Source organism: Saccopteryx leptura, chromosome 2 (genome assembly GCF_036850995.1).
Source record: "Saccopteryx leptura isolate mSacLep1 chromosome 2, mSacLep1_pri_phased_curated, whole genome shotgun sequence".
Classification (NCBI taxonomy): domain Eukaryota; kingdom Metazoa; phylum Chordata; class Mammalia; order Chiroptera; family Emballonuridae; genus Saccopteryx; species Saccopteryx leptura.
In genome coordinates, this window is record NC_089504.1 from 7,217,880 (window position 1) to 7,441,841 (window position 223,962).

The 223,962-nt window shown below is 51.5% G+C and overlaps 9 protein-coding genes, 2 long non-coding RNA genes and 1 other non-coding gene across 31 annotated transcripts; 7 read left to right on the forward strand and 5 right to left on the reverse strand.

Annotated features, from left to right (window-relative positions):
* Positions 1 to 1,210: 1,210 nt before the first annotated feature.
* Positions 1,211 to 30,353, reverse strand: LRRC8A (leucine rich repeat containing 8 VRAC subunit A). 4 transcript variants are annotated; one of them, XM_066367003.1, is made up of 5 exons: positions 30,239 to 30,290; positions 26,947 to 27,032; positions 12,626 to 13,174; positions 10,000 to 12,164; positions 1,211 to 3,077 (listed from the first exon to the last, which is right to left on the reverse strand). In XM_066367003.1, the coding sequence occupies exons 4-5, from the start codon at positions 12,154 to 12,156 to the stop codon at positions 2,802 to 2,804; spliced, it is 2,433 nt and encodes an 810-aa protein (XP_066223100.1). In that variant the 5' UTR covers positions 12,157 to 12,164; positions 12,626 to 13,174; positions 26,947 to 27,032; positions 30,239 to 30,290; the 3' UTR covers positions 1,211 to 2,801. The 4 variants fall into 4 exon arrangements, with proteins under 4 accessions (XP_066223100.1, XP_066223099.1, XP_066223101.1 ...); XM_066367002.1 differs by having other exon boundaries at positions 26,927 to 27,032; positions 30,239 to 30,270; XM_066367004.1 differs by lacking the exon at positions 26,947 to 27,032 and having other exon boundaries at positions 30,239 to 30,353.
* A 94-nt stretch (positions 30,354 to 30,447) lies between these two features.
* KYAT1 (kynurenine aminotransferase 1) lies at positions 30,448 to 59,272 on the forward strand. Of its 5 annotated transcripts, XM_066367013.1 has the most exons (15): positions 37,738 to 37,855; positions 38,096 to 38,129; positions 46,104 to 46,315; positions 50,950 to 51,008; positions 53,175 to 53,322; positions 53,995 to 54,144; positions 54,225 to 54,311; positions 54,516 to 54,644; positions 57,040 to 57,160; positions 57,473 to 57,549; positions 57,677 to 57,766; positions 57,859 to 58,045; positions 58,125 to 58,204; positions 58,709 to 58,795; positions 58,893 to 59,272. In XM_066367013.1, the coding sequence occupies exons 3-15, from the start codon at positions 46,220 to 46,222 to the stop codon at positions 58,956 to 58,958; spliced, it is 1,377 nt and encodes a 458-aa protein (XP_066223110.1). In that variant the 5' UTR covers positions 37,738 to 37,855; positions 38,096 to 38,129; positions 46,104 to 46,219; the 3' UTR covers positions 58,959 to 59,272. The 5 variants fall into 5 exon arrangements, with proteins under 5 accessions (XP_066223113.1, XP_066223111.1, XP_066223112.1 ...); XM_066367015.1 differs by lacking the exon at positions 46,104 to 46,315 and having other exon boundaries at positions 37,737 to 37,855; XM_066367016.1 differs by lacking the exons at positions 37,738 to 37,855; positions 38,096 to 38,129; positions 46,104 to 46,315 and adding an exon at positions 30,448 to 30,591.
* Positions 59,273 to 63,992: 4,720 nt separating this feature from the next.
* SPOUT1 (SPOUT domain containing methyltransferase 1) lies at positions 63,993 to 75,797 on the forward strand. Its single transcript, XM_066367018.1, has 12 exons — positions 63,993 to 64,078; positions 69,326 to 69,371; positions 69,664 to 69,789; positions 71,617 to 71,776; positions 71,995 to 72,084; positions 72,203 to 72,252; positions 72,459 to 72,589; positions 73,196 to 73,268; positions 73,365 to 73,463; positions 73,951 to 74,053; positions 74,219 to 74,366; positions 75,658 to 75,797. Exons 1-12 carry the CDS (start codon positions 64,043 to 64,045, stop codon positions 75,724 to 75,726), a joined length of 1,131 nt encoding a protein of 376 aa, XP_066223115.1. The 5' UTR covers positions 63,993 to 64,042; the 3' UTR covers positions 75,727 to 75,797.
* On the reverse strand, positions 75,795 to 79,217 carry ENDOG (endonuclease G). Its single transcript, XM_066367023.1, has 3 exons — positions 78,524 to 79,217; positions 77,371 to 77,480; positions 75,795 to 76,139 (listed from the first exon to the last, which is right to left on the reverse strand). The coding sequence occupies exons 1-3, from the start codon at positions 79,037 to 79,039 to the stop codon at positions 75,857 to 75,859; spliced, it is 909 nt and encodes a 302-aa protein (XP_066223120.1). The 5' UTR covers positions 79,040 to 79,217; the 3' UTR covers positions 75,795 to 75,856.
* A 276-nt stretch (positions 79,218 to 79,493) lies between these two features.
* LOC136394219 (uncharacterized) lies at positions 79,494 to 80,629 on the forward strand. Its single transcript, XR_010749172.1, has 2 exons — positions 79,494 to 79,582; positions 80,412 to 80,629. It is a non-coding gene; the product is annotated as an uncharacterized lncRNA (long non-coding RNA).
* A 1,505-nt stretch (positions 80,630 to 82,134) lies between these two features.
* On the reverse strand, positions 82,135 to 118,634 carry TBC1D13 (TBC1 domain family member 13). 5 transcript variants are annotated; one of them, XM_066367007.1, is made up of 12 exons: positions 118,033 to 118,634; positions 98,838 to 98,911; positions 96,867 to 96,907; positions 95,877 to 95,938; positions 95,622 to 95,721; positions 94,717 to 94,799; positions 92,557 to 92,716; positions 87,520 to 87,730; positions 86,822 to 86,985; positions 84,214 to 84,374; positions 83,944 to 84,001; positions 82,135 to 83,088 (listed from the first exon to the last, which is right to left on the reverse strand). In XM_066367007.1, exons 1-12 carry the CDS (start codon positions 118,632 to 118,634, stop codon positions 83,023 to 83,025), a joined length of 1,782 nt encoding a protein of 593 aa, XP_066223104.1. In that variant the 3' UTR covers positions 82,135 to 83,022. The 5 variants fall into 5 exon arrangements, with proteins under 5 accessions (XP_066223104.1, XP_066223105.1, XP_066223107.1 ...); XM_066367008.1 differs by lacking the exon at positions 118,033 to 118,634 and adding an exon at positions 99,882 to 100,254; XM_066367010.1 differs by lacking the exon at positions 96,867 to 96,907 and having other exon boundaries at positions 118,033 to 118,053.
* On the forward strand, positions 118,364 to 149,286 carry ZER1 (zyg-11 related cell cycle regulator). Of its 5 annotated transcripts, none has more exons than XM_066366999.1 (16): positions 118,364 to 118,490; positions 129,730 to 129,979; positions 132,758 to 132,908; positions 133,097 to 133,533; positions 133,834 to 134,010; positions 134,816 to 134,930; positions 135,073 to 135,219; positions 135,571 to 135,744; positions 139,615 to 139,830; positions 140,476 to 140,517; positions 140,676 to 140,795; positions 141,874 to 141,989; positions 142,326 to 142,514; positions 143,993 to 144,090; positions 145,716 to 145,818; positions 147,716 to 149,286. In XM_066366999.1, the coding sequence occupies exons 2-16, from the start codon at positions 129,822 to 129,824 to the stop codon at positions 147,771 to 147,773; spliced, it is 2,301 nt and encodes a 766-aa protein (XP_066223096.1). In that variant the 5' UTR covers positions 118,364 to 118,490; positions 129,730 to 129,821; the 3' UTR covers positions 147,774 to 149,286. The 5 variants fall into 5 exon arrangements, with proteins under 5 accessions (XP_066223096.1, XP_066223095.1, XP_066223098.1 ...); XM_066366998.1 differs by lacking the exon at positions 118,364 to 118,490 and adding an exon at positions 118,639 to 118,770; XM_066367001.1 differs by lacking the exon at positions 118,364 to 118,490 and adding an exon at positions 118,736 to 118,824.
* An 8,050-nt stretch (positions 149,287 to 157,336) lies between these two features.
* On the forward strand, positions 157,337 to 160,504 carry ZDHHC12 (zinc finger DHHC-type palmitoyltransferase 12). Its single transcript, XM_066366952.1, has 5 exons — positions 157,337 to 157,474; positions 158,969 to 159,099; positions 159,433 to 159,510; positions 159,708 to 159,874; positions 160,039 to 160,504. Exons 1-5 carry the CDS (start codon positions 157,375 to 157,377, stop codon positions 160,364 to 160,366), a joined length of 804 nt encoding a protein of 267 aa, XP_066223049.1. The 5' UTR covers positions 157,337 to 157,374; the 3' UTR covers positions 160,367 to 160,504.
* A 136-nt stretch (positions 160,505 to 160,640) lies between these two features.
* On the reverse strand, positions 160,641 to 175,309 carry PKN3 (protein kinase N3). 3 transcript variants are annotated; one of them, XM_066366951.1, is made up of 22 exons: positions 174,905 to 175,309; positions 172,735 to 172,966; positions 172,433 to 172,578; positions 171,714 to 171,825; positions 170,578 to 170,705; positions 170,179 to 170,362; positions 168,629 to 168,775; positions 168,433 to 168,542; positions 168,180 to 168,323; positions 167,697 to 167,772; positions 167,442 to 167,610; positions 167,145 to 167,247; positions 166,973 to 167,040; positions 166,609 to 166,672; positions 166,377 to 166,468; positions 165,605 to 165,781; positions 163,847 to 163,909; positions 163,666 to 163,742; positions 161,670 to 161,812; positions 161,486 to 161,593; positions 161,226 to 161,306; positions 160,641 to 161,137 (listed from the first exon to the last, which is right to left on the reverse strand). In XM_066366951.1, the coding sequence occupies exons 1-22, from the start codon at positions 174,926 to 174,928 to the stop codon at positions 160,985 to 160,987; spliced, it is 2,601 nt and encodes an 866-aa protein (XP_066223048.1). In that variant the 5' UTR covers positions 174,929 to 175,309; the 3' UTR covers positions 160,641 to 160,984. The 3 variants fall into 3 exon arrangements, 2 of the variants coding, with proteins under 2 accessions (XP_066223048.1, XP_066223047.1); XM_066366950.1 differs by having other exon boundaries at positions 160,641 to 161,115; positions 174,905 to 175,308; XR_010749167.1 differs by lacking the exons at positions 160,641 to 161,137; positions 161,226 to 161,306 and having other exon boundaries at positions 161,670 to 161,832.
* Positions 175,310 to 180,160: 4,851 nt separating this feature from the next.
* Positions 180,161 to 188,495, reverse strand: SET (SET nuclear proto-oncogene). 2 transcript variants are annotated; one of them, XM_066366953.1, is made up of 8 exons: positions 188,028 to 188,495; positions 186,481 to 186,538; positions 185,719 to 185,861; positions 185,253 to 185,356; positions 185,034 to 185,147; positions 183,868 to 184,038; positions 183,206 to 183,352; positions 180,161 to 181,063 (listed from the first exon to the last, which is right to left on the reverse strand). In XM_066366953.1, exons 1-8 carry the CDS (start codon positions 188,098 to 188,100, stop codon positions 181,040 to 181,042), a joined length of 834 nt encoding a protein of 277 aa, XP_066223050.1. In that variant the 5' UTR covers positions 188,101 to 188,495; the 3' UTR covers positions 180,161 to 181,039. The 2 variants fall into 2 exon arrangements, with proteins under 2 accessions (XP_066223050.1, XP_066223051.1); XM_066366954.1 differs by lacking the exon at positions 188,028 to 188,495 and adding an exon at positions 187,306 to 187,713.
* A 5,518-nt stretch (positions 188,496 to 194,013) lies between these two features.
* Positions 194,014 to 197,805, forward strand: LOC136394195 (uncharacterized). 2 transcript variants are annotated; one of them, XR_010749169.1, is made up of 3 exons: positions 194,014 to 194,076; positions 194,885 to 195,021; positions 197,540 to 197,805. It is a non-coding gene; the product is annotated as an uncharacterized lncRNA (long non-coding RNA). The 2 variants fall into 2 exon arrangements; XR_010749168.1 differs by lacking the exon at positions 197,540 to 197,805 and adding an exon at positions 195,363 to 195,622.
* LOC136396223 (U1 spliceosomal RNA) lies at positions 196,148 to 196,311 on the forward strand. The gene has a single exon (XR_010749617.1). It is a non-coding gene; the product is annotated as a U1 spliceosomal RNA (small nuclear RNA).
* Positions 197,806 to 223,962: the final 26,157 nt, after the last annotated feature.

The window sequence follows — 223,962 nt, forward strand, 5'->3', positions numbered from 1 at the left end:
GGCGCCTCTCCTATGTGCCCTGGCCGGAAATCGAACCCAGGACACCCGCACGCCAGGCCGACGTTCTACCACTGAGCCAACCGGCCAGGGCCACTGTGTGTATTTCTTGCCCGCCGGGTGCAAACTAGGATAAAGACGATGGCCCACCAGTTCTTGGCTCTGCTGTTGCATTACCGTCTGTCCAAATCAAATGCAAACCTGCATGGGCCAGGCTGCTGTGATGGTGGCCGTGGCTCCTGGCTTTACAGGCCTAAGAGGACGTCCAGGCACAGCTGCTCAGCCTCCCGCTCTGAAAGTCCATGTCAGGGGCAGAGAGGAAGAAAGCCCTGGCTTAATCCTAAGGTTGCCTGGAGGGGTCAGAGCCCAGGAGGCAGGACAGGTTCTCGCCTGTCACAGAGGATGTGCCCAAGTAGCAGCTAAGGCCTCATCACTAGGGCCAAGGTCAGACACAATGCCCCTTCTTCTTCACCAAAGACCCCTGCCTGAGGGCCCCCATGTCAGCCCAACACAAGCCTCACTGCTTCAGGAGGAAATATCCTTTGTTGGGCCCTAGCAGGCAGGCCCTCTGCTAAAAGCTCTACCTACCCACAGAACCATCACGAGTGAGCCTCAGAACAATCCTACAAGGCTGCCAACACCATCCTGACCTTTACCAGTGAGGAAACTGAGGCCCCATGTCATATGAACAGCAGAGCTAGCACCTGAGGGCAGCCCTTCCCATCTCCCGGGGCCTCTGTCCTTGACCCCCCACCTTCAGCAGACGCCCCAAGGGGCTGGGAGCTGGTCTGGCCCTTCCAGGGTCACTTCAGCCCCACCTCTGCAGTGTCCTGGGAACTGGCTGTTGTGATTACAAGAACGTATGAGAGCAGAGAGGAGACTCCCATAGTACAGATGGGGATACAGAGGCCGCGGGAGGGAAAGGATCTGCAGGGATGACTACAGGGACCAGGACCCGAGAGCCCTCTCTCCCCCTTCCCATCCAAGCTCACAAGGGCCTGACCCACAGGCAACCCGGCCAGCAGAGAACGCACTGGCTGTGGGAGCCCTGGCGGGGTCCACGCCCGACACGTGACAGGTGCTCTTTCCAGCTTCTGTCCACAGGGTGGTGAGAGTTCACTGTCTCCTAGGTACGCAGGAAACGGTCCACAGGCCCAGTGTGCCGCAGAGAGCGGGGAGAAGGGTGCCCCACAGCATCGAGACCTCCAAAGACTACTTTCTGTTATAGATTTATTTGATATTTGAACGAGTCTACAAGTTCAGACCCACGTGTAACAGATTGCTTCGTGGTTGTCAGAGGCTAGTGTGCGTTATTTTTCTGAGGATTACATCTGATGACACGACGCAGGAAAACACAAATGGACAAATAGACATAATCGTTAAGACGAGAGACGCTAAAACGTGCCTTAGTGTCCAAGTGATTGAGATAGGGCAGGGACCCTTCTAAGGCGGGGACCCCGGTGACGGATCTAAAGTGAGGTGGCTTCTCACCACCAGGCGCTGAGTGGGCCCTGCGTGCCAGGCGCCTGGGACAGACACTGGAACAGAAACCTGGGGAGCCTGCTCTTCCAGGGACGACCTCCCCAGCCACGCCCCTGCCTCCCACAGTCTTGTTCGGCAGGACCAGGTGGTGACAAGGCTGACGTAAGCGGCAGAGGCTAGTGATGACACCGGGCAAACTCATGACACATGAGGTGGGAAAGCAGCGTCTGGGCGAGGTAGCTCCTCTCAGCTCCTTAACACTGTGACGAGGGACAGGACGGGGAGGATGGAGCACCGTTCATCCGGGGATTAGCCAACCCGAGTCTCCTCCCCTCTTGGCAGCTCCAGAACATTCCCTTTGGCCAACAGCCACAGAAAGGAGTGCCTGCCAAGACACATGGAGAAGGAAAACAAGACACCAAAAACAAAACAGAAAAGTCCTCACCGGAGGGGAGGAGCGGAACAAACAGAACTCTGGCCCAAGGTCACACCAGATTTGGAAGACACCCCGAGAAAGGAAACGCCCCGAGTCCTGCTGCTCTGCTCCAGGGGAAATGCACCCACCCTGAGACTCTCGACTCACTGGCCTTTTAGTGTCTTTTTTTTTTAATTTTTTTTTTTTTTTAATACCCAAACCCTCAATTTCCAAAGCTTAAAAAATTTTTTTACTTAAAAAAAAAAGTCTGAAACTCATGAGGCAAGCCCCAGGTCTGGCCTTTCTCCCTGGTGGCCTGTTCTCCCGCGCTATGCCGCCAGAGCCCAGCCCAGCACACGGGGTGACAGTCCCACAGCTGGTTCACCCGGGCCACCCTGCTCAAGTCCAGGTGGGCACGAAACGCTGGCGGCATCGCCACTACAGGAAAAGCAGAACAGCCTACCCTTCCTTCACACCCCCAGGAGAGTGGAACTTTCTGGGAATGTGGGAGTTGTCAGAAGGGAGGGGGCGGGAGTTAGAGAAAAATAAATACCAAGAGCTAAGTCGACGTCCCTGGGCGTCTGGCATGGGCTCCACCGCCGGGGCGGCCTCTAGCCTCCGGGAGGAGGCTCTGATTGTCCAAACACAGCCTCTGAGACAGATTATAGGTCTCCGATCTCCCCAGCAGGCGCCTGCCCTGCGGGCATGAGTCTCAGGGAGCAAAGGGGCCAGCCCTCAGTACGGTCCTGCCACCCTGGCCCAGCTCCCATCCACCCTCGGGCTCCGGCCCAGGCCGAGAGGCGGGGCCCGCTGGCCCAGGGTTTCTGGGTGCCCAGGCCGGAGGACCCACGTGGCGGTCCCACTGCCGGCCGCTGTGGGCCAGCCCTGTGTCCGTGGCCCCCGTGGCTCAGGCCTGCTCCTTGTCAGCCCGCCACAGGCGCTCCTTCACCTCGGGGGGCAGCGTGTTGAACAGGTCCTCCTCCACCACCAGGCCGCTGCGCTTGAGCAGCGGGCACTCGCCCAGCTCCACGGGCAGGCACTCGAGCCGGTTGCCCCGCAGCTCGATCTGGGTCAGGTTGGTCAGCTCGCCCACCCGCGAGGGCAGCGACTGCAGCACGTTGTTGCCCAGGTGCAGGGCCCGCAGCTTCCGGCACTGGAAGAGCTCTGGGGGCAGAGCCTCGATCTGGAGAAAAAGGAGCAGGGGATGGTGAGGTGGGCACAGCTCAGACCTGAGGGCCTCTGGGTCCAGGGCTTCCCTCCCCTCCCCCCCTCCCCTGGGCACTGGCACCTTCTCGGAGGCCCATTTCAGCGCCCTTGGGCCCCAGCACCAGCACAATCTGGGCCTAAGTCTGGCTTACTTTCACCTGTACTTTACGTCTCAGTTCTGCAGTCACATTCTCCAGGAAGCCTTCCCAGACTGGATAATCAATGGCACCCACGTGCCCCCACCAGCACTGATCTCTCAATGGTGAGACCGTCTGGCTGCCTGTCACCCTGAGACTGAGCCCTAGAGGGCAGGTCTGGTCCACCTCGCTCCCCACCGTTTCTCAGCACCTGGCACCCTGAGGCACATCACGCCAGCCAGCTACCACCACTCCACAGCCCCATCCACCGCCCAGGCTCATCAGGAGCAGGCCGCTGGTCCTGTCTGGTGTGAGAACACCTTATGAAAGTAGAGTGGCACCACTGGGAAAGTTCCACGCCCTTACATGTTGCTGAGAACTGGGAGCACTCACCCACAGGAGTGAGAACCCCAGCTGTGTCACTTTCCCTTCCTAGGGCCTCAGTTTCCTCATCTGTCAAGTCACCAGCGGTTCATGAGTGCAGGGAGCCCCATAGTGGCCCTTCGGAGTCCCCTCCTTCTGACTTTTCAAAATTAGAACAACAGACAACACCCATTAGCAGCTTACTACACAGGCAGGCTCACTCTGAGCACTGAGACTATTAACTTTTAACTTTGAAACAACCTGTAAATACTCTGTCAACACTCTTCCCACTTTACAGGTGGGATAACTGAGGCCCTAGAGAAGCTAACTTGCCTAGCTGTTCACAGCTAGAAAGTGGTGGAGCCAAGTTTGAACCTGGCCCAACAGCCCACGCTCTGCTAAGTGTCCGCAATAAGGAGTAGACATGGGGCCCGAGTGGGGACACAGTGTCTCCTGGCACACAGGGTGGGCTCACTAGTGCCAGCTTCTTCCTTGCCCTTCTGCGAGTGTCAGTTATAAATATGAGTTCCTATTGAGCCAGTCTGTCCTAAAACAACCTACTTCAGATGTGACAGGCAGGAGGAACCTTCCCAGCTCTGAGGTTGCTCTGTCACTGTCCCCATTTTCCTGCCAAAAAGGCTAAGGCTTAGAGAAGTAAAATGCAACACTGCAAGCTGGAAGGGTCAAGTCTGCTTCCTCTGACTCCCACTAACATTCCAGTCTGCCAAATAGGGCACCTGTTGGTAGTGTAACCCTGGGCAGAGCCCATTCCCTAACTGGGCCTCAGTTTCCCCATCTGTAGAATGAAAAGGTTGGACTAGAGGCCCTGGCCAGCTAGCTCAGTGGTAGAGTATCAGCCCGGTGTGTGGAAGTCCTGGGTTCGATTCCCGGCCAGGGCACACAGGAGAAACGCCCATCTGCTTCTCCACCCCTCCCCCTCTCCTTCCTCTCTGTCTCTCTCTTCCCCTCCCGCAGCCAAGGCTCCACTGGAGCAAAGTTGGCCCGGGTGCTGAGGATGGCTCCATGGCTCAGGTGCTAGAATGGCTCCAGTTGCAACGGTGCAATGCCTCAGATGGGCAGAGCATCGCCCCCTGTTGGGCATGCCTGGTGGATCCCGGTTGGGAGCATGCAGGAGTTTGTCTCTCTGCCTCCCTGCTTCTCACTTCAGAAATATACGGGGGAAAAAAAGGTTGGGGCCCTGGCCAGTTGGCTCAGTGGTAGAGCGTTGGCCTGGCGTGCAGAAGTCCCGGGTTCGATTCCCGGGCAGGGCACACAGGAGAAGCACCCATCTGCTTCTCCACCCCTCCCCCTCTCCTTCCTTTCTGTCTCTCTCTTCCCCTCTCGCAGCTGAGGCTCCATTGGAGCAAAGATGGCCCGGGCGCTGGGGATGGCTCCTTGGCCTCTGCCCCAGGCGCTAGAGTGGCTCTGGTTGCAACAGAGCGATGCCCCGGAGGGGCAGAGCATCGCCCCCTGGTGGGCAGAGCGTCGCCCCCTGGTGGGTGTGCCGGGTGGATCCCGGTCGGGCGCATGCGGGAGTCTGTCTGACTGTCTCTCCCGTTTCCAGCTTCAGAAAAAGAAAAAAAAAAAAAAAGAAAAAAAAAGGTAGGACTAGAAATGCCTCTTGGCTGAAGACCTTTGGGCAGACTTGGACCTCCACTTAATGGCTCTTGCTCTCTCTGGCCATTTTGGAAGAAGATGCACGTTCTGGTTGAGGAACTTGTCCTTGTTAACAGGGAAATCACTGTGGATATGGCTGGGCAGAGGCCACACTATGAGGGACACTGTGGCCATTTTAAGACAGACTCTTGAAGTGGGCTTCCAAAACTACCACCCCTGTGCCCAATGGCCAGGATGATTCAGAGCACATGCAAGAGGCAACCAGTGAGTGTACAACTAAACGGAACACCTAAGCAGAACAACAAGTTCTCTCGTGGATGCCTCCCTCCCTCCCTCCCTTCCTCTTTCTTTCTCAAATCATTGGGAAAATTAAAAAAAAAAGATGCCTTCAATGGCTCAGTGCCCTGCTACGGCCACACTGTCCTTGGGACCTGTCTTTCCTCCCGGGGTGTCACTTGTCCTCTGAAGGCTTGAAGTTCTCGTCACCCCCAGCCTTGCTCTCTCCCGCCTCCTCAGCCTCAGAGGCGCCCCTACCAGCACTGAAGCAGCCTCAGGTCGACCTGATTGTTGAAAAAGACAAACTCCCAGGAGCCTCTGAGACTGCTCCATCATTCTCCAACCACCCCAAGCAGTATCTAGAAAGACGCCATCTCTCCTTAGCCCACTGTGATCCAGCTTCCGCACCCCACCCCCAGCCTTGACACCCTGGCTAAAGTCACCAGCTGTCACTCCTAATCCACTGGACCTGAACTTGTTTTTCTTACACCTGACTCCCTCGCGCGCCATGAGCCCACACTCCTGCCTGGCCCTGCTCGGCTGCTCTCCACCCTGAAGGCTCCAGCCAGACTTCCTTCCTCTCCCCTCCTTCCTCTCTCCCTGGTGACCTTGTCGAGGACCCCTCTTACCCGTGAGCCCTGCGGCGATGACACCCTGACCTTCAAACCGACTCAGTATGGCCTCTTGGGACATCCCAGGGCCCTAGACACCCAACAGAGGATATACAATTTCCTCTTTGAAAAGCTGTGCCTTCTCCTGTGTCCTGTCTCAATGACCATCCATCTACCGAGGCAGCCAGGTGAAACACCTCGAATCACCCCAGACCGCTCCCTTACCCCCCTCCCCCTGGCCAACTCAGTGTACATCCTGTGGGTTCTGCCTCCAGTCTCCTGGAAACCCTGTCTTCCCCTCCCTGGCAGCCCTGCCGGGGCAGGCACGCCCCTGAGGCTGCACCCAGGTTTCGGTGGCCTCCTGCCTGCTTGCCCGGCCCCTCCTGCCCACCCCTCGCCCCGCAGCAGAGTGGTCTCTAAACTGCGAGTCAGCCTGCATCTCATCCGCTCAGCGCGAGTGCGGCGAACATGCACAGTACACGGAAAGAGCCAAGGTCCTTGTCCTGAGTTTACAGCCTGGAAGAAGGGTGGACATGAAACAAACAAAGACTGATCACTGAAAGGGAAGCGGGAACACAGGATGCCCCTCCCAGACCTGGTGGACAGCCTGGCCCCGGCCTCAGGGGAAAGTCCGAACTCCAGGGCGGCTCACTGCGCATCCCCACCGCCTTCAGTTCCTCCAGGGACAGAACCTACTCGAGTCCTGTTTGCTTCTCCCCCCTCCTCATTCTGCAGGGCCAGGGGAGATGTCCCTCCTCCGGGAGGCCTGCTAGCCCTGGGCTAAGCTGGGTCCCCAGGAGACGTAAGCCCCTGTGGAGCTCATCACACTGTACTCATTGTCTTTCTTTCTTTTTTCCTTTTTTTTTTTTACAGAGTCAGAGAGTGAGTCAGAGAGAGGGATAGACAGAGACAGACAGACTGGAACGGAGAGAGATGAGATGCATCAATCATTAGTTTTTCATTGCGACACCTTAGTTATTCATTGATTGCTTTCTCATACGTGCTTTGACCGCGGGCCTTCAGCAGATCGAGTAACCCCTCGCTGGAGCCTGCGACCTTGGGTCCAAGCTGGTGAGCTTTGCTCAAACTAGATGAGCCCACGCTCAAGCTGGCGACCTCGGGGCCTCGAACCTGGGTCTTCCGCATCCCAGTCCGACGCTCTATTCACTGTGCCACCGCCTGGTCAGGCTGTACTCATTGTCTTTCCCATGAGATAGTGGACTCAGGATGGACGGCCCGTGGGCCTTGTCTGTCCTGTGTCCCCAGCACCTCATTCCACACCAGGAGTACTCAGAACACCCTTGCCAAGGCGACAAATGAATGAGTAATGGACAAATGATCGTCTGCTTTTTTCAAGGTACTCCTGACCATGAGTTTAAACTGGAAAAGCAAAGGTCAAGGACCTGAGCCGGACCATACCCGGCCCTGCCTTTCTACCTGCAGCCAAGGTGGCTCCCAAGGAGCTGTCAGGCCCCTGAGGAGGGAGAGGGGCACCAGCTTAGAAGGAGGAGGCTACTAGGACTGGCCCAAGTGAGCTATTTTCCCTATAAGGCCTCTGGCATTCCAGGGTGGGGACAGGATGTGATTAAGCAGTACAATAAACAGGGTGTCAGGGGGTCTCCTTCCCAGGGACAGTGTGAATGCCTGCGCCAGCTCCTTTCCTGAGGGGTGACCTCAGCCAACAGACGTGACCTAACACGTGTGCTGCAGCTAGGGGTGGGGGACAGGATGGGGAACCGCCTGGCCACACCCTCCAGCTGGTAGGAGGGCTCATCAAGCCGCACGCCCCCACACAGCTCCCTGGACGGAGCAGGCGGTCCAGAGTGTCATGGGATGGCCACGTCTGACCCAGCTCCAGGGGCAGCCTGCCTCAGGCTGTGTTCTGGGGGAGCCACCTGGGCCCCCCCACATGTTACAGAAGGGGCTGCGGGTTTGGTGCTCTGCAAACATGGCCTCTCAGCTGGAGTCCGTCTTCCTCGTCAGTGGCCTGTGCCAGGCTCTGGGGGTCGTTCTGCAGGGTGAAGCACCCTTCTCCCTTGTCCCCTCTCACAGGTGTGCACAGTTCTAATTTAGGGAAGGGAAACAGGATCTGTCACCATCTCTGATACGCGGAGACAGGCTGGTTTGCAGTCAGAGAGGCTTAGGGAAAACGAGAGGGGAGCTTCTAAGTGGCATGCCTGGACCCTCCCATCTGAGTGACACTGGAGAAGGCGGTCCTTCCCTGGGCAGGGGCATTTCTGGGGCAACTGCCGCTGCGTCTGGGCTGCTGGAAACTGGGGATGCAGGGAACGCCGTGCCCTGCACAGGGCTGACACACAGCAAACGCTCTCTAACCGGTGGGGCCGCTCTATGCCACTGCCTTTGGTGGAGGCCGGGAGGTCGTGGCTGAATCGGCCTCTCCTGGGTGTCCCAGCCCTGGGCCCCGGAACTCTGTTACCAACTACCTCACTACGAGTCTTCACCCTGAAAGTAGGGACCCAGCAGACCTGATCTTTCCATTGTCAACCTCCCTGAAGGTCCCCAGGAGGGGTGGCCAGGGGAGGTCCCCCAGTGGCTGTGGCTTTGCTTTTACTGCAGAGGCCTGACCACAAAGCCACAGGAGCACTCTGCCCTCGACCCCACCCACCCGTCTCTGTGGAGGGGCCAGGGGTGGGGGGCTTCCCAGGCCAGCCAAGAGACTGGCAAACGTCTCTAGGGTGTGGCCTCCCACAACACGCCCCAAACCGTTTGCACCATTTCCTCTCCACAGAAGCAGGTGGTACGTCAGCCCCCACCAAGCCCTCCACTGCCCTCCACCCCCCCCACCCAAATGCAGCGGGAGAGGAGTGAGAGCAGCGCGCCAGGGGTTGTGGAGACGGTCTGGCCTTCCCTCAGGGGGCAGCAGTCACCAACACTTCCTGTTTCTATGAACTCAGACTGGCACTTCAGCTCCAAATCTGGTCTGGGACAATATGTTTAGCTCTAGGTTAAGTCCCAACTCCCACACCAACAAGAGAGAAGGGGGGGGGGAGGAGAGGGAGAGAGGGGGGGGAGGAGAGGGAGAGAGAGGGAGAGGAGAGAGAGGGAGAGACAAGGAGAGACAAGGAGAGAGAGAGGGAAGGAGAAAGAGAGAGAGGAACAGAGAGAGAGAGGGAGAGGGAGACAGAGGGAGAGGGAGGGAAACAGAGAGGAAGGGAGAAAGGGAGAGAGAGAGGGCGGGAGAAGGAGGGAGAGAGAAGAAGAGAGGGAGGGAGAAAGAGGGAGAGAGAAGGAGAGAGGAGAGAGAGAGGAGAGAGATGGAGAGACAAGGAGAGAGAGAGGGTGAGAGAGAGGGAGGGAGAAAGAGAGAGAGGGACAGAGAGGGAGAGGGAGGGAAACAGAGGGAGAAGGAGAGAGGGAGAGGGGGGGAGAGAGAGAGGGCGGGAGAAGGAGGGAGAGAGAGGGCGGGAGAAGGAAGGAGAGAGAAGAGAGGGAGAGAGAGGGAGGGAGAAGGAGGGAGAGAGAAGAGAGGGAGAGAGAGGGAGGGAGAAGGAGGGAGAGAGAAGAGAGGGAGAGAGAGGGAGGGAGAAGGAGGGAGAGAGAAGAGAGGGAGAGAGGGGGAGGGAGAAGGAGGGAGAGAGAGAGAACCAACCACAAGCCTTGGCTCTCCTGCCCCTGCACATCCCTGCCTATAAAGAACCTGCACAAAGACACGTTGAGGACAGACTGCACCTGACCACCGTGTCCCTCCTGGCCAGAGAACTCTGTAGCATTCTGTGGGGAGACAGGCTCCTCCCAGCCCCAAGGACCCTGGTGTGGCAGGTGTGGAGTGGGGCCCAGGAGAGCTGTGTGTGTAAAAGCTCCCCTTCTGGGGACACAGGTGAGGCTCCGAGCACCCCCCCACGGGCTGCACGCGGAGCCAGGGCCGGGCACTCACCCGGTTGGCGGTGAGCGCCAGGTTCTGCAGGTTCTGCAGGAGGCCGATGTCGGCGGGGAGGAAGGCCAGGTTGTTGTGGCTGAGGTCCAGGTAGCGCAGCTTGCGGCAGTAGAAGAGCTGGGGGGGGATCTTCTCGATCTTGTTGCGGTTCAGGTAGAGGCGCTCCAGGTTGGTGAGGTTGCCGATCTGGATGGGGATGTAGGCGATGTGGTTGTACCACAGCTTAAGGCAGGTGAGGCGGTGCAGGTGCTGGAAACTGATGATCTCCTCGATGGTCTTGAGGTTATTGTCCTTGAGGTCGATCTCCTGCAGGTTGTGGAGGCTGAAGATGGAGTGGGGGATGCGCTCCAGGTCGCAGCGGATCAGCTCCAGCTCGGTCAAGTTCACCATCTTCTTGAGGCTGTTGAGGACGATGAGCTTGGTGCCCTCGTTGTTGATGGACAGCTTCTGCAGGTGCACGCCCACGTCCGTGACCACCTGGGGCAGCTTGCTCAGGTTGCTCTTGAGCCGCAGCACTTTGAGGCGCTTGAGCTCCCGCAGCCCGTCGATGACGATGTAGCGGTTGTTCTCGGCGCTCAGGTTGCCCGTCAGGTGCAGCTCCTCCAGCGTCTTCAGGCTGTAGATCCACAGCGGGATCTCCTTGATGTCCGTGAACTTGATGTGCAGCGCCCGCAGGTTCTCGCGCAGGAAGGCCAGGGCGGGGGCCTCGATCTTGGCCGCCGTGTGGTACAGCCACAGCTCCTTCAGGCCCGTGAGCTGGGCGATGCTGGGCGGGATGGTCACGTCCGGGATCAGCTCCAGCTTGAGCACCTCCAGCTCCACCAGGTCGAACACGGTGTCCGGGATGCCGCTGAGCATGAAGAGGTGCAGCTCCAGCTTGTCCTGCGCGTTCTTGGTGAGCCGCTGCCGCAGCTTGTCCAGCGTCCACTCGTTGTTGAGGTTGAGCTGCCGCAGCTTGTTCTCGCTCACTTCTGACAGGAAGACGGCGAAGCGCTTGGAGTAGAGGGGGTCGTACTGGTCGATGAGGTGCAGCATGAAGGCGAAGTCGTTCTTGACGTCGGGGATGTCACTGTAGCTGCTCTCCTCGCGGATGGACTCGAACGAGTACTTCTTGAGGGAGCGGCGCAGCATCCACCACAGCGTGTACATGCAGATGAGGCCGTAGAAGATGACCAGGCTGATATAGAAGGATGCCAGGATCTTGAAGAGCGTGGCCAGAGGGTGGGCGCACCGGTAGGTGCGGTAGCCGGTCAGGCTCTCGATGTCTACGGTGCAGTCCACGTCGAACTTGATGTTGTGCACGTAGTAAACGGTGTAGCAGATGATGAGGATGAACTTGATGACCTTGATGATGGTCTGCCGCATGTAGAGGCGGTACACGATGTCCCCCTCCTCCACGTGGGTCCGGAACTTCTTCACCTTCTCAAACAGCGCCTTGGCCTGCTCACCCTCCTTCTTGTCCAGCACCCCTGTCTCCGAGCGGTCCACGATGCCCTGCTCAATCCGAGACTTGGTCCGCTGCAGCATGGGCACGGTGGCCTCCACGTCCTCGCTGACAGTTGACGACTTCTTGTCCATGGAGCCATTCATCTTGCTGAAGGCTGGCTTGGGGTCGCTCTCCTCCACCACCGTCTCTGACAGGGCCCGCGTGGTCCAAGGCGAGTCGAAGCACTTGAGCAGGATAGAGACAAAGTGCTCCAGCTTGGAGCTGGTGCGCGGGAACTTGAACCAGAAGTTGCTGCAGGCCAGGAAGATGAGCGTGTGCAGGAGAACCAGGTAGGGGAAATACTTGGCGAACCAGTGCAGGCGGTTCTCATAGCACACGGCGTCCACGTAGTTGTACTGGTGCCGGTCCAGGTCGTACTTGATGCCAGTGGGGCCCGTGTCAGGGATCGGCAGGATGGTGGAGTTGGGGTAGGTGGGCTCTGGGCTGGGGGCCGCCCAGCCCCGGAAAGAATCGTTGCATGAGTCCTTGGTGACCCACTTACAAGGGAGACAGATCATCTTGTCCTGGGTGACCTGCAGGGTGCCCCCAAAGACGGCGATCATGAGCATGACAATGGAGATGTAGTCGGTGAACACGTCCCACCACGGCTTCAGGATCCGGTATGCTGGCTGTGTGTCCGCAAAATAGCGGAGCTCTGTCACTGGAATCATGGTTCAACCTGAAAGGGACCCACATGAGGGGGTTACTGCAGGGCAGCCTGGCTTTCTGGAACCCCAGGGCTAGGAGAAAGAGACAATAGACCCGCTGTCCAAAATTCCACCTCGAGTCTATCTGAGAGTCAGAGCCTCGCCATGCGCAGGGCTTTTCTCCAGGAATCGTGTGGTCACCCAGTGGCTGGGAAACCACTGTGGGGAAGGCAGGCAGCCTCCCCGCTTAGCAGACGGGAGGACTGAGCACTGCGGTCAGGACCCACACTGACAGGTGGCTAATGCGGCCTCACAGGAGCCCCTGCATTCCAGCAAGGTCCCTCAGGACTCCCAGCTCGACCCCAGCCTCCTACTGATCAGACTGACCCCGGTTCACTCGGAAGCAGCTGCCGTGAGGCGCCAGTGACTGGAAGAGATTTCTGCAAAGTGTGAGTAAAAGCCAAATGGAGAAGAGGGCTGAATAGGAACTCACTTTCGTAAACCAAATAGGGAAGCTGGGAAACGCCTGTGCGCGCGCATGTAGTTATGTTCATACAGGGTTCCGAGAGCACTGGGCGGGCCGGAGGACACACACAGAGTAGGCGTGACGATGAGCTCCCGGGGGAGGGGACCAGAGAACAAGACCGTTCTCTGCCCGAAGCAGGATGAGGCGATCGCGAATATGCATTTAGGTAAAATTATCTCTGGCTGTGTCCATCCACGCGTGTGCATAAAGAGATTAAAGGCAGCAACAACAGGTTCTCTCCTTGATGAGTCCCATTCGGCAGGTCCTGGGTAAAGCCAGGAGTCTGAATTTTTAACACGTGGCTTCAGTGACACTAATGATTGGCCACGTTTGGAGAACAGGAGATAAGAAGCCACACTCAGGAAATCCAGCCGGTAACATACAGGAGGTGTGCCGCACAACAAACGTGGGTAAGGAATCTCATCCGCAGACGCTCCGCCAAGGTACGGTGTTCTCGTAAGGAGCAGTCTAAGACGAATGGGATGAGGACAGGACTAGATGCTCGTGGGAGAATGCCTGGGGAAAAGAAAAAGCGTTAAGAACAGAAGTAAAAGCCCCTGTGAAAACGCCACCCAGGGTTGCCCGCTGTTAACTTTTCAGTGAGTACTAAATAATCTTCTAGTGCTTTCTGTATATATTTTTTTCATTAAAATTGTGATTTTACACTTTATTTTCTATAATAGACTTAAAAAAAAATTTATTGATTTAGAGAGAGAGGGCCTGACCAGTGGATAGTGGATAGAGAGTCGGACTGGGACATGGAGGATACAGGTCAAGACCCCGAGGTCGCCAGCTTGAGCGCGGGCTCATCTGGTTTGAGCAAGGCTCACCAGCTTGAGCCCAAGGTCGCTGGCTTGAGCAAGGGGTCACTCGGTCTGCTGTATCCACCCCCCCACCCCCGTCAAGGCACATATGAGAAATCAATCAATGAACAACTAAGGAGCAGCAACAAAGAATTGATGTTTCTCATCTCTCTCCTTTCCTGTCTGTCTGTCCTTATCTCTGACTCTGTCTCTGTCACACAAAAAAAAAAAAAGAGAGAGAGAGGAAGTGAGGGAGGGAGAAAGAGAGACAGCAACGTGGATCTGTTCCTTTACGTGACCTGACCGGGGATTGAACTGGCAACCTCTGTACTTCAGGACGAAGCTCTAACCAACCAAGCCATCTGGCCAGGGCCTAACATAGACTTTAAACCAAGGTTTAAGTACCTATGCTTTGACAAATGGGTCTATTTCTCTTGGGAGAGAAACAAGAGTACCCAGGTTAGGGACTGGGCCAACTTATTGTGATTACTGATAATATGACAACTGGAATAACCACTTCACAGAACAGGGCCTCTGCAAACTTCACATCCCGTCCTTCTAGGGCATGCTGGGATGGGACGGGCGGGAGGACAGGAGGAAAGAGACACAGAGCCCTGTGAAGGAACTGGGGCAGAGGTGGGTGTGTGCTTGGCACCGAGCTCCCCTTACCGTGGGGGCCCTTTCATGGAATCCCTTCAATGCCCAGTGCAAGGCCTCTCTTCAGCCCCAATCCACAGGTGGGGGAGCCAAGGCCCAGAGGACAGTCACCTGCCCAACGTCACTCTTATAGCTGAGGGCAGAGCCGAGACCAGACCCCAGCATATCTGTCCACCTCCGCACTAGGGTCCTTACCACCGTTGGGCCTTCTCTCCACCTGCCCAGGGGTCTCCCACACCAGGAGCACCAAGAGACTGAGCACAGGAGTCAGCCGCCCCCGCCCCCACCCCCACTGGGTTTCCAGAGCTCAGGTCACCGCAGGGCCAGCAGACACCAGCACTGCCCTGGGCAGGTGGCTACAGCCCAGGGATCGGCGTCCTGGTGAGGCCAGGAGGCATAGGCCACACACCCCACAGGAAAGCCCAGGCCCTCTAATGACCAGCTGGCTCCTCACACCACCTACACTCCTGGGAAAGTGGCACTCCAGGGGACGGCCTGCTGAATCAAGCAGCCAGCTCACAGCTGAGACGCTGACAACGGACATTTGTCCCTCCCTTCCTGGCTCCCCAAGTCCACATCCAGCGGATACCCAATAACTGGGGACAGGAAGGGAGGAGGAACCGAGGGGAGAGGGCCCGAGGGCCAGCGACAGCCTGCCCTGGAGAATCCAGAAGGAGTGCGCCACGGCAGGATGCCAGCACGGGGGCGGGGAGGCAGTTTATGGCCAGGCAGGATGTGGCTGCAACCTCCTGGTTTCGGAGGGGGATCGGGTGTGTAGAGCCTGGAGAACACCGCCCCACAGTGAGGAGGGGCTTCGGCGCCCCTGCTGTCCTGAGCTCTGCACACGCTGCCGCCTGACTCGGGCACTAAGGTGGGAACTGCTCACAGCTGCATCTCCAGGTGAAGGAGCTGGAGGCTGAGAGGCAGGAAACAGTCCAGTCCGTCTGTCCAGTATGCCTGGCTGACCCGCCCTCCACGCACACATCTCCAACATCTGGTGTTGAAGCACATCCTGAACTCTGCTCAGCCTTGGCTCGGTCCTATGGGGCCATCAAAGTAACCATGGTATATCCCCTACCTCAGGGGCCTCTGGGTCCAGTGAGAGTGTGGGGGAGAGGGTGGGGGGGCACAGTGCCCAGATAACTGGGTCGTGTGCAGGGAGGCACGGCTGCGGCTGCGGCTGGAGAAATGGATGCAGACTTCGTGCTGGGAAGGGCTTCAGAGAGGCGTGCAGCCTCGAGTTCTGCACAACACCAGGGGCAGGACGTCACACTGGGCTGCTGGAAAGGTGCATGGGACTTCAGGCTTCTACAGAGCTCAGTGCAAAGGGGGGCATGCAGTCAGTCTCGGCTCCTGCCAACTCTCCTCAACCTCTTTGTCACGTGGGAGAGGACCAGATGCTCCTCGGGGACAGGGGTCTTCCGCACACAGTAGGTGGTCAACAAATTGAGAGGGTCTCAAGAGAGCCTGAGATGGGGAGAGGGCCAGAGTGGATGCGGCAAAGGCGTGGGCCGCAGGGTGTGGCGGAGAGGAGAGGGAGCCTGTCGCCTGGTTTGAGTGAACCTGGGCTGGCTGGGCTGCGGGGCCAGAGGGGAAGCTGTCCACCCTCAGGGCTCGGAGGAAGGTGGGTCCCCCACAGGCAGGGGGCTCCAGTGCAGCTCCTGCCCCGCCCTCGCCCTCCGAGCGGGCAACTCAAGGTGACTGCACACTGAAGCACCCAGTTAGAGCAGCTCCCCACTCCCAGGCTGATGACCGAGGGCCAAGCCCAGACGCTTCGCAAGCCCAAAAGGTGCATATTGTTTCAGTGCCCATTTTTTTCTCAAAAATTTTTATCGTATTAAAATATATATAACATTAAATTTACCATTTTAACCATTTTTAGACGTATGGTTCCGTGGCAGTGAGTCCATTCACACTGCTGTACAGCCAGCACCACCATCATCCACAGAACCCCTGTCATCCTACAAAACTGAAACTAACTTACTGAACACGAACTCCCCATTCTCTCCCTCCCCCAAACCCCTGGCCACCACCATTCTCCTTCCTGTTTCCATAAATTTGACCACTCTCGGGACCTCGTATCAGTGGAATCACACACTACCTGTCCTTCTGTGACTGGCTTATTTCACTTAACATAACAAGCTCAGGTTCACCCACGTTGTAGCAGGTATCAGAATTTCCTTCCTTTTTAGGCTGAATAATATTTGTCGTGCCCATTTTATAGACAGGGAAACTGAGGCGCAGGGAGAGAAGTGTGACTGCCAATTTTCCGTGCCTGTCTGTGACAGAGGACACCTTCCTATCACATCTCCCCCAGGGGGCCCGTCCCGACAGCTGCCCCTGAGGCGCCCTGGGTGTGGTCAGGAGGGCATGGGAGGGAGTGGGGACCCTTTCCTCTAGTTACGGAAAGGCCTTTCCAGGAAGTGTCCTGCAGACAGTGCATCCACCCTCTCCTTGCGCCCGGCCCTCCAGAGCCAACACCGCCTCCTAGCAGAGGTCTGGGAACGGCTTCTCCACCCTGGCCTCGGTTTCCCTGTCCGGAAGGAAGCAGAGAATCTGCCACGGATGTGCCCACGGTTTGTAAAAGGTGGTTAAGGTACCAAGGGCCATGTGGTCATACAACAAATACAGAACTCCCAGAAACATAAGTAAAAGACATTCCAATACGAGAAAAAAATGGCCAAATATATGAAGAGACAATTCAAAGAAAAAAAAAAATGCAAGTGCAAATGAATGTATGAAGTAATTCTCAATCTCGTTACTAACAGGGAACGCAAACTGAAATCATCAGATGCCAGTTCACTCCCCTGCACTTGGCAACCATGCTGAATTCCCAGAGGAGGAGTCAGGTGCACAGGTCCTACAATCCAGCAATTTCTCTCCGAGTTACAGATCTCAGAGTCGCTTTACACATACATGTGAAGCCACGGACAGGGATGCTCACAGAAGAGTTGTCCCTAACAGCAAAAACTCAGCAACAAACTAAATATTCTCTAGAGAAGGATAAACTGCTCTACTTATAACAATAGAATAGGAAAGCAAAGAAAGTAAATAAACTGTAGCTACATGGACAGACCTCAAAACGATGTTGAACAAGCCTGACCAGGCGGTGGTGCAGTGGATAGAGCGTTGGACTGGGATGCAAAAGACCCAGGTTTGAGACTCCAAGGTCGCCAGCTTGAGTGAGGGCTCATCTGGTTTGAGCAGAGCTCACCAGCTTGGACCCAAGGTCGCTGGCTCGAGCAAGGGGTTACTTGGTCTACTGAAGGCCTGCGGTCAAGGCAGATATGAGAAAGCAATCAATGAACAACTAAGGTGTCGCAACAAAAAACTAATGATTGATGCTTCTCATTTCTCTCCATTCCCATCTGTCTGTCCCTATCTATCCCTCTCTCTGACTCTCTCTCTGTCTCTGTAAATAAACAAACAAACAAAAAACGATGTTGAACTAAAAACAAGCTATAGACCGAACATATACATTATTATTAGGTTTTCTACAATTATATATTGACATGTAGTGAAGGAGGGCCCCCAAATCAAGGTAAGAATTTCCTTAGAGGGGGAAGAAAATGGGATTGGGAAATTGTGCCTGAATTTATTTGAGACAGAGAGAGAATCTGAAGTCATTATTGCAAAAATTAAGGTCTGACACCCTTGGTCAGCTGACTCAGTAGATAAAGTGTCATCCTGGACACAGAGATGGCAGGTTTGATCCTCAGAGCACGTATGAGAGGCAAGCAATGAGCGCACAACTAAGTGAAACAAGGAGTTGATGCTTCTCTCTCTCTCTCTCTCTAATCAATGGGAAAAAAAGTTTAAAAAACAATTAAGGTCTGACAAAGCTAAGTCCTGGATACAAAGACATCTGTTTTAGTTTTATAGTTTTATATAAACTATTTCATACAAAATGTACCAAAACAATCATCCTGGCTGGCCTTCTCTCTGGTCCTCACACCTGCCAGGCTCGGCTGGAGGCAGCGGCAACTGGACTGGTTGCCGGGCCGGAGGCAGCAGTCAGCTCCTCCTTCCCGCCGGTCTGCGGCTCACTGGCTCAGCGGCCCCTGCGGTCTCTGAGGACCCTGCAGATTCAGTATCACCCCTTCCTGGTCCTGCCCTGCCCCCGGGGAAATGCAGACGCGGGTTGGGGGCAGCCAGACCTTTTCCACGGGGTGGCACACACCGGGGGAGCAGCGGGCCCAGGTTCCTGCAGCAGGGCTAGAACATCCCTGTTCCTGGGAGTCAGATAAGCAACTCAGAGGCCCGCATCTCCCCTTGGGGGCAGGCAGATCTCAGGGACTGAAAAAAACAAGAGCTTTGGAGTTGTGGAGACACAGGATCAAATACAGCTCTACCATGAAACTATTCCATGACCCCAGGCAAATAATTTAGTCAAGCCTCTGTTTTTGCAACTTTAAAATAAGAATAATGGCCCTGGCCGGATAGTTTCGTTGGTTAGAACATCATCCCAAAGCCCAGAGTTTGCTGGCTCGGTCCACAATCAGGGCACATACACGTCCTCTCTCACTGAAATCAATAAATAAAACTTTAAAAAAGAAGAATACTCCCTGGAGGAACCCAAGAGGGATTGTGGGAGAAAGGCTCTTCCTTTCCTTCTGGCTGCAGCCAGCGGGTAAGCCAAGATGGGCGCTTACAAGTACACCCAGGAGCGATGGAGGGAGCAGCAGTCCGATGGGACGGGACGCGCTCCCTTCTCAGGATGTGCTGCCTGCAGTACCGCCAGCTCTCCACGCTCTACTGCCCCCTCCCCCCCCAACCTGGCTGATAAAGCACGCAGACCGGACACGAGGCCAGGCAAGGTCATGTCCTAGATTGGATTCATGTGCGCTGTGGCCACCGCAAACGCCCTGTTCCTAAGGCTGTGACCCACGGCAAGCCTGTCCATCATCATGGCGTTAACCAGCTACGTTTGCTCAAAGCCTTCGGTCTGTTGCCAAGGAGCGAGATGGACGCCAATCACTACAGAGGCTCCGAGAGTCCTGAATTCTTCCTGGGCTGGTGAAGATTCCACGTACAAATCCTTTGAGGTTATCCTCGCTGATCCATCCATAGGCTATCAGAGGGTCTGACACCCAACGGATCGCCAACCAGCCCAAAGCTCAGCGAGACGCGAGGGCTGACACCTGCAGGCTGCAAGAGCCGTGGCTGTGGGAAGGCTGCGAGTTCCACCTCACGACTGGTGGCTCTCGCCGATTCTTTCCAGCTCCACCGTTACTGCTCATGGAAGTAATGCTCGTAAAACTGTTACCTAATAAACAACTTAGGACAATCCTATCTGCTTGAAAGTATTCTTTGTTAAAACTAGTTGTCCTGACCTGTGGTGGCGCAGTGGATAAAGTGTAGACCTGGAATGCAGAGGTCACCGGTTCAAAACCCTGCACTTGCCTGGCCAAGGCACATATGGGAGTTGATGCTTCCTGTTCCTCCACCTTCTCTCTCTCTCCTCTATAAAATGAATAAATTTAAAAAAAATTTAAAAAAAAAACACTAGTTGTCCGCAGATTGTTTCATGAATGCATTGTCAAATTATGAAAGTTCAAGTGCAATAATGTTTGAGGTCATAAAAAATCCATTATGTGCCTGACGTGTATGAAGAGTTGACCTGGAATGCTGAGGGTTCGAAATCCTGGGCTTGCCTGGTCAAGGCACATAACTCCTACTATGAGTTGATGCTTCCCACTCCTCCCTGCCCTCGCCTTTCTCTCTCTCTATGCTCTCAAAAATCAATAAAACAAACAAACAAATCATAATGTTAACTACCCCAGAGATCTGTATACAGTAAACCAAAAGATGTCCAAGTGATATTAAGCAATAAAAAAAGAAATGCTGGCGAGCATAAAATTTATGATCAGTGAAAGAAGCCAGTCATAAAAGGACAAACCCTGCACGATCCCACCGATGGGAGACCCCGAGAGTGTGAAACTCCGAGAGACAGAGGGGAATGGCGCATGCTGGGGGGAGGGAGAATGGGGGTTCGTGTCCCATGGGGACAGAGCTTCAGTTTGGGAACAGGAAGAGCGCTCTGGAGAGGGATGGCGGCTGTACCATGTGAGGTAACTTTTTTTTCTTTTTTTTGTATTTTTCTGAAGCTGGAAACGGGGAGAGTCAGACAGACTCCGGCATGCGCCCAACCGGGATCCACCCGGCACGCCCACCAGGGGGCGATGCTCTGTCCCTCCGGGGCGTCGCTCTGCCGTGACCAGAGCCACTCTAGCGCCTGGGGCAGAGGCCAAGGAGCCATCCCCAGCGCCCGGGCCATCTTTGCTCCAATGGAGCCTCGGCTGTGGAAGGGGAAGAGAGAGACAGAGAGGAAGGAGGGGGGTGTGTGGAGAAGCAAATGGGCGCTTCTCTTATGTGCCCTGGCTGAGAATCGAACCTGGGTCCCCCGCACACCAGGCCGACGCTCTACCGCTGAGCCAACCGGCCAGGGCCCCATGTGAGGTAACTTAACGCCACTGAATGGTACACTTAGAAAAGGCTAAGAGACTAAGTTTTACATTGTGTATATTTTACCATAATTAAATATATTAGGGAAAAAATGATCTCATTCTTGTTTTAGAAAATTATATCAATAACAAACTTATTACTGTATGTACAGAAAAATCTGGAAAGCTATACACAGAACCATATGTGGTTAAATCTGAGAACGGGTAGGAATTTAGACAGTTGTCTACATTACAGATTCTTCTATTATTAAAAAAATTTTTTTTTCACCCTGCCCGGATAGCTCAGTTGTCATCACCTCAAAACATAGAGGTTGCCAGTTTGATCCCCAGTCAAGGAACATAAAGGAACAGACTGATGTTCCTGTCTCTCTCTCTCTCCCTTCCTTTTGTCTAAAATCAGTAAACGTTAAAAAAACTTTTTTTATTAGAGCTGGAGACAGTGAAACAGGAAGGGCCTAGGATAGAAGCAACAGCAGAGCCCCGCGGACTGTTCTGGCTCTCTGGGAAGTCAGAGAAAAGGGGGCTCGGGGACAGGTCCAGAGGGTCAGCCCGGACGAGCTGCCCGCTGCTCCCCTGGTTGCAAGTCTCGAGGGGTCCCTTTAGGAGATGCACACCAGTGGGGGAAGAAGAGGGGGGAGGGAAAGGCATGGATATGCTCCCCTGAGGGAGAATATGCTAAATGTGGTTCTTTTATAACTTGAGGAAAAGCGAAAAGGCCTCCCTCGCTGGATCGTAAAAGAGTTTACAAGAAGTACCTGCCATCCACTATGTTAGGAAAAGGTCAGTCCACCCCTGCCTGCCCTACCCAGGTAGAAGGCATATGTCCACAGGGCACAGTCCTCACTGCAGGGAAGCAATGTCTCAGAGTAAGTGAGCTTAGATCCACGACTTTTCCTCTTGGAGCCTCAGTTTCTCCAACTGTAAAAGGGGACTATTATGGTACCTATCTCAGAGGCTTATTGTGAGAATTAAAAGACAATGCATATTGTGTCGACCCAATGTCTGGCTCAGAGGGAAGCACGCAATAGTTACCACAACCCTGCTGCCACGGCAGAAAACACTCCCAGAATTCAGTGGGGAGACACCCAGATGAGGGCTGAGCAGAAAGCACACACACCTACAGCCCAGCCCAGACACCCACAGGTCCCCGGACCCTCCAGGACTCCCAGAGTCATGAGCTGCTCAGGACCCCAGGAACAAACAGGAGGCGGGGAAGAGCTGACATTCTGTTCACCGCAGCACCCCTGGGGTATCAGACCTGGTCCCATTGTTGATTTCCTGCTGAAGCTTCTTACAGACAGAAAAGGAGTCAAAGTAATGACACGCTGCCCCCTCAGTTCCAGAGGAAGACCACCCAATAAGCTCCAGCCCCACGGAGCCCTACAAAGACTTGGCTTCCACACCTGAGCGGTGGCAGCAGGCAAGGCCGTGGGTAAACAGGGCACAGAGAGCCCTTTGTTGAAACCCGGAGAGGCTGGGAAAACTTCCCAGGCGGGAGGGGAGGCTGAGGCTGAGGCTGGCGGCCCTCCTGTACCCAGCTGGAAAAGCTGTCCCTCCAACACTCTCCCAGGGAAGGGGGCAGGGCCGTTCTCAAGAGGCCCCGAAGAAGACACTGGGTCACTGGTCTTGTCTCAGGAGGGCTCTGAGCCTGTGAATCTGCTCTGTGGTCAGTGCCTCCAGGCCTCCTCTGGTCCCAGAGCCAGGAGGGAGAGGAGGTGGCCCTGTCACATGGTGCACAAGCACAGGACACTGTCCTCCAGGCCCCCCACACCCAGCTACAGTGAGTCAGCGGCTGGGGGCGCTGCCTGGCTCGCACACTCCCTGCAGAGAAGGGCACACCCTTACTTCCTGGGCAAGGGAAAGGGGGAGACAGTCTGGGCCACCGGGGGAGGGGAACAAGTTTCAGCTCCAGACTGCTCTCACATTCGGGCTGGGCCTCCCAAACAGGCTTGTCTTGCAAACTTGCAAGGGCAGGACCTGCCTTCCCAGGTAAAGGGTGACGACAAGGGACACCCACCTTGGATTTCCGCGGCTGTGAGCCAAGTATACAGAAGCAGGAGGCTAAGCTGGAGGTTTGCCCCCCCCCCCCGCTGGCATCAGAGTGGCTGGTTACCAACACTGCACTCAGCACTTCCTGTGCCTCAGCTCCCAATCTGCACGCAAACCAGTAAGGTGGCTAGGTGTGTGACCTCAGCCAAGTTCCTCTGCCCCCAGGGCTCCAGATGCCTCATCTGTAAAATGGGTGATGAGTACATTCCTTGCAGGGTGGCAGTGGTGATGACAACTGAAGAAGGCCATCCACAGAAACTTTTGGCCCAGTGCTTGCCACACAGTAAGACTGCAGTGTTAGCTGCTGTTACTAACATGGTTATGTTTCATCAGTCCCTTCAAGGGTCTGAAGCCTGAGGCTCAGAGAGGTTAAGTACCTGCCCAAGGCTACAAAAAGCTAGATGGTGGGAAAGATGACCCCAGATCTGACTTTTCCACTGTGCCAAGCCACCTAAAGGCAAGCTGATCTCCTGGGCCGACCCAGGCACCCAGACTCCTGCTGATGCTTCCTGGGACAAGACCTCCTTTTCTCGAGGGGGCACGGAAACAGCCTCTGCAGGGAACCCTCGCGGGCCACACTCAGATGCTTCTGGGTCTCTCGGGTACTGCTGTAAGAAAGACCCTGGAAGGGAGCCCAGCGCTGGGTTAGGGCCCAGAAGCCAGGTGTTGGGTCTGGGCCTGTGGGGACAGAGAGGCCTTAGAGACAGGGGGGACAGGGCATGATCTGCTACGAGTATCAGCACTGCTTTGTGGACAGGTTACAAAACGTGGGCAGGAGCACCCAGGGCAGGCTGTAGATGCACCTTCTGCTGAGATCCCAGGGGACGGGGACCGAGGGGGCCTGGCCACAGGCCAGACGCCCGCTGCTCGGCACTCTGTACTAAAGGGGGCTGCCCCCCGGGATGCTAACCCAGGGCACCAGCTGGGAGACGTAAAGGCCAGGGTTCCCACGCCACCTCGCCCCGGGTCAGTGCCTGTTGACATGCCAACACTGTCCGAGGGCGTGACTTGGCAGTGGTGCCTCGAGTGTTTAGGAACGTTACTCCAAGCAGGAGACTATACGGCAGCCGTCTACTTAACTTTGAGGTTTTAAGCCCTGAAGAGACGTTAAAGTGCAGAACTTGCTGAGACGCCGTAGAAACACACTGGGAGAGAAGGAGAGGATGTCTGTGGCTGGAAGCAAAAGCTCTTCCAGAAACCTCAGCCGCACAGATCCTTGCGGAGGGAAGGTTAACTGTCCCCGCACTGACACACACACACACACACTGGAGGTCACTACGCCCCAGGTGTGAAGGGGGCTCAGCCGGCTTCTACACCAAGGGCAGCAGTCCTGGTGGCAGAGGTCCTCTGTGACCAGAGGTGGGGACCAGGGCGGAAAGAGTCACCCGGGTCAGTGTCTCCCAGCGTGGCCTGCAGCCCATCGGCCGCATGAAGGCCTGGGGAGCCTCTTCAGAGCGGTGGCCCAGGGAACAGCACTGTCACCCAGCTCAGAGCTCAGAGCAGACTCGCAGGACCCCAGCCTGAGGCCCTGGAGAATAAGAGTGGAAGGCAGGGTACGAGCATGGGTGCCAAGGCAAACAGGACCGTGGTGAGTCCTGGCTCTGCCACTAAGACACCTTTGGGCGAGAGCTCTTGTCCCTCGGGGCCCTGGTCTCCCGGCCTGTAAGGCGGTGAAACTACCTCACCTGGGGCAGGTGAGGTGACAGATGTATGTCATGACGCAGCATGGTGCCAAGCGCTCGGACCATGGCCACGGACATGACCACAGGCCCTGAAGGCCTGGCTGCTGGAAGGAGGGAGAAGGCGGAGGCCAGCCCTTGGCGCCCTCTGCCAGTGTCTCTGCGAGAAGGAGAGACTCCAGGGAGAGGAAGGGAGGGAGAAACGAGGCAGAGGGAGAGGGGTCGGCCACTGAGCCTGAGCACCCCTCCAGGTGAGGGCGACTTCGCACGGACAGACCTCGTCTCTGGCCTGAGCCTGCCAGACCACTCTCCCAGCTCCACAGATCCGGCTGCCAGGCCTGAAGTCCCTCCTGCCGAAACCCACCCTGAGGTGGTCAGTGTCCCAACAGAGCACCTTTGGACCCAGGCCACAGGGCAGTCCGTCCACCTTCTCACCTGCCTCCCCTCAACGGGCTGAAACCCGCAAGGAGCACTGCAAGGGAATCAAGACCGAGGCTTCTGCCAGGAGCTGCCTGGGTAAACCGAGTCAGGGCCAGGCTCAGGCAAACGGGATCACTCACGTGGGTCTCCTCAACCGGCCTCTGCCTCAGGCGGAGCAGCCAAACCTCTCCGGCCAGCCTGGGCCATTCCCCCCACGCCGCCCCTGGCACGGAGGAGGAATTCTCATCTCAGATAGTAGGCCCTGCTGCTTCCTGCTCATCGCTGGCCCGAGACTCCGGCTCAGGCATCGCCTCTCTGCGGGACAGAGTTCTTCAACGCCAACAGAAACCTCCCACAGGGCAGGGCCCTGACTTGCTGACCTTGTCCCAATAAACAGGAGAGTCAACGAAATCACTCAGCAGGCATTTCCCACCCGCCTCCGCTGCCGCAAATGCCCCACTACACCGCTCAAAGCCCCCACACAGTGAGGGAAGGGGGCCACGGGGGTGGGCACCCCAGAGCGTCGGGCATTCTGACAGGACACACACTCCAGGATGTCCCCTTGCCTGGGGAGAGGTTCAGAAATGACCATTAACGAGGCAAGAGCAAGCTGTGAACAGCAGCTGTAACAGGACTTGCTTTTGGATCAATAAGCAACTAGTAATAACACATGTGAAAGACTACCCCCCCCGTTTCACATCTTTCTCTCTTTTTTAAGTGAAAGAGGGGAGATAGACTCCTACATGCACCCTGACTGGGGCCCACCCAGCAGCCCCCATCTGCGACCACTGTTCAAATCAACTGAGCTATCCTCTGTGCATGAGGCCCACACTTGAACCAACAGAGCCACTGGCTGCAAGAGAAGAAGAGAGGGAAGGGAGGGAGGGAGGGGAAGAGAAGCGGATGGTCACTTTTCTTGTGTGCCCTGACCGGGGAATCAAACCCGGGACATCTGCACCCTGGGCCGACGCTCTATCCACGGTGCCAACCGGCCAGGGCCCCATTCACATCTCCTGAGAGGGGCTCATGGGACACTTTCACCTTCTATATGACATTAAAACCAAAACATTATAAAAACATAATGAACATTCTACTATGTTGGTAGTTAGAAAAAAGAAAGAATAAGATATTTATTTCTTTTAAAATCCAGGCTAGAGAGGGCCAGGCCTTCCTTAATAAAAAACAGAGGTAGGAGGTGGATGCAGGGAGGCCTCAGGCATGGAGCAAAGGACCCTGGCCCAGGATTCCAGGATCGGGTTCAAGTCGCAGGTCCCGCCTTCCTTCCTGATGAGTCTGGGTCAACTGCTTCCTCCCTCTTGGCCCAGTTTCCACATCTGTGAACAGGAGATAAAGGCCACTGCCTGCGCTTCCTCAAATGATCAAAGGAGATCACTGAGAAGGGGGTGTTTTCCCAATTATAAAGCAGTCTATAGTGCACCTGCTATGACTAGGGAAAGTGTTCGGGGACACACTCAGTTACACGCCTTTCCCCTATGTCAGCATATTTAATCTTCTACAAGGAGGTCAGGTACGGACCCCCTTTTATCAATGAGAAAACGAAGGCTCACAGGGGTACAATGACTGCTCCACAGTCACTCACGGAGCAGGAGACAGCTGGAACGCAAACCCAGGCCTGACTAGAGTGCTGGTCCTAACGAGTGCACTCTCCTGCCTTTGGGAACCGTTTTCTACAGCGTAAGCCGAGGAACCCCCGTCCTCAAAGAGGTCCATCCACATTATCAAACACGTGTGGGAAACACGACTCGCTGGCTCCCTCTCAGACTCGTCATGCTCACTTCCATGAATTCAAGGCTCTGGGAAGTGCTGTGGCAAGGAAAAGAAGCTGTTTCCCACTGTGACCGAAGTAACTGGTGTTCCACAGAACACACCTTGGGAAATGCGGCCATGAGACAGCATCCACAACCCCGACTGACGAGACTGAGCCGAAGGTGAAAACCACAGGTTGGCGATGAAACTCGACATTCGAGCAGCACAGCCACCCACCACATGCCACCGAAATGGCCACAGAGTCGGCAGGAGCAGGAAGAATTCTGTCTTCTGCCACCTCTGCCCTAGAGGCCCTGGATCTACAGTGAGAAGAGCAAAGGACTGCAGAGACAGAGCAGACCCTGCCCTTTGCTCCCCAGGCTGACGACGGCCGTGGCCGGCCTGCAGGGAGAGGGGTCCAGACCTTACCCCGGGAACGGCTCTGCTACCTGCGTGCTGGCTCTCGGTGCTGAGCTGGCCCACTTCTGTCTGGGCAGGGTCCTGGCATTTCTTTCGCTCCATGGAAGCTGCCTCCCTACGAGGAAGCAACAGCTACTGTCAGCAGGGATGCGTGTGACTATCAGAGTTACCTGCCGTGCTGCCAACATTTTCTGAGTGCCTGCTTGATGCCAGGTCCTCAGCTGGGCTCTGGGGTGACAAGAGGGAATCAGACCGTCTACTGGGGAGATGCCAAGTCAACAGTTACAACTGGCTCTTGAGGGCTCAGGGCTCTACTGCAGGGAATCCAGAAGCTATGGGAACATGAGAGAAACACTAGAACTATGCTGATGGGGTCAGGGAAGGCTTCCTGAAAAAGGGGTTGCCTGATTGACTGCTGAGGAAGAGGAAGAGTTGGAGAAAGAGCATCCCAGGCAGAAGGGACAGCATATGTTTGCCCAGAGGAAAGAACACAGCATCTAGAGAATGCTGAGTGGTTCACCTGGCTAGATCCAAGGCTGGGGGCAGGACGTGGAGAGAGGTGAGCTAAAGTGGCATGAGCAGATCCAGGCAAATCCTTAGCCCAGACACATGACTTTGACTCAAATACAAAACCCAACCATCCTCTATCTATTAGTCAAGAAGCATTTACTGAGCATCTACTATAGGCCAGCACTTTGCTCGGAAATGTTCACAAGAATGAACGAGTGAAAAAGACAAGCTAGCAGGGTCGGGACAGAAGTGTGCTCAGACTACAACAGGGGTGGGGGGAGCACCTAAATCAGCCAGGAGCTGGGAGTGTGGCCCAGCCATCAAGCCAAAGGTTAATCAGGGGTTAGCAGGAAAAAGTGAGTGTGTGGGGGGGAGGGGGCCATGCCGTGCCGGCAGACAAAGGAACCTGAACAGTTCTAGGAGGGACAGTGGAGCCTTTAAACAATTTATGCCATGGAGCATTTATCTCACCTCCTCAGTGCTAGGCACTGTGCTGGGAGGAAAGAAGACGCTCTCCAGCCTCACAGGGAAACAATAACCCAGGAATCCCACACAAGGTGTGGCCACTAGGCAGAAGAACACCTAGAGTTGTGAGGCCACAGAGGCCACCCAAGCCAGCCTCTACCCCTGCCCCGCCCTCCTCAGCAAGGAATATCCACGAGGCAGTCTAGACACTTGCCTATGGCAGATCCAGGACCAGCACTCTGGCCCCTGGACTTCTTGTAACTGATTCGTCTCCTCCTTCCTCTTCTAGGAAACACATAGTGACCAACACCTATGTAGATACCCAGAGCTAAGGCCTCTTTCCTCTCGGCTGCCTCTGTAATATTTCTATTATTAAACTGTATCAATGTTTTCCTGTCTGTCTCTCTTCCAAGATCGCAGCTCAGAGGAGGCCAGGAACTGTGTTCTCGATCACCATTCCTGGACCAGGCCAGGTACTTACTAAAAGGATGGATGAATGAGTGAGTGAGTGAATGAATGAATGAGTCAGGATGGAGTGATAGTGTGCTAGGCTCTAGGGTCCCACATCCATCCTAACTGACTCCTCGCGAGGTCTTAGACCATTTGCTTGTGCCTCAGTATCCCCTTGTAAAAACCTGGGATCACCTCCACTCTTAGAAAAAGAAGCCAGGAATCAGACTGACTCCTTTTCCCCAACTCCTACACCAGCGAGGTCCAGGTCAGGCAGCAACCCGATGCCCAACAATGTCCTTGAGTTCTAACCTATAGGGTAACCCTCACTGTCCAGCCATTCAAAAACTATAGAGGAAACTGCTTCCTCCTGGGTGTGTCCAAGAAATGGAGTACAAAAGCATCTGGTTGAGTCCCCTAAGGGAGTCACAAACATTTCTCAAGCCCCTGCTCTGTGTCCCACAGCCTCCAGAAGACAGAGGGGCACTAGACCCAACACTAAAGAATCTCTAAAACTGGAAAGACAGGGAGACAAACAGAGGCCATGTCATTCATGCCCCAGCATCTCTCCAAAAGCCAGTCCTCCAGCACAAGTCATCTGCCCTGGCCTCCCCTAGTGAGCCAGAGGAAGGCTTGACCTTCACGAAGGCAATGCCAATGTGAATGAGCCATGGGTACTGCCCAGTCCCTCTGAACAAACTCCCACTCCTCCATCTCCTCCTACATAGGAAATATCACCAACAGCAGACCTCCCCTTTCTGCCTCCAGTCTGTCTGCTCAGAGGGCAGATACAGTCTGGCAGGGGTTATAGGGACTTCTAATGGAAAAGGCAAGAGAGGCCCTTGGGAGGCTTTCAGCACCTCCAAGTCCTTGCTCCAAAATTTTGATCCAAATTACTTTCCCTCACCAAGTTCTGTGCCGCCTAATCCTCACAATGCATCCTGGGGTAGAGTAGTGAAGAGATATGTCAGGGGAATGTGGTCACCAAGGGCCCCACCCTTTCAGCCAAGTCCCCACCAGGAGGAGGCTGCCAGACACCCCCAACCACCTCTCCTCCCTTCCAAAAAAGGCAGCAGTTGCATCAGCTGAGAACCAGCCCAAACTTGGTTCGCTCCAGTCCAGATCAAGGGGAAGAAGCAGTCAACAAAAGGAGCAGAATCATCACGAACCACAAGGATCCGGGCTATATTTTCCAGCCTGGGCGCCAACACTGCTGGATCTCCAGCTCACCCATAGCGGTACCAGCCCGGACCTAATTAGATCTGGCCTTAGGCCCATCTGGATATCCGCACAGGGCATAAGCAGACTCCCGAGCCCCAGCCCCAGGACTGGTCTTCCCGGGGACCCCCAGTCCAGACAGTCCCCCAAAATCCTAGCCAGTAACACTGCCCCCAAGTCGGGGCACTGTTCCCGCCGGATCAGGAGGAGGGAGGGGTCCAAGGGGAAAGGAGGGGTCCGGAGCCCAGGAGAAAAGAGCAGGGGGAACCTTTGAAAATGAAAACGAGCTGGCAAGGAGAGAGCCCAGAGGTGGAACGTGTACGAAGGGGGGAGTGTGTGTGGAGGGGTGAGGTTCTGGGGGAACCCAAGGGGTGACAAGGGGACCTGGAGGAGCCGAGGCGGAAACTCCCCGTCTGCGGAGTGCAGGGAGGCACGGGGTGCCTGGGAGGGGGTTCGCGCGCCGCGGCACCGGGGAGAGGGTGCGGCCCCAAGACCCGAGGGATGGAGGACCCGAGCCGGACGGAGGCAGAACAGGACAGCCACGGGAGGCCCCAGGTAGCCGGCCCCAGAGTGCGGAGCCGGAGCTGCCGCGGCGGCCGGGGCAGCTGGTCGCCGGCGTGTAGGAGTGAGTTTTGAGAGGTGACAGCTGGCGCCCCTTTTCCCACCTCACCCACTCACCTGGGCCCGCCGCGCCCGGCCGCCCAGCAGGCAGCCCCTGGGCCCCCGCCGCTCAGTCCCGCCACCAGCAGCTGCGCCCCTCCGGCGCCTCCTTTTGTTTGTACCTCACTGCACCACTCGGCCTCCTCCGCCCCGGAAGTGACGTCACCCCCGAGGCGCGAACGCGGCGGCCAGGGCGTCGCCATCTTTTTGAGGGGAGCTGTCTTCGCGTCCTCACCCCTTCCTCTCCCTGCTGATGCCGTGTAGTTTTGGGGCGGAAGTAGCGGAGCCCTGGCTCAGCGCCGTTAAAGAGACAGGAAGGCTCTAACCTTCGAGGAGTCCTTCGTGACCGGGGTGAGGTGACCAAGGCGGAGGTGAGTAGCAGCTCTTGCTGAGGGTTGCTGCCCCGACGACGTTAAGTGCTGAAGACCGGGAGTCTGGTAACCGGTTCCGAGCTGGATTGTGCCAAAGTACTCGCAGCATTTGGTGCTGCTATGATAGCAGAGTGGGTACCGAAGCGGTTCCTCTCCCGTGGGGATAAATTGCGCGTGCTTCTCGCGCACCCGCACTCTGACACCGGGACCTGCCTGCACGCACAGCCCCTCCCCATCCCACGATACTCCGGGTCGGGGTGAGGAAACCCGAGGTAACTCGGTCAATTCTGGGCAGAGCCGGCGTCAGCCCTGCAGTTCGTGGATCGCGAGTGCCCTCAGTTCCCAGACTGATAATGATGGTAACCGCAACCACGTTAATCAGGAATCCGTGCAGTGGCATCCTGTGCAACACTAAAACGAGAACTGTTGCATACGCACTAGTACGGAACGACCTCCGAGACGCCTTAGATGAAAAAAAAAGAAGGGGCAGAAAGAACAGCGTTGATCGGAGCCCTACTGTTTGTGCAAAAAAGAACGTGTGTGGGGTTGAGGTGTCACTGGTGTGTGCACCAGTCGTCTGGTGAGATGCACAAGTTGTTAACTGTAGTGGCCCCGGAGAGAAGAACTGGGACCCTGGGTACTCGCGCATGGGGGAAAAATGACTACCGTATGTACAGGATGGATAGTTTAGAAATAGGACGGTGAAGGTAATAACAGTTCTCATCTATCAGGTGCTGAGCCAGGGCTTGGTTTCAGCTCTCCTGCGGAGGGGTCTCACTTTTCCTATTAGAAGAGGAAACGGGCAGGGAGAGATTAGGGACCTTAAGCAATATCTCATAGCCAGCCAGCAAGTGGAGAAGTCGGAATTTGAGCTCTGGAGGATTTTACTGGCCTACCCACAGTTCTGGTTTATCCACTCCCCGCTGAGAAACTTTTGTTATCAACACACACAGGTGTCCAGTAACTTTTTATCGTGCGTTTACTGGACGAACTAATGGAGCAAACAGGATGAAGAGAGGCAAACACTGGACTCCGGATTTCAGACTGGAGTCCAAGGTTCGCCCCTTTCCAGCCTTGACGCTGGACCTGGCAAATTCCTCCCTGGGCTTCCATGTCCCCACCTATAAAATGGACAACCATGGGCCTGGGCGGTTGCTCAGTGGATAGAACATCAACCCAGTGTGCAGATGTCCCCGTTTCGATCCCCGGCCAGGGCACAGATGAGAAGCAACCATCTGCTTTTCTTCCACTCCCTCTCCCCCTTCTGTCTCTCTTCCTGCTCGCAGCCAGTGGCTCAGTTGGGCCAGCCTCAGGAGTTGAGGATAGCTCAGTTGATTTGAGCATCTGCCCCAGATGTGGGTTGTTGGGTGGATCCTGGTTGGGGCGCATGCAGGAAGGAGTATGTCTCTCTATCTCCTCTCACTTAAAAAAAAAAAATGACAACTGCGACCTATGGCTGACCCAGAGTGCTCCCATCACTCCTGCTTTGTGCTTTACATGCAGATGAGCCCCATTTTACAGATCAGTAAATAAAGCGCAAAGAAGTTAAGAATGTTTCCCCAAAAGGGTCCCCACAAGGCCTCACTCCCACAAGGCCTCACTAGTCTAGTTCAGGCCTTAGGAACAATCATGGAGGAAGCACCTGACTCAACCTTTGGTGGAGTTGAAGGGGGCTTCTCAAAGGAGATGCATCGATATCTGGAAGGAGAAATGATGAGTCCAGAGTAGCAATTTTTAACCAGTGTGCTGCAAGAATTTTTTATTATTATTTATATATTGATTTTACAGAGAGAGGAGGTGGCAGGGGAGCAGGAAGCATCAGCTCAGAGTTGCTTCACTTTACCTTTTTATTTATTTATTTTTTTTGTATTTTTCTGAAGCTGCAAACGGGGAGAGACAGACAGACTCCCGCACGTGCCCGACCGGGATCCACCCGGCACGCCCACCAGGGGAAACGCTCTGCCCCTCCGGGGCGTTGCTCTGCCGCCACCAGAGCCACTCTAGCGCCTGGGGCAGAGGCCAAGGAGCCATCCCCAGCGCCCGGGCCATCTTTGCTCCAATGGAGCCTTGGCTGCGGCAGGGGAAGAGAGAGACAGAGAGGAAGGAGGGGAGGGAGGTGGAGAAGCAAATGGGCGCTTCTCCTATGTGCCCTGGCCGGGAATCGAACCCGGGTCCCCCGCATGCCAGGCCAATGCTCTACCGCTGAGCCAACCGGCCAGGGCCAAGGGCCATCTTTGCTCCAGTGGAGCCTTGCTGCAGGAGGGGAAGAGAGAGACAGAGAGGAAGGAGAGGGGGAGGGGTGGAGAAGCAGATGGGCGCTTCTCCTATGTGCCCTGGCCGGGAATCGAACCCGGGACCTCCGCACGCCAGGCCAACGCTCTACCACTGAGCCAACCGGCCAGGGCCTTTTTTTTTTTTTTTTTTTTTAATAGGGACAGAGAGAGAGTCAGAGAGAGGGACAGACAGACAGGAATGGAGAGAGATGAGAAGCATCAATCATCAGTTTTTCGTTGCGGGACCTTAGTTGTTCATTGATTGGTTTCTCATATGTGCCTTGACCGTGGGCCTTCAGCAGACCAAGTAACCCCTTGCTCAAGCCAGCGACCTTGGGTCCAAGCTGGTGAGCTTTTGCTCAAACCAGATGAGCCCACGCTCAAGCTGGCGACCTCGGGGTCTCGAACCTGGGTCCTCTGCATCCCTGTCCGATGCTCTATCCACTGCGCCACCATCTGGTCAGGCTCACTTTAGTTGTTCATTTCTTGCTTGTTGCTTATCATATGTGCCTTGACTGAGCAAACCCAGGGTTTTGAACCAGCGACCTCAGCATTCCAGATCGATGCTTTATCAACTGCGCCACTACAAGCCAGGCAAGAATTTCTAAAACATTCAATACCTGACTATTTAGACAGGGGCACTGACTTCTTTCCCCTTGTATTGTCAAAAAAATAACAACAGCCAACACAACGATGTCCATTTGGGTGAATGAGTCAAAATTATATCAAAAAATACATTTTTGGTGTGCCACGGATATTTAAATAGTTTATTTGTGCCCTGAGATGAGAAAATCACCAGGATAGAGGCTCACACAGAGGCTCACTCATACGTGCAGGTAACTGACATGATAGGCGATAATGCCAGTTAGAAACACAGTCTGGCTCCCGTGTGAATTTGCTCTTTCTTTCTGGAGAATTACTTCCCCCGTGGCTTCCCACCCTCTACATTTAACCTGCCATATCTACAAGGAATAGGAGTTCCCGATTTTTTATTCCAGTGGGGATGACACACACTGGAGAGTTAAGAGCCCTGAGGAAGTCCTTCTCACTGATGGCTATCTGCCTTCACTCCTTAGGCCCTCAGAGTGGCAGTCGACTTGCTGACACTCTACCCGTGTGAATGAAAGTGTCAACCCCGGAGGCTCCAGGCTGTCTCTGTCTCCCTGGCTGTCTGCGCTCACCTATGCTCTCATTTCCCCACGCTGAGCCTCAGTATCTCCATCTGTGAAACCCGTGTGTGAAACTGCCCTGAAAAGTGAGGTTTCAGTTTGGGATCTGGGTTCTGTGCAGGAGTAAGGAGTGGGGTACCTACTGTGTCTCACTTGGGGTCCCCACCCACAAACGCTCTGCGGGCCTGGGAACCTGCAGTCTTGGCTCCAGAGTCATTTCTTCTCTGCCAGTTCCAGCTCCAGGGAGAACTGTGTATAAGTCATTGTGCTTGTTAGAGCTCCTCCGATAGACGGGCCACCTCCCTTGGGAGAGAACCATTGACTCGGCAAGTTTTCACCAAACACTTTTAGACCCCCCATTCCCACTCTCCCCCCCACCCCCGGCAAAAAAACAAACAAACCAGGATTCATTATTGGACAAGAGATTTTGTTATTCTGCTCGATTTACTGATTTTTATGGAAAACCTTATAGGTTTAAATATTAACCGTACATTATTATTACAGGCTATTGTGACCAAGATCTGTGCTAAATGCTTTCTGTGGACGATTGCATTGTTACTGTCCCTGTCGCACAGATAAGGAGGCTCAGCTTAGAGAGGAGCAAGGTCCTGTCACTAGTCTCACCGGAGCTGGGATTGTTTTGCCCAACTCCAAGTCAGAGTCGAAGCTCCCATCTTCTGTGATTGTTTGAGTAGTAGACTGGCCTTCCAGGCTGGCCACGGTACCCCTCCCCAGGCCCCTTCTCCAGAGGTGCCATGATTGGTATTTTCTCAGTAACTGGGAAGCCCCTGGCATTTTGAGCCCAGGAACACAATGCGTCCTTCTAGGCACTGGATAGATTGGGCCACTATGGAACTGACACCCCAAATGCCCGGTGTGCTGCTGTTGAGAAATGCTAAAACCAAACGTCCTCATTGCATGGAGTTGGTTAGGTGATGTGGGGCTAACCTGCAAAGCCAGAAGCTTCTTGCCTGTCCTTTCAAGCTGCCGTGCAGGAAGGCAGCTGGACAAGGCACGCTCCTGTCCCCGAGGGCTGATGGTCTGCAGGCACGGGAGCAGACAGGCAGCTCCTGCAAGAGGGATTTTTTGGGAAGAGTTTGAACTTTGGAAACAGGCAGCCCAGGGTTTGAACCCCATCTCAGCTCTCACTGCTGAGTGAGCTTTGTTCTCCTCTGGGGGATAGTGGAGAGACTAATGCCTTCCCAGTAGACTGTTGTGACGATTAGAGTTTAGCACAGAAGTCAGGCGCATGGTGGGTGCGCTGTGAGTTCAGAAAAGGGCCCAGGTGGACGAAGACTTCAGAGAGGAGGCAGAGTTGGGGCTAGGCCCCGCCAGGCGGGATCGATTGCAGAGTGTGCTAGGCAGGGGTACAGCTTTAGCAAGGGTGGGCGACGTCTATTCAAAAGCAAAAAAATTATGTATTTGGAAGAGGAGAGAACATGGAAACTGCAAAGTCTGGATTCAGGCCTGCCCCAGAGGCGAGGCTGAGAAGCCTTTGCACTGTGTCTGGTGTCCATGCAGGCGCTGGGCAAGGCCCGTCTGAGGGGAGGGCTGCTCACCCAGAGGCGAGGCTGAGAAGCCTTTGCACTGTCTGGTGTCCATGCAGCCGCTGGGCAAGGCCCGTCTGAGGGCAGGGCGGCTCATACACTGTGTCTGGTGTCCATGCAGGCGCTGGGCAAGGCCCGTCTGAGGGGAGGGCGGCTCATACACTGTGTCTGGTGTCCATGCAGGCGCTGGGCAAGGCCCGTCTGAGGGCAGGGCGGCTCATACACTGTGTCTGGTGTCCATGCAGGCGCTGGGCAAGGCCCGTCTGAGGGCAGGGCGGCTCATACACTGTGTCTGGTGTCCATGCAGGCCGTGGGCAAGGCCCGTCTGAGGGGAGGGCAGCTCACATCAGCGCATCGATCACTGAGGCGTTTCCCTAGGGGTCATTCTCCTGTTGGTCAGCAGGCCTGGTGCCTTCTGGCCAAGAAGGTGGACACCTGCTCAGGCTGCTAGAGGCATGTGCTGGGGGAGGACACTGGCCGCTGGCCACCAGTCCCTGTGGCCTGGCAGCAAGGACACCTGGGCTCTCAGATGCCTGGGAAGCTGACTGAGAAGGGGTCCTGAGGGTCACTTGTCGCCGTCCAGGCAGCTTGGCCTCCTGAGCCACCTGCATTGTCGCACTTCTCCACAGACTGTTGTTGAAGTAGTAATAATGATGATGACATTTGTGGAACAGTGACTGCTGGGCACCACGCTGAGTGATTTCATATGTGATCTTGTTGACTTCTTGCTACAACCCTGTGACGCAGGTACTATCATTATTCTCATTTCAGAAATTAGTCTCTGGCCCTGGCCGGTTGGCTCAGTGGTAGAGCGTCGGCCTGGCATGCAGGAGTCCCAGGTTCAATTCCCGGCCAGGGTACACAGGAGAAGCGCCCATCTGCTTCTCCACCCCTCCCCCTCTCCTTTCTCTCTGTCTCTCTCTTCCCCTCCTGCAGCCAAGGCTCCACTAGAGCAAAGTTGGCCCGGGCGCTGGGGATGGCTCTATGGCCTCTGCCTCAGGCACTAGAGTGGCTCTGGTTGCAACAGAGCAACGCCCCAGATGGGTAGAGCATCGCCCCCTGGTGGGCATGCCAGGTGGATCCTGGTCGGGTGCATGCAGGAATCTGTCTGACTGCCTCCCCGTTTCCAACTTCAGAAAAATACAAAAAAAATTAAAATAAAAATAAATAAAAACAACAACAACAACAAAAAATTAGTCTCTGATAGAGTTTGTAATTTGCCAAAAGTCACACTAGTAAATGGCTTCGGCCTAATTTCGTTTCCAGATCTTCAGAGCCTTGTTAAAAAAATAAATAAAAAATCAAACTGTATAGAAGTTTATATGACTCCAGCCCCACAGAATGTCATGGATAGTAATGTAGTGGTGTCCCGAACACCTCCTTATGCACAGATGTATACGTCATCAAGCAGCCCTTGCTCTGCACAGTTCTGATGTAGGCAAGTTTCAGGCACCACCATTTAAAATAAATTTGAACTTTAATTTTTTTTTTTTCCTGAACTTTAATTTTTAATTAAAAAGTTATTATTATCTTTTTTTTTTTTTTGCATCAAATGACACCAGACCCTCAACAACTTGGCTTGAATTTCAGCTGCCATGTTCTACTAACCATGAGTAGTTGCATGAAGTGTGAATTATGCTGCTTGTTCTTTGGTCCACAAATTGCCATGGCACAGATGTGCTTAATGATTTGGTGACTGATCACGTCACTTCTTTCAAAGCCTGTCATTGATTGGTCACCATGCCTGTCATTCAGCTTGTGTCCAGATGGCAAAGCATGTGGCTGCATTGCCACCTGTCTCCCAGAGATAAAACCCAGGTGGATATTCTACAGAAAGAGATCATCCACGGAGGGGCATTGGCCACCAAAGATGAATGTGCCCCAAAGAAAGGCAGGGTGGTAACCCAGAGGGAAATGTGACTCCTACGTGAAAAGAGGGCTAAAATAAATAGCCGACTCCTGTTGGAACGTGGGCACTGAGCTATTCCCTGTTCCAGAAATTCTCGGCCAGAGAAACGTGGTGCAGGCAGATCTATCAACATCGGTGACGACAGTGGTCCTGGCCCAAAGAATAAAGTGTACAAATCAGTGGCATTCTAGTGTATTCACAGGGTTGTGCAACCACCTCTCTAGTTTCAAAACTCTTTCGTTACCCCAGAAAAACAACCCATACTTGTTAAATAAGCATCCCCCAGTCCTCCCTTCCATTGCCTTATAGCTGCTAATCTGCTGTCCGACTCTATGGAATCGCCTCTTCCGAATGTGTCCTAGGAAGGTAATCACACAATTCGTGACCTTTTGTGTCTGGAGTCTGTTTTTGAAGTTCAGCATGGATGGGAGCATGTCGCTCTTTATGGCTGAATAAACATTGCATCGTATGGCTGTCCTACAGTTCGCTCATTCATCTACTGAAGGACATCTGAGTTACTTTTACCTTTTCACTATTATGAATGACGCTGCTATTAACATTTGTGTGCAAGTTTCTGTGTGAACCTATGTTTTCATTTCTTTTCAGTATATCCCTAGGAGTGGAATGGCGAAGTCATAAGGTAAATTCAGTGTTTGGACTTCATAAAAACTAAAAACTTTTGTGCATCAAAGGACATTATCGAGAATGTAATCAAGGCCATTGATTTGTTTTGAGTTACTTTTTGGAGATGGATTGAGGTATAGAGGTCTAACTTCATTCTTTTGCAAATGGCTTCCAGTTGTCCGGGCACCATTTGTTGAAGAGGTTAATTTTTTCCTTCTTTGAATGGTCTTGGCACCCTCATGAAAAATCAATTGGCCAGAGGTGTCTGGGTTTATTTCTAGGTTCTCAATTTTATTCCATTAGTCTATATGTCTAGCCTTATGCCAGTGCCATACTGTTTTGATAACTAGCTTTGTAGTAAGTTTTGAAATCAACATGCATTTTTTATGTAACTTGAATATCTCTTCATGCTAGGGGCAGTCTCATTTCTTTTCATGGCTTCCCAATATTCCATTGTGTGGGTAAAATCATAATAAGGTTCAACATCTTTTCAAATTGATTATTTTCTTTTTGTGTGAATTTATATCTTTTGTGTACTTTTTTAACCCTATTGAGATTTGGTCTCATGATTTGTACAAATCTCTTATTTGTTAAGGACTAAGATGGCCTGGATACTTGCTTATCTCCTTAGATTGTGCACGCCTCGAAGGAAAGGGTGGTGGTGTGTCCTATTTATCCTTGCCTACCCGGTGGCTAGCACAGTGCCTAGCACCTAAAGGAAGCTTAGTAAATATTTGCCAAAGTGATGTAGAGGTGTACACCTACTATGCGGCAGGCCCTGAGCCAGGTGTTGATGACAAAAAGATGGAGAGGAGACTCCTTATTCTAATGGAGTTCACAGACTGGTGGGAGTGACATGTTCATTCTCTCATTCATTCAACAATAGTTTATTGAGCAGCTTACTCTGTGCCAGGTTCAAAATGGCCGTTGGGAGAGCCAGCCTGCCGGGATGAGAAGAGTGCCAGGATTGTGACTGAGGTGACCCGGTCCCAGTGGAATCGGTTTTCCTCCCTGTCATCAGTACCACTATCCATAAGATGTTAGTGACTGGACCAGATCCTCTCGTTTCCCATTGAGCCCCCATCAGTCTGTGCTTCTCTGGCTCTTTCTGGAAGTGGGAGTCAGTGGCCCATGGAGCTGTCATGTCACCGCTTAGAGCTTCCCCTTGTCCCATGGTGGCATTGAGTACAGGCTTTGAGGTCAGTCGTAAGTTCAGATTCCAACTCTGCTATTTGCTAGCTGTGGCCTTGGGTGTGTGACTTAGCCCTCTGATGGAACCTTTCTGTAGGATTAAAAGAGATGGAACGCTGGCCAGATAGCTCGGTTGGTCAGAGCATCATCCCAATGCACAGAGGTTGCCGGTTCAATCCCCGGCAATGTTTCTATTTGTCTCCCTTCCTTTCTCTCTCAAATCAATAAATAAAGTTTTTTAAAAAGTGACGAGACTTACCTGTAAGGTGCATGGCAGGCTGCCTGGCGCAGAAAAAGTGTACAGTAAGTAAAAGGCCATTGTCGTTACTTAGAACAGACCGCAGGGCTGTAGAGAACTTGGCCAGGGAAGACCTGCTTCTTGGAAGACTGGGACTGAGGCACCAGGAGTTGGAGGTAGGTGTGGCCTCGGAAAGGCTGCCCGCCATGTTCCCCAGGTGCCTCTGAATGAGTTGAGTGAATCCCAGGTGAGAGCTCCCAGGTGCCAAAGAATGAGGGTCCCTGGTTCAGCCCCAGTCAGTGGGAGAACGCTGGACTGAGAGGCCAGCTGTCCTGCTTCAAGGTGGGTCTGGACCAGCACACTCGGGCGAACTAGCCCAAGGGTGGCTTTCTCTGCCTGCCCCCTGCTGGCAGTTTCAGGAACTACAGCCCACAAAAACAAGTCCTTGCCTATTAATGCCAGAGTCAAGGATCTGGCGGTATTGCTGGAGGAGGGCAGCCCACGTGGCCACCTATGCCCTTCCTGCCCTTTGCTGGGAATCCCAATGGTTTTTTCCTCCCCTTCAAATTCCTGGAAACTGCCCCCACTACACCCGCATATTCACAGACAGATGTTTGCACATGCCCAAGTGCAAACGCTCATATTTGCACATGAAGTCACAACAACACGTGGTACCCATGGTCAAGGTCTTGGACCTGACCAGTGGCGGCAGAGTGGATAGTGTCAGCCTGGGATGTTGAGGTCCTAGATTCGAAACCCCAAGTTTGCTGGCTTGAGCACGGACTCATCTGGCTTGAGTGTAGGATCATAGACATGATCCCATGGTCGCTGGCTTAAAGCCCGAAGACTTTAAGCCCGAAGACCTTTTGGCTTGAGCCCAAAGGTCGCTGGCTTGTGCAAGGGGTCACTCAATGGCTTGACTTAAGCAATCAGTCTCCTTGTCAAGGCACGTGTGAGAAGCAATCAGTGAACAACTAAAGTGCCACAACTACAAGTTGATGATTATCTCTTTCCCTCCCTGTCTCTCTCTCTAAAAAAAAAAAAAGACTTTCTTGGGCCCCTTTCTCCATTAAAAAATAGGTAAAAAATTATATTTTACAACTGTGTTGGTATATAAATTCATTCAGGCTGAATTCATTATTATATATTCATTATTATTATTATATTCTCTCTTTTTTCTTATTTTAAAGTAAGTTAAGATTAAAACATTTTTATGGGCGCCTCTAAGTATGGTGGGCCCTTGGCACTATGCCTTCTGAGAAAATCTGGTGGAGAAATCAGTGCTGCCTGCAAGCATGAGTGTGTTCACACACGTCTAGCCCCACGTGCTGTGTTACATTAATTCAATGAGTACTCAGAAAGTGCCCACTCTATTATTAATATCAGTTGTTTCCTGGGTACCTTTCTGTGCCAGGCACTAAGTGAAATGCTTTCCATGGATTATATTATTTCTCTTTCTTCTATAGATGGGGGGGGACTGACATTTGAAGAGGTGAAGTGACTTGCCTCTGATCAGATAGCCAATGTCTGCTCAACACCAAAGGCTGTGTCCTAATCACCGACCCCCCCGGGTCTGCTTAGATCTGGTCCTGGGGGGCGGGGTGCCAAAAGTTCAGTGTAATGCTCACTGCTGTGTGCACAGACTGACCTGGGTACACACACCACCCCTGCCCTGGCAGTCTCCGGCAGCAAAAGCCCGACCCTGGTTCCCACCCTGTCTCGGGGCAGTGAGACTGGTCAAGCACATCCTTAGGCCATCCTTGTCTTCTGTGGCCCCAAGAGCTGGCAGTGCCCAAAGAGCGTGAGAGGCTGAGGTTGTGGCAGAGGAGGGGGGAGGGCCACGAGCTGGGATCTTGTCCAGGTGAGTGTGTGTCTGCCTTGTGCGGGCACTGGGTGGTGCAGACCCTCCTCTGACCTCTAGGAGCTCAATGTGAGGATCAGTTATTTTATCGTTTTTACCAGTGTCCTTGCTCACTAACATGGGTGAGAATAGCACCCGCATTCTGGGGATGTTGAGAGGATCCGATGATGTATGTACAGTCCTTGACGTCAGTGCCTGCTGCAAAGTGAGGGTAAATTAGAGCTGAGTGTGCTCACGTTACTCCTACCCCTGCAACCCAGCGAGATGATAAAGGTGTGACTGAGGACAGAGGAGGTACAGTTGCTTTGGAGAAAGGGCAGAATGGGTAGACGTGGAGTGAAGTGGGTGAGGGTGTCAGAGAGGGTCGGCCTACTGGGCATCTGCAGCTTTTGAACCAGGGGTTTAGGAGGCAGCAGAGGCGAGTCCTTGTCGGATTGAGTATTTCTGAAGGAGTCAGCAGGACATCAGACCCAGGACAGGAGCAGCGACCCCTGCATTCTCCTAGCCTAAGGGAGCCAGCCACCCCTGTTTGTCCAGCATGGTCCCTGTGTTTTGTTTTGTTTTGTTTTTTTGTGACAGATACAAAGAGAGACAGAGAGGAACAGATGGAGACAGACCAGAAGGGAGAGAGATGAGAAGCATCAATTCTTCGTTGCGTCACCTTAGTTGTTCATTGATTGATTTTCTCATATGTGCCTTGACCGTGGGCAACAGCAGACCGAGTGACCCCTTGCTTGAGCCAGCGACCTTGGGCTCAAGCTGGTGAGCCTTGCTCAAACCAGATGAGCCTGTGCTCAAGCATGGCGACCTCGGGGTTTTGAACCTGGGTCCACTGCATCCCAGTCCGTTGCTCTATCCACTGCACCACCATCTGGTCAGGCTGGTCCCTTTTTTAGTACTGTAAATCCCATATCTCGAGGAAGCCCTCTTCTGGGCAAGCAGGCCAGTTGGTCCCCCATGCAGCGGGCACAGGGCACTGACTGTGGCCAGCACTGGGCTCAGACCTGGCCTTGGGCTTCGAGTCCCCTGGCTGAGTGAGGCTCAAGCATCCCAACACCACCTTCTGACATGACACACCGTGGAATGTCCCTCCTTAGGTAACAATCGCACTACCCTTTGCTGCTCCAAGCTCTGAGGCGTAGCCACAGGGACATCCCCGGGAACTGACTCGGTTCTGAGAAATGATAGAGTGAACTCCAGCCAGAGTAACTGCTTAGTTCCTGGAATCTTCCCCGCTCCCTCCCACTCCAGGGCCTTTGTACCGTTCTGTCCACCTGACCTGCTCTCCCCTCCTGGACCCAGCATCAAGGCCGCCTTCTCCGGGGCTGAGCAGGTGCTCACAGCGCCCTCTAGAGCAGGCCCCTGACCCTAAACGCAACTTCTTTTCCAGGGCTTGGGCCTGACACCCTTGGTGGAAAGAGGAAAGAAGGCTGGAAGGGAACGTCTGCCTGCAGTGCAGTTCTCAGAAGTTCAGCAAAGCCAGCTGGAGTCCTTGAGAGTGTGTCTCTCAGCCACAGCCGGCCTCGCTGTCCTTCAGCCACTGGCTGGGAGCAGCGTGGAGGCTTAGCCTCAGCCTGAGGGCACAGCTGTCCCCTCAGGCCCCTGGCACCAGAGAGACACATTCATAAGGCCACCACAAGAGCACTGCCTTTTTTTTTTTTTAACCATAGCAATTTTTAAAAACAGCTTTATTGAGCTATAATAATGCATGCACCATATAATCCAGCCATTTAAAGTGTACTGCTCGGTGGTTTTCAGTGATATTCACACTTGCGCAATTATGACCACAAACTAATTTTAAAACGTTTTCATTGGGCCAAAAAGATACCCCAGACCCATTAGCAGTCATTCCTCATTCCCACCGCCACTGAGCCTCTCTCTGTCTCTACACCTTTGTGTGTTTCACATAAATGGAATCATATCATTTGTACTCTTGTGACTGGCTTCTCTCACTTAGCACAATGTTTCAAGGCCTATCTGTGTTGTAGCGTGTACACCATTCCCTCTTATGGTTGATTGATACTGATTTACCACATTTTATTCATCTATTGATGTCCATCAGTTGATGAGCATTTAGGTTGTGTCCACTTTTTCTGGCCATTGTGAATAATGCTGCTTTCAGATAGTCATGTGCAGGTTTTTGTGTGGACACGTTTTGTTTTTTGATGTGTTTTTCTTTCTCTTGGGCAGATATGTAGGATAGGGATTGCTGACTCCAATGGGAGCTCTGTGTTCACTTTTTTTTTTTTGTATTTTTCTGAAGCTGGAAACGGGGAGAGACAGTCAGACAGACTCCCGCATGCGCCCGACCGGGATCCACCTGGCACGCCCACCAGGGGGCGATGCTCTGCCCCTCTGGGGCGTCGCTCTGCTGCGACCAGAGCTACTCTAGCGCCTGTGGCAGAGGCCAAGGAGCCATCCCCAGCGCACGGGCCATCTTTGCTCCAATGGAGCCTTGGCTGCGGGAGGGGAAGAGAGAGACAGAGAGGAAGGAGGGGAGGGGGGTAGAGAAGCAAATGGGCGCTTCTCCTATGTGCCCTGGCCAGGAATCGAACCCGGGTCCCCCGCACGCCAGGCCGACGCTCTACCACTGAGTCAACCGGCCAGGGCTGTGTTCATGTTTTGAGGAACTTCTAGAGTGTTTTTCATTCTCTACTCCTAGAAGCAGGTATACAAGCATTCTGTTAGCTCAGCACCTTCAAAACACTCTTAATCTCTTAATTATTCATCTTCTCTGTTATAGCAGCCATCCTAGAGGGTGTGTGGCGGTGTCTTAATGTGACATTTCCCTAATGACGAATGATGTTGAGCATATTTTTATGTGCTTATTAGCCGTTCCTATATCTTTGAAGAAGTTCAAATTTATGACTTGCAAATATTTTCTCCCACACCATGGGTTGTCTTTTCACTTTCTCGATGGTATCCTTTGAGGCACAAAAGTTTTTAATTGCGACATCCAATTTATCTCTTCTTTCTGTGTTGCTTGTACTTTTGGTGTTGGATATAAGAGATTATCTTCTAACTCAAGATCACAAAGACTTACTCCTTCCTGTTTTCTTTCTTTTTTTAAAGATTTTATTTATTTATTTATTTATTTATTTTAGAGAGGAGAGAGAGAGACAGAGAAAGAGAAGGGGGGGGGAGCTAGAAGCATCAACTCCCCTATGTGCCTTGACCAGGCAAGCCCAGGGTTTCGAACCAGCGACCTCAGTATTTCCAGGTCGACACTTTATCCACTGCGCCACCCCAGGTCAGGCTATTTATTTGAGAGAGAGAGAGAGAGAGAGAGAGAGAGAGAGAGAGAAGAGGTGGGGGAGAGGAGTGGGAAGCACCAATTTATAGTTGTTTCCCATATGTGCCTTGACCGGGTTTTGAACCGGCAACCTCAGCATTCCAGGTGACGCTTTATCCACTGCGCCACCACAGGCCAGGCTGCTTCTGTTTTCTTCTAGAAGCTCTATAATTTTAGCTCTTACATTTAGATCTCTGATTCAATTTGGGTTAATTTTTGTGTAGGATGTGAGGTAACGTACACTTGAGCACATGGCTACCCAGTTGTCCCGGCACGGCTTGTGGAAAAGGCAATTCCTTTCTCATTGAATTTCCATGGCACCCCTGTCAAATAGCAACTGACCGTGAAGGTGAGTGTTTATTTCTGGGCCCCCAGTTTTATCCCATTGGTTTATGTCCATCCCTGTGCCAGCACCACACTTTCTTGGTTCTTGTAGCTTTTTCAGTAAGTATGTGCAATGAGTCCTCCAATGTCGTTCTTCTTCTTCAAGGCATTCATTCACCTTCTAAATTTTTTTTATTAATTGATTCTATTTATTTTTTTTAAAGATTTTATTTATTGATTTTTAGAGAGAGGAGAGAGACAGAGAGAAAAGGGGGATAAGGAGAAGGGGAAACATCAACTCATAGCAGTCGCTTCCATATCTGCCTTTTCAGGCAAGCCCAAGGCTTCCAACCGGCAACCTCAGCATTCCAGGCCAGATGCTTTATCCACTGCGCCACCACAGGCCAGGTTATTAATTGATTTTAGAGAGAGAGAGAGAGAGAGAGAGAGAGAGGAAGTGGGAGAGAGAGAAACATGGATTTGTTGTTCCACTTATTTATGCATTCGTTGGTTGATTCTTAAACGTGCCCTAACCCGCAACCTTGGTATATCGGGACGATGCTCTAATAAATCAAGCCACCTGGCAGGGCAAGACATTCACCTTTTGAATTTATGTCTGTTAAGTCTCTTTTAATTTCTAATGCCCCAGACTTTTATTCCCCTTGTATTTAATTTGTTGAAGAAACAGGCTCATTTGCTCTGTAGAGGTCCCATCAGTCTGAACCCGTTGGTTGCATCTCTGTGCTCATTGGACATGTTCTCCTGATCCCTGTATTTTAGTGGCCCAGAGGCCTTACTTGGTTTAGATTTGGTTTTAGCACAAGAATGGTATGCAGGTAGTATGTGTGCTTCCCGAGTCAGAACGTAATGGAGGGTTGACTCTGATGGTAGGGGCTACTCACGATCTTCATCTGGACCAGTTTTCTTCCGTTAGAGGTGACTTACATTTTTAAATGGTCATGGGTCGCTGGGGTGGGGAAGGGGTCACAGGGTGGTTTGAGGACTGCAGGATAAGCCTGCAGCAAAGCACGTAAGCCTGGTGGCCTCCATCAGTATGAGCCCTGATTGCTGTTATTGTTACTAGAACCGTGTGTGTGGCGCTGAAGTCCTGGGCTCAGAGCCGTTTTCTGGCCAGGGTGTCTGCTCCCTTCTTCTCTGCCCCCAGAGGAGAAGTCGTCAGTGCCCAAGGCTCTAGGAGGCATGTTCAGGAATTCAGCAGCCACCTGTTTGCACCTGGTGGGGCCCCTCCAGAGAACGAAGGCTGGAGCTTCACTGAGTCGGTGCTTGCACCAGACTGTAAGTGCACTGTGCCGCCTGCCTGCAATACCCAGGGTCCCTGGGATCTGGCTTGGTCCTGGCTTCAAACCTGCGCATGAGCCTCTTTCAGGAAGCCTTCCCTGACTGCACCCTGAATGTGGGTCCCTCCCTCGCCCTTGCCTCTAATCTAGAATGTGTAGCTCTGCATCTGCATGGTGGTTTGGTAGCGCTGCCTTCCCACCCCCCTCTCTGCCCAGCCCATGCTTGGTACACAGGCAGGGTTCAGTCACGCTCACTGATGAATACATTATGCATAAGTCCAAGAACAGGCTGCTGCCTCACTTACCCAGGTTACTCCTTTCAGCACCCTACGTTTCTGCGGTTCCCCCATTATTTTTATCTCCTTTCTTTTTTATTTATTTAATTTTTTTTTTTTCGTATTTTTCTGAAGCTAGAAACGGGGGGGGGGGGAGAGACAGTCAGACAGACTCCCGCATGTGCCTGACTGGGGTCCACCCGGCACGCCCACCAGGGGGCGACGCTCTGCCCACCAGGAGGCGATGCTCTGCTCCTCCGGGGTGTCGCTCTGTTGCGACCAGAGCCACTCTAGCGCCTGGGGCAGAGGCCAAGGAGCCATCCCCAGCGCCCGGGCTATCGTTGCTCCAATGGAGCCTCAGCTGCGGGAGGGGAAGAGAGAGACAGAGAGGAAGGAGAGGGGGAGGGGTGGAGAAGCAGATGGGCGCTTCTCCTGTGTGCCCTGGCCGGGAATCGAACCCAGGACTTCTGCACGCCAAGCTGACGCTCTACCACTGAGCCAACCGGCCAGGGCCTTTATCTCCTTTCTAAATTTGTTCATCTCCTTGTTCCTCTCTGTGTCCTGTACCCCATGACTCTTTCCCACTCAACCCTCCTCATATTTACCCCACTCCAACTTCTCTCGCCCCCCACTGCTCCAGATTCACATTTTGTTTCTTTTTTGTGTGCCGAAGCCCGGGATCAAATCAGATTCACTTTTTTAATATGATGCATCTCCAGTTCAAAATGATGCCCTCAACTGTGAGATTCGTTATTGTTTGGACTAGTAAAGGGGAAAATGCCGATTGAACTCGAACTGTAGATGTAAGACATCCAAATTTAGAGAAAGTGCAGTGTAAAAAAATGCACATATCGGAACCCATTGAACATGGTATGATCTCCATATAAAAAACTTGGAAACAGGCCCTGGCCGGTTGGCTCAGTGGTAGAGCGTCGGCCTGGTGTGCAGAAGTCCCGGGTTCGATTCCCGGCCAGGGCACACAGGAGAAGCGCCCGTATGCTTCTCCACCCCTCCCCCTCTCCTTCCTCTCTGTCTCTCTCTTCCCCTCCCACATCCGGGGCTCCATTGGAGCAAAGATGCCCAGGCGCTGGGGATGGCTCCTTGGCCTCTGCCCCAGGCGCTAGAGTGGCTCTGGTCGCAACAGAGCAACGCCCCGGAGGGGCAGAGCATCGCCCCCTGGTAGGCAGAGCGTCGCCCCCTGGTGCGGGCGCATGCGGGAGTCTGACTGTCTCTCCCCGTTTCCAGCTTCAGAGAAATACAAAACAAACAAACAAAAAAACACTTGGAAACAGAGAAGACACACGTGAAATTAGATCACCTATAATGCTGCCATTCGGAGAACCTTTGTTAACATTTTGATATACTTCCTTACAAACTTTTTTCTATTTGTATATGGTCATAGAAAAAATATATATATACTGTATATACAAATATATGCTAGGATACGTTTTTTACAAGAAATGATAGTTTACATATTATTTTGTAGCCTGTTTTACTGATACCAGTATGTTGGGGGGTTTTGTGTGTTTTTAATATTATTTTTATTTATTTATTCATTTTAGAGAAGAGAGAGAGAGAGAGAGAAGGGGGGAGGAGCAGGAAGCATCAACTCCCATATGTGCCTTAACCAGGCAAGCCCAGGTTTTGAACTGGTGACCTCAGTGTTCCAGGTCGATGCTTGATCCACTGCGGCACCACAGGTCAGGCTGTTTTTTTTTTTTTTACAGAGACAGAGAGAGAGGGATAGATAGGGACAGACAGACAGGAATGGAGAGAGATGAGAAGCATCAATCATTAGTTTTTCATTGCGACACCTTAATTGTTCATTGATTGCTTTCTCATATGTGCCTTGACCGTGGGGCTACAGCAGACCGAGTAACCCCTTGCTTGAGCCAGCGACCTTGGGTCCAAGCTGGTGAGCTTTGCTCAAACCAGATGAGCCTACGCTCAAGCTGGCGACCTCAGGGTCTCGACCTGAGTTCCCTGCATCCCAGTCCAATGCTCTATCAACTGTGCCACCGCTTGGTCAAGCAGTATGTCGTATTGATGAAAAATTTTTTTTTAAGTGAGAGGAAGGGAGTTAGTAGTATAGACTCCTGCATGTGCCCCAATTGGGACTCACCTGGCAACCCCTGTCTGGGGCCAATGCTCAAGTCAGCCAAGCTAACCTCAGCACCCAGGGCTGACACTCAAACCAAATAGAGCCACTGGCTGCGGAGGAAAGGGGGGAGCAGAGAAGCAGATGGTCAGTTTTCTTGTGTGCCCTGACTGGGAATTGAACCCAGGATGTCAACATGTCAGGCCGACATTTATCCACTGAGCCACTAGACAGGGCCAATATACATTCTTCTAAAACTTGATTTTTCTCCCACATTTTTTAATCATTAAAAAACCCCTCAAAAACACTTATTTTAGAAAACTTGGAAAATAAAGAAAATTATAAGGAAGAAGAAATATCTATTAAACAACCAGCCAACCAAAGAGAATCACTGCTAACTAACATGTTGATGGTAACATGGTTTTCCTTGGCAGGGATCACCCTCATTGCATTTTATCAGTCAACCCATTGTTCCTCATTGTTCCACTTAGTTGTTCCATTTTGTTGTGTACTCATTGATTGCTCCTCGTATGTTCCCTGACTGGGGATCGAACTCGTGACCTCAGTGCCCCAGGACAATGCTTTGTCCGATGAGCCACCTGGCTAGGGCCAAGATCATCCTCATTTTAAACTATTTTGATGTGTACTGAGTGCCAGGCCTGGTGACAGGTTTCAGGGACAGGGCTGCCTATGTTGGCAAAGCACCCACTAGTGCCAGACCCCATGCTGGGGTCTCTTCGAATCGCTCATGTTGGCAGGACTCCCAGGCCGTGGAAAAACCTGGCCCATATACAGACAGTCCTCGGGGCCCTTGGGGACAGGGCCCATTGCTAGCAACCCTGCTGTTGCTGCTGCCATGACCAAGGGGCCTGTCTGGCTCCTCCTCTGACCTTGAGCAGGTTCTTGAACCTCAGCCTCACGTCTTCATCTTCAGATGGAGACTCCCATGGCCCCTCTGTTGGGAAGCCGCGGGGACAGAGCAGACCGTGAGGAGCAGGCAGGGCCCACTCCTAGCCACAGCACTAGTGCCCGTGCCCGGGGAGAGCATTTGAGGCCTGGAGCTGCCCCTGCCAGCCAGGAGACCCCAGACCTCTGAGGGGCCACGAAGCCGTGCTCCTGTCACACTGATGGGGAGACTGAGGCCAGGACGAGCTGAGTCACCTGTCCAGTGTCACCCAGCCAAGGCAGGCTTGCGACCCAGGTTTGATGGCCCTCGGGCCTGGCCAGTGCCCCCACACCTGTGGCTGAGGGGGAGCTGTCCTGGAAGGAACACTGGGGAGGGAAGCAGTAGCGGGAGGAGGGCCTCTGAGCCCCCCCCCCCCAACTGAGCAAGTCCACGCAAGTCAGAACATGGCCTTATCTGGGGCAGGCCCGAGTCTGGGTGTATTTGTTGTGTGACCTGGAACGCAGCCCTCCCCATGCTGTTTCCTTTTTTTTTTTTTTTGTATTTTTCTGAAGCTGGAAACGGGGAGGCAATCAGACAGACTCCCGCATGCGCCCGACCGGGATCCACCCGGCACGCCCACCAGGGGGCGATGCTCTCCCCCTCCTGGGCATCGCTCTGTCGCGACCAGAGCCACTCTAGCGCCTGGGGCAGAGGCCAAGGAGCCATCCCCAGCGCCCGGGCCATCTTTGCTCCAATGGAGCCTTGGCTGCGGGAGGGGAAGAGAGAGATAGAGAGGAAGGAGGGGGGGGAGAGGTGGAGAAGCAGATGGGCGCCTCTCCTGTGTGCCCTGGCCGGGAATCGAACCCTGGACTTCTGCACGCCAGGCCGACGCTCTACCACTGAGCCAACTGGCCAGGGCCCCCATGCTATTTCCTCATCTGTAACGTGGGCCCTGCCAGCCTGTTCCGAGGAGTGGACGGAGGCCTTAGCTAGTCCTCTGGACACTGGAGCTGCTGCTGTCGTTGCTGCCGGGATCCTTCCCCCGCTCCCCATCGCCCCTGCCACCTGCTCCTCCCCCTCTCCCTGTCCCACGTCAGACTTCAGCCCGACTGTGTCAGGGCTGTGTCTCGGGACACGTGGAGCCAGGCAAGTGGCAAGTCGGGGCCCGTGGAATGGGCAAGGGCCAGGCACAGTCTGACAGAGGCGGGCGAGGGTGCTGATGGGCACAGGCTGGAACCTTGCTCTCTGGGAGCCCTGATCTTCGCCTTCTCCCTGGGTGCGGACAGGGTGTTGCAGAGACAGATAGCTGCCCGTCTTTCTAGAGGCCCGGGCTGCAGCACCTCTGACCTTCCTTCCATTTGCTCTGTTTCCAGGGCACCATGGCCAAAATGCTGCGGGCTCGGAGGCTGGATGGGATCGAGCACAACCCATGGTGAGCCGGGCTAGGCCAGGGAGGGGGCGCGTGTGTCCCCTCGGATGTGGGGGGTGGGACAGGGCTGGTGGCCCCAGGGTCTGCAGAAACATAGTGGTACCCAGGAGGGTCACATTTGCAGCCACAGCCCCTGAGAGGCAAGATCTGAAATGGCAGGCTTGGGTTCCAGTCTCAGCTACACCTCACTGGGCAGTGATACTGGGGCCAGTGACACCCGCCTGGAGCTCCAGGTCCCCAGCTGCAAAATGGAGATAGTTGTATTTCCCTGGAATGGCCTCGGGAGGATGAGACAAAATACTATATGATAACAATAACCATCACCAGGCACAGGCTGGGGGCTTTCCGAGGCTGTTTCATTTCACACATAGTACAGAGTCAGACAAGCGGAGCTAAGAAGGTAAGGTACAGGCGGCTCTTGACTGGGCATTTGCCAAGGTTAATTTCTTTTCTTCACTGACTTGTTCGAAATATGAAAGAGTATGTGCCCCTTGTCACTGGTGACAGGATGGATGCAATAGGGAGATGTGTGAGGTTTTCTGATCTCTGGCCCACACACGACATCGGCCTGGGACATAGCAACACCTCTATACTTGAAAAAAAATTAATCGGCTGTTTATACAAAACATGGGACAATTATTTCTTTCAAACTCCCCTCATGTACAGTAGTACTGTGCTTTGAGAGCTTCCTCCTCCATCTGCTCCTTCCATGCTCCATGGGGTTTGGGATGGGGGTGCCAAGGCCAACGCCCTGTAGAGTCTAGCCGGGGTCTAGGCTGGGGCTCCAGGTTCCCAATCCTTAGACTGCCACCCTCTGTCCTCTCTGTGAGGCAGGCTGGGCAGCCTGGTGGCCCATTCTGCAGGTAAGGTAAAGTGCAGCTCAGAACAGGGAATGACAAGGAGACAGGCTCATAGAGGAGGCAAGGCTCCTTCCTGACTCATAGACCTGGCAGACTCTCCAAAGCAACGCGCCCAGGATTCAGAGGGAAGACTGAGGCCACGAGGGGAGACTAAGTCTCGTTCAATGGCCGAGCAGAACAGGAGCGGGCCTCGGAAGATTACACCGGACGGGAGGAGAGTGTTAGAAATCAGGGCCAAGAGTCAGGGCAAAGAAGGGCTCCAGGTCCCTGCTGACCACGGGTAGTGGCCTGAGGACCAGGACCTGACAGGCCCAACTGAGAGGGCAGGCAGTCTCTGTAGGGTGTTTGAGCCTGGCTCCCCTGTTCTAGTCACCACGGGCATCCACCCCCTGATTTTGCACCTTAGCACGGCCATTAGCTGCTGTGTGACTGGACAGGGCACTGCCTGTCTGAGCCTCACCAGCTCCACGCGTCTTCAAGTGCATTGCGGGGCTCTGGGGAGAAAACGTTTGTCATGCAAATTTCAGTCAGCCAAGGCCAAGGCCGACTCCTCTGCCTCCAGCCAGCCTGGAGCCCCATACCGCATCCAGCCTCCTCCAGTTTCCCTGAACAGGGAGCCACCAGGCGGGCCTAGGAGAATGGTTGTCGAGGACCAGAGATGGCAAATGGAAGGGCTGGTGGGGGCCTGGTGTGTCCAGGGTGACGGCTGAGAGCAGCAGCTTTGCTCCGGACAGATGTGGAGTCACGGGCAGGCTCTGCCACGCACTAACTGGGCGGGTGCCTCCGGAGGTCAGCTTCTCCATCCCCGCTGTGATTCAGAGACCCTGGGAAGCTTACATGAACCAGCATTTCAAACTGGTGCTGACAAGTTGCACGAATGGGTCATGAAATACATTGGGGGGGGGTCGCTCAATGAGTATTTCCGAAGAACTGAGTAGGAAAGGATAGGATGGCACAGGACAGGACAGGAGTGGAGCTGGATCACAGCAGGACAGTGTGATCCCATGTTTGTGCTCTACAGGCTTTGTGATAATGAAGATGATTCCTCACTATGGATCATGCTCAAAAAGTTTGAAAGTTTCAAAGCCCCTGAGCTGAGACGTGCAGTTGGCACAGTGCCCGACCCACCTAATGGAAAAGCGTGGGGCCAGTAATAAGCCTGACACAGATCTTCAAGCCAAGGCGGAGGCTAGTTGTCCAGTGTCTGTAGAACGAGCCCAGTGCCTTGCTAACCCAGCTCTGAAAGGAGGCGGCAGTCCAGGTTGGGGTGGAGGGATGGGCTGGTGCCGAGTCTCCATTTGTTGTCCAGGTTGGAGTTCACCAAATTGGCCAGCGACTATAATGCTGTGAACTTGGGACAAGGTTTCCCCGACTTCCCGCCCCCAGACTTTGCTGTGAAAGCCTTTCAGCATGCGGTCAGTGAGGACTTCATGCTCAACCAGTACACCAAGGCATTTGTGAGTCTCCGGCCCGTCCCAGCCCCTCCTGGCCTGGGAACCGGCCTCTGAGAGGCCGTGGGGGAGGGAGGCAAGAACCCAAGGAGCTCAGTCCAGACATCGATCAGTGTTCACCGGTTCCTAGTTCAGTATGTCCTGTTTCAGGCCCTGAGACAGCTCGGGGGCTGGGGAAAGGCAGGCCAAAAAAAAAGAAAAAAGGAAAGGAAAAATCCCAGAAAACAAAGACAGTTGATATGCTGTGATGGAGGAGAATGGGGCAGGAAGAAGGGGAGATCAGGGAAGGCTTCCTGGAGGATGTGACAGCTAAGCTTGAGCCCTGAAAGACAAGCTATTGATTTGATTTGACTCTGAATTCAAACTTTCTGTAAAGTGTCACAGAGTAAATATTTGCCAACCCTTGGAGTAGTCCAGTGGTTCTTAAACATTGGTACGCATCAGAGACCTCCTGGTGGGGACCCCTCCACACTGGGTTCATGTCCCAGCCCTGGGCACTGGGCCTGGCACAGAACAGGTCTTTTAGCAAATGTTGTCAGAGATTAAAAAACTCACCCTGCAGGAGCCGACTGGCCCAGGCCTGGGCCTGCCACTGGAAGGTGCTAGACTTGCCTGGAGGCAGCTGAGCCAGATGGTGGGCCCAGGCCTAGGCAGGCGGCTGACCCTGCTGCCCCGCAGGGTTACCCGCCGCTGACAAAGGTCCTGGCAAGTTTCTTTGGGAAGCTGCTGGGACAGGAGATAGACCCTCTCAAGAACGTGCTGGTGACAGTGGGTGCTTACGGGGCCCTGTTCACAGCCTTCCAGGCCCTGGTGGATGAAGGAGACGAGGTAAGTGGGTCAAGGTTTGGACTGGGTCGGGGTGAAGGGTCAGGGTGATACTGACCCAGCTCATCTGACTTTTGTACCAGGTCATCATCATCGAGCCTTTTTTTGACTGTTACGAGCCCATGACATTGATGGCAGGGGGTCGTCCTGTGTATGTGTCCCTGAAGCCGGTGAGAATGCTGACTGAGATGTGGGTGGGCAGAGGGGTCCAGGGAGTGTGCTGCGTTGGACCCTAGGAGATGCGAAAGAAGGAAGGAAGTGAAGGAGGCTAGTTTCTCCAGGGTGGGGAGAAGGTAGGGGCAGATGTCTGGGGAGAAGAGGGTCCAAACTCTAGCCTTGAATCAGGTAAGTAGGTATTACCCCTCCTCTTGCAGACGCCCACCCAGAAGGGGGAACTGGATTCCAGCAGCAGCTGGCAGCTGGACCCCACGGAGCTGGCCAGCAAGTTCACATCTCGCACCAAAGCCCTAATCCTCAACACACCCAACAACCCCCTGGGAAAGGTACCTGAGAGACCTCCTTCTGGGGACCCCCCAGACTGGGTTCAGGTCCCCACTCTGTTGCTGCTCTGCTGCCTTGGGGCCTCGGCCCCCTGTGATGAGCCGTGAGGACGAGGCTCCCAGGGACAGGGGCAGCAGCTCCCGGGGGGGGGGGGGGGCGGAAGCCTGGTGGTGGAGGATGCTGGGGACCTCGCACTTACTGCCCCATGACCTGAGGCTGTGCCTTTCCCTCTCGGAGTGTTTCTCATCTGTAAAAGGGGAACATGACACCCCAGTGTGAAGGAAAGCTCCATCTTCCTCCTGCGGTCTCGTGCCTTCTCAGACGACTGCCACCCTCACAACACTCTGACACCAGACATATGGGGGTTTCACCTACCCAGTAATTCTGTGACACCAGCTGCATATTGCATAATTTAACTCATCGAATTCATTCTGATCCAATCCTACTGGTTAAGGGCTCAGTCCCACAAGACTGCCTCCACCCACTTCAGGTGCCAGTCTCAAGTCCAAGTTGTCCCCCATGCTGTGAAGCTGAGCTTCCCACAGCCCCTTCCTCGGGTTCAGTGAACTTGCTAGAGGAGCTCACAGAACTCAGGGAAGCACCTTTACTGCTCTGTTCAAGGGCATGGTGAAGGAGTCCCGTGGACAGCCAGAGGAGCTGCACAGGGCGTGGACCGGGAGGGCCCCCAACTCCATCCATGGAGTTGGGGTGGGTGTGCTCATTAGCCTGGGAGCTCTCTGAACCCCATACTGCTGGGATTTTTTTTTTTTAGTTAGTTAGTTAGACTTTTTATTTTTTTTAATTTTCTTTGTATTTTTCTGAAGCTGGAAACGAGCAGAGACAGTCAGACAGACTCCCGCATGCGCCCGACCAGGATCCACCCGGCACGCCCACCAGGGGGCGACGCTCTGCCCCTCCGGGGCGTCGCTCTGTTGCGACCAGAGCCACTCTAGCGCCTGGGGCAGAGGCCAAGGAGCCATCCCCAGCACCCGGGCCATCTTTGCTCCAATGGAGCCTCGCTGTGGGAGGGGAAGAGAGAGACAGAGAGGAAGGAGAGGGGGAGGGGTGGAGAAGCAGATGGGCGCTTCTCCTGTGTGCCCTGGCCGGGAATCGAACCCGGGACTTCTGCACGCCAGGCCGATGCTCTACCACTGAGCCAACCGGCCAGGGCCACTGCTGGGATTTTATGGAGGCTTCATCATGTAGGCAGCATCAGTCATTGCCTCCACTCCAGCTCTTCCCCTCTAGAAAAGAGGGGCTGAAAATGTAAGCTTCTCATTACAGTTTGGTCCTTTTGGTGACCAACCCCATCCAGGAACCCACTCAGAGTTGCCCATTAAAACAAAAAGTGGAAAAAAAAAATACAAAAAGTGTTCCTAGTACTTTTTTTTTTTTTTTTTTTTAGAGAGAGAGAGAGAGAGAGAGAGGTGGGAGGTGGCAGACAGGGACAGACAGACGGGAAGGGAGAGAGATGAGAAGCATTAAAACTTCATTGCGGGGCCCTGGCCGGTTGGCTTAGTGGTAGAGTGTCGGCCTGGCATGCAGAAGTCCCGGGTTCGATTCCCGGCCAGGGCACACAGGAAAAGTACCCATCTGCTTCTCCACCCCTCCCCCTGTCCTTCCTCTCTGTCTCTCTCTTCCCCTCCCGCAGCGAGGCTCCATTGGAGCAGGGATGGCCCGGGCGCTGGGGATGGCTCCTTGGTCTCTGCCCCAGGCGCTAGAGTGGCTCTGGTTGCAACAGAGCGACGCCCCAGAGGGGCAGAGCATTGCCCCCTGGTGGGCAGAGCGTAGCCCCCTGGTGGGCGTGCCGGGTGGATCCCGGTCGGGCACATGCGGGAGTCTGTCTGACTGTCTCTCTCCATTTCCAGCTTTAGAAAAATACAAACAAACAAAAAAAATTCATTGCGGCACCTTAGTTATTCATTGATTGCTTTTTCATATGTGTCTTGACCTGGGGGTGGGGTGGGGAGGGCTCCAGCCGAGCCAGTGACCCCTTGCTCAAGCCAGCAACCTTGGGCATCAAGCCAGCAACCATGGGGTTATGTCCAGTGACCCCACGCTCAAGCTGGTGAACCCGCACTGAAGCAGGCGACCTCAGCGTTTCGAACCTAGGTCCTCAGCATCCCAGACCAATGCTCTGTCCACTGCGCTACTGCCTGGTCAGGCTAGGTGTTCCAGGTACTCTTATCATTTAGGCATTTGCAGCAGTTTCAGGAGCTCTGTGCCAGGAACTGGAGACAGAGACCAAAATATGTATTTTTCTGTGATCGCCCAGCCAACCTCACAGGCTCATTGTTGCGAGGATTCAGGATGGAGCAGAAAAGCCCTTAGTGCTAGGTTGGGCCACATCCTTCCACCTCTCTGAGCAGGCCTCTCGTTTGGGGATGGTCCTCGCAGGTATTCTCCAAGGCAGAGCTGGAGCTGGTGGCCAGCCTGTGCCAGCAGCATGACGTCATATGCATCACTGACGAAGTCTACCAGTGGCTGGTCTTCGATGGGCACCAGCACATCAGCATCGGTGAGCCCGGTGGGCCAGGCGGCCCCCATTCCCCTGGACATTTGTGCCAGGGCCTTGAGTCCAGTCTGGAAGCCCGCGCAGGCCTGATGATGAGGATGGAAGGGTCTGGAGCCACCCACCCGGGTCATGTGATTAGGAGTAGTGAGTACAGGGATCACAATGGCGCCTGCCTCGAGGGTTGTCACGAGGACAATCTGGAATAAGTCCTGAAAATAGCTTAGCACGAATCAGAGCGCCCACTGGGGTCCTGGCAGTACCCCTCCCCTGCCCCTCCACCCCATCTCCAACAGCTGCTCTCTTGGCCTTCGGCAGCCAGCCTCCCTGGCATGTGGGAACGCACCCTGACCATTGGCAGCGCTGGCAAGACCTTTAGCGTCACTGGCTGGAAGGTGAGTCGACAAGGCCGGGGGATGACCCCTGACCCCTATGACCCTTGGCAGGAAGGGTGGCCTGAGGATTAAGGAAGCCTTTGGCTGGGTCCTGAAAGGCCGCACCGGCTACCTGCGTCTGACCTAGGTGGGCTGGGTCCTGGGCCCGGACAGTCTCATGAAGCACCTGCGTACCGTGCACCAGAACTCGATCTATCACTGCGCCACACAAGCCCAGGTGAGGAGAGGCAGGGGGCCGTGCCTCGGGGAGGGGGCCCGGCTGGCCGCAGGGTCAGGTTACCTGACTTGCCTGCCTCTCCCGCCCTGCAGGCTGCAGTAGCCCAGAGCTTGGAGCGGGAGCAGCTGCACCTCGGCCAGCCCAGCAGCTACTTTGTGCAGTTGCCGCAGGCCATGCAGCTCTGCAGGGACCACATGATGCAAAGTGTCCAGTCTGTGGGCTTGAGGCCCGTGGTCCCGCAGGGCAGCTACTTCTTCATCGCAGATATTTCGGACTTCAGTGCGTGGGACTGGCAGGCTGGGCAGGGTAGGGGGCGGCTGGAGGCTGCCCAGGGCTCAGCACGGCCTCTGTCCCCCAGAGAGCAAGATGCCTGACCTGCCTGGTCCTAAGGACGAGCCCTATGACAGACGCTTCGTCAAGTGGATGGTGAAGAACAAGGTGGGCTGTCCTCTGCCAGGGCCCCTATGTGTGGTTTCCAGGTTGTGCCCTGATCAAGGGTGCCCGACCGAGGAGCTAATGCGTCAGCATCCAGCCCAGCCTCTGCCATGGGCCCTCGTACAGGGTTGGATCCATTTCAAGGAATGGGGAGCCTGTTTAATTCACACAAAGGTGCCCCGCGGGCCAGCAGGACTGGGTTTCTGGCGTCCCTGGGCCTTGGTCTTGCCGTCTGTACAGTGAGGAGGTGGCCTGTTACCTGAGATCGACCAGCTCAGAGCTGTGATTCTAACATTTCTTCTCCAGCTCTGCCCTGACCTCTCTCTTGGCCTCCGTGTCTCTCTGTACACAGGAGGGACTTGGGATGGTGTTCTGGGACTCTTTTCCTCTGACCCTGCATAGCACTGGGAGGGACTGCATTGCAGCTAGCTCTCTTTCCTCCACGCCATCGTGGGGCCTCTCTGCCTCCCAAGAGCCGAGGCCTGACATGGGCTTCCTCCTCCCCAGGGCCTGGTGGCCATCCCGGTCTCCGTCTTCTACAGTGTGCCACATCAGAAACAATTTGACCACTATATCCGCTTCTGTTTTGTGAAGGTAAGAGGCAGGGCCGGGGGAGGGAAGGCCTCCTCAAGCTTCCCGAGGCCCGCTGGGGGTGTGGGGAGGAGAGAAGGACCAAGCTGTGTTGGCGCAGGACGAATCCACGATCCAGGCCATGGACAGGAAGCTGCAGGAGTGGAAAGATGAGACCAGGGCCTGACGTCGCCCCCTCGGCCCTGCCTCGCCCGACTGGTCCCTGCGTGCTCTGTAGGGCTCTTTGTCACGGATTCAGCCACTCCCAGTTTGGGGATAGATGTACTAGTGAACCCCTTCTCTGTGACAGAATGTCCCCAGGGGAGAGCCTCCTTCTTAGTCTTGGAGGAGTCAGGAGCGCCTCCCCAGGGCGCCTACAATCCTGGGGCGGAGGTAAGGGAGGCTGACCTGGGCCTCTTCCTTGTCCCTCCCTGGGGCAGGTCATAAGGCCTTGGGTCCTTTCTGATCTCGCCAGACTTGTCTAGCAGTGTACTGGCCTTGAGTTCAGCTCCGGCGCTGGCCCGCACGGGCCCAGCCGTGGCTCCACCAGCTCTTCCTTTCCTGATCTAAACTTGACCTTGGGAAATTGCCTGAGGCTTGAGTACTCAAGCCATAGTTTCTGCTCATAATAAAATTTAAGTTATTTAAATGTTTGTTGGTTTCACTCTGCTTCCCCCTGGTGCTGATGGCTGACGGGGACTGGGTCAGAACGGTAGGCACGTCAGTGAACCTCAGATCCTAGCCCCTCTTTGTGCATGCAGATGTGTTGTGTAGAGTAAAATTGAGGCCCAGAGAAGGGCGGGGACTTGGAACTTGTTTAAAGTCACAGTTAATCGTAAAACCAGGTGTAGAAGCCAGGGCTCAGACGGTCTGTTAGTGGTGGTGGTGGTGGTAGTGTGTATGTGTGTGTGTGCGCGTGCGCGTGCGTGCTTAGGAGATGGGGCCTTGTTTGAGTGTCAGACAGGGAAGATACAGACAGTCCCTTTCCACAGGGATCAGAGCACAGGACAGGAGGACCAGGGCTTATACAATTAGAGGAGAAAGAAGTAGCTAATATTTATTGTGGGCTGTTGCGTGCCAGGCACTTGAGTACCCATCATCTCATTAAACAACCCCTGACACGGGAATTACTTCTCCATTTTATTTTTTTTTAATTTTTTAAAATTTTTTAATTCATTTTATTTATTTATTTTTTTATTTATTCATTTTTTAGAGATGAGAGAGAGAGACAGAGAGAGAGAGTGAGAGAAGGGGGGAGGAGCGGGAAGCATCAATTCCCATATGTGCCTTGACCAGGCAAGCCCAGGGTTTCGAACTGGCGACCTCAGCATTTCCAGGTTGACACTTTATCCACTGCGCCACCACAGGTCAGGCTTTTAATTCATTTTAGAGAGGAGAGGGAGAGACAGAGGGAGAGAGAGAGAGGAGAGACAGAGAGAAAGAAGGGGGGGGAGGAGCTGGAAGCATCAACTCCCATATGTGCCTTGACCAGGCAAGCCCAGGGTTTCGAACCGGCAACCTCAGCATTTCCAGGACGACACTTTATCCACTGCGCCACCACAGGTCAGGCCTACTTCTCCATTTTATAAGTGAGGGAACCACTTTGGAGGTGAGGTGACTTTCCCAAGGCCATCCAGCTGGCAATTGGCGAGTGGGATTTGATGGGGGGGCTGTCACCCTAATGGAAAGCAATGACAGCTCCTGCATTCATTTGAAAGGTGGTGTGAGAGCCTTGTCCTGAAGCTGTATTTACCTAGCAAGCCCATGGGTTTTGCTTCTAAATATAACTGGGGGAGCTGATGGGTACATAAATAAAATATGCTAGATCTTTGTCACTGGTTCCTGGCACAGAGCTCCTAAAGCACTTGGAATGTACTGAATGATAGGAGTATCTTTTGCTATTTATAACAAGTCCATCTGACTATGTGATTAGAAGGCGGAACTTCTAGCACCAACCCAGACCCCCAAGGAGGGGGGTCAGTCACGTGGCCAATGATTTAACTGATCACGCATCTGTAATAAAATCCCACATAAAACCCTGAATCTGTGAGTCTTAAGGAGCTTCAGGTTGGTGAACACATCCATGTGCTGGGAGGGTGACATACCCAGATAGAGCAGAGAAGCCATGCATCCCCTGCCCCCAGTCCCTTAGTCTGTGCTACCAGTCCAAAGTCCACGGGCCCAAGGCTCCGACGTGCAGAAACTAAAAACGTCAAGAATCCAGAGTAAAAAAAGACTTATTGATCAAGAAGCACCCCTTGGCCCTGGCCGGTTGGCTCAGCGGTAGAGCGTCGGCCTGGCGTGCAGGAGTCCCGGGTTCGATTCCCGGCCAGGGCACACAGGAGAGGCGCCCATTTGCTTCTCCACCCCTCCCCCTCTCCTTCCTCTCTGTCTCTCTCTTCCCCTCCCGCAGCGAGGCTCCATTGGAGCAAGGATGGCCCTGATGCTGGGGATGGCTGTGGCCTCTGCCTCAGGCACTAGAGTGGCTCTGGACGCAACAGAGCGACACCCCAGAGGGGCAAAGCGTCGCCCCCTGGTGGGCATGCTGGGTGGATCCCGGTTGGGCGCATGCGGGAGTCTGTCTGACTGCCTCCCTGTTTCCAGCTTCAGAAAAAATGAATAAAAAAACAAAACAAGCTGACCTGTGGTGGCGCAGTGGATAAAGCGTCGACTTGGAAATGCTGAGGTCGCCGGTTCAAAACCCTGGGCTTGCCTGGTCAAGGCACATATGGGAGTTGATGCTTCTAGCTCCTCCCCCCTTCTCTCTCTCCCTCTCTCCTCTCTCTCTCTCTCTCTGTCTCTCCCTCTCCTCTCTAAAATGAATAAATAAAAAAATATAATAAATTAAAAAAAAACAACAACAAAAAGCAGCACCCCTTGAGATTTGGTTGGGTGGCTCGGTGAATAAAGTGTTGTCACAGTGCGTCAAGGCCATGGGCTTGATCCTTGATCAGGGCACATGCAAGAGGCAATCAATGAGTACACAACTGAATGGAACAATGAGTTGGTGTTTCTCTATTTCTCTCTGCCTTGCTCTCTAAAATCAATGTTTTTAAAGTTTTTTAAAAAATAAAGCAGGAAGGCCCTTGCCAATTGGCTCAGCAGTAGAGCATCGGGTTGGCATGTGGAAGTCCCTGGTTTGATTCCTGGTCTGGGCACACAGGAGAAGCGACCATCTGCTTCTACCCTCCACTTCCCCTACCTCTCGCAGCCATGGCTCGAATGAGCAAGTTGGCCCCAGGCACTGAGGATGGCTCCATGGCCTCACCTCAGGCACTAAAATAGCTCAGTTGCTGAGCAATGGAACAGTGTCCCCAGATTGACAGAACATCAGCCCCAGACAGGCATTGTGGGGTGGATCCTGATCAGGGCGCATGAAGGAGTCTTTCTCTCCACCTCCTTGCCTCTCACTTGATGAAAGAAAGAGAAAGAAAGAAAGAGAGAGAGAAAGGGAGGGGGGGAGGGAGGGAGGGGGGAGGGAGGGAGGGAGGGAGGAAGGAGAGAAAGCAGGAGCTATTAGTCTGTGGGCCATGTTAACAACACAGGATCAAACAAGATGGAGTTAGAAACATAAAGCATTTCACTCTGTTACAATCCCCCCACCCTTTTTGTTCATTCCTCAATCTTTTTTTGTGTGTGTGACAGAGACAGAGTCAGTGAGAGGGACAGATAGGGACAGGCAGACAGGAAGGGAGAGAGATGAAAAACATCAATTCTTTGTTGTAGCACCTTAGTTACTCACTGATTGCTTTCTCATATGTGCCTTGACCAGGGAATGACCCCTTGCTCAAGCCAGCAACCTTGAACTTCAAGCCAGTGACCTTGGGCTCAAGCCAGCGACCATGGGGTCATGTCTATGATCCCACGCTCAAGCCAGCAACCCTGCAGCCAAGCTGGTGAACCTGCGGTCAAGCTGGTGACCTCGGGTTTCAAACCTGGGTCCTCCACATCCCAGTCCGATGCTCTATCCACTGCGCCACCGCCTGGTCAGGCTCATTCCTCAATCTTGAGGGAAGCAGAGCAACTGGGTCCAGGTTCAATCAAGAGGAAGGAAAAATAAAAATAAAAAATAAAAAAGAGGAAGGATTAGCTTATAAAATGGAGCCAGATTTGTCTGCTCATGGTGTCCCTCTTACAATCCCACACACTCACCTCTTCTGCAGGAGTTTCTGAGCCTTAGAGGGGGCATTCTGGGTATTCAATTTACAATTAGAGGCTACAGAAACTGTAGAAGTAGCAGCAGGCCAGGATGCCTACAACCTAACATGAGACAAAGAATAAAAAGTAGCTTTTGTTATTATGTCCCCCAGGACCCTAACCATGATGAGCTGGCCACTGTACAAACTCCTTGTTTACCTAACAAGTAATCTAAAGCAATAGTACTATTGTCTATACAGGTTAAATTCCATAACATCGATATTGGATAAGATTTATGAAAACAAAGGTCAATGATAAGAACAAACCATAAACTAGTCTCTGAGTCTATAAGGCTGCCAGTTGAAAAGGCCTTCAGAAGCGAGGCTCAAGGCTAAATTTTTGCTGGTGTGAAAGCAGGAACGGACCATCCAGCAGATTGTCCCCTTCACCAGTTAGAATGTCTCTGATGATGTCATCAGGCAATCAAACTCTGTGGTCCACACAACATCAGTCACTGAGACTATACAAGCGTGAGCTGTTGTGAGTTTCTCCAAAGTATACATGATGTTGTGTAGCTGCAGTCTGGAATTGCAAGGCTCAAAAATAAGTTTTTGTTTTCAATTCCAAGACACAGAAAGGATGGGAGAAAAATGAAACACCAGTTCAGAGCAGAGGCGGATTTAACGGTGGGCACACCAGGCCGGCGCCCTGGGCCCCGACTTCCGAAGGTCCCGCAAAACCTCAATTTTACAGTATTTTCTAATGTAAGGGACCCAATATTTTATTCTGCGGCCGGGGTCTTAACCAACCTCAATCCTTCTCTGGTTCAGAGGGTTGCAACCAGACACTTTCACTAGGATAGCTCGTTGTTTAGAGTGTCGGTTGGAAACACTAAGATTGAGGGTTCGATACCAGGTCAGGGCACATACCGGAACCGACCTCTCTGTCTCATTATCTCCCTTCCCTTCTCTAAAATCAATTTAAATGAAGATCTCCGCTAGAAAAGAAAAATTCAGGATCCAATTCAGTCCCGCGCCATTGCCTCGTCCGATTGGACGGCTCAAAGGAGGTGTGACCGGAAGAGGTGAGTCTGATTGGCAGGGCGTGGCCCACGGATTACGGCTCGCGGCGAACATGGCGGAGCGCGGTAGGAAGCGGCCCTGCGGCCCGGTAGGTGGCGGGAGGTGGGAACCCCCCCCACCTCAGGGCGGGACAGGGGTTGGGGGAGTGAGAACGAGCAGCGTGGGGGCCCAGGCCGGCCCGCGCTGTACCTCCCGCTCCTTGCGTGTCGCGGATCCGAGGCAGGAAGCCCCGCGGTACCGCATGCTAGTGGCCGGGCGCGCCTCTGTCCGGATGGGAATCGGAGGAGGGAGCCGGGTAACCCGCTGCCGAAGCCCCCTGTGGCTACACTGGCTGGAGCCTTGATTCAGGAGGTGGGGTCCTGCTCGCAGTCCCAAGCCCTTTTGTGGCTGTCTCTTTTTACTCCCAGGGCCTGTCCCGCTGAGCCTCAGTTTCCTCTTCTCTCCAGTGGGAACTTTTTCATAAAGTGACCAACTGTGTTACAATGAAAAGGAGGACAAAAATAAATTGAAAACAATATCGTAAATAATAGAAACATTTTATTCATTGCAACAAAATGCATAATAAAAACATATGTAATATTTTATATTGTAATTATGCTTACATGCCTATTAATTTTTAATAATCATTGTAAGAAAAAATGGGTCCAGGTTCAAACAAGAGGAAGGATTAGTTTATAAAATAGAGCCAGATTTGTCTGCTCATGGTTTCCCTCTTACAATCCCACACACTCACCCCTTCTGCAGGGGTTCCTGCATTTAGATAATATTATCTAAATGAGTACTTCTCCACTGAATAAATATTTTTTTGTCAATGTATCATCTTGTAACAATATATTGGAAATATCTGAACAAGAAATAGCCTTCGTATTGAATTTTACTGCAAGTGCTGCAGCTAGAGTATCAACATTCAATCTCAATTTCTCACTTGTCCAAAAATCATTAGCAATTAAAAAAACTCAACTGCTGCATTAGTTCCAGGGCAGCACAATGTAAGTAAATTTTCACATGGAATATGTTCATTTTTGAAATGGCTGAATATTCCCACCCATCTTTTATCAATTTCGATGTGTTCATTTTCCCATTGTATTAGTTTTTCAGAAATTAAATATACATTCAGGCTTCTAATTTCTTCAAAGAAACAATTGTCATCTATTTTGATGTCTGGCATTTCTTTAGAGAAAAACTCAAGACAAGATTCAATATCTGTCCAATATACTTGCGATGAAGTCAAAAAACACCATTGAAAACTGTTATTTCCCGTGATGTTTGTTTCAGACCATTCTTTGATATATTGAAAACATCTGGTAAAAATTCTGCACTTCTTTGATAAACTTTTCTGTTTTGTCTGGATTTGATTCCTCTAAGTCTGACAATTGTCTTTTTATAATTAAAGGAGAAATTTTTCTTCAAAACGAGATTTATAATTGAAGGATAAAGTCATTCAAAATAAGACTAACTTTTGTGGCTGAAATGTGTTCACCTTCAATCTTTTGAATAGTTTTGTGAAAAATAGGTGCTTGGTTATGTACAAAACACATTAATCTCTCAACTAATTTTTTTTATTCATTTTTAGAGAGGACAGGGAGAGGGAGAGAGAGGAGAGAGAGACAGAGAAAGAGAAGGGGGGAGGAGCTGGTAGCATCAACTCCCATATGTGCCTTAACCAGGCAAGCCCAGGGTTTCAAACCAGCGACCTCAGCATTTCCAGGTTGACGCTTTATCCACTGCGCCACCACAGGTCAGGCCAATCTCTCAACTATTTTATTATTGAAAAACGATTCCAGGATTTTAGGACATTTGTCTAAACTTTAAAAATATGAATGGAGGGGCTCAAATAATTGTAGAACACGCTCTATAGCAGGTGTTAGAGCAAGCTATATAACTTGAATATCCTGAAAGTTTTTTTTTAGTCAACATTTGCTTCTTCACAAAATTGTTTTAAAGTAGCAACACGAAAGGTAAAATGACTAAAATGCAAATAAGTTGTAGTTATTGTTACTTCTACATCAGTTGGCATGGCACATGATGCTGTGTTGATTGCGTTTGAGAAAATATGTGCATTACAACCTATTTCTAGTATTTTCTTTTGGAGTAACTCTTGTAATTTTACATACATATTACTCACCCCTTTTCGTCTTCGCCCACCAAAATTTGTATTTGTATTATCAGCTGTTAGTGCAACAACTTTGGATTTCAAATTGTTTTCATTTATTACTCTGTATAGGTGGTTTGACAATTTCAGAAGTTTTGCCCTCAATGGATTCTAAATTTAAAATTTTTACTTGAATGCCTTTGGTAACATTAAAATATCTTACTATTATTGGATATAATTTAATTTTATTATGATTTGATGCATCAGATAAAATTATTACAAATGCTGCAGTTTCCAAGTCCTCTGTAAGTATTTTGTCACAGTAATTTTTAAATTTTTTTTTGTATTTTTCTGAAGTTGGAAAGGGGGAGGCAGTCAGACTCCCACATGCGCCCGACCAGGATCCACCCGGCATGCCAACCAGGGGGCGATGCTCTGCCCCTCTGGGGCATTGCTCTGTTGCGATCAGAGCCATTCTAGCACCTGAGGCAGAGGCCATGGAGCCATCCTCAGCGCCCGGGCCAGCTTTGCTCCAATGGAGCCTTGGATGCTGGAGGGGAAGAGAGAGAGAGAGGAAGGAGAGGGGGAGGGGTGGAGAAGCAGATGGGCGCTTCTCCTGTGTGCCCTGGCCGGGAATCGAACCCGGGACTCCTGCATGCCAGACCAATGCTCTACCACTGAGTCTACCGGCCAGGACATAGTAATTTTTAAATACTGATTTCAAAATAGCCTTGCATATTGTCCTGGCACGTGCAAATTTTGCATTGTGAAACTTTTCCAATAATTTAGTTGTAAATCCATACTATGAAAACGTTGATTGTGAATTATGGTTTGAAATGCAAATGTTCTTTCTCTCCATTGTAGCCAACTGTTTTTCATCTTTAGAATAATTTGAAGTTTTAAAACAACTTGTATTATTTTCTGCCCAATTTCTGTGATTTCCAACCAACATGAAATGACTATAAAGGGTTTTTTTTAACGAAAAAAACCCAACAACTTGTTACTTTACAACTGGAAGCTGAAGCATTTAATGATTGTTTATGTTTGTTGGTGGTCAAGTGTTTCGTTATCGCTGCTCTCCCCCAACTGCAATACAAAATTCTCTGCTGCAAATATTGCAGAAAGCAATGGTATCTTTCTTTGATATGAGGAATGGAAATTCCTTTTTAAATTTATCGTTGAAATGGCATTTTCTCTTTTTTGATTTTTCCATCTCTTAAATGAAATTAAAAATTAAAAATAAAATATAGAGCTACATGAACGGTGCAAGCACATTATGAACTGAAAACATTACATCATGGTAAACGAATTTTCTGGAAGCTAAATTAACAAAACTAAATATCAAACAAAACTAGTAATTTGGAGTGATATTCGGGTGTATTTAGCATTTTCTAATTAAAAACCATCTGTTTTATGTAAATATTTATTTAAAAATTTTTTCATTTTTCTGAAGTAAGAAGGGGGGAAGGGATCCTCTATGCGCCTGACCAGGATCCACCCGGCGTGCCCACTAGGGGGCGATGCTCTGCTCACTTCAGGCGTTGCTCTATTGTAGCTGGAGCCATTCTAGCACCTGAGGCAGAGGCCACAGAGCCATCCCCAGCGCCCAGGCAAACTTTGCTTCAGTGGAGCCTTGGCTGCAGGAGAGGAAGAAAGAGACAGAGAGGAAGGAGAGGGGGAGGGGTGGAGAAGCAGATGGGCGCTTCTCCTGTATGCCCTGGCCAGGAATCGAACCCAGGACTCCTGCACACCAGGCTGATGCTCTACCACTGAGCCAACTGGCCAGGGCCCGTTTTATGCAACTATTTAATCAAAATGCGTTACTAATAGATATGGTTTGAGGTTAGATTTTCACTTTAAAACTCGAATTTCGGGCCTGACCAGGCAGTTGTGCAGTGGATAGAGCATTGGACTGGGATGCGGAGGTTCAAGACCCCGAGGTCGCCTGCTTGAGCACGGGCTCATATGGTTTGAGCAAAGCTCACCAGCTTGGACCCAAGGTTGCTGGCTTGAGCAAGGGGTTACTTGGTCTGCTGAAGGCCCACGGTCAAGGCACATATGAGAAAGCAATCAATGAACAACTAGGGTGTCGCAACGAAAAACTAATGATTGATGCTTCTCATCTCTTTCCATTCCTGTCTGTCTGTCCCTATCTATCCCTCTCTCTGGCTCTTTGTCTCTGTAAAATAAAAACAAAAAAAACCCTCGAATTTTGGGAAAATACTTGTAAATAAAATTATACGTATTTGGAAATTATTAAATAGATAATGAATTAGTAAAACGTGAATTGTGCTTATCTGTCTATGATTGAATATTCACCAAGAAAAAATAATCATGAGTCAACAATGTTGTATGTGCCGTGTCGTGTTTCAGTAAGAAGTACACAAAGCCATTTGCACACTTGGTATATCGCGTGCTCTCTCAAGGTCTCCTGTGCGGAGCGCATGCATCTCATAATCACATCTCACCACACTGTACTGATCCTTGACGAATCGTCATGTCAAATACAAATACGTCACATCACACGCAATGGATCGACTCTGCATCATCGAATACGGACATTTATAGATTAGTCTTCCAATATCAAAAAGGAGGACATGTAGGGGGATACTTTTCGAGGGAGGACGGAACTTACAAAAGGACTGTCCTCCCTAAAGGAGGATGATTGGTCACCTTATTATTCAGCAATTTATCGAGCGCTTACTATGTTCCAGGCCTGGTCTCAGGCACTGGGGTACAGCAGTTTCCTGCTCTGACGCTCTTTGGGGCAACGGGGTGTGTGGGTGTGTGTTGGGGCTACGGGGTGTGTGTTTTGGGGTAACGGGGTGTGTGGGTGTGTGTTGGGGCTACGGGGTGTGTGTTTTGGGGTAACGGGGTGTGTGGGTGTGTGTTGGGGCTACAGGGTGTGTGTGTTTTGGGACAACCGGGTGTGTGGGTGTGTGTTGGGGCAACCGGGTGTGTGGGTGTGTGTTTTGGGGCTACGGGGTGTGGGTGTGCATTGGGGCAATGGTGTGCGTGTGTTTTGGGGCACCAGGATGTGGAGGGGTGTCGGGGTGTGGGTTCCCAGCGGCAGCAGTTGGGGCAATGGGCTGTTTGGAGGGTGTGTGTTGCGGCAATGGGGTGAGGGGCACCAGGCTGTTGGGGGGTGTCAGGGTGTGGGGGTGGGTTCCCAGCAGTAGCAGTTGGGCCCCCGACAAGTGTAACCATTTAGCCTCACTCCTATACCTCTTTCCATATTTCCAGGGTGAGCATGGCCAAAGGATCGAGTGGCGGAAATGGAAGCAGCAGAGTAAGGGGCTCCCCCTCCCCAGGCCGCCCCAGTCAGTAGTGCACAACTACCCTTGGGGGAAAGCCATCCGGTGTGCCCCCTGTGGGCCCCACAGCACTGAGGATGGGAGGAAGCGGTTGGGAGCGCAGGGAGGGCCCCCTGGCTGCTGACCCAGCATCCCTGCAGCAGGCAGGCTGCTGACCTGCGTGCGAACCCTGACCCCACTGAGCGGCGGCCATCTCCAGACGGCTTCAAGCCCCTCCCTCTCCGAGCCCCTCTCATCCCCACCAACCCAGGACATCTTCTTATCCAGAGAAAGAGGAGAAGAAGAAGTGGAAAGATCTTAAGCTGATGAAGAAACTGGAGCGGGAGCGGGCGCAGGAGGAACGGACGAAGCGCCAGCAGGAGGAGGAGGAGGCAGCACAGAGGGAGGATCGAGGTGAGCCGACAGGCGGGATAGACTGGGCCCTGGGCAGGGCAGAGAGGGCGTGTCTGTCAGGGACCTTAGAGACCCGGGGCTCCAGACAACTTGTCCTGATGCAGAAACTGAGGCCCAGAGAATGGGAGAGGCCCAGAAAACAGTCCTAACCTCCTGCGTAGGTAGATTTTCAAGCCTGTGGATGATAAGCATCATGTATTATAACTTTATGCCCCAAAACCTCATCATCATAATAGTGATTTAAATTTTTTTCAAGATTTTATTTTTTTATTTGAGAGAGAGAGAAGGGGTTGGGGGAGCAGGAAGCATCAACTCATAGTTGTTTCTCATATGTGCCTTGACCAGGCAAGCCCAGGGTTTCAAACCAGCGTCCTTAGCATTCCAGGTTGACACTTTATCCACGCCGCCACCACAGGACAGGCTAGTTATTTTAAACTTTTTATTGAGCACTTTCTGTATGCTTTAATTCCATCTTTCATTTGATTACTTTGATTTCATAATAAGAGTGTTCTTTTATTTATTTATTTATTTATTTATTTTTGTCATTAAATAATCTGTGTTCAAAACAAAATACCCCACACTGGCTGGATATCTCAGTGGGTTAGAACATCGTCCAGAGGTTGTGGGTCTGACCCTGGGTCAGGACACATACAAGAATTAACCAGTGAATGCATAAATAAGTGGAACAAGTCAGTCGAGCTCTCTTTCTCTCCCCGCCCCCCTTTCCCTTCTTCGCTTTTTAAAATTAAAAATTAACAACAACAAAGAAAACCCAGCCTGCTCTTCCTCTGGAAGCCCAGGCTTTTTCTTGTCTTCTTCTCCCTCCAGGTGTGTTACCTCTACCTCCCTCCTAAGCTCCAAGGGCCCTTCTTTTATCTCTGTGACTTCTTTCCTGAGCCCAATTCTTCTACATCTGTGACTTTCTAAATAAACTTTCTCTTATAGTTTGAAAGGAACAAGCAATGCAGAAAACCATAAAGAAGAAAGGAAAAAGGCAGCTGCAAAACTTACTCCAAATGTTATGTTAAACCCACTTAAACATGCAGAGAGATGTAGAGATACCGTTTTAGATGTAGAGAGACATGTGCTTCTGGACCTGGTTTTTCTTGCCTCAAATTGTGAGCTGGACGTCTTTCCACACCGGTACATGGGGAGCTACCCTAACAAATTGTATCTTTTCCTTTAGCCAGGCCCTCTGGAGGCTTGAGAACCCTATCATACCCTGTAATCCCACTGTTTAACAGTGTTGATGGTGACAGTGGGAACAGCAACTGAGCATGTCAGCTGTTTCAGATACCAGGGAGGCCCTATGTGGGCATTATCGCATGTGGTGGCCCTTCTGGAGCCAGGTGGCCTGAACCCGTATCTCAGCTGTCCTGCCTTTTGTGTGACCTTGGGCTGTTTGACTTCTGGGCTGCAGGTCCTGCACCTCTTGATGGGGATCATAGCTCCCTAGGGTTACTGGGTAAATGTGTACACATAAAAGGCACTACTGATACATAATAGGTCCCCTAATTATCCCATTTGACAGCTGGAGTACTGAGAGTAGGTGATGGAGCCAGGATGGAAATTTAGGCCAGGGCCTCTAACCACACCCCAGCCCTGCTTGGTGGTCCGCCTTGCTCTTGGGAGCCTTAGAGCACACAGGCTGTTTTCCTTTTGGGGAGAGGAAGGCCCAGGGAGGGGAGGTTCAATCTGTTTTGCTAATCTCAAAATTCCTCCTAGTAGGAAAATTCTCTATCCCGGGGCCCTGGAGACAGGAAGGAAGTAGGGGAGAGCTTGGGCCTGGCTGCTCAGACTTACCATGAACACCTCTCCCCTGCCCAGGGCGACCCTACACCCTGAGCGTGGCCTTGCCTGGCTCCATTCTTGACAACGCCCAGACGCCTGAGCTTCGCACCTACCTGGCCGGCCAGGTTGCCAGAGCCTGTACAATCTTCTGTGTGGACGAGATTGTGATATTCGATGAAGAGGGCCAAGATGCCAGGTGAGGGGCCATGCTACAGGGTACTGGAGCTCAGGGAGAAGGGAGGGGCTGCCAGAATTGGCTTGGGCTTGCCTGGGCTGAGAGCCCTGTCTGAAATGCCCCCATTGTAACCTAATGGGTAGAGACGCAAAGCAGGGCCCTGCAGAGGTCAGATTGGATGCACGAGCTTTCAAAGGGAACATAGTAGGCTCTTGAGCCCTATCTCTCTCTCTCTCCAGGACTGTGGAAGGGGACTTCAAGGGAGTCGGCAAGAAGGGGCAGGCCTGTGTGCAGCTGGCCCGGCTCCTGCAGTACCTGGAGTGTCCACAGTAAGGGGTGGGGGCAGACTTCCTGAGCACCACGCGGGGGAAGCAGGGGAAGCGGACGGGCAGGGCAGGCAGGAGGTGGTCTCCCTGGGAACTTGCTGAGATCCCTGTCTTTTACTAGGTACCTAAGAAAAGCATTCTTTCCCAAGCACCAGGATCTACAGTTTGCAGGTAAGGCTTGAAGGGTCTGACCCCCTTCCCCACGGATCACCCCCAGACCCTGAGAAATAGCTGTACAGTTGGGAAACAGGCCCAGGCAGAGCAGGCCTTTGGTTGGCAAGCAGCAGCTCTGTGGCAGAGCTGGTCCGTGGACCGGGGTTCCCTGCCATACCCCCGCGTGCTTCTGTACTCCCAGACCCCTGCCCTGCTCCCCACAGGGCTCCTGAACCCCTTGGACAGCCCTCACCACGTGCGTCAGGATGAGGAATCCGAGTTCCGAGAAGGCATCGTGGTGGACCGGCCCACCCGGCCAGGCCACGGCTCCTTTGTGAACTGTGGCATGAAGAAGGTAGGCATTGGAGTGTGGGCCGAACCACACTGCCCAGATGTACCCTGACAGTGGAGGGCAGGCGGGGCATCTGAGTGGGGAGCCTGGGACCCGGCGTCTCTGCCTGCCAGGCCCCCACCGGTGCTGGTTTGGGCCAAAGAAGTGGTTAAGTCAGGAATCTGTAGATAGAGCCAGGAGCACATTTACTGTTTTGTGTTTTTTTTTTCTAAATATCCCCTCAGTTTTAAAAAGTTATTTTTATTTATTTTAGAGAAGAGAGAGAGAGAGAAAGAGAAGGGGGAGGAGCAGGAAGCATCAACTCCCATATGTGCCTTGACCAGGCAACCCCAGGGTTTGAACCAGCAACGTTAGCATTCCAGGTCAGTGCTTGATCCACTGCGCCACCACAGGACAGGCCAGAGCATTCCTTTTCTTTTTGACCAGTGACTTGTATAGTCATTTTGCAGGAATGGTGTCCTGTAAGCAGGTCTGGCCTGGGTGTGGCAGCCAAGGTTGACCTAGACCTGGTGGGTCCCTTGTCAGCCACAGAGGTTCCCCCACAAGTGGGAGAGTGGTGGCCCCTGCTGGTATTCAAGGGAACTGCACCCATTTCTGGCTTCTCTCTAGGAAGTGAAGATTGACAAGAACTTAGAACCTGGGCTTCGGGTGACTGTGCAACTGAACCAGCAGCGGCTCCCAGGTACCTGAAAGCTTCCCCAGCCCGAGGGCTTAGAGCCTCCTCTTTCTACCTCCTTGTCCCTTCACCATCTTCACAGCCTCTCTGCTTCCCCTCCAGAAAGCAAGACCTACCGTGGAAAAGTTGTATCATCTCGGGACCCTTGCACCAAAGCTGGTCTCTACTGGGGCTACACGGTCCGGCTGGCCTCCTGCCTTAGTAAGGACAGAGCTCCCTTCTATGAATCTCCTTCTTCTCTCTGTGTGGCAGGCCACAGGGAGCCCTGCTTGACCCAAAAGTTGGACCAGAGTCCTTGTCCTGCCAACTTGCTCTGTGTCCTTGAACAACTGCCCTTCCTGTTCTAGGCCTTTGTCTCCCTGAGTATGCTGCCTGGGTGTTGTTAAAGACTTCTGAGGAAGTCTCTTGATCCATTAATGTCTGCTGTGGGCTTAGGAATGGGGGTAGAAGGACCAGACAAGTCAGAGGAGCAGTACATCTTAAAGCCCCTTCCTCCCCACCCTCTGCACAACCAGGAGCTGGTTCCCTGGCCTCGCACAGGCGTGCTCTAGCCCTGATCAATCCCCGACTCCCCAGGAGCAGTGGAGTCCCCTGTCCTCCACACCCACCCCACCCAGTATGCACATACACAGCCAAGTAGCTGTGGCTGCAGAAAACAGGACCCATACTGAGCTGGCCTCGCCCCCAGGTGCCGTGTTTGCTGAGGCCCCCTTCCAGGACGGGTACGACCTGACTATTGGGACATCAGAGCGAGGCTCAGATGTGGCCTCTGCCCAGTTTCCCAGCTTCAGGTGGGCATACCCTGGGGCAGGGGCTGGGGGAAGAAGGAATGGTCATCAACGTTCAGATGACCAATCTGGTGGCAAAACTGGAGACTGGGTGCCTGCTGTGTGTGGGGGCTGCTTCCAGTGTGGCCTTGATGAGCAGTCAGTGATTCCCCCTCCTGTGGGTGCCAGGCATGCTCTCGTGGTGTTTGGGGGCCTCCAGGGGATAGAAGCTGGAGTGGAGGCTGACCCCAACCTGGACGTGGCTGAACCCAGTGTCCTCTTCGACCTATACGTGAACACCTGCCCCAGCCAGGGCAGCCGCACCATCCGCACCGAGGTGAGCCTGTATACCTCCCCCTGCTCCCAGCCTCAGGCTGTTCTCAAGGTTCAGCCACGAGCCAGGGCCTTTGGATCTGTCCAAAGGGGGGTTGAAATTCTCCCTGTTGCCTACCCGGCCCAAGGCTGCTGAGCCAGCCTTCTCTTGAGATGGTCGCCTCCTCTCACTACCGCAGATTTGTGGCAGGGACAGGATACGAGGAAGTCAACACTTCTGGATGCTGGTGCCAGTGTAGCTGCTCCCAAACTGGAGGACCCAGGAGACCCCGCCCACTCCTGCTCTGGGCCTGCATTGCCTTCTCTTGTGTGCTCAGTGGTCCACATTTCCGAGTGTGTCCGGGCAGCCCTCTCTGTGGGAGGATGTAGCCAATTGAGAGCCTTAGTCCTGGGTGTCCACAGAACCTGTGGCCCCACTTCTAGCTCAGCGCAGAGCGCCATGCCTGTGGGCTCTGCTTCATTGCGCCATTAGTCTCAAAGGGTGGTGACTACACAGGTGGCCTGCCTCAGTCTGTCCCTGAGGGCGCTGCTAGGACAGCTGCAGCCTCAGTCTGTCCCTGAGGGCTCTGCTAGGACAGCTGCAGCCTCAGTCTGTCCCTGAGGGCGCTGCTAGGACAGCTGCACCTTCCCAGTGGAAACCCCAGCTCCCACACTTCCAGTGGAAGCCCCCGCCCCCGCCCTCCCAGTGGAAGCCCCCGCTCCCGCCCTCCCAGTGGAACCCCCCGCTCCCGCCCTCCCAGTGGAAGCCCCCCGCTCCCGCCCTCCCAGTGGCAGCCCCCTGCTCCCGCCCTCCCAGTGGCAGCCCCAGCCCCCGCCCTCCCAGTGGCAGCCCCCCGCTCCCGCCCTCCCAGTGGCAGCCCCAGCCCCCGCCCTCCCAGTGGCAGCCCCCCGCTCCCGCCCTCCCAGTGGAACCCCCCGCTCCCGCCCTCCCAGTGGAACCCCCCGCTCCCGCCCTCCCAGTGGCAGCCCCCCCGCTCCCGCCCTCCCAGTGGCAGCCCCAGCCCCCGCCCTCCCAGTGGCAGCCCCCCAGCTCCCGCCCTCCCAGTGGAAGCCCCAGCTCCCACCCTCCCAGCACCTCTACCAAGCGCTTCCTCCCACAGACCCCGGACCCCGGACCCAACCCTGACCCTAGGAGGCGGGTATTGATTAGTCATCCCTGTTTTACAGAGAGGGAGACTAAGGGCCGGGGAGTGAGGCCCTTCCTTGGCAGGACACACATAGCCAGTGGCCAGCTGACAGGATGACACAGTCTGTCGGCCTCCCGGGCACCAGCCCACTGTGCACTTCTCTTCCAGGAAGCTATCCTCATCTCCCTGGCCGCCCTGCAGCCGGGCCTTGCCCAGGCCGGTGCCAGGCATGGCTGAAGGTTCTGTGAGGCACGTGACAGTGAAGAGGCAGTCACCTGGGACAAACACAGCCAAGACTTTCTCCAAACAGTAGCCCACCTTTAATGTGACCCAGCCTGCACACCCTCAGTCTGGCCGGGCTGCTGCCTCACTTGCTGCCCGCTGTGACGGCCTTCAGGCTGCCTGCCCTCGCCAGGATATTCGGCACGAAGAGGAGCCCCGAGGCCCGCTCAATGCTCTCGATGGGCACCAGGAAGCGCTCCAGTGGTACGGCCTCGTCCACGGGCGCGTTAGGCATCACATAGGAGCGGAGTTCAATTTGCCCGCCTGCTGCCTCCAGGATCAGCACCTTGAAGAAGTGGGTGGGCACTGCCACATGGTTCTTGCCGATCACCTGGTACTTCACGTAGGACTTCCCGTCGGCCTCCGTCCTGCGGGCAAACCCCCGCACACATGGCCTTTCAAGGCTCCCAGCGAGTCTGGTTCAACCCAAAGCTGTCACCTCCAGGAAAGCATTCCTTGACCTGACCCCCCAACTTGTGTCAGTCCATAGGGAACCCCACCCCCCACGAAGCTTCTGTGCTCTCCTTGGCTCCACCAGCAGACTGGGAGCTTCCTGAAGGTACACTCAGTCTTGCCCTGCTGCCCTCGTGCCCAACACTGCTTTAGGCGGAGTGAACACTGCCAATAAATGCTGCTGAAAAAATCCAGCCTTCTAAACATCCACTATCCAGGTGGACCCGACGCCTGGCTCTCCCCGTGGAGGGTGAGCACCACGCCGGCCGGGCTATGACAGCTGGATTCCCTGAGGGCTCTGCCAGTTCAGGGCTGGGTGAAGGGCAGGTGCCCAGACACTGCCCTCCCTGGGGTGACCTCAGGCCAACCCTCAGCAGGTCTGCTCCACTAAAGCAGCCTTAGGTTAGGGAGCATCGCTCCCTAAAGTTCATCAGTTTCTCCGCCGGCCCGTGCTGAGCCCTTATCATGGTGACATCCACCATCCTACTTTGTCCCCTAAGCAACCATGAGGTAGGTAACAGGCATTATCCCTATTTCGTGGGAGAGGATGTTGAGGTCATCTGCCCCTGGCACCAGACACTAGGTGACAGGGCCTAGATCCCATCCCAGCCTGTGGGCTCCAGAGCCAGCTGCTTCGCCATAACCTGTGGCATCGCTTATCCAGTCTTCAGTGGGCCAGAAAAATCACTGAGCATGCCCAGAGAATGCTCAGGCCCTGCACCTGGGAGGCAGAGCTGCAGGGGACAAGAGTGAAGTCTCGGGGTCAAGAGCAGAGTGTGGAAGGGTGGCTCCAAACAGGAGGGACTGACGAGAGCCTAGCGCAAGGGATTCGTCTGGGCAGGACCCGGTGTTGGCTGGGTGGGTATGGCAAGGGGTGACATTGGAGAGGAGCAAAGAAAAATTGCAGAGCCATGCCAATGGACAGAGTACGCGCTGTCTAGGTGGGTACATTCCAAAAGTCTCTGGCTCTAGAAGTGAATTCAGCAGTCTGAGGCAGGGAATGGACAGGCTTACTAAGAAGCCAGATGACTAGTGACTGGACAGGACTGACCCAGAGCCTGGAACAGGCCTGATGGGGTGAGGGGGAGACCCTGATGTCCCAAGCCCACCTCCGCACCGCCCCCCCACCCCCCAGTCTAGCCTCACCTGGGCAGGAAGAGTGGCCCTGTGCAGACGTAGACATTTTGGTAGGTACGGGTCAAGCTCCGGCTATACTTCTCCAGGTTGTTCCAGGCGTTCTGGTTGAGGTGGGGTACCTGGGAGCGAGGGGGCTTAGAAAGACTGGCTGGGCCTTTCCCGTCAGAGGGGCTACCCTGGGCCCTGAGGGGTAGGCACTGTCACCAAGCCTGGATTCCAGCGGGGTGGTGGGGGACAAGCATGCAGAGGAAACTGGTTCAAGGAATGAAAGTAACTCCTTTAGGCCACCTGGCCATGAACGTAGACCCCAAACAGCTCAAGAGAGTGCTACCCGCCTCACACACAACAGAAGGACGCATCCCCCATCTCGAAGCCCTTCCTCAGCTGCAAGGAGCCACACTAAGGAGAGGGGCACATTTTCCTCCTCAGAGGAAGGTAAGGTCAACCCCTGCCCCCCAGGGACTCATGGAACGCCATTCTCAATCTGTCCTTTTCCCCCTTTGAACCACAAGCAGAGCCCAGCCCAGACCATCATGAATCTCCCAATTCCACCACTTGAGTGCTCCCATCCTAGGTACAATGTCTAGTTAATGGGTCGGAGACTATAAGAGCAGAAGACAGGTCAGAGGCTCAGACCCCACGGGGCTCACTCGGCCCCACATCCGTCTCCGTTCAGTGGGTGCAGGCCCTTGTGGGCACAGGACTAGACTGCTATTAACAGTTGACTGCCAGTGGTATCTCCTTTTACTACTGGAAGGCAGGCAGGGTAGGACAATGGCTGAGCCTACAGCCTGCCCTCGGACTCTTCCCAACGTGTGACAGTGCGGCAGTCACTGCCTCTCTGAGTCTCAGTTCCCTCATGATAATTAATGTTTACTGAATGCCTGCCATGGGCCAGGACGTTTGCTCAGTCCTTTTTTAGCACCGGGTTTATAGCTGCTCAGCGCTACTGCAAAAAAGTAGCTGAATAACTAACACCGCCTTTTACAGGCAAGGAAAGAAGACCAGGGCCCTCGGGTCAGACTGCAGCGCAGGAGCTGGGGCCCAGGGCTCGTCCCCCAGCGCCATGCGATCAGCAAGCACCTGGCCTAGCTCGCGCCCGCGGCGGCTTCCCGGCTCCGCGGAGGAGCGAACCGAGGTTCAGAGAGGCGAGGGCTGCTACCTGGGGCGAGACGTTGCTCAGGTAGAAGGTGTCGTCCATGGCTTTCTGGCTCCAGCGGTGGTTGGCGGCGGCAGCCAAGTGGCCGCGGTCGAAGCCGCTGCCGCGGTAGTCGGCATTGGTGGCGCGGTGGTACACGTGCACCGACTCGTCCTCGCGGAAGTCGCACGAGCGGCGGTCGCCGTCGCCGCGCAGCCGCTCGGGCCGCAGCTGCTCCACGACCCAGAGCGCGCCGCGAGTGCGCGGGTCGTAGCACAGCACGTACGACTCGCGGCTCTTGAGCTGCGCCAGCCCGGGCAGCCCGTACTTGGCCAGCTCGCCAGGGCCGCCGCCCGCCGGGGCCCCGGGCACGGCAGGCACGGCGGGCAGCTGGGCCGCCGCCGCCACGGGCAGCACGGGCAGCCGGCCCAGCAACCCCGGCGCCGGCCGCGCGTCTGCCCGCCGCCGCCGCCACCGCTCGGCAGCCGCGCCCAGCCCCACACCCAGCCCCAGGGTCAGGCAAGTACGCAGCGCCCTCATGGTCCGGGAGCGCGGCCGCGGCGCAAGTGGAGGGCCGCCCGCGATACCGACGCGTTACCGCGACCTCCGGGGTCAAACCGATGAGGTTCTTAAAGGGGCCGCACTGGCCTCCCCGGCCCAACGCAGGGAGCGGGCCGGGCGCGGGTGTACTGTCCGTCCCTTCCACCCACAAAGGCTCGGACGGGCTTAGGTTAGGACTCTTAACGTAAGGGGTGGGTACCAGGCGCGTGTGGACGACCGGGTTCCCTTTGCTCTTTAAGACGCGGACCTGAAGGGCGTGGCGATACGTTTTATGATTGAACCCCGCCAGGCCCGCTCCACTCACTCCACCTCCTTGCGGGTCTCCACCAAGGACCCCTTGGCGCTTGCGTAGAGAGCTCCTACTTGACGGGCGCCAAGGATTCAGTACCAGTCTAAAGCACTTAAAGCACTACTTTCATTTAATCCTCAACAGAACCTAGAGAAGCAGCTCCTAGTTGGCAGAACAAGGACAAGACACCAGAGGTGTCTGACACCGGAGTCTATCTTCCCAGCCGTTACACCGTAAGCCAAAAGTTTTAGATTGGCCAAGGTTGTCTTGAACACCCAGGGTGATAACAAGGATGCAGTCGGCCAATCCTAACTGCTGGTTGGAATAAAAACCGGTACAATTCCAGAAAGTAGCTTGGCAGTACGTATGAAAAGCCTTAAAAAGGTTTATACCTTTAAACTCACTTAAAGCACTGAGGTGGGGAAATAAATGGAAATGCAATGATTTCAAACGGAAACTTCCTCACAGTATTATAATATTCAGAAATATAAACAGGTTTCCAACACTGTCAGCATATTAGAATAGTACATAACCTATAAAAAAATTTTTAAAGTTATACAGCAACTTGCTCACCACCTAACATGAGGAGGTTGACAATACACAAAACTATAGTATATATCAAGAAGACAATTAGGCATTTCAGGGGATTCTGGGCGTAAGATGAGATTTGCAAAGGCCTTAGAGAGGCTGGGCAAGGAAAGCAAGGGCTGTTTGCACGGGACCCTAAAATGTACATGGACTAGATGTCTTTAAGGTTCAGAAGCTGTCCAGCTCTAAGTTCATTTGAGTAGCAGACCTAACAAGTATTTGAAGTCAAAACCCTACCATGCCTTAAAGAAAAAAACTACCATGTTAATAAAGGTATTCATTTGCTTGAAGAAAAAAAAGACAGTTATGTAACAAAAGTTCTGTCTACAAAGAAGACTAACATTATTACTAGGGATTGACTCTGGACTGTGGGGTCTGAATGACTTGTTTTATTTACATTTTTGAATTTTCAGTTTTCAATCTAAAAAATAACTTGTGAATCCATGGTGTATTCCCCCCCCCCCCCCCCCCAAGCTGCAAATCGAACAACTGAATGCAAAGAGTTAAACAAATGAGGCTCTTCCAACAAGAATGTCCTGGCCTTTTTCTTAGACAACTTGAAGAGCCTCCTGACTCCATCCCTGCTCAAACGTTTTTTCCTTGCTCTGATATCTCACAGTTTGCATCCCATTACAGCACCAATGCCCATTGCAAAGAACACATGATTTATTAAAGACAATTTGTCATCAACAGCATCGACTCAAAAAACAAAATTGATTTAAAAAACAAAACAAAAGCAGACTAATACTCTGACGCTCTGGAGTGAGACCTGCTGAATTCACACAGCCCGATCAGGTGTGCCTGAATCCCTAGGGGCAGCTTCCCGAACAGGAAGCTGGGCACTCAGGCTGTCTGGGAACCCCCCTTGGAGGGCTTTGGGGAGAAATTGCCGAGGGCAGGTCCTTTCCTCAGGCAAACCTGGAGGAATATGGTCCCTGTGCTTTTGACCTTCATCCTAAAGTCAAGAAGAGGGCACTGTTCTCGGGCCTGCTGCTGAGGCAAGTTAGATGCACTGATTCAAGTAGTATGGCCCCAGAAGGGAAGGCAAGGGGACAGGCAAGAGGGAAAAAGATGCATCAGGTGTCCTGGGAAGTGTCTGCTGGCTCAAGGCTGTGGCCCAAGCCTCAGGCTGCGAAGGGGGTCAAAGTTGGAACTGAACAACCAGCCAAGCTCTGGGAAGGTGGGCTAGGCTGGTGGGAAGCAATCTCTCTGCCCCGTGAAGGTCTTGGAGTTTCCCTTACATGCCATTCCAGTACAAAGATCTGAGCGCTTCTGGCCAGGAGGTACTGGACCACCGACCAGGAAGGTTCCAGAGACAGGGAGAGAGGATTCTTAGTCCGACCTCAGAAGGTCAGTAAGACCATGTTTCCAACTCCTTTCTACCTCCCCAGCCCCCACCCTCATCCTCAAACCAAGCACTTGCCAATCTGCAATAAATAACCAGGAGTCTAAATAAATAGTAAAAATCTCCCAAAAAACTGTGTTATGAGGAGGCAAAAAAGGCAAGTGCAGAAAATCCCAGCGGCACCCAAGGAGAGCCTGGTAAAGGGCCATCCGGGAGCAGCTGTTCTCTGCCCATAGCCTGGCCCATGAGGGCAGAACTCCTGCCTGCCAGACTCAGGAAGGCTTTGGGGCAACAGGGCACCGACAGGACGGTCTGAGGAGGATGAAGACCCTTGCTACATTATGCAGCCTTCCAGACCCAAAGCACCTGCCTCCTTATAAACGGAGGGAAACTGATCAGTACAAACCCACTCCTCCCACTACCCAGCAGTGAGAGTAGCAACAGCTGCAGCTCGCAGTGCACCTGCCCTGAGTCCCGGGAGCAGCCTGCAGGTGACCAGAGAAGGGCCGGCACCCTCTTCAGCTTGTGCGGGGGCCACCCAGCTCCCGACCCTGACCGGACCCAGGGCCTCTGAGCGCAGCTCTGCTGGCTCAGGGAGGCTCCCTTTGGTCCGTAGCCCTTCATGGGACCCACCCTACTTGGGACGGGCCCTGGAAGCCATGGGAATGACTACTCTTCTGAAGCACTTGGGTCCCAACCCCTGGCACAGCCCCGCCTCCATGTCCTTTTCCTTAGGGGAGATCGGAAGACTTAGCTTTCCCTCTTCTCCCTCCTCCATCCCTGGGCAGAAAGGAGGGTAAGAGGCTCAAAGCTTCATGGACGGTCATTTCTCAGCAGCTTTTGGTTTCCAAGATTTCTGCGGTGGGGAGCAGGTTCAGGGCCCTGTGAGGCACTGGGGACTCCCTCCCAATCTGAGGGACTGGAAGCCTGGGGCTGGGGCTGGGCGCAGGGTGCTGAGGCCAAGGCTGACTTCCACGGGCTTTGCTGTGCCAGACTCCTCGTTCTGAGTTTCACAGGAGTAGAGGAGACAGGGAGGAGAAGAGGCTGGGGATAAGGCACCCCAAGAGGAAGGGCAGAGGGAGAGTAACAGAGTAGACACAGTCACACAGCCTCTGTGAAAGAGGTGGCGAAAAGGGAGAAGGCAGAGACAGAAGCAGAGATCACGGGGGTTTCAGACACCCTCCCCCCTCACATCCACACTGAGACACCACACGGAGGAGAGTCACACTCAGTGAGGGAGGGACAGAGGGTGTGGCCTGGGCCTGGCAGCTTCTTAGCTCCCTCACAGTGTCCCTTCCCCCATGGAGAAGCCTAAGCACCAACCCCCAGGAGAAGTGATTTCTGGCTCATTTGCCAAGCACCTCCTCCGGACCAGGGCAGGAGCAGGAGCAGCAGCAGAGCGAGGCAGGGACAGCCCTTTGCCAACGCCCCCGCCACCGTTCCCCCGTCTGCCCCAGCCCCAGGAAAGCACTTCAGGAGCCCCAGCCTTGCTCAGCACCTGGGGAAAGGATCCCAGGGGTGAAGAGCACAGAGGGAGCCGGGTGTGGTGGTCAGGAAGAAGCATGACACAGTGTGCCCCCAGTGGGCGCGGCATAGGGGCGGAGCCAGGTGAGAAGGCCCGGAGCAGGCTGGTCCTGCAGCTTCCCCTTGGGCTGTAATCGCACAGGCTCCTGAAGTCCCAGAAGGCAGGGCACAGGGACCGGTGGCTTCTCTCCCAAACCTGGGCCACTTGCTGCCAGGCTACTTTGAGTCCTGGAGTTCCTTGGCTTTCTGTAGGATCTGGCAGACATCTGTGATGGGGTAGTCCTGGGTGTGGGAAAGGCCAACAAGATGCCTCTGAAGTGAGCTCACCCTTTGCCATCTCTGCCACACCTGTGCCCTTCCTGCTGGGACCTGTCACTATGCTGGACCTTGGGCCTCAGAAGCAGGGATCCCAGGTTACCAGACTCCCCCATTCTGCCCCAGTACCCACATGTAGCTAACACAACACTCAGTGTAGCACTAAAGTAACCAACCCAACCAGAACCACCTAAAGGGTCGCACAGCCCTTCTTTAGGCCCAGAACCACCCTGCCTCACCTCTCCCCACCTGGCACTCGGCTGGACGCATTAGCTCACTGGGGCACATCAAAAGCCCAATGGGGAGTTACTGTGATTATGCTTATTTTATAGATCTACTGGATAAAATTATTGAAAACCAACCCCAGCCCAGGTGTTAGGTGAAGAAACTGAGGCCTAGAGAGATTGTCACTTGGTTCAAGTCACATGACTACCATAGCAGAACGAGGATGTGAATCTAGTGCTGTCTGGCCCTGGACCCATGATCTTAACCACCGAGCCCCACACCTTCCTGCTCCAAGTCCGGGCACGACTACCAATGAGCAGGGCCGCCTCCTGGATGCCGCTGTGGTCCAGATACAATGAATTCAGGCAGAGCACTTGGTCCAGAGGCTAAGTCAACCACTCAAGGCCACACCACACTCAAGGTCGTGGTCAAGTCAGGAATTCAAACCCAGATCTGCCTCTGGGGTCTAGACTCTTAAGCACTGCTACAGCTACACTCTACTGTCCCTGCCCCCAGCCTGTCACAGCAGCTGGCACTGGGTGGGTCGTTGTGTCTGTGGATGGCTAAGACTGAGCTCGCTGCTCCGAACTCCATTACCTGAAGAAGCCGCATGTTGACAGTGAAGTCCCCCTCCAGCAACTGCTCCCGGATCAAGCTAAGGAAAACAAGCAGCAAAACGCTGGGACCTGGGGCCGCTCTGCATGCAGGCCCAGCTGGACCCCTTTCCATTCCTTCCTCACCACCGACAGCGAGCGGGTCTGCCACTCGCCCGAGGATCCATCCATCCCAGAGGTTCCGTCCAGCCTGGGGAGAGCAGCCCCACCTGCCCTTCTGCTCACGGCCACTCACATGAGCATGGCCACTCACATGAGCATGGCGCAGCAGACGAGGAGGAGGAAGTCAAAGCGGCTGTCATCAGCAAAGAGGGAGTCCCAGATACGAATGACGTCAGGAAGCAAGAACTCCTGAGACAGCAGCAGCGTCAGCCAGCGGAAGGCGAAGAACTGGGGCTTGATGTTCTGCTCTTGCTGGGGAGAGAGGCGCGGGGTGGGTGCGAAGACCCGTGTTGCCGTGAGACACCATGCAGTGTTCAGATGTGAATTCAGATAAAGCCGCCCGAGGAGGCAGCAGCCAGGGCTGAGTGCCAGGCACACGAGGGGTCGGCGCTGAGCCGCCTCCGCAGCCTCGCTCAGTTAAACAGGCAGCTGCTGCTCGCTGCCAGCACCGCTGACAGATCTTCTGATTTTTTTTAAAGAGAAGCCATAGCCCCGAACTTTTATATAAGCTCTCTAGATTTATAAATGATAGCTCAGAATCATTTAAAACACTGTTCAGATTATACAGAGAGACCATTAAGTAGACACTAACTGCAAACCTGGCCTTGTGCTTAGCATGTTAAATATTTTGTCTCACTGATTTACTCATATTATCTCACTTATTTCCTCCATACAGCAACCCTACTAGCCAGTTATTCCCAGCAGAGTTGAGCCCTCTGGTTAGCCATAGTGAATATTAGTAACTGGAAAAACATGTTATAAAACAGCAAAAACAGCTTGGCCTGCAGTGGCGCAATGGATAAAGCATCGACCTGGAATGCTGCGGTCGCCAGTTCAAAACCCCGGGCTCGCCTTGTCATGGCACATGTGAGAAGCAGCTACTATGAGCTGATGCTTCCTGCTCCTCCCCAGCTTTTTCTCTTTCTCTCTCCTCTCTGTAAAATCAATGAATAAAATCTTCACAAAAAGAAACAAAAAAATTTTTCAAAAAATAATTTTAGCCCTGGCCGGTTGGCTCAGCGGTAGAGCGTCGGCCTAGCGTGCGGAGGACCTGGGTTCGATTCCCGGCCAGGGCACACAGGAGAAGCGCCCATTTGCTTCTCCACCCCTCCGCCGCGCCTTCCTCTCTGTCTCTCTCTTCCCCTCCCGCAGCCGAGGCTCCATTGGAGCAAAGATGGCCCGGGCGCTGGGGATGGCTCTGTGGCCTCTGCCTCAGGCGCTAGAGTGGCTCTGGTCGCAATATGGCGACACCCAGGATGGGCAGAGCATCGCCCCCTGGTGGGCAGAGCATCGCCCCATGGTGGGCGTGCCGGGTGGATCCCGGTCGGGCGCATGCGGGAGTCTGTCTGACTGTCTCTCCCTGTTTCCAGCTTCAGAAAAATGAAAAAAAAAAAAAATAATAATAATAGTAATAATTTTAAATATAATTTTAAAAAAACAACAACAGTAGGCCCTGGCCAATTGGCTCAGTGGTAGAGCGTCGACCTGGCGTGCAGAAGTCCCGGGTTTGATTCCCGGCCAGGGCACACAGAAGAAGCGCCCATCTGCTTCTCCACCCCTCCCCCTCTCCTTCTTCTCTGTCTCTCTCTTCCCCTCCCACAGCCGAGGCTCCATTGGAGCAAAGATGGCCTGGGCGCTGGGGATGGCTCCTTGGCCTCTGCCCCAGGCGCTAGAATGGCTCTGGTCGCAACAGAGCGAGGCCCCGGAGGGGCAGAGTATCGCCCCCTGGTGGGCAGAGCGTCGCCCCCTGGTGGGCGTGCTGGGTGGATCCCGGTCGGGCGCATGCGGGAGTCTGTCTGACTGTCTCTCCCCGTTTCCAGCTTCAGAAAACAAAAAACAAAAAAACAAAAAAAAACCAGTAAAACATAATTCCATTTGTTTAAAAAAATCTTTACATATATTTTCTTATTCCCAAAACTGTTTAGTCCATGAAATAAATATGGAATACCACTATAATAATTTTTTTAAATTATTCTTAACTTTTTTATTTTAGCAGAGCAGGGAGATAGAAAGGAACATCTATCTGTTCTTGTATATGCCCTGACCAAGGATAAAATATTCTTTCTTTTTTCTTTCTTTTTTTTTTTTTTTGCAAGAGAGAGACAGAGAGACAGGAAGGGAGAAAGATGAAAAGCATCAACTCATAGTTGTGGCACCTTAGTTGTTCACTGATTGCTTTCTCATATGTGCCTTGATTGGGGGGCTCCAGCTGAGTCAGTGACCCTTGCTCAAGCCAGCAACCACGGGGTCATGTCTGTGATCCACATTCAAGCTGGTGACCCTGCACTCAAGCTGGTGAGCTCCAGCCAGCGATCTTGGGGTTTCAAACCTGGGTCCTCAGCATCCCAGGTGACGCTCTATCCACTGCACCACCACCTAGTCAGACAGGATCAAATATTCTGAACTTTTAAAAATGAAGTTCACCCTTCTTTTCTCAGAGGACGGTGGCAAATGCCTCACACTGTGGCTGGCACACAATGGGCACTACATCAACTCCCCTTCACTGCCAGCTTACCGCCTGGTCCCTCGGCACTGGGAGTGCTCCCTCGGCACTGGGGAAGTACTCCCCAGCAGCACAGCCACTTCAGTACCCACACGCAAGCCACAGCTTGCCCAGGACCTGGGATGCTCAGCAAGTCGACCATCCTCTGCCCCTTTGCATCCATCGGCCCTGGCCCACGTGGTCCCGGGGTCCTCACCAGTTTCAGGTAGAGTTCCACGTCCTTATCCTTCAAGGTGGAGTACACCTTTTCCATCTTGTAGGTGATGCCACACTGAGAGTCGTCCAGGCTCTTGATGAAGTTGTCCCGGATCTCAGCCATGAGGTTGGTGAAGCAAAAGAAGGTGTCCGCTTCGGCGTGCTCTGGGCAAGATGGGCAGGGTGAGGGCAGCCAAAGGGAGCCTGTGTCCTCCCAGGCCCCACCCCGTCTCTCACCCTTCACCTCTGTCTCACCAACTCACAACCCCACCATGGTCAGGTTCAGAACCTTCTCTGACCTTGACCACTCTCCACCCCACAACTAAAGACATCACTTCCTTCTTCTCACATCTGCTGGCAACACTACTTGCTTAGCAACTGCTCACATGCTCTTCTGATACCATTTCTCATATCGTTATTTATTTAAATTCGTTCTATCATTTGGCTTCCTATATAAACCTCTCATCTCCTCCGCCAGAAATTCAGTTACAAATATCAAGAGATCAGTCCACTTCCAACATTCTAGAAAATCTGAGCCTGAGCAGATCTCAGGGAGGACCCGCTGACCTGACGGAGGGAAAATGGAGGCCCAGAGCGGGTGTGTGAGCTGTACAGCCTGATAAAGACCACTGGCTTTCCTTGGTCCATTTCTTCAGGGAGCTGGCAACAAGGGCTGTGGACAGTCAAGGGCCCTTTTACCTTTCCACTCATTATTGGGGTCTGTGGCAAAGGTATAGTAGAGGGGCCCCACGATCTCGTTCATGCCCTGCACATAAGCAATGCCAGGGTTGAGCTTGGCATAGATGAAGAGGATCCGCTCCACCACTTCCCAGTGGGCCTCACAGCCATTGGGCAGCAGCTCGTATTCATTCAAGGCTGATGGCGCCAAGTTCTTGTGTGGGGAGCTCATCTGGGGAAGAGGAGGAGCCCATTAAGATGATAAATAGCATTATGGACAATATGTTCTCACCAGCAGTGTCTACCATCAAGCCCTGGGAAATACAGGACATAGAATGGCCAACCCCACCAGTAGGAAATAGCAGACAGACGAGAATCTGGGACATTCTACAGGACAGCTGAACTACAATCTAATTATGGGGATAAAAGCCAGAACAGCACTTCCCTCAGAGGAGAGGGCACGGGGGGTAGGGGCGCTTTCTGGGCGATAGAAATATTCTCTCGCTCTGGTTGGCAGTTGCACAGCTATATATACTGCTCATAAAAATGAGGGGGTCTTTTATCGCTTCATATTCATTTTGAAATATCCCCTCATTTTTGTGAGCAGTATACATGAGAAAAAGCTCATCTAGTTGTATACCCAAGATTTGTGCATTTTACTGTATGTCAGTTATACTTCAATTTAGAAAAGAAAATTTAAAGTATTTCAAAAACAGACAATTGGCTAAGTCTTCAAAAAGAGAAATGTTGTAGAGGCTGGGAGAGTGGAGGTCTGCTCCAGATCAGAGACTAAAGAAATATAACATCCCACTGCAACACAGAAACCTGGACTGGGTCCCGGTTTGGAAGAAAAACAAAAACATTCTTAGCACAACTGAGGACACGTGATCATGGACTGGATGTTAGGTGTTGTTATGGAATCACTATTCATCTTCCTAGACATGTTAGTGGTTAAGAGGATGCCTGTTGAAGTACTTGGATGTGAAGGACACCTATAACTACCCTCTATAATACACAAATAGGCAAAATGCTAACAATTGTTAAAATGGTGGAAAGTATATAGGTGTGCGCTGTACTCTTTTTGTCGACTTTTCTGAATGTTACAAAATTTTCATAAGAAAAAACTGGGAGATAGAGATGATAATCCCTGCTTAAAACTCATGCAATAGCCTGACTGGTGGTGGCACAGTGGCTAGAGCATTGACCTGGGATGATTAGGTCCCAGGTTCAAAACCCTGAGGTCACCAGCTTGAGCATGGACTCATCCAGCTTGAGCGCAGGGTTGCTGGCTTGAGCATGGAATCATAGACGTGATCCCATGGACATTGGCTTGAGCCCAAGGTCACAGGCTTGAAGCCCAACGTCACTGTCTCAAACAAGGTGTCACTGGTTCAGCTGGAGCCCCCCAGTCAAGGCACATATGAGAAAGCAATTAATGAACAACTAAGGAGATGTAACAAAGAAATGCTTCTCATCTCTCTCCCTTCCTCTCTCTCTCTCAATCTCTCATTAAAAAAAATAAAATGAAATAAAATAAATACTTATGCAATAGCGCAGCAGTCCCCAACACTGGCTGCCTGTCAGGACCCTTAGGAACTCTGTATAGATGCAGGTGCTTGGGGTAATCTGTATAAAAGCGCCACAGGCAAGCCCCGGTAGGAACAGTATAGGAAACTTCCCTGGAAGTACAGGGTCTGGGGAAATTCCCTTTCCCATTATATGTACATACATGAGAACACATGCATGTATACGTGACATGCACAGACACACACATCACAAACATTTTTTGGTATTTTTCTTAAGTTGGAAACGGGGAGGCAGTCAGACAGACTCCCGCATCCGCCCAACCGTGATCCACCTGGCACACCCACCAGGGGGCGATGCTCTGACCATCTGGGGCATTGCTCTGTTGCAACCAGGGCCATTCTAGCGCCTGAGGCACAGGCCATGGAGCCATCCTCAGCGCCCGGGCCAACTTGGCTCCAATGGAGCCTTGGCTGCAGGAAGGGAAGAGAGAGACAGAGAGGAAGGAGAGGGGGAGGGGTGGAGAAGCAGATGGGCGCTTCTCCTGTGTGCCCTGGCTGGGAATCGAACCTGGGACTCCTGCACGCCAGGCCGACGCTCTACCACTGAGCCAATTGGCCAGGGCATATCACAAACATTTACCGAGCGCTCTCTCTGTGCTCTGCAAGCATGCCTCCATCTAATGCTCTGAACAACCTACAATATTCTCTCAACATCACTTTCAAGATGAGAAAACAGGGGCTCTGAAACATTAGGTCACTTATCATGTGTCACATCAAGTGGTGGCACTGGGATAGGATCCCAGACTAGCTGACTCCAAAACCTGAGGTCCAGGCCTCAGGAAATGCCCGGTGTTTTCCAGCTTTCCAAGAATCTGCACACCCACAACCTCATTTCATCTTCCTGGCAATGCAAAGCCAGGCAGGGCAGAGATGATCATGCCCAGTTTTCAGAAGAGGAGATGGAGGCCTGGGAATGCAGGCCCAGTAGTCCATGCCCAGAGTGAAACAGAGGATCTGCTTGAACTCAGACTGCCCCACCATGGGCTCAGAAATCTAGAAATAAAGCTTCTGGTCAGGTGCTCTGCTTCCAGGACAAGGTCCAAACCTAACACGGGTAAGAACCTGGCTCTCAGCCCCCAGTGACTTCAGTGAAATGAGTGACAGAAGCCAGGTCCCGTAGCCAGCATGCCAGCAGCTGGGTGCGAAGGTCGCCCACACAGCACGCCCTGCAGTCCCTTAGGCAGGCATTCTGTACCCTCCAGCACACCCCGCTCCGCAGGCACGCGGCACCCCGGGATCAGCTCTGCCTCCCAGCAGCCCCGGAGCAGGAAGTGGCTGCTCTCCTACAGACACAGAGCCTTGATGAATCACTCCACTTTGGGGCAAAACGCTCCCATATTAGTAACCGTGTCTCACTTTTTGGATGTTACTGAGAAGGATTTCTCCCTTGTTGGAGGACAGCAAGTGTTGAAGTCAGAGCTCCAGGTGCCAAAGCAGTAAGCATAAGAAATAAAATTATGCATCTGCTTGGCTCGAGTTACAGGAACCTACAGAAGACTAAGGTTCGAACACTCAGCACGACCTGGCCAGCACAAGTCCTGTCTCTCAGCTCTATCCCCACTCTGCCCCAGCCCCACCCACTCCTGCATGTACAATGTGGCCACCGCCCAGACACCCTCGCCTCCTCCATTCCTGCCCCTTCCACCACTACCCCCCCAACAGCGCCAACAGCCTTTTTTTTTTTTTTTTTTTTGTATTTTTCTGAAGCTGGAAACGGGGAGAGACAGTCAGACAGACTCCCCCATGCGCCCGACCGGGATCCACCCGGCACGCCCACCAGGGGGCGACGCTCTGCCCCTCCGGGGCGTTGCTCTGCCGCGACTAGAGCCACTCTAGCGCCTGGGGCAGAGGCCAAGGAGCCATCCCCAGCGCCCGGGCCATCTCTGCTCCAATGGAGCCTTGGCTGTGGGAGGAGAAGAGAGAGACAGAGAGGAAGGAGAGGGGGAGGGGTGGAGAAGCAGATGGGCGCTTCTCCTGTGTGCCCTGGCCGGGAATCGAACCTGGGACCTCTGCACGCCAGGCCGACGCTCTACCACTGAGCCAACCGGCCAGGGCCCCAACAGCCATCTTTTTATACGAGCCGACCTGACTTGCATCACAGCCCTCTGTAGAGTGAAGGGCGCCCCAGCCCTCCACTCAAGGCCCTATGTGGCCTCACCACTACCGCCCTGTCCAGGGCCCTCCAACAGCCTTCTCCCCCTGCCCCTCTACCTCTGCCACACTGGACCCTACTCCCTGAATAGACCACGCTCCCTCCTGCCTGACGACTTCCACACATGCCCTCTTCCCCGCCTGGAATGCTCTTTCCTTCTAGCTCTGAGCCTCAGTTTAAATGTCACTTCCTCAGGGAAGTCTTCCCTGATACCCAGACAAGGTCAGCTCCCTACCCATCAGTAACCATCGCACCTGTACTTACTTATTTTTTTGAGAAGGGAGAAAGTGAAGCATCAACTTGTTGTTCCACTTAGTTGTGCGCCCATTGATTGCTTCTCACACATGCCCTGACCTAGGCTCAAACCAGCGACCTCAGGGTCCAGCGGCAACCCCAGGATCAAACCAGCTACCTCAGCACTCCGGGACAATGTCCTATCCATTGTGCCACCAACCAGAGCTTGTAATTACTCTTTGAGAGTTCTCTTGCCCTGGCTGGGTAGCTCAGTTGGCTAGAGCATTATCCTAATACACCAAGGTTGCAAGTCTGATCACTGGTCAAGGTACATAAAAGAATCAACCACTAAATATATAAATAAATGGAACAATAAATCAAGAGGTGTTTCTCTCTTCACCTCCTTCTTCTCTCTCTCTGAAATCAATAAATAAAAATTTTAAAAAGGCCCTGGTCGGCTGGCTCAGTGGTAGAGTGTTGGCCCAGCGTGTGGAAGTCCCAGGATTGATTCCCAGCCAGGGCACACAGAAGAAGTGCCCATCTGCTTCTCTACCCTTCCCCCTCTCCTTCCTCTCTGTCTCTCTCTCCCTCTCCTGCAGCCAAGGCTCTCCTGGAGCAAAGTTGGGGGGGGGGCACTGAAGACGGCTCCATGGCCTTTGCCTCAGGCGCTAGAATGGCTCTGGCTGCATCAGAGCAAAGCCCCACATGGGCAGAGCATCGCCCCCTGGTGGGCAGGCTGGGTGGATACCAGTTGGGCACATGAGGGAGTCTGTCGGTCTGCCACCACCCCACTTCTCACTTTGGAAAAATACAAAAAAATAAAATAAAATAATTTTTTTTAATTTTAATAGCCCTCTTCACCACAACAGCAGGTGGCTCCTTCACTGCAGAGCAGGGACTGCCCCCACAGCCATTACACCCGGCTTTCATCTTGATTCCTGACTTGAAAAGCGCCCTGGCACAATCAAAGGGACCCTGAGTGACTGCCAGGACAGATGCCCATGGGCCCGGCGGCCAGCGGCCAGCAGGAAACAGGAAGAAAAGGCTGTCATGGGCAGTCCCTGATGCGCCCAGGTTGCCTCTCACATTTGTGACCCCGCTCCGGTTCCGGGCCACTGTCTGGGATTTCAGTGTCGTCTGTTCCACCCGCTTCCGAAGGGTCTCAAACTCATTCTGGGGGTCCAGGATGAGGAGGCACGGGTACTCAGTGGCCCTCTGGAAGAAGGATATATCTGGGCACAACCTCCTGTCAAGAGAGCACAGGAGACAGTACCATTACTCAGTATGGAGGTTTTAGACCATCCAGCATCACAGAAGACATTTTTAAAATTAATAACAATTTGCCTGGCCTGTGGTGGCGCAGAGGAGAAAGCATCAACCTGGAACACTGAGGTCGCCCGTTCAAAACCCCGGGTTTGCCTGATCAAGGCACATAAAAGAAGCAACTACATATGAGTTAAGGGCTCCTGCTTCCCCTGCCCCCACCTTTCTCTCTCTCTTCTCTGTAAAGTCAATAAATAAAATATTTTTTAATTAATAATTTCTTTAAAAAGCAACATAGTTTTTAAGAGGCAATGTAGTTATAATATATACACCCACGTTCTTATGTGTATTTGCAGATAGATAAATACACACACACACGTGTATTTTGTGTCCTTATGATCTCATGATCCAACTCGTCCCTTAAACCACAAACATCTTTTCATGTCAAACATATCTAATATGTACAAGAGAGTTAACTGTAGTGTGCTGTAAAACGGTGAAAGAGGTTTGGTTAAGTGACACACTGTACAGTAGAATATCATATAGCTGACATGGGAAATAAAGTTCCAAGACAAAGGGAGAGGAAAACCAGCCGAAGACAGTGTCAAGACTAACCAAGTGTTTCGATATATGTATTGCAGGGAATGAACATTGTTCAGACTTCTTATCCACAGCACACTGCAAACTTGCCCTCTGGGAACACGGAACAACACGCTACAACCACCACCAGTGTAAGACAGAACCTGTTTCTCCAGAACTGGGCTCAAGACATGGTTTTTGACTTAAACAGGACCATTAAAACCCCCTGTGAACAGAGGCTGCCCCGAGAGCAGCCTGAGAACTAAGAAGGCGAGAGCCTGTTCCACATCCTGGCCGGGACACCGGGCCGGCCCACCTGCGGCCGCCTGAGGGTGGACCTGGGCCCAGTGAGCACGGGCCAAGCAGCAGCACCCAGGGCTGAGTGGCCAGAAGCACGGATAAAAGTGGGGAAGGTGGAACGGAAACCGGGCGGCCGGACTCCAGAACCCACGCTCTGACGACTCGGCTCCACTGCGGACGACGCCCCCTTCCGGCTCCTCACCAGCCTGCAGGGATCCCCCTGCAGCCACCCAGCAACCCAACAGGACAGCGCAGCCAGCCTTTCCCCACTTCTGTACCGACTGGAAAAGCACACACACACACACACACTGTAGCTCACAATTCAAAATAAAAACACGTATCTGACATCGTCGCTCCTGTGCTCAAAACCTTTGTATCGCTGCCTCATATCCCTGGAATCAAGTCCAAGATCCATGTTGTCTCGCCTGAGTGCGGCTTCAACCCCACTGCCCTTCACACTGCTCTCTGAACACTGAGTTCCGTGGGCTCACAGAGCGTCCCCACAGGCACAGCCCACCCCCACGCCCCCCCACCCCCGGCCCAACCCCCCACATCTCAGCTGGACACCGCTTCCTCCGGCAAGGCGCCCAGGACACCTGGAAACACCCTCAACTCTCCCTTTGGAGCATTTACCATAAATGCCAACTACACAGAAGATCTCATTTGTTGACCACCTGCCTTCCCATGTTCCTTCCCCCCACGGTCCTAGTCTAGGTTCCTCTGGGAGAGGGGGACCATGTCTGTCTCCTCAGTGCTCAGCCCTGAGCTTGGCACTGGGACTGCCACATAGCAGCGGCCCTGTATCTACCTGCTGAAGGAATGATCAGATGAATCTGGAAATGCCCGTGACAACAGAAACCAAGGCAGGGAGAGGAGAAGAGCTAGGCCTGGACAGGCACAGCCCCCCCCCCCCATACTCTCACTGCACTCACGAGCCCCGTTCCACAGCCGGTAACACTGGGGCCTGGGCCTAAATACCCAGACCACCCACCAACAGCTCCTCCCCCCACCCAACCCCCGTGGGCATGGCTGGAGAGGAGGAGGGCAGAACTGGGAACCCCCAGAAGTCCCAGGGCCCGCTCCCAGCCCTGGCACCCTGCTTACCGGACATCTTTGTCGATCTGCAGCAGCACCTCGTTGTCTTTGAAGTACGTGTTCCACCGGCTGTCGGGGCTGGGGTTGAGTGGCTGCGGGGAGAAAACAAGCTGCTGTCCTAGGCCTGACGCGCGCCGCAGAGGCAGACACCAGGCTGGAGGCCTGAGCAGCGGCCTCACACCAGCCACCCACTCAGAGCCCAGCTGCGGTTCTCAGACAGCGGAAGCAGCACAGGCCCCTGCAGCCTCCCAGTCCCACCCGAACCCCACAGCTGGCAGCCAGGCCCCGCGGTCCGCTCTGAGCACCTCCCGGCTTGGCAGGACTGTTCTATCTACTATTCTGGCTCTAGAATGCTGCATGGGACAGGTCCTCACTAAATGTTGACTGAATGAATGGATGGATAGATGTGGAATCATAAGGTCTCTTCGAATCTAACTCATCAATGCCCTGAGTCAACTGCAATCCTTGGGAGGAGGGACCGGGGTCTGATCTATCTGCACCTCGTACACTGTGAGGCACACAGGGCAAAGCTCAGGACGGGAGGACCAAATGAGGCTTCCTCCAGGCCATAGTTTATCCTCCCTCCCACCCTGCTCTGGCTTTTTCAGCTATCACATTGCAGAACCTTCCTCCAGGAGCAGGGGTGAGGAGGAGACAACACATGCAGAGGACCTGGATCGGCGCTGCTCACACAGCGCTCCTCGAGCCGCAGCGACCACTAACGTCACTGACCCACCGGGGCGGAGACGACAGCCTGCAGGGACTGAGCAGCCCCACGGGGAGAGGAGGTGCTGCCAGGGCCAGAGGGGACCAACACCAGCTGCGCCTCTCCTCTTGGGGGAGGGGCTTTGCCCACCCCAAAGCCCATCACCCCTCTACTCTGTAGCCTTCATCCACAGCTGACCCCCACTTACATGGTCCTCAAAGGTCACATCCTCCCTGGACACACCCATGTTGGCCTTGGCAATGCCAGGCTGGATAATCATTTCCCTCAGGAACTGAGAATAGAGCTCCCTGTAGGAGAGAAGAGAAGGGAGGGGTGACTCCCAAAGGCCTTGTCCAGGGAGCCCATAACAGGGAGGCACCAAAAGGAGGCAGCACAGGTTCAGCACCACGTGTTCCGTCTGATTCAGAAACCCTCCCACCATCTCCCCTTCCCTGGGTCTCACCTCTGCTTGGCCAGGATGGAGGTCCATGAGGCTCTCTCCAAGGGGAGGTAGTTCAAGAGGATCTGCAGAGGAAGAGGAGCAAAGCTCTGGTGACTCACCCCGCCCAACCCTGGACTGTAGACAGAGGCTGACAGGCCTCAGGGAAAACTCTCATAATGCCCAGAGAAGACTTGATGGGCCGAAGCCCAGGAACGTAGACAGTGGTAGTCAACCTGGTGCCTACCGCCCACTAGGGGGCGTTCCAGCTTTCATGGTGGGCGGTAGCGGAGCAACCAAAGTATAAATAAAAAGATAGATGTAACTATAGTAAGTTGTTTTATAAAGATTTATTCTGCCAAACTTAGCAAAAATCCAACATAAAGTACTTGGTAACTAATTATTATTATTATATGCTTTAACTTGCTGTAACTCTGCTTTATAAATTTTATAAAGTAAAGTTACTTCCCTACTTTATAAATCACCATTACTGTGGAACCAGTGGGCGGTTAGAAAATTTTACTACTAACAGATACAAAAGTGGGCGGTAGGTATAAAAAGGTTGACGACCACTGAACGTAGGCATGGGCTGGGGGACGCTCCCCTTTCCTCCACAGTGCCTCCCTCCTCCTGTATCCCAAACCAGGCCTTTCCTCTTCTTTTCCTCTCACAGACTCTTCCAAATGATAAGACCTTGTGCCCAGAGGGACCTGAAACGAGGATGCCACTCCCACGCCACCTAGCAGCTTTGGACAAAGCCAAGCCTTTTTTGTCCCGACATGCATCATTTTTACTGAAGCGAGGGCTTCACCAGCACTACAAAGTGTTCCAGCCCCAAAGGGATCCTGGAGGGGACACTAAGAGGAACTGAAAACCTAGGACCTCCCAGAAAAGATTTCCCAGACAAAGCAAGTACAGGTGCAGAATGGAAAGAAGGGGCAGGGGGTGGGGGCAGCCCATGCAGGAACCCAGGGACTTTCAGCAAAGCAAAAGCCCCACCCCAGGCACACCCACCTTCCAGCAGAGACACCGCAGTCCGCCCTCACAGGGGATGCCTGTGGACACAGCAGGCAAAGGTCATGCCCTAGGCCAGCATCCCAAAACCCCCTAGTCCTCCACCTCAGAGCCAGCTGGCAAAGAGTGGAGTGAGCGAGAAATACTTCTCTAAGAATATTTTCTGCCTGACCAGGCAGTGGTGCAGTGGACAGAGTGTCAGCCTGGGACACTGAGGGCCCAGGTTTGAAACCCCAAGGTTGCCAACTTGAGTGAGAGCTCATCAGCTTGAGTGCAAGCTTGTCAGCTTGAATGTGGAATCATAGACGTGAGCCCATGGTTGCTGGCTTAAAGCCCAAGGTTGCTGGCTTGAGCAAGGGGTCACTGGCTCCGCTGGAGCCCCCGTCAAGGCACATATGACTTCTTTTCAGAAAAAACAATCAATGAACAACTAAGGTGCTGCAACTGTGAGTTGATGCTTCTCATCTCTCTCCATTCTCGTCTGTCTGTTCCTATCTGTCCCTCTCTCTCTCTCCCTAAAAAGAACAAAGAAGAAGAACGATTTTCTGCCACAAAGGTTACTAGACTAGATGCTAATCCTGTGTGTACTTCTTTCCATAACCCCTGACCCTGATCCCAGCCCAGAACTTCCTCTGTCTGGAACATTCTTTTGAGGATGACACGTTCCCATCCTGTATACTTCTTTCTCTGAGCAGCTTGTACCAACCACCATCTCTTCCCATCAGTTTGGTCACCCGCTATAAATAATGGCTCTATGACTTCTTCATAGCATCCGTCACAACTCAGAGCGTATAACATAATGTCTATAATTATTCAACATCTGTAACCCTTACTACTGGGTAAGCCCTAGAAAGACAAGAACCCCATTTGTCTTACATTCCCAGGACCTAGCACAGGGCATGGCACACACAATGTATCCCATAAGTATTTGTGCAATAAAACTAAGCTATGAATGCTAAGTGCTTTGTGCGTTAGAGAGCTAACTACACTTAATGCTCATTACTGTATAACCCTAGTAAGTATGGAAGGTCAGTATCACTGTCCTCACCTTACAGATTAAAAAAACCCCTCATCTGTAAGGAAAGAACAATCAAGGACTCAAACACAGTTCTGTCTCTAGAGCCCAAACCCTTCACCACTACTTCTGAGGCCTGGCAGATTCTTCAGCTCAGTCCAGTTCCCAGACTCCTGAAGATCTTCAAGGCCTAACCATCACTCCTGAACAGAAAGACAAACTTCTCCTGCAATACTGTCGGAAACCTTGCTAAAGCAGCTGTTGCTATGATATCACTAAGTACCAAGAACAGGAGCTAACACCCCACTTCAGAATCTGCATGAGGATGCAGGGAGCTACTCAAGAATTCCTCGCTGACAAAGTGACAAAAGCAGAGCAGTGACAAGAAGATGTACAGACACCGGAGGGCATGTGAAAGGTGAACAAAAACCTCTTGCCGGAAGGTTAACCAGGTCAGCGAGGGCACAAACACTGCTGAGGCACAGCTCCTTTAAGCCCGTGTCTCAAGGCTGACACCAAAGTTCGCTGCTGCCTGAGTAGGCTGTGATCCCAAGCCAGGGAGAGAACCAGGAACTACTCTGCAGCTAACCAAGTCCCACAACACAGGAAGCTTGCTGGAGTGAGGGAACACCCAGCCTCAGCTCAAGAAGTCTCCTCTCCACTCTCTTGCTGCCATCGTCAGTCCTCTCCAGGGACTCCAAGGAAGGAATGAGCATCATTCGGATACCAATCAAGCACCCGACGGCCTACAAGCTAACTAACTGTGGCTGTCACTCCTCGGGGAAACCCCTCCAGCCTCAGGAAAGTCTCTGGTTTTCCAGCTCCACAGGATCTGGAGATGTCCCAAGAGGAAGGCTGGCCCCTAGAACTGGACAGGTATGGCCTTGGGCACCATGCCCTTCACCCCCGACATAACGCGGCTCTAGGAAAACTGAAAATGGACAGTTGCCTCTTACCACTGAAACTGAGTTCCCGAAGCTTTTCCAAGGCAATTGTGGGCTCCTTCAGGACATCCTGGAAATCTGCAATCCTAGAAGGTTGTTGAGGGAGACAAGGTTAAGTACAATCAAACTGAAAGATGATACGCCCCTAAAGCCCACAGGCCCTTTACACCACCAATTTCCAACCTGTTCCTCCCACCTCTTCAGGACATCAAGATGGCAAAGCTCAGTCAACGTCCTAATCAAAATCAGCTTTGGGGAGCTACAGAACTATAGATCACATCTTCCTCTAAGCCCAGAAACATAAGAGATACTCTTGTCTAGAAGTTCGGAAACAAGAACCATGAAATCAGACACATTCTAAGATTTACTGAGCTGGCATTTAATGGGCACTTCCTACTTGCCAAGCCCAGCCCACAGCTCCACTATCTGAACTCAATGAACCCTAGGTACCAGGAGTAATTTGATCCTTAGACAGCGGGCCTGTGTAACCTGCACGCAGCTCTCCAGGCTCAGAAATATAACCATGAGAAGACCTCTGGGCCTGTCTGCAGGCAAGGACCAAAGGTTTTTTTTTTTAAAGTCCTGGAGGAAAACTGAAGAATAAGCAAAATTTTGCCAATGCTGTAGGATTTGGCTTGGGAGAGGGGACAGAGCGGAGAATCCAGGTTTTCTAGCATTTCTAGGAAGAAACGGGCATGGTGGACAGAAGCATTTGGAAAGAGAAGGGTACCGAGACAGAGTTAACAAGGGACAAGAACGGGGTCGGGAGGCTGGGAAACTGGGTACTGAGGCCGTGAATGAGGGAGACCCCAGGGAAAGGGAGAAACCAGGGGTCCGAGGGAAGGGCGAGAGAGACGAGTGAGTTGGGGGGCGGACAGAAGTGACTCCATTCCGTGCTCTCACAGGCCCACATGCAATGAGGCTGGAAAGTAGGCGCCGGAGCCCCTCTTCCCGGGGACTGCCGGTGCCTGGCCGCATCCGCGCGCCCCCTCCGCAGGGCAGAAGTGGCACACTGACCAGGAGTGGCCTAGCCCGGGTGGCCCCGTGGCCCCTTACCGGCTCTTGTGCAGACTCGACATGGTGTTGACTTCCGTATCCCCCTGCTGCCTCCACCGCCCCCGCCCCCCAGGGACGCGGGACGCTCAGCATAGGCCTCCGACCGGAAACGCGGCCGCTGGCGTGCGCGTTCCGTCCCGCCCCGCCCGGCTCACGTGTCGCCCCCTTTCCCAGTGGCCGGCGGGGTGGGCGGGACAAGAGGCCTACGACCACGCCCACGCCCCGCCTCTCCCTAGCCTGCGGTTCCAGTGACCAAGTACTAGGACGCGCTAGTGACTTCGCTCGCAGATGGTGTGCCTTAGGGCTCGTCCTTGTGCTTCCCTGGACTTCACGGTCTATCTGCGCAATATACTTGTCCCCTTACACGTTCCTCACCCGCAATAAACTTGAGGAATGTACTTGCCCTGCTACACTCTACAAGTTTTTGTGTGTTTTTTTTATGTATTTTTTTTACAGAGACAGAGAGGGATAGACAGGGACAGACAGACAGGAACGGAGAGAGATGAGAAGCATCAATCATTAGTTTTTCATTGTGTGTTGCAACACCTTAGTTGTTCATTGATTGCCTTCTCAAACGTGCCTTGACTGCGGGCCTTCAGCAGGAGTAACCCCTTGTTCGAGCCAGTGACCTTGGGTCCAAGCTGGTGGGCTATTGCTCAAACCAGATGAGCCCGCGCTCAAGCTGGTGACCTCTGGGTTTCGAACCTGGGTCCTCTGCATCCCAGTCCGATGCTCTATCCACTGCGCCACCGCCTGGTCAGGCTCTACGAGGTTTTTTGGTGTTTTTGTTTGTTTGTTTATATTTTAAAGATTTTATTTATTCATTTGAGAGGAAGAGAGAGACAGAGAGAGAGAAGGGAGGAGGAGCAGGAAGCATCAACTCCCATAGGTGCCTAGACCAGGTGAGCCTAGGGCTTCGAACCAGCAACCTCAACATTTCCAGGTTGACACTTTATCCACTGCGCCACCACAGGTCAGGCTCTACAAGTTTTTTTTACTGCAAAATCTTCCACCCTATAGCAATGACCGCACAAGAGCAGATGGCTCAATAAATCCTGGATGGAGAGCAGGATTACAATTCAGTGTTTCCGTAACTTTTGGATTTCATGAACATGAAATTTACTATCATATAAGAATAGAAAAGAAAAGCCAAGATTTCAGGATCCTTCCTGAGAAAACACAGTTGGCAACCTTACAATGACTTTCTCTACACATGTGTGCATATGTGTATAACCGTCCTTATTTTTTACATTTCTTCACAAACTAGTGAACACTTTTGTCACTGGGCTGTATAACCTCAAAACCCCTTCCAGGTTTCAAGTGCGTGCTCAGCAAAGTCTTCACTGCCCAATGGAGTAGGCACACAGATCTCTCTGTTCCTTTATTCACTCATCCCACAATTTCTATTCCCACTATGGGCTAGGTATTGTGCTTAATGTTTCTGCAGAATACAAAGATTAAGTTCCTTTATAGTAACTGTAAGAAGTGTCCTGGCCGGATAGCTCAGTTGGTTAGAACATTGTCCCGAAGCGCAGAGGTTGCCAGCTCAGGGCACATACAGGAACAGATCAATGTTCCTGTCTCTCTCTCTCAAATCAATAAAATAAACATTTAAAAAACAAAGAAATGAACAAATTTTGACTTAATTGTACAACAGGAAAGGAATATTTTTCCAGAAAAAAAAAAGAATGAAAATGTTGGTTAGTAATACAGGGAAAAATACAAATGATATGTTAAGAAAAATACAGACTGTCGGTTATCATCTGGAAAAAAAAATAAAGTTCTATTCCTATGTTACATCTGACAAAAATAAATTCAAGATGAATTAAAGCTCTACAGCCCTGGCCGGTTGGCTCAGTGGTAGAGCGTCAGCCTGGCGTGCAGGAGTCCCGAGTTGATTCCTGGCCAGGGCACACAGGAGAAGTGCCCATCTGCTTCTCCACCCCTCCCCCTCTCCTCCCTCTCTGTCTTTCTCTTCCCCTCCCTCAGCCAAGGCTCCATTGGAGCAAAGTTGGCCTGGGGCACTGAGGATGGCTCTGTCGCCTCTGCCTCAGGCACTAGAATGGCTCTGATTGCAACAGAGCAACACCCCAGACGGGCAGAGCATCACCCCCTGGTGGGCATGCCGGGTGGATCCCGGTTGGGCGCATGCGGGAGTCTGTCTGACTGCCTCCCCGTTTCCAACTTAAGAAAAATACAAAAAAAACAAACAAACAAAAACAAACAAACAAAAAAAAACCAAAAAAACTCTACAAGGGGAAAATCTATGGGATTAGAAGAAAAATATAGAGAAAAATGTTTCTAATCTTGAAGGAGGGAGACACAGACACAGAGGACATGAAAGATAAGACATACATAATTACATAGAAATTTAAATCTCTGTATGAGAAAGTAAGACAAATATCAATAGGGAAAAATGTGTGCATCCTTAATAAAAAAAAATGAATGTATCCCTAATATACAAAGTTCTTAAATCAACAAGAAAAAAACAAATACCCCCAAAGGAAAAAAATTAACATTCATTCACTCGAGAAAGGTACTGAATGCTGATGATGTACCAGGTATGTTCTAGGAATTGGGAATTTATTAATGAACAAAACAGAAAAAATTCCTGCTCCTAGAAGCATTAGCACTTTAGTGTAGGAAGACATGTTAAATAAAATCAATACATAAACTGAACAGTGTATCAAATGGTGATAAATCCTAAAGAGGAAAATAAAGCAGGAATATGTACTGGTGCGATGCTATGATTTGATTTTATTTTTTTAAAGATTTTATTTATTCGGCCTGACCTGTGGTGACGCAGTGGATAAAGCGTCGACCTGGAAATGCTGAGGTCGCCGGTTCAAAACCCTGGGCTTGCCTGGTCAAGGCACATATGGGAGTTGATGCTTCCAGCTCCTCCCCCCTTCTCTCTCTCTGTCTCTCTCTCCTCTCTCTCTCTCTCTCTCTCTCTCTCTCTCTCTGTCTCTCTCTCTCCTCTCTAAAAATGAATAAATAAAATTAAAACAAATTTTTTATTTTTTTATTTTTATTTATTTTTTTTTTTCATTTTTCTGAAGCTGGAAACGGAGAGACAGTCAGACAGACTCCCGCATGCGCCCGACCGGGATCCACCCGGCACGCCCACCATGGGGCGGCGCTCTGCCCACCAGGGGGCGATGCTCTGCCCATCCTGGGCGTCGCCATATTGCGACCAGAGCCACTCTAGCGCCTGGGGCAGAGGCCGAGGAGCCATCCCCAGCGCCCGGGCCATCTTTGCTCCAATGGAGCCTTGGCTGAGGGAGGGGAAGAGAGAGACAGAGAGGAAAGCGCGGCGGAGGGGTGGAGAAGCAAATGGGCGCTTCTCCTGTGTGCCCTGGCCGGAAATCGAACCCGGGTCCTCCGCACGCTAGGCCGACGCTCTACCGCTGAGCCAACCGGCCAGGGCTAAAACAAATTTTTTAAAAAGATTTTATTTATTCAATTTTCAGAGAGGAGAGAGAAAGAGAAAGGAGAGGAGCAGGAAGCATCAACTCCCATATGTGCCTTGACCAGGCAAGCCCAGGGTATCAAACAGGCGATCTCAGCGTTCCAGGTCGACACTTTATCCCACAGGTAAGGCAGTACTATGATTTTAAATAGCCAAGTCAGGAAAGCAGCTCAGAGGTGACATCTATGCAAAATCTGAAGAAAGTAAGACACAGAAGCTTATAAGCAGGCACTTCAAAAAGGAAATAAAAATGCCCCACTGAAACATGAGATGACATTAAATTGGAATAATACTCAAAGGAGTATGAATTGAACAACCTCTCTTGGACTGGTAAAAGTAATTTCTATTTATTACACCCACCATCTCTAGGTTGTGGAGAAAAAGACCCCTCACAAACAGTGTTTAAAGAGAGTTTAACTGGCCTGACTAGGCAGTGGCACAGTGGATAGAGCATCGAACTGGGACATGGAGGACCCAGGTTCGAACCCCGAGGTCGCCAGCTTGAGCGCGGGCTCATCTGGTTTGAGCAAGGTTCAGCAGCTTGAGCCCAAGGTCACTGGCTTGAGTAAGGGGTCACTCGGTCTGCTGTTCCCCCCTTCCCCAGGTCAAGGCACATGTGAGAGAGCAATCAATGAACAACTAAGGTGCTGCAATGAAGAACTGATGCTTCTCATCTCTCCCCCTTCTTGTCTGTCTGTCCCTATCTGTCCTGTCTCTGTCACAAAGAGAGAGAGAGAGAGAGAGTTTAACTGGTACAGCTTTTATTTGACAAGCACTAATACAATTTTTAAAGTTTATATTCTTTTCCTTTTAAAAGATTTTTATTGATTGATTTTAGAGAGAAAGGAAGAGAGAGAGAGAGAGAGAAACATCGATTCTTTGTTCCACTTCTTTATGCATTCATTGGTTGATTTTTGGTTGTGCCCTGACCAAGGATGGAACTCTCAACCTTAGTGTGTCAGGAAAATACTCTAACCAACTGAGCTAACTGCCTGGGTCCCCCCCTTTTTTTTTTTTTTTAACTTTTTAAGCTTTTTATTTTGAAATATAATGGGTTCACAGGAAGTAACAAAGATAGTAAAGATAAATTCTTTGTACTCTTTTTTTTTTTTTTTTTTTTTCATTTTTCTGAAGCTGGAAACAGGGAGAGACAGTCAGACAGACTCCCGCATGAGCCCGACCGGGATCCACCCGGCACGCCCACCAGGGGCGATGCTCTGCCCACCAGGGGGCGATGCTCTGCCCATCCTGGGCGTCGCCATGTTGCGACCAGAGCCACTCTAGCGCCTGAGGCAGAGGCCACAGAGCCATCCCCAGCGCCCAGGCCATCTTTACTCCAATGGAGCCTTGGCTGCGGGAGGGGAAGAGACAGAGAGGAAGGAGAGGGGGAGGGGTGGAGAAGCAAATGGGCGCTTCTCCTGTGTGCCCTGGCCGGGAATCGAACCCGGGTCCTCCGCACGCTAGGCCAACGCTCTACCGCTGAGCCAACCGGCCAGGGCCAATTCTTTGTACTCTTCACCCAGTTTCCCTCAGTGGTTTTGTTTTATCTTTTCTAGTGGTTTTATTTTAATACAGTTTTACCAGATCAAGATATAACTGATGTTTCGCATACTGCACATGTTGAACGTGTACCTGGCTATAAGTTGAGACATATACACACCTGTGGAACCACCATCACCGCTGAAATCATAAACACACCCACTGCCCTCAAACATTCCTCCTGCGCTTTTGGATCTCCGCCCTACTCCCGCTTTTGTTCACACCGCTGCCCCGACCCAGGCAACCACTCATCCACTCTCCATCACTACAGACTAGTTTGCTCCTTCAGAATTGTACACAAAGGGAAACACACACTTTGTACTTGTTTTTACCTGGCTCCTTTCACTTGGCATAGTTAATTGGAGATCTGTGTGGACTGTAGCACACCACTCCTTTTCATTGCTGTGTAGATTCCATTATCTGAACGTGCCATATTTTATCCATTATCTGTTAACAGACATTTGGATTGTTTCCAGTTTGGGACTATTACAATAAAGCTGCTATGAATATTTGTGCACAAGTCTTTATATGAACACATGCTTTCATTTCTCTTGGAGTGGAATGGCTGGATAAATTTTAAATTTTTTAGCCTGAACAGGTGGTGGCGCAATGAATAGAGCATCAACCTGGGATGCAGAAAACCTAGGTTCGAAACCCCAAGGTGGCCAGCTTGAGCACAGGTTCACCAGCTTGAGCACAGGTCGTTGTATTGAGCATGGGATCATAGACATGACCCCATGGTCACTGGCTTGAAGCCCAAGGTCGCTGGCCTGAGCAAGGGGTCACTGGCTCAGCTGCCCCCCCCCATCAAGGCACATATGAGAAAGCAATCAATGAACATACTTCTCATCTCTCTCCCTTCCTGTCTCTCTCACTAAAAAATAAAATATACATATTTAAAACACATCTAAACCATTTTCTAAAATGGTTGTATCAGCCTGACCAGGCGGTGGTGCAGTGGATAGAGCATCGGACCGGGATGCAGAAGGACCCAAGTTCGAGACCCTGAGGTCGCCAGTTTGAGCGTGGGCTTATCTGGTTTGAGCAAAAGCCCACCAGCTTGGACCCAAGGTCGCTGGCTTGAACAAGGGGTTACTCGGTCTGCTGAAGGCCCACCATCAAGGCACATTTGAGAAAGCAATCAGTGAACAACTAAGGTGTCACAATACGCAACAAAAAACTAATGATTGATGCTTTTCATCTCTCCATTCCTGTCTGTAGGTTGATCACCTTACAAAAAAAAAAAGGGGGGCCCTGGCCGGTTGGCTCAGCGGTGGAGCGTCAGCCTGGCGTGCGGGGGACCCGGGTTCGATTCCCGGCCAGGGCGCATGGGAGAAGCGCCCATTTGCTTCTCCACCCCCCACCTCCTTCCTCTCTGTCTCTCTCTTCCCTTCCCGCAGCCAAGGCTCCATTGGAGCAAGGATGGCCCGGGCGCTGGGGATGGCTCCTTGGCCTCTGCCCCGGGTGCTGGAGTGGCTCTGGTCGCAACGGAGCGATGCCCCGGAGGGGCAGAGCATCGCCCCCTGGTGGGCAGAGCGTCGCCCCTGGTGGGCGTGCCAGGTGGATCCCGGTCGGGCGCATGCGAGAGTCTGTCTGACTGTCTCTCCCCGTTTCCAGCTTCAGAAAAATACAAAAAAAAAAAAAAAAAAAAAAATGGTTGTATCATTTTATACCCACACCAGAAGTGTATGAGATTTCCTGTTTATCATATCCTCACCAACACTTAGTATGGTCAGTCTTTTTATTTATTTATTTTAAAGATTTTATTTATTTATTTTAGAGACTGGAAGGGGGAGGAGCAGGAAACACCAACTCATAGTAGTTGCTTCTCAAATGCACCTTGACCAAGCAAGCCTGGGGTTTCGAACTGGCGACTCAGCACTCCTGGTCAATGCTTTCTCCACTGCGTCAGCACAGGTCAGGCTATGGTCAGTCATTTTCATTTTAGATATTCTAGTAGGTAGGTGAGCAGTGGTATCTTATTATTGTTATAACATACAGTTCCTTAAAGGCTAATGATTTTGGGTGCTTTTTCATGTGTTTGCCATCTACATATCTTCTTTGGGGGAGTTATCTAAAGTTATTTCCCAATCTTAGTTGAATTGCTCTTTTTCTCACTGCAATCAATTTTTAAGAACTCTTTAGATTTTCTGGATACGTGTCTTTTTTTTTTTTTAACTGTGGTAAAATATACATAACAAAAATTGCCATCTTAATCATTTTTATTTTCAGAGACAGAAAGAGAGAATCAGAGAGAGGGATAGATAGGGACAGACAGACAGGAAGGGAGAGAGATGAGAAGCATCAATTCTTTGTTGTGGCACCTTAGTTGTTCATTCATTGCTTTCTCATATGTGCCTTGACCATAGGCCTTCAGCAGACCGAGTAACCCCTTGCTCAAGCCAGCAACCTTGGGTCCAAGCTGGTGAGCCTTGCTCAAACCAGATGAGCTTGTGCTCAAGCTGGCGACCTTGGGGTCTCGAACCTGGGTCTTCTGCATCCCAGTCCGACGCTCTATCCACTGCGCCATCACCTGGTCAGGCGCATCTTAATCATTTTTAACTGCATAGCTCAGTAGTGTTAAGTACACTTACACTATACTGTAATCCCCAGAACTCTTTTCATCTTTATTCCATTCCCCCTCCCTCAGCCCTTGTCAACCACCATTCTACTTTCTGTCTCTGTGAATTTGACTACTCTAAGTGCCTCATATAAGTGGAATCATATAATATTTCTTTTGTGATTGGCTTATCTAATTTAGTACGTATAACGCCCTCAAGTTCACCCATGCTGTAGGATGAGTCAGAATTCCCTCCCTTTTTAAGTCTGAATAATATTTCATGTTTTGTTTATCCATTCATCCATCAACAGATATAAGTTGCTTCTACTTTTTGCCTATTGCAAATAATGCTGCTCTGAACATGGGTACAAATTCTCAGCGGCCCTGTTTTCAATACTTTTGGGTATAAAACCAGAAGGTGAATTGCTGGGCTGTATGGTAATTCTATTTTTAATTTTTTTTTATTTAATAAATATGCTTTTTGGTTTTTAAGTTAATAGACTTAGTTTTTTTTAAGATTTTATTTTTCATTATAGAGAGGGGAGAGAGAGAGAGAAGGGGGGAGGAGCTGGAAGCATCAACTCCCATATGTGCCTTGACCAGGCAAGCCCAGGGTTTTTTTGTTTGTTTGTTTTTGTTTTTTTCTTTTCTTTTCTTTTCTTTTCTTTTTTTTTTTTTTTTGTATTTTTCTGAAGCTGGAAACGGGGAGAGACAGTCAGACAGACTCCCGCATGCGCCCGACCGGGATCCACCTGGCATGCCCACCAGGGGCAACGCTCTGCCCACCAGGGGGCGATGCTCTGCCCCTCTGAGGCGTCGCTCTGCCGCGACCAGAGCCACTCTAGCACCTGGGGCAGAGGCCAAGGAGCCATCCCCAGCGCCCGGGCCATCTTTACTCCAATGGAGCCTTGGCTGTGGGAGGGGAAGAGAGAGACAGAGAGGAAGGAGGGGGGGGGTGGAGAAGTAAATGGGCGCTTCTCCTATGTGCCCTGGCCAGGAATCGATCCCGGGTCCCCCACACGCCAGGCCGACGCTCTACCGCTGAGCCAACCAGCCAGAGCCAAGCCCAGGGTTTTGAACCGGCAACCTCAGCGTTTCCAGGTTGACGCTTTATCCACTGCGCCACCACAGGTCAGGCCTATTTTTAATTTTTTGAGGAACTGCCATACTGTTTTTCTATAATGGCTTCAGCCATTTTCACCAAAGGTGCACAAGGGTTCCAGTTTTTCTACATCTTTACTAACACTTGTTATTTTCTGTTATTTTTGTTGTTATTTTCAGTTTTTATGGTCATAGCCATGCGAATGGGTATGAGGTGATACATATCTTTCTAAGACATGTAATTTGTAAATATTTTCTCCCAGGTTGTGGCTACCTTTATAATCTCTTAACAGCATTTGAGTAGAAGTTCATAATTTTCATAAAGTCTGCAATTACTTTATATCATATCGAACAAACTTCTGCATAACCAATATCATACATATTTTCTCCTACACATTTTATCATTTTAGGTTCTACATTTAGGTCTGTGATCCATTTTTTAAAGTTTACGACTCATTTAATTTCTATAAATGGCATGAGGTATGGATTGTTGTTCATTCATTTTCATGTGAGTATCCAAATGTCCCAGCATCATTTATTGAAAAAAATTATCCTTTCTCCAACTGAATTGCCTTTGTACCTTTGGAAAAATCAACTGATCTTATATGTGTGGGATCTATTTCTGGACTCGGCAGCATTTCTGTAACCTCCTTGTCTGTCGTTTTGGCCTCACAACACTGTATTAGTAGCTCTATCATAAGCCTTGAAGCTCCATACTGTCACTCTATAATTATATAGCTCTATGATAAGTCTTGAAGTTAGGCAATGTAAGTCCATCAACTCTGTTCCTCTTTTTCAAAGTTGTTTTGGCCTTTGCATTTTGTTCTTTACATTCTCTATGAACTTGATTGATTATTTGATTTGAGAGAAAGAGCGATTCATTGTTCCATTTATTTATTCATTTATTGGTTGAGTCTTGTATGTGCCCTGACCAGGGATCGAACCTGCAACTTTGGTGTATCTGGAGGATTCTCTAACTGAGCTAGCCAGCCAGAGAGTCTACGAACTTTAGAATCAGCTTTTCCATATCTAGAAAAAAACGTTGCTGGGATTATGGTTGGGACTGTACTGAATCTACAGATCAACTGAAAATAATTGATAGTTTAACATTATTTTTTATTTTATCTTCCTTATTTTTCTGTATTTTTCTGAAGTGAGAAGCAGGGAGATAGGGACAGACAACTGCATGCACCTGACCAGAATCCACCCGGCATGCCCACTAGGGGCAATGCTCTGCCCATCTGGGGCGTTGCTCTGTTGCAACCAGAGCCATTCTAGTGCCTGAGGTGGAGGCCATGGAGCCATCCTCAGGGCCTGGGCCAACTTTGCTCCAATGGAGCCTTGGCTGCGGGAGGGGAAGAGAGAGATAGAGAGGAAGGAGAGGGGGAGGGGTGGAGAAGCAGATGGGTGCTTCTCCTGTGTGCCTTGGCCGGGAATTGAACCAGTACTTGCACAGGCTGGGCTGACACTCTACCGCAGAGCCAACTGGCCAGGGCCCAGCCAGAGCCAATAGCTCAACATTATTAAATCAACTCATCCATGAACATACTATAGCACTCCGTGTATTTAGGTCTTTAATTTCTCTTAGAAAAATATTTTGTAACTTTCAGTGTATAGAACTTGTACATAATTGGTCAGATTTATCCCTAAGTATCTCATTTTTTTTAATAGTATAAAAAATGCTATCTAAATATATATATATATATATATATATATATATATATATATATATGGCCTGAATAGGTGGCAGTGCAGGGGATAGAGCGTCGGACTGGGATGCGGAGAACCAAGGTTTGAGACCCCAAGGTCGCCAGCTTGAGTGCGGGTTCATCTGATTTGAGCAAAGCTCACCAGCTTGGACCCAAGGTCGCTGGCTCGAGCAAGGGGTCACTCGGTAAACTATAGCCCCCCGGTCAAGGCACATATGAAAAAGCAATCAATGAACAATTAAAGTGCCACAACAAAAAAAAAAATTGATGCTTTTTATCTCTCTCCCTTCCTGTCTGCCTGTCCCTATCTATCCCTTTCTCTGACTCTCTCTCTGTCTCTGTCAAAAATAAAAAATATATATATATATATAATTTTTATTATTATTATTATTATTTTTAGTGAGGCACAGAGAGAGACAGACAAACAGGAAAAGAGAGAGATGAGAAGTACCAACTCATAGTTGCATCACTTTAGTTATTGTTTGATTGCTTCTCATATGTGCCTTGACTAGGGGCTACAGCAGAGCCAGTAACCCAGTGCTCAAGTCAGTGACCTTAGGCTTCAAGCCGGAGACCATGGGATCGTGTTGATGATCCCACATTCAAGCCCACAACCACCCCCTCTCAAGCTGGTGAGCTTGCGCTCAAGCTGGAGGAGACAACACTCAAGCCAGTGACCTCGGAGTTTCAAACCTGGGTCCTCAGCATCCCAGGTAGATGCTCTATCCACTGCACAACTACCTGGTCAAGCTATTTTTAAAATTTTCAATTTCCAACTGATTACTGGAATACCAAAAAAGGCTTTTTATTAGTGTTTATTATTTATAATAAAATGAATTTATAATAATTTAATAATAAAATTATTGTTTTACTAATTATTTTTAATAAGTTATTTATTTTAAATAGCTTTTATTAGGTCCTGGCTGGTTGGCTAAGTGGTAGAGCGTCGGCCTGGCGTGCGGGAGTCCTGGGTTTGATTCCCAGCCAGGGCACACAGGAGAAGTGCCCATCTGCTTCTCCACCTCTCCCCCTCTCCTTCCTCTCTGTCTCTCTCTTCCACTCCTGCAGCCAAGGCTCCATTGGAGCAAAGTTTGCCCGGGCGCTTAGGAAGGCTCCATGGCCTCTGCCTCAGTCGCTAGAATGGCTCTGATTGCGGCAGAGCGACACCCCAAGATGGGCAGAGCATTGCCCCCTGGTGGGCATGCTGGGTGGATCCCGGTAGGGCGCATGCAGGAGTCTGTCTGCCTCCCCGTTTCCAACTTCAGAATAAATAAATAAATAAATAGCTTTTATTGATCTTGCATCCTGAAATCTTTTTAAACATACTCATTATTAGATTGAGAAGCTTTTTTGTAGATTCCATAGAACTTTCTATATAGACTATTTTGTTACTATCCTAGGACCTCTGTAACAAACTACTATAAACTGTGTGGCAATTTATTCTGTTAAGAATTCAGTTTAGCCCTGGCAGGTTGGCTCAGTGGTAGAGCCAGAGGCAGATTTAACAGTGGGTGCACCAGGTGTGCACCCTGGGCCCTGACTTCTGAAGGGCCCTGCAAAACCCCAACTTTACACTTTTTTTAATGATATCAAGTTTGGTTTCATATGTGCAATTTTTTTTTGCGTGTGGCAGAGACAGGGAGAGTCAGAAAGAGGGACAGATAGGGACAGACAGGAAGGGAGAGAGATGAGAAACATCAATTCTTTGTTGCAGCTCCTTAGTTGTTCATTCATTGCTTTCTCATATGTGCCTTGACCGTGGGGCTACAGCAGACTGAGTAACCCCTTGCTCGAGCCAGCGACCTTGGGTCCAAGCTGGTGAGCCTTGCTCAAACCAGATGAACCTGTGCTCAAGCTGGCAACCTCGAGGTCTCGAACCTGGGACCTTCCACATCCCAGTCCAACACTCTATCCGCTGCGCCTCCGCCTGGTCAGGCTCTCTCTTTTTTTTAAGGGGCTCAATATTTTCTTCTCCACCCGGGGCCTCAACCGACCTTAATCCACATCTGGGTAGAGCATCAGCCCAACATGTAGATGTCTCAGGTTCAATTCCTGGTCAGGGCACACAAGAGAAGCATCCATCTGCTTCTCCATCCCTCCCCCTCTAACTTCTCTCTCTCTCTCTCTCTCTCTCCTCCTCTCCTCCTGCAACCATGGCCTGACTAGAGTGAGTTGGTCTGGGCGCTGAGGATGGCTCCATGGCCTCCACCTCAGGCGCTAAAAAATTGCAACCTGCAAGGGCCCCAGACTGGCAGAGCATCGCCCCCTAGTGGGCTTGCTGGATGGATCCCAGTCGAGCACATGTGGGAGTCTGTCTCCATCTCTCTTCCTTTCACTAAAAAAAAAAAAAAAAAAAAGAATTGCTTATTCTGTACTGTACTCATTCTGTTAAAAATTCTTTTAAGAATTTTTGCATTGCCTGACCAGATGGTGGAACAGTGGATAGAGTGTCAGACTGGGATGCAGAGGACCCAGGTTCGAAACCCCGAGGTTGCCGGCTTGAGCACAGGCTCATCCGGCTTGAGTGCAGGCTCACCAGCTTGAGTGTAGGATCATAGACATAACCCCATGGTCCATGGCTTGAACCCAAGGTTGCTGGCTTGAGCAAGGGATTACTCGCTCTGCTATAGCCCCTGGTCAAGGCACATATGAGAAAGCAATCAATGAACAACAAAGGTGCTGCAACGAATAATTGATACTTCTCATCTTTCTCCCTTCCTGTCTGTCCCTGTCTGTCCTCTCTGTCTCTGTCACAAAAAAAAGGAAAAAAATTGCATTTATATTCACAAGGGATATTGGTTTGTAGTTTTATCTTCTTGTCATGTCTTTGTTTGATTTTGTTATCAGACTAATGATGCCTCATAAAATGAGTTGGAAGGTCATCCCTCCTCCTCAATTTTATCAAATAGCTATGTAGAATTGGTATTACTTATTCCTTTCAGTGGTAGTCAACCTGGTCCCTACCGCCCACTAGTGGGCGTTCCAGCTTTCATAGTGGGCGGTAGTAGGTTGTTTTATAAAGATTTATTCTGTCAAACTTAGTGAAAATCCTACATAAAGTACTTGGTAAGTAATTATTATTATATGCTTTAACTTGCTGTAACTCTGCTTTATAAATTTTATAAAGTAAAGTTACTTCCCTACTTTATAAATCACCATTACTGTGGAACCGGTGGGCAGTTAGAAAATTTTACTACTAACAGAGATACAAAAGTGGGCGGTAGGTATAAAAACGTTGACTACCCCTGCTAAATGTTTGGTAGAATTCATGAGTGAAAGTTGTGAAACTTTCTTTTCTATCTTTTTTTTTTTAAGATTTTATTTATTGATTTTTATCGAGGGAGGAAGGAAGAGAAGAGGAACGGTGATCTGTTCCTGTATGTGCCCTGACTGGGAATCAAACCGGAAACCTCAGTTCTTTGGGATGATGCTCCAACCAACTGAGCTATTTTTCTTTTAAATTTATTTCATTGACTTCAGCAAGAGAGGAAGAAAGAGAGAGAGACAGGACATCGAGATGTTCCTGTATGTACCCTGACTGGGGATCGAACTGACAACCTCTGTGCTTCAGGATGATCCTTTAACCAACTGAGCTATCCAGCCAGGGTAACCTTGGGGGTTCAAACTGGGAAACTTATCATCTGGGGTCTACACTCTATCCACTGCACCACCAGCAGCCAGGCTATGCTTAACTGCTTAATGAGGAATTGCCAAACTGCTTCGCAAAGCAGCTATAACATTTTATTTTCCCACAAGCAATGCAGGATTGTTCCCATTTCTCCACTTCCTTGACACTACTTGTTATTGTCTACCTCTTTGATCATACCCACCCTAAGGACATGAAATTGTATCTTATTGTGGTTTTGATGTGCATTTTCCTGATGACTAATGATGCTGAGTGTCTTTTCACGTGCATCTCTGACGTTTGCATATTATCTTTGGAGAACTGCCTGGTCAGCTCTTCTGCCCATTTTACATTGGGTTATTAGCTTTTTTATTATTTAGTTCTTTGTACATCCTGGATTACTGCTCTTTATCATATATATGATTTGCAAATATCTTCTCCCATTCTGTGAGTTGTCCTTTCATATTCTTGATAGTGCCCTTTTTAAAAAATTTTTTTTACAGATACAGAGCGAGAGTCAGAGAGAGGGATAGATAGGGACAGACAGACAGAAACACAGAGAGATGAGAAGCATCAATCATCAGTTTTTTGTTGTGGCACTTTAGTTGTTTATTGATTGCTTTCTCATATGTGCCTTGACCATGGGGCTACAGCAGACTGAGTAACCCCTTGCTCAAGCCAGCAACCTTGGGTCCAAGCTGGTGAGCTTTGCTCAAACCAGATGAGCCCGTGCTTAAGCTGGTGACCTCGGGTCTTGAATCTGGGTCCTCCACATCCCAGTCCGATGCTCTATCCACTGCGCAACTGCCTGGTGCACAGGTTTTTGTGGGTTTTTTTTGTATTTTTCTTGAAGCTGGAAACGGGGAGAGACAGACAGACTCCCGCATGCGCCCGACCGGGATCCACCTGGCACGCCCACCAGGGGGCGATGCTCTGCCCCTCCAGGGCGTCGCTCTGCCGCGACCAGAGCCACTCTAGCGCCTGGGGCTGAGGCCAAGGAGCCATCCCCAGCGCCCGGGCCATCTTTGCCCCAATGGAGCCTTGGCTGCAGGAGGGGAAGAGAGAGACAGAGAGGAAGGGGGGGGGGTGTGGAGAAGCAAATGGGCGCTTCTCCTATGTGCCCTGGCCAGGAATCGAACCCGGGTCCCCCGCACGCCAGGCCAACGCTCTACCGCTGAGCCAACCGGCCAGGGCCTGGTGCACAGTTTTTAACCTTGATGAAATCCAGTCTGTCTATATTTTTCTCTTGCATTTGGTATCATATTAAAGAAACCAATGCCTAACCCAAAGTCACAAAGACTTACTCCTATGAATAATCCTAAGAATTTTAGTTTTAGTTTTTACATATACATGCATATTTTTAAAGGCCTAAGGGGTTTATGCACCAAATTGTTTAGAGTGGTCATCTCTGGAGAAGGGCAAGAAATTGAGGTTAGGTTAGGTTTGATGGGGATTTTTTTTTTTTTGTATTTTTCTGAAGTGAGAAGCAGGGGGAAGGGGGGGCGGCAGACAGACTCCCACATGCGCCCAACCAGGATGCACCCAGCATGCCCACCAGGGGGCGATGTTTTGCCCATCTGGGGTGTCGCTCTGCTGCACCCTGAGCCATTCTAGCGCCTGAGGTGGAGGTCATGGAGCCATCCTCAGCACCCAGGCCAACTTTGCTCCAATGGAGCCTTGGCTGCGGGAGGGGAAGAGAGAGACAGAGAAGAGAGGGAGAGGTGGGGAAGCAGATGGGCGCTTCTCCTGTGTGCCCTGGCCAGGGACTTCTACACACTGGGCTGACCCTCTACCACTGCGCCAAACGGCCAGGGCAAAACTAATAAACTTTTCAAAGGATTCAAAATTGTACGTAGTTAAGCTCTGGCCAGGTAGTTAGTTGGTAAGAGTGTTGTCTCCATGTAAAAAGGTTGTGGGGCCTGACCGGGCAGTGGCGCAGTGGATAGAGTGTAGGACTGGGATGTGGAGGACCCAGGTTCGAGACCCCGAGGTCGCTAGCGTCGCCAGCGTCTCCAGCTTGAGCACGGGCTCATCTGGTTTGAGCAAAGCTCACCAGCTTGGACCCAAGGCCCCTGGCTCAAGCAGGGGGTTACTCCATTCTGCTGAAGGCCCATGGTCAGGGTACATATGAGAAAGCAATCAATGAACAACTAAGGTGTCGTAACGAAAAACTAATGATTGATGCTTCTCATCTCTCTCCCTTCCTGTCTGTCTGTTCCTATCTATCCCTCTCTCTGACTCTCTCTCTGTCTGTATAATAATAATAAATAAATAAATAATTTTTTAAAAAGGTTGTGGGTTTGACTGCTGGTCAGAGCACATATAGGAACAGATAGACATTTCTGTGTATCTCTCTCCCTTCCTCTCTCTAAAATAAGTCAATAAATCTTTTTAAAGTTAAAAAAATTTTTTTGGTTCGATTCCCGGCCAGGGCACACAGGAGAAGCGCCCATTTGCTTCTCCACCCCTCCGCCGCGCTTTCCCTCTCTGTCTCTCTCTTCCCCTCCCGCAGCCTAGGCTCCATTGGAGCAAAGATGGCCCGGGCGCTGGGGATGGCTCTGTGGCCTCTGCCCCAGGCGCTAGAGTGGCTCTGGTCGCAATATGGCGACGCCCAGGATGGGCAGAGCATCGCCCCCTGGTGGGCAGAGCGTCGCCCCTGGTGGGCGTGCCGGGTGGATCCCGGTCGGGCGCATGCGGGAGTCTGTCTGACTGTCTCTCCCTGTTTCTAGCTTCAGAAAAATGAGAAAAAAAAAAAAAAAAAAAAAAAAAAAAAATTTTTTAATTGGACATAGTTACACATGGTCAAAAACTAAAATTTGCTATGCATAAAGAAAAAAATCCACAAAGTTAGTTACTAGAATTGAGTTGAGGGTTGTTAGTTATTAGAATTGAGTTGAGGGTTGTATCAAGATAGGATTCCCGCCTGGCTTGTGGTGGCACAATGGATAAACCATCGACCTGGAGCACTGAGGTTGCCAGTTTGAAACCCTGGACTTACCTGGTCAAGGCAAATATGGGAGTTGATGCTTCCTGCTCCTCCCCCTTTCTCTCTCTCTCTCTCCTCTCTCAACCCTCTAATGAATAAATAAAATCTCGCCTGACCAGAAGGTGGCGCAGTGGATAGAGTGTCAGACTGGGGCGCAGAGGACCCAGGTTCAAAAATCCCGAGGTCACCAGCTTGAGCCCAAGGTTGCTGGCTTGAGTAAGGGGTCACTCACTCTGCTATAGCCCCCCAGGTCAAGGCACATATGAGAAAGCAATCAATGAACAACTAAGAAAACTAAGGAGCTGCAATGAAGAATTGATGCTTTTTACTCTGTCCCTTCCTGTCTGTCCTATCTGTCCCTCTCTCTGTCTCTCCCTCTGTCTCTGTTACAGAAAAAAAAAAAAAAAATTCCTCCAAGAAAGTAGTTTCTAAACTGAGACCAGAAGGTGGAGGAGTATGCTGGATATAGATGGGAGCATGAAAAGTGTTTAGTTCGGAAGATATTGTTTGAGACTTTGGAAGAGAAAGGGTTCTTTTGAAAAATAATAACAGCCCTGGCGGATAACTTGGTTGGAGTGACGACCCAATATGCAGAAGTTGTGGGTTCTAACCCAGGTCAGGGCACATGTCTCTATCTCCCCCTTCCTTTATCTCTAAAATCAATCAATAAAAACATTTTAAAATTAATAACAGTAACACTCTACACTCTCTGGATTGGAGAATGGGGGGGGGGTGCAAGTAAGGAGAGTTGAACAAGAGGCTGGAGAAGGAGACAGAGGACAGATAACTTTGCCGTCTACGGTAAGAGTTGTAAGCAGGGGAGTGCCCTGATCAGAATTGTTTTGGAAAAACACTAGGACTGTAGAGAGAATGAGGGGAAGGAGCAGGAAATCCCATTAGGAGGCTGTTCCAGAAATCCAGGGAGAAACGATGGTGTGCGGAGTCCGGTACTACTTGGTTAGGAGAGAAGGGACTGGATTTGAGTTTTCCTTAGGACTTGGCGACTGGACCAGAAACTGAGGAAAATGCAAGGGCCAAGGCCAACCCCTAACTTCCCACGTGACAGACGAGTTGCCCGGTGGCCCATTACCTAGCCGGGGAAGCAGCAGGGCGTTTGGGAGGACACTGATGACTGTGTTTGGACGAGTGGGTGTGTTACCTGTGGTACCAGAGATGGTGTTCAATAGGGCTCTGGGGGTAGGGGCTGGCGCTGCTAGAGACGTCGGTGCTGACGGGGAAAGGTGGAGTCCGTCCTTCCCTGGGATCTGGTGAGCCGCAGGACGGAGTGAAACCCGAACCCCGGGTCACAGGAGCGGGACAGGGACAGTCCCTAAGGCACGTGCTCACCACTGGGTGGGGGCCCCATCCGCACCCTCCTCCCCCTGCACACGGGCTCGGGGTCCCGGAACCTTCTGCCGCCGCCGCCCGCGTTCGCCGCGGGACACTTCGGGGACACTGGCCCGCTGTTGCTAAGGGGCGGCCCCGGAAGTGACGCGCCCGGGGTTTGTTGACAGCGGAGGCGGCGGCGGCTTGCAGGCTCCGAGCCGTAGGAGCCGGATCGGGGGAGGGGCCGGGCCCCGGAGCCAGCACCCGGCTGCCTGAAGCCCTAAGGGCAAGGTAACGGCCACGGGGTCCCCCCGGCGCGACCCCCTCCCGCCCGGGGCTCCAGCCTCCGGGATCCCAAGTTCCGCCTCGGCGACCCGCGTCTCCCCCAGACCCCGGCCCTAGCCTGACGACATCCCCTGCCGGCCCCGGCCGCATCCTCCGCTCCTCCTCGGCCGAGGAAGCCTCTCGTCCGTTCCCGGAGCCAGGGGATGTATCTGCGTCCTACCCCTTTTGCTCCTGCCTCCGGCGCCTCAGCATCGCCTCAGCAACGCCGCTGCACCCACTTGCACAGGTCCATCTCGGCCGACGGTGGGAGGGCTTCTTCCTCCTCTGCCCCTGCTGCCAGGTCTGAGAAACGTGCCTTTAAAACTGAGCTCCCTTCCTCCAGAGAGAAAATGACTCCCTGGTGGATGCCCCTGCAAAATGGGGGATGGATGTAGGACTGAAAGGGCTAACCCTTGCCCCTCCTACCTGTTGGATGAACTTAAGTTACCCCAAAGCAGTGCTTAAAAGCTCAGGGATGGCTTGAATTCCGGATCAGCTCCTAAAAGGGATGACCAGGTGCGGGGAAACCCAGCAGGGTGGGAAAGCTATGGGTTGGGGTTGCAAACCTGAGGAGTAAGGAGCGGGGTAGGTGAGCTGAAACAGACGGACTGTGCTGGCCATTGTATAGCTCGGGGGGGGGTGGAATTTGACTTGGGTGCTCTTTGGCCCAAGGTACCCAGGATTTCCAGTCTTTGTCTGTGCCTGCCAGCACGTTTGTTTTTTCAGAGACAGAGGGATGCCTGATACCTCCATGGGAAAATCACCCTATATGGTCTTTCCCACAGAATGTTTCTCTTTGGGGTTCAAACTGGTTAGAATGAGCGTTGAAGTCGGCTTTGAAAAGGGCCACAGGAGACTACCCTCAGAACAGGAGGTGGTAGCCAGGAGTGAGGAGCCTCTCTGTTTTGGTTCATTCATTCGTTCAGCAAATAATAAACATAATATGTAGGGTGGCCACGGAGCAAAACAAAGCAAGGGCCATGGAAAGAGCCAGGCACCTTTTCATAGAGGGTGGTCAGAGAAAGTGTCTAATTGGTTGATATCTGAAGGGAGTGAGGGAGCAAGCCATACAGGTCTCTGAAGGCAAACCATTAAACAGCAAGTACAAAGGTCCTGAGGTCATGTACCTAATGATTTTAAGAAACAGCATAAGGATGATAGGGTGGGAGCAGAATGAAGGAGGTGAGGGGTGAGTGATGAAGTCAGAGCAGAGTGGGGACCAGATCATGGTGGGGAGGATATCAGGGACTGTCTGTGTGATGCAAGGTCACGAAGTGGCTGATGGGATATCTTTTCAGAACTGTACTAACTTGAAGTGTCTGGTCCTTGGAGAAAATACAGATTTGTTTTATTTGTTTTAGGTGATAGCCATTATACTCCGGCCTTGAGTTGTAGGTACCCTTTTTCCATCTTTGTCATGGTTGTTGATGGAATAAATACAAAAAGGACAGCCATAGAACACTAGTTAAATCAGGTCATACCACTACTTCCTGGTTGTGAGATCTTGGACAAGAGATCTTTTCTTCACCTCAGTTTCCTCATCTATAAAAAATAGTTCTTGGGTTAAATGAGAGGTCACACTGAAGTGCACACATTAAGAACTCAACATGTAGCAGTTGTGATGATTATGACAATGATGAGAAACTGTTTGAATGTGTCTACTTGAAACTCTTTCTTTTTAGCACCAGCTGGTGGTGTGATCCCTGAGCTAGTAGAATTTTGGGAAAGAGTGAGGGAGATAAGGTGGAAACTTCCTGTCACGTCTCAATGGGAACAGAGAGGGTGGTAGCATGGTCATGGCTTTTTGACCACAGTGGAAGGTGATGGGGACATTTTTAAAAAGAGCTCAGCAAAACTCCATCCTGCTACATAAAATAAGCAAAATTATGGTGTTGAAATAAATATGACATGAAGACAAGTTGGAAAGGACAGTACATGTTGGCCTTAGATGCATGGTTGGGGTGTGTGTGGCTGATTTAATGATGGGCATTGTCCATTTCAGAAGTGTCCAGCAGAGGAGCCGGATTTTGCAGGTTGATCTCCCTGCTCACTCCCCAAGTCTGATGGTGGCATCAGGCCGGAGTCTGAGCAGCTGAGCAGGGCAGTTGGGCCAGAGGATTTGAAAATGAAAAGGCAGAGCACTTAGATGCCGAAAGCCAGCATGTTGGAACAGGCTGTTGTGGCTAGATCGTCAGACTAGCAATCTATGAACCTGGGTTCAAGCCCAGCTCTGCTGCTGGCTTACTTTGTGTACTGGGTCAGTCCCATCCCATCTGGGCCTCAGTTTTCCTGTCTGTACACCAACTCTGAAGGCTATTGGGAGGATGAAACGAGAGGAGGTTCTGAAAGAATTTGGTGCGTTCTAAAGCTCTACGAAGGTAAAGAACCATTCTTATTAGCATAGCCAGGATTCTTCAGTCATATACTAGGGCCCCCCGAGCAGAGGGCCTTAGTAACTCAGCTGTTCTTGACTCCTAAAATGCAAGTTCAGAGTCTCCCCTACAGTCATCTATTTTGGGGTCATGAAGCTTCAGGAATGACCAGATTTTTAAGCTTCAAAAATGAGCAGCCTGACCTGTGGGGGCGCAGTGGATAAAGTGTTGAGCTGGGAACGCTGAGGTCACCGGTTCGAAACCATGGGCATGCCTGGTCAAGGCACATATGGGAGTTGATGCTTTCTGCTCCTCCCCTTTCTCTCTCTCTTTATCTATCTCTCTGTCGCTCTTCTCTCTCTAAAAAAAAAAAAAAAAAAAAATGAGCAGAAGGGTCTATCCAAACATCGTCCTTAGGAAATCACTCCATAATTATTGGTTACCACCTTCTTGCCATCATTTGTGGCATGCCCTCAGCAACCCCATCAGGTAGGTACATTTGTAACACATTGACAGGTCAGGACCCTGATGTATAGTGAGGCTATAAGTGTTCCCTGGGCATCATGTGGAACTATGTCTCTTTCCCCCACAACCAGCCATACCTCATGTGTTATGGGGACCCCCAAGATCACACAGGGTCCCTGCCTCAGGAAGCTTCCAGTCCCGTGGCAAACAAGTGATATGCACACAGGATGTTTACCAGTGACATCCAGTCATCTGTGCTTGGTGCCCAACGACACTCCAAGTCCTAAGGAGGCAGTGACATCTCATGCTGCAGAAGGGAGAGCTGAGGCTTGGAGAACCCGTAGCATAATGGTAGAGAGAGCCAGGCACTTACTGGGGGAGCTTGGGCAAGTCGTTACACTTCTTTGAACCACAGTTTCTTCATCTAGAAAACAGAGTTATAATCTGTATGTCCCTTAAATTATTTGTAGCTTCAATGAGAGCATGCAAGGGAAGCTCAAACCGTGGGTCTGGAACTAAGGGATACATGTGTACATGTCGGTATGTGCACCTGCACAGGCCATGGCAGCCTACTCCACCGCTCAGAGCCTCAGCTGTCTCAGCTGTAAATTGTCAGATTATGATTCCTGCCTTGTGTGGTTGCTGAATCCTCAGAGTTCTGGAATATAGTGCTCAGTACGGGTGTGATCATTAAGTCTCATTAGAACCCAAGTGTCCCCAAGACCCCTCTGCCACCAGATTGCACCTGTGAGCAGTGATGAACATTCCTCCCTCACTCCTTTTCCGCATCTTCCTGACATGGCCCATCCTGCAGATTTAGACCGTGCGGGCTGTCCCCCTCCTGGGATGCTCTCTGATCCTCACTGGGACCCCTGTTTCCTGGAGTCCCCGGACACTTGCCCTGACTCCTCTCCCACAGACTCCTACCCCCAATACCGGGCCAGGGATCCATTCCCTCCTGGAAAGCTTCCAGCCCCTGTGAGGGCTGTTTGCCTGCCCCCCCCCCCCCGGGCTCCTGGCCTAATATTTCCCAGGGTAGGCGCTGCTCCAAGGCTCAGAGCTGCCGGCTCCCCCAGCCCTGTCGTCTGGTTGTCAGGACGCTGGTGGGGTCCCCTGCTCCCTCCTCTGGACCGCAGTTTCTCTTCCTGCTATTGGATGGATGGAAGACTGAAGAGTGTGGTGAGACGCACAGGCTTGGTTTAGGGTTGTGTCTCACTTGAGTCAGTTGTGTGATCTTAGGCAAGGCTCGGGGTCTTCATCAGAGAAAGGTAACACCTCTACCTTGTGGTGCTTTGCTGCGATGACTCAAGCGGAAGCAAACGTGTATTCCGTTGGTGCCGGGTGCTGGCCGGACACTGAGGATCCAGGACCATGCAGGCAGCCTGGTTTTCTTTCTGTCCTCTCCTCTTGGAGTTCAAGAGCCGAGGAGGGGTCATCAGACAACTTGTTATGCAAATGATGAATTACCTGCGAGTACAGCATCCTAGGGAATGCTGTTGTGTTGGTTAAATAGGAAACCCTATGAAATAAGCCTGGAAGGAGCTCAGTGCCACGTCTGGAAGCCACCAATGTGGAGGTGGCTGCCACTGCTGTTCTCTCTTCCTTCTTGCCCCACTGTCCCCCCACCTCCAGGATATCACAGGCGCATAATGGATCCAGTTTTAAAGAGAGTCCCTGCAAGAGAGGGATGGAGAAAGACAGAGTTGTTCTCGCCATGTGGTGTTCTGTCACGATCAGAGTTCCTTCTGTCCCCAGTTGCCAGAATCCCGGGTGACCAGTGCCTGCCTCGAGAATGAGGAGCTGGGGGGGCACCTCTGGCGTGTGCCAGGCCTGCAGCTGGACGCTGCATAACTGGCCAGGCACCCCAGCCCCCAAGCCTGTCAGCCTCGGTGCCAACATGAGGATGGCTTCGTAGTCCTCCAGCTCGGCCGCCCCGGGCAGCAGGCGCAGCACTGCCCGGGCCCTTAGCACATGGTGCCCTCTGCCTGCTTTGACTTTGGCGGCAGACTGGGTGGCGTTTCTTCCTCCTGAGGTGCAGAGTTAGGGCAGAGCAGCTACCTGGTGGGTAGGAGGGTGACTGGGCTCAGACCTGCAGGAAAGGCAAAGCTCTCTCAGTTATAGTCCCGAGGGTGCCTCTCTGGCCCCTGGGTGCCTGGCACTGTCCTGAGCACAGTTGGCAGGGAGGATACGAGAGCATGCCTTGCCTCCTGGCTTCCATGGGTGGCACGACCTACAAGTCCCTCATCGTCCCTTCCACAGGCATCTGGTGACACCCTACTATTTGTCCAGCCCACGTGGGTGTCCGGCCCTGCTCCTGTCCGGCAAATGGTCGTGGAGTTGGGCCATGGTGCCAGTGCCCACACCGTCTGTCCCTTCGGCCTGTGCAGATTTTCCTGGAACACCTTTCCCTTCTCTGCCCACCACCAGAGTTGAATATGACTCATCTTTTGGGTCGCAGCTAAATGTCACTTCCAAGGAAGTGTGCTCAGTGCAGGGTAGGTCCCTGGCATGGCACCCAGAGCTCCAGGTACCTCCCTTCTTCAGAACACTGGTCCGAGCTCTGTGGGGTGGGTTTGGGCAGTACCTTAGGCATCCAGAGCCAGTGTGCCCCACGAGGACAAAGCCTTCATCTGCTTTTATTTATCTTTGGATGCATGATGCTCACTAGATAGTTACTGAGCGAGTAAATCAACGACCTAGGCTAAGCCCAGGAATGCAATGCCAGACAAGACAGTCTGGTTCCTGCCCCCACGGAGCTGGCCGCCGGGCAGGGAGGCCAGATAGTTAAACTAGCATCAGTACCAAGTGTGAGCTATTAGAGTATGGCCGTTCGAGCCCACAGCAGTTGCACCTTGGCAGGTCAGGGAAGCTTCCCGGAGGAAATGATGTTGACACTAAGACCTGAGGGTACTTAGGTGTCAGTTAAGCAAGGAGGAGAGTTCAAAGGTGGTATGGGCTAGAATGGTTGGTGACACTTCCTGGAGGAGGGAGATGAATGTATATTTGGGGGTGGGAGCAGTATTTGGTAGAGAGTCGAATAGTAGGTTGAATTTGGTTCCAGTTGAAAGAGAACCGGCGAAGCAGAGGTCTGAAGGTGCCTGTGTGATGGCCTATTGCCAGTGCAGTGAAGGAGGCCAGACCAGCTAGAGGAGGGGGTTCATGGAGCCCGGGGTGGCCAGAAAGCTGGTTCTGATTCTGGAGGCCTTGAGTGACTGCTTAAAGAGATTGGACTTGTCGGGTTCCAGCGGGCACTGCCTCTCCGCCAGCGTGCTCCCTCTTGCTCCAGTTTCCCAGGCAAGAGAGGCTCCCGGACTCTTGAAGACCTGAAAATAAATGAAGGCAAAAGAAGGCCATGCCCAGGGCCCAGGCAGCCCGTTTATTGTACCTTCCCTCAAAGATGTCACATAGCCGGTGGGACAGCTGGCACAATGGACCCTGTGGCAGGAGACTCAGGCCTGGGGAGCATAGACCTGAAGCTGGCCAGGAGCACACCCTGTTCTACTTGGGTACCAGGACAGGTGAGAGAGGCGACAATGATGATAATAGTTACTTTCTATTGAGCAATTACTACATTCCGGTCACCATGCTAACTAAGCTCGTTCTATTATCGTCCATGTTGTTTTCACAACGCGCTCCCTGTTTCGGAATAGAAATGGAGGCACACAGAGATGCAGACACGTGGCCGGTTTACCTGTGCTCAAGCAGCGGGGCTGAGACTGGAAGCTGAGCTCTTACAGCACCCTCAGCAGTCAGTGGTGGTACCGGGAACTTAGAACTGGTGATTCTGAAGGGCACGGTACTCTGAGGTCGTTCACTGGATTTCCTGAGCAGCCTGTGAGAGTCAAATATGGATGCAGAGGCCCCAAGTAGCCAGAGGCAATGCTGGGCCCTAAACTCCAGAACTGAGTCCAAGCGATAAGGCTCACATCCCAGTTTGGACTGAGCAGCTTCTCTCTGAGCTTGAGTTTCCTCACCTGTTTGAGGCTTTTGTTATGCACGTAGTCATTTCAGACCTCAAACTGAGCATTTTCCTGACCTCTCGTTACTCCATCAGTGATGTGAAGTGTGGGTTATTATCCCCATTTTCCAGATGAGGAAACTGAGGTCCACAGAGGTTAAGTAATTTACCAGTGAATTGTGGAATTGGGTTGAAACATAGATCTGTCTGAGCACAGAGCCTGCACTTTTAAAAACAAGTGTTTTTTTGTTTGTTTGTTTATTTTGTTTTGGGGTTTTTGTGTGTGTGTGTGAGAGGGAGAGACAGAGAAAGATAGGAAGAGACAGACGAGAAGCATTAACTCGTAGTTGCAGCACTTTAGTTGTTCATTGATTGCTTCTCATACGTGCCTTGACCAGGAGCCTCCAGCCAAGTTGTGACCCCTTGCTCAAGCCAGAGACCTTGGGCTCAAGCCAGTAACCTTAGGATTCATGTCAATGAGTCTACACTCAAGCTGGCAACATCGGTGGTTTCAAACCTGGAACCTCAGTGTCCAGGACAATGCTCTATCCACTGTACCACCACCGGTCAGGCATGGTTTTTTTGTTTAAGTATCACATAGATAAGGAAAGGCCCACAAAGTGTGGGTGACAGTCTGATGAATACCCACACGGGAGCATTCCTGCCCCAGAACTCCCAGAGGCCAGCCTGTCATGTTCTAATTACTGCCTCCCTGCAGAGGTAATCACTACCCCGACTTCAAATGTTGTAGGTTAGTTTTGCCTATTTCCCCCCCTTTTCTGATACAGACTTTGTTAGGAAAATGGTTTGGGATTATTCCTGACTGTCTTCAGTTCTGTAAATGGTTGTTTTCTGTCTCGTTCACATTTGAATGTGAAGGTTCAGTTTTCATTCTGTTAGCCGCTGTGGAAGCTGAGGATGCGCTCTCAGATCATCACTTCACTGGACCCCATACCCTTCTAAACATGGACCTCTTCAGTATCCAGGCCATTTTCTTAACTTCTTATTGAACTACATATAACATACATTTTTAAAGGTACACCCATCATGATACACAGCTCCCTGAATATTCAAAGTGCACACACCTGTATGTCCACCACACAGATAAGGGAGTGGAGGCTTCTCAACACACAGCCAAACCCCCAAAGTAGCCACAGCCCTGACTTCTACCACCACAGGTTAGATTTTCTTGGGGGTTTTTTTCTTTCTTTTTTTTTTTTTCACAGGGACAGAGAGAGTCAGAGAGAGGGATAGATAGGGACAGACAGACAGGAACAGAGAGAGATGAGAAGCATCAATCATCAGTTTTTCATTGTGACACCTTAGTTGTTCATTGATTGCTTTCTCATATGTGCCTTGACCGTGGGCCTTCAGCAGACCGAGCAACCCCTTGCTCGAGCCAGCGACCTTGGGGTCTCAAACCTGGGTCTTCCGCATCCCAGTCCGACACTCTATCCACTACGCCACTGCCTAGTCAGGCAGATTTTCTTGTTTTTTAACATAATGGAGTATTCGATTCCTGGTCAGGGCACACAGGAGAGGCGACCACCTGCTCTCCACCCCTCCCCCTCTCTTTTTTCTCTTATCTCTCTCTTCTTCTCCTGCAGCCTTGGCTCAGTTGGAGCAAGTTGGCCCCAGGCACTGAAGATGGCTCCATGGCCTTGCCTCAGGCCCTGAAGTAGCTCAGTTACTGAGCAGCAGAGCAGCAACCACAGAGAGGCAGAGCATTGCCACATAGGAAACTGGCCAGGTGGATCCTAGTCAGGGTACATGCAGGAGTCTATCTCTCTGCCTCCCTACTTCTCACTTAAGAAAACAAACCCCTAATGGAGTAATACATAAATGAGTTCATACAGTATGTGAATAGGTACTCTTTTGCATCTGGCTTCTTAACTAAACTGAGAGTCATCCAAGCTATCGTGTTAACAGTGGCTTATGCATTTTCCTTGCTGTGTAGTATTTATTTATTTTATTTATTATTTTTTTTTTTTGTATTTTTCTGAAGCTGGAAATGGAGAGAGACAGTCAGACAGACTCCCGCATGCGCCCGACCGGGATCTACCCGGCACGCCCACCAGGGGGCGACGCTCTGCCCCTCGAGGGCGTCGCTCTGTTGCAACCTGAGCCACTCTAGGGCCTGGGGTAGAGGCCCTCTTTGCTCCAGTGGAGCCTCGGCTGCGGGAGGGGAAGAGAGAGACAGAGAGGAAGGAGGGGGGGAGGGGGGGAGAAACAGACGGGTGCTTCTCCTGTGTGCCCTGGCTGGGAATCGAACCCGGGACTTCTGCACGCCAGGCCGACGCTCTACCACTGAGCCAACTGGCCAGGGCTTGCTGTGTAGTATTTAATTGGTGAATATATTGTAATTATTTGGATATCAGTGGACCTTCAGGTTCTTTACTGTTTGGGGCTGTTATGAATAGTACTGCTGTGAACATTCTGGTCTGTGTCCTCTGGTGAACATTTGTATGTGTGGACTCAGTGGAATCGCTGAACATTGAACATATATGTGTCTTCCCCTTTAATAGGTAGTGTTGCACAATATTCCAGTTACACTCCCAGTTGACACATTTTACATTCCCACCATCAGTGTGGGTGACATCTGTTGTTCCCTGTCTTCACTGTAATACAGACTTGGTGTTGCCTGTCTTGTTGCTGTTGTTTTCAGTAGAGCCGTTCTGGTGGGTGGGCAATGGTATTTCATCGTGGTTTTACTGGCACCAACGAGGCTGAGCCCTCTTCCGTGTGCTCTCCGATCCCCCGTCCTTCACGAAATGCCTGTTCAAGTCTTTTCCCCATTTGTAAGTGGATGCTATGTCTTTTTTTTAAAACACTGCTTTATAGAAATTGTTTCTATTTTCTGAGTCCAAGTGCTTTGTTAGATATATTTTTGGAAATGCTTCTATTCTGACTTGTCTTTTCTTTTTCTTAATGATGTCTGTTGATGAAAAGAGTCTTAAGTTTTGAGGCAGTCCAGTTTATCAATTTCTCTTCATTGTTTATGTCTTTTTTTATGACCTATTTAAGAAAGTATTGCCTACTCGAAAGCCCTGAAGATATTCTCCTGTGTTTTCTTCTAGAAACCTATTGCTTTACTGTCACATGAAGTCCAAGGTCCGCCTTGTATTAATTTTTATGTAGGTATGAACAGTTTTCTTCACTTCAGTGCAGATAAGCTTACCACTTTCTCCCTTATGAGTCCTACTTAAGAAATCTTTACCAACCTCGATGTCGTGAAGATAGTAGGAGACTTCACTTTTTTAACAACGGTTCTATTGAACCGGAATTCCTATATCATACAGTGCACCTGTTTAAAGGGATAACTCGGTGGTTTTTTGTATAGTCACCGAGTTGTGCAGTCGTCACCACAATCAATTTTCGTCACCCCAAAAAGAAAACCACAAACTCATTCGCAGTCACTTCTCATTTTCCCCCAGCCTCCCAGCCCGAGGCAACCACTGGTCTCCCCGTCTCTGTAGGTTTCCTGACTCTGGCTAGACATTTTTACAAATGGAATCATAGAATCATGTGTGTCCATGGTGCCTTTTTTTTTTTTTAAGTTTTTATTTTTATTTTTATTTATTTATTTATTCATTTTAGAGAGAAGAGAGAGAGGGAGAGAGAGAGACAGTGGGGAGAAGCTGGAAGCATCAACTCCCATATGTACCTTAATCAGGCAAGCCCAGGGTTTTGAACCGCGACCTCAGCATTTCCAGGTCGACGCTTTATCCACTGTGCCACCACAGGTCAGGCCATGGTGCCTTTTATGACTGGTTTCTTTCACTTAGTACAGTGTTTTCAAGGTCCAGTGCTGTAGCATGTGTCTGTACTTCATTTTTTTTTATGGCTGAATAATATTCTATTGTATGGATAGACCTTTTTTTTTTTTGGTCCATCAGTTAATGGACATTTGTATTGTTTCTATTTTGGGACTGTTATAAATAATACCTCTCTGAACATTAACGTACAGCATTTTATGTGGACGTATATTTTTATTTCAATTAGGAGGAGCCTTCATTCTTAATCATGTATAATGAGATTTAGTGATAACATTTCTGTAAAGCCCTGGCACATACTGAGTGTTCAGACAGGGACAGCTATATGCGGGTTATATTATACAGCTAGAGACACCCAAATCTCCTGTGAGCCCGACCCAAGCATCCGTCCACAGACATTGTGAAGGCATAGAAATGCTTGGACAAGACCCCTGCTCTTTGGAGGTCAGATCATTCACAGATGGTGGCACAGCAAAGAGGGGCAGGGCGGGAGTCAGGAGTCCTGGGACCTGGCCTGCAAAGCTGCTCATTTGAGTGTGAGATCTGGGGCCTCAGTTTCCCTACTCAAAGAATAAACATGGGGCAGCTGGTGCTTCTGGCCCTCAGGTGGCTCACTTAGCTTCTTTCCCACCCCCTAGGCTGTGGCCCTGCCAATGATCCTGTGAGTGCTGGGGAGTCACTGCTGGCCCTGGAGTCCCCGCCCTGGAGTAGCCCACCTTCCTGCCCCAGCATGGCGTCCGACACTCCTGAGTCCCTGATGGCTCTCTGCACCGACTTCTGCCTGCGCAACCTGGATGGCACCTTGGGCTACCTACTGGACAAGGAGACTCTGAGGCTCCATCCAGACATCTTCCTGCCCAGCGAGATCTGTGACCGGCTTGTCAATGAGTGAGCGGGCCCAGAGCTGGGGCAGGGGTGCGAGTCGGGATGAGCATGTGTGGGGAGACGGGTACCACTGTGTGTGTGCCGCATGTAGTGATGTGATTACAGACGTGTGTGTGCAGGCACATGGCTGTTCATGGGTGCAGAATGCTGTTGTATCCCTAACCATCAAGTTGTATGTGTGCAACCCCGGCCAATGGTGCAGTGAATAGAGCGTCATCCTGGAACACCAGGTTGCCGGTTTGATCCCAGGGTCACGGGCTCAATCCAAGGACACCAGCTTGATCCTGAGGTCCCTGTTTGAACCCCCGTCAGGACACATATAAGAAGCAATCAATGGGCGCACAACTAAGTGGAACAGCAAGTTGATGCTTCTCTCTCTCTCTCTCTCTCTCTCTGTCTCACTCTTCCTCCCTTCTTCTCCCTTCCTCCCTCCCTTCCTCTCTCTCAAATTGATGGGGGGGAAAACGGCCCTGGCCAGTGGGTGGCACAGTGAATAGAGTGTTGTCCTGGAGCACCAAGGTCACAGGTTTGATCCCAGGGTCACCAGCTCGTGCCCAGGGTTGCTGGCTCAATGCTGATTCAAGCCCCTGTCAGGGCACATATGAGAGTAATCAGTGGATGCACAGCTAAGTGGAACAACAAATTGATGCTTCTCTTTCTCCTTCCCCACCCTTCCTCTCTCCTTTTCTTTCAAAACAATAGTTATATATGTGTATATTGGTATGCGTATGGAGGGCGTGCAGGCAGAGTAGTGGGCCAGTGTACACATGGGTGTGTTTGAGTGTGAAACTGCATGTGTGTGTTACAACAATGAGAGGGTATAGAAACCTGCATATAAGTGAAGGAGTTATTTGCTGTCCTGTATGTGTTTGTGCGCACCTGTGCCTGTGAACACGTGTCAGTGTGTGAACATACAGGTTTACACACCAATGCCCAAATAATGGATGATCCATAATCAGAAATAGAATCATTCAGAAAATTATTAAGTGGCCCCTCCAAGGGACTCCCGCTAATAGAGGCCCCTGGGAGCGTGATATGTGTTTACTGACCTCTGGGAATTCAGTCGAGATGCCCAGAAGAGAAATTGGTAGACCAGACAGTTACATATCAACGTGGGGCCCTGTCTTCCCTTCCTCTCTCTCTGCAAAGAAAAGAAAAGAAAAGACAAAAGTGAGAATGTGTGTGAACAAAACACAGAAGCCAACCTGTAATAATGTTCTGAGCATGACTGTGGGTCGGGCAGCACTGGGTTGAACACTGTGGCCCAGAACTATGATCGCTTTACTGATGAAAAAACTGAGGCTCTTGGATGTTCAGTTACTTGTATGAAGTTGCCCAGGTAGTGAATAGCCAAGCTGGATTTAGATCCTAGAGCAAGGGTCTCCAAACTTTTTACACAGGGGGCCAGTTCACTGTCCCTCAGACTGTTGGAGAGCCGGACTATAAAAAAAACTATGAACAAATCCCTGTGCACACTGCACATATCTTATTTTAAAGTAATAAAACAAATGGGAACAAATACAAGGTCTACCAGAAAGTTCTGTCCGTTTTTGGAATAAAACAAAATACAAATTTTTCTTACCATCAATAAACTTTATTAAATAATATAATTGCCATTATTATTAATGATTTCTTGCCAGCGTGAGGGCAATTTGTATATCCCATTTTTGAAAAGTGTTTTATCTTTTGATGCAAAAAATTAAACCAGTGCTTGTTTGATATCTTCTTCATTTTTTAATTTTTTGCCCTTCAAAAAATTTTGTAAGGACAAAAACAAGTGATAGTTGGAGGGTGCTAAGTCCGGGGAATATGGTGGATGAGACAGACATGCTTCTGTAGCATTTCTTCCTTGTTGAAATTCGTAAAAATTACAGTGGCGTAAATGAACTTTATCAGTAGCCATGGGTACACTATCGCTTCACACAAAAGACTAACGTGAATCAACTTTGTTTTAGTTAATTTGCTACATCAGTATGTATACATTAAGTGATAAAAATAGAGAGGCACACATGTGCCAAATAAACATGTGCTCACATGTCAAAACTTATTGTGATAGAAACGGACAGAACTTTCCGGTAGACTTTATACAATATTTAAAATAAAGAACAAGTAAATTTAAATCAACAAGCTGACCAGTATTTTAATGGGAACTATGCTCCTCTCACTGATCACCTATGAAAGAGGTGCCCCTTCCGGAAGTGTGGCAGGGGCCGGATAAATGGCCTCAGGGGGCCGCATGCGGCCCGCGGGCCATAGTTTGGGGACCCCTGTCCTAGAGTGTTTGACTCCAAAGCCTTTCCCACCAAGACTAGGATTCTGCATGAGCTGGTATCTCAGCAAAGTTTTATCGAGTGCTTGCCTGTACCTAGCTGGGAACTCCAAACCCTTTAACTTAATCTTCCTGTTGGAAATGGTCCTCGAAGGGGCTGTTCTAGGAACTGGAAACTGGCTTAAAGAAGATGAGTGTGGACATGTATCTTGTTATAGAAGTGTCTGTGGTTTGGGGGGAAGAGCTTGGGATTTGCTGTTGATAAGAGGTCCCTTCATCACCAGGATGAAGTCTCCCTTTGGACTCCTGGTTCCTGGGGCCACCCTTAATCTCACCAGTAGGGCTGTCAAGATCCAACCAGTTACTATAGGAAGAAGAGGAAAAGGAGGAGACAGAGGTTGCTGCCAGGGTGGTCAGAGAAGGCTTCAGGGAGGGGAGGGCTTGTGCTGGGTCTTAAAGGGAGGAGGAGAGTGGCCATGCCCGCCCCCTGAGTCAGGCCTCTTCCCTGCCAGGTATGTGGAGCTGGTCAATGCCACCTGCAACTTTGAGCCACACGAGAGCTTCTTCAGCCTCTTCTCGGACCCCCGCAGCACACGTCTCACCCGCATCCATCTACGCGAGGACCTGGTGCAAGACCAGGACCTGGAAGCCATTCGCAAGCAGGTGAGGCCTGCGGCACGGACACAAGATGGCCTGGGAGGCTGGCAGGGCCGACCACCTCCAGGGCACGGTTCCCGGGGCCCTCCAGTGCTCTCCCCCCTGGTGTAGAGCCCTCCTCGAGCTCACGGGGCAGGGGCCAGGGCCGGGGCAGGGGCCGGGCCGTGAGGATGACGGGCTGTGCCTCCTGCCAGGACCTGGTGGAGCTGTACCTGACCAACTGTGAGAAGCTGTCCGCCAAGAGCCTGCAGACGCTCAGGAGCTTCAGCCACACCCTGGTGTCCCTGAGCCTCTTTGGCTGTGCAAACATTTTCTATGAGGAGGAGAACCCAGGGGGCTGTGAAGACGAGTGCCTCGTCAACCCCACCTGCCAGGTGCTGGTCAAGGACTTCACCTTCGAGGGCTTTAGCCGCCTCCGCTTCCTCAACTTAGGCCGCATGATCGATGGGGTCCCTGTGGAGTCCCTGCTGCGGCCGCTCAGTTCGCTGGCCGCCCTGGACCTCTCGGGCATTCAGACCAGTGATGCAGCCTTCCTAACCCAGTGGAAAGACAGCCTCGTGTCCCTTGTGCTCTACAACATGGACCTGTCGGATGACCATATTCGTGTCATTGTCCAGCTACACAAGCTGCGGTGAGCAGCCGGTCCAGAGCTCGCTGGGGTGTAGGTGGGGAGGTTCATGTTGTCCGTCCCAGAAGGTTCGTGAGCCCCTGGCTAGGCAGAAGGTGGGTATGGAAGAGACAGTCCCATTGTGTCAGCTGGATCAGGGCTGTTCCGGGCACCTGGGTCCCAGCAGGATTTTCCCACAATGCCCTGCAGCAGTTGGGGCAGGGATGGGCCCTCCCCTGCCATGGACTGAAGGAGCAGGGGTCTACGAGGCAGGCCCAGTCTGTGTCCAGCTCCTGACCTGTGCCTCCCCCCCACAATCTCCAGACACTTGGACATCTCCCGAGACCGCCTCTCCAGCTACTACAAGTTCAAGCTGACCCGCAAGGTGCTGAGTCTCTTTGTGCAGAAGCTAGGCAACCTCCTGTCCCTGGACATCTCTGGCCACATGATCCTGGAGAACTGCAGCATCTCCAAGATGGACGAGGAAGCAGGACAGACCAGGTGGGGCCCACCCACCATCGTTGCTGCGGGGTATCGTTCAGCAGGCATTTACCAAACGCCCTTCCGCCGAGTGCTGTTCTGGGTGCCATAGATAAAGAAATGAGCCGGGCCCTGCCCTCTCCAGTCTGGGTGAGCTAGTGGGGACAGACAAGTCATTATTAGGACCGTGGGGGAGAAGCTCCGGGTTGTCCTGAGGATCGGGAAGGAGGGCAGAGGAGGAATGGTATCCAGGCTATCTTGGAAGTTCATTCCGAGTTTGCCAGAGGAAGGGTGTTCTAGCAGAGGGAACAGCATGTGCAAAGGCTAGAAGATGCAAGCCCCAGGAGTGGGTGGGAAGTTACGACGCTCAGACCGGCCAGAGGCTGGCAGTGTCTGCTGCTCATCTGGTGTTGCAGCAGATAGGCTGGCTCTTGGGTCGGCTGGTTGAGAGCCCGATTCAAACCCATCAGCTCTAACTGGCCATAGCCCTATCTTTCCCAGCCGTACTTTAGTGGGGTTTGGTTGATGGGCATGTCCCTTTATGACTGTCGGTGGAACCTGAAGATGACACATGCTCACTAGAATGGCAGATAGTATTTTCCAAACTACAGCCTTATCTCTCATCCCACACATGACCTTACCACCCTCCCATCAAAAGGTAGGTCTATGTTCCCACCCCTTAAAAAGAAACAAAAAAATAAGAGCTGGAGGGCCTAGAAGAGGGTCCCTAGTAAAGCCCCAGGCACCCCCAGGAGAGGCCTGGCTTTGTGCCTAACCGGGCCGCCCTGGGCCCCAGGCCACTGACCCCAGCACCCTCCGCCCCTAGCATCGAGCCTTCCAAGAGCAGCATCATGCCGTTCCGGGCTCTGAAGAGGCCACTGCAGTTCCTTGGGCTCTTCGAGACCTCCCTGTGCCGCCTGACGCACATTCCGGCCTACAAAGTGAGAGGGGTGGAAGGGAAGGGGAAGGGCTGAGGGTCCAAAGGGGCCTGCCCTGGGGCTGGAGGTGGAGCCAGGATCTGAGGATCCCCCCCCCCCCCCCGTTGCCCTATTCCTGATTGTTCTGAGAATGCTTCATCCCTAGGTAAGTGGGGACAAGAATGAGGAGCAGGTGCTGAACGCCATCGAAGCCTACACGGAACACAGGCCTGAGATCACCTCACGGGCCATCAACTTGCTCTTTGACATTGCACGCATCGAGCGCTGCAACCAGCTCCTGCGGGCTCTGAAGGTCAGCCTCAGCCCCAGAAGCAGTGGAGGGGCCCTCAGGCTCCCATCTACTCCCGCCTGGAAGATGCTAGACTTGACTGTGCCCAGAGCCCCTGTCCCTCTTCTCATACCCTCATCCCCAGGACACCAGCAGCCCTACTCCCAACCCTGGGCCACAGTGCCTCACCTGCCCCAGCACTGGCTTTGTCCCAGCACCATGGCCCTGCCCTGCTTTCTGCTCCCCGACCCCCACATCCACCCTCAGAACAGAATCAGAGGACCTGTCCCAGCCCCGCTGAAGAGCCCTAGGCCTCTCCCCGCACAGCTTTAACAGGGCTTGCCAACCTGGACCCCATACCCTGTCTTCATGTAGCTGGTCATCACAGCCCTCAAGTGCCACAAGTATGACAAGAACATTCAAGTGACAGGCAGCGCTGCCCTCTTCTACCTAACAAATTCCGAGTACCGCTCAGAGCAAAGTGTCAAGCTGCGGCGGCAGGTCATCCAGGTGGTGCTGAATGGCATGGAGTCCTACCAGGAGGTGACGGTGAGCCCCCCTCCTGCCGCGGCCCTGCATGCTCTAGCCCAGACCCCTCCCTGCCCGCCCTGTGGCCCAGTCTCTGGGGGCTGTGCTTGCTCCCACCCTTTCTTGCCAGGCTCTGCCCTGCCCCACCCCCACCCTCTTCCCTACAGTACCAGCCCCAGACTCTGGACCTGGCATTCAGGGCCCCTAACCCAGCTCCACCTCCCCGCCACCTCCACCCAGGGCCTCCGTGCTCCTGCCTCCGGGCCTCAGCCGATACTCCCCAGTCCTTCTGCCCAGTAACATTCTGCTGGGGGCTGTTATTTTAAATAGCTGCATTTCTTATAAAAGCAATAATGATTCCATTGTAGAAAAATTGTAAATAAACTATAAAGAAAAAAAAACCCCACCCACAACCCCATCCCCCAGAGATAGCCACCCAACACTGGACCTCTCTGGTTCGGGATTTTAGCCTGTGTGTTTATTTAGAACAGGGGTCCCCAAACTTTTTACACAGGGGGGCCAGTTCACTGTCCCTCAGACCGTTGGAGGGCCGGACTATAAAAAAAACTATGAACAAATTCCTATGCACACTGCACATATCTTATTTTAAAGTAAAAAAACAAAACGGGAACAAATACAATATTTAAAATAAAGAACAAGTAAATTTAAATCAACAAACTGACCAATATTTCAATGGGAACTATGCTCCTCTCACTGACCACCAATGAAAGAGGTACCCTTCCAGAAGTGCGGCGGGGCCGGATAAATGGCCTCAGGGGGCCGCATGTGGCCCACGGGCCGGGCCGTAGTTTGGGGACCCTTGATTTAGAACATGGGCAACAGTGTCTTGTGAATGCAAACCTCTCCCATATCAACAAACATTTTGCAACAAAATGTTTATTTCCTGATGACGAAAGTAAGACACTGAATGCTTAGAAAACAAATTCAAGCAATATGAAAATATATTAACTAGAAAGTAAAAGTTGTTCACAGCCCCAGCTCTCCTCCCCCAGACAGCTGGTTTTCATGGTTCCTTTCATAGTCAGTGGTGTCAGCCTAGAGCTCAGTGTCCCCATCCACGAGGGGCCACGAGAGCGCTGTGTGCTGGGTCCCGCCGAGGGGACCAGAAAGGTGCCCCCTGCGTGCCTGGGCTGCAGTTACAGAACCAGCCTCCACGCTGGAACATTTAGGTTGCTTTTTGATTTTTTGCTATTTTAATAAGGTTTTGCTGACTATACTTAATCGATTTCCATTTTACTGCATGTCAAAAGTAGACTTGCTGAGCCAGTGGATGTGTGCATTTTTAAAGCATTAGTATGTCATCTGACCAGGTGGTTGCACAGTGGGTAGAGCATCAGACTGGGACAGAGGTCTCTGGCTTGAGCCGTGGGGTCCCTGGCTTGAGTGTGGGATCATAGACATGACCCCATGGTCATGATCTTTTGAGCCCAAAAGATGCTGGCTTGGGCCCTGGCCAGTTGGCTCAGCGGTAGAGCGTCGGCCTGGCGTGTGGGGGACCCGGGTTCAATTCCCGGCCAGGGCACATAGGAGAAGCGCCCATTTGCTTCTCCACCCCCACCCCCTCCTTCCTCTCTGTCTCTTTCTTCCCCTCCCGCAGCCAAGGCTCCATTGGAGCAAAGATGGCCTGGGCGCTGGGGATGGCTCCTTGGCCTCTGCCCCAGGCGCTAGAGTGGCTCTGGTCGCTGCAGAGCGACGCCCAGGAGGGACAGAGCATCGCCCCCTGGTGGGCAGAGCGTCGCCCCTGGTGGGCGTGCCGGGTGGATCCCGGTCGGGCGCATGCGGGAGTCTGTCTGACTGTCTCTCCCCGTTTCCAGCTTCAGAAAAATACAAAAAAAAAAAAAAAAAAAAGATGCTGGCTTGAAGCCCAAGGTCGCTGGCTTGAGCAAGGGGTCACTCGCTCTGCTGTAGCCCCACCCCCTACCCCCATCAAGGCACACGTGAGAAAGTAATCAATGACCAGCTAAGGTGCCTCAGTGAAGAATTGATGCTTCTCATCTCTCTCCCTTCCTGTTTGTCCCTTTCTGTCCCTCTCTCTGTCTCTGTCACAATAAAATGAAATAAAAAATAAAATAAAATAATAAAGCATTGGTATGTCTCCCCAAATTGTCCTCCAGAGAGGCTATGGTGGGAATACAGCCTCTGCGGGAATGAGAGGACCCACTTTCATACTGCCTGCCAACTCCATACTTGACTGTAACTTTTTTCCACATTGAGATCAATTTTATGATCACGTAAAAGAGGCATCTATTTTTAATGAAAAATAATGCTTGCCTGACCTGTGGTGGCGCAGTGGATAAAGCATCGACCTGGAAACACTGAGGTCACCAGTCTGAAACCCTGGGCTTGCCTGGTCAAGGTACATATGGGAGTTGATGCTTCCTGCTCCTCCCCCTTCTCTCTCCTCTCTAAAATGAATTTTTAGTGCTTGCTTTGACAGCAATATACTAAAATGAATTTTTAAAAAATATTAGAGCCTGACCAGGCGGTGGCACAGTGGATAGAGCGTTGGACTGGGATGCTGAGGACCCAGGTTCGAGACCCCGAAGTCACCAGCTTGAGTGCGGGCTCATCTGCTTTGAGCAAAAAGCTCACCAGCTTGGACCCAAGGTCTCTGGCTCAAGCAAGGGGTTACTCGATCTGCTGAAGGCCCGTGGTCAAGGCACATATGAGAAAGCAATCAATGAACAATTAAGGTGTCGCAATGCGCAATGAAAAACTAATGATTGATGCTTCTCATCTCTCCGTTCCTGTCTGTCTGTCCCTGTCTATCCCTCACTCTGACTCTCTGTCTCTGTAAAAAAAATAAATAAATAAAAAAATTAAAAAAAATTAAAAAATATTAGAAAATAATTGCCTGGCCTGTGGTGGCGCAGTGGGTAAAGTGTCGAACGCTAAAGTCGCTGGTTCGGAACACTGGGCTTGTCCGGTCAAGGCATATATAGGAGTTGATGCTTCCTGCTCCTCCCTCCCTCTCTTCTCTCTCTCTCCTCTCTAAAATGAATAAATAAATAAGAAAAATAACACTAAAAGCCTGACCAGGCGGTGGTGCAATGGATAGAGCGTCGGACCGGGTTGCGGAGGACCCAGGTTCGAGACCCCGAGGTTGCCATCTTGTGCGCAGGCTCATCTGGCTTGAGCAAAAAGCTCACCAGCTTGGACTCAAGGTCTCTGGCTCAAGCAAGGGGTCACTCGGTCTGCTGAAGGCCCACAGTCAAGGCACATATGAGAAAGCAATCAATGAACAGCTAAAGTGTCGCAACAAAAACTGATGATTGATGCTTCTCATCTCTCTATGTTCCTGTCTGTCTGTCCCTTCTATCTCTCTCTCTGATTCTCTCTCTGTCCCTGTAAAAAAATAAAAATAAAAAAAATAAAAAGAACACTAAAAAAAAAAGAAAATAATAATAATAATGCTTGAAGACACTAAAATGAATTAAATTCTGTCAAAGAAATGGACATTAGCCTGGCCAGGCAGTGATGCAGTGGATAGAGGGTCAACCTGGGACGCTAAGGACCCAGGTTCAAAACCCCAAGGTCACCAGCTTGAGTGTGGTCTCACCCAGCTTGAGCACATGGTCGCTGGCTTGAGCAAGGGGTCACTGGCTCAACTTGAGCCCCCTTAGTCAAGGCACATCTGAGAAGCAACCAGTGAACAACTAAAGTGACGCAACTACAAGTTGATGCTTCTCACCTCTCTCCCTTCCTGTCTCTCTCGCAAAAAAACAAAAAGAAAAACCTTATAATCTCCTCTTCCAGAAAGCCTTCCTGGACTACCACAGCTCTAGATAATCTCTCCCCTCTAGAGAGCCCCTCAAGTCCAGCTCCTGAGTCGGCCCCTGACGGTGCTGCACTTGTCTCCGTCTGGCCCAGGTCCAGCGGAACTGCTGCCTGACCCTCTGCAACTTCAGCATCCCCGAAGAGCTCGAGTTCCAGTACCGCCGGGTCAACGAGCTCCTGCTCAGCATCCTCAGCCCCACACGGCAGGACGAGTCCATCCAGCGCATCGCCGTGCACCTGTGCAACGCCCTGGTCTGCCAGGTGGACAACGACCACAAGGAGGCCGTGGGCAAGATGGGCTTTGTTGTGGTGCGTGCGGGCGGGCTGCCCCGCCCTCATCCATAGCCTCGCTGCTCATGAAGTCAGGCTAGACCCAAGGAGAAATCTACCAGTGGATGTGGCTTACAGCCCCCTAGATTTCCTCTGCCTAGAACATTCTGTCTTCCTCTCCCTCCATTTGCCCATAAGGTCCCCCTGTACAGATTCCTCCTGCCTCAGACCAGGCGTCTTGAAACATCCTCCCAACTGGGATTCAGTAAGGATTTGAGGGACGATCTGTGAGCCCCGTGGGCAGTGCTGCATTGCTCCTTTCGTGGTTAAATCCCCGGCACTTCCCAGATAGGGCCTGGTGCCCTGTGGGGAGACTGTGAACGTCTGCTGGAGAAGGGCAGGAAAGGGTGTGGAAAGAACATCCAGTCTCCTTCCATTTTCTTGCTGGGGAGGCTTAAGTACCGGGCGCGGGGGGCATGCCCAAGCCGCACAGGAAGTCAGGGTCGAGCCAGGACTGACACCCAGGCCCCCTGATGCCAAGTGCCAAGCCTGTGGGCTGCACTTTCTCACACAGGCCACCAACTGGCCTTGTCAGGACGGACAGCGGGGGTCGAAGCAGGGCCACGCGGGGGGTGGGGGCGCTCTCGAGGCCTGGCCCCTGCATGCTCTCTCCTCTGCCTGCAGACCATGCTGAAGCTGATTCAGAAGAAGCTGCTAGACAAGATAGTAAGTCGTGTCTTCAAGGAGCCATTGTGCCCTCCCGCAGCCCTTGGGGGTCAGGTTTGCCCCAGGGATGTCTGTGCCTTGTCAGGGGCCCCCTCCCTGGGTTCCAGGAGCCATGGGGCCTGGTAGGTGAGCCTTGCTGAGCTCTCCCCTGCCCTCAGTGTGACCAGGTCATGGAGTTCTCCTGGAGCGCACTGTGGAACATCACAGACGAGACGCCCGACAACTGCGAGATGTTCCTCAACTTCAACGGCATGAAGCTCTTCCTGGACTGCCTGAAGGTAATGGCTCTGCGGCCCCTCCCAGGCCATCCACACAGCCCCTCTCTGTCCCCAGGCTCCCCGCTGACCGAATCGGTCGGCACCCCCGCTCCTTGTGGTTGGTTCCCACGGGAGGGCAGTGGGGCCCCACTCATGGGCCTATCAGCCCAGGATTTGCTACAAAGCAGGAGCTCCAAAGACCTTTTTCGACCCAGATGGCCTGGCTGAGCCCTCCCTAAAGGGGAGACCCAACCCCACCTTCCCACAGTGCCTTCCTGGACTGTCCTGTCTGGCTGGGGTCCATTGGGATATCAGCTGGACAGAATTCTGTCCAGTAGAAAAGCCTATTATTTTAAAACTCATACTTTGTTGCCTGACCAGGCGCTGGTGCAGTGGATAGAGTGTCGGACTGGGACGCAGAGGACCCAGGTTTGAAACCCTGAGGTCTCTGGCTTGAGCATAGTTTCACCAGCTTGAGCACGGGGTCGCTGGCTTGAGCGTGGGATCATAGACATGACCCCATGGTTGCTGGCTTGAAGCCCAAGGTCTCTGGCTTGAAGCCTAAGGTCGCTGGCTTGAGCAAGGGGTCACTCGCTCTGCTGTAGCCCCCTAGTCAAGGCACATATGAGAAAGCAATCAATGAACAACTAAGGTGCTGCAACGAAGAATTGATGCTTCTCATCTCTCTCCCTTCCTGTTTGTCCCTGTCTGTCCCTCTTTCTGTCCCTCTCTCTCTATCACAAAACAAAACAAAACTCATCCTTTGTTTTCTTGCTGTAGTTTCTAAGGGGATCCCATTAAACTAGTATTTTGAGCTTTGGTAAATAGAACCGTCTCTATCCCGTTTACAATTTATAGGTCCCATGTCCACTCAGTCTTTGATTTTGTGGCAAGGAGCCCCCACCTTTAATCCCTTACAGTGTGTACGCAGCACTGTCCTGGGAGCATTGGAAGGTAGAGGGCAGCATATTGCACCCCTGTTTGTCCAGCTGGAATGGCCAGACAGATGCTCATAAAGCATCTAGATTAAGAATACTAGACACTAATTAACTGATTGATGTATTCATTGATGTGGCCCTAATGGCTCTTCTTTGGCCAGGAATTTCCAGAGAAGCAGGAACTGCATCGGAATATGCTGGGACTCTTGGGGAATGTGGCAGAGGTGAAGGAGCTGCGGCCCCAGCTAATGACTTCCCAGTTCATCAGCGTCTTCAGGTTAGTACTTCTCTCCTTTACCTGTTTGCCTTGGCTACCGGGATGCTCAGAGCTCTAGTCTGTGCTTAGCAAAAGCAATTGCTCTTAGACTAGGTTTATGTTATAAATGTTACCTTCCCTATAGTGTGGTTTCTTATTCTTTCAACCCTCCATAAATGATCTTCTTGTAGCTATATCTTAACGTTAGTGACCCCTCAGAAGTCATCTGGGTATGGCTCTTAAGGGGTAAAGAAAGCAGTAGTTCCTCTGACACTTGGTTTGTATTGGGGTCCAGCAGCTGGTATCTGAAGAGGGACTTGGAGGGAATTGGACTCCATTTTTCTCCCTTCTTGGCAGCAACCTGCTGGAGAGCAAGGCCGACGGGATTGAGGTTTCCTACAATGCCTGTGGCGTCCTCTCCCACATCATGTTTGATGGGCCTGAGGCCTGGGGCATCTGTGAGCCCCAGCGGGAGGAGGTGGAGGAGCGCATGTGGGCAGCCATCCAAAGCTGGGACATCAACTCACGGAGGAATATCAATTACAGGTGCAAAGTGGGGAGGGTGGGGTGAGTATTGGGGCAGGACGCTGTTTCCCAGCACCGTCTGGTCAGGGCTTCCTCCCTTTCTTCCTGTCCTCTGTCGGGTCTGACTCACTGAGGCGTGTCCACAGACAGCACAGAGCAGAGGCCCACGTCTCAGCTGCACAGCGTGGTGCACATGTCTGCACATCAACACCTGCATGTACTCAAAGCCTGCTGTTTGCAAACATCTGATTCATGTTTATTTGTGGGGGGAAAAAAAATACAGATATATGGCCCTGGCTGGGTGCTTCAGTGGATAGAATGTTGTCCAAGTGCACTGAGGTCGCAGGTTCGATCCCAGGTCAGAGCACATATAAGAAGCAACCATTGCCTGACCTGTGGTGGCGCAGTGGATAAAGCGTCGACCTGGAAATGCTGAGGTTGCCGGTTCGAAACCCTGGGCTTGCCTGGTCAAGGCACATATGAGAGTTGATGCTTCCAGCTCCTCCCCCCTTCTCTCTCTCTGTCTCTCCTCTCTCTTTCTCTCTCTCTCTCTCTCTCTCCCTCTCCTCTCTAAAAAATAAATAAAAAAATAAAATAAAAATTAAAAATTAAAAAAAAAAAAAGCAACCATTGAGTACACAGCTAAATGGAACAACTAAGTGGAAAAGCGAGTTGGTGCTTTCTCTCTCTCTCTCAAATCAATGTAAAAAATATAGACATGCACTATGAAACAAAACAGAAACCATCTGTTACCTCACTCCCTGACAGAGAACCCCACTAACGTGCCCTGTCTCCTCACGAGCATGCCTGTGTCTCCCCCTGCTAACATGTCTCTTCCCCGCTGACGCGCCCGTGGCTCCTCCCACCGACGTACTGCGTCAACATGCCCGTGTCCCCTTCCTGCAGTTGTTCTGGCAGATTTACTTCCAGTCCAGTTGGCATCAAGACTACTATCTTGTGGCTCACTTTCTAGCCACATGTGACTCCTCATGTCGTGACTGGGTCACTTTCTATGTGCAGACGGCCATCCCTTGACACTGACGTTGAAAGCCCATGTCGGGAGGAAGGGGCGCGCGCTTGTGGCCTTGCTGACCCTGAGTTATTTCCCTCCCACGGGGAGGAGGCGGAGTCGCCGGTCCAGGGGCTCTGCACCTACATTGTGGGGATTTTGGACATGGCTGCAGATGGCCATGAGAAGTGTAGTCACACTTTCTTCTGCTTCCCAGTGTACACCACCCCCATAAGCTGGGTCTTTCCTCCTTGCTAAGGCCCCCAGTTCGTACTCCCAATAGGTGTTGTCCCCCTGCCTCCCTTACGTTTGCGTGCTCTTGACCCCTCGCACAAGGGAGCTGCATTTCTGGACCCTGAGGTGGGCAACAGGGCCCGAAGCCCATGTCCCCTGCATCCCACCAGTCTGCTCACCCTTCCAGGAGGAGAAATTCCAAGATGCACTCCCCTCAGCCCCGGCACCAGAGTGACCTTGATTTCTCTTCCTACAGGTCGTTTGAGCCAATTCTTCGCCTCCTTCCCCAGGGTATCTCCCCTGTCAGCCAGCATTGGGCCACCTGGGCCCTGTACAACCTTGTGTCCGTCTACCGTGAGTACCCACTCACCCTTAGTTCAGACACAGGGACACACCTGGCCGAGGGCTCACTTACCCCAGGAAGTGTATAATCCAGGCAGGGGGCACTAAGGGAGCTGCCATCCATGTCTGTGCCTCAGAGCACAGCCCTCTTCCACTCTGTAGCACTTGTGCGACACCAGCGTGACGGCCGGCCCCTGTCCTGTCGTCAGAGCAGCCTGGCCGGCGATACGGCCCGTCCAGAGTTCCCGGACAGCTTCCTTATGTTTCCTGCTCCCTATGAGCGAACAGTCAGAAATCTCCATGCCTTCTGTAAGACAGAGTAAGACCCACCCAGACGAAGAACTAGCCCATTTTCCTGGAGGAAACGGACATCCAAGAGAACAGGAGAGAACCTTACAGCTATTCTAACTCATTTCCTCAAAGAGGCCCCCATCCCCTCCCACAGAAGAGCCTGAACTGTCCTCTGCTCAGTGGCTCTGGGGAAGAGGAGGAAGAGGGGGCCTCACTAAGAGACTGATGGGAGACCAGGTGTGACCCCTAGCTCCCTCCCTTACTGGTCATGTGACCTCAGGTGGGTTCTTGAGCCTCTCTGTGCCCCAGTTTCCTCCTCTTGAAATGGGGATAGCAGTAACACCTACTTCATAAGATGGTGTGGAGAGAGCCGACAGGAGTGCCGAGCCGGGGCTGGACATCGCTCAGGCCTGGTGACCGCAGAGGGGATAAGTGTGCGGGACTGAAACCTGCCTCTTTGCTGTTTTACTCTGAGCAGGCTTCTCAACCTCTCTGTGCTTCAATTTCCTCATCTTTAAGGTGGGATAACAACAGCACTTACCTCATGGGATGGCTGTGAAATAAGACATATCTAAGCTCTTAGGACATTATTACATACCAACTGTCCAATAAGCAGGAATCGTTTTAATTATCATTTGAGGTTAGTCTTACTAAAAAAGTAGCACCTTACTTCAAAGAGGCCGCGTAGCACAGAGGACAGAGCCCTGAGCTGGGATCCCCCTCGGACAAGCATCTGGAGGGGCGAGGTGAAATACTTCAGCTCAGCGAACCTCCGTTCTTTCCTCTGTAAAATGGAGATAATAAAAATAGCTCCTACTTCACAGAGCTCCTGGAGGTCCACTGCAATGTCCATGTTCTCCATGGGGTGTAAAGCCCTGGATACCAAGCACTAGAATGTTCTTTGTTGAAGTGAACCCTGAAAGCACCCGATAGAAAGGCCTGGTGATTCCGACCCGGCTGGGCACCAGAATCGCCTGGTGATACTTTGTTATAAACACGAATAAATACTGGGTCCTGGGTCTGTTGAATCAGAATACCCAAGGACAAGGCTTAGGAATCTGTATTTTACAAATCTCAGAGAACAGAAGCCACCAGTTTCTAGGGTGAGCTCTGGGGAAAACACACTGCCTGCCATGGTGGGTAAGTGCTTCTCCCAGGCTGCTTCCTGGCAGCTTCCCCCAGGTGGACTCGCCGGGCAAACAGGGCTCATCCCAGATCACAGCCCTCCCGGCCGGCGCATCTATGCCACCCCTCTGGAAGGGCGGTCCTGGCAGCAGCAAGGCAGGGGTGGAGGCTGAGAGAAGGCCCACCTGATCCCCTGCTGTCTGCCCCTCCCTACCCCACAGCGGACAAGTACTGCCCCCTGCTGATCAAAGAAGGTGGGATGCCCCTTCTGAAGGACATGATTAAGATGGCCGCTGCCCGGCAGGAGACCAAGGAGATGGCCCGGTAAGAGATGGGCCGTTTCTGCCGCAGCCTTGCTTTGGGGGACTGAGGGAGTCAGTGGGGCCCCCTGGTGGTCGGGAATGGCTGCGACTTCCCAGGAGCCTGAGTGTAGTGTGGAGATGGACAGTCTTCCGATGTCCAGCTGGGCCCTCCCTGAGTGTCATGTTGACAGTGTAGCCAGAAATTAGAGGATCAAGCTGTGAATGGAGCATTATTGCCCTTATTTTTAAACTTCATTTTCTTTTATTCCCAACAATTTCCATCCCCTTATCACTAGGCATCAACAAGTCAAGGTTAGAACTTTTCATTCTTTTTGGCTAAAAACATTCCAACTAAAGAGAGGAAGCAGTGTGGTGAATACATCCTAGAGCTCAGGCAGGGCAGAGTGCGAGCAAGTGTGTGAGTGTGAGTGCGGGTGTGAGTGCGAGAGGAGCCCGCGCGGCCGGCAGGCCTTTCCTGTGCGGCTTCCACTGCAGAGTCCGCAGTGGGACGGGCTTCCGCCTCAGTCATCAGCGCTCAGGAGACTCGGGGGTGCTGCACGTCACGGTCACCAGGAATGACCGTGCTTTCTCTAGGACCCGTGCTAGAAGAGAGTGTCCTCCAGTTTGCCCCAGGTCTAGACGCAGTGTAGACTGGAGGGCCGTGGAGGAGCTCCCAGGACATGACTGGGCCGGACAGCATCGGCTGTTTCCGCAGCCATTTTTGGCAAAAGGCATTGCTGAAACGTTAATTGACAGATCTGCTGAATTTGAGAATGGTAAAATGAGTGGTTCTCACACTTAATCTCCCTAAAGAATCATCTGGAAAGACTTGAAAATGTCCAAGCCCGTCCCTAGGTTTTCTGTCCCTGTAGGTACGGAGGTGGGCCTGGGAGCATTCACTGTCGACACGGGTCCCGGGAGGTTTGAGATGCACTGGGTAGGACTGACCCGTGACCTGTCCCGTCACTGGGAACTTGGCAGTGAGACCCGAGGCGTGCGGTCTGAGCTGGCCTGTGTGACAGCAGCGGGGAATGATAGAGGGCACTTGGGCAAAGTCACTCTGCCCCATCACACCTTTGTCCCTTTCCTGGCGTCCCTCCTAAAACGTTTTGGAGGTCCTCTCAGCACATAGAGTCCTCAGTCAACACTATCCACACACAGAGGCCTTGTGTGGAGTGGGAAGGCCATCGGGGTCCAGGGTGACACCTGATGGCAGTGGGCAGCAGGTCCCAAGGGCCAGGCCAGAGTGGGTGAAGGACTCAGTATCTGAGCACAAGTGGTGGTCCCAGAGGCTGCAGGATGTCTGGGGTCCTGGGCGGTCTGGTGCGCAGCCGTCCAGCTGGGGACCATTAGTAGACTTTGGGGAAGGAAAAGTTCTGCATGTGCAGGAAGAAGTGAAGAAAGAAGACAGTGCTAGAGAAGGGACCAGAGGGTTTGGAGGTCAGGCCTGAGCTGATTCAGGGAGCCCCCAGCTACAGCTGCCCTGAGGCCGAGAGGGGGTGCGCGGGGCCTGGGGAGGAAGGCAGAGAAGACAGGGTGCTGATGGAACTCATGGCCAGTGTTTTCCAATCGCCCACCCCTGATGTTGTGTGAAGATTATAGACCCGATAATCTTAATTGAATTTGATTATGCTCAAGGTGACTTCTGCCTTAGTGGTCCCTGAAATAATTCTATTTTTCACTGGTCCCCAAATGGAGAAATGTTGAAAACCATCATCACGGCCACAGGTAACATTTCCTGGGTGCTCCGCACACAGGCCATTCCGCGCCATCCCGCCAGCCACTCTGCATGTCGTCTCAGTCAGCATCACTATTAACGTGTGTAGGAACAAATTCAGCGGCCTGATCAGAGAGGAGAGACGGGGCCTACCTAGGCCACGCCCCCTTCCGATCCTCTCTCTCTCCCCCCTTCTCTCCAGAAAGGTGATTGAGCACTGCAGTAACTTTAAAGAGGAGAACATGGACACGTCCAGATAGAGGCCTTGGTGCCCTGGTCGCCACTGCTCTGGACCACGAGGCTGGAGGCAGCGCTCCGAAGCAGCCCCGCCGGCAGACCCCTGGCCCGGGAGCCTCCCACTGGACGACGGGACGCAGGGGACTTTTGCACAAATGACGCTTTTCCTTAACATTAGTGAGATATATATATTATATATATATATTATTTTTTTTTGGTTAGGAAGTGTGAAGTTTTGTGTATATGATTTCTGTACAAAAACAAAAGACACACTCCCTGAGTCCTCGCAGCCTCCTCAGCCGTTCTCCAGCCCTCATTCAAAGCCTTCATCGCTGCCACACACCCGAATGCCCGCCCCAGACTAAATGCCTCTAATATTGTGAGTGTGCAGTCCTTCCCCGTAAGCTCAGTCCCCGGCCTCGCTCCCTGTTAGGAGAGGCAACAGGCTGTGACCAGCCCCCTCTCACACCCTAACCCACCCTCCAAAGCCTGAGAACCCCACCTGGGTTCCTGGGGGCAGCTGATGAGGTTTAGGGATGCGAACTCACCCCGCCGAGTCTCCTGGCTGCCTTGGTGCTCCCAGCTGTAGGCCATCCAGAGCAAGGAAGTGAGCCGTGCGGGCCTCGACCCAGGCAGCCCAGCCCAGCCCAGCCCCAGAGGGCCCTCAGGGAGCGGGGCTCACAGGGGCCCTGCCGCTCTTGGGCCACGCCTGCCTGAGGCCACGCTGCTACGGAGGCTGCCCCAGTCTCCCACCAGGTCCCAGGCTGTTGAGGGCCCAGTCCAGGGCTGGGCCACTAACCCTTCTGCCAAACACATGGAACCTGCCCTCAACCCTGGAAGCCAACACCTTCTGGGACCAGGGGCTCACTCACTCCCCAGCCCTTCGTCTGCCCACAGCACCCAAGGTGCCTGGACACCCTCCCAGCAGAACTGAGCCTGCTTCATTCGCCACCGCCCGTGGGACCCCACGCCTCCCTGGGCGGGAGCTCCTCACACCGGCCTTGCCCATGGCAGCAGGTGCAGCAGGCGGAGCCTGACCGCACTGGCAGGGCCTGCAGGGGACACTGTCGCGCCCCGGCCACGGCTTTACCTTGGAAACCTCTGGGCTGAGTTTCAGAGGAGTGTGAGCCCCAGATGTATCAGAATATCCTGTGCTCCCTCGACGTAACTCCAAACTGCCTCCATCGTGCGACAGGCGGGGCGAGGCCCCTCCAGAACAAGGAGCAGGACTGACTGCAGAGTCCTTGGGGCCTGGCTTTTCCTCCCTCCTCCTTCCCTGGGCCTGGCTTTGGATTCTCCCAGCCTGTCTGCCTCCAGGCAGAACCGGCTGGAGGAGCAGCCCAGGGGGAGGCACGTGGCCCTTTTCTCCTGGAGTCTCCCCCAGCTCACGGATAAGCCCCAGTGGGCCTCCCTTCCTGCTCAGGTGGCCTGAGCCAGCCCTGCAGACAGAGCTCGGTTGCATTGTGTCACCACCTGGGGCCCGGGTGAATGTCTGTAATTTGGGATGTCACAGAAATACATTTTTGTGCAAAGTGGAGAAAAGCAGTGTCTTTTTGTGTGTGAGAAGGGGGTGGGGTCAGGAGGGAGACCACATTCTCTCAGCACCCGTGCCCAGACAGGGTACAGCTGGCAACGGACACACCCCTGCCCAGGGTGGCTCTGAAGAGACAAATGTTAGGTACAAGGTTACAACCCAGGGTGGGACAGGCGGGAAGAAGGGAGGAGAGAGGAGGTCCCGTGAGTTGGTGGGAGTGTGTAGGGGGTGGGAAAGACTGGAGTCAGCTGGGCCACGGCGGGAAGAGGCCTTGTGGAGGCCAGAGGCAGCGTGTGTTCCTAATGCCGTCAGGGAGGCTTCTCACAAAGGAGACCGAGCTGAACACAGCGAACGACGAGGCTGCCCAGGCAGAGGCCGTGCTAGGAGAAGGGCCCTGCCCTGAGGACCATGAAGCTCCGGGTGGCTGCAGCGGACTGAAGGAACAAGGGCGCGAGCACCAGTCACTGGGGCCAAGTCACGAGGTGACCAGACTCTTGCTTTGCTGAGGACAGTCCTGGTTTACACCTGTTGTCCCGGTGTGACTATCAACAGTGCCCTCAATGCCCCTGAGATAGCATCCAACAGGGGAGGGCTATTCTCCAAAGAACAGGCTGGGTGCTGCTACCAGATCGAGGACCGTTCCCACACATGCTAGGCGAGTGTGTGCCTGTGCCCAGCATCCAAGGAAAAGGATTTCCTCTGACCAAATTGTAGCCAGACTCCTCTGAGCCCTCATCTCCACGAGGTCTCAGCTTTGACCTACAAAAACTACTGCAGGCCTCCAGCTTGTAATTTCGTCTACCTCCCTCCCCCACGTTAAAAGAGTTAAAGAAACACTAACAGTTCCTAAGAGCTCAAGGTTCCATCCCTAGGATGACCCTAGCCTCCTTTAAGCGCCTGCCTGAGAAAACTCAAGGCTGCTAAAAGAATTCGGTTTGGCCTGACCAGGCGGTGGCACAGTGGATAGAGCGTCGGACTGGGATGCAGAGGACCCAGGTTCGAGACCCCGAGGTCACCAGCTTGAGCGTGGACTCATCTGGTTTGAGCAAAAGCTCACCAGCTTGGACCCAAGGTCGCTGGCTCGAGCAAGGGGTTACTCCGTCTGCTGAAGGCCCGCGGTCAAGGCACATATGAGAGAGCAATCAATGAGCAACTAAGGTGTTGCAACACGCAATGAAAAACTAATGATTGATGCTTCTCATCTCTCTCCGTCCCTGTCTATCCCTCTCTCTGACTCACTCTCTGTCTCTGTAAAAAATAAATAAATAAATAAATAAATAAAGGTAAAAGAATTCGGTTTGTTTTAGCCACTACCTGACAATAGACCCCACACTGCACCCTGTCTTTTTTTTTTTTTTTTTACAGAGAGAGAGAAGGATAGATAGGGACAGACAGGAAGGGAGAGAGATGAGAAGCATTAATCATTATTAGTTTTTCATTGCGACATCTTAGTTGTTCATTGATTGTTTTCTCATATGTGCCTTGACCGTGGGCCTCAGCAGACCGAGTGACCCCTTGCTCGAGCCAGCAAGCTTGGGTCCAAGCTGCTGAGCTTTGCTCAAACCAGATGAGCCCACACTCAATCTGGCAACCTTGGGGTCTTGAACCTGGGTCCTCCGTATCCCAGTCCAATGCTCTATCCACTGCGCCACCGCCTGGTCAGGCTGCACCCTGTCTTAAAGCATTTACTGAAGGGCTTGTAATTGTACGTCCTTCTTCTGTCCCTTTGAAATGTATTTGTAACTTCTGCAACTGAGTAGTGCTTTTCTCAAGGACCTGAGAGCCATTCCTTTGAAATGTAATCCTCAGACAGAGAGGATAACACCACGTGAACACAGGCAGGGGTGCAGGGGTCTCAAACTTGGGCCCACGGGCCACATGCGGCCCGCCCACCAATTTTGTGCGGCCCTCAGAAATGTAATCCTCAGACAGAGAGGAGAACACCATGTGAACACAGGCAGGGGTGCAGGGGTCTCAAACTCGCGGCCCACGGGCCGCGAGTTTGAGACCTCTGGGTTAGAGAGATGCATCCACAAGTCAAGGAACAGGAAGGTCACCAGCAACCACCGGAAGCCGGGAGAGAGGCACCAGGGATATATTTTTTCTCAGGGCCTCTGGAAGGAACCAACTCTGCCAACGTTTTTATTTTAGACTTTCAGCCTCCAAAATGTAAGATAATAAATTTTTGTTTTAAGCAAAACAAAACAAACAAACAAAAAAACTGAAAGAAATGTAATCCTCAGGAAGGATGGGGCCTCTGTCTCCTAGTCTCTGGTCAGGACATACTGTATTTTTCGCTCCATAAGACGCACCTGACCATAAGACACACCTAGGGTTCTACAGAGGAAAATAAGAAAAAAAAAAATCTGAACCAAATGGTGTGTTAAAATATTTAATAAGGGGTGGGGCATAAAAATATTTACTAAAATACCATATTTTAGGGAGGATAGAGCCCTAACTTTAATATTGCCAGCTAGCAGACACAGTGGACCAATGAGCCTTTACTTTCACCAACTTTTGTTTCACTCCCCTGAGTCTGTTATAAGCCCCTACCAGTTCACTCTCTTTAAGATGCCCCGTCACTAATTGCTTTTGGCATTCTGGCTAAGATCAAGTATAGTGTCTGTTCCTTTTTCTTTCTTTCCAAATTCTGTGTCCACCCACAGTCAAATTGTCTTTTGTCACCCTGTATTTGGCCCCTGTAAAACCAGTGGCCATCGCCATGGCCATGCAGGTTCATTGGATTCGGGCAGACGGTAAAAGAACTGTGGAGCCAGAAACTGGTGGGCCATTCTATTTATTAAAGTCTCCTAATGGTGGATGAGCAAACAGGCAGGGAAGACTGCTTCCCCTTCTCTCAGGGCTCCCACGCCCTGACTCAGTCTGTGGTTCCACAACCCGGACTCATTCCCCAGATCCCCCCGAATTTAGAGGCCCCCACCAACCTCAGCACTCCCCAGCCAAACAGGCAAGGCCAAAATATCAGGGCTCCAAGCCCCTCAGCATTCCTGCTCTTTCTCTCTCTCTCTCTCTCTCTCTCTCTCTCTCTCTCTCTCTCTCTCTCTCTCGTCCCCAGTCAAAACAGGCTGGGGAAAAACCCATCTCCAGCAAACAATCACAAACCATTGCCCCTCCCAATGGCAGGAGGCAATCTGCAATTTTCAATCTGCTGCCCTGTGGGCAAGCATCTGCAGCCTCCCATAGACTATACACACATGGTGCTCCCCTAATTCGAGCAAGTCTAACTCACTTGTTTTTTTTTTTAATTTTTAAATTTTTTAAATTAATTTATCCTTTTTTTTTTTTTTTTTTTTTTTTTTTTCATTTTTCCGAAGCTGGAAACAGGGAGAGACAGTCAGACAGACTCCCGCATGCGCCCGACCGGGATCCACCCGGCACGCCCACCAGGGGCGATGCTCTTCCCACCAGGGGGCGATGCTCTGCCCATCCTGGGCGTCGCCATGTTGCGACCAGAGCCACTCTAGCGCCTGAGGCAGAGGCCACAGAGCCATCCCCAGCGCCCGGGCCATCTTTGCTCCAATGGAGCCTTGGCTGCGGGAGGGGAAGAGAGAGACAGAGAGGAAGGCGCGGCGGAGGGGTGGAGAAGCAAATGGGCGCTTCTCCTGTGTGCCCTGGCCGGGAATCGAACCCGGGTCCTCCGCATGCTAGGCCGACGCTCTACCGCTGAGCCAACCGGCCAGGGCCTAATTTATTCATTTTTTAGAGAGGAGAGGGAGAGACAAAGAGAGAGAGAGAGGAGAGACAAAGAGAGAGAAGGGAGGGAGGAGCTGGAAGCATCAACTCCCATATGTGCCTTGACCAGGCAAACTCAGGGTTTCGAACTGGTGACCTCAGCATTTCCAGGTCGATGCTTTATCCACTGTACCACCACAGGTCAGGCAAGTCTAACTCACTTGTTTACTCAACAGCCCCCTTTTCCCTTTAACTACCATCTCTACTCCCCACCCCCAACCTCCTATCGGTTCTTTTTTTTTTTTTTTTTTTGCGTTTTTCTGAAGCTGGAAACAGGGAGAGACAGACTCCCGCATGCGCCCGACCGGGATCCACCCTGTACGCCCACCAGGGGGCGACGCTCTGCGCACCAGGGGGCGATGCTCTGCCCATCCTGGGCGTCGCCATGTCGCGCCATGTCGCGACCAGAGCCACTCTTGCGCCCGAGGCAGAGGCCACAGAGCCATCCTCAGCGCCCGGGCCATCCCCGCTCCAATGGAGCCTCCGCTGCGGGAGGGGAAGAGAGAGACAGAGAGGAAGGCGTGGCGGAGGGGTGGAGAAGCAAATGGGCGCTTCTCCTGTGTGCCCTGGCCGGGAATCGAACCCGGGTCCTCCGCACGCCAGGCCGACGCTCCACCGCTGAGCCAACCGGCCAGGGCCTCCTATCAGTTCTTATCAGTTTAAAATGCCCAGTCGGCCCTGGCCGGTTGGCTCAGTAGTAGAGCGTTGGCCTGGCGTGGGGGAGTCCCGGGTTCGATTCCCAGCCAGGGCACACAGGAGAAGCGCCCATCTGCTTCTCCACCCTTCCCCCTCTCCTTTCTCTCTGTCTCTCTCTTCCCCTCCCGCAGCCGAGGCTCCATTGGAGCAAAGATGGCCCGGGCAATAGAGGATGGCTCTATGGCCTCTGCCTCAGGCGCTAGAATGGCTCTGATTGCGGCAGAGCGATGCCCCAAGATGGGCAGAGTATCGCCCCGTGGTGGGCATGCCGGGTGGATCCCGGTCGGTCACATGTGGGAGTCTGACTGCCTCCCCATTTCCAGCTTCAGAAAAATACAAAAAGGAAAAAATAAATAAATAAAATGCCCAGTCACTGCCTGATCTATGCTGGCGCAGTGGATAAATGTCAACTTCGAATGCTTAGGTCATCGGTTCAAAACCCTGGGCTTGTCTGGTCAAGGCACATAGGGGAGTTGATGCTTCCTGCTCCTCCCCCCTTCTCTCTCTGTCTCTGTCTCTTTCTCGCCTATCTAAAAAAAATGAATAAATAAAAAAATAATTTTAAAAGAAAGACCTCATTGAGGGACATAAATAAGTAAATAAATAAAATGCCCAGTCACCTCTGTACAAATTAAAGTGGCACTCAGTTCATGCTGGACCCTCTTCCTTACAACTGATTGAAATCTGTCCTTACCACTTTAACTAGTGTCCGAGTTTGTTAATCTTTGACACCAGCCTGACCTGTGGTGGCGCAGTGGATAAAGCGTCGACCTGGAATGCTGAGGTCGCCGGTTCAAAACCCTGGGCTTGCCCGATCAAGGCACATATGGGAGTTGAAGCTTCCTGCTCCTCTCCCCTTCTCTCTCTCTCTCTCTCTCTCTTCTAAAATGAATAAATAAATAAAAATAATTTTAAAAAAAATTCTTTGACACCAGCCCGTCACCAAGTCATGGAAGCTTCAGGATTATTTAAGTGGAAAATGTGCTAGAGTTCTCACTCAGCTAAGTCATACCACATTGCAGTAATCAAAACTGAATTGGCCTGACCTGTGGTGGTGCAGTGGATAAAGCGTCGACCTGGAAATGCTGAGGTCACCGGTTCGAAACCCTGGGCTTGCCTGGTCAAGGCACATATGGGAGTTGATGCTTCCAGCTCCTCCCCACCTTCTCTCTCTGTCTCTCTCTCCTCTCTCTCTCCCTCTCTGTCTCCCTCTCTCCCTTTCTCTCTCCTCTCTAAAATGAATAAATAAAATTTAAAAAATATTATAAAAAACAAAACAAAACAAAACTGAATTGTAGCCGACCAGGTGGTGGAGCAGTGGGTACAGCGTCGGACTGGGAGGCAGTGGACCCAGGTTCAAGACCCCAAGCTTGCCAGTTTGAGCGCAGGCTCATCTGGTTTGAGCATGGCTCACTTGCTTGAGCAAGGGGCCACTCAGTCTGCTGGAGCCCCCTGGTCAAGGCACGTATGAGAAAGCAATCAATGAACAACCAACTAAGGTGCCACAATGAAGAACTGATGCTTCTCATCTCTCCCCCTTTCTGTCTGTCTGTCCCTGTCTCTCTCTGTCTCTGTCACACACAAAAACAACTGAGTTGTAAGTAACAGACACCCAACTCAAACACCTACCCAGGTTAAGCAAAGGTAGGAGGGAATTTGCTAATGCAAGTGGGGAACCTAGAGCTAATATCCGCTTCAGACAGAGCCGGATGTAGGGACCCAATGTCAAGACTGTCTCTCATAGCCCCTTTCAGTGCTGCTTATCTCTGTCTCTTATAAAAGGGCCTCATTCTCTCCTGCCAGGCTCTCTCCACATCATGTAAAGTCAGCTGCCAGTTGCCCTTACACCCTATTCCTGCTTCAGATCCAAAAGAATTCTCCTTTCTCTCTCAGCAGCTATACAGTACTCTCATGGAATGATTCTGTATTGATTTTTTTTTTTTTTTTTTTTTTTACAGAGACAGAGAGAGAGTCAGAGAGAGTGATAGACAGGGATAGACAGACAGGAACGGAGAGATGAGAAGCATCAATCATTAGTTTTTCGTTGCGCATTGCGACACCTTAGTTGTTCATTGATTGCTTTCTCATATGTGCCTTGACCGCGGGCCTTCAGCAGACCGAGTAACCCTTGGCTCGAGCCAGTAACCTTGGGTACAAGCTGGTGAGCTTTTGCTCAAATCAGATGAGCCCGCGCTCAAGCTGGTGACCTCAGGGTCTCGAACCTGGGTCCTCTGCATCCCAGTCCGATGCTCTATCCACTGCGCCGCCACCTGGTCAGGCTCATGGAATGATTCTGATTAGCCCTGCCTTGTTACATGTCCACCAACTAGGACCGATTAATGGGGACAATGAGATAGGGAACGTGTTTGGCCTTCTAGAGTCACATGCCCATGATGAGTTCCCACCACTCTATGGAGTAAGGGATAGAGTTCCTACAGAATCACTCAGGATGGGAGTCAGTTCCCCAGCAGAAAAAGGAATGTTGAGCTAACAAAAATAACAGATGTCAGAAGTGGATTACTGGCCTTGACCGGGTAGCTCAATTGGTTAGAGCATCGTCCCCATACCTCAAGGTTCGGGTTTGATTCCCAGTCAAGGTACATAGAAGAATCAACCAATGACCGCATAAATAAGTGGAACAACAAATCAATGTTTCTCTAAAATCGACTTAAAAAATAAGAGGATTACTGGAGGAGCTAGAAGGGGGTCAATCTGATGGTGAAAGAAGGCGGACATCGTATTGGGGTGGGGTGGGGTGGGCTTGCAGGTGGAAAGGCAGAGCTGAATGAGGAAGGCCCTGGGCATACAGTAGGAGTGTGAGCAGTGAACCACGAAGCCTCAGGTTGGGCAAGGCAACCGGGCAGGGTGTGGGTGTCGGCTTAGACAGACCTGTGCTAGACGCTGTGCTTTCATTATCTAATCCTCCCAACCACCTCAGGAGAGGGATACTATTACCAACTCTATTATAGAGACTGAAAACAGAGCCCAGAGTGGTTTTGTAACTTGCCCAAGCTCACTCCCACAGCCAGGAAGGGGCAGTGCTGGTGTTTCTGACCCTGACCCAAGTTGGCCCCTGATAGCTTGAATCTGCACTACCGACCTCCACGTTGCTCTCATCCCGTTTGCAACAACTGTTAATATATAGCAAGGAGGTAAGAATGTCACTACGGAGCAACCTTGGGCAAGTGCTGCCCCCTCTCGAAGCCTGTCATCACATCTTTGAAGCGGGCACAATTCTGCAACCTAGAGTCACAACGACCACCTGGATCTTTGAAGTGTCTAGGGCGCAGCTCGGAAGCGCGAGGCCGTGGGTTTGGGGAAGAGGGTGGGAGTTCAGTGGGGCGGGGTCGAGACTCGCGAAAGCTACAGCTTCCGAAAGTTACCTGGCTGGTGGAGACGAGACGGACGGGGGTTGGGAATTACCGGCTGCGCGCGCGCCGGCCCCGCCCTCAGCCTTTTCAGGCACCTGTTGGCTCTAGGACCTACTCGGCCGCAGCTGCCACCCAATAGGCAGCCTCTCTGGCCCAATTTGGCCCCGCCTATCTCCAAGATTCACCAATCCCCGGGCAGCCGTGGCTCCTATCCCTCAGAGGGCCCGCCCCTCTGGGCGCTTCTTCCGGGTGGGGCCCAGGGCGGAGGCTATGGCGCCCTGGGCGCTGCTCAGCCCTGGGGTCCTGGTGCGGACCGGGCACACTGTGCTGACCTGGGGGATCACGCTGGTGCTCTTCCTGCACGATACCGGTGAGCCGCACCCCGCGCCACCTCGGACCCACCCGATCCCCCGTGGCTCCCCAGACATTTAGATCTCACAGGGTCCCCTAGCGAAGCCTCAGAGACGCTGGGATTCAGCCCATCTCCGCCAGCTCCTAAGGCACTTTACCCACCTGTCATTCCAAGAGCTTTCCGCCTAATACCCTGACGATCCCTAATTAATCCCAGCATCTTCCTGATCCCTGCCAGGTGCCTTGTCCATCTCAGACCCATGCGATGGCCATCAGATCCGATGACGGACTCGAGCCCCCATCTCCCTTGATCCCAGGACCCACCGGATCCCTTCCAGAAATTGACTCCTAGCCTTTACCCCCTAAGATTCTAAGGATCAACTACTAGATCAAGGACTGGCTTCCCACCCAGCCCTGTGGCCACTGGCTGCCCAAGTCCAGGCTCTCCAACCTCAGGCAAGAGAGCACCTCATAGGGGAGTGGCCTGTCGTCTCACTGTCATCCTTGCTTCTTGCCCTAGTAGCCCCCATTCACCCCACCCCACCCCCTTCCATCCCTCCCTTTTAGTCGCCTCAGGTCGCTTCCAGCCCAAGTTCTCACCCTCCCTCACTCCCACTCACAGCCGTTCCCTACCCCTCTCTCCTTGCTTCAGCCTCAGACCCTGGACAGGGTTGGAGAGGGAGTGTCTCACTTTCCTCCAAAGACCTTCTCAAGTCTTCTCCACTGTCTTCACCCTTTAGCCTAAAAACCTGCTCAGTCTCCCCATCAGAAAGGATCCCCAACCCCCCTTCCTTCTCTGCTCCCTTTTACAACCAAGGAGCATCAGAGTTGTCCACTCTGCTGTCTGGCTATTTCACGCTCTTCACATCTTAGCCCCCCCCCCCCCACTCTCCCCCAAATACTGAGTTACCAACATGGGCTGGACCCTACCTGGTCTGAACCACCCTTATGGTCCTCTTTGCCACATCTCATTGGCCAAGCCTGCTGGCCCCACCCTCCTGTCTCTGTCCCAAGGGCATGTCAGACCTGGCTGGTCTCTTCCCTGGTGGGGCCACAGGCAGGGACCCCTCCTTCCTCTCCCCTACATCCAGTCAAATCTGACCCCTTCACCCCTTTACCCCCATCTGCCCATCCCCTTCTCTCCGCTCTTCTGCCTGAGCCTTTGTCCAGCCTCTCCCTCTTCCCAGCCCTCTGGGCCTCGAGGCTTCCCCTCTGATCCATCTTCTCTCCACTGGGAAGGTTTCCAGAAACAGATCTGACCCTATAACCTTCCATGATTCCATCGCCCTCCAGGGAGTACAGATGAACTGTTTTTTTTTTTTTGCTGGTCCTGAACTTCCGTACCCTACGCAGGAAATAAACCTGACCGCTCATCAAACCCCATCTGCAGGCCTTCGTTCAGCCGGACCACACTCCCCACACCCAGCTGTACCCACCCATGTATCTTCCCCAGCACCCCCGCCCCCCCCCCCCCCCCCCGCCCAGCCTCACCCTCCTCCTCCCGCCTCTCCAGCACTGCGGCAATGGGAAGAACAGGGGAACCTGCTCCTGCCCCTCACCTTCCTGCTCCTGGTGCTGGGCTCCCTGCTGCTCTACCTGGCCGTGTCGCTCATGGACCCAGGCTACGTGAATGTCCAGCCCCAGGTAACCAGTGGGCCCTGCGGACCTGAACCCCTCCTCCCACCAACAGAGGACCCAAGGCCCCAATAAATCTCATGCCAGGCTCTGTGTGGAGAGCTTTTCTGGGGCATCTCATGAATCCTCTTGCCAGCCTTAGAAACCCAACCTACAGTGAGGAAATCACCAAGTCCCAGAGAAGGAAAGCAACTGGCAAAGTTCACACAGCCTCACTCGGTTCAGGGCACCCTGTCCCACTCTACCACCTCCTTTACACATAGGATAAGCCTTAAAATGTGCCCACCAGTTCTGTCTGCTCCCCAAGGGGACAGCTTCTTATGCTGTGTCCCCCATTTCCAGGAGGAGGCCAAGGAGGAGCAGACGGCCATGGTTGCTCAGGCCATCCCTCTTCGGCGCTGCGGATACTGCATGGTGCTGGTAGGTGACGCGGGGACTTCCTGAGAGGGGTCAGGAGGAAAGTGGAGACTCTCACCTCCTCCTGCCCCAGTACCTTGGCCTTACTCTTCCAGGAAGGCCTCCTAGATCCAGGCCCCCACCCTCCACCCTCATCTCTTTCCTCACTGTTGGGTCCAAAGGGTAGCCAGCATTGAGCCCAATTCTCTCCCTGCCCACAGCAGCCCCTACGGGCCCGACACTGCAAAGAGTGCCGTCGCTGCGTCCGCCGCTACGACCACCACTGCCCCTGGATGGAGAACTGTGTGGGGGAGCGCAACCACCCGCTCTTCGTGGCTTACCTGGCACTGCAGCTGCTTGTGCTTCTGTGGAGCCTGTACTTGGCCTGGTGGGTTCCGCCCCGACCCCGTTGTGTGTGGGGGGGAGGTGTGTGCAGCCTGGGCTCCCTCCTCAGGGGCCTCGGACCCTCTCTCGAATGGCCTGCCCACCTGGGTCCCTGGGGAGCCCCGGCCCACCCCCGCTCTGGGCCACCATCCCTGTGCTGCCCCGTAGGTCTGGCCTCCGGTTCTTCCAGCCCTGGGGACTGTGGCTGAGGTCCAGTGGGCTCCTGTTCACCACCTTCCTGCTGCTCTCCTTCTTCTCGATGGTGGCCGGCCTGCTCCTGGCCTCGCACCTCTACCTGGTGGCCAGCAACACCACCACCTGGGAGTTCATCTCCTCACACCGCATCGCCTACCTCCACCAGCGCTCCAGCAGCCCCTTTGATCGGGGCCTCGCCCACAACCTGGCCCACTTCTTCTGTGGATGGCCCTCGGGGTCCTGGGAGACCCTCTGGACCGAGGAGGAAGAGGAGGCAGAGGGCCACAGCCAGGCTGTTTAGGGTCGCAAGAGGCAGAACCACCATCTTGCTTCTGAAAGCAGAAGGCCAACCCGAGGGCCTGGGGCTCCTCACTTCTGCCCACACCTCCCGGCCTCAGAGCAGAGCGAAGGGCAGAACCCTGCCTGGGGGCAGTTCTGCCTCCCAAGGAAGAAGGCAGGAAGAGGACCTGTGTGGGGCCAGGGCACCAGTGTCCGGGGCTTCTGAGACCACCACAGCCCCAAGCCAGAATGCCTCTACTACATACTTTTATAAATTTAATAATCCATAAAGCAAGTCAAGTATTAAAAAACAAACCAGGTCACTCCTCGCTGTGCCACCCTTTCTGGTCCAGGAAGCGGGGGAGGCGGAGGGGAACACCCTGCCCAGTGACAGAGCCAAACACAATAGCAGCCCCATAGCCACCCACTCGAGTGCCCAGGGCTGTTATATACCAGGCAAGGCCTGGGCCTCCAGGGTGGGGCAAAGGCTGCACAGACAGCTGGGCCAGTGAAGCTGTAGCCGCCTGGGGGGCAGAGGGCAGGCACAGGGAGAGGTCCTCACGGCTCCAGGAGCCGCTCAGACACAAAGTCGAAATCCCGGAAGGCAGCCTGTTGGCGGGCAGAGATGGGGCTGCGTGGGTCAGGGGGGGTCAAGGCCGGCGGCAACTCCGTGAACTCGCCCTCGAAGTAGCGCAGGTCTGTGGGGCCGCAGAGGGTGGGTGCAAAGGGGGGCTGGACAGCGCGAGCGAGCAGAGCCTGCCAGTTGGTGGTCTGGGGACAAGGGCAGAGGTGCCTGAGATGACCGGAATGGCAGTCCATGGGGTCCCTCAGCACCTCCCACTGTGCCAGGTGACAGGAGCCATGCGGCTGTGATCACTCACCCTGAAGAAAGGCTGAGCCTTGATCTCCTCGGCGTCCTGCTCTCCTGCCCCCAGGCGCCTCTCTGGGCACTTCTGGAGGAGCTGGGCAAGAGGACAGGTGCTCACCGAGGGCACCTGGGCCGGCACTGCCGCCTCCCCAAGTGTCTCTGCCCCCCTCCCTGAGCTGGGCCACAGCCCCACCCCCCAGGGTGGTCAAAGGTCAGCCGGGAGCCAGGAGCAGCTAACTTGCCTGGCCTCGCCCTGGGCCCTGCGGTGATTACCTTCTGAATGAGCTCGAGCCCTTGCACCGACAGAAAGCGGGGATATGGAGCATCCGCATTGACGATGCAATCAAACACCTCCTCCTCAGTGTCCCCTGGGAATGGGCACTGCGGGGAGGGGGACTCAGTGGGGTGCTGGGCCACCCCGACCGAGAGGTCCCGGCAACCCAGGCCCAGCACTCACCTCTCCCACCAGCATCTCATAGAGCAGCACGCCCAGCCCCCACCAGTCCACGGCCCGGGTGTAGGCCTCCTGGGTCAGCACCTCGGGGGCCAGGAACTCTGGGGTGCCGCAGAACGTGCTGGTCCGATCCCCAAAGCCGATCCCTGCAAAGCAACATCCACACCTATGCCAGTTCAGTGTGTGTGGCCCACACCAGCCTCTGCGTTTGTAAGAACCAATAGCTGCCCTGACCAAGCAGTGGCGCAGTGGGCAGAGCATCGGACTGGGACATGGAGGACCCAGGTTCAAAACCCTAAGGTTGCCAGCTTGAGCATGGGCTCATCTGGTTTGAGCACAGCTCACCAGCTTGGACCCAAGGTCACTGGCTTGAGCAAGGGGCCACTTGGTCTGCTGTAGCCCCCCCACCCCCATCAAGGCACATATGAGAAAGCAATCAATGAACAACTAAGGAGCCGCAGTGAAGAATTAACGCTTCTTATCTCTCTCCCTTCCTGTCTATCTGTCCCTATCTCTGTCTCTATCACGCACAAAAAAAAATAATAAAAAACAGCCAACCCTTATGTCCCTGGGTACTGGACCTGTGCCAAGCCCTATCCCTACTCTCGGAGGTGGTAACATTTTTTTTTTTTCTTTTTCATTTTTCCGAAGCTGGAAATGGGGAGGCAGTCAGACAGACTCCCACATGCGCCCGACCGGGATCCACCCGGCATGCCCACCAGGGGGCGATGTTCTGCCCCTCTGGGGCGTCGCTCTGTTGCATCCAGAGCCACTCTAGCACCTGAGGCAGAGGCCACAGAGCCATCCCCAGGGCCCGGGCCAACTTTGCTCCAATGGAGCCTCGGCTGCGGGAGGGGAAGAGAGAGACAGAGAGGAAGGAGAGGGGGAGGGATGGAGAAGCAGATGGGCGCCTCTCCTGTGTGCCCTGGCCGGGAATCACACCCGGGACCCCTGCACGCCAGGCCGACGCTCTACCACTGAGCCAAACCGGCCAGGGCCAGGTGGTAACAGTTTTAATGCCATCTGACAGAGGAGGCTGCTGAGTCTCACTCAGCCCAGGTCATAAAGAAAGAAGAACCCAGTGCCCTCCCTCAGCTTTTTTTTTTTTCTTTTTTTTTTTTGTATTTTTCTGAAGTTGGAAACAGGGAGGCAGTCAGACTCCCGCATGCGCCCGACCAGGATCTACCCGGCATGTCCACCAGGGGGCGATGCTCTGCCCATCTGGGGCATCACTCTGTCGCAACCAGAGCCATTCTAGCGCCTGAGGCAGAGGCCACAAGAGCCATCCTCAGCGCCTGGGCCAACTTTGCTCCAGTGGAGCCTTGGCTGCGGGCGGGAAGAGAGAGACAGAGAGGAAGGAGAGGGGGAAGGGTGGAGAAGCAGATGGGCTCTCCTCCTATGTGCCCTGGCCAGGAATCAAACCCGGGACTCCTGCACGCCAGGCCGACGCTCTACCACAGAGCCAACCAGCCAGGGCCTCCCTCAACTTTGAGCATAGGCTGTCCCTTGGGCCCAAGGCAAGCCAGGGCTATTTAAGAGCTTATAGGTCTGGGAAAGAAGCAGCAAAGTGTCCAGCTGGTCCCTGGAATGAAGCGGGGGGTGGGGGGGTAGGGGGGGGACATTTCCTGGAAGATGCCGCTTGCCCACCATCCTGCTGGCCTAGCCTGGGTGAAGAAAGCCAGAGGAGCCTGACCTGTGGTGGCGCAGTGGATAAAGCATCAACCTGGAAATGCTGCGGTCACCGGTTCGAAACCCTGGGCTTGCCTGGTCAAGGCACATATGGGAGTTGATGCTTCCAGCTCCTTCCCCTTCTCTCTCTCTGTCTCTCTCTCCTCTCTCTCCTTCTCTGTCTCTCTCTCTCCCCCTCTCTCTCCTCTCTAAAAATGAATAAATAAAATTAAAAAAAAAAAGAAATGGGGCTACCAAAAAAAAATTAAAAAAAAAAAAAAAAAAAAAAAGAAAGCCAGAGGACACGGGACCCTGGAGAGGAGACCCTCACCTTCCTTACAGAGCCCAAAGTCCGCGATCTTCAGGAAACCCTGTGCATCTAGCAGAAGATTATCCAACTTCAGGTCCCTGAAGGTGAAGGGGGCAGGTCAAAGGGGCCCCTGGGACAGAGGCCCGGGAGGAGGGCAGCATCTGCTCCCTTGCCTCTCCCTTACAGCTCAAGGACAAGTTACCTGTAAATGATCTTCTTCTCGTGTAAGAACTGCAGCCCCAGGACCACACAGGCCACGTAGAACCTGGAGGGGAGTGCAGACAGAGTTCAGGCCCAGGAGTATGTGGAAAGGGCAGGGAGGCGTCAGGGTGGCCATGGCCGGGGGACCCTCAAGTGTCCCAGCCAGAGTCAGATATGAGTGACAAGCCTCATGCTGGGGGCTCCTCCAGACAACAAGCCCCCAAGGTTGTCCTGTCCCCAGGTTGCTGCCAGCTAACAGCCTACCCTTCCTGGAATGTTGGCTTGTGCCAGGGAGGACGCCGATTCTCATGTGTTATTCTACCAGGCTCCTCCCAGCAACCTGCATGCCTACTTTTCAAATGAGGATCTGAGACTCCAGGTAAGTGACGTGCCTGGGGTCACACAGGTAGTGGCAGAGGGGATAATGAGCCCGACTCCAGAGCCCACACTCTGGTGGACAAGAAATAACTCCAGCTGCCAGTCACTTACTGGTCACGGTCCCTCTGCCTGGCAGTTCATAAGTGTTACGTTCCTCTGTGCAACATGCCTACGAAAAGTATAAGGTCTACCGGAAAGTTCGGTCCGTTTATGGAATAAAACAAAATACAAATTTTTCTTACTGTCAATAAACTTTATTAAATAGTATAATTGATATTATTATTAATTATTTCTTGCCAGCGTGAGGGCAATTTGTATATCCCATTTTTGAAAAATGTTTTCTCTTTTGATGCAAAAAATTGAACCAGTGCTTGTTTGATATCTTCTTCATTTTTTAATTTTTTGCCCTTCAAAAAATTTTGTGGCCCTGGCAGGTTGGCTCAGTGGTAGAGCATGGGCCTGGCGTACAGGAGCCCCGGGTTCAATTCCCGGCCAGGGCACACAGGAGATGCACCCATCTGCTTCTCCAGCCCTCCCCCTCTCCTTCCTCTCTGTCTCTCTCTTCCCCTCCCGCAGCTAAGGCTCCACTGGAGCAAAGATGGCCCAGATGCTGAGGATGGCTCCATGGCCTCTGCCTCAGGTGCTAGAATGGCTCTGGATGCAACAGAGCAATGGCCCAGATGGTCGGAGGGAGCATCACCCACCAGGAGCATCGCCCCCTGGTGGGCATGCCGAGTGGATCCTGGTGGGCTCATGCGGGAGTCTGTCTGCCTCCCCATTTCCAACTTCAGAAAAATACAAAAAAAAAGAAAAAGAAAAACAAAAAACAATAAAAAAAGGATCTTAAAAAAAATTTTGTAAGGACAAAAACAAGTGATAGTTGGAGGGTGCTAAGTCCAAGGAATATGGTGGATGCGACAGACATGCTTCTGTAGCATTTCTTCCTTGTTGAAATTCGTAAAAATTACAGTGGCGTAAATGAACTTTATCAGTAGCCATGGGTACACTATCGCTTCACACATAAGACTAACGTGAATCAACTTTGTTTTAGTTAATTTGCTACGTCAGTATGTATACATTAAGTGATAAAAATAGACAGGCACACATGCACCAGATAAACATGTGCTTACGTGTCAAAACTTGTGATAGAAACGGACAGAACTTTCTGGTAGACTTTATATTATTAACCCAGCTCGTAACTCCATAAACTAAGGCCTAAGGCCACAACTGCTGTGAGAGTTGATAACCAGGATTTGAGCCGAGGCCTCCTTGACTCCTTGCTCTTCTGGTGACGGGTGCCTGGGGGCAGCAGGGTGAGGCCCTGGGAGGGGAACCAGAGAAGGCTTGTGGGAAGGGGCAGAAAAGAGGAGCAGAAACCCACCGGGCCTGGGGCTCAGGGAAAACGTCCTCGTGGATCTGCATCATGAGGTCGCCCCCCGGCGCAAACTCAGTCACAAAGCAGGCGTGGCTGGAGGTCTGGAAGCAGGCGAGAAGGGACAGCAGGAAGGGGTGCCCCGTGCGGCCCACAGCCTCCAGGATCCGCTTCTCACAGTACAGGCTGCGGGGAAAGGTGTGCATCCCAGAGGGAAGGGAAGCCGCACTGGCTGCGGCCTGCCACCCACAGGACACCCCGAGCCCATGGCCCCTCCGGTCCAAGTGCCAGGCAGCTATGGAGAGTGACAGTTTCTAAATTTTTTTTTTTTAAATTCATTTTAGAGAGGAGAGGGAGAGACAGAGAGAGAGAAGGGGGGAGGAGCTGGAAGCATCAACTCCCATATGTGCCTTGACCAGGCAAGCCCAGGGTTTCGAACCGGCGACCTCAGCATTTCCAGGTCGACGCTTTATCCGCTGTGCCACCACAGGTCAGGCGAGAGTGACAGTTTCTATGTATCAGGGGCTCACATGTCATTTACTCCGCACAACCCTCAATGTCCCGTTTTACAGGTGAGGAAACTGAGGTGCAGAGATAAAAGGGACCCTGCCCGAAGGCATACCGTTAACTGCAGGTGCTACAAAGAGAACCCAGACCTGGCTGGCCCGAGAGTCACCACTTCAAAGCCCCAGGAGCACTGTGCTGCCTTCTGATGCCAGCAGCCCAGGCCAGCCGTCCTGGGCACCTTCCAGGGCAGGCACCCCGTGGTATTACTACCCACCTCTCTATCTCATCACGGCTCAGCACCTCCTGCTTCTTCAGTGCTTTGATGGCATAGTATTTCCCTGTCCCCTTGAACTGCACCAAGAGGACCTGGGGACCAGAAAGAAGCTGGACTCCAGGTGGGCCGTGCAGGGCGCCTTTGCTCCCCCTACCCACTACCTATCACAGCGTCCTCCTAGCGAACGTGCTGAGGGCTGCCCACCCCCACGACACCCTCCTCAATCCACTACCTTCCCGAAGTGTCCCCGACCCAGCACAGCCAAGCAGCGGAAGTCCTGAAGCCGGGGGGGTTTCCTGCAAAAGAGAGGGCACAGGAAGCCCCCTGGGACAAGGTCTGGGCCACTGCAAACCCTTCCTGCCCGCTCCTGGCCTGTCCCCACCTATGGGGCTGGAGCGCCTGGATCAGAGCTCTCGGGACAGCAGTTGCCTAGAACCTGGCATACAGCTGGGGCGCAGTAATGTTGCTGCGGAGAGTGAGAACCTGGAGGGGCCAGTGAATGCGTCCAGGAGCTGACAGGTGACGGCTGAACGGACCCGGGGATGCCCCGGTGGGTGGTGACATCTCAGACAGGAAGGTGAGCCCGAAGGGGGTACCTGAAGGTTGAGGACGGTCCAGATGGCCCGAGGCGAGGCCTGGAATCCATGTGGGGGCGTTTGGTGCGCTGTGAGGGCAGAGGGGCTCAGGGCAAGCAGGGCTTCCTTCCTCTGCCCCTCCCGCTCTGCCACCCACGGCCCAGCACCCCCAGGGCCACCAGTTCCCCCTCACCGGCGTCTCTTCGAGGGTTGGCTCCCGGGGCAGGTAGAGACGAGGGGGCTTGGGTGGGGGCCTCATCTCTTCTCCCAAGGAGGTCTTCTTGGGCGGGAAATTACTGTGGGAAGTTAAGCGGACGCGTGCTGGGGCACAAGGAGGCCAAGCAGCTGGGGGGATGAGCACACGTCCACGCTGAGAGATGGGCGGAGGGTCAGAGGGTGAGCAGCAGGGCCAGAAACACAGATGCTGACAGCGCCCGGAGAGGCAGACACTGCAGAGGAGCAGGCAGTCGGGGGCGGGGTGGCTCCTCACCTGGGCGTGGCAGGGCTGGCAGCCCCCCAGGATGGGGCCAGGGTCTGGGGGCACCCTTTGGGAGGACTGACGGTGCTTGGGGAACTGCAGGGGGGCAGGAGGTTCATGACCAGGCGCCCCCAGGCTGCCATGCTGAGGTTCATCTGGGAAGCCCTCAGGAAGTCCTGACCTAGGGCAGAAGGGCAGCTCAGTCCCAAGCCCCTGATGCCCCTGCTCTGTGTCCCCCCTCCGCACACAGCCCTCTCCCATCCATACCCCTGCGTTTAGAGAAAATGCGCTTCTGCCTCTGCAGCCGGGGCCTCCTCTCAATGACAGGGTCACAGAAGGTTACCTGTGGGGGTGGGGAGCAGGGCTGAAGACGAGTCCCCTCCCACTGCACCTGCCATGGGCACCTCCCCAGCCTCCAGGATCCCAGCCTGATCCCCCAGTGTCAACTATGCAAGAGCCAGTAGTAGCCCAGAGAGATGGATTCTACGTCTTCATTGGTACCAATGGGGAAACTGAGGCCTGGAGAAGAGAGACTCTTGTCCAGGGTCATATATGAAGCAAGCTCACAGGTCTCGAGACTCCAGTGAAGTTCTCAGAGACCATCTGGAATCTACTCTGGGAGACCTCCACCCTCCGGGCCTCATTGCCACTCCTCTGAAGGGGGGGGGGTATCAGACAGTCTCAAAGGTCCTCCCAGCTCTGATGGAGCCAGGAACCCCATGAGGTCAGAAGGAAGAGGTCAGTGGGCACCTGGGCAAAGAGCAGTCCCTGTGGCACCAGGCTGAGGGTGAGCTGGTGACAGGCATTGTCCAGGAAGTCCTCTAGCCGCAGGAAGGCCACGCCGCACAGCTGTCGCCAGTCCCGCCAGCGCACCCCGACCTCCAGCTCTCGGGCCTGTATCAGAAAGGCCAGGCTGACAACAGGGCACGGCATCAACTCCCACCTGGTTGACCTTCCACACCGAGGCCCGGGTCACCCCTGGCTTTTCAAGGGCCAGCCTCACCCGCTCCAGGGGGATGACAAAGTTCTGGTCCCAGGACTGCTTGGCCACAGGCCCCCAACCTGTCTGGCCCACGATGTGATTGTCCACCTTCAACACAGCCAGCACCTCACCTGCGTGGCCAGAACCAGGGCTCAGGGCTAGCCCGGAGTGGGGGTCCTCTGCTGCCCCCCACCGCGCCCTGCAGCCCCCTACTCACTAGCCAGCTCGCCTCTGCCACGCTGCTGCCTGGCCCGGCCCCGAAGCCAGCCCTGCGAAGGGCTCCCGGCCAGAGCGGCCACTGGCGAGCGGCCGGGCACGGCGGTCAGCAGCTGCTCGCAGCCCAGGAGGCGGACCTGCAGAGTCCCTGTGGCGAGTGCAGGAGAAAGGGGGCATGTCATTAGGTGCCATCGTGCCACTGCCACCACCAGCGGGCCCCTGGGGCCCCGGGAACACTATCTTCTGCAGGAGATGGTGGAACCCAGAGCCCGCCCCCACAGGCCTCAGCAGCCACCTGCCACCCTCCAGGCCCGCCAGCGGGTCCTCCCCTCCTGAGCACCAGCCACGTGTTGGGAGCAGCAGGGACCCAAAGGCAGAAGAGCGAGACTCAGAGCTCGGCCAGGCCACATGGAGCCAGGGCGCACGCTGCCACGCTGCCCAGGGCTCAGGGCCTGGGAGTACCATGGCAGAGACGGAGCTCGGGGAGCAGGAAGCCTGGCTGCCTGTCCTATCCCCTGGCCTCCCTGGCCCTCGGTTTCCCCATCTGTCCAGAGGAAACGAGTCCCAGCTCGGTCCTAACTCCCACAAAGGGTACAAAGTGCTTTGCCAACCAAGTGGATTCATTTTTAGGATCACTAGACTTTTGTTCCCTCAAAGGGTAGAGGAAGCAGAAGGGCCCCAGCAGTTTTTGAGGCAATAAACGAGACCAAAGAGCACCATTTAGGGAGTCCAGGCCTGGGGGTTATACTCTGAGGGACCTTACATAAAAGGCAGTAACCAGGATTGGAAGGTTACCTTGGGAAGAACTAAGGTATTTAGCCAGGACTAGGATGCGAAGGGCCCCTTCCCCAAGCTGTCCATTTGGCCAAATCCCATAAACCTTTTAAGGCCAAGCTCAAATACCATCTCCTCCGGGAAGTATTCCTGATTCCCCAAGGCCAGGTGAGGCGGCCCATCCTGCCCCTGTACTTCCCCGTCTCATCTCTGGTCACAGTGGGACGTGGCCCGAGGACCCCTGCACCAGCTCTGAGCAGGAGAGCGCCGGGCTCTCTAGTTGGTACTGTGTCCCAAGTAGGAAGCGCAGGACTTCCAAAGTCTGCACTCCAAGATTATTTACTGATTGCAATGCAGCTGCCACTATAAGGAGACAGATCCAACTCGGGATAAGAAAGAACTCTGTAATAGTCCGAGCTGCCCAGGACTGGAGACCAAGGCCTATAGGGCTGTGAGCTCCCTAACAGTGAAGCTTTAAGCATTACCGTGGTTACTCATTTAAACAATAGCTTCACTGATAAAAGTGCTAAGTGTGTCCCTGCACATGCAACAAATACCTCATTGAATTTTCACAGCAACCCCACAAAATAGGAGCTATTATCAACCCCATTTTACAGATGGATAAACTAAGGTGTGGAGAAAGGATATCAACACTCCAAAGCAACAGAGCTAGGGAGTGGCGGGGCCAGGGTTCAAACCATTCTCCAAAGTTCTTCCCTACTGTCTTTCAGAGTTCGTTCTGAAAGGTAAGGGAGCTCTGAAGGGGCTCCCGGCTACCTGTCATGGCAGTGGGCTTTACGAGCATCCCCGAAGGCTGGGGGTTCCCGGACACCGAAGTCTGCAGCTCCCGGGCCACTCTGCCACGCAGGGGGTGGGCAGGGGGCAGTCCCTCCAGCAGCTGCTCCAAGGCCAGTCGCAGAAGGTCCAGTTTCTGGGAGGACTCCTGGAGCTGGGCCTGAGCCTGCAGAGGGGACATGGGCCCATGAGCTATGGGGGCATGGGGGCACTGGCCAAGGCCACCTGTGGACACCCCGATCACGTCTAGACAGAGGGGCCTTTTGTTTCCTAGTTGCCACCCCGCCCAGTCAGCGCACAGCGCCTCTGCCACCGCAGAGGGTGGCAAGGAACAGGAGGACCCTCCAGAGGAGCGGCAGAGGGAGGGGACAGCGGTCTGACCTCAGCCAGCGCCTTGCGGTCCTGTGTTCGCCGGCCACCCAGCAGCTTCACCACGTTCTTGGCCCCCTCGGTCACGGCGGCCTCGATGCGCAGTCTGTGCCTCAGCTCCTCGGCCAGCAGCTCAGGGCCTGAGAAGAGAGGGCGAGCCCTCAGGCCCGTGCCCCGCTCTGCCCTGCCCACCCTGCATCTCCCCAGGCCCGTGCCCCGCTCTGCACTGCCCACCCTGCATCCCCAGGCCCGTGCCCCGCTCTGCCCTGCCCACCCTGCATCTCCCCAGGCCCGTGCCCCGCTCTGCACTGCCCACCCTGCATCCCCAGGCCCGTGCCCTGCTCTGCCCTGCCCACCCTGCATCCCCAGGCCCGTGGCCTGCTCTGCCCTGCCCACCCTGCATCCCCAGGCCCGTGCCCTGCTCTGCCCTGCCCACCCTGCATCCCCAGGCCCGTGGCCTGCTCTGCCCTGCCCACCCTGCATCCCCAGGCCCGTGCCCCGCTCTGCCCTGCCCACCCTGCATCTCCTCAGGCCCGTGCCCTGCTCTGCCCTGCCCACCCTGCATCCCCTCAGGCCCGTGCCCCGCTCTGCCCTGCCCACCCTGCATCCCCAGGCCCGTGCCCTGCTCTGCCCTGCCCACCCTGCATCCCCTCAGGCCCGTGCCCTGCTCTGCCCTGCCCACCCTGCATCTCCAGGCCCATGCCCTGCTCTGCCCTGCCCACCCTGCATCTCCAGGCCCGTGCCCTGCTCTGCCCTGCCCACCCTGCATCTCCAGGCCCGTGCCCCGCTCTGCCCTGCCCACCCTGCATCCCCAGGCCTGTGTCCTGCTCTGCCCTGCCCACCTTGCATCCCCAGGCCCGTGCCCTGCTCTGCCCTGCCCACCCTGCATCCCCTCAGGCCCGTGCCCTGCTCTGCCCTGCCCACCCTGCATCCCCAGGCCCGTGCCCTGCTCTGCCCTGCCCACCCTGCATCCCCTCAGGCCCGTGCCCCGCTCTGCCCTGCCCACCCTGCATCCCCTCAGGCCCGTGCCCTGCTCTGCCCTGCCCACCCTGCATCCCCAGGCCTGTGCCCCGCTCTGCCCTGCCCACCCTGCATCCCCAGGCCTGTGTCCTGCTCTGCCCTGCCCACCCTGCATCTCCAGGCCTCACCTGGCTCAGGGGACCCACTGGCCTCCAGGCTGCTGATCTTCATGCGCAACAGGGCCACCTTCAGCTGGCTGTCTCGCAGCATCTGCTGGGCAGCTGCCAGCAGCTTCCTCCCCTATGGGCCATGGTATATGCTAGCCCAGAGCCTCCCTGGTCAGACCAGGGACTGGAGCCAAGCCCCCCCCCCCCTTCAGACCACAATGGGATCCAAGCCCACCTCGGTAGGCCCGATAAAGAGCTATGCCTCTCTTATTAGACTAGATCTGGGACAGAACCACCCCCACCAGACCGCATAAGGGCTGAGGTCAAGCTTCCTCCAATGTATCTGGACCAAACTGCCCCCCATCACGCTGGGGCAGGGGCTTGGGGGTCGGGGACTGGGGGCCAGGGGTTGGGGATTGGGGGCTGGGGGCTGAGGGGCCGGAGGCAGGGGGCTGGAAGCTGGGGGCTGGGGGCGGGCCTTCCCTACAACACTGGGAACTTGGGTTGGGATTCCCCATTAGACCAGTGTTGTGCCTTCTCCGTTTGACTGCGGGTTTGAGCCCTGCCTTCCACACAAGCTGGGATTTGGGACTATGCCTCCCCTATCCAGCTAAGGGTCAGAGGGGGACCCTCCCAGGGTCAATGGCTGGGTTACATCTCCCTTTCAGAGCAGAGGCTGGAACAGCACCTCCCCAAGCAACCTGAGAGCCAGACCTCCCAGCAGGGCCCAGGACCCTCACCTTGGGCGTGCCGCTGGCATACGTGTGCGTCATGTTCTCAGCCCCCTGCTTGACCTTCAGCTCCACCTGCAGCTGCCTCTGCAGAGCCTCCAGGTGCCGGGCCCTCGGCTGCTCGGCTGGAGGCCGGGGTCCCGGGGCCACAGGTTCTGCGCACGGAGTGTGGGGCACACAAACCCTCACCGACGGCCCAGCTCTCTCCTCACTCCCCTCCTGGCCAAGGGCTACCTGAGGAGTCTCCAGGCTGACCTGGGGCTGGCCTGGCACCTCTCGACCCCAGGGCTCTGCCCACACTCCGCACTCACCCGCCGGGGGGCCGGGCAGCAGGATTCGGGCATGCAGCTGCTGGAGCTCCCCATGCAGCTGTTCCAGGCGGCGGTTGGAGGCTCTGAGCAGCTGCTGCACGTTTCCCAGGTGGCGGCGGTCGGTGGCCACCCGCCGCAGGTTCTCCACACCCTCCTTGATTTTCAGCTCCTTCTGGATGGCCCGGCGGATCACCTCTCTCTCATCCTCCGGGGGCTGCCGGCCCGGCCCAGGCTGCAGAGCGACAGGGGTGTGCCGCTGAGCACCTGCCTCAGCTCACCATGGACAGCGGGGGCGGGAGGCACGGATGGCACCCAGCACGCACACAGGGGGTGTGGGAAGCAGCTGACTGCATAGCTAGTACCCCTCAGCCGGGGGAAAACCCGAGGCTGTCTGTCCAGCCCAGGACTAGAGAGAAGGGTGAAGGAGAACACTGTGAATGTGTATGTGGTGCTGCCGGGTCCTAGGGTCTGTTCTCAGAGCTTTGAATCCGTTCATCTGTCAAGCCTGACAACACTCCACGAGGTAGGTGCAGTTATCGTCTCCATTTTATAAGAGAGAAAACTGTGACACAGAGAGAGGTTAAGTAATCTGCCCAAGGTCACAACATGAAGTAGATTCCTCTTGGGCCCCGGCCCCTACCTAGCCAGCTTCCTCAGGCTGCCTCTCTAAGGCTGGGGTTCAGGCTGAAATCTGGGGCCTGAAAAGAGGCTAGAGATTCACTCAATGTCGGAGGGCAGCCGGAGGCCTGAGTTGGGGCCAGGGCTACGCCTTTGATGCCTTGGGTGACAGAACAGGGACACACAGAAGAGTTTGGAACGTCTCAGGAACCCACTCCCAGCTCAGCTCCTGGGAGGAAGAGGAAGGCTTTCTCATGACTTCACCCCAGGTTGGAGCAGGAGGAAAACCTCATCCCCAGAGGCCATTTCAAACCAGTGCAGCCAAAGCTGACGTCAGCCCAGGCTAACTAACCCATGACCCTCCCAGGGACTTCTGAAGGGCTTCACCTTACCTCTCGGCTCTCCATGTCCTGAGCCCAGTGGAAGGGTGGCCACCCCGGGTCATGGACCCCACCCCCACCCCAGGCCTCTGTGCCCCACTGGCCCCGCAGTCCGAGGGCAGGGGTGGGGCTCAGGAAATCCTTTGCCGGCTCTAGGCCGCTCTAGGCGAGAAGGCCAGAGCCAAAGGACTGAGCAAACAAAGATCCCATGGAGCTGGGGGCCCGGCCACCAGGGTCCTGAGTCACCCAGCTGCCATTGCTGGGCGGAGGTTCTCAGGAAATAGGAAAATGTGTACAAGTCACCGCTGGAACAGGCGGAGGGACCTCCGGAGGAAGGGGGTTGGGGGGAGACGCAGACCCAAAGGCTGCCTAAGCGTTGGGGTGGAGGCCACCTCGCCCTTGAGCACAGCCCAGCTTCGAGTCTGCTCTGGGCTAAACTCCTGCCCTGCGCACACACACGTTTGCTCTGGACTAGAACACCACCTCTCCCTCCCCAGTAACAGATCTGCACACAGCCTCAGCCCCTGTGCCCACGCGCACTACTGCCAGCTCTGGCGGGAACCCGAGCCCCTCACTCACCATCAGGGCTGGAACCCTCCGTGTACTCAAAGGTTCCCGCCCAAGCGCTGGCCTGGGCCCCTCCCTCTCATGACCACATTCCTCGCGTGCCCGTGTGCTCCGGGAAGGACCCCCTCTCCTCAGTGCGCGGGGGCTGGCCCCCTCGCTGGATCCCTTCTCCCGGGGCACAAGCATTCCTCTCCCCCCGGGTCGCTCCCTCGCGTCCCTTTGTGGACCCCTCCTTTGCTTTCCCCACCGATTCCCATCGGCCTTCTAAGAGTCCTACCTGGAAGGACGGATTTTAGTCAACTTTGGGGCCCACCCTGGTGGCTCCGACTGAGGATTCAGACGTGCTCAAAGGCGGGCCTGCCTGGGGGTTCTGACTCACTTGGAGGTGATTTGCGGACGTTTCCAGGGGACATGAACAACTTACCCCCGGTGCGCATTTATGCCCTGCGAAGGGGTAGGAGGGCCCGGGGCAGGGGCAGGGGCCGGGGCCGGGGCCGGGGCCGGGAAGGGACACGGGGCGGGGCGGGGGACAGCGCCGGAGGTCCCCCCCGCCCCCACCCCCCGCAGCCCGCGCCCGCAGCCCGGCCTTTCCCCGCGCCGTTCACCTGCGGCGGCGCCCCCTCCTCCATGGCGCCGCTCCGACCGCTCGCCCCTCCTCTCCACCGGTCGGGTTCCGGAAGCCCCGGCCCCTCCGCCGAGACTTTCAAAACTTGAAACTTCCCGGGAAGCGGCGCCGGAGCCGCGGGATCGGGCGCCCCCTCCCGAGGTCCGCTGGCCCTTCGGCGACCGGGGATCAGCGCCGCCTCTCGGCCGCGCCAGATCGGCGCCCTGGACTCCACTCCTGAATCCGAGGCCACAGCGCTCACCCTCGGACCCGACGTGTCTGGGATTTGGGACCCAGCGCCCCTTCCTGTGAGGTCGCAGTTCTTTCTCGGTGACACTGACCCCCGTCCCGGGATAGAAAAGCAGGAAGGGGCATTTCTCGGCCTAGGGTTTTCTGGTTGCCCCGCCGCGTGCTTAGAGGGGCGGGTCCAACTGGAGACAGCGCCGTCTGTCGGCTGCGGGGCGCTGCCTGTGTGGCGGGGCTTTTCTGGCCGGGTCAGCCTCCTCTTCCTCGGAACCCCACCACGATCTGGCTCTGCCCCTTAATTTCTCTTCCTCTCTGATGTCATTGGTGTATAAGGGGCTGATCCTAAACCTGACGCCCCTACTAAATCTTGGCCCTGTCTAGAGTGATTGTAAGAACGTATGCTTCTGAAAAAAAGTAAAGCCTCACGAAAATTATGCCAAATTACAAATCACAGATGAATAAACCAAAATGTCTCCATGTCCCTTTCCACTTGACCCAACTGGAGCTTTCTGGTTCAGCCAGAACCCATATCTCACCTGTGTACTGAAAAGCCCATCTAAAGAGAAGACACATTTACACCCTGGGAAACGATCACTATCTCAGGAAAGTAATCAGCCCGCACTAGACGTCCTGGTAATGGCTTGCCCGCATAGAAAATCTGGGCTCTTGACCACCTATCCTAGGGCTGTCTAGCTACTTCTGGGACCCTGTGCTTACCTGCACCTTGTGCCAGGGCTTCACGAACAGAGCCATGTCTCACAGGTCAGAAGTTATGGGCCGAATATTGAAGGTAGCCTATTTGCTGACTTGGAATAGGCACCCTCCTCCAGTGCGCTTTTATTAGGGGGAACCATGTCAATTCCACCTTGCTCTGACCACCTGCCTCTCAATAGACTGGAAAAGGTAAAATTGGCAAGCCATGGACAATTCCGGGTTACTGCCCTACAATAGGAAATCAACCAAGAGGCATGACCAAATGCAAAGGCAACTTGGGTCAGTGTGGGACACACCTACATTTCATAATCAGAGACAAGCGGGGACACTTGGGGATTTATATATGGGGGAGCTGTTGAGAGATCGACTAGAACACATAGCAGGGCTCTTTTAAATGGAGCTACAATATATTAAGCTATGCTATCCTGAGCTGAATATAATCAAGAAGCAAAGACTATCAGCTTCTGACTGCAGGTCTTAGGCTGGCGGGGGGGGGGGGGGGGATCAGATCAAACTAACAAAGCTTCCCATTTGAAAAGGGTGTTCTATTTCCCATCCTAAGGAGCATATCCACTCTTGCAACCAGGAAGCTGAACTATGTTGGAGAATTCAAATTTATTTTCAAAATTTGCTTTTAACTTACCACTAAGGTAAAGTTCAGAAGTAGAATCCATCTTTTTAATGAACTCCAGGCTGGACAAATCTATGGGGAAACCTGTTGGAAGTCTGACCAGATAGCTGCACTGTATGTCCATGAGTGATAATTCATAAAATTTTAATTCTTAGCAAAATTAAAGTGTACATTCAACATCCATCATATAATGAGCAGTGCAAACCAAGTCTCCAGCTGTTAAACTGTACACCTATCAACCCAAAAGGAACCTAAATTCCTAGCAGGGTATATAAGGAAGTATCTTTCCTTTTCCTGGTCAGGGCACATATAAAAAACGACCATTAAATAAGTGAATTGACAAATTGATTTTGGAAACATCAATTTGTCGTTCCACTTATTTAGTGGTCTTTTTTTTTTTTTACAAGTCTTTATATTCCTTTTTATTCTTCATGACTATTTCAATTTCCAATTAGGAATTTTAGGTATTCACTTAAAAATGTCATGTTGTCAAGTAGTATCTTGAAATTCTTATTAGACCACTGGGTGTTAGGTGCTCATTGATGTCAGGAGTCTCCTCTTCTGACCTCTTGGCTTACCCTTATCTTCCCTCTGTGCTACTGTCGCTCAGGTGAGCTTTGCCTTTAAGGAAGCAAGATGGGCACCAACAGTCACAAGTTCATATCACAGCCCCTCAGCTCTCCAACGGAAATAGAACTTCTCTTCTCCCATGATTCCATCCAGCACTAGGAACCGACTCATGGGAAATGACTGGTCACATCTATTCTTTTATGTGCCCTGATGCATATTGAATCTGTAACCTTGGTGTTTGGGACAACACTTGAACCAACTGAGGTACCACCTGGCTGGGACCCCCTTTCTATACTCTTTATTCTTGGCTTTGCTAACATCAATTCATCTACATTTACATTTGCCTTCCTTGGGTAGTATCTGAACACACAATGCCACCAACTAATGAAGTTGGCACACACCCTCCTTTTAAAAAGTCCTATTCCTGTTCTAATCATAAAACCCGCAGTCTTTAACATGTGTAACAGAATTTCATTAATAGCCAGAGTTCATAGAGAAATTGAAAAGGGCAGAGAACCCAAATCTCTTTCTGGGACCAAGTTGAAACCATGAAACCACTTGTGTTAAAAAGCAGTAATGATAAAGACTTCCAGACCAATTCAGGTCAGGGAACCCTCTGAAGCCCAAAAGGTACCCCAAATTCCCGAATCAAAAAACTCATACGTTTTATATCCAAACAACTAACTTATGTGGCCAGATGTAAAGCAAATGTCAGCCCAAGACATCCTAGTACTCGGTGGATCCTTTACATCTTTTTTTTTTTTTTTTTAAAGATTTTATTCATTCATTAGAGAGAGAGAGAGAGAGAAGGGGGGAGGAGCAGGAAGCATTAACTCCCTTATGTGCCTTGACCAGGAATGCCCAGGTTTTTGAACCGGCAACCTCAGCGTTTCCAGGTTGACGCTTTATCCACTGCGCCACCACAGGTCAGACTACATCTTATTTTTTTAAAGATTATATTTATTGATTTTAGAGACAAGAGAGGGGAGAGTGAGGAGGCATCAGAAGCATCAATTCATAGTAGTTGCTTCTTTTGTGTGACTTCACTAGGCAAGCCCAGGGTTTCGAACCAGTGATCTCAGCATTCCAGGTCAACACTTCTATCCACTGTGCCACCACAGGTCAGGCTAAACTCCAATTTAGAGCCAGAGTTGGGTGAACTACTAAGGGCCTGTCATAAAGGTCAGGGAATAGCTCAATCTTTTAGAAGCCAGGACATCATTGGAGAAACCAATGTTACTTTCAACTGAAGAGAGAATCTAAAATAGAACACCCTTAAGATTTTGAAATTAAAGACGTAACAAGCTACTGTCTGTTATGCCCGAATTCACTATAAGTTACCCTCATAAACTGAGCATATTACAGCTTGGAAAGAGGATGTCCTTGTCCCAAATTAAACAGCTATTTGCTCATCTTTTTAAATATCCTTGTATCAAAGGAGCTTTGAGCCATTCATCTAGCATTTTCCAATATATACTTGCCCAAGGGCCAGCCTCAGAACTCCCCTTGTAATTGGGAGTTCACAACACACACTAGCTACTCTGTAACCACTTCCCAGCATATAAAGGTTGCCACTTTGTTTTCACAGCCTAGCCAGCACTCTTGCAAGATTTGCGGGCACAGGGGGGAGGATCTGAAGGGTCATCTCATTAGTTAGAAGGAAATTACTTTTAGAAAAATATTATCTTTTACCACATTCCCAAAGTAAAATCGCATAAAATCCTATTTCGGCCCTGGATGGGTAGCTCAGTTGGTTAGAGCACTGTCTTAATACACCAAGTTGCAGGTTTGATCCACTAGGGCACAATACAAGAATCAATCAATGAATGTATAAATAAGTGGAACAAATTACCCTCTAAAATCAATTAAAAAAATAACTTATCTCAGGTGACCTATAACCTAACAGTGCCAGGATCTCACCAGCACATAAAAACCACTTTGGCAAGCTGTAACTTTGTGAAATAATAATCACAGGCTTCTTCAGTGTGTATTAACTCAAGTGATTTTCCCCCCCTCAGGAACTTACTGTTTCACTTATAAGAGTATTTTGTATGTCTTATGTATACCTTTTGGTGTACATTACCTGTGCTATACTTAAGACTTCCCACACTTTCCCATAACGATGAACACAACAAAACAAAAACTCACCATCTATACCCAAAATCAAGAAACACTTCTCTACAAGACAAGGACAATGACCCCAGTCAAAAAAAAATCTTTATGTTCCTTTATTGGAGCAAGATTCCTGACCAGTATACAGTGATGTATTTACTAAACAGAGACCTGTGCAGAAATTACATACTATCCATCTAGATAGGTTTCCATTACACTTTGCCTATTGATGGGATAGTTCCGTTTATAAAGTTTTATACATCAAAGAGCTTTGAATCTGACCAGGCTGTCCATTAATCCATCTCTGAGAAAGTTAAGTGGCATTTAATTTCAGCTACTATATTTTACAGCATTAAAAAGCTTAGGCATTAGGTAGCTTCTCAAAATGTTGTTCCCTGCACAGTGGCATTGAGCAGACGGAGCACAGTCCCACATCTCGCCCAGAATCGCACAGAAGGGTCTTATTTGAGAACAATACACTAAATAGCTGGTACTTAGAAACAAAAGTACTCCTGAGTTTCTTAACCACCAATACGAGTTTCTTACTCTGAGCCTGTCTTCTCGGCCATTTTATAGTGCCAATAGAGACTCGCCAGCAATAGCCCCATTGTGTAACTCGGCAGTAGAGCACCAGGTCTGTCTGATGGTGGTGGCAGGCACTATTGTTCTATCCAGGTAAATACAGACCCATTTTTTTTAAATGCCAATTTCAAATACAAAATAAAGGGTACAACATACTCAGAACTGAGTTTTGAGCAATCTGGTATCCCAAATGATTTAAAATTGATAGTAAATTGTACTCATGATGTTTCCCAGCTATGGAGACATTAATACATTGATTCAAATCCCTTTACTCAGTCTACATAGCCCTGAGGTCATCCTGCAAAGTGCGTATCAAAAAATATGGAGTTAGGCTAACCAAGTTTGACAATATGTTACACAAGTCAAACTTGAAATCTGTACTGAGAGAAAAGCATCAAACCCTTTGTGTACACATTTAGTTTTATTGTAACAAAGCAACTTGTACACTTTGAACGTTTAAAACTGAGCATCATCTTTCCTTTCCAGTGAAACAAAAAGAAAATTTAAAAATAAACAGGAACAAAATTACAATAGAGCAATGTCAATTCTGAATAAGATCCTACAGGTTCTGCTGATTCTCCCATCGAGTGGCAGGGCTCAAGTCATCATTAGGAGAGAATTTTATTTTAAAAGTGTCATCTTAAACTGCAAGGATGTCCGTTAAACATCACAATTAAACATGCCAAAGGAGAAGCCATGTTGTCAAAATGCCCACTTAACCCACCCAAACATCTCAAACCCACCCTTTGCTGACCTTCTATAACCCCCCCCCCATTTTTTTAGTTTTTTTTTCTTTTTTTAAACAAGAGAAAGTAGACAGATACATGTTGGTAAATGCTAACTGTCCATATTCACATAGAGACACAGTGTAATCTCTGAGCCCAATATACAGAGAAAGGAGGAAAAAAGCTAGAATTCTATGCACTACTACACAGGGGCCTAGCACCCTCCAGCTTCCAGCAGAGCTAAGGGAGCAGAAGGTTTTTCTTTTTTCCCACAGAGCACGGTGGTGTTGATTTTATGAAGTTTTTGTTGAGACAGGAAGGGATAAAAATGAATTTGGAACAGAAAGTGGCAGAGATTCTTTTCCCACTGTATTCGCTTAAGGTACATTCCCTTCCCCAAATAAGGTGAGAACCATGGTGTGTAAAAGAGAGAAAAGAGACCTCAAAAACAGGGCGACTGAGCACAAGAGGGGAAAAAAAAAAAAAAAAAGACTGCAACTTGCTCCCAGGGACTGGAGAAAATTAAAAAAGGGGGTTGGAATCCATCAGTGTTCCATTAGTCATCTTCTCCTTCATCTTCCTGTAAGAAAAAGTGGGCAGTTAGGGTTACTCCTTTCAAGTTAATTCTAAAGTCATTCCCCAACATTCACAGGCACTATAATGGATTCCACAGAATAGGACATGCTACTAGAACATCTAATTTTATGAGCCTATATATCACAAACTATGCCAGTGATGTTATTTCAGACAATTTAACTTATTAGCACTAACCAAATAGCTGCATGTCTTCTAGACCAAATTATCCAAACCAAAATCCAATCTGACTGTAAGAATTTTAGTGTGTCTAAAGCAAGTAATCAGTGCTGGCCGGATGGCTCAGTTAGTTAGGCTTTGTCCTGAAGCTCCGAGGTTGCCAGTTTGATCCCTTGGTCGGCACACACAGAAACAGATTTATATTCCTGTCTGGTTTTTGTTGTTTTCATTTAGGGGCAGGGAGGAGCAGGAAGTATCAACTCCCATGTGTGCCTCGACTGGGCAAGCCCAGGGTTTTGAACCGCGACCTCAGTGTTCCAGGTCAACGTTTTATCCACTGCACCACCACAGGTCAAGCTCTATATTCTTGTTTCTTATTTCTTTCTTACTTTTTCTTCCTCTCTAAAATCTCTCAAAAATTTTTAAATAATTAAAGTGCAAAGTTGTTATTTGGGAGATGTCTCAGAATTTGACCAGCTGCATTATCCCTATCAAGTTCACTAAGGACTGGTTAGGTAAGGACAAGATGGAGTTGTCATAAAAACTAAACACAGCTGACATATGGAGGCGCAGTGGATCAAGTGTTCACCTGGAAGGCTGAGGTCACCAGTTCCAAACCCTGGTCTTGCCCGGTCAAGGCATATACAAGAAGCAACTACGAGTTGATGTGTCCCACCCCACCTTCTATCTCTCTACTCTAAATATCAATAAAATCTAAACCCCTCAACACACACACACACACAAAAGGTAAAAAAAATGTGTAACTGGCCACTTTAAAAAACAAAACCACGGCCCTGGCCGGTTGGCTCAGCGGTAGAGCGTCAGCCTGCCGTGCAGGGGACCCAGGTTCGATTCCCGGCCAGGGCACACAGGAGAAGCGCCCATTTGCTTCTCCACCCCCCCCCCCTTCCTCTCTGTCTCTCTCTTCCCCTCTCGCAGCCAAGGCTCCATTGGAGCAAAGATGGCCCGGGCGCTGGGGATGGCTCCTTGGCCTCTGCCCCAGGCGCTAGAGTGGCTCTGGTAGCGGCAGAGTGACGCCCCAGAGGGGCAGAGCGTCACCCCTGGTGGGCGTGCCAGGTGGATCCCGGTGGGGCGCATGCGGGAGTCTGTCTGACTGTCTCTCCCCGTTTCCAGCTTCAGGAAAAAAAAAAAAAAAAATTACAAAAAAATAAAAAACAAAAACCACGGCCCTGGACGGCTGGCTAAGTAGTAGAGCATCGGCCCAGCATGTAAAAGTCTCGGGTTCAATTCCCAGCCAGAACACACAGGAGAAGCGCCCATCTGCTTCTCCACCCTTCCCCCTCTCCTTTCTCTCTCTACTGTATCTCTCTCTTCCTCTCCCACAGCCAAGGCTCCATGGGAGCAAAGTTGGCCAGGGCACTGAGGATGGCTCCATGGCCTCTGCCTCAGGCGCTAGAATGGCCCCATTTGCAGCAGAACAATGCCCCAGATGGGCTGAGCTTCGCTCCCTGGTGGATTCTGGTTGGGCGCATGTGGGAGCCTGTCTGTCTGAAGCCCCCCACTTCTCACTTCAGAAAAATACAAAAACAACAAAAAAAACCCCACACAACAAAAAACACAACCACAAAAGACACAACCACAAAAGACACCTAGTTAAATCGCTGATACTTATCAAAATTTCTTTCAATGGCCCTGGCCAAGTAGATCAGTTGGTTGAAGTATCATCCCAAAATACCTAAGTTTTGGCTTTAATCCCCAGTCAGGGCACATACAAGAATCAACCGATTAAGGCATGAATAAGTGGAACAACAAATCAATGCTTTTCTCTCAAAAAAATCAAGAAATAAAAAAACCAACTCTTTCAATATTGGGCAACAAAATAGCTTATCTTTTCTATAAGATAATTAGATACTGAGTCAGTTCCATCTTAAAAGATGTATAACCTCCAAAGTAACATGGTGAATTCTATAAAGATTATCTTTCCGGACTTCACCAAATTTTCTTTTACCTCTCCTTCCTCCCCCTCATCATCATCTTCATCTTCTTCACCTTCATCCTCATCCCCTTCTTCATCAATATCTTCCAACCCTTCTTCTTCTTCATCATCATCATCATCTTCTTCTCCTTCCCCTTCTTCATCATCCATGTCAGGAACCTAAAAAAAAACAAAACCCAAATTACATTAAGAAGTCATTGTCAAGGGCAGGGGGAGTACACTGAGTGGGTCACTGGTCATGTCAACACAGTACATTAAAAATAAAAAAAGGAGAATTTTCTAACAAATGTAACTTTGAATTAAAAAAGAAATTTCTCGGCCCTGGCTGGTTGGCTCAGTGGTGGAGCATTGGTCTGGCGTGCAGGAGTCCCAGGTTCAAATCCCGGCCACGGCATACAGGAGAGGCGCCCATCTGCTTCTCCACCCCTCCCGCAGCTGGGGCTCCACTGGAGCAGGGGATGGCCTGGGCGCTGAGGATGGCTCCATGGCCTCTGCCTAGGGTGCTGGGGTGGCTCTGGTCACAGCGGAGAGGCGCCCCAGATGGGCAGAGCATCGCCCCCTGGTGGGCATGCCAGGTGGATCCCGGTAGGGTGCATGCGGGAGTCTGTCTGACTGCCTCCCCATTTCCAACTTCAGAAAAATACAAAAAACAAAACAAAACATTTTCAACTTACCAAGTAGTACTGTAATGGATTTGGCCAAATATCATCTTTGATGACTTCTCCTAATTCATCAGCACCTGCATCAGAATGGTCAGTAAACCAGGTAAAGAAGCTCTCTGGTTCCTCATGCTGTCTCTTTCTGCTGGCTTTATTCTGCGTTTGACTTGAACGTTTCGTCAAATCCTAAATGGAAATGGAAGAATTTTTGATATAGGCTCTTTATACCTATACTCCCTAGAATTCTAAACCTACAAAGACTGTTCCAAGTTTTTATGACAAACTTTTCCTAGAAAGGTACCATCTAAACTTGGCTTTTTCATAAAATTAGTTCTACTTTTAACAACCAGTCTGAAAGTGTAATTTAAAATATGGCCCTGGCCCTGTCAGGTTTGGCTCAGCAGCAGTGTCAGACCAGCATGTGTGAGTCCTGTGTTCAATTCCCAGTAAGGGCACACAGGAAAAGCACCCATCTACTTCTCCACCTCTCCCCTTCCCCATCCTCTGTTCCGCAGCCTCAAATGATTTGAGCAATTTGGCCCTGGGCATTGAGGATGGCTCCATGGCCTTGTCTCAGCACTGAAATAACAGCAATGGAGCAGCAGCCCCACATGGGCAGAGCATCGCCCCCTAGTGGGCTTGCCAGGTGGATCCCAGTCCAGGTGCATATGGCAGTCTGTCTCTGCCTCCAAGCCTCTCACTAAGTAAATAAATAAAACACATAAAAAATTAAGTAAAATATGCCCCCAGCTAGATAGCTCAGGTGGTTAGAGCATCATCCCCAAACACCAAAGTTGTGGGTTTAAGCCCCGGGCACAGCACTTACTAGAATCAACAAATTAAAGCGTAAGTATAATCACTAATCAATGTTTCTCTCTCTCTCCCTTCTCCTCTTTCTAAAACAAGTAAAATTAAATATACACACGCTAAGAAAATACACCTATAAATGGGATTTTGGAAATCTGCATGCCATTTAAAGAGCTTGGTCACCAATTGAAACCATCTAAAAACTAGTCCATTTCTTTAAGAACATTCACTGTTTGACTTGAACACACTAAAGTTCTTTTTTTGAAATATTTTAAGAATTTGCAAAAAAACACTATCAAAGAGCCAAAAATTAGTAAATGATTCAACTAAACCAAAATATACAAAACAGTTTCCCCCAATAATTATTCAAATACCTTTCCAGATTTCCATTTGATTTCAGTGGACTTTGAAGATGGATCACCACTCTCATTCAGATGAAATTCTTTGGAGAGAACTTTATTTTCGAAGTAAGGATTTTCATCAAAATACTATAATAAGTGATTAGAAGATTAGAAATCAATACAAACAGCTCTTTCTAACCAAAACTTGAGCTATCATTTCCATGGTAGCAAACAAGAGTTACTGATACTCACAAAATCTATTCTGTAACCTGATTTAATATCTTCAAATTCTGTCACTTCAACTCTTGTCAAATAATGCAGCGCCTCTTCATCCTCTTCCCCAAGCAGTGCAGACACTAGACCAGCAAATTATAGGTCAAGAGAATGTTAAAGACAAGGATTAAGCAGCAACTTAAGTGCCTATAAAAAGTACTTTAAAATTTTCCCCAAATTTAGTGGCCATTTCTGGTTTCATAAATACATTATTAACTGAAAACCAAATGGCTCAGAGTATCAGAGCTAACACTATCTTTTTAACAAATTAAAGAAAATCCTCAGAATACAGGTTCTTTAAAATAGAAAACATTATTACAATCCCCTGCCTGTTTCTACCTCTGTGTTTAACCAACATTTTGGACTAAATCCTCAACCAAGGTTCCTCTTAACCTTAACAAGTAGATACCCCACATGCAATTAACAATATTCTGACATAACATACCTTGTGGATGGTTGACAAATGTTGTTACCCAAAAATTTGGGATTTTGGCGATCAATTCTGACCTCTTCTGAAAAAATGGTTGGCGGAGTTTGTTATATTTCTGTTCTACTTTCAAAATCTCCTCACTGGCTTGCTCATTAAGTCTGAAGCAAATGAAAATACACATTGACAATGACAGTACTTTAACAAATACAAAAATTGCCGAGACGACAGAGTATTTACTTATCTTTAAAACAATGCAAAGTGCCTATTTATAATAATGTCATCTAGATTTTTACACCTATAAACTTAAGTAAAAACTAAGATGTAAATTTGATCTGCGATGTATTCAACAAGTTTTTAAACCAAAGTGCCCACTACGAATTTTGGCAACACTGTATCTTTACTTCAATTACTCTACTACCAGGCTAACTGCAATTCTGTCTCCCTCAACAGGAAAAAGACTGCTAATCAAGTAACAAATTTAAATGGAAAGTCAGAGCAACAATGATGCCATAATGTGCAACTGTCACAATTCATGCGCTACAATTCAACTTGTACCCTTTGTAAGCAAACCCAATCCTTTATCAGGTCAATGTACTTTCATCAAAAGCTTTTTTGACAAATATTTCACTGAAAAATAACACTGACACTTATTTCCAAATAGTTTGTAACCACCTCTACTTAGTGGACACACATTTGACCATAGTTTCAAAGATGACCAGACAGACCATAAGGTACATTTCAGAAAACTTCTCCAAAGTAGATTGAGAAAAACTTTACCTGTCTATTTCATTTTGTACTTCATCAATATGTTCAATTGCTTCTTGCTGTTCTTTTTCTGCAAGAAAAAGGTGCATAAAACTCAATACTTCTTAGAAAATACGTTTAACAAGCTTTCCTGAAGTTAACACTGTCTGGTAAGTTGTATCATTTAGCTGCTTGTAAAACCAAAAGATAGTGCCTACAAGGCATGGCCTCCACGTGTTCAAGCACAAAGCTGACAAACTACTTAATTCAAAGACTACTCACAAATCATGCCATCTGCTAGGCTATTCAAAATGTTTGCAGCACTTTGATTGAGAGTTACATTACAAAAAAGAACGGTTATTAAACTTTCTATTATAAAAAATGAATAAACCTAATTCAGAAAACCTTAAGCGATTCTTCTTTATATTATATACCTGTAACACACTAGTACCAGCTGTTAACCAGAATACAAAAAATAACCCAAGAATTAACAAAAACCAAGACACCACCGATTTCAATGGTTTAATCACTCTTTTTAGAAAGATGCAAATGACAGTACCTACAATTAAAACACCAGACACGCCTACTACGACAGAGAAGGGTCCCAAAACTGCCCCGCTATCGTAAACACTCGGCTTTATCTACTTAAAAAACGAACCCCCAGATTCGTATCTGACATTTCTCACCCCTCCAACCCAATTTCAGGCGGACTGATCTCAAATGCGGCCCAACGCGATCTTGGGGCACACAGGGAACCGAGCATTAAGTCAGAAAACTACCAGCCACAGAAAAGAGAGGAACGGGGGGGAGTGCTATGCAAAAGGTGCCCTTTTGTCCGGCAGAGACGGCAAAACCTACGAGCTAAGTGGGCGTGCAGGGGCCTGGACGCGCGGCCCATTTCCGGTAAGCATCCCGGGGTTCGCAGCCCCCCTGCCGAGAAAGCCTCGCCGGAAAAGGCAGGTTTTCGGCAAGCAATTGTAAAGCCCCTCCGCCGCCACGGCCGCCGCGCCAGGCTTCCCAAGGAGCGGGCGCGCGGGGCAGGCCGGCCCACGTGGGGGGCGCCCGGAGCATCCTCCGAGGCGGCCCGGGCCCCGCGCGCGGCCGGCCGCGTGCTCCCCCGCGCGCCCACCCAGCCCGGGATCGAGGCGGCGGGCCGCGCCGGGGCCGGCCTCCAGGTGCGGGGCCGGGGGCGCCGCCCGCGGGCCGGCCGCGCCGAGGCAGCCGCGCCGAGGCCCGGGCGCGGGGGCCGCGGCCGGCCGCACCATGTGGCGGCGACGGCGGCGGATGGGAGCGAGGCATCATGGCGGAGCACAATAAAGAGAGGCTGCTCGGGAGGGAGGGAGGGGGAGGAGAGCGAGGGAGGGGGGAGAGGAAGGGGGGGGTCTCCTCCGCCCGCGCGGCCCAGGCCCGGCGCCCCCGCCCCGCCGCGCCGTCCGCCGCCCGCCCGGCCCCGGCCCCGCGCGCACAAAAAGGGCGCCGAGCCGTCCGCCCGCGCCCCCCGCGCCCCGCCGGCGGCCTGCGGGCCGGCCGGGCGGCGAAGATGGCGGCGCGGGCCGGCCCCCGCCTCGCCTGCTCCTCACCTGAGGTCTCGTCGGCCCCGTCGTGGTTGGAGTTGAGCTCCTTTTTACTGACTTTGGCCGCCGGCGCCGACATGGTGCTGCTCCGCGGTCGGGGGGGGAGCGGGGAGGGGGAGAGAAGGGAAGGCGAAGGGGGCGGGCAGCGGCTTCCCCTCACGCCAGACGCGCGGGCGCTCGCTCGGTCCGGCCGCCTCCTCCCAGCGCCCGCTCGCTCTCCCTCCCCCTGGCTCGCGCGCGCTGCCCTCGCGGCCTGCGGACGAGGGAGGGGCTGGGGCGGCGTGCCGGGCCCGGCCCGGGCTCCTGCTTACGGAGGGGAGGCGGCGGCGGCGGGCGGGCGGGCGGGCGGGCGAGCGTGCGAGCGAGCGGCTGGGCTCCTTCACTCACGCTCCGCGCTCTAGCTCGCTGCTCGTTCTCCCCGAGCCGCCTCCTCCTCCACCTCCTCCTCCTCGCGGCGAGGGGCGGGCGGCAGGGCGCAGGCGCGCCAGGCCCCGCGCGCATGCCCCGCCCCCAGCCGGAGAGGCTCGCGCCGCTCCGCCATAGGCTGGGGCGCAGGGCCGAGGGGGTGGAGCCTCGGCGAGGAGACACAGGGCTTGCTGAAGAGGCGGGAGGAAGGAACGCGGCGACGTACGAGGCCGGCCCCCCGCGCCGTGCTCCCCTCCCCCGCTTTCCCCTTCTCCAGCGCGACCCGGGACATTTGCGCGCTACGGCGCGCGGAGGCCTGAGAGGCGGGGCCTCGCCGGGCTGCGCGCTGGACCCCGGGAGGATGCATCACGTGGTGGCGGAGCGGCTTCCCTTCTCTGCGACGGAGAGCTGTTGGCAGTCCCCAAAAGTGCAGGCCTTGTAGTTAATGTTGGGACCCATAAATATATCCATCCCCGGTTCTGCGGCCTGGGACAAGGCTGGGGCACCTCTCTTCGTGGGGGAAGGAAGACGGCACCTCCATCCTGTTTTCAGGATGGGGCGGAAGCCGCTATCCCGACTTACACCAGCTTGTTTGCAAAGCTTGAAGCTGTCCAGCCCACAAGCTGTGTGCCCTTGGGCAAGTCACTCCCCCCACCCCACCTATATACTTTATAAAACTATAAAATGCAAAAGAGCCCGACAAATGGGAACATTTGGTCAGTTGTGACATTTAAGCTGGACCAAAATGAAATGTAAGTTCTCTGAGGGCAGGAAGATGGGTCCTTTCGCCCCATTTCAGTGCCTAATGCTTGCGAGAAACCCTACCTAGTGCTAAGCAACAGACTTGGCAACGCGCAGCTTGCACCTCATTGAGGCCACACAAACTGACTAACCGGGTAGAAAGATGTTAAATTCGTTTTGCCCTGTCAGAGATGACCCAACCAACAAGGCCTGCTTTAGAGGCCAAGTCTTAAACCATTAAGTAGGGCCAAGTATTTCCGTTCAAATAATGCTTTCCAGGTAATACAAATGCATCTAACTCTACTTCCTCCATGGCCCCAAGACAAGGACCTCAAAAAGTTTCCCTGAGGGTTTGTGACCAGAATTTAAGATTGTGTAATTTACCTTCCAGCAAGCACATTTACAGTGTCTTTATTGTTCAAGACAGTCCTTGGTAAGTGATTGATAAATGTTAAATAATTAGCATCCAGTCCATGGATACAGAATACAAGTACCTTCAGGGGACTTGCCCCCAAGCCTAGAAATTCATCTTCTCCTGCCCCTCGGAACCTGATTCTCAATAAAGTACAGCTCAATCCCTACCTATCTCAATTGCACAGGCTTGAAGAATTCGTAAATGTTTGACAACCAGCTCCCAAAAGAGAAAAAAAACACCAAAAACCCTGATTTGTAACATTTGCTGATTTCGATGGTGTATAAATAACTCACCATGGCCAATTTCCGGCTACCACTGTGATATCACTGAACAGAGTTGGAAGAAATACCAGGCACTAACACCACTGAAGCATGTACTATGGACCACAAGCTGTGATAAGCACATCATTTTCTCATTTAATCATCATGAAATACAAGGTAGGTATCAATATAATATCCTCGGCCCTGGCCGGTTGGCGGTAGAGCGTCGGCCTGGCGTGCGGGGGACCCGGGTTCGATTCCCGGCCAGGGCACATAGGAGAAGCGCCCATTTGCTTCTCCACCCCCCCCCTCCTTCCTCTCTGTCTCTCTCTTCCCCTCCCGCAGCCAAGGCTCCATTGGAGCAAAGATGGCCCGGGCGCGCTGGGGATGGCTCCTTGGCCTCTGCCCCAGGCACTGGAGTGGCTCTGGTCTGGCACAGCGACGCCCCCAGAGGGGCAGAGCATCACCCCCTGGTGGGCAGAGCTTCGCCCCTGGTGGGCGTGCCGGGTGGATCCCGGTCGGGCGCATGCGGGAGTCTGTCTGACTGTCTCTCCCCGTTTCCAGCTTCAGAAAGATACAAATATATATATATATATATATATATATATATATATATATATATATATAATATCCTCAATTCACATATAAACTTTTTTTTTAATGCAAGTGGCAGAGTCAAGATTCTAAATCAGGCTAGTGTCAGTGGATAGAGCCTCGGACTAGGATGCGAAAGGACCCAGGTTCGAGATCCTGGGGTTGCCAGCTTGAGCACGGGCTCATCTGGCTTGAGCAAAAAGCTCACCAGCATGGACCCAAGGTCACTGGCTTGAGCAGGGGGTTAATCAGTCTGCTGAAGGCCTGCAGTCATGGCACATATGAGAAAGCAATCAATGAACAACTATGGTGTTGCAACGAAAAACTGATGATTGATGCTTCTCATCTCTCTCCGTTCCTGTCTGTCTGTCCCTATCTATCCTTCTATCTGACTCTCTCTGTCCCTGTAAAAAAAAATTAAAAATAAAAATTAAAAATAAATAAATAAATCAGGCTAGTGGACAGCAAAGCCCCTGACCTAAGGCATTTTTTCCTTTTTTTATTTTATTTTTTTTACATGACCTACCTAAAGTAGAGGTGTATTTGACATCAGGATCCAGTGCTCAAGTACAGTACACACAAAACAATGCTTTACCCTTACTAAGTATAATGTGACACTTAAGCTTCTATTTTCTTTTCTTTCTTCTTTTGATTTTAGAGAGAGAGGAAAGGAGAGACAGACAGAAACATCAATGTGTTTCTGTGTGCACCCCAACCAGGGATCAAACCCACAATCTTTGCATATCAAGACAACACTAACCAAGATTTCTGGTCAGGGCTATTTTCTTTCTTTCTTCCTTTCTTTCTTTTTTTCTTTCTTTCTTCTTTTCTAAAGATATTTATTCATTTTTTTAGAAAGGGGGGAGAAAGAGAGAGAAGGACAGGAGCAGGAAGCATCAACTCCTATATGCCTTGATCAGGGAAGCCCAGGGTTTCAAACCTGCGACCCCAGCGCTTCAGGCTGATGCCTCATCCACTGTGCCACCACAAGTCAGGCTATTTTCTTTTCTCTAAATGCAGGGTTCACTCCACTAAAATGATTTTGTGACCCACAAAAGGATGAAACATTCTGAAAAACGCTGTGCTGAGGGGCTGCTGCTACACAAAGCCTGCTCACAGTGAAACACAGCATCTCCTAAGTGTCCGCTCTACCTGTTTCCCATGCATCTGCAGAAGCTCCAGAGAGCCCTTCCATAATCCCAGCCCTTAGGACCATCCTGCTCCTCTTTCTAACCTTTCCCACAACACTCAAGTGAATGCCAGGAGCACACACTACCGAAGTGGAAGAGAAAGAGAAAGCAAAAGGGCAAGAGTTTCAGTAAACAAGGGAGTGGCATGGACACACCAAGAGATAATTCACCCACTGCCATTATTCACTGAGGTCTCTTCCTGGCTCCAATATTCTCTCCATGGCCTCTTACCTCACTCAGAATTCCTCCCTCTTGGCCCTGACCAGTTGGCTCATTGGTAAGAGTGTCAGCCTGGCCTGTGGATGTCTGGGATTGGATTTCGCATGGGGGCACACAGGAGAAGCGACCACGTGCTTCTCCACCACTCCTTCTTCCCCTTCTCTCTCTCTCTTTCCCTCCTGCAACTATGTCTTCATTGGTTGTAGTGCATTCCCCCCACCCTGCTGAGGATGGCTCCCTGGAGCCTATGCCTCAAGTGCTAAAAATAGCTCGGTTGGGAGCATGGCCACAGATGGAGGTTGCCGGGTGGATCCTGGTTGGAGCACATGTGGGAGTCTATCTACCTTCCTCTCACTTAGGAAAGAATTAAAAAAAAAAAGGAAAAGAATCTCTGTCTCCTCTCCTTCCCAGCTTTCTTTCAAGGAAGAGAATCCCACAGCTTAAATATTGAAGAAGAGAGATGCTGGTGGTTTCCTATGGTACAGCAGTGTCCCAAGATGACCAGGAAATCTAAGCTAGGACGGTCCTCCATACACACATGCACACCCACTTCTCTCTCTCTGAGCCTTCTTTATCTGATCTGCAAAATGAGGGGGGGTGTTACAGCCTGACCCGTTGTGGCACAATGGATAGGGCTTCAGCCTGGGATGCTGAGGTCCCAGGTTCAAAAGTCCGAGGTAGTCAACTTGAGCACAAGCTCATCCAGCTTGAACACGGAGTCACTAGCTTGAGTATGGGGTCATCGACATGATCCCAAGGTCGCTGGCTTGAGCGAGCAAGGGGTCACTGGCTCAGTTGGAGCGCCCAGGTCAAGGCACATAAGAGAAACAATCAATGAACAACTAAAGGGCTGCAACTGCCAGTTGATGCTTCTCCTCTCTCTCCTTCCCCACCCCAATCCCACTTAAAAATAAATAAATCAAAATAACATGGGGCCTGACCAGGCGGTGGCACAGTGGATAGAGCGTTGGACTGGGATGCAGAGGACCCAGGTTCGAAACCTCGAGGTCGCCAGCTTGAGCGTGGGCTCATCTGGTTTGAGCAAAAGCCCACCAGCTTGGACCCAAGGTCGCTGGCTCGAGCAAGGGGTTACTCGGTCTGCTGAAGGCCCGCAGTCAGGCACATATGAGAAAGCAATCAATGAACAACTAAGGTGTTGCAATGTGCAACGAAAAACTAATGACTGATGCTTCTCATCTCTCTGTTCCTGTCTGTCTGTCTGTCCCTGTCTATCCCTCTATCTGACTCTCTCTCTGTCTCTGTAATAAATAAATAAAATAACATGGGGTTACTATCCACAGCATGCTGCTGTTGTGAAGGCTGACAGATAGAAAAGTGCTTAGCACAGTGCCTGGAAGATCAGTGCCCAGTGAATGGCATGAATTGTTATCTGGTGCACCGTCTGGTCCCATTAATTCTCTCAGGAAGCTCAATGGAAGACCAGGAAGACTCATCCACATGTTGCTACTCACAGTCAGAAGAAACTTATTACCCATCTCAAAACCAATTGCTGTCTTAAGTGTTTATTTCTCTTTAAGCCTCACAGTAAGCTTAAGAGACAGGTACTGTTGAGCCCATTTTACAGAAGAGGTACGAAACACAGGCTATGTCACTTGCCCAACAAGTCACACAGCCATAGAGCTAGATTCCAAAGCCTGGGCTTCCAGCTTTACCACACTGGGCCATCAGCTCGGTAGGAAGTCTCTGTATCCCACTGGACTAAGGCCAGGTGAAAACAAGATTGTCAGTCACCCAGCACATCTCTAGGTGCACTGCGATGAAGACTCCTTGTTCCTTCTATCTCAGCCAAGTCTGCAAATGGGTAAGATTCACAAACCCCCAAACCCCTCTTCCACTGAGCCAGCCAGCCTGCTGTCACACTGTCCCAGGCCAGGCAATGCCATCCTGCCTGCCGTCTATCCAAACCCAGCCCACATGAAGGCCCTACCACATCCCCACTCCACTCTAGCAGCGGGTCCTGGTCACCAGAACAATCCACTTTGTGTCCATTTCCAAGCTGTGTGTCTGCAAAACACCGCCCTCACCTTCCAGTTAATGGTTAGTGGGCGGGGAGAAGCAAACATGAAACAATTACAAAGTAATGATGTAAGGGCCACATTGGGGTGGCTCCGGGCGCCGCGAGGGCAGAAGGGGAGCCAGCAGCTGCAGCTTGCGTGCGTGCAAGAAGTGACTTTTCAGCAGAGAGCTGAAAAACAAGGAGGTACGAACAGGTAAGGAGAGGGGAGTGATCAGGCAAAGGACAAGTGGGTGTCCAGGTCCCAGCTGAGAGAGTAAAGACAGCCCCAAGAGGTAAACAGAGGTAAAAGGTGTTAGAGGGAACATCGACCTGGAGAGATGGGCAGGGACCAGGTGGCCGGGGCCCCAAAAATCTCACTCCATACCTGAGGGCAATGGGAAGGCTAGAAAGAGGAAGGAGTTTAAGCCAGGGAGTCACGTGACTGGCTTTGCCCGGGCTGGATGGGAGGAGGAGGAGGAAACTGGAAGCTAGCCGAGGAGGAGGTGACCAGAATTGTGACCAGGCAGCAGCAGCAGGAAATGGGTGGGGGGGATATGAGAGATTGAGGAGGCAGGACCACCGAGATTTAAAGATCTGAGGCGGTGTGGAAGAGAAAAAGAGAGGAAAGGGGTCACATGTGGCTCCCCAGCCTCGGGCTGGCTGGTAGTGCCACATACGAAGATAGGGAAGCCACAAGAAGTGTTTAGGGGCTGGGACACAGACTCGGGGTAGGTGTCGGTGTGGGGGCAGGGACGAGTTCGCACGTGCGCAGGTCTTTCCATTTCCCCGCTTCATTCTTCCTTCGCAGAAACCTCACCCACTCACACTGTGCTTAACACCCTCCGGGGGAGTTTGGGGTCACACCTCAAAACTCCCAAAACAGACTAGAGAAAAAAACAATCCTTCGGCGCCAATCCTTGCAAATCCCTTAAATCTCCAATAAAATGTAATGTAGGGACGGACATACATACCTCCTTTTGGCAAGTCCTGAGAGACTGACTTCTTCTCCGGCTTGGGGGCAGGAGGCAGTCTCGGTTTCTTCGTCTGAGATGGGAGCGAAGGCTGGCGTTTGGGAGCCATGCTGTGAGGAAAGTCCGAGAATCCGACCGAAGGGAAGTTGCAAGGCTGGAAGAAGCTCTAGGAACTGAGACCGCCCCAGGTGCGGGAGGTTTAAATCAGCCTTGGCTGCCCTGCCTGGAGAGGATATTTACATGACAGTGGGACACACACCTCATTCCCCCCCTCCCCCAGCCTCATCCCTTTCACTCACCCTCCAATCAAGATCAACTTCTTTTAGTTGCTCCCTGCACTTCTCTGGGGGCCTTCTAGGCATTGAGTGGGCGGGGGAGGTACCGTATTTCCTATGGGAAGCAGTCCCGGCTCTCTAGGACCCTCCCGGTCTTGACTAGAAACACCAGCAGCCCAACCCCCAGTCCTTTCCCAAATCCCTTGGGTAGGCAGTGCTGACAACTTCTCTTCTTCTTTTCCTTTGGCTTCCAGAAAACTTAAATCTGAGCTTGCCTTATCTCAGCCTGGAACATTCTCTAGTCCCTCTCCACCCCCACCGCCTCCAGTCCCGCTCATTCCTAACCTCCAGGTCTCAGCTTGGAAGGATAAGTGAATAAAGGACTCCTGATCAAGAATCACAAAGGAAGCCTGGTAGCTCAGTTGGTTAGAGCACCTTCCCAATCTATCAAGGTTGCGGGATCAATCCTCGATCAGGACACACACAAGAATCAACCAGTGAATGAATAAATAAGTGGAACAACAAATCGATGTTTCTTTCTCTCTCTCTCTCTCTCTCTCTCTCTTTCCTCCTCTCTTTCTTCGCCTTCTTCTCTCCTCTAAAAATTAAAAAACAAACAAACACACACACATAATGAAGGAAAGATGGGAAAACAGGTACCCTGGAGAGCAGCCATTCATTATTCTTCATTCCTTTCAGAAAGGGATAAAACGTTAGGAGTTCCAAGAACTTGTTGCAGGTATCTTGCTTGTCTGGGAGTCACAAACCCCAATACCTTTTGGGCCCTGTCAGGTAATAATTATGAGAAAGGCAAACGAGTGGGATTTGCAAGAACTAGTGGAAGGTGAATTGGTACAACCACTCTGGAAAACTGTCCCAGCCCTAATCAAGTTGAATTCCATGCTGAGTCACTGTCGTCTGTCCTCAGCAGTTCCACGATGGGCTATCTCCCCAACAGGCATGCATACCTCTGTGTACCAATACCATATGGAAAATGATACCATAATGAATAAAGATTGATATAAGAATGAAGTGTTTCATACTTACCTGGCAGGGGAGATACCATGATCACAAAGGTGGTTTTCCCAGGGTGAGGCTTATCCATTGCACTCCGGATGTGCTGACCCCTGCGATTTCCCCAAATGTGGGAAACTCGATTGCATAATTTGTGGTAGTGGGGGACTGCGTTTGCACTCTCCCCATTAAAAAAAAAAAAAGAATGAAGTGTTTCACATATAACTGGAAACCTACTTTTGTCCCATCCTATATGTGCGATTAGTCTTAGTGTGAGTGTAGCTGGGAGACTCATAAAAGCCAAATTGGAAACAACACAAATGTCTTTCAATGGTCAGATGAATATATTGTGAGATTTTGATATAATATGATAGAACAATGAAACAAATGAATTACACCTCTCTGCCATGCTGTGAATGCAGCCTGCAATTTAATGTTGAGTGGAAAACGTAACACAAAATAGGACAGGTGGTATGATTTTATTCATGTAAAGTACAAAACCAGGCAAACCTAGCCTATGCTGTTATATTCTGAGTGTGGTTACCCTTGCCTTGGGGCAGGATGTCCCTGGAAGGGGGCACCAGGGGCCCCTGGAGCCCTGGCCATGTGGTTTCTGGATCTGATGCCTCCTGTACCTGTGTGACTCATGAACCCCATGTGGCCAGATGTTTGATTTTTTTTTCTAAAGAGAAACCAGAGATACACATTTTTAATAAGAAATCTATGGATTTTTTTTTTTTTGAAATTAACAATAATTCGCCTGACCAGGCGGTGGCGCAGTGGATAGAGCGCTGGACTGGGATGCGGAGGACCCAGCTTGAGCGCAGGCTCATCTGGCTTGAGCAAAAAGCTTACCAGCTTGGACCCAAGGTCGCTGGCTCGAGCAAGGGGTCACTAGGTCTGCTGAAGGCCCGCGGTCAAGGCACATATGAGAAAGCAATCAATGAACAATTAAGATGTTGCAACAAAAAACTGATGATTGATGCTTCTCATCTCTTGCTGTTCCTGTCTGTCCCTATCTATCCCTCTCTCTGACTGTCTCTCTGTCCATATATATATATACACACACAACAATAATTAATAATTAAACACTTTAAAAACATATTTTGTGGATTAAATGAAATATGTGTCCAGGCTACTTCTAGTCTATGGGCCATGAGTTTGCAACATCTGAGATAGTACAGTGATTTTCCTTTTTTTTTTTCTGTTTGTTTTTCCCATCAGTTAGCCTCCTAACAAAATAAATATCAGGCATGAGTCAATGATGTTGATACCGGTAAAAAGCTGGGTTCTCCCTGGTGGAAGAACTCCGCCATCGCGTCTGGCTCCCCTCCGTCCCGCCCTTCTTTGTCAGTTTCAGAGGGACTTGGGGCTCCTGCTAAGACATTTTGAAAGTCACGGTGTCTTGGTTTTACAGATGGACAAGCTGAGACCTGAGAGAAGTGATTTGCCTCAGGTCATGAGGAAAAGAACTGAGTGACGGCTGGAACCAGGACTGTGGGATCTCTCATAGAGGAGCGATCAGCCCGAAGTCTCAGAGTTGACATCTGTAACATGGATGATAAAAACACCTGCCTCTTTGCTTTAGGCTTTTCAATTTGAGGGGAAAAGGGTTATTTTTTCCCAGTTTTCCACCCCAGAAATTGGCCAGAAACAGAAATGAAAACTCTCTTAGTGAAAGTGGGAGTCAGTTAAACTCCAGACCACAGAAGGTCTAGGTGACAGGCGGTCAGTGAGAAGGAACAGGATATGTACCAGAAGACGGAGCAGATGTCCTGGCTATAGATTTCTGGGCGTATCAGCCAGCTTCTAACCAACTGAGCTAACCTGACAGGGCAATGAATACTATGTTTATTTGTGGTTTTATTCTTTAAATTTTTAAAAATATTTTATTGATTGATTTGATCGAGAGAAGAAGGGAGGGAGAGAGAGAGAGAGAGAGAGAGAGAGAGAGAGAGAGAGAAAGAGAGGAACATCCATATGTTCCTGTATGTGCCCTGAATAGGGGATCAAACTGGCAACTTCAGTGGTTCGGGACGATGCTCCAACCAACCAAGCTATCTGACCAGGGCTGAATTTTGTAATTATTGATTTCAGAGAGCAAAAAGAATTTGCAGGGGGAGAGAAACAGTGATTTGTTGTTCCACTTATTTATGCATTCACTGGTTGATTCTTGTATGTGCCCTGACTAGGACTCAAACCCACAACTTTGGTATATGGGGACGATGCTCGAACCAACTGAGCTACACAACCAGGGCCCTAAAATTTTTTTCTTTAATGCAAAAACACATAACTATGACCCAGAAATTTCATTGTTCCGCTATGAAATGATACCCATACAGCCTGACCTGTGGTGGCGCAGTGGATAAAGCGTCGACCTGGAAATGCTGAGGTCGCCAGTTCGAAACCCTGGGCTTGCCTGGTCAAGGCACATATGGGAGTTGATGCTTCCAGCTCCTCCCCCCCTTCTCTCTCTCTGTCTCTCTCTCCTTTCTCTCTCTCCTCGCTAGCTAAAATGAATAAATAAATTAAAAATTAAAAAAAATTATACCCATACAAGGTAATTCATCGCAACATTGTAGAAGCAAAAGAATGGAAACAACCTAATTTCTTTAGGCTTCTGAAATACTCTGCAATCCACAAAACAAGTAGAGAACCAGAGCTATGATGAAGTAAAAAAAAAAAAAAAAAGTCCTAAATCAAGTAGTTAACATTACTATTTGTATAAAAGGAGGATAGAAACAAAATACATTTTCCCTCTTTTCCCAGTGAACCTAGGGCGCAAGCAATTAACAGAAGGACCCCTAGGAAGGTGCCTACCCCGCCATCCCTGGGGAGGTGACTGGGTAATGAGAAGTGAGGGGACAGGAGAGAGGGAGATGTTTTATTTTACTCTTTACCCTGCTACACAGTTTGAATTTTAAACCTTATGAATATATTACATTGTGGGTTTTTTCTTCTTTTTTTTTACAGAGACAGAGTCAGAGAGGGATAGATAGGGACAGACAGGAACGGAGAGAGATTAGAAGCATCAATCATCAGTTTTTCGTTGCGACTCCGTAATTGTTCATTGATTGCTTTCTCATATGTGCCTTGACTGTGGGGCTACAGCAGACCGAGTAACCCCTTGCTCAAGCCAGCAACCTTGGGTCCAAGCTGGTGAGCTTTGCTCAAACCAGATGAGCCCGCGCTCAAGCTGGCGACCTCAGAGTTCGAACCTGGGTCTTCCGCATCCCAGTCCGACGCTCTACCAACTATGCCACCGCCTGTCAGGCTATATATTACATTGTTTTAAAAACTACTCGAGACCAGCCTGACCCGTGGTGGCGCAGTGGATAAAGCGTCAACCTGGAACACTGAGGTCGCCAGTTCAAAACCTTGCACTTGCCTGGTCAAAGCACATATGGGAGTTGATGCTTCCTGCTCCTCCCCCTTCTCTCTCTCCTCTCTAAAGTGAATAAATTAAAAAAAAAAAACAAAAAAAAAAAAACAAAAAAAAAACAAAACTACCTGAGTCCAGCCAGGTACCTCAATTGGTTAGAGCAGTGGTTCTCAAAGTGTGCACCAGGGCGCATTGGTGCACCCTAGAAAATTTCCAGGTGTGCCCTATGGTATTCCAGAGAAATATGTGCCTGTTGGGGACCAAAAAACCAACAGGGTTTTTGAAGTTTAGATTTTTGGGGGACAGAGAAGTGGGGAATTGGCTGTAAGCTGACAGTGTGCCCAACCCCCCACCTCACTTGCCTGATTAGGTTGCAAAAGGTTGTTAAACTGTGTTGCTGGATTGTTTAAACTACCCCCCATGTTCCCCGGAAAGACTGGAGGCAAGTTTCTTTTATCTTTTGTTTGGTGTAAAGTTAAGATGATATGAATGGTGGGGATTTTGGATTGATGATTACACATAAGGAATTGTCTCTTGAAGCCTTTTGGATTTTTATAAAAGAAGAATATGTGGCACCTGGCCAGGCGGTGGCGCAGTGGATAGAGCGTCAGACTGGGATGTGGAGGACCCAGGTTCGAGAACCCGAGGTCGCCAGCTTGAGCGTAGGCTCATCTGGCTTGAGCAAAAAGCTCACCAGCTTGGACCCAAGGTTGCTGGCTTGAGCAAGGAGTTACTCGGTCTGCTGAAGGCCCACGGTCACATGTGAGGGAGCAATCAATGAACAACTAAGGAGTCGCAACGGCAACAAAAAACTGATGATTGATGTTTCTCATCTCTCACCGTTCCTGTCTGCCTTTCCCTGTCTATCCCTCTCTCTGACTCTCTCTCTGTCCCTGTAAAAAAAAAAAAAAAGCTTTGAACATTTTACTACAATTTTCAACATCCTATTTATGTGAATTAGGATTTTCTACCCTCAACACAATTAAGAGTAAAAAGAGAGGAATTCTTCAATGTATTGACGAGGAAATGTGAGTTTGCCTGTCAAATATTTGCCCAAATATTTGAAGAAATTGTAGGACACATCAAGATCATGTTTCTCATAAACACAAGAATAAAAAAACTTAACACACTTGCACCAGGACCTGCCGAATTTACTAAATCTTACTAAAAATGTGTGTGTGTGTGTGTGTGTGTATACATATATATATATAAAAGATAGCTTTTTGTCATTTTATTTTTTTTATTTTTATTTATTTTTAGATTTTATTTATTAATTTTAGAGAGAGGAGACAAAGAGAGAGAGAGAGAGAGAAAGAAGGGAGGGAGGAGCAGAAAGCATCAACTCCCATATGTGCCTTGACCAGGGAAGTCCGGGGTTTTGAACTGGCGACCTCAGTGTTCCAAGTTGATGCTTTTACCCACTGAGCCACCGCAGGTCAGGCTGTCATTTTATTTTTTAACCCCTCTTTTTTATGAATTCTAAAAAGCATAACTCAAAAAATGTAACAGCCTGACCTGTGGTGGCGCAGTGGATAAAGCGTCGACCTGGAAATGCTGAGGTCGCCGGTTCGAAACCCTGGGCTTGCCTGGTCAAGGCACATATGGGAGTTGATGCTTCCAGCTCCTCCCCCACTTCTCTCTCTCTGTCTCTCCTCTCTGTCTCTCCCTCTCCTCTCTAAAATGAATAAATAAAAAATTTAAAAAAATAAAATAAAATTTGGAAAAAAAAATGTAACAGCCTGATCTGTGGTGGCTCAGTGGATAAAGTGTCAACCTGGAACCCTGAGGTCGCCGGTTTGAAGTCCTGGGCTTGCCTGGTAAAGGCACATATCAAAGTTGATGTTTCCTGCTCTTCCCCCTTCTCTCTCTCTCCCAAAATAAATAAATAATATCTATCTAAAAAAAATGTTTAAAAAATGTAACAAAATGTTTTGTTTTTGTTTGTTTTTTTACAGAGACAGAGAGAAAGTCAGAGACAGGGATAGATAGGGACAGACAGGAATGAAAAGAGATGAAAAACATCAATCATCAGTTTTTCATTGCGACACCTTAGTTGTTCACTGATTGCTTTCTCATATGTGCCTTGACTACGGGCCTTCAGCAGACCTAGTAACCCCTTGCTCCAGCCAGCGACCTTAGGTCCAAGCTGGTGAGCTCTGCTCAAGCCAGATGAGCCCACACTCAAGCTGGTGACCTCGAGGTCTCGAACCTGGATCCTTGGCATCCCAGTCCGATGCTATATCCACTGCACCACCTCCTGGTCAGGCACAAAATGTTTTTTTGTTTTGTTTTGTTTTGTTTTGTATTGTATTTTTCTGAAGCTGGAATCGGGGAGAGACAGTCAGACAGACTCCCGCATGCGCCTTACTGGGATCCACCCGGCACGCCCACCAGGGGGCGACGCTCTGCCCACCAGGGGGCTATGCTCTGCCTCTACCAGAGCCACTCCAGCACCTGGGGCAGAGGCCAAGGAGCCATCCCCAGCGCCCGGGACATCTTTGCTCCAATGGAGCCTCGCTGCGGGAGGGGAAGAGAGAGACAGAGAGGAAGGAGAGGGGGAGGGGTGGAGAAGCAGATGGGCGCCTCTCCTGTGTGCCCTGGCCGGGAATCGAACCCGGGACCTCTGCACGCCAGGCCAACGCTCCACCAGGAGCCCACAAAATGTTTTTTAATGTCAAAATAAATTTAATTTTGCCTTATTTATTTTGTTTAATTACCATTAAAGCATGCTTGGACTTTATATTTTTTTCTTTAATGTTTGACTTAATTATTATAACATATTTTTCAGAAATTTGTATATAGTGCACCTACAATTATTTGTAGGATTTTAAATGCACCACGACTTCAAAAAGTTTGAGAACCACTGGGTTAGAGCATCATCCTGAAGCACAGACGTTGCTGGTTCAATCCCCAGTCAGGGCACCAACAGGAACAGATGTTCCTGTCTCTCTCCTGCTCTCTCCCTCCTTAAAATCAATAAAAATAAACATTTAAAAAATTTTACTTGCCTGATCAGGCTGTGGTGCAGTGGATAGAGCGTCAGACTGGGATGTGAAGGACCCAGGTTTGAGACCCTGAGGTTGCCAGCTTGAGCGTGGGCTCATCTGGCTTGAGCAAAAAGCTCACCAGCTTGGACCCAAGGTCGCTGGCTCGAGCAAGGGGTTACTCCGTCTGCTGAAGGCCCGCGGTTAAGGCACATATGAGAAAGCAATCAATGAACAACTAAGGCAGGGTCCCCAAACTTTTTAAAAAAAATTTTATTTATTCATTTTTTAAAATATTTTATTTATTGATTTTTAGAGAGAGAGAGAGAGAGGGAGAGAAGGGGGAGGAGCAGGAAACATCAACTCCCACATGTGCCCTGACCAGGCAAGCCCAGGGCTTCGAACCGGCGACCTCAGTGCTCCAGGTCGAGGCTCCATCCCACTGCACCACCACAGGTCAGGCCATTTATTCATTTTTAGAGAGAGAGGAGAGAGAGAAGGGGAAAGGAGTAGGAAGCATCAACTCCCATATGTGCCTTGACCAGGCAAGCCCGGGGTTTTGAACCGGCAAGCTCAGCATTCCAGGTTGACACTTTATCCACTGCGCCACCACAGGTCAGGCAGGGTCCCCAAACTTTTTACAGAGGGGGGCTGTTCACTGTCCCTCAGACCGCTGAATGGCCGGACTATAAAAAAAACTATGAACAAATCCCTATGCACACTGCACATATCTTATTTTAAAATTAAAAAAACAAAACGGGAACAAATACAATATTTAAAATAAAGAACAAGTAAATTTAAATCAACAAACTGACCAGTATTTCAATGGGAACTATGCTCCTCTCACTGACCACCAATGAAAGAGGTGCCCCTTCTGGAAGTGCAGCTGGGGCCAAATAAATGGCCTCAGGGAGCCGCATGCAGCCCATGGGCCGTAGTTTAGGGACCCCTGAACTAAGGTGTCTCAACGAAAAACTGATGATTGATGCTTCTCATCTCTCTCCGTTCCTGTCTGTTCCTATAAATCCCTCTCTCTGAATCTCTCTCTGTCCCTGTAAAAAATATATATATATTTTTTTACCTGAACTCCAGTATCTATCTATCTATTTATTGATTGATTGATTTTGTGTGTGTGTGTGTGTGACAGAGACAGAAAGAGTCAGAGAGAGGGACAGACAGGCAGGAAGAGAGAGAGAGACGAGAAACATCAATTCTTTCTTACGGTTCCTTAGATGTTCATTGATTGATTTCTCATATGTGCCTTGATCAGGGGGGCTACAGCAGACCAAGTGACCCCTTGCTCGAGCCAGCGACCTTGGGTCCAAGCTGGTGAGCCTTGCTCAAACCAGATGCTGGGTCCTCCGCATCCCAGTCCGACGCTCTATCTACTGTGCCACTGCTGGATCAGGCTGAACTCCAATATTAGAACTAGGTACAGATCTACATGGCAATATTTTAGCTTAAATTCTACACACCAGACCCTACCTTTCCATTCCTCTTCAGCTTCCAAAATTGTTAATTTTCTGGAATTCCAGAGGGGTTACTAACAACTGTGCAACTTGGCTCCATTCTAGAACCTGCCACGGCCAAGGTGGAGCACAGCAAATGGTCTCCTCCCACCCCACCCACAAGGTCACAGGATCAGGAAGCTCTGTGGCCCTGGGGCCAGGCAGGCTGCCTCTGGGAACAGAAGTTTCCAACCAAAACAATCAAAATATGGTGTTGCCTTGGCCGGATGGCTTGGTTGGTTAGAGCATTTGCCTGATGTACAGAGGTTGCAAGTTCGATCCCCAGTAAGGGTACATGCAGGAACAGGTTGATGTTTCTGTCTGTTTATCTCTTTTAAAAAATTAAATTTTTTCGTTGTGAGAGGGAGAAAGAGAAAGAGAGAGGAAGGGAGAGAAATGAGAAGCATCAATTCAGAGTTGCAGCACTTTAGTTGTTTACTGATTGCTTCTCATATATGCCTTGACAGAGTTGGGGGGAGGGGCTCCAGCTGAGCCAGTGACCCCTTGCTCAAGCCAGTGACCTTGGGCTTCAAGCCAATGACCTTTGGGCTGAAGCCAGTGACCATGGGGTCGTGTCTATGATCCCACGCTTAAGCTGGGAACCCTGCGCTCAAGCTGGTGAGCCTGCACTCAAGCTGGTGACCTTGGGGTTTCAAATCTGGGACCTCAGTGTCCCAGGTCAATACTTATCCACTGAGCCACCACTGGTAAAGGATAAAAAATTTAATACACCTGTAATAAAATTTTTAAAAAGTACAAATAAATAAAATTGCATTCACCTACATCTCCCTCACTGTGCTCTACTTAAAAAAAAAGAAAGAAAAAAAATCCTGTCTTGTTCCCTCTGTGCACTGAAGGATAGCTGTAAATAGCAATCATTTATTAAGAGCATTAGACGTATGAGAGCATTCAGTAAGTATCATCCTTTTGAAAATAGTATTATGTCCTTATTTTACACTCAGGAGAATCAAACAAAATAAAGAATCCATAGTTAAAGAATCTTGCCCCCAAATCAAAATAATGGAAGAGTCAGGATTTGAACCTGTCTTTCTGAGCCCATTCCACCACTTTTGGTCTTAATATAATACACAAAGGTTGCTATCCAGAGCCTGACTGCCAGGTGAACTCAGAACACACCAACAGTTTTCTCAGAATCTCACGGAACCCCGGGAGGTCATCTCCGGCCAGCACCTGGCTGATTTCCTTGGGCACTTCTCAGCATAGAGGAGGCTCTAGGGCAGGGGTCCCCAAACTACGGCCCGCGGGCCACATGCGGCCCCCTGAGACCATTTATCCGGCCCGCCACACTTCCGGAAGGGGCACCTCTTTCATTGGTGGTCAGTGAGAGTAGTAAAGTACGGTGTTGCTCCCGTACAGTACTACTTCCGGTGACATGGAACGTACGCGTCATGGCTCCGGAAGCGCGTCCTATCACTTGTTAGGGCTAGCAGTGACAAATATGGATCTGGACATTGACCATCTCATTAGCCGAAAGCAGGACCATAGTTCCCATTGAAATACTGGTCAGTTTGTTGATTTAAATTTACTTGTTATTTATTTATTTTTTAATTTTATTTTTTTTTTGTATTTTTCTGAAGCTGGAAACGGGGAGAGAGAGTCAGACAGAATCCCGCATGCCCCCGACCGGGATCCACCCGGCACGCCCACCAGGGGCGACACTCTGCCGCGACCAGAGCCACTGCCTGGGGCAGAGGCCATGGAGCCATCCTCAGCACCCGGGCCAACTTTGCTCCAATGGAGCCCTGGCTGAGGGAGGGGAAGAGAGAGACAGAGAGGAAGGAGGGGGAATCGAACCCGGGTCCTCCACACGCAAGGCCGACGCTCTACCACTGAGCCAACCGGCCAGGGCCAATTATTTATTTTAAATATTGTACTTGTTCCCGTTTTGTTTTTTTACTTTAAAATAAGATATGTGCAGTGTTCATGGGTATTTGTTCATAGTTGTTTTTTTTTTTGTTTGTTTTTTTTTTTAATTTTTTTTTATTTATTCATTTTAGAGAGGAGAGAGAAAGGGAGAGAGAGAGAGACAGAGAGGGAGACAGAGAGGAGAGAGATATATAGAGAGAAGGTGGGGAGGAGCTGGAAGCATCAACTCCCATATGTGCCTTGACCAGGCAAGCCCAGGGTTTCGAACCGGCGACCTCAGCATTTCTAGGTTGATGCTTTATCCACTGCGCCACCACAGGTCAGGCCATAGTTGTTTTTTTTTATAGTCCGGCCCTCCAACGGTCTGAGGGACAGTAAACTGGCCCCCTGTGTAAAAAATTTGGGACCCCTGCTCTAGAGATAAGACAACCTTTGTTTTAACTGGGTGCCAGATCCTGAAGTTTACTGGGTTCCTTTTTTTTTTATTTTATTTTTTTTATTTTTCATTTTTCTGAAGCTGGAAACGGGGAGAGACAGTCAGACAGACTCCCGCATGTGCCCGACCGGGATCCACCCGGCACGCCCACCAGGGGGCGATGCTCTGCCCACCAGAGGGCGATGCCCTGCCCATCCTGGGTGTCGCCATGTTGCAACCAGAGCCACTCTAGCGCCTGGGGCAGAGGCCAAGGAGCCATCCCTAGCGCCTGGGCCATCTTTTTTGTTCCAATGGAGCCTTGGCTGCGGGAGGGGAAGAGAGAGACAGAGAGGAAAGCGCGGCAGAGGGGTGGAGAAGCAGATGGGCGCTTCTCCTGTGTGCCCTGGCCGGGAATCGAACCTGGGTCCTCTACACGCAAGGCCGACGCTCTACCGCTGAGCCAACCGGCCAGGGCCGGGTTCCTTTTTTTTTATTGCCCCCACACTGTGCTCTAGCTCCTTAGTAGTCATTAAAAGTTATAACAGCCCTGGCCGGTTGGCTCAGTGGTAGAGCGTCGGCCTGGCGTGCAGGAGTCCTGGGTTCAATTCCCGCCCAGGGCACACAAGAGAGGCGCCCATCTGCTTCTCCACCCCTCCCCCTCTCCTTCCTCTCTGTCTCTCTCTTCCCCTCCCGCAGCCAAAGCTCCATTGGAGCAAAGTTGGCCCGGGTGCTGAGGATGGCTCCATGGCCTCTGCCTCAGGCGCTAGAATGGCTCTGGTTGCAACAGAGCAACTCCCCAATGGGCAAAGCATCGTCCCCTGGTGGGCATGCCAGGTGGATCCTGGTCGGGCGCATGCGGGAGTCTGTCTGACTCCCTCCCCATTTCCAACTTCAGAAAAATAAAAAAATTTTTTAAAAATTTAAAAAAGTTATAACAATAACATTTAAAAAATTTTAAATAAATGTATTGATTTTAGAAAGAGGAAGGGGAAGCGAGAGAGAGATACAGGAACATTGATCTGTTTCTTCTTTTATTTTAAGATTTTATTTATTCATTTTAGAGAGGGGAGAAAGAGAGAAGGGGGGAAGAGCAGGAAGCATCAACTCCCATATGTGCCTTGACCAGACAAGCCCAGGGTTTTGAACCGGTGACCTTACTGTTCCAGGTCAACACTTGATCCACTGCGTCACCACAGGTCAGGCCATTAATCTGTTTCTGTATGTGCCCTGATTGAGGATTGAACTGGTAACTTCTGCAAATCAAGATAATGCTCTAGCCTGACCAGGCGGTGGCACAGTGGATAGAGTGTTGGACTGGGACGCGGAGGACCCAGGTTCGAGACCCTGAGGTCGCCAGCTTGAGCATGGGCTCATCTGGTTTGAGCAAGGCTCACCAGCTTGGACCCAAGGTCACTGGCATTAGCAAGGGGTTAGTCAGTAGCCCCATGGTGAAGGCACATATGAGAAAGCAATCAATGAACAACTAAGGTGTCGCAATGAAAAACTGATAATTGATGCTTCTCATGTCTCTCTGTTCCTGTCTGTCTGTCCCTATCTATCCCTCTCTCTGACTCTCTCTCTGTCTCTATAAAAAATAAAATAATAATAATAAATAAGATAATGCTCTAACCAACCAAGCTATCCAGCCAGGGCCCCTGTGACATTTTTCATTGCTGTATTGTTTGCTATTGCAAAAACGTGCTATAATTTATTTAATTTAAGATGTTCCTACTACTTTTTTTTTTTAATTTTATTTATTCATTTTAGAGAGGAGAGAGAGGGAGAGAGAGAGACAGAGAGAGAGGAGAGAGAGACAGGGGGAGGAGCTGGAAGCATCAACTCCCATATATGCCTTGACCAGGCAAGCCCAGGGTTTCGAACCGGCAACCTCAGCATTTTCAGGTCGATGCTTTATCCACTGCGCCACCACAGGTCAGGCCCTACTACTTTTTTTTAGTATTCCTGCTGTTTGATTTCTATTTTATTTATTCATTTTTTTTTTCCAGAGAGGATAAAGAGAGGGAGAGAGAGACAGAAGGGGGGAGGAGCTGGAAGCATCAACTCCCATATGTGCCTTGACCAGGCAACCCCAGGGTTTCGAACTGGCGACCTCAGCATTTCCAGGTCGACACTTTATCCACTGCGCCACCACAGGGCAGGCTAGGTGTTCCTACTATTTTGACATTATAAGCAATGTTGTGATGACCATCCTAGCAACTGAATCTTGGTACACATTCATGGTTATTTTTTTAGGATACATTCTTGGAACTACAATTGTTAAATGAAAAGGAATGTAAAGTTATACGGGGTTGTTTTTTTTGGGTATTTTTTTTTTGTTTTTTGTTTTTTTTTTGTATTTTTCTGAAATTGGAAATGGGGAGAGACAGTCAGACAGACTCCCGCATGCGCCCCACCGGGATCTACCCGGCATGCCCACCAGGGGCGATGCTCTGCCCACCAGGGGGCGATGCTCTGCCCCTCCGGGGGGTCGCTCTGTTGCGACCAGAGCCACTCTAGTGCCTGGGGCAGAGGCCAAGGAGCCATCCCCAGCGCCCGGGTCATCTTTGCTCCAATGGAGCCTCGGCTGCGGGAGGGGAAGAGAGAGACAGAGAGGAAGGAGAGGGGGAGGGGTGGAGAAGCAGATGGGCGCCTCTCCTGTGTGCCCTGGCTGGGAATCGAACCCGGGACTCCTGCACGCCAGGCCGACACTCTACCACTGAGCCAACCGTCCAGGGCCAAGTTATATGGGTTTTTAACGTGTTGCCCAGTCGTTCCTGTGCTCTCCTGCAGGGTTGGTGTCTGTTTCACTGAACCCTGCCTCATTCTTAGAATTTCCTACTTGGTAGGTGGGTAATTTTACCTTGAAGTTGGTATTACTACTAGTAGATAAAACAGTTTTTCATATGCTTCTTGCCTGATAGTATGTATTGTTCTGTAAATTGCCCATTTGTGTCAATTTGCCAATTTCTTATGGATATATTTCTCTTTTCTTTGTCAGTTTATAAGTATATTTTACATATTAAGCATATAGCCTTCTCTCTTCTGTAATGTAAAACATTTCCCCCTCAGTTATTTGCTTCTCGTTGTCTTTTTTTTTTAAAGATTTTATTTATTCATTATAGAGAGGGAAGAGAGAGAGAGAGAGAGAGAGAGAGAAGGGGGGAGGAGCAGAAAGCATCAACTCCCATATGTGCCTTGACCAGGCAAGCCCAGGACTTCAAACCAGCTAGCGTTTCCAGATTGACGCTTTATCCACTGCGCCACCACAGGTTAGGCACTTTTCATTGTCTTTTAACTAGTATTTTAATTTTTGGAGAGACTTACTAATATTTTATTTTTATACAGTGAAGGGGCTTGAACTTTTACTTTTCTTTTTTTTTAATGTTTTCTCTGTTTGGTGATGCTTAGAGAAAACTCCTGCATCCCCAGATGATATAAATGATCACATGTTTTCTTCTAATAATAGTTTATCTCCCTTTTATTTTTTTTTATTTAATTGATTGATTGATTTGAGAGAAAAAGGAAGCGGGGGGGGGGAGAGAAAGACAGAAACATCAATTTATTGTTCCACTTACTTATGCATTTATTTCTTGGTTCTTGTATGTACCCTGACCCACCACCTTGGTGTATCAGGACGATACTCTAACCAACATAGCAACCCAGCCAGGATGATTAATTATATCTTCCTTTTTTTTTTTTTTTTTCAGAGACAGAGAGAGAGAGATAGACAGGGACAGACAGACAGGAACAGAGAGATGAGAAGCATCAATCATTAGTTTTTCGTTACACATTGCAACACCTTAATTGTTCATTGATTGCTTTCGCATATGTGCCTTGACTGTGGGCCTTTGGCAGACCAAGTAACCCCTTGCTGGAGCCAGCGACCTTGGGTTCAAGCTGGTGAGATTTTGCTCAAACCAGATGAGCCTGTGCTCAAGGCGACCTCGGGGTCTTGAACCTGGGTCCTCGGCATCCCAGTCTGACACTCTATCCACTGCGCCACCGCCTGGTCAGGCTATATCTTCCTTTTTTTTTTTTATAGGGACAGAGAGAGAGGGATAGATAGGGACAGACAGACAGGAACATAGAGAGATGGGAAGCATCAATCATCAGTTTTTCATTGCAACACCTTAGTTGTTCATTGATTGCTTTCTTTTTTTTTAATTTTTTTAAAATTTATTCATTTTAGAGAGGAGAGGGAGAGACAGAGAGAGAGAGAGAGAGAGAGAGAGAGAGAGAGAGAGGAGAGGCAGAGAGAGAGAAGTGGGGAGGAGCTGGAAGCATCAACTCCCATATGTGCCTTGACCAGGCAAGCCCAGGGTTTTGAACCGGCGACCTCAGCATTTCCAGGTCGACGCTTTATCCACTGCACCACCACAGGTCAGGCTCTGATTGCTTTCTCATATGTACCTTGACCGTGGGCCTTCAGCAGATCAAGCAACCCCCCGCTCGAGCCAGCGACCCTGGGTCCAAGCTGGTGAGCTTTTTTTTTTGCTCAAGCCAGATGAGCCTGCGCTCAAGCTGGCAACCTCGAGGTCTCGAACCTGGGTCCTTCCGCATCCCAGTCCAATGCTGCATCCACCGCGCCACCACCTGGTCAAGCTATATTTTCCTTTTTTAACATTACAAGTTATAACCTATCTGAATTCATTCTGGAGTGTGATGTGAGGCAGGGATACCATTAGACTTCTTTATTTATTTAATATTTAGTTTTGAGAGAAAGAGAGAGAGGAAAGGAGACAGATGAGAAGCATTGACTTGTAGTTGCAGCACTTTAGTTGTTCACTGATGGCTTCTCATATGTGCCTTGACCCCGGGAGCTCCAGCTGAGTCAGTGACCCCTTGCTCAAGCCAGAGACATAGGGCTACAAGCCAGTGATCTTTAGGTTCAAGCCAGTGACCATGGGGTCATGTCTATGATCCCATCGTCAAGCCAGTGACCCTGCACTCCAGCCCGTGAGCCGGTGCTCAAGCCAGTGACCCCAGTGTCCCAGGTGGACACTCTATCCATTTTGCCACCACCAGTCAGGCCATAATTAGACACTTTTCCCAAATGATTGGTCAGTTGATTCAACACATTTTAATTTTTTAAATTTATTTATTTTTTCTTTTTTTTAAATTTTTATTGATTTTTTTTTTAGAGAAAGGAAAGGAGTGAGAGAGAGACAGGAACATCAATGTGTTCCTGCATGTGCCCTGACCAGGATCGAACTAACAACCTCTGTGCTTCAGGACCATGCTCTAACCAACTGAGCTATCCAGCCAGGACAATTTTTTCAATTTATTGATTTGAGGGAGAGAGAGAAAGGTAGAGAAAGAGACAGGAACATCGATCTGTTTCTGTGTGTGCCCTGACCAAGAATCAGACCTGCAACCTTTGTGTATCAGGACGGTGTTCTAACCAACCAAGCTATTGGCCAGGGCTGATGCAACACATTAAAAAAAAATCCAATACATATAAATTCTTTATGTGAAAGCTCCAGTAAAAAGTGATGACAGCCTGACCTGTGGTGGTGCAGCGGATAACGCATCGACCTGGAACGCTGAGGTCTCCAGTTTGAATCCCCTGGCTTGCCTGGTCAAGGCACAAATGGGAGTTGATGCTTCCCACTCCTCTTCCCTTCTCTCTCTCTCTCTCTCTCTCTCTCTCTCTCTGTCTCCCTCTCTCTAAAATGAATAATAATAATAATACAAAAAAGATGACAAATGGCCCTGACTGGATGGCTTGGTTGGTTAGAGCATCGTCCTGATACACAAAGGTTGCGGGTCCAATCCCTTCCTCTCTTCCTCCCTCTCTCAAATCAATGGAAAAATAAATAAATAAATAATGAAAAAAAAATAGCCTTGCCTGGTAGCTCAATCGGTTGGAGTGGCATCCCCATAGGCCAAGGTTGCAGGTACGATCCCCAGTCAGGGCACACAGAAGAATCCACCAATGATGCATAAATAATTGGAACAGCAAATCAATGTTTCTCTCTCTCTCTCCCCCTTTTGCTCTCTCTCTCAAATCAATAAGTAAAATCATTTAAAAAATAAATTTTATATTTAAGTGAGAGGAGGGGAGATAGAGAGATAGACTCTTGCATGTGCCCCAACCAGATCCACCTGGTGACCCCTATCTGGGGCTGATGCTCTGTCCATCTGGGGCCCATGCTTGCAATTGAGCTATTTTTATTGCCTGAGACAGAGGCTCCATGCCACCATCCTTAGCACCCAGGGCTGATGTGCTGGAATCAAAGAAGTCATGGCTGTGGGAGAGGAAGAGAGAGAAAGAGAGAGAGAGAAAGGGGACGGGGAAAAGGAAGAAAAGCAGAGAGTTGCTTCTCCTGTGTGTGCTGACCAGGAATTTCATTTTTTCAGGAATTTTGTGTGTGTGTGTGTGAGAGAGAGATAGATAGATAGAGAGAGAGAGAGAGAGAGAGACAGGGACAGAGACAGAGAGAGGGACAGACAGACAGCAAGGGAGAGAGATGAGAAGAATCAATTCTTTTAACTTTTTTTAAATTTTTATTTATTTTTTTATTTTTTTACAGAGACAGAGAGAGGGATAGACAGGGACAGACGAACGGAGAGAGATGAGAAGCATCAATCATTAGTTTTTCATTGCACGTTGCGACACCTTAGTTGTTCATTGATTGCTTTCTCATATGTGCCTTGACCGCAGGCCTTCAGCAGACCGAGTAACCCCTTGCTGGAGCCAGCGACCCTGGGTTCAAGCTGGTGGGCTTTTTTCCTCAAACCAGATGAGCCTGCACTCAAGCTGGCGACCTTGGGGTCTCGAACCCGGGTCCTCTGCATCGCAGTCCGACACTCTATCCACTGCGCCACCGCCTGGTCAGACAAGAGAAGCATCAATTCTTCATTGCGGCTCATTAGTGTTCACTGATTGCTTTCTCATAGGTGCCTTGACAGGGGGGTTGGGGGGTGGGGGGGAGCTACAGCAGACCGAGTGACCCCTTTCTCAAGCCAGTGACCTTGGGCTGAAGCTGGTGGTGAGCCTTGCTCAAACCAGATGAGCCCACGCTGAAGCCGGCAACCTTAGGGTTTTGAACCTGGGTCCTCCGTCCCAGTCTGAGGCTCAATCCACTGTGCCACCGCCTGGTCAGGCCCCTGACCAGGAATTGAACTTGGGACTTCCACATGCCAGGTTGATGCTCTACCACTGAGCCATCCGGCCAGGACCCAAAAATAAATTTTAAAATATTTTTAAAAATCAAATCCATCTTGCCTGACCAGGCAGTGGCGCAGTGGATAGAGCATCAGACTGGGATGCAGAGGACCCAGGTTTGAGACTCCGAGGTCGCCAGCTTGAGCGTGAGTTCATCTGGTTTGAGCAAGGCTCACCAGCTTGAGCCCAAGGTTGCTGGCTCGAGCAAGGGCTCACTCGGTCTGCTGTGGTTCCCTGGGCAAGGCACATATGAGAAATCAATCAATGGACAACTAAGGAACTGCAACAAAGAATTGATGCTTCTCATCTCTCTCCGTTCCTGTCTGTCTGTCCCTATCTATCCCTCTCTCTGACTCTCTCTGTCTCTGTAAATGAAAACAAAACAAAACAAAACAAAACAAACAAACACTGAGTTAAAGTGTAGCCCCAGAACAAAATACATCATAACCTTATAAGGTAAGATTGAAGAGCACTTCCTGTGTAAGTTTTCATTTGTTTCCTAAAAACAAAACATTCTTTCTGAGCCTTGGTTGTTATCTGTATAATGGGGACTGTAACACCTACATCTTGGAATCATGAATACCCACTTGTTTTAATTCCACTATCCATCTGTATAACCACACCAGCTCCAAACACAAAGAACTAGTGCGGAACGGGTACTTTAATGATGGCTCCTGCTTATTAAGCTCTTTCAGGTGTCAGATGCGGCAGTCTTCACAATGGCCAGGTGTGGCAAGCATTGCTATCATCCCGCAGCCTGCGTACTCATTCACGGTAGGCACCCTCCTGAGGCCAAGGAGACAATGGCTCCAGCACATGACAGAGTGAGAATACTCACACCGCAAAGCAGGGAACAGTGAACGCGTAATGCCAAATTGAGATGCCACCAAGAGGGCAGCCCATCAGGGTGGAAATGGAGAGTGACAGGGAAGGCCTCTTTCCATCAGGTTTTCAGAGGCCTGAGAAGATTCACCTCAGACTTAAAAAAAAAAAAAAAAAAGATTTTATTTATTGAATTTTGGAGAAAGGAGAGAGAGAGTAAGGAGAGTGGTGGAGGAGCAGGAAGCATCAACTTGTAGTAGTTGCTTCTCGTATGTGCCTTGACCGGGCAAGTCCAGGGTTTTGAACTGGGGACCTCAGCATTCCAGGTTGACACTTTATCCACTGTGCCACCACAGGCCAGGCCAGAGGTGTAGGCCATCTTTCTATTTTATTAAAATACATTTTAGCATGACCTGTGGTGGCGCAGTGGATAAAGCGTCGACCTGGAAATGCTGAGGTCGCCAGTTTGAAACCCTGGGCTTGCCTGGTCAAGGCACATATGGGAGTTGATGCTTCCAGCTCCTCCCTCCCTTCTCTCTCTCTCTCTCTCTCTTCTCTCTCTCTCTCCCTCTCCTCTCTAAAATGAATAAAAAATTTAAAAAAAAATTTAAAAAAATACATTTTACAAAAAAAAAATACATTTTAGAGAGAAGAGAGGGAAAGGAGGAGAGAGAGAGAAGAGGAGCAGGAAGTATCAACTCCCATATGTATCAATACCTTGACCAGGCAAGCCCAAGGTTTCAAACCAGTGACCTCAGTGTTCCAAGTCAATGCTTTATCCACTGCACCACCACAGGCCAGGCTACCTCAGACTTAAAAAAATAAAAAGGAGACAAGGCCTTTCAGAACCAAAGAAACTGAGGCACAGAGAGGGACAGAAAGGGCACAGGTAACACAGCACCTTCTCAGAAGAGCCAAGATTTAAAAACTTCCTGCCAGACACCAAACTCCTGTCCATGACATTCTAATAACCTGGTCATTAATTGGCCTATCGTGGGCTCACACGTAGCTGGTCCTTAGAAAAATCGTTCTTGCTTGATCCCCCGGGGCGGGAGGCTGGCTGCCCGAGGAGGCCTGGGCGTGCTGGAGAGGGGCTGAGCTGCCTGGGCTCCAGCTGGGAAAGGGCAGGGAGTTTCATCCCATTGTCTTCCCTTCCTTCCTGTTCTCTACCCTCTAACTCCAGGGCAGACAAAGCTGTTTTAGTTTATTAAGGTTCTTTTGTCTTTGGTTCACATTTGAGCTGGGGCCTTTCCGGGTAGGTAGGGAGTAGGTCGGGGGCAGAGCTGGGCAGAGACAAAGGCTGAGGGGCCGAGAGAGAGCAGGGCAGGCACTTCGCGCCTGGAGGGACTAAAGCATTCGCCTCTCAAATGTTACCTTTTCCTGGAGTGTTCCCTTCCCCTCCTTTGTTTTTCTTCTGGTCCTTGGGTCTTAGTCAGCATTCAATTAATATTTGTTGAATAAGACAGTTATTTGTGGCCTGACCAGGCGGTGGCGCAGTGGATAGAGCGTTGGACTGGGATGCAGAGGACCCAGGTTCAAGACCCCGAGGTCGCCAGCTTGAGCGTGGGCTCATCTGGTTTGAGCAAAAGCTCACCAGCTTGGACCCAAGGTCGCTGGCTCCAGCAAGGGGTTACTCAGTCTGCTGAAGGCCCATGGTCAAGGCACATATGAGAAAGCAATCAATGAACAACTAAGGTGTTGCAACACGCAATGAAAAACTAATGATGCTTCTCATCTCTCCGTTCCTATCTGTCTGTCCCTGTCTATCCCTCTCTCTGACTCACTCTCTGTCTCTGTAAAAAATTAAAAAAAGACAGTTATTTGTGCTCTTCTGTGTGAGAAGCATGGGGTTGGGCCTGTTAACCACTTCCTTTCTACTCCACTCTCCGTCTCCCCAGTAGTGACCACATCTTCACCATAACGACCAAGAATTTTCCAAGCACTTTTCACCCTCTAATTATGTGCACAGTGTCAATGCTCAGAGTGTAAATTCCAAGAAAGCAAAACTGTCACCTGCTCCCAACCACGGCCTCTGACCCACAGAGCCACTCAGAAGGGAGAATCCCACACAGTTCTGAACAGTAGGCAGCACCTCTGAGTCACACAGGCAGGCTTCCCAGCTCAGCCCTGGGAACCCTTACCAGCTACTCATTCATTCATTCATTCATTCACTTGCTCATTCATTTTTTCACTCAGCCTGCCTGTGTGACTCAGAGGTGCTGCCTACTGCTCAGAACTGTGTGGGATTTTCTCTTCTGAGTGGCTCTTATTTCACTAATACTGCCTTGACTCCAAATAATTCTGGAATTCTCCTTGAGTAACTGAGTCTAAGAGCACAAAAAGATGGCCAGGGAAATTCTAGAACCTACCTTAGAGACCATGAATTAGTAGGTCTGTTCTGGGCTTTGGGACTCTTCCTGAGTCACACTCGACTCTCCACTCTGCAGCCAGGCTCTTCTGAAAATAAAGCCAATTAAGTCACTCCCTAGCTGAAAACTCATCAATGGTTTTCTGGAGCTTCAGTGATAAAGTTCAAACTCCTTGTCCCTTTAGTACCTGTGTGATCTGGCCCTGACCACCTGCCACATCGAGGCACCAGGTTCTCTCTGTTCTTTTTTTATTTTTTATTTTTTTATTTTTATTTTTTATTTTTTTCTTTACAGGGACAGAGAGAGAGAGAGTCAGAGAGAGGGATAGATAGGGACAGACAGACAGGAACGGAGAGAGATGAGAAGCATCAATCATCAGTTTTTCGTTGTGACACCTTAGTTGTTCATTGATTGCTTTCTCATATGTGTCTTGACCGTGGGCCTTCAGCAGACCGAGTAACCCCTTGCTTGAGCCAGCCACCTTGGGTCTAAGCTGGTGAGCATTTTTTATTTTGCTCAAGCCAGATAAGCCCGCGCTCAAGCTGGCGACCTCGGGGTCTCGAACCTGGGTCCTCGGCATCCTAGTCCAACGCTCTATCCACTGCGCCACCGCCTGGTCAGGCTTCTCTCTGTTCTTGTAGACTTCTTCATGATGCAGTTCCTTCTACTTGGAGGGCTCTCCCAATCTTCCCACTTTTTTTTTTTTTTTTTTTTTTTTACAGGGACAGAGTCAGAGAGAGGAATAGATAGGGACAGAATGACAGGAATGGAGAGATGAGAAGCATCAATCATTAGTTTTTTGTTGTGATACCTTAGTTGATCTTGATCGCTCCCATATATGCCTTGACCGGGGGCCTTCAGCAGACCGAGTAACTCCTTGCTGGAGCCAGCGACCTTGGGTCCAAGCTGGTGAGCTTTTTGCTCAAGCCAGATGAGCCTGTGCTCAAGCTGGCGACCTCAGGGTCTCAAACCTGGGTCCTTCTGCATCCCAGTGCAACGCTCTATCCACTGCACCACTGCCTGGTCAGGCACTCTTCCCATCTTTTAAGGACCTGTCTCCCTTGTGTAGTCTTCCTAATCTCCTACAGCTTCGTGTTAATAATTATTTTTAGTTAATAAATTAGTTAATAAATATTTTTTCCTTTTTGGTATTTTTCTGAAGTGAGAGCAGGGAGAGAGAGACAGACTCCTGCTTGCACCCGACCCGGATCCACCCGGTATGCCTAGCAGGGGGCGATGCTCTGCCCATCTGGGGCATTGCTCCATTGCAACTGGAGCCATTCTAGTGCCTGGGATGGAGGCCATGGAGCCGTCCTCAGCACTCGGGCCAACTTTGCTCCAATGGAGCCTTGGCTGCAAGAGGGGAAGAGAGAGACAGAGAGGAAGGAGAGGGGGAGGGTGGAGAAGCAGATGGGTGCTTCTCCTATGTGCCCTGGCTGGGAATCGAATCCGGGACTTCCACATGCCGGGCTGATGCTCTACCGCTTAGCCAACTGGCTAGGGCGATAATAATGTTAATAATTAAGAAGTTTGGGCCTGACCAGGCGGTGGCGCAGTGGATAGAGCATCGGACTGGGATGCAGAGGACCCAGGTTCGAGATCCCGAGGTTGCTGACTTGAGCGCAGGCTCATCTGGTTTGAGCAAAAGCCCACCAGCTTGAACCCAAGGTCGCTGGCTCCAGCAAGGGGTTGCTCGGTCTGCTGAAGGCCCATGGTCAAGGCACATATGAGAGGGCAATCAATGAACAACTAAGGTGTCGCAACGCGCAATGAAAAACTGATGATTGATGCTTCTCATCTTTCTCCATTCCTGTCTGTCTGTCCCTGTCTATCCCTCTCTCTGACTCACTCTCTGTCTCTGTAAAAAAAAAATAAATAAATAAAATTGAAAAAAAAGAAAAAAAAAAAAAGAAGAAGTTTGGGCCCTGGCCGGTTGGCTCAGTGGTAGAGTATTGGTCTGGCACATGGATGTCCTGGCTTTGATTCCTAGTCAGGGCACCCAGGAGAAGCACCCATTGCTTGTTCACCCCACCCTCTCTTGCTTTCTCTTTCTCTCTCTCTCTTCCTCTTCTGCAGCCATGGCTTGTTGGAGTGAGCTGGCTCCCGGCCCTGAGAATTGAAAATGGCTCCACAGCCTTGACTCACGTGCTAAGAAGAGCTCCGTCGCTCGCAACCGAGCAACACCTCAGATGGGCAGAGCATCGCCCCTTTGAGGGTTTGCTGGGTGGGTCCCAGTAGGGGCCCATGAACTCTGTTTCTGCCTCCCCTCCTTTCACTGAATTAAAAAAAAAAAAGAAGTTAAGAAGTTTGTGCCTGACCAGGCGGTGGCACAGTGGATAAGAGCATCATCCCGGGATGCAGAGGACCCAGGTTCGAAACCCCAAGGTTGCTGACTCAAGCGCGGGCCCACCAGCTTGAGCATTGGGTCGCTAGTTTGAGCCATGTTTCTGTCTCTCTCTCTCTCTCTCACACTTTCCCACCCCATGAAATAATAGTGAATGTCAATTGTAATTGAAAACTAAAATTAAAAAGAGAAACATTGCCTGGCCTCTGGTGGCGCAGTGGATGGGCCATCGACCTGAAATGCTGAGGTCACTGGTCCAAAGCCCTGGGCTTGCCTGGTCAAGACACATAAGGGAGTTGATGCTTCCAGCTCCTCCCCCCTTCTCTCTCTCTCTCCTCTCTGAAATGAATAAATAAAATCTTTAAAAAAAAAAAAAAAAAAAAAAGGAGAAACATTGGCTTGGCCTGTGGTGGTACATTGTATAAAGCGTCGACCTAGCCTGACCTGTGGTGGCGCAGTGGGATAAAGCGTCGACCTGGAACACTGAGGTCGCTGGTTTGGAAACCTGGGCTTGCCTAGTCAGGGCACATATGGAAGTTGATGCTTCCTGCTCCTCCCACTTCTCTCTCTCTCTCTGAAAAAAAATTGAACAAATAAAGTCTTAAAAAAAATAAATAAAGCATCTACCTGGAACACTGAGGTCGTCACTTCAAAACCCTGGGCTTGCCTGATCAAGGTATATATGGGAATTGATGCTTCCTGCTCCTCCCACCTTCTCTCTCTTTCTCTCCTAAAATAAATAAATAAATAAAAATTTAAAATATTAAAAGATATATTGTAGCCCTGGCCAGTTAGCTCAGTGGTAGAGCGTTGGCCTGGCATGCAGGAGTCCCGGGTTCGATTCCCGGCCAGGGCACACAGGAGAAGTGCCCATCTGCTTCTCCACCCCTCCTTCTCTCCTTCCTCTCTGTCTCTCTCTTCCCCTCCCGCAGCCAAGGCTCCATTGGAGCAAAGTTGGCCCAAGTGCCGAGGATGGCTCTGTGGTCTCTGCCTCAAGCGCTAGAATGGCTCTGGTTGCAACAGAGTGACGCCCCAGATGGGCAGAGCATCGCCCCCTGGTGGGCGTTCCGGGTGGATCCTGGTCGGGAGTCAGGCGCATGCTGGAGTCTGTCTGATTGCCTCCCCATTTCCAACTTCAGAAAAATACAAAAAAAACCCCAAAACAAACAAACAAACAAAAAAGATATATTGTTATAAAAAGAGGATATACTGTATGTAATTTGCATTTTATAAAAAAATTTAAGCCCTGGCTGGGTAGCTCAGTTGGTTAGAGTGTTGTTCTGATACATAAGGTTGTGATATAACCAGGTTGCCCTAGTCAGGGCTCATAAAAGAGTCAACCAACAAATGCATAAATAACAATTAACAAGTAGATGTTTATCTCTCTCCCTTCCTCTCTCTCTAAAACCAATCAAGCACAAAAAAAAAACAAAAAAGATTAAACAGGAGGTATATTTTAAGGTCAAATTACCCCCAAATTAGGTTTTACCAATTTACACTCACACCCACTTCCTGTGTTTAGCTTCCAATAACATTCATTACTTTCTCTACAGAAACCGTTGTAGCAAGTTCCCGCTACTCTGCTGAAATTGCTAAGGCCGCCAGATATCATCTAAAATGCCAATTTTAGCCCTGGCTGTATATATAGCTCTGTTGCTTAGAACATTGTCCTTATATACAGAGGTTGCAGGTTCGATCCCCTATCAGGGCACATACATAGGAACAGATAGATGTTTCTGTCTCTCTTTCCCTTCCTTTCTCTCTAAAATTAATTTTTTGTTGTTGTTGTTGTGACACCTTAGTTGTTCATTGATTGCTTTCTCATATGTGCCTTGACGGGGGGGGGGGGGGGGCTACAGCTGACCAAGTAACCCCTTGCTCGAGCCAGCGACCTTAGGTCCAAGCTGGTGAGCTTTGCTCAAACCAGATGAGCCCGCGCTCAGGCTGGCGACCCTGGGGTCTCGAACCTGGGTCCTTCCACATCTCAGTCCAACGCTCTATCCACTGCGCCACCGCCTGGTTAGACTAAAATTAATTTTTAAAAATTAAAAACAAATAATAAAACACCCATTTCAGTAATAGATCTATTTTCTGGCCTTATCTTTATTGACCTGTTTGGGGCATTTAATACCTTGGACCTGCCTGACCTGTGGTGGCTCAGTGGATAAATCGTCAACCTGGAATGCTGAGGTTGCCGGTTCGAAACCCTGGGCTTCCCTGGTCAAGGCACATATGGGAGTTGATGCTTCCTGCTCCTCCCTTTCTTCTCTAAAAATCAGTTAATAAAAAAAATTTAAAAAGAATACCTTGGGCCTTACCGACACCCTTCTCTTCCTGAAACATTTTCTTTGTTTGGTCGGTAAAGCAGATCTAGTCTTACTAGCCTCCTTTTCTGGGAAGTAACAAGCCTCAGAGGCCATATAGCACTTAGACTTCAAACTCACTTTCTGAGACCTGCAGCCTTGGATTTCTTCTTTTTCTAAGATTTTATTTATTGATTTTAGACAGAGGAGTGGGGGGAGCAGGAAACATCAATTTGTTTTTTTTTTTTAATTTTTTTTTTAATTTATTTATTCATTTTTAGAGAGGAGAGAGAGAGACAGAGAGGGAGAGAGAGGAGAGAGAGACATAGAGAGAGAAGGGGGGAGGAGCTGGAAGCATCAACTCCCATATGTGCCTTGACCAGGCAAGTCCAGGGTTTTGAACCGGCGACCTCAACATTTCCAGGTCGACGCTTTATCCACTGCGCCACCACAGGTCAGGCGGAAACATCAATTTGTAGTAGTTGCTTGTGGTATGTGCCTTGCCCAAGAAAGCTCAGGTTTCGAACTGGGGACCTCAGCATTCCAGGTTGATGCTTTATGCACTGTGCCACCACAGGTCAGGTCCTGAACTTCTTCTTCTTCTTTTTTTTTATTTTATTTTTTACAGGGACAGAGAGAGAGTCAGAGTGAGGGATAGACAGGGACAGACAGACAGGAACGGAGAGATGAGAAGCATCAATCATTAGTTTTTTGTTGCGCATTGCGATAACTTAGTTGTTCATTGATTGCTTTCTCATATGTGCCTTGACCATGGGCCTTCAGCAGACCGAATAACCCCTTGCTCGAGACAGCGACCTTGGGTTCAAGCTGGTGAGCTTTTCGCTCAAGCCAGATGAGCCTGCGCTCAAACTGGCAACCTCAGGGTCTTGAACCTGGGTCTTCTGCATCCCAGTCTGCGCTCTATCCACTGCGCCACCGCTTGGTCAGGCCTGAACTTCTTTTTTAACTTTTTTTTTTGTATTTTTTTGAAGTTGGAAACTGGGGAGGCAGTCAGACAGACTCCCGCATGTGCCCGACCGGGATCCTCCCGGTATGCCCACCAGGGGGCGATGCTCTGCCCATCTGGGGCATTGCTCTGTTGCAACCAGAGCCATTCTAGCGCCTGAGGCAGAGGCCATGGGGCCATCCTCCATGCCCGGGCCAACTTTGCTGCAATGGAGCCTTGGCTGCGGGAGGGGAAGAGAGAGACAGAGAGGAAGGAGAGGGGGAGGGGTGGAGAAGCAGATGGGCGCTTCTCCTGTGTCCTGGCTGGGAATCGAACCTGGGACTCCTGCACACCAGGCCGACGCTCTACCACTGAGCCAACCGGCCAGGGCTTTAACTTTTTTTTTTTAAAGACTTTATTCATTTTATTTTTATTTATTTATTTTTACAGAGACAGAGAGAGAGTAAAACAGAGGGATAGATAGGGACAGACAGACAGGAACAGAGAGAGATGAGAAGCATCAATCATTAGTTTTTCCTTGTGACACCTTAGTTGTTCATTGATTGTTTTCTCATATGTGCCTTGACCGGGGGCCTTCAGCAGACTGAGTAACCCCTTGCTCGAGCCAGCGACCTTGGGTCCAAGCTGGCGAACTTTGCTCAAACCAGATGAGCCCACACTCAAGCTGGCAACCTTGGGATCTCGAACCTGGGTCTTCCGCATCCCAGTCCAACACTCTATCCACTGCGCCACCGCCTGGTCAGGCAAGACTTTATTCATTTTAAACAGAAGAGAGAGAGATAGAGCGAGAGAGAAGGGGGGGAGGAGCAGGAAGCATCAACTTTCATAGGTTCCTTGACCAGGCAAGCCCAGGGTTTTGAACCGGTGATGTCAGCATTCCAGGTCAAGGGTTTCTCCACTACGCCACCACAGGTCAGGCCTGAGCTTCTTTTTGAGTTTGATTTCTGGAATTCTTGGTGATGTTTACAAATTCTTCTAGTGTTCGGAGGGCTTCACAAGAAGAATTTTGTCTGGTTATTTCTTTGTAAGAAGAAATTTCTATAGCATTTTATTTTTAAATATTTTTTATTTTTTTAAAAGATTTTACTTATTGATTTTTAGAGAGAGGAGAGAGAGAGAGAATGAAAGAGAGGGAGAGAAAGAGGGGGGGAGAAACAGGATGCATCAACTCATAGTAGCTGCTTCCTGTATGTGCCTTGACCGGGCAAGCCCAGGGTTTCAAACCAGTGACCTCAGTGTTCCAGGTCGATGCTTCATCCACTGCATCACCACAGCTCAGGCATGTAGCATTTCATTTTTAGCAGTGTTCTTATCTAATCAGTCCTCAAGTCCTCGGCTGAAACAGAGTGCTAATGAGGAGCCAGCCATGGCGGAGCAAGGGCCCCTAATTGGGCAGGTTTTCATCCCTGGGAGTTCAGGGATGGGAGAAAAGCAGTCCAGCGGACCTGGCCAGAGGACTCCTGCCAGGAGGCTCAGAGCAGTGGTTTGGGTTCAAGCAGTGGTCTGTGGGTGTCATGGGAAAATGTCACGGAAGCTTCACTGGGTGACCTGGGGCAATCACTCTGACCAGCATCACTTTCATGTGACATTAACATTTACTTCTTCATAGCGTTGTTTTGAGGATTTAGTAAGATCAACACACATAAAGTTCTGGGTTCTTTGCCTGACACAGGATACACAGTCAATAACTG

Coding starts and splice junctions, on each gene's coding strand:
- LRRC8A (XM_066367004.1), bottom strand. CDS start 12,156: ATGATTCCAGTGACAGAGCTCCGCTATTTTGCGGACACACAGCCAGCA. Junction 3,078..9,999: donor TGGCGCTCACCGCCAACCGG/GTGAGTGCCCGG, acceptor CTTTTTCTCCAG/ATCGAGGCTCTGCCCCCAGA.
- KYAT1 (XM_066367013.1), top strand. CDS start 46,220: ATGTTCAGGAATTCAGCAGCCACCTGTTTGCACCTGGTGGGGCCCCTC. Junction 57,161..57,472: donor GCACCAGCACATCAGCATCG/GTGAGCCCGGTG, acceptor GGCCTTCGGCAG/CCAGCCTCCCTGGCATGTGG. Junction 57,550..57,676: donor TTAGCGTCACTGGCTGGAAG/GTGAGTCGACAA, acceptor CGTCTGACCTAG/GTGGGCTGGGTCCTGGGCCC.
- SPOUT1 (XM_066367018.1), top strand. CDS start 64,043: ATGGCGGAGCGCGGTAGGAAGCGGCCCTGCGGCCCG. Junction 71,777..71,994: donor GAAGAGGGCCAAGATGCCAG/GTGAGGGGCCAT, acceptor CTCTCTCTCCAG/GACTGTGGAAGGGGACTTCA. Junction 74,054..74,218: donor GCCCAGTTTCCCAGCTTCAG/GTGGGCATACCC, acceptor TGTGGGTGCCAG/GCATGCTCTCGTGGTGTTTG.
- ENDOG (XM_066367023.1), bottom strand. CDS start 79,039: ATGAGGGCGCTGCGTACTTGCCTGACCCTGGGGCTGGGTGTGGGGCTG. Junction 77,481..78,523: donor TGAGCAACGTCTCGCCCCAG/GTAGCAGCCCTC, acceptor CCTCGCTCCCAG/GTACCCCACCTCAACCAGAA. Junction 76,140..77,370: donor GGGCCACTCTTCCTGCCCAG/GTGAGGCTAGAC, acceptor GTTTGCCCGCAG/GACGGAGGCCGACGGGAAGT.
- TBC1D13 (XM_066367007.1), bottom strand. CDS start 118,634: ATGCGGCCGGGGCCGGCAGGGGATGTCGTCAGGCTAGGGCCGGGGTCT. Junction 95,722..95,876: donor TCCATCCTGGCCAAGCAGAG/GTGAGACCCAGG, acceptor TCTCTCCTACAG/GGAGCTCTATTCTCAGTTCC. Junction 84,375..86,821: donor TGGAACTCTACCTGAAACTG/GTGAGGACCCCG, acceptor CTCTCTCCCCAG/CAAGAGCAGAACATCAAGCC.
- ZER1 (XM_066366999.1), top strand. CDS start 129,822: ATGGCGTCCGACACTCCTGAGTCCCTGATGGCTCTCTGCACCGACTTC. Junction 133,534..133,833: donor GTCCAGCTACACAAGCTGCG/GTGAGCAGCCGG, acceptor CACAATCTCCAG/ACACTTGGACATCTCCCGAG. Junction 141,990..142,325: donor CAGTTCATCAGCGTCTTCAG/GTTAGTACTTCT, acceptor CCTTCTTGGCAG/CAACCTGCTGGAGAGCAAGG.
- ZDHHC12 (XM_066366952.1), top strand. CDS start 157,375: ATGGCGCCCTGGGCGCTGCTCAGCCCTGGGGTCCTGGTGCGGACCGGG. Junction 159,100..159,432: donor ACGTGAATGTCCAGCCCCAG/GTAACCAGTGGG, acceptor CCCCATTTCCAG/GAGGAGGCCAAGGAGGAGCA. Junction 159,511..159,707: donor GCGGATACTGCATGGTGCTG/GTAGGTGACGCG, acceptor CCCTGCCCACAG/CAGCCCCTACGGGCCCGACA.
- PKN3 (XM_066366950.1), bottom strand. CDS start 174,928: ATGGAGGAGGGGGCGCCGCCGCAG. Junction 167,248..167,441: donor GCCAGCCCTGCCACGCCCAG/GTGAGGAGCCAC, acceptor AACTTCCCACAG/TAATTTCCCGCCCAAGAAGA. Junction 167,041..167,144: donor CAACCCTCGAAGAGACGCCG/GTGAGGGGGAAC, acceptor CTGCCCTCACAG/CGCACCAAACGCCCCCACAT.
- SET (XM_066366953.1), bottom strand. CDS start 188,100: ATGTCGGCGCCGGCGGCCAAAGTCAGTAAAAAGGAGCTCAACTCCAAC. Junction 185,148..185,252: donor CAGGTTACAGAATAGATTTT/GTGAGTATCAGT, acceptor CACTTATTATAG/TATTTTGATGAAAATCCTTA. Junction 183,353..183,867: donor ATCCATTACAGTACTACTTG/GTAAGTTGAAAA, acceptor GTTTTTTTTTAG/GTTCCTGACATGGATGATGA.